The 288,358-nt window shown below is 37.3% G+C and overlaps 6 protein-coding genes across 14 annotated transcripts; 3 read left to right on the top strand and 3 right to left on the bottom strand.

The window, feature by feature from the left end:
- The first annotated feature begins 29,716 nt into the window (after positions 1 to 29,716).
- Positions 29,717 to 72,518, top strand: ercc6l2 (excision repair cross-complementation group 6-like 2). Of its 2 annotated transcripts, XM_041233431.1 has the most exons (23): positions 29,717 to 29,767; positions 29,997 to 30,073; positions 35,951 to 36,378; positions 37,379 to 37,495; positions 37,780 to 37,973; positions 38,798 to 38,959; positions 39,217 to 39,424; positions 41,720 to 41,860; positions 42,348 to 42,464; positions 43,404 to 43,523; positions 47,151 to 47,222; positions 49,001 to 49,146; positions 49,517 to 49,612; positions 50,429 to 50,528; positions 51,377 to 51,529; positions 53,957 to 54,037; positions 54,613 to 55,810; positions 57,007 to 57,161; positions 63,894 to 64,066; positions 64,922 to 65,785; positions 66,938 to 67,013; positions 67,156 to 67,429; positions 67,589 to 72,518. In XM_041233431.1, the coding sequence occupies exons 2-21, from the start codon at positions 30,034 to 30,036 to the stop codon at positions 66,972 to 66,974; spliced, it is 4,602 nt and encodes a 1,533-aa protein (XP_041089365.1). In that variant the 5' UTR covers positions 29,717 to 29,767; positions 29,997 to 30,033; the 3' UTR covers positions 66,975 to 67,013; positions 67,156 to 67,429; positions 67,589 to 72,518. The 2 variants fall into 2 exon arrangements, with proteins under 2 accessions (XP_041089365.1, XP_041089357.1); XM_041233423.1 differs by lacking the exons at positions 67,156 to 67,429; positions 67,589 to 72,518 and having other exon boundaries at positions 64,922 to 67,109.
- A 38,389-nt stretch (positions 72,519 to 110,907) lies between these two features.
- On the bottom strand, positions 110,908 to 117,874 carry LOC121303015 (zinc finger protein 367-like). Its single transcript, XM_041233414.1, has 5 exons — positions 117,280 to 117,874; positions 115,934 to 116,084; positions 115,382 to 115,501; positions 115,004 to 115,142; positions 110,908 to 114,180 (listed from the first exon to the last, which is right to left on the bottom strand). The coding sequence occupies exons 1-5, from the start codon at positions 117,556 to 117,558 to the stop codon at positions 113,940 to 113,942; spliced, it is 930 nt and encodes a 309-aa protein (XP_041089348.1). The 5' UTR covers positions 117,559 to 117,874; the 3' UTR covers positions 110,908 to 113,939.
- A 2,001-nt stretch (positions 117,875 to 119,875) lies between these two features.
- LOC121303001 (intracellular hyaluronan-binding protein 4-like) lies at positions 119,876 to 131,013 on the top strand. Of its 2 annotated transcripts, XM_041233396.1 has the most exons (8): positions 119,877 to 120,324; positions 121,690 to 121,840; positions 122,450 to 122,605; positions 123,950 to 124,021; positions 126,475 to 126,555; positions 128,747 to 128,918; positions 130,138 to 130,338; positions 130,636 to 131,013. In XM_041233396.1, exons 1-8 carry the CDS (start codon positions 120,054 to 120,056, stop codon positions 130,690 to 130,692), a joined length of 1,161 nt encoding a protein of 386 aa, XP_041089330.1. In that variant the 5' UTR covers positions 119,877 to 120,053; the 3' UTR covers positions 130,693 to 131,013. The 2 variants fall into 2 exon arrangements, with proteins under 2 accessions (XP_041089338.1, XP_041089330.1); XM_041233404.1 differs by lacking the exon at positions 122,450 to 122,605 and having other exon boundaries at positions 119,876 to 120,324.
- Positions 131,014 to 135,777: 4,764 nt separating this feature from the next.
- On the bottom strand, positions 135,778 to 152,465 carry cdc14b (cell division cycle 14B). 5 transcript variants are annotated; one of them, XM_041233357.1, is made up of 17 exons: positions 152,213 to 152,464; positions 148,375 to 148,465; positions 147,425 to 147,500; positions 146,835 to 146,927; positions 142,941 to 143,017; positions 141,952 to 142,018; positions 141,766 to 141,828; positions 141,259 to 141,346; positions 140,423 to 140,653; positions 140,115 to 140,253; positions 139,673 to 139,838; positions 139,415 to 139,512; positions 138,569 to 138,616; positions 138,194 to 138,313; positions 137,540 to 137,729; positions 137,047 to 137,112; positions 135,778 to 136,749 (listed from the first exon to the last, which is right to left on the bottom strand). In XM_041233357.1, exons 1-16 carry the CDS (start codon positions 152,322 to 152,324, stop codon positions 137,086 to 137,088), a joined length of 1,686 nt encoding a protein of 561 aa, XP_041089291.1. In that variant the 5' UTR covers positions 152,325 to 152,464; the 3' UTR covers positions 135,778 to 136,749; positions 137,047 to 137,085. The 5 variants fall into 5 exon arrangements, with proteins under 5 accessions (XP_041089291.1, XP_041089318.1, XP_041089300.1 ...); XM_041233384.1 differs by lacking the exon at positions 137,540 to 137,729; XM_041233366.1 differs by lacking the exons at positions 135,778 to 136,749; positions 137,047 to 137,112 and having other exon boundaries at positions 137,119 to 137,729; positions 138,194 to 138,295; positions 152,213 to 152,465.
- A 1,119-nt stretch (positions 152,466 to 153,584) lies between these two features.
- On the bottom strand, positions 153,585 to 161,676 carry prxl2c (peroxiredoxin like 2C). Of its 3 annotated transcripts, none has more exons than XM_041233327.1 (6): positions 161,253 to 161,676; positions 157,552 to 157,620; positions 156,993 to 157,046; positions 156,628 to 156,733; positions 156,331 to 156,372; positions 153,585 to 155,777 (listed from the first exon to the last, which is right to left on the bottom strand). In XM_041233327.1, the coding sequence occupies exons 1-6, from the start codon at positions 161,430 to 161,432 to the stop codon at positions 155,653 to 155,655; spliced, it is 576 nt and encodes a 191-aa protein (XP_041089261.1). In that variant the 5' UTR covers positions 161,433 to 161,676; the 3' UTR covers positions 153,585 to 155,652. The 3 variants fall into 3 exon arrangements, with proteins under 3 accessions (XP_041089261.1, XP_041089260.1, XP_041089270.1); XM_041233326.1 differs by having other exon boundaries at positions 156,331 to 156,465; positions 161,253 to 161,666; XM_041233336.1 differs by lacking the exons at positions 156,993 to 157,046; positions 157,552 to 157,620 and having other exon boundaries at positions 156,331 to 156,465; positions 161,253 to 161,660.
- Positions 161,677 to 162,582: 906 nt separating this feature from the next.
- On the top strand, positions 162,583 to 273,641 carry fbxl17 (F-box and leucine-rich repeat protein 17). Its single transcript, XM_041270876.1, has 7 exons — positions 162,583 to 162,723; positions 164,056 to 164,744; positions 171,730 to 171,852; positions 172,568 to 172,825; positions 173,495 to 173,626; positions 255,957 to 256,064; positions 273,519 to 273,641. Exons 2-7 carry the CDS (start codon positions 164,076 to 164,078, stop codon positions 273,639 to 273,641), a joined length of 1,413 nt encoding a protein of 470 aa, XP_041126810.1. The 5' UTR covers positions 162,583 to 162,723; positions 164,056 to 164,075.
- The last annotated feature ends 14,717 nt before the right edge of the window (positions 273,642 to 288,358 follow it).

Raw genomic sequence — 288,358 nt, 5'->3', positions numbered from 1 at the left:
TTGTGACACATAGTGAAGAACTTATCTGAAGCAGCAGAGAGGAGCAGCACTGGCTCTTGTTGAGATGAAAAGATTCTTGGTGGGGACCTCAAGTATAGTAGAAAGAAAGCAACGTTGATGTAAAGGAAGGTAGGTAAGGGGCTTAGGTGAGTGGGGAACGGAAAGGGGGAATGCTGAGATGCCAGAATCACTGTCGAGCCCTTTTAAGGTGCCGTGGGCTAGTCCACGAAACACCAAGGATGGAAGGTGCCCACTTGAAGACCCCAGAGAATTACTCTACTCAGCTCAGTCCAGACGGTTGTCATGCTGATGTGCTAGGGAGGCCGCACTGTGGTTGATCCCTGGAGCCAGCACTGCAGCCACTGTGTGTGCTGATGCACCAGCAAGGCAAAATAGGCTGATCACTGGAGCCAGCATTACACTACAGCCATCAACACCAGGCAGAAGGATATCTACATCATCAGATGGAAGGAAACACAGATGGATCAAACTAGTTTACAGTAAAAGAAGCTAAGTCTTAGTTGGTGCTTATCTTGGCGAGAGCTGAGTCCAATATGAGCATGAAGTTTTAACATCTACTCTCATGTAATGGAAATCCAAATCAAATTAATTGATTTGAAGTAAAAAAAATCATAGCAGGCATATTTTTACAGTGTAATGATTCTGATAGTCGCAATTCGGAGTAACCAAAAAACTAAACAAATATTAACTTAGTGTTTAAAAAAATCAACTTAATGTAATTAATAGTAGCCGTAGAATGTTGGCACAACATTAGCACAGCACATTCAATCCCTTTTTGTGCTATGAGGGACTCTTAATAGAAACATATAAATCAATAAATAATTACATTTAACCATCCTTGGAGATATAAAAAAGCAGAGATGACCAGTAGAACACTCCCGTTGCATCTGTTTTAAACCTGGTTCGGCACGATTCGCTACGGAAAATTGGAACGTTTCTGTAAAATCACTCTAAAATCTTACAAAGTCTTTGTAAACACCCTTTTTAATGCAATACATGTTTAATTATTGGTACCTTCTAATGATATTAGCATAGACCCTTCTTGTTTGTTGTAAACCTACTGTATGTCAAAATAAAAAAGGACAGGGTCAAGTGATTTTTTTTCAGGGCTAATAGCACGATGATCATACTGTGTTAACCTTGTAAAGTTGCTGACTGTTGTAATTGCAGAAAAATACTGTTTGAATATGTTCAGTTACCTATAATACAAGTATAAATAATGAGTTACCCTAGCTTTTAAGAGTTCTGGGTTCTGATATGCAATTATTTAAATATTTTAATCAACTGTAGAGCAGGAATCCAGATAAGATGGTAATTAGGAGGGGTTTCGTTATGGGGGGAGGATGGAGAGTTTGTGTGTATGATTTGGGGGTATGTGTACAGTTCTTTTTTATGTTTAATGTCAAGTTAGTAATGTGAAATTTGTGTTCAGTGGTATGCTATCAGTCTTCATAATCTTCCAAATCACCCTTATAACCAATAAAATACCAAAGAGTGAATTTATGGTATTTGTCTATTTTATTTAAAAGAAATGTCATATTCAGGTTCAAATTCAGCGGTTCTTTACAGAAGAATGAACCACTTACACACAATGCATATATTCAAATCTAAATGCATTAATACTGTGTAAAGCAATAAAATAGAACCCAGAAGTAATTGGAGTTACATGTTTTAAGCTGCAGCTGTACTATGGCTAATGGAGAGACCCTCTTAAGCATTAAGTGATTGACTCCACGGTGACCTCCCCAGAGCAGTCACTGTAGGCATTCCTGCTATGTGTCACTCAGCTACACAATACATCATCCAGCAATTAGGAAATCAGCCATGGGAAAAAAGGCACCATGCCCATTTTCACATTTTGTGTAAGAGATCTAATTTAAACCAATTGTGAACTTCCTAGTTTAGTCATTTTCTAAAATACTTACATTAAGAAACAGAATATATGCTTTATTTGTGTAGAATATTGTTGTAACTGAGTTACAAATAAGAAATTCTTATAGGCTCAAGTTTATTTTTTTTTTAGATTTGGAGGGTGTTGTCGTCTTATGAACCACAGAAGCTTTGACTGAGAGATGGGCAACTTTAGGGAACTGTTTATGAATATCTAGAAAACATCTAGTGAAGTGAGGATATTATCTTTATTACTGATTGTTTCGTTGCACAGCTGACTTTTTGTTTATGATAAACTGAGCCAACCTTGACCTATGGAATACATTCTGTAGAGAGCAGAAAATATCCTGCTGATTTTCAAGGTAAAATAGACCTAGGCTTTACACAGTGTAGTACTATTACAAAGTTTGATAATTCATGGTTATAAAATGGTTTGGACATAGAAACATAAAGAGTGAGCCCTGTCTCTAAGAAGTATGTGCATAAAATGAATCTAGGGATGTCATTATTATAATTTACAACACTCACTGATTAGATTCCATGCCACTTCTCGACAATAGTATGATTTTCTTTTATTACAATTGACGAGTGGTCTTTATGTAAGTTTGTAAAAATGAAGGTAACATTGTGTGGCCTAAAAAAAAAAAAGTATGGTCACTGGCTCTACAGTATATGGTCACATGGGGTCGTGTTTTATTTCTTTAGGAACTTGTAATATATTGAGATGTTACAGCAAATTGAGTGAAATGGAGGCTGTACAATATACATGTGGAAGGGAATGTATGAATAAAAAGGTATTGTTGTAGCATATTAGAGAGGATAGCACCTACAGTGCAAGGCAGGGTTGGAAATAAGGCTCACCATCCAAAAATCATCACAGAATTTCTACTGGGAAATAAGAAATTGCAGAAAATGTAATAGCTGCTGAATTACTTTATTCTTGACATTCATAAAATAGATTCTGCATTATTAACTTCTATTAGGATCCCTTTGTGTGTGTTGCCCAGGTGTATGGAATTGTGTGTGTGTGTGTGTGTATGTGTGTACGTGTGTATGTGTGGGTCAATTAAAAGAGTGAGTACAGTATACTTCAGACACATCTACAGGAGGCATGGGGATATTGTTAACAACAGATGGGCATCACAGGTGCCACCTAGTACCCCTCACAGGTCAGAGTGAGAGGCAAACACAGGTGCAACACCCCACCCCCACCCCCACACATCTGTCAGATAGCAGGATCTAAATAAAAAGTCTGCTGTGATCCATGGCTTATGTCAGTTAACCATGTGTTTGCCTCAATAGGACACACTCCCAACACAATTCAGGTTAGATCTGATATACTGCACACTCATTTTGTACTGCATGTAAACAGCTGTCCTTCTCACTCATCTGAAAATAATCACAGTTTCAGTATATTTTATATTATTTCATCTGAAATGAAAGAAAGTCTTGCCAGACCTGCTGTTTTCTTTTCTTTGTTTTGAAATTCATGTTTCATTACCAAAAAGCCACTGGCAAGATTGAAACTTTGCAAGGGTTATCTACCAACAAACAAACCAACATATGATTGTTCACATTGAAGTTTAGCAAGCGAACTAGACTCTTTAGCTGCACTGGGTACGGTACGTTTTCCAAGCAGATCTTGTTGTTCACACTTCACACCAAACTGTACCGAGTGCGAACCAAACCCTCTAAACGGACCTAGTGTGAACACAACCTAAGTATGTGATGCGAAACCTAAGCATTCTCTGTTGCCACTGCTAGAGCAGCACACATTTTAGAGGGAATGTATCAAGACATGTACCCACCTGTTTTTGCTTGCTTTTCATGCTCTTTAAGCCTAATATCTGCTATTAGCTGCTATGTTGCTGCTACTATTTCACGTATTATGTTACTATCATGTGTTATGCACTTTTGACTGTGTTTAATGTACTATTTCATGTGTTATGCACTTTCCACTGTATTTAATGTATTATGCTTTTTTTTTTTTTTTAAACTATATATCATGTATTATGCATTTCTCTGTATTTAAAGTATGATGGATTTTCTTGTTGTTACTGCATCTTGTAAAGCGCTTTGTGATGGTGGTCCACTATGAAAGGCGCTATATAAAATAAAGATTGATTGATTGATTGATTGATACTTAGTAATTAAAATAGTACATTTAGTATATTTATCTATTTGTGTGTTTTGTTTTTTTTCGATTCTCATACCACTCGGAACAACTACAGGTTTTATTATTATATTGTTTAAACATTACATATTTCACAATTCCAACACGGTATGATCTCGTTCTTTTTTCTTGTTGCTTTAAATACTATTTTAGCGTGTTTGGGTATTAGTTCAGTGTGTGTCATGTTACCTGTAACACTAAAGCATATTTTTGTATATAAAAAATTAAATCGTGAACATCCATAATGTATTCATAAGTCTAGAGAGGAGGTATCACTCTTTTTTTGTGAGCAAACTCGTTTTGGGTCTCCTTAGAGGACAAAATTTAAAGTGGCAGGTATCACTTTTTTTTGAAAAAAACTCTGGAGGGGGAGGGGGAGGGGAGGAGGGGGGGAGGGGGGGGATCCTTGCAACTGCAACTGCCCTTGCTAAACTTGCATCCCTTTTGAATATCGACTTTATTACAGTACCAGTCAAACCGCCCACAAGCAAGTACAGTTAAATACTGAAACAATCTGGAAAAGCTGATTCTACAAAAAAAGTCTTTGATGCAGTACCATCTCAAGGCCATTAAAGAACTACAGTGCATAAGTGTTTGCTATTTGAGATAAGAAATAGTACGGTAACAATTTTTACAGATTGCAGGAGGCAAATACTTTTCGCTCATTCCCATTCCATCTCTAATGTTTCTTTTTTTCTTTTTCTGGGTAGTATTTTACAATATATCATTAGATCACACTGCTTTACAGAATACTGCGTTATAATCTCAAGCAATATCTACGAAAATTCCTGTTATAGAATATGTACTACTACTAATTTTGATCCATTCATTTTCAAAGCAGGCATTTCAAACACAGACCTAAAAAGCACAGAACTGTGGATATGTAAGAAACAGCAACTAAAAATGCACTGGAAGTAACAGATGTTCCTGGTTGAAGACTTCAGGGTTGTTGTTGTTTTCTGGTAAGTCTTCTGTTAGCACAAAACACTTTATTTGTTAAACAAATGAAAACAAAAAATCAACACGTTCACAAGCAATTCTTTCACTAATAGGGACGGTGAGGAAAGGTTGACAACAAAGAATCCTGATGGTCTTTTTGTCTATGACATGAGCAGAGGAAACCTGGAGGTCAAAGCATATATAGTTTTAATAATTTGACCAGCCAACACCATGCATCTAAAAGGCTCTCTTGCTTTGAAGAGACAAGTTTATATGGGGCCAGAAAAAGCTGTTGTATGTTTCTTCCCTATAAATCAAGCAACACTTCAAATCAAACAACTGAACTTCATGAAGGGGTGCTGGTAATGGCAAAGTTAGGGTATAATAAATAAGGACATACATGGGATAAAGGCAAGATCATCAAAGAAAAACTGAGCATGGCCTTAACAAGAGAAAACACAAAACAAGTAACCATTAATTGAAAATTCATAAACCAAAAAATAAATAAACGGACTCTCAAGCTTTGTTCCCTTTGGAAATTATAATCAAGCAAGTCAGGCAAAAGAAAAGAAAAAGATCTTTCCATCTCTTGTTTATTGTAAAGCTAACATATTTGCAAAAGCAGCATCTTATCTCTTTGCTTAAGACAAACATTTAAATGTTTGCTTACTAGACACAAATGATTTTCTTTCTTTCTTTCTTTCTTTCTTTCTTTCTTTCTTTCTTTCTTATGCAAGTTAAGGCAAACACTTCATTTATTGTGCTTTATATTTCTGGGAAGCACATAGATCATTTCCAAGCCAAACAAGGCCTGTAGGTATTTAGACCACACACATGGCTACATTTAGTTTACACCATTCCTAAATATAACGCTACGGGACATAGACCCTAGTGCCTTTGTTTAGCAGTTTTGTTACAAGCTAATAGACCTTTGGGGGCCCTGTCGCTAAATATCATTTTTTGAGGCCACCTACTGTGAAATTGTGTCATCGTTTGGAGTCTATATCACCTTGGACAATTCTGTTGATATCCATATCAAAGTCCGTGAATACCGGTATATAAAAATTCAAGCTTTTTTCAGACATGTCCCTGCTAGCTACATCCTCTAAACTTATGGCTCTCTACTGGAACTAGTGGAAAGAAACTCTTTCAAAAGCAGCTTTTATGATTGCATACCGTTTGTAATTCTTTATTGGTATGAAACAGCAGCTTGATTTGGGTATGGGATTATTTACTGCTATCTGAAATTATGAATTCTTCATCAAACAGCTTACCTGTAGAGATTGAGATGAACTAGTGAATCTTTAAACTCTGTAGCACTTGTAGTCATTTTTTCTTTTTTAAATGTCCATGCTTTTTAATTTTTTTTTTTTATTGGCTTGACATACGCAATAACCTCATATGAGAACGAAGGGCCGTAGAGTGATAGGATCCACAAATCACTTGGCCTCACTCAGTTGAGGAATAAATACAACACACCCAGAACATTGTAGCCTCTATTTTCTGTAAAACATTTAGTTAATGTACAAGTGTAGAGTTACATGATTAAGTACAAAGAAGAAAAATAACAGACTGTTTAATATTCACACGTTAGTTATTCTCGCAATTAATCCTGGTTCTTTTAGAACTGACCTTTGGTTACACTGTCTTGGAACCATTCCAAATTCAATGTACTGTAGAACCAAACACATTTTCTGTTATCACACAAGGAACCTAATGTTTCTATTACTGAGTTTCATTTGACATGTTTTTTCTTTGTACATAATGCATCCTGCAAAGTGCACTTTTTTGTGTTTGTTTTGTAGTTGTGTCAAAAACAAATTCAGTGAGGCTTCTGACAGTAAACAAAAAGCTTTTGACAAGCTGGCATATTTTGAATAGTGTCAAAGCCAAAAGTGTATATTTAGGTATTACTTTACATAGGACAGACAATGCAGGCTAATTTCATACAATAAGTGGTCCTTACAGGCAGCTTCGTGTGTGGGATTGGACTCTGTAATAGGCAGACCACACACAGAGACACAGGGCAGTTCTGCATTCTCAGCACCTGTTAAAAGAATACGTTAACATTCACTACACATGGAGGAGTATACAGAGGCATGAAGGGACATTGAAAACAAACCCCAGAATAATAGTGCACTGCATCCTGTAATTTGTACCAACCCCATGTATTGAAAGTACAGGTTTCAGGTTGCAGGATGTCAAAAATGATTATTTTCAACTAAATGGTGGTACCAGGTGAAACCGGTATTTGTTAAGATAATTATATCTTTCACTGCTATTTCTTGCTAAACAAGCCAGGGTTCTGCCAGGTAAAATGACGGGGCGTTTTATTAGAATTTTAAAAAAATTCATCATAGACCAAAGGTATGAAAGAAGAAAAAGGGTTATTTTTTTTCCTTTTTTCTCCTCTGAAGACTGATCTTCTTGTACTCTTGATGTGCCCTGCAGTTATTGTTTAAACCCAGTGAAATAGAGGATGGTTAGTGCAGCACTCACAGTAATGCGTTCCTCTGTTGTACTGTACCTTAACTATTGCAAAAACAGGAATGAATCCAAAGCCAACAGGGTTTTCAACAGGATTGTATACACATTGGAAACGCTGTGCTTTAAGATCCAAAAATCAATGGACTGTACAGATGAAAACTTGGTCCTGAGCTCATATGAACACATGCTTTCCAGCTCAAGATAAACAACATAAAGCATGTCACATAAAGCATTGGTTCCTTTAAAATAAATATAGAATGTTGACTTCAAGGCTATGGCATGCTGGTGTGGAAGGCTATTGAATATCATTCAAACATGTTTTTTTTTAAAAGGAGGGCTTTTATATTGCACATTAATATACAATCTAGTACTATTAAAGTTATGCAATTGCATCATATATGTCAACTTTCAAATTAATCTAATATTAAACTTGGGTATTTATATTTGATCAAGTACCTAATTTATATTAAACTATAACAAAACAAGTTACTGTTACATGGCATGGAGATACTAACTTTAAAATACTGATTCCGTGTCAGTAACGTAGATTCTGGTTCATATGTTTTCAGGTAACACTTAACTATAAGTGTGGTAACTCCAGTGCAATAATTAACTAAAATAGGATTTCCTTTTGAATTTACAGTTAGGTTCACATGGAGTGATCATGATTTGACCCTTAACTTAAAATATTTCCATTATTTTAAAGCGTAGAATAGCCCATGAGTGGATGTTTACTTTAAATGCATTTCGTGCAAATTCAAGAGAAAATGGGTTAGTTAATAAGCAATTGCATTTGAGTTACCAACAATTATTATAAAAATTCCATCCTTAAAATACTGTAGTCTGGGCCACATTTGATAACAGCAAAAAAAAAAAGAACAACAACAATTATTGAATGTCAAAAAGCCCACGTTGGTGTGTGTGCTAATTGACATAAACAACCACAACTATAAATATAAATCTGCTAACTGATCCCAGATGTGTATGAAATGTTTAATACTATGGCAATCATCTCCTATTATGCAAAAGTCAACATTTCACATTATTTCCCTTCTTAATAATTGTTTTTCCCCCTCTCGTGAGGCCAGAGGTAAGATTTAATAGTAACTAATTATTAGCAAGAGAAATCTTAAGGAATAATTTAAATGTGATGTGGAAGTGGTTGGGGATCATTTTGCTTTCTAAACTTTAGCAGCTGTATTTCTGCATCCAGCCCAATGTACATAGACTGAATTGTGTTTAATTTAATGTCATTGTCATTGTACATTTATTAAACTGTTAGTATCTTTAGTATATTTCTGACTGTAAACATATGAAATAGATCAGGAAAGTTGTATTTTGCCTAATTCTTCTCTTCTCCCCTTCCGTGTGTTTATTAGGTCAAGCTCACCAGCAATCTGCTATATTACAGGCAACAAGCACCTCCCCACCAACAATGTAGAGAAATTCCCTGTTCACAAGGTCTGCAGGAGTTTGTTGGATAGATTCATTGTACACTTCTCCATCCGCTCATCCCCTTCAAGGTAGTCTGGGGCTCTGGGTTCATCAAAACTTAACAGTTCCCTATAAGTTAAAATGAGGCAAAATATTCTCTTTTTACTGTTTTTGTAGGTATAAATAATCAGACCTGTTTCTAAATGTTGCTGTTTCCTTCTTAATTAATTTTGCTGTTTGGCATCCAAATCTGTTTGGTTAATTGGTTTTAATATCTCTAAACCTCTTAGCAAATCTGTCTGCATTCGTTTTACGTTTTATTTGTCCACATTTCAGATGATCTCTCACTCATAGTATGGGTTTGTCAAATAGTCTTTGATACTATTTGACTGTGTCTATTAAGATTACTATCACATGTTGGCTAGATATTATAACAGTAGTAGCTCGCTTATCAAACAATATAATCTTCAGGCCATCTTGTTCAACCAGCTTGAAGGCCCATACCTAGTCCCTTTCATGGAATTCAATGGTGATTTTCAGACAGCCATTCACTGCATCTCAAAGACCTGCAGTCAGCACATGATGTTTATTTGTACTGCAATTTCAAACTCCTCGTTAATAGTCATTGCATTTTGCTGTCCATGTGACTTTTTCGCCAAAGTCCCCTTTTACCACTATTTCAAAGAACAGACTCTTGATTGGCAAATGTTCAAAATGGCTTCAATGCAGGATGGTCCATCTTTGCTGAAAAAAGAAGAATGTCAGTTGTCATTCTTACTTGCTAAAGCTGTCAGTCTGAGTACTGCTTTTTTTGTTTATTTTGTGAGGTCCTTTGTGTAGTTCAATTTATAAATATAATCTTTCGAACAATACTTTTGTAGACATGGTTGCGGGAAGGAAGGAGAATGCAATCTGCTAAATGGTGCATGGACAAACTTTGATGAGATGCTCATCACTCTACATACTGTATTGCACCAACTGTTCAAATATTTTTGTCCTACTGTTAAATAACAAAATAATTTAATAATTTAAAAAATAGAAATTAATCAATTGAAATAAATACATGGTTTTCTATTGAAACTAGTACATTATATTGAGATCTAATCTGATGGAGAAATATGATAATAATCTTTGCAGACAGGTTAGTCAGCATTGGAAATTGCTATAAAAATTGGTTAAAAATATGTTTTTTTTTGTATGATAGCTTTTCCTTCTGTTAATATGACCCTATCCTGAGCATGCAGCAAATATTAATTACCGAAGCATTCCAGGGTGCATATTCATGAAGGTGTTACTGGAAGATTAACATTTGCATGATCCAGGTACATTGAATGGACTATATAAGTAAGTATAATGCATTCCATTGTTATGATATCCTCGCAACAGGAATATTCAGCTGTTTGCATCATTATATATTTAATTTAATTAACATATTTATTTATTTTTCCTGAATAAGATACAGCTTAATAAGATTGTGACAGACCCAGAGACAGAAAGCTGCACTTTTAAAGCGCAGTTGCGCATTTTATTAAAGACCCAAAAATAAAATCAGAGCAAACCAACAGGGCACGAGGGCCAAAATAAAAGTTTCAAACAGAAGAATAGATCACCCTCCTCTCCCCAGCAAAGGCTTTCTGGCTCATTTTATACATGTGGCCACTCCCCAATTAGCACCAATTACCTAACTAGGAAATGGCCACACCTGTTATTGCTGGCAGGGATAAATTTAACCCCATCCCTTCCAACCTCACATTCCCACACACACACTACTTACAGCAGGGGGGCTTCTCCACAAAGATATTACTATTTTTACATCTATAATTTTGTTCAAATAAATGATTTCTTTTTACCTGCATTGTTATCTCTTGTGATCTCCTGCTGTCGCACTTCCTTGCAGCATTACCACTCACTCTCAGTATAGGTACCCCCTCTCCTTTTAGGGATTTAAATTTTAAATATTCAATAAAATTTCATATAGTTTTAAGACAGTATAATGTAACCGTGTGTATTTGTGTATATATATATATATATACATATATACTATATATATATATATATATAGTATTATATATATATATATATATATATATAGATATATATATGATGGAATTATAATATTAGAATGGAGTGGAATGCCTTTTTGACAGTGCCTAGGATAAACCATACATCCATGGATTTAAATGGACCTCTTCTTGGAAAGAGACAAAAAACTAAAAAAAAATCCAGCAGGACTTTCCCTAGTTGTTTTTTTTTTGCTTTCAATAAAATGTGGGAAAGAACAGTAGCACATTCCGCTCCAGGTTTGCATTCTGTTTTGCTGCATCAACAAGTTCAAATGCAGCCAAAAGAGGATCATCAAGCCTGTAATAAATAGAGAGGAAACTTGCAGTTTCACTTTATGGTTGTGTGGCAAAGTGGCTAGTGGAGGGGAACAGGTATAACGGTGATGCGATGCAGGAGTGACAGGCAGACAACAGTTTCCAGTGAAAAGGTGCTTTTATTTATAATCCAGGTCTGGTGACCGTTAAATAATAAATCCCCGGCTATACACAACAATGTGTAAAGCACGGGGATAGCAATAACACAGACACAGTCCCGAACAAAACGAACACACGGTCACCAGTCCTGGGTGAGTGCAGACGTGCTTGTGATGGGTGAAGACACTGTATTTCGTGACGGTTCCGTGCAGTGGTGATCCGGATTGTGCTGACCCTGGTCGACAGCTCCGGATAGGTGAGTTAACTGTCTGGTGGTGCAAAACGCAGACAATTACAAACAAACACAACAAAACACAACACGTAATTCTCTGCAACAACGAGAGCTCCTCTCTCGATCCTTCTCTCTCCAAGCGTTTAACCCAAACGAAGGAAAAGACCAGCGTTACCCTGGCCCCTATATGTAATCCCGCATGATATCGAGATAAACGGTTGCAGCTGCCTTATTACTTGCAGCTGCCTCTCGTTTATCTCTCAAATCAATACGGTCTTACAACAGAGTCGCGCTTCCCTCCAGGCTGACCCACTTCCCTGACCCGGAAACGAACTGTCAGGCCAGCCCTTCCAGATGCTTCTCCTCCCGTTCTTTAGCGCCCTCACAGGTTGGGAGGAAGATTCATCACCAGAACTCATATTTCCGTCACATATCCCACCGCTCAGAGTGGAGCCGAAGGAACACTCGGCTAAATCTACCTTCCCCATTACTCCCCCCTCCCGGGAAAAATAATCCGCATTTTGGTGGTCTTTCCCCGCACGGTGTACCATGTGGTACATGAAGGGCTGCAATGCCAGATACCACCGAGTTATCCGGGCATTGCTGTCCTTCATTGTGCTTAACCACTTGAGTGGGGCGTGGTCTGTGACCAGATCGAATGAGTGTCCCAGCAGGTAGTATCGTAAAGAGTGAGTAGCCCATTTAATGGCCAAACACTCTTTTTCGACTACGGAGTAGTTGCGTTCCCGAGGTAACATTTTTTTACTGAGGTATAATATCGGGTGCTCTACTCCAGCTACTTTTTGGGACAAGACTGCACCCAAACCTACATTCGATGCGTCGGTGTGGAGGATGAATCTCTTGGTGAAATCTGGAGTAATAAGAGTGGGGGCCTGGCAAAGTGTACGCTTAATAGTATCAAACGCTCCCTGACACTCAGCTGACCATTTAATTAAATTTGGAGCACTCTTTTTGGTGAGGTCGACTAACGGGTTAACCACTGTGGCGTACTCGGGGATGAAGCGGCGGTAATAACCGGCTAAGCCCAGTAGTGACCTCACCTGAGTCTTGGTTTTGGGGATCGCTGCATCAACCAAAGCCTGGATTTTGGTGACTACAGGTCTCACCCTTCCATTCCCCATTAAAAATCCCAAATATTGAGTCTCTGTTTTGGCAAACGCACATTTCCTCAAGTTAGCTGTCAGCCGGGCTGCCCTTAGAGACTGAAGAACGGCTGCAACCCTAGCCAAATGCTCTCGCCAGGTGGAGCTGTAAATCACCACGTCATCAATATACGCTGCTGCATATTCATGATGTGGGCGTAAAACCTGGTCCATCAGTCTCTGAAAGGCAGCGGGCGCACCATGTAGCCCAAACGGCATGGTTTTAAAGTGGAACAGCCCTTCTGGTGTTGAAAATGCGGTTTTCTCTCTGGAGCTGCGGGTTAAAGGGATTTGCCAGTATCCCTTCGTCAGGTCCAGAGTGGAAATAAACCTCGCTTTTCCCAGTCTGTCTAAAAGTTCGTCGACCCGAGGCATGGGATATGCATCGAACTTAGCAATAGCGTTCACCTTTCTGAAATCCACACAGAAGCGGTTGGTGCCGTCTTTCTTAGCCACTATGACGATCGGACTGCACCACTCGCTCCTGGAAGGCTCAATCACCCCAAGCTCGAGCATATCCCATACCTCTTTGCGAACGCCACTTCGTCGACTTTCCGGGATCCGGTACGGTCTCTCTCGCACTGTGACACCTGGTGGAGAGATAATGTCATATTCAACTAAGTTTGTCCTGCCGGGCACGTCAGAAAAAACATCGCTGAACTCCTCAATAAGCTTACGCAGCTCTCTTTGCTGATCCGGAACCAATTGTTCCCCCATAGAAATCGCTCTTGTGCTCGGGGTCTCTGAACAGGGACCTAAATCATCCTCCATATTGCCTGGGGCTATAAATAAGACCTCCCTTGCCTGCCAGGGCTTTAATAAATTGACATGATAAATTTCACGTTCATTTCGGCGATCGGGCTGTCTAATTTCATAATTTACTTTCCCTATAGCCCGAATCACCTCATACGGCCCCTGCCATTTAGCACACAGTTTCGATTCAGATGAGGGAAGTAGCAGCATTACCTTGTCCCCTGGTCGAAAGGTTCGAATCCGTGCATTTTTGTTGTAATGCTGCTGTTGTCGGTGCTGAGCCGATCTGAGGTTGTCTTGGGCCAAACGACCGACCAAATCCAGCCGATCTCGTAGTAGGAGCACATACTTCACTACATTTTTAGACGAGCCTTTGTGCTCCTCCCACCCCTCCCTCAGCAGGTCGAGAATGCCGCGAGGCTGCCGGCCGTACAGGAGCTCAAAGGGGGAGAACCCCGTTGAACTCTGCGGCACTTCTCTCACCGCAAAAAGGAGGTAGGGAAGAAGCGATGCCCAATGTTTCTGCTCCTGTGTTACAAATCGCCTCAGCATCGACTTTAAGGTCTGATTAAAACGTTCAACCAAACCGTCCGATTGTGGATGATAAACGGACGTCCTGATGGGACGTATTTTTAATATTTTGTACACCTGCTGTAACGTATTGGACAAAAAATTGGTTCCGTGATCCGTCAAAATCTCCTTGGGGATCCCTACTCTAGCCATAATCTGCGCTAACTCGGTGGCTATTGCAGCTGCACTAGTGGACCTCAATGGAACTGCCTCTGGGTATCGCGTTGCATAATCCACCACTACTAATATATGCGTATACCCAGAGTCAGAAGGTAGCAACGGGCCCATTATGTCCATTGCAATGCGCTCGAACGGAGTGGAAATAATCGGCAGTGGGACCAAAGGAGCGGGGCGCACTCGACCTGGCGCTACTCGCTGGCAGTCTGGGCATGTGGCTACATATTTCGACACATCAGTATGAAGACCGAGCCAATAGAATCGAGCCAATATTCGCTCCCTCGTCTTCTCGGCTCCGAGGTGCCCCGCAAAAGGGATATCATGCGCCAGCCTCATGACCTCGGTCCGACAAGACGGGGGAACCAATAATTGTGTTACAGGCTGTCCTGTGCCCGCGGCTAGGTTTACCCTATATAGTAATTGCCCCTTTATACTGAAATGTGGATATACTAGCGGCCCAGCGCCATCAACATCCTTACCTTCAATGGACCGGACCTGCCCCCAAGCGTGCACCAGTGACGGGTCGTTCTTTTGGCCCCACACTAGGTCCGCGCTTGAGTACCACGGGTCCGGTATATTGAGAGGGGCTGGAATAACCTCTGCCCTAGTCGGCCCAGTAACCTCGCTCTCTCGGTCGCACTGCGTTCCCACTCCCTTCGACTGGCGTTTGTTACCATTACAGCACTCTCCCACCAGACCCCAGCCTTGTCTCAAAGACGCTCCCTCCCATTTCGCGGTCCGTCTCTCCTTATTTGTTTTTCTAGGACGGAACAGAGGGGAAAACATTTCAGGATGAAAAGGAAACACATCACCAATCCGTTCCTTTTTCCCTTTTTCTGCCACGTTTACGTGTGTGGCTGAGACTGCCATTATTTGCACCAATTCTTTGAATTTTGGCCAGTCTCGGCCCAGAATAACTGGGTGCGGCAACCTTTCCGCCACCCCGACTACAAGGTGACGTTTTATCGGTCCTACCGATAAATATACTTTTAGGGTGGGGTATGCCGCCGTGTCTCCATGGATACAGGAGATGGCCACCTGACCTTGTGGCCGCCACGACATACCGCCCAAGAGAGCTGTCCTGATCAAGGTCTGCTCACACCCTGTGTCCACTAACGCGTGGGTTTTCACATTCCCTAAAACCACGTCAATCAGACAGGGCCCCTCCCAACCGTTTTCCCCCTGCTTACCCGTTCCAGGTGTCCAGTTGCATGCAGCCACGTCACACTCCATAGCAGCGGGGCATGACCTGGCCCTATGTCCTGGCTGGTTACACCTAAAACAGAGTGGAGGGACAGAGGGGGCATAGGTTAAATATCTGTCCCGCTGCTGGTAGGGCAACGGGGCAGGGGCAACACCTCTACCCCAGCTGGGGGCCATCCTCGGTCTCCATGGGGGGGAGGCAAGGGGGCCCAACGGGGTCGGCGGTCTGGGAGGTCTGGGTGCCGGGACCGAGGGTGATGGTGGTGGTGTTGGAGGAGAGGGAGGGAGAGGTTGGTTCCTGAGCAGGGCAGGGGCTGACAGGATCCCGACCCGGGCTGACGTCAAAGAGTCCTCAAAATCTTCGGCCAATTTGACCGCCTCCTCCAGGGTGTCAGGGTTGTGGCGCCGTACCCACGCCTGAGTTTCGGCGCCGACCACATGGCAGAATTGTTCCACCACAATGGCTTCCCCCATTTGTTGAGCGGTCTTCTTCTCTGGGGTCAGCCAATGGACCATGTGGTCGCACAACCGCTGTGCCACCACCCTGGGGCGTGTCTCCGGGGCTCTCCGGTACTCGCGGAACCGCGTCCGGTGGGTCTCCGCGGTGATGTTGAGACGACGGAGGATAGCCTGCTTGACTAGGTCATAGTCAGTGGCGTACTGGTCGCTCAGGGCTTGGTAAGCTGCCTGCGCTTCCCCGATCAGGCAAGGTCCTAGCTGGCTTGCCCAGAACTCCCGAGGCCATCCCGCCGCGGTTGCCAGCCGCTCGAACGCCACCAAAAATGCCTCCGGATCATCCTCCGCCGTCATTTTCATGGCCCGTGCCTTCGGGGCCGACATCAATGATGTTCCGGTAGGGGTCGCTCCTGCAGCAACGATCAGCCCTACCCGTTCAATGAGCGCCGTATAGCGCTCCTCCCTCCGTCTCTCCTCTGCATCCCGTCTGGTCTCCAGTGCCTGCAGCAACTCCGCCAGCGCGTTGCGGTCCATAGTCCCGTGTTCTGACACCACGTGTGGCAAAGTGGCTAGTGGAGGGGAACAGGTATAACGGTGATGCGATGCAGGAGTGACAGGCAGACAACAGTTTCCAGTGAAAAGGTGCTTTTATTTATAATCCAGGTCTGGTGACCGTTAAATAATAAATCCCCGGCTATACACAACAATGTGTAAAGCACGGGGATAGCAATAACACAGACACAGTCCCGAACAAAACGAACACACGGTCACCAGTCCTGGGTGAGTGCAGACGTGCTTGTGGTGGGTGAAGACACTGTATTTCGTGACGGTTCCGTGCAGTGGTGATCCGGATTGTGCTGACCCTGGTCGACAGCTCCGGATAGGTGAGTTAACTGTCTGGTGGTGCAAAACGCAGACAATTACAAACAAACACAACAAAACACAACACGTAATTCTCTGCAACAACGAGAGCTCCTCTCTCGATCCTTCTCTCTCCAAGCGTTTAACCCAAACGAAGGAAAAGACCAGCGTTACCCTGGCCCCTATATGTAATCCCGCATGATATCGAGATAAACGGTTGCAGCTGCCTTATTACTTGCAGCTGCCTCTCGTTTATCTCTCAAATCAATACGGTCTTACAACAGAGTCGCGCTTCCCTCCAGGCTGACCCACTTCCCTGACCCGGAAACGAACTGTCAGGCCAGCCCTTCCAGATGCTTCTCCTCCCGTTCTTTAGCGCCCTCACAGGTTGGGAGGAAGATTCATCACCAGAACTCATCTTTCCGTCACAGTTGACATGCTTATTTCGCCTGGGCTGCAAAACAAAAGGTCTCTATATAATGAGTTACAGTTCAGTTGTAAATACTTTTTCAATGTTTCCATGCCACTGCAATACAAAGGGGTGCATTTTAATTCAGGTCAGCTCTCTGCAACATCATCATTCACTAGATCAAATAATTTGTGTCATCAGTTGTCTCCCTTTCCATGGGAAGAAGGCTTTTCTGATGGCTTTGATGTGGCTGATGATGCAAATTGTCTGCCTTTGCTCTTTTCATTCTTAATTGAAGATCTGAGGACTTTGTTCTTGTTGTTGTTTAGGTATTGTAAACATTTGTACTGAGATGTCCCATGCGTTTTCCAAGTACACTAGTGACGATACTGCAGTTCAGACTCAGTAAGGTTTGAGAAATTCTAAGCTTCCATTTAGTTGAAAGAACAGCTCACCATTATCCATGTTTTACAACAGTGGCATTGCCAGGATCTCTGTACTTTGGGGTCATAGACATGTTTTTATCAGTAGTCCGCAATATGGAGGGTTATACATGTGTTTGTTGTACACAAGGTAAATTCATGTTTTCAGTGTTTATTTTTTAAAATTTGTGTAGGTAAATCTGCCTTTTCTAATATTGCCTAAAAGAACTCTTTCAGAATTCTTCAAGCATGCTGAGAACTTCTCAACACAAAAAAATGGCAATTAACAGCAAATGAACAGCAAGAGGGCAAGTTAACATACACAAAATAGCAGTCTCTGGTGTTCCTTCTGTGTTTATTGGTTGAAACATAAAATGAAATTATAATACATTATAAATACTTTGTCATGTATACCAAGTTTTGGATTCGATAAATAACTCACCAGCTATCACTACAAAAAAAGAGTAGGGCTCCTGTGTTAGATTTATAGCTTTTAGGTTTGAGTAGCCTCATGAATTCCAGACCATTCAAGATTTTGAATCATTTTCACAGGGTGAAGTTCATGAGAGACAAATCCAACCCTGTCAACACTTCAACTTTTGCTGGCACCTAAGGATACAAAGATTACTAGACCTGAGTGATTGATTTGGTTTGTGAAGGGAGAAAAAGAGCAAATATGATCTTTTCTTCTTTGAAAGCAGCTAGTATGTACGGAACAGTTGTAAACTGTTGTAAACTTTAAAAGAGTACAGTAAAGCTAAACAGTAACATTCCCCTATTAAAAGTGTTGTGTTTATTTCAGTAGCACATACATATTTTAATATATCAGACCACATGCATTGCTGCTAGGGCAGTACAAATTATTCATACAGTACTTGAGGTGTTTTTGTATTATTAATTAAACCTTAAGTGAAACGGTTAAACATCTCAGTTTATTTATATTATTATTATTATTATTATTATTATTATTATTATTATTATTATTATTACAGTCAGCACTCACATATCCAACCCTATACAATTTTGACTTCAGTGATGGTTAAACTTGTGTGATGAACACCTGGTTATTTCATTTTGGCCCGTTCCAACCCTTGTCCGGTTTTCAGGGAACACAAAATAGATACGATATCAAAAATACATGGCTGAAAGGACTGTGTTTTAAAATAAGTAGACTTTATTTTCAACCAAATAAGTATTTTAATTCAGAACGATTTGATTCTGAAAATATCACTTATAGAGACGACACGTAGACTGTAATGCAGTACATACTTTTAAATCCGGTACGTATTGTAGCAGTATGTAAAATTCACCATTAACTTCCCAACAGCAAAATGAAATCAAAATGTTGCCCATGCACAGAACTGCATAAAACATAAAAGGTAACGCAATTTAGAAAAAGAGTAAAAAACAACACTGGTTTCCAGATTTAAAACAGAATCCAAAGTCAGTATTCAAAATTGCAGAATATAGTTCTCGATAAGGCCTTAATGTCAGTTCACTTGCAAATGAAATAGCACAAAAACAACTACAGATCACAGATTTACATTACAGTATCTAGAACTGTTTAATAATTAACTGTTACATTACCAAGGCTTTTTTTTGGCTGTATTTACGTCAGGTGAAACTGGAGGAAGTGCTGTATAATTGGACAATAAAAACAAACTGATTTGGCATGCAAGAGCAAAAACCAAAACTGCGGGCTGTGACGGATATTCAACAAAGTTGAAAATTGCGTGTGATGGGTAAGTGCATTAATTTGTTTTATATATATATATATATATATATATATATATATATATATATATATATATATATATATATTGTAAGATAGCAGGGAGGGGGTTAAAATTCCTCCCTGCTAAACAATGTGAAAATGCACTGTGGGTGAACGGGCTAATGGGTGTTAATTGTTTTATTGTTTAGTTAATCCCCTGCACCTGGTGGTAATTGCAAATTAGGGCCAGGTGCAGTGTATTTAAAAGAGGCAGCCAGTTTGCTCAGGGCTGCTGAGTGAAGAGCCTGACTGCGTGTGTGTCCAGTTGTATTGAAGAGAGTGTTGAGAGAAGCCTTTTGGTGTTTGTCAGGTAAACGGCTTAGCCGTCCTGAGTATTAGTTAGGTTCCAAAAGAGAGCTAGTTGTTTTATTTCTGTTTGATTAATTTCATTTGTGTTTATTAAAAGTGCGCAATCGCGCTTAAAAAAATCCATTTTGAGTCCTGGGTCTGTTTTTAAAGGGGCAACGAACCCTGTGAGTGCGGAGGATCTTTCACAATATATATACAGCTCTGGAAAAAATTAAGAGACCACTGCAAAATTATCAGTTTCTCTGGTTTTACTATTTATAGGTATATGTTTGGGTAAAATGAACATTTTTGTTTTATTCTATAAACTACTGACAACATTTCTCCCAAATTTCAAATAAAAATATTGTCATTTAGAGCATTTATTTGCAGAAAATGACAACTGGTCAAAATAACAAAAAAGATGCACTGTGGTCAGACCTCAAATAATGCAAAGAAAATAAGTCCAGATTCATTTTTAAACAACACAATACTAATGTTTTAACTTAGGAAGAGTTCAGAAATCAATATTTGGTGGAATAACCCTGATTTTCAAGCACAGCTTTCATGCGTCTTGGCATGCTCTCCACCAGTCTTTCACATTGATGTTGGGTGAGTTGTTTTCTTCCAGGACAACCTTATACTTGGCTTGATTCATGCCAAAGCTGCCCGATACCAGCCTTGCTGAAGCACCCTCAGATCATCATCAATCCTCCACCACATTTCACTGTGGGTGCAAGACAATGTGGCTTGTAGGCCTCTCCAGGTCTCCGTCTAACCATTAGACGACCAGGTGTTGGGCAAAGCTGAAAACTGGACTCATCTGGGGGTGCTTCAGCAAGGCTGGAATCGGGCAGGTTTGTCTTTGTGAAGGGCGCATGAATCAAGCCAAGTACAAGGTTGTCCTGGAAGAAAACTTGCTTCCTTCTGCTCTGACAATGTTCCCCAACTCTGAGGATTGGTTTTTCCAGCAGGACAATGCTCCATGGCACACAGCCAGGTCAATCAAGGTGTGGATGGAGGACCACCAAATCAAGACCCTGTCATGGCCAGCCCAATCTCCAGACCTGAACCCCATTGAAAACCTCTGGAATGTGATCAAGAGGAAGATGGATGGTCACAAGCCATCAAACAAAGCCGAGCTGCTTGAATTGTTGTCAGTAGTTTATAGAATAAAACAAAAATGTTCATTTTATCCAAACACATACCTATAAATAGTAAAACCAGAGAAACTGACAATTTTGCAGTGGTCTCTTAATTTTTTCCAGAGCTGTGTATATATATATATATATAAAGTATATAGTGTATATATATACACACACAGCTCTGGAAAAAATATATATATAGACACACACACACACTGAGTGTACAAAACATTAGGAACATCTTCCTAATATTGAGTTGCACCCCCTTTTGCCCTCAGAACAGCCTCAATTCGTCGGGGCATGGACTCTACAAGGTGTCGAAAGCGTTCCACAGGGATGCTGGCCCATGTTGACTCCAGTGCTTCCTCAAGTTGGCCGGTAGTGGATCTCTACTCCGAATAACTTGTTCCACCTCATCCCACAGATGCTCAATTGGATTGAGAGCTGGTGACTGGGTAGGCCACTGCAGTAAGCTGAATTCACTGTCATGTTCGTGGAACGATTCCTGGACAATCCTAGCTTGTGGCATGGGGCATTATCCTGCTGAAAAAATCCATTAGCAGATGGATACACTGCTGCCATGAAGGGATGCATCTGATTGGCAGTGATGTTCAGATATCCTGTGGCATTCAAATGTTGCTCCACTTTTATCAAGGGGCCCAATTTGTGCCATGAAAACTCCCCACACCATCACACCACCACCACCACCACCAGCCTGCAATGTTAACAGGTGGCATGATGGATGCATGTACTCATGTGGTTTTCTCCATATCCTAGTCCTCCCATCAGCATGAAACAGCAGGAACCGGGATTCATCAGACCAGGCAATGTCTTTCCAATCCTTCAGTGTCCAGTGTTTTCGTTCCTTAGCCCACTGCAACCACAGTTTCTTGTGTTTTGCTGAAAGAAGTGGAACTGTGTTAGGTTGTCGGCTGCCATACCCCATTCGTGTCAAGGTATGATGAGTTCTGCATTCTTTTATGGGTCTTTCGGCACCAATGTTGTACTGGACTGTCAGTTGACTAACTGTAGCCCGTCTGTTGCTCTGCACAATTCGTGTCAGCCTTCTTTGGCCTTTTTCATCAATGAGCCATTTACGACCACTGGCCTGCCATTGGGTGGATGTCCTTTGGGTGCTGGACCATCCTTGGTACACATGGGAAACTGTTGAATGTGAAAAACCCAGCAGTGTTGCAGTTCTTGACACACTCAAACTGGCGTGCCTGGCCCCTACTACCATACCCCTTTCAAAGGCACTTAAATCTTTTGTCTTGCTCATAATGGCAATTGATTTTATTCTTAATGCAAGGCAAAACGTGATTGATGTGTATCTGGGTAATGGATATCCGAGTGCTAACTGTATACCGTACAATACTGTCTGAAATCAGGATTTGATGGTCATATTTCTTTAAAAAGTTATGGAAATTAATAATGTTCACTTTCTTTCCAAACATTTGTCAAATGAGTTTTCTAGTTTCTTTTAAGAATTACAATATACATCCCCTTTTATAAAGGATTGGTTTTCAGTTTTGTATATTAAGTGTGGTATGGCAAATTAATGGCAGCCAATCAAAACTTATAATATAAGTTTATGCTCAGTTTATAAAAAAAGAATATATTTTTAATAGTGTTTTGAAATCTCTAGTTCATTATAAATGTTTATTTTACTTGAATCTGAAGTAAAAACAAAAGCTTGTGCTATCCCTTTAATTTAGGTCCTTCGCCCATTGTTGTAACCAGTCCTCTTTAAAAAATGTAATTGATTCTTGCTAGTTTTCTAAATTTATGCAGCTTGTTTTTTGGGGATATGCTTTTTGTCAATGTATGCAACTTTAGATTACTTCTTTCAATAATCAATAGTAAGGTATTTCTTGTTTTTTTTCCCCCCCTATTTGTCAAAACGTTCTATCCATATTCATGACAATTTGTTACTTTTATTTGAGCTGTTCTTAACACCTAACATTGGTATTTCTGATTTACAACCCACATCTTTTTTCAGGGTCATTCTTATAAATTCCTAGCTGTCTGATCTGGGGTCCAGCAGACGAATGCTGACTTAATCCATCTCAATTATCTGAACCATGTTTAAAAAAAATTGTCAGTGAACATCAGGTGTAAAATGACAAGCAAGAGCATCTGGTCACTGGTACAGGTCACACCTGTGGTTTGTCTAGAACCAAATTCAAACATCCCTCAAAAAGCAGACTATCAGAGTATGAATGACAAAAGCAATACAAATCTATTATATATCTATATATATATCTATCCATCTATTGAATGGAGCAGCAGGTCAATACATGTGGCTATAGACCTGGTGTCAGTTTCACACTAATACCTGCTTTAAAAGACAATATTTCAAGACAGAATAGTATAGTTTTGCAGAAATCAGCACAGCTAGTATAAATGTTCTCTTTTCTTTCAATTTCTTTTCGTCTTTAGAATGAAATGGGATTTAGCAGGTTGCTTCCTTAAATAGATGCAATATTAAAAATTGGCACATGACCTTTTCTTATAAATGATAACTTTCATTGTTACAGTAATCTACTGCGGTTGAAGGAGGTGGCGCATGTGGAAATTTTGTGACAAAATTGGTATGCCCTGTTTAACCTGCGCCACAGCACAGAAGTTGTGTCTAATTCAATTGTTACGTGAGTTTCTTCCGTGGCTGTAGGTATACTGCACGGCTACAATCAGACCACTGTTTATTCAGCCATCGGGACGCTTCAGGATATGAGTACTGAGATCCTCCCAGTAGTACTCAAGGAAATGAAAGAAGTAATTTACAAACCGCTAACCAAGATCATGCAGCAGTCTCTTGACACAGGGGTGGTACCGACAGACTGGAAAATTGCAAACGTAATACCGATCCACAAAAAGGGAAGCAAAACTGAACCAGGTAACTACAGACCAGTAAGCCTGACTTCTATTATATGCAAACTTATGGAAACTATAATAAGATCCAAAATGGAAAATTACCTATATGGTAACAGGGTCCTGGGAGACAGTCAACATGGTTTTAGGAAAGGGAGATCGTGTCTAACTAACTTGCTTGATTTTTTTGAGGATGCAACATCGATAATGGATAATTGCAAAGCATATGACATGGTTTATTTAGATTTCCAGAAAGCTTTTGACAAAGTCCCACACAAAAGATTAATTCACAAACTGAACGCAGTTGGGATTCAAGGAAACACATGTACATGGATTAGGGAGTGGTTAACATGTAGAAAACAGAAAGTACTGATTAGAGGAAAAACCTCAGAATGGAGTGTGGTAACCAGTGGTGTACCACAGGGATCAGTATTAGGTCCTCTGCTATTCCTAATCTACATTAATGATTTAGATTCTGGTATAGTAAGCAAACTTGTTAAATTTGCAGACGACACAAAAGTAGGAGGAGTGGCAAACACTGTTGCAGCAGCAAAGGTCATTCAAAATGATCTAGACAAGATTCAGAACTGGGCAGACACATGGCAAATGACATTTAATAGAGAAAAGTGTAAGGTACTGCACGCAGGAAATAAAAACGTACATTATAAATATCATATGGGAGATACTGAAATTGGAGAAGGAATCTATGAAAAAGACCTAGGAGTTTTTGTTGACTCAGAAATGTCTTCATCTAGACAATCTGGGGAAGCTATAAAAAAGGCTAACAAGATGCTCGGATACATTGTGAAAAGTGTTGAATTAAATCAAGGGAAGTAATGTTAAAACTGTACAATGCATTAGTAAGACCTCATCTTGAATATTGTGTGCAGTTCTGGTCACCTCGCTATAAAAAAGATATTGCTGCTCTAGAAAGAGTGCAAAGAAGAGCGACCAGAATTATCCCAGGTTTAAAAGGCATGCCATATGCAGACAGGCTAAAAGAATTGAATCTGTTCAGTCTTGAACAAAGAAGACTACGTGGCGACCTAATTCAAGCATTCAAAATTCTAAAAGGTATTGACAGTGTCGACCCATGGGACTTTTTCAGCCTGAAAAAAGAAACAAGGACCAGGGGTCACAAATGGAGATTAGACAAAGGGGCATTCAGAACAGAAAATAGGAGGCACTTTTTTACACAGAGAATTGTGAGGGTCTGGAATCAACTCCCCAGTAATGTTGTTGAAGCTGACACCCTGGGATCCTTCAAGAAGCTGCTTGATGAGATTCTGGGATCAATAAGCTACTAACAACCAAACGAGCAAGATGGGCCGAATGGTCTCCTCTCGTTTGTAAACTTTCTTATGTTCTTATGATAATGCATAAACTCATGACACTCTTATAAGCCCTTTAAGTAAACTTCTGCAGTAACCGTTACTGCTGAAAATTACTTTTAGAATAGCAGACATGCATACATTTTGTTTTAATGTTCTTACCACACCAAACAAAACCTCGATATGGTACAGAGCTACATAAAAGGATAGCCTTCTGTTCTTTTTTTCTGAAACAGTGGGCTGAAACGAGCAGCTGCAACAGATGTATTCATAAAGGAGAAGCCATACACTCAACTCAAACTTTGTCTAAGTCGGATTGAAAGATGAAAGTTTTTGGTGAAAGACAATTTACCTACTACTTATCGAATCAACATCTATAACAGTTTGTTTTATTGAATTGTGTCCAAGGCAGCAAAAGCAAAACAAAGCTAATCTCTGCACCACTGACAAAAGCCTATTCCAAAATAGTGGTTTGCATTTTTTTTTTATTTTTTTTTTTTATAGTAAATAAGGCTTATCTTTTTTAAATAATGTTGTTATTGTTCATGGTTGTCAGAAACTCCTTGGCTATTAATTTCAACACAAATCAGGGGATTAAGGTAATATAAGCCCTGCTGAAAGCCCTACGGTATTAAGGTTCAATGCTGAGACATAATGAGTAGGGCACATGTTACCAACATCTGATCAGACTGTTTTAAAGAGGATAGGGCTTTATTTTTGCATTCTTGATGTGCAGTTGTTCCTTAATGCACTCATGGATTTTACCTGGTCTTAAGCCTTCAAGGAATGTTATTAAAACTGTGTTCCATCCAAAACATAAAACTGCCACAGGGAAAAAGCAATCCCTCTACTGGTACCTGCACTTTTGAATTGAACAGTTGACAGTTTAATTGGTCTGTTTATCTACAACGCAAAACTTGAAGAACACAGTGCTGTATCACTGAAACCTTGGTCTGGTTTACTTCATTTTATAACTGAGTCATTTTTAAAGTTATGGGTGAATCTGAAGTCCACCCTGCTTTGCATATTGATAAATCGGCTGTTAAAAAGTTTTTTTTTTTTTAAATTTTTTAAATCACTTCACATATTAGGAATAACTGGGCCGTATTAACTTTTAAGGACTGTAAATGAAAGTATTTTGTATCTAAAAGCTGCAGCTCTCTGTTGCAAGTCTGTTTTAGTCATAATAGCAGATCTAACAGACTGGTTTTAGCAACAGGTGCAAGGTGAATTAATGCTCATATTTAAACAATATACAACTACAGTGCATTACTTCCTTCCAGCTACAACTAACTTGTCTTTCTCTAGTTTTATAGCAATAAAAAGGGCCTCTTATTCTCAGTCCTGTGACCCCAGCCTCACTTGGCTTTGCCTTGGCACTTGTTGCTGGTATGTCCTTTCCTTTTGTGTCATTGTATTGAACTGTCCTTGCTGCAGATCTTCACTACAAACTTCCTTGAATATGGTATACAGCAGTTTTTGTTTTTATTTTATTATTATTATTTATTATTATTATTATTATTATTATTATTATTATTATTCTGTCATCAATCAGGTTGTCTTAATAAAACCCCCAGTTGTCCACTGGAAGCTTGCAGCTGGGACCACAGTGCTCCTACATTTGTTTGGTATAGGCTACTGCACAGCAAGAGACCTTCATTCAGTACAGCTGGGTGAGACATCTGCACAGAGTATTTAATTTGAAATGGAAAAGGGGGCTACACTAGTGTTGCTATGAAAAACCATCACTGTTATTAATTAAGTCCTTCTCAATGACTCAACTGGCAGACATTACAAAATAGTAGGGTTTGGCATTTTTAATGACAACATAAAAAGTGAGAATTTCAAGGCCATATACTGTACACAGATACATTTTTGTTTTACTGCAATTTCCTCATGTTGAAGAAACTGAACAGCTTATCTACAATGAAATATGAGTAAACTAAATAAATTACTGGTATTTCTTTCTTTCAAAGTGTTTGAGTATGATTAATAAGGAAAACAGAGGATGCACATACAAAGTCATTTACAGTGTGTCACTTAAATACAAACACCCATGCATCCATAGTCAGCAATGCGTCACACAACTGGAGTGTATAAACACATACCATATTTTACTAAACAAGTCAGTAAGTGCGCCATGATTTTCAATTTCACATCAGTAGGGACAGCAAGGGACTTGACGCGTACATCATTGGGAACAAATTTACAACTTCAGTATAAAACAAAGAAGAATATAAACGTGTTCTATTTTTTGAAAACTGTTAAATAACAGAACCACACAGACAGTATGAATATGACTTAAACAAAGCTTTTTTTTTTTTTTTTGACAGTGTCTGTAAAAACAATACCACTCCTATTAATTTCTATTGTACTCCCAGAGCTATAACAGAGAGCTGTACAGTATCATAAAGCTGGAAGTACTGTAGTGTTACAAAAGGAGCATGACTGTTTGTTTCAAGCAGGTTTAAAGAGACAAAGTGTTTCCAATGCAAACCACAAGGTCTGATTAGGGCAAACAAAAGCTAAATGTCAAACCCTGTTAGTAAGCTGACACAAACCTGGCTATATTTTGGTATTAAATTTAACATTGCTGAAGTTTAAAGCACACCCATGGCCTCAATAAATATTTCAGAATCACATCTAATCGCTCCAAGTACATTTGGTAAACCTGCTTCAACCATTAACCTGTTCTACTTCAGTACTCGAGTAGAGGTAGGAAATACACCAGTAAGAAATGCCACATGTGCTACTTCTTACATCCACTAAGGGGCAAGATACTGAGCATGAATCTGATAGCTCTACCGGAGGGGCCACCAGAGTGCTAAACACGAAGAATACTAGAGTTAAGATGATGAAAATGTATTGTGAACTCTGATCTTTCACAACATACCATGTTGCTCTTGCATATGTCTCACCAAAAAGGCTATCGTGCTGTTAAACTGTCCCGTCTTAGTATCTGCATTGACCTTTTGTGTTAATCAATTCATCTTCTGTATGTGTGTGGGAAGATCAGACACGCAATACATTTTCAAAGGGACGAGGGAGATTAATTCTTTCTATTTCTGACCTCAGTATTTATCTAAAAGACAAACTGTTTGGAGTTGAAATGTTGCTGATCACTCTGCCATGGCCTAAATGGTGCCTGGTTAGAATGGCAAAAGATGCGTAAAACACGCTGATTCTCTCTAAATGAATTCAAGATATACAACCAAATAATGAGTGTTTATTTAAAAAAAAATTAAAAATCCTTGAACAATGATATCATCAATTGCAGACACTAAAGACCCGCCTGGGGCTTGCAAGCAACTATTCAATTTCATTGACAAGTATGTATTATCTTTTAAAATCGTTGTGTCTGTGGCAGCACATACAGCTCTAATGATTTGTGTCTCACCCTAGCTGTATTATCAACCTGCATGATTAGGCAAGTAATAACAGTGGCTTTAACTTCATTTGATTACCTCTTACTACCAACAGTATCACAGCCCTTTCTTGTGCTGAAATTGTTTGTTTGTTATTTTCACATTAATGCAGACATATTTTAAAATACAACACTAAGGATTACAAGTTGTTAATACTCGCTGGTACAACACGTCATGTGATGTTGGTCATACTCGCTTAAGTGGTTTAACTGCAAAACCACCACTTTCCTTTGTAACATCGCTACATCATTTGAAATGCATGACCCCGGTTAAAGTTAGAATGGATAAAATACAGTTTGATTTTCAAAAAATGTATAAACTTATATTTTCCAAATTTAGACTACTGTCACTGCTATTCAGAATGAATGCATATAGATAGAAATGTAGGTCACGAAAACATTATCAGTGACCACATTAAAAAAAAGTTACATTTAAGACGAAACTTTACATTTATGATTTACAATACATTTTATTTTATATATATATATATATATATATATATATATATATATATATATATATAATAATCATAAATGTGTGTGTGTGTGTGTGTGTGTGTGTGTGTGTGTATATATATATATATATATATATATATATATATATATATATATATATAAGAATACTGTGCAATGGGGTATACAGACGGTTTTAGCGGTTCATCATAAATCAAATCAAATCAATAGATGTATAGAGCGCCTTTCATTGCAAGCCATCTCAAGGCGCTTAAGAAGACACACATTTAAGTACAATAAAACATTAAGTATAATAAAAACTGTAAAATAAAATAATAAAACAGAAAATAAAACAACAAAAGATCACGTTAATCTAATTTTTAAATTTACCAAAGTAGGTGCATCTCTCGATTATAGAACGGTGATCTTCTCTAATTAACATAAAACATTAAAGATACACACACACAAAAAAATCTAAATATGCACAAGAAAACGCAGTAAAACTCACTGTTTACAAGGGAAAACAATCACAGGTGAGTGATATTTCACATCAGCACTTTCCGTCTTTTTTTTTTTTTTTTTTTTTTTTGGTTTTGTTTGTGCAATATTTATTACACTATTGAGAACATTCTTGTAATTTAATTTCAAAATTATATATGTGTATATTTTATATTGACAACAAATGGTTTGAACGTATAACCAATATGTCTTGAAACATATTTTGTCGAAAGTAACGATAACAGCGACGTGTTTACTTGCTGCAGTGGGATGACTTGCCATCAGTAGAAAGCAGGACTTTTCCTACTCTGCAATGAAGGTAAATAAATAATTGTACTCAATGTAATGTGTTAAATGTTTGGAATTTTATTTACAAAAGTGATGACATACAGTACAATGTTCTGCAAGAAACAGGTTTCAGTGATGTTCAAGAGTAGGACACACCACGTAAATGTATATTTGTGATGTTTAATTTCTATAAATAACACGATTTCCAGTCTGTTACATGACTGTTTTTATTGAACACACTATAATTACCTGTCGTTTAGTGTGTGTCCACCTCTGAAAATATATCAGTGGACCCAGATGGAGTCAGAATCTCAATCCGATTCTGATAGCGGAACAGGTAAATGTCGTTGCTCATCTTTGGTGACGTGTTTCTAATTTAGTTAACACTAAACTCCCTTATGAATTTTTAAAAAGCTACTGTTTTATCACTGTATTTGAGGGCTGCTCTTTGCATTCTCACAGCTGTTGTGCAGTTGCTGTAGTATACATAGCTTTGTCGTGGGAAACAAATCTTAATAACTCCTCCATTGTTCCGGGACCAGTGTTGGACTTGTATTTTTAGAATCCCAAAACAAACATCATAGTATTGGGATTACAAAAGAGCTGTGGAAAGTTTAACAAGAGGTACCTTTTTTTTTTTGTTTGTTTTGTTTTTACATTTCTACCACATTTAAACATAATCTTTGGAAACTGATATTTCATGGGAAAATTCAAAGTTTCTAGCCTAGAGAATTGTTGTAATGTTTTAAAGAAAGTAACAATAGGTTGCGAATGCAACCCCGGTTACCAGAAAGAGAAAATAACCATAAAGGTATGGGATATTGCCATCAGGATTGGCTGAGCTTTAGAGCAAAGCTGCCGATAGTCTTCTGCGCGAGCTGACGTGTAAGCCTGCCCCCCTGGGAGCTTACAATACGCAGCGTGCGGAGACTCTTCATCTTTTGCTCTTCAGGCTGTGAAGGCTTCCGGAGCGACCTTGCGGCTTGATGGTTATTTTCTCTTTCAGGGAACCGGGGTTGCATCCGCAACCTATCGTTCCCTTTCAATTCGAAAATAACCATCAAGGTATGGGAACAGTGTACCCAAGCCGTCGCGAGGGAAGATTCTCGGCAGTAGGACAGACTTACGTCATAACGCAACTGCGTAGGCAATACATCTAGGCATATGCGGAGCTGCGCCTCAGCGTCTATGCTCGCAATGACACCTGTCCTAAGGTGGGGTATTAAACACTACATTGGCATCCTGAGGTGCCATAGAGTGTAGTATAGATGCTGCAAATAATGGAGCAGAGGAATCCAGCACGTTTAATCTGTAAAACCTCATAAAGGTATGCGGTGTAGCCCAGGACATTGCCATACCCCTAGTGGAATGCGCCTTCAACTGCCCTGGCGGTGGAAGGCCTGCAGACTCATAGGCTAACTTAATAGCATCCACTATCCAGTGAGAAAGGCGTTGTTTTGACAACGGCTGACCCAAGGTCTTAGAACCATGGCATATGAACAGTTGTTCTGTTTGCCTCACGGTCGTTGTACGGTCGATATAACACCTCAATTGCACAGGGCAGAGCATGTGTAACCGTTGTTCCTCTGGAGAGGAAAAGGGAGGAGGATGGAACGCCATCAACTCGACCGGCTGGTTCATGTGGAACGGAGCTGTAACCTTTGGCAAAAAGGCTGGATTTGGGCGCATGGAGACCTTAGAACCGTCTCCTGCTGACGCGTTTTGCTGACACTACCGACAGCAAAAACACGGTTTTCATAGACATGAGCTTCATATCCACTGTGTGGAGAGGCTCGAACGGTGCCTTGGTAAGGGCTTCTAGCACCATGTCAAGGCTCCATGATGGTAAGTTGGTCATCCTTGGAGGTCGCAAGCGTCTTGCGCCTTTAAGGAACTGAGATGCCAGAAAATGGCAGCCTGGTGATAATCCGTCAATGCGTACATGGCAAGCTGATATGGCGGCTAAATACACTTTAAGTACAGGGGGAGATTTCCCTTCATCTAACAATTTCTGTAGAAACTGTAATATTATTGCCATAGGACAAGATATTGGGTCATGGCCCCCCGCCAGACACCAATCTTGGAACAACTGCCACTTGTACGTGTACTGCAACCTGGTAGGGGGCGCTCTAGCGCTCTGAATGGTCGAGATCACCGCTGTCGAAAGCCCTAAGGCTGACAGGCTCTCCCGTTCAGGGGCCAAGCCCATAGCTGCATGAGCTTGGGGTTTGGGTGCCAAAGCCGCCCTTCGGCCTGGGACAATAGGTCTGCTCGCAGGGGAAGCTCCCGCGGTTGACCGTGCCGTAACTGCACCATGCTCGGGAACCATATTCTCCGAGGCCACCGAGGAGCGATCAGAATCACTGTAGCTTGCTCTACCCTGACCTTCTCTAAGCGGGCGGGGAGCATCGGAATCGGTGGAAACGCATATAAGAGGACTGGCGGCCATTCGTGAGCCAGTGTGTCGACTCCTAGGGGGCTGTCAGGGTGCCTCACCGAGAACCACAGAGGGCAGTGCGTGGTCTCTCCCGAAGTGGAAAGATCTACTTGTGCACTGCCGAACCATTCCCAGATGCGTTCTATCACCTGAGGGTGGAGACTCCATTCTCCTGCAAGAGGGCCTCCTCTGGATAGGAGGTCCGCTGCGTAATTGGCTCTGCCTGGTAGGTGAACCGCGTGCAGAGAGGTCAAACGCGGCTGTGCCCATAGCAGCAGCCGTGCTACCATTCGGTGAAGGTGGGGGGACCTTAGGCCGCCCTGGCGGTTGATATACGCCACAGCCGTGGTGTTGTCCGACTGCACCAACACGTGCTTGTCACAAATTTCGGTCTGTTGGCTTGCACGAGGCGGCTCTTCTCTGAGTTGACCTTCAGACCCAGCCGCTGCAGATGGTCCATAACCATCACTGTGTGCTGTGCCAGCTGCTCCTTCGACTGTGCGCAGACGAGCCAGTCGTTTAGATAGTTCAGCAGTCGATCACCTTGAGCCTGCAAAGAAGCTAGAATAGCATTCATACACTTCGAAATGGTTCGAGGAGCTAGTGACAGACCGAATGGGAGGACACAAAACTCGTACACCACGCTCTGGAATGCAAAACGCAGATACTTCCTGTGACTCGGACAGATGGGAACGTAAAAGTACGCATCTGTCAGGTACACGGTGGTAAACCAGTCGCCATGTCGGACTGACTGGATGATGTGCCTGTGCGTAAGCATCCTGAACGATAACCACTGTAGGTATCTGTTCAGTACTCGCAGGTCTAAAATAGGGCGGAACCCGCCGTCCTTTTTGGGCACTAGGAAGTATTTGGAATAGAACCCTCTGTTCGATCAGAGCAGGGTCTACTTGTTGAATGGCAAGCTTCCTGAGCAGTGCCTGTATCTCCACATTCAGAGCTGAGGACTGGACCGAATCCTTCACTGCAGTTACGACCACCCCCCTGAAGGGGGGAGGCTTTAACCGGAACTGAAGGGTGTACCCGGTGGAAATGGTCTTGTGCACCCAGATGTCGTTGGTGCAGTGTTGCCAGAACTGGAGCTGCGGAACGGTATAGGGGTGGGCTAATAGCTGCCTGTGTGTCTCAGGGCTGCTTTGGCTGCGCTCGCTCACGAGGGGCCTGGCCAGCACCATGAGGACATGACCTGCCACCTCTTCTAGGGTGCCATTCTACGTGCCGCGGTCCAGAAAAAGGGGGCTGACCGTGCGCTGCTGCAGTTGACGGAGGTGTCTTAGCACCCCGCGGCCGCGGTAGGTGCCGTGGTGGTGTTTTTTGCCACTGATGCTCCTGTTGGCCGCTTAGGCTGGAAGGGCTTATGCGGCCACATCTTCGCCATCTGCTGAGATGCCTCCCGGGCTTTAGCAGAGCGCTGCAGCATCTCCTCCACCGCTGGGCCAAACGTGTGCCCCGGTGTGATGAGGGCGTCTAGCAACGGGGTCTTGTTAGGCTCTTGTACTCTCGCCTGCGAGAGCCAGAGCTGCCTTCTGGCGACCACTAGGGACGCAATGCTCCTGCCCTGGGCCCGAGCATTTAGCTGAGCTATCTTAACAAGGAACTGAGCGATCAACACCAATTCCACCCTTAGAGATGCCAAAAGGTGCTCAGGGAGGTCTTTCACCAGCGACGCCTGGTAGACTAACAGGAGGCTGGCCACATTGGAAAGTCTGACTGCCTCTGTAGCCGCTGCATAGCCCTTTTTTAAATGAACCTCCGTGATCCTTCACCGTCTATTAAGACATGCAGGGTCGTTAGTTAGGCCCGAGGACGTCGGTGTCTTGACCAGGGCCGCGAAGGTGACATCGACTGGTTGAAAAGACGTCAGTCCCGCCTCGCTCGCTCCCTGCATGGCAAACGTGGAAGCTTTCCGCGAAGTTGCAGGTGAAGAGGCTGGGGTCCCCCAGGTGGATTGCACCTCCTTAATAAAGTCCGGGAAGGCTGGGAGCATCCTGGGAGCTTCCTGGTCACAAGACTGTGACCGGCGAGGGCGTTCCCTGCGAGGGGAGGGGCCTCTGTGTCGGATAGGCGGGCTACAGGAATGTTCCCGAGCACGTCTATGCTCAGGGGATCTCTGGCCAGCTGTAAGCTGGGAGGGGCTCCTCGATAGCTGTAATTTTACAGGCGGTGTAGACGACGGAGGAGCAGACACCGTGCAGGACGACCCAGAGGAAGGGGAGTGGCTCCCCACTGCTTTCCTCGCCCTCTGGCAAAGAGTGCGCTGTTGAAAATTAGCATACAGCAAACAAAACGATCTGCCTGCCAAGGCAGACGCGGCGTGCTCTGGTCCCAGGCATGCCACACAGTCCTCATGTGGGTCGCTCGCCGGCAATTTAGCCTGGCAGGTGACGCAGTGATGAAACCCCGACATCCTAATGACGGGATGGGTTGTGGTGTCTTGATCAATGCGCCAAACGGCGAGGTGCGTGTACCAAGCGGCGAGACGTTGATGCACCGAGCGTCGAACGCCGAAGCATCGAGCGTCGAGGTGTGTCTACCGAGCGTCGAGGTGTTAATGCACCGAGCGTCGATCGCTGAAGCATCGAGCGTCGAGGTGCGTGTACTGCGTGCGCAGAGTGTTGAGGCACCGAGCGTCGAGGTGTTAATGCACCGAGCATCGAGCGCGGAAGCGTCGAGGTGTGTGCACCAAGCCCCAAGTGCCGAGGCGCTGCTCCGAAGAGCCGAGGCGCAGACACTAGAAATGCCGAAGCGTGTGTACTAAGCGTAAAGACGCTATGCACTAGACGCCGAAGTGTCAGCTGACCCGCAGAGTGGAGACGCTAAGTGCTAGTACAGTGTCTTGGTCTTAAAAGACAATGGAGCTGTGCTATACTTACCTGTTAGTAAGGGGCAATGAAAGTTGTCGTTGGTGGTAGTCTTCCTTATGTATTTGTATGGGGAAAAAAGTTATTGTTGTTTTTTTTTATTTTTTTTTTTTAAGAAACTGCAGCCGCACAGAGTGCAGATAGTAGTAGCGTAGCTACCAAAGACAGCGACCACGCGGTGAGATGGACACAATCCGCGGGTGGTAGTTTAAGAGTGGCTGCACTTAGCAGGCTAAACTCCAGGTCTGGCGAGAAGCGAGTCCGAGGCTGCAAATTGCGTGGCCTTACAGGCGCACAACATGTCCTCTAAACTCTATTCAAAACCTGTTAGGGAGAATAGACATGCAAAAACCCAACAAAATATATATAACAAAAATATATATATATATCAATAATATGAAAGAATAAAGAAGACGGAGGGCCAACGCAGAAAGAACGCGATGCCGAGCAAAGCGTGAAAAGAAAGAGAAAATATATATAATTAATATATATTTATATAACGCTCAAGGAGCAAACACTGAAATAAACTCAGAGAAGGGGCGGTAGCCAGCTTCTCAAGCTCAAGGCTGTCGAGTACAATCAGTGAAAGTAAATCTCACAGAGAGAACTTACGTGCTCAGAGTCCTACAAAGGCTGAAGGCAAAAGAGGAAGAGAGTCTCCGCGTGCTGCGTATTGTAAGCTTCCAGGGGAGCGGGCTTACACGTCAGCTCGCGCAGAGGCCTATCGGCAGCTTTGCTATAAAGCTCAGCCAATCCTACTTCCTGACGGCAATATCCCATACCTTGATGGTTATTTTCGAATTGAAAGGGAACTGACCGATTCTACAGTAAATACAGTCGTAGTACCTGTTACTGTACTCTTTCCAGTTGTTTCATGCTAACTTATTTTTCTTTCTAGAGGAGAGGTGGTGCGAAGGGGATAGATGCCTTGCGCTATACTCGGGCGATGGGAAGCTCTATGAAGCGAGAATAAAAACGCTAGTCTTAGAAGAACACGGTAAAGCTGTGGCTGTTGTGAAGTTTGTTGGGTTTGATGAAGAGGCTGTGTCGGTTAAAAAGCTTCAGAAGATCAAGTGCCCTCAGTCACACAAGAGAAGCTTCATGTTTGACGATGAAGATCTGGAGAAACCATTTTTCCATGACAGGAAACCGCCGGGCCCTGCAGTGCCATGTATGTTATCTGAACATGGTGAATGTATTCCATACACAATCAATAGATACTTACGAGACTATCAGCGGGAAGGAGTGAAGTTTATTTACAGTCACTATGTTAAAGGCAGAGGCTGCATTCTTGGAGATGATATGGGACTTGGAAAAACAGTACAGGTAAGGCATGCGTAACCCATAAGAGTATAATGGTGTATTACAGCCCCTGTACAATGCATATATGCTGGTCGTGATTCGATTAAGGGATGATGGCATTGCTGTGGCATGTGTGTAGGTAATAATGGAACTGTCAATAAAGCATTATTTGAACAAGTGATTTCTTGTGGAACACACCACAGCAACGACATGTTTACCATTATACTACAGCTTTTTTTTTAAGTTATTACCTGTTTGTCTGAAATAATCATTGTAGTTCATTCAAAGACTTAACTTTTTGGGAGTAGAACTCGAGGGCCCCAGTGAAGCCTTTAATCAGTGTAATTATTTCAGCCAGGCTTTATTTCCAGTTCCATTACTGAATAATAAAAGAACGGTTGCCATCCATTGAAAACAATGGGAGAGCAGTGTCAGTGCTGTGTCATTAAGCAATCTGGAAGCACAAGGTGTGCGTCGTTGAGGCCTACCACAACGCTGCATGTGTCTTTGTTTGTTTTGTGATGTGGACTTATGTCCAAGAACAGTTGGGCTGAGAACACCAGAAATGGGTTCGCATCCTGTTGAAAGCGATTCCCAGGTGTGGAACCCAGTCTCCCATGTAAGAATATATGCACTGAGCTACGCCCACTACATAGAGTCCATTCACAATGACAATATGTATTAATTTCAGGTTCACCGCTATGCATTTTTACTCTGTAAAATAAGTATTTATTCTAGTGAGGGTAAAACAGTATGTTTAGTATTTATTTTGAAACCCCACATTTTTTAAAGATGTTTTTTTTTCTGTAAAATAGTTATGTCAGACAGCACAATAAATATGATCGTATGCAACAAACTCATTAGAGAAAATCGCACATTAATTTGATAATCACAAATGTAGTATGTAGCCTGCATGGTTACAGATAAACCTTTTTTTTTCATAGGTTCTGCACCTTAAAACAAATTTACCTTTAAAGCCAATGTTTTTTTCAGTATAACAGACTTTCCTGCATTGTGGTTTCAGGTTATTTCCTTTCTGGCAGCTGTACTGCATAAAAAAGGGACTCGAGAGGACATTGAAAACAACATGCCAGAATTCTTATGCAAGAAAAAAGAATCTAGACCAATTGAAGCCAAAAAGGTAAGACTTATGATTTAGAACCATGGAAGCCTTTGTGTATTTTTTTTTGTTTGTTTAAGATATCAGAACGTTTTAATGTGTACATAATATGCTTTGAAACTGTTTTATGTACATATTTATACATGTATCTTACATTTCTTAATCTATCAGACATTTTTTTTGTTTGTTTTGTTGAAAGCTGTTTTAGCCCATACATCTCATCTGTAAAACACATTATACAGTCTGATGACATCTGAGAATCTTTTCTCTGATTTCCTGCTTTTTTTTCGGTGTATCTGTTCCAGATATTTCTAATTGTTGCGCCCCTGTCTGTCCTATATAACTGGAAAGATGAGTTGGACACCTGGGGTTATTTCAGAGGTACCATATTGCATGGCACTAAGAAAGAAGCTGAATTTGCCCGCTTGAAAAGAGGAAAGTGTGAGTTTGCCCTGACGACCTACGAGACTCTACGCCTTTGCCTCAGTGATTTTAACAGGTTGTACATTTATTAAATATTAACTAACTACAACATTGGAACCATTCTGTTAACTCTGTAAATTTCAGAGTTCTTTACATGTTATTTGCCTTTATAAACACATGCATGTGAATTATTATGACAACACTAGAAGTTATTTTTAATCTAGCAGCTTTCAAGTGTATCCTGTTGAATACTAAAGAGTATTTATGCATTCAAGTTTGTCTTTGGTTTGGTTAATCAAAGTAACAAGAAGAAAGGGACATATTTACATTAAATAGTGGCACCTGCTTTATATCCAGAGGACATATAAGCACTGGGATGTTTTTAGTTCACTGGTAAAGAGTTGTTCTTTAATGTTATAAAATACAAAACTACACAATAAAAACTTGCTGTAGTACGTTTATGTTCTTGCATTTTGTTATTTTGACTGAAATGTGCTGTAATGTTGTTGTGGTGGGCTGCTACTGTATGTAGGACTAGGTAGACTTTTTCACAATTGTAAGTTATACAGACCGACAGGCTTCTAAGAGTATCAACTCACTATGGGCTACAAAAATGAAATCTTCAGAGGTAACGATAATTGACATTAAAAACATGGAAAACAGCCATTAGTAATACAAATGTCTGACATGTTGAGATATTTATTTTGTTAGGTGAAGCTTTATTTTTGTTTTATTTTTGTAACTATAATAATAAATTCCTATTACAGTATTGTCCTTGGTTTTTATGAAATATTATGGCTAGGATGAAATGATGTAAGTTTCTTGTAACCCTAGTGTTGCTTCAAGTTAAATTAGCTTGTAAATCCAATGTTACTGACTGAATTCCTTTTATTTCTGCAGCATCAAGTGGTCTGCTGTCATTGTTGATGAAGCTCATAAGATAAAAAACCCAAATTCTCAGATAACACAGGCTATGAAAGCTCTAAAGTGCAACGTTCGAGTTGGATTGACTGGAACCATTCTTCAGAATAATACGGAAGAACTGTGGTGCGTAATGGACTGGTAAGTGTCTGACACATGTTCTGCCTTGAGGAAAGCAAACACATGCTTATTGACAAAGGTTACTGTATAAATTGCATACTTTAGCATAAAGCATCTTAGTACACCTTTCAAGTCCACTTTAAAACTTAGTTTGAACTTTAAGAAATTGCCTGTTTCTGTTTGACATAGATACTGTATGTTCATAAAATACACATTATATACCATAATTTTTTTGTAATTGTTTCCTGTCTGAAATAAAGCAATTTTATGTTTTCAAGGGCTATACCAGGATGCTTGGGCAGCCTAAATCTCTTTAAAGAAAAGTTTTCTGTTCCGATTGAGCATGGGCAGAAGCACGGTGTGACTAAAAGAAACCTGGCAATGGGAAGAAAGGCTATCAGGAGGCTGGCAAGAAAACTGTCTTGTTGGTTCCTGAGGAGAACCAAGTCTCTTATTAGTTGCCAGTTGCCAAAGAAAGATGACAGGGTAAGTACTTAAAGACATTTATTTAAAGCAGTGTTCCTTGGAGATTGTGAATGTTGATCCAAAATTGAAGTAATTAAAATAGCAAGGAATTTCAGGGTTATGGCTCCCACAAAATCACCTTTTGCTAGAAAAGGAACCCTCAATGGTTTGCACTGGTATCCAGCAAATGAGTTGCCTCTTTACTGTATTTGTGTTCATTGGCTTCTGCTTAATTAAGCATCCCTATAAGCGGCACTTGTATGAGTTTGTCAAACTAGCACCGCAGCACCTACTGCTGCTAATATCTTAAGCCATTGAAGCTGACAACTTCATTGTTTCAGTGTTGTGAAAACTATGCAACATCTAACCGCTCCCCCCTTCTCTTTTACCCTTGACCTAAGATGGCCGCAATATTGAGGTCAAGTTCCATTACCAAAGCTGTCCAGTAAAAATGAACCCTTTTCACTGCAGCATTGCTTTATGGCCTGGCCATGTCAATGAACAGACTACATGCTGTGACAGTGGGTTTTTATAATTGTACTAGGGATGGGCATTTCTGTATATTTTAATAGTCGTATCCACGTAATTTACTAAACGATTACACTATTATACTCCACAGCAACGTACCACTAACTAAAAATAATGCTTACGTAATACCAAAATTGAAGTAATACCTAAAGAAATAATCTCTACTATTTGACATTGCTTCAGTAAGTAGATATCACTATGTAACACAATTTTTGTTCCTGGGTAGTAAGTGTTATTTCCTAATTGCTTGTGCCTCAAAAGTATAGAAAATTATTCCCCACAAACTTTGCTTTTGTGACCAGGACAGTGATATTTCAATATATCACTATTTCCAATGGGAAAACGGGCAAATGTGTGACTTTTCATTCACATAGTCAGAAAAAAACAACATATGAATCCAAATTAACATGTATTTATACTAAAGTAATACAAAAATGACTACAAAAGATTTAGAAGTGACAATATAAAATATAAATAAATGTTCACATTAAGTAACACATCTTATTAAATACGGTACATACCTCCCGGTCCTGGCATAAGGTCTGCTACATGAAGCCTTATAAATAATGTACTGTACTAGTACAGAGTGGAAGTTCAATATTTGAATGTGTTTCACTACAAGTTAAAACTGCTAAACATTATTTTTATTTATGTATCCATTTTAAACCTCCAGCAGTGCTGGTAATCAATGTATCTTTAGTGATCATGTCATTGGGTTTGTTATTGGCTCCTTGGAGGAGTGCATTTGGTGGATCAAGCTGTAATGGTTCACTGTGATTTAGCGGTGCTTCTGCAAGAAATACTCTCAGTCTCACAGTTAACAGAGCCAGAGGCCTGCAACTGGGCCTCTCTCTACAGGTTGGTGGATACATGCTTGTATTATAGGGGCTTATTATTGTCTCTGTGCTGTTTATATAGCTCAATCTGTTATTGCAAATTGTGAATCTTTCTCTTGGTAAAATGTCTCCAAACAAAACTTTTTTTTTTAATTAAATGTTTTCAAATGACTTTGACATTTTTGAAAAGTTTATTGGTTGTAGTCTCGTTCATTGCAGTGTTGGTGTCACCCTGCACTTTTAAGAACGCCTGACTTTTTGTATCTGTCAGGCGCTTCAGTAATTTACAGCCATGGACAGAGATCATGATTTATTTATAGTAATACACTATACGTCTTCAGCAGCAGTCTCAGCATGGTTAATGGTCTGTTCAAACCATTTATATTTGTTGCAATACAAGATAGAGTACACGATTAGTCATTTTCTAATCGAATACTCGAATAAAAGTTTACACATGCCCATCTCTAGCTGGTACACAGTTGAATTCTAAGATTCTCTCAATAAAGTTCCATTACAGATGGTGTCCAATGACTGTTTCAGTCAGTGTCTCATTGTTTTTAACCTCTGGATACATCAATGATGCAATCCCTTTTCCATTTTACTTCATGTTTACAAACCATTTGATCAAACATACCCCTTATGCTACAGATGCTTTATTTTTGTTAACAAAAAAAATCACCTATTTCAAAAGTGTAGCATAATGGCACATTCGGGTGATGTTGATCTGAATACTGGATTTCAAGTACTGCAGAGGTATTATAATATGAATCCATTTAATTTCAGCTGATTGTATTACAGGGTTGGTTGTATTGTACAGAAGCAGGAGCTTGTTTTTTGTTTTGTTTTCCAAGTGAGTTAATTCTTTTTTTTTTTTTTTAAACTACTTGTCATCCAAAAACACGTAATGTACCCGAAAGTGCATGCCACTCAATATTGCTTCTTTGTTCCTCAGGTAGTGTACTGCTCATTGACAGAGTTCCAGCAAGCCGTCTACAGGGCTGTTTTGGAGTCGGAGGATGTCAACCTGTTGCTACACAGCTGTGAGCCATGCAGTTGTAATAGTGGACTTCAGAGGAAAAGCTGTTGCTATAAGGTTCGGCACATTTCTTCTTTCTTTTTTTATGTATAGTAACACCGGTGTGCAACTATATAGCTTTATCCCATAAGCCAATGTACATTTCTCAAAACACAGTACAATAGGACAAGAGCACAGGAAGAGTTTGCCACCTATTTGTTATGTATTTTATAAAGACATGTTCTTTAGCAAAGGGCTCTGTTTGCTAATACAACTATACATACACTTCACGATACAGTCTGCAGATCAGACTGCATAGTTTAAAGTTGAAATCCATTATTGGAACTTAAGCACCTCTGTCTCCTCTCCTGATATATTCAAGGTAAAGCAGGCATGGAAATAAGAGTTCAATTGAATAGCAGTTTGATCTGTTCCTGGTTTTACTGTGAGTTTAATAAGACACACCTGAGCTTGTTACCTATACACTGGGGCAAATCAAGCCTTAACTCCAGCCCTGTAAAGGCTTCATTTTGTCTTGAATATGTTTCTCTTTTATTTTTCATAGAAAAACAAAGATGGAGTTCCTATGCGAGCTTTGTATTTCAGCTATCTAATGATTCTGAGAAAGGTGGCTAACCATGCAGCCCTGCTGCAGTCAAAGGGAAACACAAGCAAGGCGCAGGTAATGATACTGACCATTACAAGATGTGTGTGTGGTTGAACAGGTGTAACGATTTACCTTACCTCATGGTGACATGTTCAAAGCTTTCATTTCTGCCAAGGGGTTAAAGCAATTATTTTTCTTCAAAAAAAAAAAAAAAGATAATGCTGTTAACAGAACAATTGTGTGTCCTTAAATTGACCCTCTGAGTTGCTCACTACTATTTATGTACTTTTTTAAAATGTTATTTTTACTAACTTCTTACCATATTTTGATGTTTGCATAGGTCCATTTTACAGCTGTTGAGTTGTATTTATATTTTTGAATAGCCTAAGCAGCTCTTGGCTGTTTTGAAATTGTCAGCTCAGACACCTGAAGTTAACATCTGTCTAGTTTCCTGTTCTGGTATAGGACGTTGAAAACTGTTTCCATGGCTACCAGTAGAAGTGTTTATAATATTTGTGCAATTATACAGAACTGGAATTCATCCAGTGACACTACCTGTACTTAACTTCCAGCAACTTGGGTTCTGAGCTGACAACCACAAAGCACCTTTCTCAGGTTAACAAAAATATCATTAAAACTCAGTATTTGAGGAACGGCTCTCAGACCTACTCGTAAAAACATAAGTTAAAGCTACTTATTTAACTCAATGGGAAATTAGAAATAATACATTTGGAACTGTTTTAAAATATTTTACTATAAATAACAATGTCGAATTTTACTGCCTGTTTCTGTAAATACAGTCGTCCTGGCAAGTGGGTAAAGTTGGATAATCTCAGATGACCACTTCTATTTCTTAAATTGCATGTTTATCTTGAACCTGATCGGATGTCCAGGCAGTTTATATAAATATATATGAATATGTGATCAACTACAGAAATTAAAAAGGGACAAATATTTGCATTGTTCTTTTAGAACTTTATAGAAACCAGGCTTTTTTTTTGGTTTGTTTTTTAGGAGGTTTATGTGAACCAGGTCTGCATGCAAGTGTTCAACAAATTTCCAGACTTTGTACAACAGAGCAAACATGCTGCATTTGAAACAATTTCTGACCCCAAGTATAGTGGCAAAATGAAGGTACAGTAAATATAAATAATACAGCTAATATCAGCTAGTACGTTTGATACAAATGACTGAATATAGACAACATTGTTTGATATTACAGTATACTGTGAGCTTTTTGTAGTTGTATAAATATTCTTTGGCCATTACTTTAATATGCTGGTACTGAATCAGAATTTGTTTTCAAACATGCTTTTTTGCAGAGGTGGCCAAACCATGGCTTGTGAGCCTCAAGCAGCTCCTGGGCAGTTCAAGGGTGTTTAAAATACTAGTACTGTTTGTGTCTTTGTCTTGCGGCTCTCGGCTATATGAAAATGCTGGTATGTGGCTCGTAGGGTCAGGAAGTTTGGCCACCCCTGCTCTATTGTTACAGTAAGGCCATATACAGTTTTTGTTTTTGAACCATGACACAAATTAATAATGCATATAGATGATATGCTATGAAAAACCATGACGTGTCTTGTTTATGCCACAAATGCTCACATCAATAAGATCATATTGTATACTGTAGATATGTTTAATTTAGTTCTAAAAGCATATGGGTGCACTAGTTATTTTGTGAAGGACTGTATTAAAATTAAATGCTAATTTTTATTGTAAAGCAGCTTATTAAGTCACTGCACTGAAGATGGTCTCTTGTGTGTCAGGATAAGGCTGTGGAATCTAATGGTAATTTATAACAGCTGGTACCAGTGTTTTTAATTACTAGTAATTTACAGGCTTACTAGGCACTAATTTAATAAATACAATTAAAACAAATAAATCAGTTACTTTTTCTAGTTATTTATTCTACTTTATTTTAATGCTGTATATTATAGTTTTTCATGACGTACAGTCGCCCCCACTTAGAACGGGTGTGTTTGTGTTAATGTTATTCACCTGCATTAAGCGACAGATGGTATAAACTCCCACACAACAACCTGACATTCAAAGTGTCCCCCAGTCATACAGTAATCAAAACAAATAAACGTGCATGCGCTTAAAAATCTTTATTAATACACTCATTACACTAATAAAAAAAAATTATTAAAACCTATGAATGTAATAAAGACTACAGTAATCCTTCGCGTATCCAACTAAATGAATCCCATTTTAAGTACCATTATACACAGCTGTAACAATTACTGTACTATATTATTATTGTTTTGAGATTCTTCTTTTATTAGGGAGCTCCTCTAAATCCCTTGTTTAGAAAGATACAGGGTGTTAATGCTTGTGACAGACAAGCCGTCTGCTGTGTGGAGGCGTGGATTCGCAGCTGAGTGGCAGGCAGGAGATCGAGACGGAGGTTGAAGTTGATATGCCCTGCTGGCAAACAGGATTTATTCACATATTGTAGTGCTGAGCTGCGGGGTTCCCCGGATATAATGAGACAGACAACAGTTGCGGTTCAAAGCAGTAGGAAACCGTTGTCTTTTAGTGAACAATGGCTCTCATTCTTCTCCTATCACTCACAAACTCAACCCAAACGCCTCTCTCTCTCTCTCTCTCTCTCTCTCTCTCTCTCTCTCTCTCTCTCTCTCAGTTCTCTCACCGCCAGATCCAGCTTCTCTCTTTCAAACTGTCATCTTCACACACACACACACACCCCAGTCCCTCCCCCTTCCTCTCATTTGTCCAACACTCCCTATCTCTAGTCGTGTCAGACCTGCTCCCACCCACCTCAGTGACTCACTCACACAGTCTTTCAGCTCTAGTCACACAAGAACAATCAATCAATCAACCTATAGTTTATATAGCGCCTTTCATAGAGGACCACCATCACAAAGCGCTTTACAAGATGCAGTAACAAGAAGCAAATCCATACTACTTTAAATACAGGGAAATGCATAATACGTGACATAACAACAAGAATAGCACAATTTACAAACACACATTATTTACAGAGTACTCTCATCCCCTTTCCCAAACCATAATCAGGTCCATTTCCAGCAAACAGCTGACTGATCGATCTGTCAAGCTTTTTTTACTACAATAAAGTGCTGCCTTTTGTATTGAAATCTATGTGAATGGCACATAACAAGATCCAAACAGCTGAGTTTGCCCGAAATATACATGTTTACTCGGTATAAACAATGCCTTTGTTATTGAGATCAATGGGAATGACAAACGGCAAACACTATTTGTCCAATCTAAATGGCTGTCCGAAATAACCCTGTATGGTGTAAGTGGTGGCGACTGTACTAGTATCTTATTTACGGTCATTGTGTTTGCTGGGTAATGATTGCTAATGTATGGGTTAATGCAGCAGTTTTCTTCAACAGACTGTATCTAAAAAGGGATCTCAATAAATATTTTTTGGGTGAATTGGACAATTCTTTCTTTTGTTATTTCAGACATTAAATTCAGATACAATGCAGTAAGGCCCATTATTTTAATCGCCATGCGTGTTGTACAGACAGAAAGAGTATTGCTGTTCTTCAATGAAGGCAGTAAAATGCAGTTGTATGTTCCTCTAAAAAAAAACATAACACTTGAAGCTGGGGGGTTGAGTCAACGGTATCTACTGAGCAGAATTCAGAAACTATTTTTTTTCTGAATCACAGCCAACTTAATCATTTGCTGGTTGTATTTTTGTGCTCTATTATGCAGGAATATTTTAACTTTTTTTTTATTATTAATATTAAAAAACAACTTCAATCATGGATTTTTTTTTTATGATAAACAATCATTTTACATGTGTTATATGTAAAAGCTTAACAAGAGAGTAAAAGTGTGCAGTTGCTGGGCATTTTGCTGCAATGGATTGGTTAAGCACTGGGGGCTGAAGCCACCACTGCCAGATGGAAATAACAGGCTCACTATTACAAAACCCACCCAAGATTATTTGCTGCCCCAGCCGAAGAATATCTTGAGGGTGAGATTATTGGCAGGGATACATCTGCAAAACTTCTGGGGTGTATTATAAACAGAGCAATGCAGAGAAACAATCCTCTGATTATTTGGGTAAGCTCTATTCCACAAATGCATTGAACCGTTGTATTATTTATTTATTTATATTATTAGTCATTCATTCAATTACATGCCAGCTATATGCAGGATTAATTTGTGTCTCCTAATACTACAGTAAAACAACCAATAAATTGTGTGTTCTGTTGGTTTCTTTGTAACATTATTTATGGATCACCCTGTGTCATTTTTTTACTCTCACTATTTTCAGTTTTGAACCTGAGACTTACATATTTTAGTACATGTTGCCAACACAAGATCTCGCAGTGCTTTACAAACAATGGTCAAATGAATCTAAAAATAGCAAGAATCTACTCAGAAAAAAAAACAAAAAACACTGAATTGCACCTTTCTGCAACTAAGTTGCTTCTTGCTAGTTTTTACCATCACAGTTGTTTTATTCATTATATTTGCTTTTGCCTTTCCACATGCTTCAAAACAAAGCTCCTTGAGCCAGATTTATCATTAAAATGCAATCTACACCTTTTTAATGTTACAGAAATAAAATGGAAAAAAAATTAAAACAACACAGAAGATTAATTAAAGGACCCAAAAAGTTCTTTGTTATTTATTTTGTAACATTGACAGTTTTATTTTCTCTTTCACAAAAATGGTGCCGATTTACATTTCGGTGTAACCCTTGATAAATCAGTCCCCATGTGTATTTCATGAGAGTGTCTGCTTCTTGCTCAGGTTTTGCATCGACTGCTGGAGCAGTGCAGGGGGAACAAAGACAAAGTTCTTCTCTTCTCGCTCTCTACAAAGGTGAGTGCTCAATGATTGATGCTGCCTTAAACCCCCAGTTCAGTTATCCTTCATTGAGAAAATACAGCTTTGCTGCCAAATCATTCCTGCTTCACTGAGAGTGCAGCATCAATTGCATCCGCAGATGTTGACCACATTCGCTCTTTGCATGTGTGTGTTGTGCTGTGCATAGCAACTGAACTGAAACATACACAGGAGATAGCACGGCTGAGTTTTCGTAGTTTTATATCTTTCATTGTTATTTTCTTTCAGTTCATGTTTTTATAATAAGTAATTTGTAAGCTAAATAACTTTATGGGTATATAGGTGGCACATTTGGCAGCACACCCTGCTTGAAGACAATGCACCCTGTGCGGGAGATGTGAGGTCCCACCTGGAGAATGGCATTATGGTCCAGGGTGTGCGAAATATATTTCCTCTACAACACTTAATTTCATCCCTCTCAGCATGGAAACCTTGGCAAATGTACATACCTGCTGAAAGGGCTTTTGTGAGGAAATATATCTGTCTGTCTGTATCTGTCTATCCATCCATCCATCCATCCACACAGTGCCTATAGAAAGTCTACACCCCCTTGAATTTTTTTATATTTTGATGTGTCTGTAGCTCTTGCAAAGTTGCCATTGGCCTCTTGGTAGCCTCTCTGATCAGTCTCGCTCGGTCATCCTGTTTGGAAGGATGGCCTGATCTAGGCAGGGTCTTGGTGGTGCCATACACCTTCCACTTAATAATTGTCTTGACCGTGCTCCAAGGGATATTCAAGGCCTTTGATATTTTTTTATACCCATCCCCTGGTCTGTGCCTTTCAACAACTTTGTCCCGGAGTTCTTTTGAAAGCGCCTTGGTGCTCATGGTTGAGTCTTTGCTTTAAAATGCATCAGCAGAGGGAACCTACAGGAACTGCTGAATTTATTCTGAACTCATGTGAATCACTACAACTTAACACAGGTGGAGGCCACTTAACTTGGTGTGTGATTTTGAAGGCGATTGGTTACACCTGAGCTAATTTAGGATTGCTATTACAAGGGGGCGGATACTTATCCATCCAAGCTATTTCAGTTTTTATTTTTAATTAATTTTCTACAAATTTCCAAAATATTTGGTTTTCACTTGGAAGTTGTGGGGTAGGATGTGTAGATAAATGAAAAAAAATGCATTTTAATTCCAGGCTATAAGGCAACAAAAGGTGAACATTTTGAAAGGAGGCGTAGACTTTCTATAGGCACTGTGTATGTGTCTATATATATAAGCGACAGATGGTATATATCTGAACATATATATATATATGAACATATGTCATGGTATAATTGAGCAACGTCTTCACAGTCTGTACAATTGAATAAGCTTTAAAAAAATATAGAAATATGTTCAAGCAATGATTGACCCACTTTGAGTATGTGCATTGGCAGAGTTTGGAAGCACATAAAAACAGTGACTCTCTTTAATGACGCACAGTACAACAATTAAATGTGCTGTCTCATTCTTGATTAAACTGATAAATATCATGCTTGAGTTTCCATGTTTATTGTAATATTGTAATATTGTTTTTTTGTTTTTTGTTTTTTTTTAATGAATACAAACCCAGAGAAGTTTGTACTAATAATAATAATTCTAAGGTGACAATACAGAAATTAAGTAAGATCCTGCTATAGCAGGCTATGGTAGATCTAAATTATGATTGTTCTTTTGACAGGGGTGATTGCTGATAAAATACATCTGTAGTATTATATCGTCCCCATCCCACAGTTTTTATTTACTTGGCATATTCGTTTCGACAGCTCCTGGATGTGCTAGAGAAATACTGCATTGCGGAAGGCATTGAATACCGGAGACTAGATGGCAATACAAAATCAAAAGAAAGGGTCAAGATTGTGAAGGAGTTCAACAGCACACAGGATATTAACATCTGTTTAGTGTCTACGATGTAAGTTATGGGGCCCACTTTGTGTTCAGTTTGCCCCAGTGCAATGCTAATGTTCTAAAACTAGCAATTAAAAAGAAAAAAAAAATGTAGTGAACATTTCAAATTCTTTCTTACATTTACGTTGTTTTTCTCCTTGTCAAAAACAAATTGAGACAAACATACCACTGGTCCAGTAGGGACAAAAATAGTGCCCATGGCGATCAACTTAAATATTCATTGTAAGAGGCTTTATGGATTGAAGTACTATTGAAAACATTACTGTATGTTGCTTTAAGATTTAAAAGGACATCAAATTAATTTTTATATACAGTAATGTTTGTCATCAATTTCTAAAGAAACTGCATTTAATTTAGCCTTTTCTTTTAACCAGGGCTGGTGGGTTAGGGTTGAATTTTGTGGGAGCCAATATTGTTGTGCTGTTTGACCCTACATGGAATCCAGCCAACGATCTTCAAGCAATTGACAGGTATGGTGGTTATAAACATGGCTGGTATTGTATTGTATTAGCCTAAAACACCCAGCTAAAACTGGACTGAGCCCTTAGCTTGACTCCTTTATTTACCACTCCTTATTTCCCTCTGTGTCTTTGCCTGTCAGTGTTTATGAAAGTAAAAGTAAATCGAATTTTGCAAGGCAGAATGATCAACACTGACTGTGTTTTCAGGAGTATTGATTCTTAGTTAATGTCCTAAGTGTAGAAACAAAGTTGTTCCCATACCCAGGGCCTAGAAAAAGAAGCTACTACATTAGAAACAGCAGGCTCAGTGTTGAACGTTTATCTTGTACAGTAAATCCTCAGAAGCTCTGTCCAGGCTCTGGGTCCACAGGCTTTATGTTTACATTGAAAAAAGAAACTGAAAAGTTATCTAAAAGTCTGCACTGTTTTACAAAGAAGGAAAATGATGCACTCTAATTGTCCAATATTTACCCGCCCAGTTGAGATAAATCGTTCTGTTAAAAATAAATAAATAAATAAATAAAAACTTTTATGAGTCGAGTTGGAGTGCTGATGATCAATATGGTCACGGTCATTTATCTTCATTAGTAATGCATTTCAGGAAAATATAACCTAGTATGTCCTACATTGTCCAAATTTGCACGTAAGATTTCTAATGTTCCTATGTATTTTACAGTGTACTCTAAGGAAGTAACTTTATGGGTACTCCAAAATGCCAGTATTGTCAAAATCAATAATCTTTGGAGGTATGGAAATAACATGAAGAAATTTACATTGTTAATACATGTGGTCTTCCTGTGGACTGTTGTTTTACAATTGCTTTAGGGCTTATCGAATTGGTCAGTGCAGAGATGTGAAAGTCTTCAGATTAATATCACTGGGCACTGTAGAAGAAATTATCTATCTACGACAAGTGTACAAGCAGGTATGTTTTAATTGTATTTTATCAGTACGATAAAATGGATTTACAAGGTTACTTTCTGTGTATTGCGTTCTACTGTAATGCTCTTACAAGTCACCGCCTCTTGCTCTTTAGTATATAGGCACAGTAACTGGATCTGGTATTTGAATTGCTGCACCATGGTCTTCCTGGTTTCCAACGCAGTAAGCAAACAGCGAACCAGAGAGCTTGCCTATCTAACGGTGTGATGCAACTATTCAACTAACATGTCAACTACTTTTCAAACTAAAAATACAGCTTGCTTCATCGACAACTCCATGGCTTGCTGTTTCACTTCATTTACTCAGCACAGAGCATGAAAGTAACGACGCAGAAACAAAAAACTGTTTGAAACCTAAATATGTACACATATGGATGGGCAGGCAATACGTTTTTATTTAATTTTATTATGTACTATTAGACTACAGCACCAGATGCGATTTTAATTTAAAAATAAGCCCAAGCAGGCAGTACAATGTACTGTACTTTACATGAATTTGTTCCATTCACAGAAATGTATATTTATATACCAATTTTTATTTTTGTTTTCTTTCATATGTGGGCTTTTGCAGAAGTGTTCAATAAATGGAACCAGGAAACACATTCTAAGTATTGTAATGTGCACTGTGTTTAACTGTACATAAAAAGATTATGCTTTTAGTATAACACACCCCTGGTATAGCATGTATTTTCCCTGTCCTTTTAAGTGTGTTCTACCAAGGGATTACTATATTTTTAAACTAAGTAAAAGCTGGAAGGTTGTTCTGATACTGACTGAAAAATGTAAGAAATTGCTACAACACACTCAATTGTGTCTTTTTATTTTCTTTAAGCAACTTCAGTGTGCAGTTGTTGGAAGTGAAAACGCCAAACGCTACTTTGAGGCAGTGCAAGGTTCAGAAATGCATTCAGGGGAACTTTTTGGCATTCAGAACCTTTTTCGTATGCAGACTGAAGGGTCCTGTCTAACAAGAGAAATCCTTGAGGTACAACAGATACCAATGCTATTTTATTAAGTACAGTGTAATATTACACTTAGCGCTTACCATAACAATAACATTTTTGTCTGCATAGTATCAAACTCTACACCAGAGTGGTGAAATCTGGTTTGAGAGTTTGGAATGGAGTATTGTAAAACAGGATTTTTTTGCGGCGACTTAATTTCACTAATGGCCTTCGAGGTCAATTTTTGCTGCAATAAATGTTTGCACTTTTTTCTTTTAATATACAGCACATGTATGAATAACGTATTTAACGGCACATTAATTTTGCAGATTTTTTAATAAATGCAAAATTACCAAACATTTGTTGTTCGTGAAATTTTCTTGTTTTACAATAGCCCTTATTTGTGGTAAATAACTAAAGAACTAAATCTACTAACGCTAATTAACTTTGCTGTCACTTGTGTTGGACATAATCTTGATTTCTTTACACTCCTGGTCATTAATCAGCTGTGGATTTGCCACTACAGTTTATAGAACTTTATAGAAAGTCAGATCAACCTGGAGAACATCTAGACATGCTCAGGGAGAGGTTTGAATACAAAGACATAGTTCAGTTTTCCAATTTGACCCATTGTTCTGAAGTTAAGACAGATTTACACAGACATGACTTGAATGCCTCCAACACTGCTGCTAAGAGATAGCAGCTTTAGCTCTTTGAAAGGTATTAAAAAGCTAGAGAAACTGACTGAAAACGATCAGTATAGAAGAGTTTAAATGGCAAGCGAATTCTGGCCTGGCAGCAACAGGATCTTCCCCAGCATGTCTGAACACTTTTTTTCACCTTTTGCTTTTGTCGGCTCACTCTGCTCGGGTAGGTGTCAATACACCTGCCGTTCATCGCACCCAGTGCAATGCTGGTGTCGTCCTTAAAACACTGTCTAAACACATTTCTTGCCCTGTTTTACCTCACCTTGCCCCATCCTTTCTCAAGTCATGTATGTGTCAATCCACCTTAATGCTGTGGAATCTGTTAGTTACATTCCACAGTTTCAGATTAAAGGCTGATTCACACTGGGCATAAGAACGCTACCAACGCATCAGCTTGCTTTCAAATTGCAGACGCTGTGGATGAGTTGGTAGATTTCAACTTCTAAGAGTCAAGTTGGTGACACACCTTTCTCTTTCCTTTGGAATTTTGCAATTAAAATACAATTTACTGTTTATTATTTGAAATAAATTATGATGTAGCGGAAAATGTCTAAATAACTAATAATTAAGCATGTATGGTACCATAAATAATAATCAGAAAGAAAACTAAGAACTCAGGAATTTAAACTGTGTTTGATGTGTGCCTTTCAGCAGCCTGCGTACTTTACTGAAAGCGAGATGGTGGAATTGAGCGGCTGAGCGGCTCGGCTCAACAAAGTCTGAGCGAATGTCAGTGATTTTACCATGAAACTGAATGGTGGCATTTGCTGTCAGTCACACAATGTATTTATTTATTTTTTGGATCAGCTGTTTATAAAAACAGATGCAGTGGTTATACAGTGTATAAGTTAAATATGGCTGTGTGCACGGCTCCCCGGACCTCCAGAAGAGTGTTGTCTTTTTTAAACCAATCAGAATGAATTAACGCAGGGAGAAGATTGCTCCGTTTGTAGCGTCCGTCTGAATCGTATGCCCAGTGTGAACCAGCCTTAATGAACTAAGGGTACTTAAATTAAAAACCAAAGCAATACAGAACATTAAAAAAACATACATTGCAGGTTTTTATACAGTGTAGTAGTCTGTCTGTTTCATTCAGGCTGCTGCATATTCACTGCAATGTTAGAACGGTGTATTTTAAGTCTGTTATATTTATTTATTTTTAATCAAAAACAATACCAGTTCTTTATAAAATATATTCAATTAACAGTTAAGCAAAAACAGATTTATGTGAGTGCTCTTGACTTACAAAAACAAATATCTGGTCTCTGCTATTCATCACAAGTGACTCATTTTCATTCAGTTTCTAGTTTTTAAAGTAGACCGTTTGTAAGTACAGGCTTGAATTGGCACTCCTCGAGTGATCTGTTTTTCTTCTTACTGGTTACATGTGCGCACCAGAATTGTCCATAGCCTTCAGATTAGGTTACACAGGTTTATAAATGCACCATAATCATTGCATAACAATCTAAAATTGATTCATTAAATGATTATAATAAATCATGAAGATTTTGAAAAATATTGTGATATTATCCACATTGGAGATAACCTGACTTTCCTTGTTGGTTGTAGCTGATTTTAATTGGAGCAAAACAGAAAATGAAGTTCTTGAGTAATTTATGTTTTTGTCAAATTATTTACAGTTGTGACATTTTATAAGAACTTTTTTTTGTGTATATTTGTAGATTTGTTCGGTGCCTCTGTTTAAATTTAGAGTCAAGCTGAATTTGTTATTTCTGTTGACGTGATTTGTGTACCTTTTAGAGAGATGGTCGGGTGGAATCAGGCATAATGACAGCCGTCACTCGAATGAGAGAGGAAACTCCAGTACGAGGAATGGAAACAGTGAGTATTCTGTCTTCAGGCAGGCATGACTGACAGCATCTGGAAACTATGGAGGGAGAACAGCCCAGTGCCTCTTCAGCATTCCCCACTGTTACTTTCCCATGCAGTGTATTGTCTTATGAGTATCTGCATTCCCATGAGAAATGTGTACACTTGGCCTATCTTTTTTTTTAAGGGTTGTAAACCTTTACATGTGGCGTTTTAAAAGCTTGCGAGGATTAAGATTTTTGAGTTAAAGATTGAAACAGCCAACTAGGGGTACATTCCCCTAGCGATGTGGGCATTGTGGAGGCGTGTGTATATGAGCCACTTATCCATTTGTTTTGGCCATCCAACTTGGTTTGGACATTCTTGAGCACAGTGTCAGAATCTGTGGATATATCTATCCTTATATATGTCTTATATATAGTTTTAATGTAAACAGTGGATGTCGATCATGGTGGTTTTTGTATACTAAAGGATATGAACATGTTGCTAAATGTTTTAATTTTAGGTTTTATAACTTTTAGTGAGCATGTCTGTTGCATGATTCCTATACATTTTCTAAAAAATATTTGCTTTTATACCTTTAATAGACAACAGGGCCTAATGGTGAGCCATCTAAAGAAAATCCAGAAATCACAGAAAAGATGAGCAAAGCATCCAAGGTACCAAAAGGGATCTTGGATTTCAGCAGTGACAGTGAGGAGGATCATGGAAACAAGTCAAAATCCAGGGACCGTGATTCCAGTACCACTTCTCCTGGCCCGGTCACTCTGCTTCACTGTGGATTTTCTAAACTGCTTGATGGCAATAAGGACCTGGGGGAGTGCAGTAATATCAGTGGCAGTTCTAACATGGGAATTTCTGAAAGCCAGAGCTCTTCAGATGAAGATATGGAGGCCGCTCCAACAATTGAATTGCGAAGATCCAGTAATTTTCTGCCATCAGTGACTCAAACCTCGAGACAAGAGCAGCCTCAAAAACAAAAGCTTTGCAAGAATTGTGCCCTTTCTAGCGAGTCTGAGGGAGACACAGAATTAGGAAACAAACCAAAGAATTGTGGCACTTCCAAGAAGACTCTTGTTGCCAGGGAGACCCATTGTAGTTCAGAAGAGAGTGATGATGTCATCCTTCCTTCTCAAGTGTTAGATGCAAAAAGGAAAATTCCTGCCAAGGGAGAAAGTCGGAGTGAAATCCTCTTGGAAGAAACTGAGGACTCAGAACATGGAAATGTCACAGGCCAGTCCTCTAAATGGCACCATTTGTTAGCTGGCAAACAAACAGATCGTCAAACCAATTCAACCAGCTTCCAGAGTAAAACAGGATCAGTAGTTTACAAGTCTAAAATGTTTTGTAAGCTTGGAGAGTATGGAGATGAGTCTGATGATATTGAGATCCCAAAAAATACAAAGTTGTACACCTCCAAAACAAAAAGGTTAAAGAAGTCAGTAGGTTCAACAAGTATGACTCTTTCCAAAAAGCATCAGAAGCATGTTCATTTCAGATTACAAGAGAACAAAACTGATGATTTAAGAGCAGAGTCTCAGAGAATTGATAACTTCTCCTCTTCAGAAGATGATGTTCCTACCAAGAAAGTCTGCTTTAGTAAAAACTGCAGGAAAAGAAACAGGGTACCAGACAGGACGTCCAGCAAAAGTCGGTTTGCCAGTACTGAAAATCACTCAAGTAAAGCAGTCAAGAAGTCAAGTGTTTTTGAACACAAATCATCCCTGAATGGCAAACCTAAGATTAACCAAAATGAGAAGTTTGGATCTATGGACACCTATTTAGGTACATTTAAAATAATATTATCTGATGAGAATACATCAGGTGTCTGAATGAAATAAGGCTAAACAAAGACTTGTAAACTTTTATTTCACTCCAAAAAACTGTGGTACATTATTCTATAGTGCCCTGCACTAATTAGGTTATATATGTTTCTGTGTTCACATAGAGGTGGAAACTTTTTTTTTGTCAAGGCAGAGGAATCAGCAGGATATACAAATGTCAGAATATTCATGGGTAATGATCTGTATTTAAAAAGCTAACTTTGTATTTTTAACTTTAAGTATAGTGCTGTCTAGTTAAGCGATAATTGCATTGCTGTGCATATGTTACAAGGTAATAATGGAACTCCAGTCAATAAAGACAGACCGAAGGTTACAGGAGAACTTACCACAGTAATGGCATTATCTACCTTTGTTTCTATAAAGTGGTCAGTGTAGTCCACTGAAAGAGTTTCTCTGAGATCTGGGCTCGAGCTCACCAGTAATCTGTGATGGGACAGGTGTCAGTAATTAGTGTCATCTGTCAGATGTGCCTTGTCTTTCCAGACAGAACGGCCACAAGGAGAAGCAACAAAATATACTATAGAAGATTACAAAAATAATAATAATTTAATAATATATTATGAATTAAGGGTTTTTAAATGTATTATTAGAGTTAAATTGAGAAGTAAAACAGTAAATCACAGCAACATTTTTAACCTAAGAATCACATGTTGAAAAGGAAATAAAATAATGTTTGTAGTTTGAAAAGGCAGATTTATTTGTATTTTGCTGTTTAGTTAAAGCCTATTCAAACCGGATGTGATGCGATTTGTCCTGCAATAAAATGATAGTTACACTGCATCGCTATCTTTCACACCAGTGACGACAGGCGCTTACATGCAATGTGATAGGCGACTCTCCTCGAATTGGTCATTGGTGAGTTCCCTAGCTGTCGTGTGACTAAATCAAAACCAATTCCGTTGCTGGTTCCTGTGTTTTTTTTTTTTTGTCGTGGCGCAGTGTATTGTACAACACATTCGCCTGTCGCATCGCATCCGGTGTGAATAGGCCTTTAGAATTACACTAAATTGGATTTGTTATTTTTACTAATTGTATTGTATGCAATCTTGGAAATTCCTTTAGTCACATTTGTTTATATTGAACTTAATATACAGTACAGTACCTTTTTTTCCTATATTTTTTTTTTATTTTTTGCAGATGGGGTTCAGGAAGTTGCATATGCTCATTCAAATCAATGTATTATCGGCTCAAGCAAGGCTGAAAATCGAATGAGTCGCTCAGCCATGCGGGATGTGTTTGAACTGAAAAGGTTTTCCCAGGCGCCTGCCAATCTAGTGGTGTCCAGTGGCGAGGTAACCCTTTTTCTCTGATCACCACCAAGCAATTCATAATACACAGCTTCCATTTTAACTTATGTTAAGTTTTTTATATTATCTGAACGTTGGGATATATGGAGGAACCTGTTAGCATAAGAAAAGTTTGAGAATGAGAAAAGGCCATCAAGGCTCGTCCCTTGTCAGCACACCATTTCCCCCTACTGGGGAACTAATTTAAAAGCACATAATGTAGTCTTTATGTTCCAAGTGTTTTAAATCCCACTTCATCGGGTAGGCTGTTCCATGCATTTATAACTCTGTAAAACAAAAGTGCTTCCTACCTGTTCTAAACTTACTTTTACTCAGCTTCCACTTATGCCCTCTTGTTCTACTCTCTGTGCTAAATCTCAAGTACTGGGTTAACTTTGTACCGTTTATGATTAAAGACTTCAATCAAGTCCCCTCTTTCCCTTATTTTTTATTAAGCTGAAGAGATTTCATTCTTTTAGCCTGTCTTCATATCTCATGTTATTAAGTCCTGGGATCAGCCTAGTTGCCCTTCTCTGTACTCTCTCAAGTGCAGTGATGTCTTTTTTTGTAATGATGACCAGAACTGCACACAGTATTCTAGGTGGGGGTCTAACCAGGGCATTGTATAATCTTAGCGTAGCTTCTCTGGATTTGTATTCCACGCTTTTTGCAATGTAGCCTAACATTATATTTGCCTTTTTAATTGCCTCACCACATTGGCGAGATACTTTTAATGATGACTCCATATGGCAAAGTGGTTTGGTGTACGCAGGTGTAGTGGTGATGTGATTACGAAACAGAAGACAGACAACAAAGTTCATGATCCAAACAGGTTTTATTTGTATAATACCGGTTTGGCAACCACAAACAATAATCCCAGGCTATACACAGCAATGTGTATCGCACTGCCTCTAAACAACGGGTTACAGTCCCAAAATAATAATAATACGCAGTTCAGAAAGAATAAACACAGTATAACACCCACAATCACAAGTCCAGAGTGAATGCTAAAGTACAATTTATTTGGGCACAGTTGTGAAGTGTTGCCCGCGATTAGTGCTGGCTTTTAGTGACAGCTCCAGATCATGTTAGCCATCTCATAAGAACAAACAAGTAGATTTTAGACACGCCATTAACAAACAAAACACTCATGGTACTCCTTTCTCGGTTCAGCTTAACTGTAAGAAAAGGAACAGATCAGCTTTTTTATTATGTTTTTTTTGGTGGCCATGTAAGACAGGCTGCCCTTGTGGTTTTTCAACACAACCTTAAAACCTTTGTGGGAACCCAGTTTAAGATGCAGGATAACAGCAGTCAAATTGGAATGCGGGCAGAAACATTTAAATATACACTCCTATATTTTAGTATTAATTAGGTTGTTTTCATTTGGAAGGAGAATTTCTCTCCCTAGAAGAAACCAATGGAAACCCAAATTACCTGAAAGGTACTGCTCAAACAGCACGAGAAAAAGATGAGACTTATTTGTATTTTTCCATGGAAAGTCGCTTTTGACTGTTGGCATAGTCCAATAAAAAAATACACCCTTGTAGCCAAAACTGTTTTAACCTTCAATATTTACCTAGGGGACTATTAATGGAAATTAGCCATTTGGCCAAGTTGAGTACATAATGCGCCTTATGTTGTCATTCACAAATTTAAAAGTAAAACATATTTCAGAAACCATTAAAGATTCATACTTCCTTTTGCTTACTAACCACAACTCATTTTTTCACAAACAATTTGATCAGTTTCTGTTTCCCTTGCACTACGAAAGCTTTCTTTTTCTTGGTGTAATCCAAATAAAAATAAATAAACAAAAAATTAGGCCATGGTGAGTGACTTTTGTATAACTTCTGCCATTGAAAATCAATTACTGGGCAGTATTTAACTTGTGATTTATAAAACTACTGCTTGGTTATTTTACTGGCCAGTAATGGTGTGACAGGCTGGCGAGTGGATAGAGGCTCAGAGACAGGCTGCAGTTCAAAAAAATAATACTTTTATTACAAATAAACACAAAATAAAAGGGCACAAGGGCCAAAACAAAGGTATTTAAGCACAAATAGAAAGACACAGAACAAGACTTACAAAAATAAAGGTTTCCAGGCTGGGCGAGCCCTTCACTGGATCAGAAAATACAAAAAAACCAGCAAGTACAAACTCCAGCTTGCTTCCTCAGCTCCCTCCTCTTTCTAATGGGAAGCTGAAGCCTCCTTTTATGTCAGGTAGCTGGGTGCTGATTGATCGTTAATTACTCTAATAAACCCAGGCAGGTGGGGGAATTTAACCCCATAACTGCCAATTTATAAAGGGCAGAGCTCTGCTCTGCCACAAATGGTTTTAGATGTGATTTACTGTCACAGATTGTTACCAAGAGATTGTGCCTAACCAACTGTCAGAGGTATGCAAATAAATTGCACACACACACGGTTTATTTTAAATGTATAAATCACAGCACTGAAATAACATTACATTGGCCTGTGTAAAAATATACATTTGCACATATGGCCAAAAGTTTTGCATCGCCCTATAGAATTAACATATTTTGCTTCGTAAAGTCAAATGAAACCTTCTGAAATAATGTTACGTTCACATATTGAATTACATACTGCATTGTCATTTTCCACATATTTCACGAAAACCTGATAAAAATGTAAAGATTTGACATTTCAAAATCTAACATGAAATCCTGTACTATTATGGCTTCCGGTAGGCTTCTGCAATATCATTTTCTAAATTATGTTCATCTAGTTTCTTTTTTAAAGTATGTCTCGGTCCTATAATTCTAGATGATGTAAAGTTTCTGGCTGTAGCTGTACAGCACAGTAGTAAAATCAAGTGAATAACTTAGCACACTTTCTTTCTACTTTGGCCAATAGGCTACCGGTAACACAAAACAAATCATGCTGCTGCATTACACATACTGTACAATGCAAAAAAAAAAAAAATAATAATTGAAACTAGATTTTAGCAAATGTTCTTTTACCATAGCCTACTTAGTACACAGAACAGATCATGGTGGCGCATTAATACGTTATAGTACTTTACAGTACCTTACATATAATGCACACACTGCAGAAAGTAATAATTTTTAACCCTTCGCAGTCCATTTATTCAGCGCTTGTCAGGTGCGTCAGGTCCAATTTATTTTCACACGTGCTGTTTATTTTACGTGCGCTGTTTAATTTTTTTTTTTTTTTTTCCAGAGTAAAACAGGTTTAAAAGGCACTGAATCACAAAAGCACACTCAGTACTGCATCTCCAGCCAAGCCCCACACCTTGTTCGCTGTATTTTCACATACCTCTTTATAGTCGTACATACTGATAAATCCTCTCCTGAACACTGGTTTTATCATCAAACTCCTCAATAATGCAATCCAAGTCATTATTTTATTACTATAACATCTCAGAAAGCTCTACAAATGTCTGTGATATTCTTTGAGCACTCGATGCAGAAGCAGCTACCTTTGTTTAGGTCCGTGTTATCTCTGTAATGCATGAGGCTATCAGATCCGCCCATTTCTTCGGCTCCTATCGGTCTCACTCGGCCATTGAAAGGTTTTCTCTGCTTTTTCCGAAGAAAAAAACAACTAGAGACCTTTGTTTTACCTCTTTTTGATGATGTTGGACAGGAAAGGAAAAATTGTAATGTCGGACCTGGTCCGACATAGGACTGCAAAGTGTTAAATGTACATGGTAAACTCTGCAGTGTACAGGTGGCTACAAGTAACACATAGCCTACCTACTACTTTTGTTTTCAAAAAGCAATTAAATTGTCTTCAAATCCAGAATGTTGTTGTCCACATCTTGCATTTTGAACCAGTGGAGTCCAGCAGTATTACTGAAAGCTGCTTGCTCTATTCCAACCAATCGATCACAGTTTGTTTAAACTGTAGAGTATGTTTATATGCCTTCTTTCAATCATGTTCTTCATTTTCACAATTTAGTAGGCTATCTGTTGTTGGGTTTATTTTCATGAAGTCAGTATGTAGAACAGTTTTTTTGTTTTTTTGTTTTTTTCAATGGGTTAATGTAATTACAAGCGTCACACTAAATTGGTTATGATGGTGACATGTCAGGCATGTCAGAATATTCGGCATAACGGCGTCTGTATAGCAGCGGACTTCTGAAAGGTGCTGGACATGAGTGAGAGGTTATGAAAACCTACGTTCACTCCCCAGTAACATACTTGTCAGATCAGCTGTTCAGAAATACAAGGTTCTGTGGCTGAAAAAAATATGTCAGGAGATAGCGGATCGGGTTAATGTGGTTGGGACTGTAAGAAGGGAGATCATATACTGCCAGAAGCGCTGGCAAGATGAACGTCACATGGTAAACAAAACCGTGAGGGCATCTCACTCTGCTGGTTCATGTTCCAAAATATCTCCCTCCTCTTGTGCCATGGGAGCTTCTTTGTCTTTGTCCTTCTTCACAAAAACTGTACTCATTATTTACTCGTCTAGAAAAAAAGAAGTTCTAAAGTTGAATTGTTAGATTTGTTTATTAAAATGTTGAGGTTAGGTGAATAAGGCCATTAAAAGTAACCGGTTGTTGATTCTGACTGCATCTTCATATCGGTCTGGGAAGACTGTTTACTGTAACTGCTCTTACTTCAAGACCTTGACCTTTTAATTTGAGGATGGTTTTAGTTTTAACACAATCAAATAAACATACTTCAAAACCACCAATTACTTTGTGCAACAAATAACCGCCTGTAATAGGCGGCTTTGTTTATTCATCACTGCATGAGTCTCTCTAGCTGAGATAAAGGTGGTTTATGGTTTGTGTGAAGTTTTAAATTATACTTGATTTCCCTATGGCATGTTGGGTTAGATTATCCCAAACATAAGGTGATGATTTTGTTGTGATATTTATTTACTGTTGAAAACAAAAGTAAATATTTCATTATATTAAAAACATATGTTTTGCTTGTCCACTGGTGGTGTTCTTTGTGTCGCTTGTCTTTATAACTGTGTCTGGAAAGAGGATTTGTACCCCAGTGTGGCAGGCTGCCCTTCCCCAGTAGGTAGTTTTTGTGTTATGTTGTATGTGTTGTGTTATTGGTGGTGTATATATATTGGTGAATGGTGTATACATGGGTTATGTAGCAGAAGTGATTGTTGTATTTAGGCACAGGGATTGCACAATCACATGCAGACAAAATGTGTATTAGTATTTGGCCATGGGGAGTGCATAAAGTAGTTAATGTGCAAACTGTCCTGAGATTGATTAGCAATAGAGTCTCAGCACAGCTGCATAAAGAGTGAGTGTTTCATGCACACAGGGTGGGTGTTCGCAGTGGAGAACGGGAGAGAGAAGGAGGTACAACTTTAAAAACTAAAACAATTGTTACTTGTGTTGGATTTCAGCCAGCACGATAGATGTTTGTTTGTTTGTTCACTGTTCTGAGTTTAGTGTCTGTTTTGTGCCGGTTTGTTTGTTCAGTCTTTTGTTTTGTTCAGACTGTTTGTTTATTTAATAAATCTGCGCATCAAAGTTTCACTTCTCATTCTACATCTGTATACTTCCTGGCCTGACGCCACCCTCAAAGCCAGTCTTTGACACCCTGTAATTCATGCACCCCTGTGAGTTATGAAAGGCTTTGCCTTGTGTTCGCTCATAAATGAGTAATCCCACTGCAAGTCATTGTGAGCTTAAACATTTTAAATTTATTTCTCACTTAGAATAGAATGTATATTACTTTTTAAGAGAAACATTACTTCCAGGAGAAATACCATGAATTTCTGCAAATAACAAAAAATAAGACATAGTCTGGAGCTGTTGAATGAGGAAGAAGGAATCCATCTCTGGCGCTAATGGACATTTTCAACATCACCTTTACAACAACAAAAAAGAAAAACAAACAGAGATTGGCCTTCATTGTGGGTACATCCTATAGCTCCTGATGCATTGTTTGAGAGGAAACAGGTGTGTCTTGTCCAGTGTGGAATGTTTCTGAGATTTGGGCCCCTGTATTGCATGTCACAATACATTTCTGATGTCAGAGATGTCAAGATCGGCTTGATGTATTTTTCTGCAAATGTTGCCATACTAGTAACACCAAATGCAGCTGCACCGTTGAGGAACAAGCCAGATGCATTTGCACATGGTATCAAGCCCATTGTGAATAGGGCTGATTCAGATTGAGAGGGACCAAAAGACAGACGGTGTAAAAAAAACTCTGATCAATAGCATATGTTTTTACACTTGCACTTTCCAGTTTGGCTCCTCCCATTTTTCAGTAGGACCACTTCTGGTTCACCTGAATCCAATTATATATTTAAAGCATGTAGTCCATAACTAAGAAATTATTGTGACCTGTATATACATATTGATAATATATTCTGGGATAAAAAGAAATAAATATTTAAGTGAGTGACCCATTTTGATTGCTGCAAAATAATTGCCTTATTTATTCACTAGTTAGTTAAATTATAGATTACAAATATCTTTGCATGAAACCACATAAACATATTGTACATTAATCTGGGCATAATTGATTTTTAGGCATTCATTTTTTAAATGTGTTTTTATTAAGAACAAACACCTTCATGACAGTATTGTCTTTTATTTTCAGTGTGCGGTATTGGAAATGGATGATTCCTGATGAGGGTATCAGAAATAAATTACTAAAGTTAAAGCCATCCCAAACATAAATATGTTTGTTTCCTTTGAGATATATATATATATATATATATATATATATTATATAATTTTTTTTTTTTTTTTTTTTGTTAGACTTTGTCAGAACAAACTGATGTGGACCTTACCTCAACAAAACCTACACAGGTGGACAGTGGAAACCCAAAGCCTCTTCATCTAGCACATCCTGTCACACAAACGGAGAGTAGAGTCCACAGGGCAGGGAGGACTACCTTCATCATTGGAGAGACTCCCAAAGCAATTTGCAGGTAAGTCAAGAGGTCGGATAGCGGTATTTTCCTTTTCTTCTGAGCGCAGGATTCATTTCCTCGACTGTCAAGATACATGAAACTTCAACCCAAAGGTGAGACCGGAAACTACTTGAGGTGAAATCTGTGACAAAGAAAATTGTAAACCACAGTAATATAACCTGGGGAAGTAAGGCCAGACATGTGTTCTTCCACAAAAGAGATTACCCCAAGAATTCATTGACAAGGAAACACTTTGCAGATGTTTTTTTATCAGAGAAATTGTGTTTCAGCTTCTTGTAACGTAACACTGTTGCTCATCCAGAATAATTTGTTTTGATTTGAAGCATCATTTATTTATGTTTTCCCTTATTTTTGTGATTAAAAAATGAAATGAAAATAGTACATTAGAGACAAAGGCACACTGTTTAGGTTTTGGGTGTAGTGCTGCACTGCTGCGCGAAGTGCCAAACTTCACCACAGTTCCCCAGTAGTGTGCCTCAACCCTATCCTGGAGGGGACCACCCCTGAGTAACAGCATTTCATTTTCCATGCTTATTCACATCCAAGACTGCCAGAAAGGGCAAAGTTATGCACAATTGCACTGTGGTTTTCTGACCCAAGACCATGGACAACTAGGGACTGAGTTATAACCACTGGATTTGACTTGAGTCTCGATTAGGGATTTCAGCCACAGAACCAGCTTCTAAAAGCGATTTATTTTATTGTATTTTATCTTATTTTACATTTTCTGTCAAATCTTTTAATTAATCACAAAAACAGATCAAAGGCATTTGTATATAGAAAATACATACATTTATGTGAAGTTTTAAAAGAAGGTGTTTTTTTCTAAGATGTTGTGGTTTTTTTTTGCAGAAAACAGCTGACGGAGATAGCTGCTTATTTCAAGATGGCTTCAGTGGAGGAGCTGGCAGATCTTGTTTTTAGAAGCACCACGGAATCTCGACAAACCATGTTGAGAGATTTTTACTGTAGCCAGCATGCTGAACTGAAAGATATTTTGACCGTTGAATATTCCAAACCATTACCAGAGTTTGGGAAACAAAAGACTGGCAAGAACCCCAATTGTGCCACATTAGGTTCTTCTGATGTTAAAAATATTTCCGAAACAGATTTAAAAAGCTTGAGAAAAGGTGCAAGAAAATTGACATATTGGGAATCTGAGGATCCAGACACCTCAGAAGATTCAGGTAGTTCTTTAAATCAATGCAAATCAGTCAGCAAAGGTGAAGAGCCAGTTTGTGTCTCCCAAAGTCTTCCTTTTGACAACCCCCCCATCGAGTCAGGAAACTCTGCCAGTGATAGTGTAAAACAGAAACAAAAGCAGCGGCACAGTCTCTCAGTTACAGAACCATGCAGGGAAAGGTCCAAGTTTGGAGCAAACAATGATGCAGAAAATGGGAACTCTGAGAAGGATGCCATCACAGAGCTGCTTGGTGACACCTCTATCCTTGATGGTATCTTTAACACAAAGAACAGAAATTCTGAGCCACGCAAGTCATCTGTATTGTGTCACGTAAAAAAAGCGAAAAGCAGGCCTAAAGATGTCTGGGACATCCTAAATGAAGGAAATGAGGCGAGCGTTAACAGGCTTACTGATTTATCTGTGGTGGAGAGGATGTGTATCGGTGTCAATCGTGTTGCTGCTAAAACGAGAAGAGAAGACCAGGCTCAGGGTTCTCACCTTTGGAAGAAGAATGAAAAGTTCTTGTGGAAAAAGTATGAAGACCAAGAGACCTTAACACCTGGCACATCATCAGTGGACTCTCAGATATAGAAGATGTTTTTAATTTAATTTATTATTCTCTTATTTTTTAATTAGTTTATTTTTTAGGAGAGAATCATTCACCAAAAGTCTTGTACTTCTTCTGCTTTAACACTTAATGACTGAGAATTAAATGTATTCTTCTGAAAACCCTATATGTTTAATTCATCTATATGTTTAATTCATCTATATATTTAATTCATTGTAAAAAGCTGTTTGGATCTTAATTATTCCGAACCATATTGTCATACTTTATTAGCTTATCAAATGATTAACAAACAGGCACCATGACAGATTAATTCATGTTGAGAATGTTTTACATAGGTATTGTTATTCAAAAATGTAAAATGTATACTTCTATTACTGTGACAAAAAATTAAGCTGACAATTTTTTTTTTTGTTTCAGCTGTGCTAGGTAATGCAACAGATTTTTTTCAGACAATTAATATATTTTTGCTTTCAAAACATTGATGTTACTATACAATAACCAGTCGTTTTTATAAGTTGTATTGATATAACTGTCAATGCTATACACGTGCAGTGTAGTTTCTAGTGTAATGTTTTTTCCTTAAAGCTCAGCAAAATATATTTCCAACAAACATGCAGCCATTTCATACTTCGCCAAGTATTAATGAATGCAAACTATTGTACATTTCTTGATTTAATTGGAGATCTTTTAAAATGAATGAGTTATTGATGGATTTAAAAAGGTCTAAGTAGTGTATACTGTAAAAGATGATTTAATAGAAAAATGAATACTGACTTTGCCGACCTAAGTCGAAATTATAGGAATTATTTTCTACAAAACCATCAAAAGAGGTTCAATAGAAGTACATTTGGCAATACTAGGGAATAAAGTATATATTTAACCCTGGTTGCCTTTTAATTTGTTCTGTAAGGAAAGTAGCTTATAGGATGTAATGGGGATCAAATGATATTTACATTTGTACCTCAAATACTTGCCCTAATTAATAGAAAATGAGATGTAATTACATTTGTTTTAAGAGTTAATGCGTGTGACCAAAAGTACAAACAGAAGAGTCTGATGGATTTGTTTAAGATGAAAGCACAGCAGGAGGTAAAGTATTAATTTCATGTTGTTTCAGTGCATTCCAGATCCTGGTTCAATTTAAGGTGAAATAGAAGTTCATGGAGACAATGCATCACATGCTGGTTTGCCTTGTAAGTTTGTAAAATGAATTGTATGTATTGCTGCACAACCGTAAATATGTTGTGTTACTCTGAAAATTCTCCTGTGTTTGCTTGGGTACAGACTCAATAAAGTCTATCTTGTTTTTACGCTTTTTGTTTGTTTTGCTCTTAGTGAGCAGCCATGGCAGTGATGCATTCAAAGAGAAGCTTCCTGACCATAGTGCTTTCCCTGACCATGTTTTGGGACGAATGCATTGATCCTGAGAAATTCCGAATCTTGAGACGACTGGCTTTGGCAACATTTACTGGATCGATGTACTCCTGTGAGGCACGCTTTTCCAAAATGAACATGATCAAAGGATAACTAATGAGCATCTGCAGCAGTCTCTTCACATTGCTACCACAGCTGACACCCCCGACTTCAAAAGGGTGGCACTGGAAAAGAGGTGTAATTTGTCACATTATTTTTTAAATTATTTTTATTTAAAGGTTTTTGTTTTTTTTATTATGACTTATGTTATATTTGTTGTTTTCGTGGCTTGCAAATAGTTAAGAGAAAAACTAAGCCAAAACTTTTTTTCTACATTGGGCTGATCTCCTGGCAGGTATGGTTAACTGTGTGCTGATGCGTGCTCATGGACCTCGGAGGGAGCGGTATATGAGGTAAGTGGACTTCCGTTGAATAATGTTGGGAACCCCTGGTTTAAATGATATGTATAAATCACAAGATCATTCCAAGCATCATAATTTTAACACTGTTTTATACATTTTGCTTTTACTAAATGAAAATATCATTCATAATGACACAGCTGTCTCTGCTAATGCAAATATAAGAACCTGAGGATATCCAGCTGTCCCTGAAGTATCAGATGTTCATTACCAATAGCATCATCTATTTTGATTTCCTACTGAGGGAATTCAGGCATGTAGGCAGTGGAATCAATGGTGGAAATGTGTTAAATAAAACTAATAAGAAAAGCAATGCACTGTATAAATGAAGTATCAGACAACCAAGCTGCTGTTTAGTGGCTGGTTAAATTCTGCCTGGATCTCATCTGCTACATGATGTAAGTCTTTTGAGAGGGTGTCAAATTGTATTTGGTTAACAAAAGGTTGTGGCTCAATTATGTTTTCTGTAGGAATAGTTGAGCAGACAAGGCCATTGCCAAAGCATGACCTCCAAACCATATATAATAACAAATACAAGTACTCTGCAAGGCGGGGACAGTTTACTAGGTGGATCTCATTAAAGACACCATACATTAAAGACACCTCAGCATTTGGTGAATACCATATTTATTTCAATGTTAGTGCCTCTTGAATTCAAGTTCCAGCCCTAAATTCAAGATCAAAGTAAAGGATGCTGAATTGAAGTTACATGATACAAACACAAATCATTACTTAAAGCAACTTTTCATTTCATGAAACCTGAATGAAATGTTAAATCAACATGAGGATAAGCATAGCAGCTAAAAACAAAACAAAATATTGCAATACATCCAAGTCTTGCCATGAAAAGTTAAGTAACGTGTTTTATTGTAAACCCTCCAGCCTGTTCAGTAACACTTTTTAATTTGGGCATAATTTACGTGCAGCATGTACAGAGACGGCCTTGTGTACCATGTTGTGTTTGGAGCACTGTGTGAGCCATAATTTTAAATGGAGTTGTATCTTGGATATAAAACAGAAACTGCTGTAACATTTAAAGTAAAATAATTTTAGTTTACCCTATAGTTTGTTAGCTAAACCGCAAGAGCTAACACTCTAGAACCTAAGTACTGTATATGTAAAACAAAAATAACTAGTCAAAACAGATTTATCATCAAAGACTTGGATAAAAATGTCAAAGGAATTTATATTATGTTGCAAAAGATATTGCTGTAATAAGTCCAACTCAACTAGCAGCAAAGCTAAACAAAAAAAAGTAAAAAATAAAAAAAAAAAAAAAAAAAAAAATTCCACACACATGTTCAGTTGCAGACAGCATTGTGGAGTGCATTACAAAGTTGTAGAAAGAATTCAAGCGAAAGTTAACGATCTGATGAAATGAGCTCATTTAACAGCATTTTATTTCCAATGTATTATAGGTCTGTGTAAAGAATCTCTACAACGTGATGGTGAAATATGAAAATGTACTCATGAGAATACACAAACCGATGTTACAGCAACATTTATCACTACTTAACCATCTGTAGACTTCCCCTAATGGGGGAACGTACTATAGTACATATAATTTTTCAACTTGTACATCAGTTACAAAACAAAAGTATTCTTCTACATTTCATAAATCACTGAATTAAAAACATCTAGATCTCCAAGTGTGGTTAAATGTAATTGTGTTAATGTTTCAATTAAGATTCCCCGTAGGAAAAAGGTCATGCTTAATGTCCTGTGCTAAATAAAGTTGCCAACAAGCTACTGCTAATTCGATTAAGTTTTAATTTTAATTTTTTTTTTTAATTGATATGTGGTTACTCAGCATTGTGACCATCAGAATCACTACACTGAAATAGGAACTTCATAAAAGATTCCTCTCTTCACACTAATTACTTTTCAAAGAAAGACTGTGACTGTTATTAAAAGCGGTGTATTTCATGCTATGGCAGTTCCAAAGTGGCACTGGCCTGCCCCTTCCAGGTTTTCCATGGTTGGGACACGCATTCTTAAAATCTAGAAAACTAAAGTACAATGGATAATGGCATCAGAAATCTAGAAAAATCATGTTCCGTTATAGGTGCCAAAAGTCATTTTAAATATAGCCATAGAAGGAACAGGACTGTGAGTCTTCCTTTAAAAAGTACAAATATACTGTACACCATCTCTGGTTCAACAGCCCTTGACAAAGTGCCACATGAAAGGCTAATCCTCAAACTGCTGGGAATCTCTGGGAATACAAGGAAGTACATGCAAGTGGATGAGAGGGGAACCTGTAACTGGGGTCATGTGCTCAGTGAGGTGCTGCAGGGCTCTGTTCTTGGACCCCTGTTGTTTTTATATCAGTGACTTAGATCAGGGGATAATCAGCAAACTTGTCAAATTTCCAGAAGACACAAAGCCTGGAGGAGTGGCTGGCACACTTACAGCCTAAGGAAATACAAACAGATTTAGACAACATACAAAACTGGGTAGAAACATTACAATTGAAATTCAGTATCAACAAATGTAAAATGTTACATGCTGGTCACAAAATTGTAAGAACCAAATACCAAATGGAGGTATAGAACTAGAACAGGCTAACCACGAGAAATACCTTGGTGTTGTAATAGACTCATCATTGTCAGCAAGGCTAAACAGTTGAACTATCCCTTTTACTCTTTACATATCATCATACCATGTACTCTCCCAAAAAAGCCTTTTGAACCCCCTTAATGTGTGTTATTAATTAATACATGTACACAATCTTTTCAACGGCAGTTATCAGAAGCCATCTCAGAAGAACAGCTACCTGTTGTTTTTGTTGGGATTTGGTAAGTTTAGCAGTGGCTGTTTGGTAATAGAAAATAAAATACCACAGAACGGGTTGACTGTCTTGTACTGCAAGTCATAGCAGTTTAAAATATGTGCATTCCGTGCTCAGTTATTCCTGAGGTAAAAATACACAACAGCACATTAAGTTGTCAAGAAGGATTTGCAATTACTAGTCCTGCGTGCTTTAAAAAAAAAAAGAATAATAATAATGTTATGAACATATGTTGTTATTGCCTTTTAATTATCGAGAATAATAAAAAAAAGGTTTAAAGGACAATAACTGCATGGAAGTAGAGAAAAACTTATCTGGAAAACCCACAATGCGACGTACCCAAGACTTCAGAATTCCACAGCTAAATGTGTGTCTGTGCTGGCTACTGCTACAGAACCTCAACATATAAACATCATGCTATGCATGTAGGGCACCATCAAATCTTCTGCTTTTTTGTCTCATAGAACCAATGTTAAACCAAGGTTAACTAGCCAGGTCCCTACAATGACCTGGATACCTGCTCACCTGCCCCATGTTGTCTAATGCTTCATATAAAGATTCATTTTGTTTATCCTAAATATACACTTAAATGGAAAATAACATATTGGCTTTCAAAAGATTAGAACACGTGGCACCTTCATTTCAAAAGTATATTTTTGCATCCTCTGAATAGAAGTAATTTTGTCTGGGACTAGAAGCAGGATTATCAAATCATCTCTATAAAAAATGTTTTGTAAATAATGGATTTGATCTTGTTAGAAGTAAACAAAATGTAATCTATTTTTTTCTTCAGTATGTGGTTGATGCTGAGCTCTCTAAGCCTACAACTGACTGTTCTGAGGACATTAAAAGGATTTGATCCTGTCGGTTATCATTGGCTTGTAAAGATCACAGCTTTTTCTTGTGAACACAGTCTGTGTGTGGTCTAGGATTATTGCTTCAAGTCTTATCAGATGTTCCATCTCTCTTCAGTGTCTCAACCAGATCTGTGCGTCACTAAAAGAAAAGAAAAAATGTTATGCATCGAATGACGAAAAAAGAAATAATACAGAAGGGCAAACCTATTCTGTATCTTAAAATAATATTTCATAAAAAAAAAAAAAAAAAAAAAAAAAAAAAAACAATGGTTCAAACCACTCACCTGCAGCTGGTAATATTTTTTGGTGGGCAACGATATTGTGCATGTATTTCTATATCAATAATCAAAGTCTTCCAAAATACAGAAACCTATAATCACACAATTGCAATATCAAACATAAATACACACACATTAACATAACAGACGTTAGCATATAGTTAGTAGTGCTGCTTTGCTTCATAATATCCATGAAGAAAAACATGGTCTTGTTACATGTTTATTTTTATGATTGCATCATCATCTACCTCAAAACCGAAATATTTGTGACCTTCACCACCCACAGACTTCGCGGTTGTTAATTTTTTGGCCATTCTGGGAATAATTGATTCTTCAGCTGCTCTGTGTGTCCCTGTTGACTCACAACACCTCTAAAAGTATTAGGTACGGTGTCACGTCGAATTTTGCATTAGTTTGAGGTGTGTGTTGATGTTTTTATATTGTTTTGATGTCTTGTGTAATAGTACTGAAAGTTCATATTTAAACCATGCCGATGAATAATAGCGTAAGTAATCACATGGACAAAATCAAATGAAACACTGTAGTTTTAGCAGTATGAGCTATAAAAAGTGTCCTTTTTTGATATCCCACGATATCACTATATGGGAATTATCGATATCAAAAGATATTGATATATCAAACTATCGATACTGATGCCCATCACTAGTAATTTTAGAACATTTTGGAGCCTTGTTCATTTGGAGATGATAATTGAAGTTCCGTTAACACCTAAATTAGGTTAGTTTGTGCAGGTATGAAAGGTCAAAAATGTTAGTTTCACATCAGATTGCGTAGTAAAGAAGAGGACTAGGATTCACCTGAAAGGGCGGTCTCGGCTCGATTGAGGGGGAACTGTAATGTGTTTCCCCTTCAAAGTCGGCCCGTGTTAAAGCAATTGCATTAGAATTCATAATGCAACAGAAACAGAACCAACTGGTGATGATGTAATGCATTACCCACAGCCCACCGCGCAATAAAATTATGCACGTGTGTGTGCTGTGGTGAAAAAACACAAAATGGCTCCCAGGGTACAGACATGGAGCCCCCAAGACAAGAGACTCATTTGTTACCTTTGAAAACATCTCCTTGCACATAATGCAACATGAAAACATTGGTGTTGCTCAGCAATATTTATTGTCCGGCTTCGTGCTGACATTCTACCAGCAGATGTAGACTAAACAAAATGTACGTGCATAGTACTGATATCGCAAGCCGTGCACAGGCAGAACCCTCCATGCTTGATAATGAACATCCGTCTGGGCATTAACAGGAAGATTTCATTTTGGTCACGTGCACAAATCCATACAATCACATTCACTTAAAAAATTGCAGTGTGAAAGCAAATGCATTCTGATACGATTACGGCCGAGAAGGTGAACTTGAACTCGCTTGGAGGAAAAATGCAGTTCGTTTGAGATCTACTGGTGTGAAAAACAATCAAAGCAAAATGGCAACATTTTAATTTGTTTGTAAGTGAATTCTAAATCAGATCTTCACTTGGGTGCTGAAACTAGGGGTGCGGGGGGTGCAGCAGCACCCCCTGGCTTTGCATGACTTCTTCCATTATATACAGATGTTTACAGTTTTGTTCAATGGCTTTCAGCACCCCAACTTCAAAAAATATTCATAAATGAAATAGATATGAAAGGGCCCTCACACTCTACTTGTACTGTACTGGCCTCTAGTGGAAACTTCCATTTGATCTCAAAAATGCATATTGGAACAGCTGTGAGTGTTGTTTTGAAATCTTGAGCCCTGCTCATAAAGCAGGCAATGCTGTGACCACGTTTTACTTTTTGTTTTGTTTCACATTTCCATAGTGACTGAATTAAAGTCCTTTAAAATGTGTGTTGAAAAGCAACATTTGCAAATGGTTTATTATTATTATTATTATTATTATTATTATTATTATTATTATTATTATTATTATTAACAGGGTAACCAGGATGTATAACAAATGTCTTTAAAATAAGTTTAATTCAGCAGAAATTCAAGTTATTTAAAATGTGAATACAAATAATTAATATTTCTGTCAAGCAAAAGAGCAGGTAAGTGATAGAAGACTCTGTAAAGGTAGTCACTGATTTCATTAGTATCAAATAGTCTTTTATTTAATTAAAAAAAAAAAACAGACATAAGAAAAGACATAAAAACGGTGAGTTTAATGCTGTTCCTCTTCATCAGCTATACAATGAGCTATGCCATATAGCATTCAGTATTTTTATCCATTAAAAAGTAAATGAGAGCATTGCTGTGGCTGGACTTTCTGATATAACTCAGCTGCTTTATGAATGTGTTCGTCTGTGTAAACTGAGAACTCAAAGGGACCTTACTGTTGAGGTATACTTTTGTTATTTTTACAAGAGAAGGTGCTGATAGCTGTGAATAAACTATTAACTGAATGTCTGCTTTAATAGGATACATGATTCCTGAATTGGCTTACATATTGCATAAAGCCCTCCCAGGAGATTCTGGGTGGTACAATAAATTAATGTCTTGTTAACAAAATGGCCCCTCATTTCTGACACCTGTTTAATCCCAGCACAGAAAAGAAAATCCTTACATTCTGAATATACCAAGGTCATCAGAAAAATCAATGCAGGTGCCTGTGTGTTTAGACAAGCAAAGGGAGGCGCAGTTCAGGTATTACAATTTGTTTCTTAAATGCCTTTTAAAAAAAGAATATTAAAAACCTGGCAACTGCACTCCCTTCTGATCTTTATCTAATTTTGCTTTAGATTGACAAAGTGTTCTTCCCTTTCCCCCAGTTTAGATTAAAAGATGTGTTTCCTGTTTGTCACAATCACAAGCTTAAAAGTTAGGTTCTCAGAACTGTTTTTTGTTTTTGTGGGCCAAAAAGGTTAAAAAAAAAAAAAAAAATAGACAAGACTTACTTAACTTATTCCTTCACCTTTCAAATTCATTAAAAGGTTTTACAGACACAGGAAACTCAATGTTTCATGAAATGTTTACCTCTATGCTTGTTAATTAATCCTAATAATGATGTTACTTAACCATAATCATTATGTCTATTAACAGTTTTATAAAAATGGATAACTGACCAAACTAAAAGCACAATACATAAATATGGAATAAGCTGACCAATGGTGCAGATGAGCTTTTAAACCCTTCATGGCAAAGCACGTTTTTGTGCACCTTCATTTCAAGCAGCGCTAACACAGATGCACCATATTCACACGCATTTGATTTATTTTCTAGGTGGCAATCTTCCACTTGTCCCCACTTACAACTTGTGCAGTTACCGGAGAAACATACCTTTTTTAAAATTTGAAATGGTTTACTTTACTTCAAAACATGACTCCTTTTATAGAGACAAGTGCCTCCCAGGTGTAGATCTTGAAATCGCATTTCCCTTAGCCCAGGTGTTCTGACTCACACAGGCCCCTTGAAATCCCAGGAAAACATTTCACCACCCCACCCCACCCCCCCCCCCCCCCCCCCCACCCCCCCCCCCCCCCCCCCCCCCCCCCCCCCCCCCAGACACACATTTCTTTCTCGCTTTCATTCAAGATCACATCCAATACTAAAACACGTACCTCAGGCTATGGACAATAAAAAATCTAGTAGTTCCAAAATCCAGTTCCCTCCTGCAAGGTGCATTCAAACAATCCCACGTTTCCTCCCAGCCTTCTCCAGACAGTACTTACTGTTGTGAGTCCTGACACAAAAATGCATGTATTTTATGTTGTCACATTATGCAGCTCTATGCAGCAAGAATGATGAATGTCATTTTGAAGTCCGGTGATTATGCTTGGGACAACTTCTGCAGCACAATCCCAATTTAGAAGGAATTTCTCTAATACAGTTCCTCTTTTTTCCCTTAATAATGATCTTTATCTTTCTTAAAACTTCTTGTTTAACAATGTGATGTGTATTAAAAGTTTAATAGTAAGTATGTTCACAGTAAATTTATAACTTTTTTTTTTTTCTGTATCAGACTTTCTCTGGCTTTGAGCTTGTACTGTGTGCAGGGACTGAACAAACTACCTTGTCCCATTGGAATCCTGTGACAAGCTTACAGCTCACAGATAGGTAAAGGGTTATTTAGAGAACTGTTTGAGCAAATACCATAAAACAGTGAATGTGAAAAAAAAACCTTCAAGATATTTACTCTTTAAAAACAAAGGACAGCTCTGTACAGTTACAAAGATGGCCATGTGGTCTGAATTGGACCGTTTCTTTTATTCTTTAATTGCTTTGGAATTCAAGGCAATTTTCTTTATCTAAACAAGTGCAAAAAGATTTGGCTCCAGCAAAAAAAAATAACTCAGCCTGAGGGACAAGTTACTGCTTTTTGTAAGAAAAAATCTAGTAATCTATTTACATGATGCTTTACATTCAATGTACTGCTGGTAAAACAACAAACAATAGCTGTTGTTTAAGAACCTTGGCAATACTCTCATTAGCATTCAGGTCATATGGGCATGTGTGGCTCTAAGGTAATGTGACAATAGAACATTTAAGATCCAGGAAACAAAGAGCTGTACAAAACCAATTTACTGCACTGCTTCTCCATTAAGGAGTAATGGTAAAAGAAGAAGAACAGCTACAATAAGACAAGCCATTGTTAGGATGGTATCACAAACACCTACAAGTCTTTCTCAGTGTCTTCAATAAGAAAGACTAGTTGAAAACAGGTGGCACAGAATTTGATGTTTCTTTCTTTTTTATAACAAACTAAACTTGACTGTTTTATATTTATGGAAGAACTAATACACAATTGTGTATATATATATATATATATATATATATATATATATATATATATATATATATATATGCACATTTTACTAAACAAATAAAAGGGGTCAACTATATTACTGTGTGTTAGACTGATAACAGGAATTAATCTAGTTGTAGTTTTACTGTACTGAAATTACTTTCTAACTCCCTGTATATTTCATTATAAATTTCAAAATTACAAATGACATTTAAGAGTCTAAGGTATCACCAGCACCTGTCTAAATGTCTTGTTTGACAAAAGTTCAAGCTAGACATATTTGTTGCTGGGGTGTGCTTATTTGAAGAAGTAAATAGCGGACATATTTAGATCAATATTCAAAATGCCTTCAAATTATTCTGTGAAGGCAATTACAGCATGAAAGCCCCCATACAGGAAACCAGACATTAACGTCTGCTAATTAGTCTGACTTCATTCGCATGCTTCCTTATCCTTGTGCAGAATTCCTGGCCGTTACTTGGGGAACACACAGAGTACAGTGTTTTCAACTTTGATATAGTATCTGTGGCAATAAATGTTATTAACTGACAACATATAAGGTATTTAAAGAGAGAGAGAACAGGTTACAGTAGTTCTGCACACCGTTTTTTTTAAAGTACAGTAAAGGTAGAATAAATGTGTGTACAAAATGTAACACTTCTGCTACCTAAGTATTTGGTTTCTAATTCTTGTTGCAGTTGGAACTTAGCGTAGTTCATAACAATATTTCTCAACTAAATACCATTATAAGATGCTTCTAGTTAGTTCACTTGTGCACTATGAGTTTAAAAGAGGAAAAGGGCAACCAAAAATGTAGCAATAACCATTCACGGGACAGGAGCAAAGGCTGTGTGGAGGAAGAACCTCTGGAATTGAGAATAGGAGAGAAGTGCTTTAAGACATAGGAAGGAGTACAGGGTTTCCCCTTGCCTCGTGGAGAGATGCTTGCGGAGGCGAGACCAGACCGATTAGCCTCCAAGGCTGGGAAGTGGCTGTTACTTCCCCAAAGGGGAGTCTAGAGGATAGAGAACGGAAAAATGGAAATTAGGATTGATTTGGCCAAGGGTCCCCTCTGGCTCACAGAGAACTTTCCTGGCAGAGGACCAGGCCAGCATGCCTGAAATTGTTTTTGGTGGCAACACCGATGGGGTTGATTCAGAATTGAGGGAAGGGATTCATGGGCCCTCCATAAATCCCTTAGCAAAACAGTGAGTTGTCTCCATCATGGCAAAGAGATTGACCGCCCCCAAATACGCTCCACCATTTGAGGGTAGAGCCGACATTCTGACGTGTGAGGACCCTCTCGAGAGCCCAGAGGGATAGCAGCAGTAGAGGAATGTCAAAAATGACTTTTACAACTGGAAAATCCTCAGCTAAAAGGCTTAGAAATAAAAACAAACTAACTCAAAAGTTGCAAGTAAGTTCCCTGTTGTCATATTTTTCTTTTTACCGTAATGACTGACTAGAGAAACAACAAAATAATTAATTTTGCTTGCTTTTTTTTTTTCCTTACATTGTTTAACAGTGTCATTTGACATTGGTATTTTTGCTAGTACTTTGGCCTTTTGCTCTCCAAACATTTCCTTTACAATTTCAATGGTACAATATCAACTCAGCAATCGTATGAGATTTTTTTTTGCTTTAGCTATTTTCTGCACCACTATGTACGATGACACAACAATCTGTGGTAGTTTCATTACAGCTTTAGTACCAAGCAGTTCCTTTATCCTTTCACTTAAAAAAAATAATGTTGCTTGTTTTTATATATTTCATGCTTGGTAATTAAATGTATTTGTAATTTGGAGGGTTTCAAACATTCATTGAACAGAACAATCCAACGATTTTTTCTGCTTTGTAATCTGTCGTGCTCCCGCTGAAATAGCTGTTACACCTTACCTAACCTGAGAACGTTTTCATTTCTGCGCATGCTGAAGCTAATAGGTTCATAAGCATGTAGGGGAAATGACACATTCTCTGGTTTGTTTTTGGAGGACCCCGTGAAACCGCAGACCCCCGGTTGAGAACCCCTGCCTTAAAACACTCAAAGACCACTTCCTCCCTACAGCTCAGAACCATTTTCCCAATAGTGATTTCTACTTCCAAGGTGACAGAGCCAAACAAGTGAAGAAATGGTTAGAAGACAAAGTATCACACCACTTCACTTTTGGCCTGGAAATTTGCCAAATCACAATCCTATTGAGAATGATTGGGGTCTGATAAGACAGGAAAAGTCAACCATGCAACCGAAATTAACTGGAATCAAGTGTAAAGGCTGCATGGAGGAATCTAAAGGATAACTCGACCCTTCAGCGCCTCATTGAGTCCATGTCTGAGAGGATTTAGGAAGTCTTAAAACACAATGGACTGCACTGCAAATACCAAGTACTGCTATTATGGCTTCCAGTAGACTTTTGCGATATCATTTTGTAGTTTCTTTGATTACATGATGTTAAATAAAATATCTAAATTATGTTGATATCATTTTTTTTTTATTATTATGTTTCAGTCCTAAAATTCTTAGCTTTATCAAAGTGTAAACGCAACAAAACCTTTAAGAAAATACATAGATCTTTGTACTTGTTGCTTTAAAGGGATGCAGTAGTAACCAATTTCTGTGAGTAAAATATTTAGCATTTTGTTGGCATATGTTTAGATATATTTTAATTTGTATTTATTTTTCAGTATTGGGACATTCCAAGAACTTACTGTCAGCTATATTTAGCCTTTAGCCATTGCTTGAGTAAACTGTAGAATTCTTTTCATTATTTTTTTGTGTTTGTTTTCCACACAAAACTTACTGGAAGAAAACAAACATTAAAAAAACAGTACTTTTTTTATGCTTGCCAACACAAACATGACATAGTGTACCATATAATGGAACACATTAAGAAAATAATCAATTGACTGCCTGTTATTATTCTGTAATGTAAAAGCAATGCAGCCTGTATCCACAACAATAAAGGGACTAATATTCTTCTACATGCGAACAATACCTGTTTACATACAGTTGTTGTTGCTCCAGACGCAGGTGTCTGTGTGGTATTTGCCCCATCTTTTGTTTCAAAAACAAAAATATACCTGCTTTATACCTCCCCTCCCATTTTGCAGTGCCCAGCTTTTCAAGAATTGTTTGATTTGATGCTGCGTAAGAGAGAAGCTGCGTAAGTCTTCCAGCTGCTATAGATTTAACCTACTTAGCCTTGCCAAGATCACAAAATCTGTGCCTTAAACGATTCTCTTACAGTATGTTACAGTTTGCGTCCTGTTGCTTTTATAACTTATGGATATTAAGAGGAAGGTATGCCTCAGTTTCTCGTTCTAATTTGGTCTGACTTTTTTAAAATTCAAATTTCAAGACATGGAAAGTTTTGCATGTCAAGCAAAAATGAAATATTTAAAGTAATAAGAAAGAACCACAACTGAAATAAGAAGCGGGGTATTTCAGTTTCCACGACGCATTGCCAACTAGCCACGTATTATCAGCCTTTGTTTAGTCAACCGTGTTTTGTAAGCAAGCAGATTAGGCTTTGAATACAGACATTTTGTCTGGATTTCTGCTCCTACATTTGTTGTTAATTTCCAGTTTGTTGGTGCTTTCCGGTGATTTCTCTTGGCATGTTTACATGTTTCAGATTTCTTCAGGAATGTGTGTATTGTTTGATTATCTGCATAGGACCTGTTGTGGATTATCCTGCAGTTCAACATGCAACAATATATTTGGAGCACTCTGACTCACGGGCAATAGAAGGTCACAGTCATTCTTAATTATGTTACCATTGCTTTAAATCAAAAGCTTTCATCCAGTGTCCTTGTTTTTGTTAATTTCAGTTTGCTGTATGTGGAGCAATGCTGTCAATGTTAACGAATGTTTAAGTTATAATCCTGTGGTTTGAGATTTAGACATAACATGAACCAAATATGGCTGTTCATATATACATTTAAAACTTCATTTACAAGCTATTCAGTCGTACATAAAATAAACTTTTAAGTTCTTTAACAGACACTTCTTTTTTAAATGTCTTGTGTTATTACATGTTAATATGTGTTTTGTGTATGTATGTCAGGTTGTAGTAACACATATTCTGTGTACACAATAAGAATGAATTAGGGTTGATTTAGAACCTCTGCATTCTAAATGTTAGATACTCTGCCGCCAATACAGAAAAACTATTTCTAAAGCAGTAAAAAAAAAAATCTCAGCAAAGCAAAATATTTTTATGAATATTTTTTATACCTAAAAACTACAGTTAATTTCAGAGTTACTTTGTTGCCTATATAAACTAATGCTATCTGAATACATTTCAGATTTGCCATGGCATACCTCACAGAATTGGTGAATTATTGAATTATAAGGAAGTACTGTATAGCCACACAAAGTGATTTTAAATTGTAAGCAGTAAATTAAGATAAATAAACACTTTGTGTGGTTCCAGTGGTTAAATTTAATAAAGCCACATGTGCCAAAGGCAGGGTACGTGTGTAAACCCAACATTTCGAATTCACTGAAGAGATGAAACAATACTGTATAAAAAGTAGTTATGTTCATAAACACTGGGGATTAGTAGTTATTCAGTCAACTTAAACTAGATTTTAATTGAAATAGAATATTCATATCTTCCTAAGTGATTATATTTTTTTATGACCATTTCAATTATGCTTTTTTTTCTCAGCACACCAATGCCAAAGATCAGTGCATTTTTCCCCTATGTGGTTACCACTGCCACAATGCTGTCTGTTTTTGCAAGTTAAACACACAGGCTTCATTCTAATTAGGGTGTTAGTTTGTTCTTGGAAGTTATTAATGTAATTCTTTTGTGTTTAAATATAAAGGACATGTAGTAGTATCTCCTTCCAGGATTTTTTTTTTTTTTTTTTGCAACAGCGTGGCAATAGCTGAGCCCCGCTGGTTATGTATAATAGCTGCTTTGATGGAGGGGAACCTCTTGTGTCAGAAAGGCTCTTTCTAGTCAACCTGAATTAAAGAGATCCAGAAAACTCTTTAGTTATCTCCACGGAAACAGCTTTGGAGCTGAAATTTGTTCAGATAGAGATCACTAGTTCTGCCAGAAAGCAACTGTAGCGCAGGAATAGTGGAGAGAGGGGGAGGAGTGAAGGGAAACAGGACTGGTCGCTATAATGAAAAACAGGGAACTGACAGTTTCTTTGTAGGAGTTTACAGGAAGATGTCAGTGTTGTTCAGTATAGACAACTGCATGTTTGCTGGCTGTAAGACAGGATAGATGGTGACTGAGCTCATTCCTTGATCAGTTGTTTAAACATTTAAAAATGCACATAAGGGACATTTTGGACTTAGAGTGTTCTCCTTTCCTGTTTTGCTATTAAAATGCAGTGAACCAAGCATTGTAATAAGGTTACATGTAGCATTCTGCTTTGAAGATATACACATCATTAAAGCAGGTAATGGTTTATGGAAACTTTTTTTTGGTATGTTCATACTGATAATTCCTATTAATCGTAAGATGTCAAATAAGGTTTATTTCATTTAAATTTGAACTCTGTATATATTTTTATGCTGGATTATGTCTTTCCTCTTAAGTCATATCAGAACCAGACTTTTACTGTCAACAGAAAGGTAATTTTAGTTTAGAGTTCGGTCTGGATCACTTAGGCTTCTTGAAATGTATGTTGCCATTTAAAGCGAGTTTCAAAATTGTAATATCACTTTAACTTTAGAGGCCATCTGTTATAGAATAACAACAGCTCTGCTTGGAACCTGGCTGAGAAGATCAGTGAGGGTAATAACAGAGTTCTGTTATAACAATCAATAATGCATCTACACATGGGTTTAGGATATGAAGGACACAATCAGCAATATTAGACATAGTCATTTGTTAATTAAAAATAAGTCTCTATCAATACAGTATAAATACTGTATTACTTCAATTGGGCGACACAGCGTTTATTAATTGATCAAAATGACTGCGGCGCTTAAAAGAGGTCGGCCTTTATACTAGGACGACCTTTATTAATAATACTACGATTTTCAAACGCTGCAATATTTTATCACATGATTTATGACATTTTAGAAGTATCGTGGTTGCTTATTTTCTGTAATACAGTAGCCTACCTCTATGTAGCAGCGTGTGTGGCTAACATACTTTGACTGCAGTACATTTATCGGTGAAAGTTACCGAGAGCCTATTCGGTGGGAGTTGGAAAGTCAGGGGAGTACTGTACAGCGAAATCTTCTCACAGATAGTAAGCATATTGTTTTTATTTGTACAGGATTAAGTATGGGAATTACAACTGAACTAAAAAGAAAACAACAAAACCACCTATAAGAACTTCAGAAGGACTGCTGTTTTGTACGTAGTTTATCTTGCATTTTCTTTCAAAACTGTACTACCATAAAATAAAATGTGCTTACTGTGTGTGTGTGTGTGTGTGTGTGTGTGTGTGTGTGTGTGTGTGTATGTATGTATGTATGTATATATATATATATATATATATATATATATATATATATATATATATATATATATATATATATATATATATATATATAATATAATTTTTTTTTTTTTTTTAAGTATAACCGCTTATTTTTGTTGCCGAGTAAAATGGGAAAAAATAAATAAATAAAATTGAGCTGTAATTTTTCCCCTGATCTGATGCTGTCAGCAGAGATGCCTGATTGGAAAAGTGAGTGCAGATGGCAGCCTGGGATCCACTGTGAACATTTGCTCAATGATTAGCTGGAGGTTAAGGCTTAGTGGGTGGGCAGCACGGCCTGCCAGTGCTTTATTAAAAAAGCAAAGCTATTCATCGATGGCCTCTGACAGTAACCAGTTTGTTTATTTAAATAACAAACATCCAGCCTTGAAACAAGTGCAGCAGCAGAGGGCACATCCTAAATAGGATGAGACACTTCTTTACAGCCGCCCACCCACATAGATAGCTAATAAGGTGACATCATGAAAGTAAAATGTCATCTTCACACATCAGTTACAGGCCAAATGAATTTCCGAAAAGCTACACCCCTGCATGCACCAATGTTCTCTTTGCAACTATTTGGCCTTGGTTTAGATGACACACACACACACACACACACACACACACACACACACACACACACACACACACACACACACACACACACACACACACACACACACACACACACACACACACACACACACACACACACAGTGCCAATAGTAAGTCTACATCCCCTTTCAAAATGTTCACTGTTTGTTGCCTTCTAGCCTGGAATTAAAATGCATTAAAATATATATTTTTTTAATTTATCTACACATCCTACCCTACAACTTCCAAATGAAACAAATATTCTAGAAATCTGTAGAAAATTTATTAAAAACAAAAACTGAAATAGCTTGGTTGGATAAGTGTCCACCCCCCTTGTAATAGCAATCCTAAATTAGCTCAGGTGTAACCAATCGCCTTCAAAATCCCACACCAAGTTAAGAGGCCTCAGCCTGTGTTAAACTGTAGTGATTCACATGATTTCAGGATAAATTCAGCAGTTCCTGTAGGTTCCCTCTGCTGGGTAGTACATTTTAAAGCAAAGACTCAACCATGAGCACCAAGGCGCTTTCAAAAGAACTCTGGGACAAAGTTGTTGAAAGGCACAGACAGAACAGGGGATGGGTATAAAAAAAATATCAAAGGCCTTGAATATCCCTTGAAGTACGGTCAAGATGATTATTAAGAAGTGGAAGGTGTATGGAACCACAAGACCCTGCCTAGATCAGGCCGTCCCTCCAAACTGGATGACTGAGCAAGAAGGAGACTGATCAGAGAGGCTACCAAGAGGACAAAGGCAACTTTGCAAGAGCTACAGACTTTTATGGTCAAGACTAGTCAAAGTGTGCATGTGACAACAATATCCCAAACACTCTACAAATCTGGCCTGTATGGTAGGGTGGCAAGAAGGAAGCCTTTACTCAAGGAAGCACACCTTGAATCCCATTTGAAGTATGCAAAAAAACACTCAGGAGATTCTGCAGCTATGTGGAAAAAAGTTTTGTGGTCTGACGAAACTAAAATGGAACCTTTTGGCCTAAATGCAAAGTGTTATGCTTGGTGCAAACCCAACAGAGTGCATCACCCAAAGAACACCATCCCTACCATGAAGCATGGTGGTGGCAGCATCATGTTATGGGGATGTTTCTCATCGGCAGGGACTGGGACACTTGTCAGGATATAAGGGAAAATGAATGGAGCAAAGTATAGAGAAGTCCTTCAGGAAAACCTGCTGCCCTCTGCAAAAAGCTGAAACTGGCCATAGTCAGGTTTCCTTCACCCCCCACCTTGATTTGAAAACTATGGCCTGGAATAGATCAATTTTACTGCGGCACTGAAATGATTATAAAGTATAATGATTTAATTCAGGCCCACATGTCCCTTATAACAGATATAGCCCAGGACAAACAAACAACCTCAACAGCATATCTTTCTCAATAAAAAGGAGCCAGTCTGGGGATTGTGATTTTTTTAATCATTCAAACGTGACTTAATTTCGCTTCCAAAGATGGGTCAGCAGTTACTGGTTGGAAATATAAACATTTGCTCATATTTAATGTGTTTCTTTTCATCAATATTTTGTTTATTTTGTGTGCAATAAATTAACATGTTGATACATTTTTTTCTGAAATGTTTATACTCATAGTACATATAAAATTGTGTTGGAATACAGTGTGCCAAAAATCCATATTTAGGCAAATGCTACCAAACACAAATCATTTCAGTTCTTAGTATTTATTATTTTACTACATCAGAGAACATATTTCTTGTGCATGTTGTGTAGTTTTGCTGATTTTATTTATGTAGTTATGGGGTGACAGTCTGTTGTAATTGAAATAGAGATATAATGTTATTCATTTGCTTACACACAGCATGCTACTCGTGTTTTAAAGGCAATCACAAACAAAGTAAACATTGAACTAATACAACAGTAGTAATTGCAATACATTAATAATATTGTATTGTATTGTACGAAGTTCTAGTAACATGCATGGGTTGCACATTCAATTGGAAACACCTTCAACATGTGAAGGAACTGCTAATTTCTAACCCAAGATAAACGTTAGAAGACACGAGCATGACTCAATGAACACTGAGAGAACACTTTTACAAACAGAGTAGCAAGTGATTATGGCATGTCTTTGTCTTAACAGTTCAGTTACCAAGATACCAATTTCCTGTTAGTTTTATTTCAATGTGAGTCTGATAGTACAGTAATCCTAAATTCTGGTCATAAACAACTATACTGGCTATAATATAATACAATGCAGAGACTACCCCTATTACTTGCTGTAACAGGGGCAGTCTCTGCAAAGCTATACAGTGGATTCAGTGCTGTTAATTGGAAACATGCATGTAGGCCTATAATAAATGAAAGTGTGTGTACTTCTTTGACAAACAAAACAAATATGTTTGCCTGCTGTGAAAAAATTAGCAGTAAACTGATTATGAAAGCCAGTCCTGTGACCTGGAATCCCACCACGCAAAATGAACAAACAACTGAAGGCTAACGTCTCCCCTGCTAAGTCAACCATTCCACAACGCAGTATAATGGTGACCTCTTGTGGCCAAACTGCATCACTTCATTACAAAGCTGTATTCCTGTGCTGTCCTTACAAGACGGCCAATTGAGACAAATTGGGCGGTGGTTTTAATTTTTGTTGAGACCGCAAATTAATATCACATGTGAGCACAGGTCTTCCGAGACAGCATTTATAAGGCTTAGTGAGTTTGATCGCAGCAACAGCTTCTTATTTTAATGTATACTTACTTAAAATAAAAACTGTACATCAATAAAGATGATCACATATTTGTTTCAAGTTTAAAAGTATGCAGGTTGAGCAGACGCTTTTGAAATCTTGAATTAAGAGATTACATAGTGGAGGACTTGTATCTTGTCTGCTGTGTTGGATCTTGGATTTCTTTTGTTCTGTGTGAGAGTCAACCTCATCTCAAACCACCACATCACAATCAATTGAATAGACCCCATTAAATGTTTTGAGTTTACATATAAACCTTTGCTAAAGACAACCTGCTGGAGGTTACCACCGGAAATGATGTGGTACCTGTATTTACATCGCATAAATTAATTTTGAACCGTTTTAACAGTTTCAGTTAAATGGACATTAAAATGGCTCCCAAAAAGACCATTGCATTTGTCAAAACACTTACTCTACAAACCACCCCTGTTCACAAGCTTTGAGTTAGCATCATTTAGGCTTGGTAAATAACTTATTTGTTCACCAACAAACAGCAGAGGGTGTCAAAGGTATTCCATCTGACTGGTGTAAAATGCTGAAAACAGTTATCTATAAAGTCCATGTCCTTCCCTGCAACATATTCCCTGACTTGTTTAATTAACTTTGTTGTCACCAGGGGAAAGATACTAAGAACTGTCTATGTAACTATACAGGTTCTCTCGCACAATAATACTTACACTATACTCAATGTATCGCAGCTGTGAGCTGTCTACAAATCTGCATTATTCGCAGATTCGTATGTTACCTGTAGATTTCCAGAATGAATACGCTATTTACCACTTCAGAGTAGCAGTTTCCTAACCAACTAAAACAGGCCTAAGTTGGCCCTTACCCTCCTGGCTTGTGTTCCCACCTGTTTTAAATGGTTTGATATAGTATTTTACCTGCTAATCCTGGACTGGAGTGCTCCTCCAGGACTATGATTGGATACCCCTGCACTAAAAGGTCTTGATTTGTGTCTCACTGATGAACCTGCTGGCTCAGCCATGTGGGTTGCATACCAAAACTCAATCCGCTTTTAGTGTTGAGTCAACAAAAATGGTCAATGACTCTGGGTACTCAGGAATGCTTTGTTAAATGAAGATGGAGTCAAATATTTAAAATATAAAATTAGTTCACTGTACAGCTATGGCCAAAAGTTTTGCATCATCCTACTGAATTAACTCAATTTACTTCATAAAGTCAAATGAAACTTGCTGAAGAATGTTACATAAACATATTAAATTACGAACAAAAAAACTGACAAATTGTGACATTTCAAAATCTAACTTCAAATACTGCACAACTATTATGGCTTCCAGTAGACTTTTGCAATATGATTTTGTAGGTTCTTTGATTACATGATGTTAAATAAAAGACTTAAATTATGTTTATATCATTTTTTTTGGTTTGTGTTGTTTAATTATGTCTCAATCCTACAATTCTAGGGTTTGCCCTCTCGCTGCAGAAATTCTTCAAATTAAGAAAGGGAGTTCTGACATGGGTAATCACAAATTAAAGTTATCAAGTATCTACATATGTAATTTTTTGTGATATATCCTGCTCTACCAAGTTCAGACTGTGCGTTAAACAGTGAACAGCATGAGGCATAATTGAAAGCATCCTGTTTGTAATGTCAGGGGAAATGCATTGTTAGGTAGTGCGACTCAGTCAGGATTTCAGCTCTGGGATCATTTCTGCGCTTTAAAGTTAAAAGCTAACTCATATTTGTGCTGGTTCAGCAGGCCCGTCGATAACGGAGAACAAACTCTGCAAAGATCCACTAGTCTAACTAGTAATACTAATGTTGCCTTAACATAAAGAATGAATGAGGGGTCACCGAGTGGTCCACCTGGTGAAAGCCAGTCTTACAGCACAGGTTCGCGTAATACAATTCACAATGACCATGATTTTGGATAGGTCTTGAAAACTTCTTGTGTTGGTATTTAATTTATACAATTACCGTTGCAGTGGACATTTTACGAAAATAAAAAAAAAAATGTTGTAAGGGTGTTTAAAAATCTAAAATTAATAAGCCAATGAGTTAATTCACCCTAGATGACATGATATCAGGCAGATTGTAGCCGAGCAAACTGAGCAGTACCTGTCTAACAGGTAGTGCGAGGAACTCTCGAGTGAGAATAATGAACAGGTACATTCAATGACATTTATCCAGGTGCACCTGACTGGAAAGAAGGATGAAACAAGGCCACCAAGTTAAGGGATGGATCGGAGTTGCCCAATACAGTTCCTAATTCCGGAGAAGTGCTGAAAGTTATTTCAAGCCATCCAGGGAGATAGGAAACAGCACAGAAAGGTCCAATACTTCTTAAAGGTATTGTTGTAACTTATAGAACTGTGATACTAGCTCTTTAATGTTAGTTTATAGTTTATGTATTTTCTAAAGGTTTTTGGTAGTAAACGAAACACAGGCGATTACATGTTTAACAGTGGCAGTCTTCCAACACTTCTGCTACTTGATATTTTAATAGTAGTGTTTAAAGAATAGGCAAAATCTTAAGGCTGTGGCATTTTATTACCAAGGCCAACTACTTTGTTTTGTTAAATTGATTAAACATTGATGTATTTTTAAACCTTTGTTTTAATTCCATATAAACCAGCAGGACTTATTTTTCCTGAATGCATCTGGTACAAAGAAAATGTAGAACAACAAAGGAGATCATAGGAGTTTGTGTGAAAAGGAAGGAAAATATCTTGTGATGTAAGCATTGCATTGGCAAGCATTGTATGGGAATTCATGGGAAGAACACACTGTGGTGTCTGAAATGATAGGCCCAGAAAGAACCTGCCAAAATATAGAGACTGCCAACAGCTTAATGAATGGATTCAAATGTACTTTTAGTAATGGAAAGGTCAAGCTTAGAATATAATAAAGCTAGAGTTCTGGTTCCTCGTGAAACTAGAGCTGTAAGTCTTAATTGTTTAAGATTTAAGTGGAACAATTCAAAATGCCCTGGATTAAATAGGCACAGGTATTTTACAAGGAGATAACTCGTATGTGTTGAATAGAGGAAAAGTATACAAATACAAAAAGTAATGGAGCCTTATTTACAAGTAAATGAGATGATTAGGAAGATGACTTAACGTTAGAATTGTGTTGTTAGTTTATGGAGTTCCGTCTTCACAATCTCAGAATTGTGTGCGCAGTGCTTGTAGTAGACAGTAACTGTAGTGTAACTACCTGTAGTGTGGTTTACATCCAATGGCAGTATTTTAAATGGTAAAGGACTAGCAGTCAAGTGGCTGTTTTTCCACACAACCCAAAAGTTGAAGGTTCTCTTTCCATCCAGCTGGGCACCAGCTTTACCTCTCATCTCTTTGTTACACGCTTTTTATAGTGAGTTTCCTCTTGTATATTCTGAACACTGACACCCGGTATTCAGATTTCGTTCTGGCTTGTAAAAGTGATATTTGTGAACTGTGGGGCCCAGGAATGCAATATAATGCTAGCAGGATTGCAGATTATGTAGAGGGGTGTCTTCATGTGCTTGTGGCTTGTGGCACCATTACATTCTAATGTATTCTTTATCAAGTATTCCCCTATATCAGCCATTACTGGTGGGTCTTTTCTATGTGCTTTGTAGTTTGGGTTATTATACTGATAAAGACAGCTGACCACTCTGGAACATATGCCTTATAATCTAGTCATCTTCCAAAACAACTTAGCCTGTTGACATTACAAAAAAAACAACTATGAAACACTTTTTGGTACAAGTTAGATTTATTAACACAGCAAATTGTTCACAGTGTCATGTTGGTAGCTGCAGTGCTGCATAACAGTTACACACGATACAAGTCGCAGAATGTTATAAATGTAATCTTGTGATGATAGGTAAACGTGTCAGTTTGCCTGGCTATATATATATATATATATATATATATATATATATATATATATATATATATATATATATATATATATATATATATATATATATTATACAGTGATATACACTGAGTGTACAAAACATTACGAACACCTTCCTAATATTGAGTTGCACCTCCTTTTGCCCTCAGAACAGCCTCAATTCGTCGGAGCATGGACTCTACAAGGTGTCGAAAGCGTTCCACAAGGATGCTAGCCAATGTTGACTCCAGTGCTTCCCACAGTTATGTCAAGTTGGCTGCTAGTGGATCTCTACTCCGAATAGCTTATTCCATCTCATCCCACAGATGCTCAATTGGATTGAGATCTGGTGACTGGGTAGGCCACTGCAGTAAGCTGAATTCACTGTCATGTTCGTGGAACCATTCCTGGACAATCCTATCCTTGTGGCATGGGGCATTATCCTGCTGAAAAAATCCATTAGCAGATGGATAAACTGCTGCCATGAAGGGATGCACCTGATTGGCAGTGATGTTCAGATATCCTGTGGCATTCAAACGTTGCTCCACTTTTATCAAGGGGCCCAATGTGTGCCATGAAAACACACCCCACACCATCACACCACCACCACCAGCCTGCAATGTTGACAGCTGGCATAATGGATGTATCTACTCATGTGGTTTTCTCCATACCCTAGTCCTCCCATCAACGTGAAACAGCAGGAACCGGGATTCATCAGACCAGGCAATGTTTTTCCAATCCTCCAGTGTCCAGTGTTTTCGTTCATTAGCCCATGGCAACCGCAGTTTCTTGTGTTTTCCTGAAAGATGTGGAACTCTGTTAGGTCATCAGCTGCCATACCCCATTTGTGTCAAGGTATGACAAGTTGTGCATTCTTTTATGGGTCTTTCGGCACCAATGTTGTACTGGACTGTCAGTTGACTAACTGTAGCCCGTCTGTTGCTCTGCACAATTCGTGTCAGCCTCCTCTGGCCTCTTTCATCAATTAGCCGTTTTCGACCACTGGCCTGCCCTTGGCTAGATGTCCTTTGGGTGGTGGACCATTCTTGATACACACAGGAAACTGTTGAGCGTGAAAAACCCAGCAGCGTTGCAGTTCTTGACACACTCAAACTGGCGCGCCTGGCACCTACTACCATACCCTGTTCAAAGGCACTTAAATCTTTTGTCTTGCCCATTTACCCTCTGAATGGCTGTGACGGGGAACTACCCCGTCTATATGAATGTGTTTGGAACTGGCAGGGAGGGGGTTAAATTCCTGGAGCTCTAATTGAATGATCAGTAATTATTGATTAATTGAGCTCCAGCCACAGGGGATAAAAGCCAAGGGAGAGGGCCTGGCTGGGAGGTATGTTTTTTTCTGTTTGGGAGTTTGTTTTGTGTTGAAGAGTTTTTGGGTTGAGAAGAAAGGAGTGTCTTGTTTTAAAAGACTTGGAACCTGACCATTTATTTTGTAAGTTTACTTTGATTATTTGGGTTTTAACCTCTTTCTGTTGACCCTTGTGCCTGTTTATTCGATTATTTTGTTTAATAAAGAACTTTATTTTTGCCTTTACACTGTCTCTGAGCCTCAGCCCTCTGTCATCCTGTCACAATGGCACATATACACAATCCATGTCTCAATTGTGTCAAGGCTTAAAAATCCTTCTTTAAGCTGTCTCCCTTCATCTACACTGATTGAAGTGGATTTAACAGGTTACATCAATAAGGGATCATAGCTTTCATTTGGATTCACCTTGTCAGTCTATTTCATGGAAAGATCAGGTGTTCCTAATGTTTTGTACACTCAGTGTATATTACCTGCTTTAAACAAAATAAAAAGGAAGAGTAAATTATGTAACATTGGGATTCCAAGGGCAGGGGGTGAAGCTTTGTTTTCTTGACTACGGTGAAAAAAGGACAGCGTACTACTAGCCTAATGCCTCTTGAATCGAATGGAAATAATGTACTTCGAGTTGCGCCTACGCACAGATGCACTTTACTTCCTTGTCTTTCACTTCTGCTTATTTGGACAAACGTGCTGCTCTTGTTTTGTTGGTTTATAGTTTATGTAAACCGCTTTCTATTAGTGCAGTGTATTGGAACTGGCTAGTTATGCTATATAGTTTTCTTTTATGTGCATAGAAAAAATGGGCCTTTGACACTAGTTTTTCTTTTTTTTTTTTTTAGACCACTAAACCAATTCAGTAAGTAGTTTCTCCAGTATTACAGTTCTGCAACATTACCAGTTTGTCTTTAATTTTAGAGAGGAATTGGTACAAACTCAGAACTGGACCAAATATATGATTTATACATTAAATGTATACAATAACTGTTGCAGTAGGCATTTGACTTGGTTAATGGTTTGTAAAAATACAAAAATAAAACATCTAAAACCAAAAGGCCATAGAGTTCAAATGATACTGCTGCACATGACTTCAGGTAGACTGTAGCCCAGTAGTCTTGCAACCCGAGCAGCTACTGTCTTTAAAATTTAGCTATGGGGAACTCTCAAGTGAGAATAATGAAGAGGTGAATCCATTGACTTATCAGGGTGCATCTGACTGGAAAGAATGAAGCCGTGGACTGAATGCTCAACTTTACCTGAATAATGGCTCCTTTACATCCGTATTCAGATTGAAGACCTCTTGAAAATCTGTCAACAAAAACCTGTAGGATTACAGTAAAAACACAGATCTTAGACAGAAACAATAGTTTTGTAGATACAGTAACTAAAACATGATTGTATTTCCCAATAAACCTCCCTCTTTGCACCTCATTACAACCATAGTTAACCAAAACAGAATCAAGAAGGTTTCATCTACTCAATGAGCTATCTACCTGGACCAATATATATATATATATATATATATATATATATATATATATATATATATATATATATATATATATATATAATACAATAGGCTCAGAGGGATTTATTGCCCTAAGTTGATAAGCTTGAAGGAGACTAACACGCACAAGGGACACAAGGTAAAAGATTGAGTGCATTTCATTCATCGAGCCATCACTAATGTTCAGGAACAGCAAAAGCCTCCATCTTCTAAGAGAACACTTGCACTTACACATCCATTCAGAGGCTTGAGCAACCCGAATTTCACCTCATGCTATGCAACTACAACATTGCAGTGCCTTCTTCACTCTGATGGATTCATTAAAACACAGTCAACAAGAGGCTATCAGGAGCCTTCTTTACAAATATGATCACTTGCCATCCACTGCCTCTCTAACTACTGTGGATATTTCTCATGGAGAACCCTTCAACAGAGGTGAGCAGCAAGATGTTACAGAGTTTCTCACCAAATTGTCTGAAATTTGTCCTGAAGTATCTTGCATGGTTTCAGTCACAATAAGTCATGACATTCTATATACTAGATGTAACTACTGCTCATCAAACCAACAGGTGTTGAATTTTTACCCTCTACATGTACCTACTGCTACAGATTCCATGTGTTTGGAAGAACTCATTATAGAAATGACAAATGGGCAACCATTCTTGGTAGCAAATGTAGGCAGTGCAAAATTTCTCCAATCATGAAACATGAATTTATTGTAGATCAAACCAAACAGGACCATTATAAAGCGACACAATGTCAAGTTTACTGCTGTGCACAAGAGCAAAATTACTGTGGACAACAGGAATGACCAGTTATCTTCCATTATCATACACCTAGGACAGGGTTACTTCAGGACACTATGTGTCTCTTCTTGCTGTGGGTGCTACTGGAAAATGGGTGCATGCAAATGATGCACTCAGTGAAGTCAAACCATAGCCACCAAATGCAAAGGACATGGATATGACCTTTTATCAAGAGATCGAATGCTTTACAAATGCCTTACATTGGCCTAACTTCATAACACCTCTATAACAAGGAGAATAATGTTTTTTTTCAGCATTAAAATGTGTTAGTATACCACCCTTTAGCACTGACATGCATATGTAACTTTTTAAGTTATGTAACATATGTAACTTTTTAAGTTATGCATATGTAACATTGTTGTTTTGTACCTACATACACATCAATATATCAATACCTACCAAAACAGACATATTGTTTTCACCACTCATGGATGTACATTTGCAACTAAAACAATACAGTGTTTTCAATACTGTCCAAAAGTCCCTTCTACCATTATTTTACTTTCAAATCTTTTCTCGTTTCTCTTATATTACTCTACTTATTACTCTCTTGTCTTGTCTGTCTGTCTATTTACCATACACATTCTCAAATAGCTTTCCTCGCTTTATTCATTATTTGATCACGTAAAAAAAGTGATATCCATAACAAAAACATTGTCAATGTAAAAAGCAACAATGTTGGGTCCCAGCACCTTTCCAATTGTGCCTATTAGCTTAATGTTTGACAAGGCTGCCCCAATTGCTTCTCCTAACTTGGGTTTTTGTGTTTGATATCACCACTTTAAACAGCTGTTGCGTTTTTCTAACTTGTTTTTTTACATTGACAATGTTTTTGTTATAGATACAGTACTGTGCAAAAGTTTTAGGCAGGTGTGAAAAAATGCTGTAAAGTAAGAATGCTTTCAAAAATATACGTGTTAATAGTTTATATTTATCAATTAATTAGTAGGCAGCAGCAGGGTTGGTAGGTGATGTAATCACACACAAAATAGACTTGGCAATGGAACAGGTGTTGTAACCAATTCAGTTACTCCCTCAGAAATCTGTATCCCTGGCGCATTGCGCATGCATAAAAAGAGTTCGTCCCCAGGCACTTCTGATTTTTGTTTTGCTCCTGTCTGAGGTAAAATACACGCACAGCAGTTGTCGGATGCATTTTGCAATTGTTTACTAACTTTTCCGACAGGACGGCATAATTTATTTGTCATGTGTATAACCAGTTAGTTTGTTTTCATTAAAAACGTCTTTGACTTGCGCAGCTAAAACAATATGTAAATAATGTAATACTTATTGTATTAACTAAGCGACCTACCTGTTTATAAACAATTGTGCCGATTTCAAAGTAGCTTATTATTATATATATATATATATATATATATATATATATATATATATATATATATATATATATATATATATATATATATATTGGATTTCAAAACTTAAGTTGAAAGTAAATGATCACGAAAGTTTTCAGGAATGTTTTTGCTCTGTGGCTTGTGCTGTTAGATCTGGAACAAACACAAGTCGTGTAAATGATATAACAATGAATTATGTATTACATATATTACATATTAACATATTTCTTTTATATACAGTACACACAGAAGATTGGTATTGACAGTGAGAAACACAGGAGATACCAAATTAGGCAGCTGACAATCTTAGTCTATGGCTGTATTACTTGGTATCCCCTATGTTTCCCACTGTAAATACACCCAATAAACAAATCAAACCATTTGTGTGTGATAATGGGGCACAGGTAGACCTACTGTGCAAGTTTGATATTTCTAGGAGCCCCACTGCCTGAAATGCACAGGGGATACCAAATAATACAGCCATAGACTAGGATATCGTCAACTGTCTAACTTATACGATAACAATTTTCTAAGCTCGTGACCTTATTATGTAGAGCTGTTTGTTCGCTAGAATCCAGTTTAACGGAAATCTGTTTTTGTACGATATTTGATGGAAACGTCTATTACATTAGAATGCTGAAACTTTAAGAAACATCTCTTGTATGTTTTGAAACTGTAAATGATATAACTATGGTTGTTCTTGTTTGTCTGCAAAACTAACATGTATATCACATTTCATATTTGTAATGTATGTAACTTACCTGCCCACTCTCCCAGTGATGAAAAGAAAGACCGAGACAGGGGATGCCAGGTCTTTGGAAAAAGGATCTTCACAAGCTTAATTAATTTTAGAACATACGCCAGTGCAACTATGGCTCCTAGAGAAATTAGAATCAGATCTAGGAAACCAATTGCGGTGTATTGCACACATGCACTTCTGATGCCGAAACATTGCCAGCAAGTAGTAAGAGGAGGACGAGGCTGTGGGGGCTATAGGAACTAATCCTTTAAAGCGCCAATCACACTGTGGCCACACCTCCCTATCGGTGGTGTACTCCTACATCTGAAAGTACCGGAACGTCAATAAAATACAGATTTTCTTAAATTATTTCAAAAGTAACGTTTTACTTGTTCATTGAGCTTTCTGTAACATTGTAATGCATGCGTCTCGCCTGCGACATTTATAAACTACTCCCCAATGATCCAGCCAAATTTGGTTTGTTTGAAAGCATCTAGCGGTTAAATATTGTCTTTGGTGGTTTGCTTATTTTTTTACTTTTTTTGTTCTGTTTCTTTCGATTAGGTTATCACTAGGACAGAACTTCAATCACCACGATGCCTTGCATAGTATATCACGCCCTCCATCCGTCTTTTTCTGGAGCTCTGCGTCCAGTAAAATTAACTGGGTTGAAGTTAATCCTGATTCGAGACTGAAGTTGGTTACTTATTCCCACAGTTACGTATCGAGTATTGGATCACATTAGGGGGAAATCACATCGATAGTCTGGCTGTGGCACCTCAAGTAGTGTAAGGTATACTTTTAAAGCTTTAACATTTATCTTCAAACTAAAGCGATTTCAGGAAAGCTATTCCACTTTATTATAGACTGTGTTACGCTGCTCCTCTTGCTTTTAAAAAGGAAAAAGTGTAGAAGAAACACACCCATGAGATGCTTCACAATCACATTCTCTCTTGGTCTTTGTGTTTTCTTATTTTACTGTAGCTGCAAGTGGCTGATTTGGCAGCAGCCAATACTTTGTAAACAGGTTAATGTAGTTGATTTTTCACAACAGCAAGCATTCACAGTTGACGTTGTACTTAATGCTGAGTGCCCCTGGAATTACAAAGAAACGAAGTGTAGCTTGCTCGGGGAATAACAGCCAGTACTGGGGTGTAGCAAGAGTCTAACAATTCCTGTGTTATCGTTGTATTACACCAGGACTCAGGTGTGTTTGTGTGTTTCTTTGCATGGTGCAGGGCAGGCGGCTGCGGATTCAGTCTCTGGGTTGCAGTGGGAGGAGCGCGATCTGACCTTTTCAACTGCTGACCGCTCCATTGAAATATTCAATTGGAAATACATTGATAATACCGGTGTTTGATTGGAATTGAGACAGAGCAGCGGCAATCGTCAAAGACGGCATTGTATCTAATATAAACACTTGACACAGAGCACATGTTTTATTTCGGGCCAGGGCACTTCGACAACTGCAATTTGGTTGTGCTTAATAAGTAGTTAAATTGGTTTGGGCGCATTACCATGGAATTACGACAGGGGGCACACCATACTTACAAATTGCATATTTTTGTATTTGTTTAGAGAAGGACAAAAATAGTTTCAGGTTTTAAAAGAAAGTGGATAATGGGTTTTTAGGAGGGTGGGCAGGTAGATGTTGGAACTGGACACTACTCTCTCGGTTTGGTAAGTTAATACTGAGGTATGATAAGTAAATTATATTGCTGTTTTTATGACAAACTTGGTGTTTTAGAGATCCTATCAGAGGATTCCCTAGCACCCACATTGGACTGCAAGCACTGCTTAAATTTATCAAGTTGCAGTTTTTCAGTAAACTGTCTTTGATAAAGAATAACTGTGGTCAACAGTGTCTCAGGAGAGATTGTCAGCATTGACTGTACTGTCAATTGAGAACAGACTTGCAAGATAAGTAAACTTTTTTTAATATAATCGAAAAATGTGCATTCCCTTTGGGACTGGTTCAGTACTGGGTCAATTTAGCACCGATCGGTCCTGGTTTGGTAGCGGGTCGGGATCAGATGTGGGTCAATGACCTCTGTATGGGTCCACCAGGTTACAGCTACTGCTTGGTTTGGCACCAGGTACTGGAACAGTAACCTCGGTCCTGGTTCAGTTGGCGTATCACAGTTACAGCTGGTGGTGACGTACAGGGGTGCCCATCGGTAAAAGTCACTGGCAAAACCACTCAGTCAGTACCAACACAAGACTGAGGGAAGCCTGCTTGTTACAATGAACAAACAGCCTTCGCAATGGTGATGCTCAAATAGCTGATCACCAAAATGGCATTGAGATACTAAGGTTGTAATTGCAAGCAACAGGCCGAAGTGAGCTCGGAAGCTGAGATTAGCAGCTGCTCTTACTGCACTTGTGCTGAGCCCCACATTAGACACGTCTGCTCGTGGTGTCTGTAAAAAAAAACTGAAATAAAACAACGAGAAAAGATTAAAAAAAACAAAGTACTTTAACAATTATGTAAATAGTATAACACGTCTCCAATGGGGCTAATTAGCAAAAACAAGAAATAAAATAAGCTCCTACTGGAGCTGTGCAGACCGGGGGGGGAGAGCACAAAGTCAGCTGACTTATGTTGCTGGGTCCCTGGGAGACGAGAAGCTGGCTTCATGCAAAGCACAAGGCCGCTGCAGGATGTAACTACCAACAAGCTGTAGTGCACGCAGATACATGTAAATAAAACTAAAACTATTTCAGCGATTCGCTTAATATCACATTCGAAATGTTTAAAAACACACAAAATTGAAATATATATAGATTTAAGCAACAATGTACTTATCTGAACAAGGCTCTTTGATCAGGTCAGTCTTGAAAGGAAAAATGGCCCTGAGATCTGTGACTGCAGTACTTCTGATCGGTGGGCGGGGTCATGACTGTCACAGGCTCAAAGAGCAGCTTTGGTATAAAGTATTCAGGATTGGGGTCTTTAGGAGGTAAACACCCATTCAGTAATGGTTACATTTCCTACTTGAAAGGGAACTTTCGTATTCATTAGCAACAAAAACAAGTGCTACAAAAAAATAAAATAAAAAAAGCAAACAGAAACTGTAAATGTGCTTTTTTTTTTAAGTTGTACATTTTCTAATATCAGTAGAACCTTCATAAGAGGGCTTTCTCGTTGGGTAAGGCCCTTCTCGTTATATTAAATGCAATCTCCTGCAGCTCGGGACACTTGATAACATGAGATGGGCCTTCCCAGACGATAAACCCCTCTTCAGGTTCTATTGCTAAATTTACACTTTTCTCATTTTAAACTGTTAATTACACATCTGATGCCATCAGACCTCCTAACAGTAATTTAAACAAAGTGTCAGAGGGTAAAAGGAGTTTAGGTATATTGCATGGTTCTGACATATTACTATGGTATATGTGTAACAAATGTGAATAATGTATCTCAATTAGTTTTATTTATGCCATGTATGCTCTTGAATACTAAAGGTAATTGTTTGCACATGTTTTTTTATTTAACATTAGTACTTTTGTGTTGCAGTAACACATTGATGCAGCCATATCAAAAGACTGAAAGCTCAGGTACTTACAGTGGATCTCAAAAGTATTCACACCCCTTTCCACATTTTATTGTGTTACAACATGGAATCAAAATTGATTTATTTAGGAGTTTTTGCCACTGATCAACACAAAGTCCATAATGTCAAAGTGAAAAATAAAATCTACAAATTGTTCTAAGTGAATTACAAATACAAAACCTAAAATAATTGATTGCATAAGTAGTCACCCGCTTGAGTCAATATTTGGTAGAGACACCTTTGGCAGCAATTACAGCCATGAGTCTATTTGGATAAGTCTCTACCAGCTTTGCACATCTGGACACTGCAATTTTTGCCCATTCTTTGCAAAATTGCTCAAGCTCCGTCAAGTTGGATGGGGCCCTTTTGAACAGCAATTTTCAACTCTTTCCACATATTCTCAATTGGATTGAGATCCTGACTTTGACTGGGCCACTCCAGGACATTCACCTTTTTGTTTTTAAGCCACTCCAGTGTGGCTTTGGCTGTATGTTTGGGGTCATTGTCCTGCTGGAAGATTAATCTTCTCCCAAGTCCCAGGTCTCTTGCAGACTTCAGCAGGATTTCTCTGTACTTTGCTGCATCCATTTTGCCTTCTATCTGCACAAGCTTTCCAGGCCCTGACCCAGAGAAGCCTCCCCATAGCATGATGCTGCCACGACCATGCTTCACGGTAAGGATGGTGTTCTCAGGATGATGCGCCAAACATAGCACTTAGAGTTGAGGCCAAAAAGCTATTTGGTCTCATCAGACCATAGAATCTTATTCCACTTGGTCTCAGAGTCTCCCACGTGCCTTCTGGCAAACTCTAGCCGAGATTTGATGTGAGTTTTTTTCAACAATGACTTTCGTTTTGTCACTCTCCCATAAAGGCCAGTTTTGTGAAGCACCCGGGCTATTGTTGATATACGCAGTGTCTCCCAGCTCAGCCGTGGAAGACTTTAACTCCTTTAGAGTTGCCATAGGCCTCTTGATGGCCTCCCTAACTAGTGCCCTTCTCACCTGGATACTCAGTTTTTTAGGACGGCCTGTTCTAGACAGATTCACGGTTGTGCCATATTCTCTCCATTTTTTAATAATGGACTTTACTGTGCTCCGGGGGATATCCAATGCCTTGGAAATGTTCTTATATCCTACCCCTGATTGGTGCTTTTGAAGAACTTTATTCCGGATTTGCTTTGAATGTTCCTTCGTCTTCATGATGTAGTTTTTGTTAGGAAATGTACTAACCAACTGTGGGACCTCCCAGAGACAGGTGTTTTTATCCTGAAATCATGTGAAACACCTTAATTGCACACAGATGGACTCCATTCAACTAATTGTGACTTCTAAAGACAATTGGTTGCACCAGAGCTTGTTTAGGTGTGTCATAGCAAAGGGGGAGAATACTTATGCAATCAATTATTTTCTGTTTTATATTTGTAATTAATTTAGAACAATTTGTAGATTTTATTTTTCACTTTGACATTATGGACTTTTTTGTGTTGATCAGTGGCAAAAACTCCTAATTAAATCCATTTTGATTCCATGTTGTAACACAAAATGTGGAAAAGTCCAAAGGGGTGAATACTTTTGAGTAACTACTGTACCTGCAGGGTAGGTCTGCCAATGTGCTTCTAGTATTATCCTGCTTAAATGTAGGGTGTCTCTCATTGTATAACTGATGTGATTTCGCACAGTTTGAGGAGCCAGAACCACATAGCTTCGCTTCGTGGTCCTCTCGCTCAAACTGCACGAGATGGTATGTCCTATACAATAAGAGACACCCTGCACAGGATGTATTAACTTATAATAAACCATTTAAAATATCAGAGCCAGCTGTCTGTATCTGTGCAGAGGTATTGATGTCATCCAAACGGTATTTCCTGAGTTTACCAATAGAAACTGATTAAAGTAAGAGAAAGAGGTGCTGCAGACTGGAGTTTGTTGGAATTTGTATTGCTTACTTTAGCTTTTTATTTAATAAAGCGAAAAACTGAATTCAGGATTTCTCTTGAATATTGTTTTCTTTTAACAAAGGATATGGGAGCGCTACCAAAGGCAAGTCCCGTGTAAATCTCACAAGGTCTTCAGAAACTTTACAAGGGAAATCACATTGTGGCTTTGCAAGAGTAACTATAAACTAATGTGTTTGCAATGGCAAAGAGAATATAAGAAATGCTTCCTTGCTTTTACTTGTTAAAACTATCCGCATGTGCTGCCGGCTGTGCTGCAAGTGTTTTTCATATCTCGCAATGAGGAGACCTCTTCTGGCTTGTTTCATCTAGTTCCGGGCCCCACGCTCGGATTCGGCTGGTGGCCGGTCCCGGATTGGGGTACTGATTGTGCTGTGCTCATATTTAAAGATGATCTTATTAGGGTCTATAAGAGTGTGAAGATGCCTGTATCTTTGGATTAATGCCCTTTTAAGAAGTTGTTTTTTTGTTTGGTTTTTTTTGTGAATTATAGTGTCAATTTCACAACAAGTAAAGTTGTTTTTCCCTAACCTTATCAATTGGATACTAACCAATGGCAATTAACTTTCACATTGAGTGACTCAAAGTGAATTTTCCTTTCACCTGGTACAATTAAAACAGTCCTGCAGCATAGGTAAGCAGACCTATTCAGGTTAATTTAACCAAGGTCAAATAACTAGTCCCCTGCTCCCCTGTACTCTAACATGGAGCAGTCATTGAATAATTACTCAGTTCTGTTTTTGGGAAGAAACCCTGTATTCCTCAAGAAAGGCTAACATCTCATTTGAAATGCCTGGAATTGTAAATGCCTAACTGGTGGATTCTGCCTCTGCCCTAAAGACACATGACTCATTTGAATCGCTGCAATTCCAATATTCAGTGAAGTTGGATATAAACTAGGTTATGCTGTGATAGTATCGCTGAGATCCTCCTGCTAGAACAAACTGTGTTCCAGATACAGTATGCAGGGAATGATATCCTTGACCTTTTGAACCAGAGATCATTCACCCCATCAATATAGTGCTCTGTGCATTGATTAGCTTTGAGTCTTGCTGCAATGAAACTCCCTCACAGTGCTTCCCTGCTACTTCCAGACAAAAAGATGTAAATATGTATTCAGTGGTGTAACTTTGTTTTAAAAAGTGTGGGGGGTGGGGTGGGGTTATGTAGCTGGGGCAAAACAAAATATAATCACAAATGTTGCGTACCATGAAAGCTAATTCTGTAAACTAAAAACAGACAAATTAGTTCCAAAGGATAGCTAACTTCTCAGACTTAATCCTACTGTATTACATTTCAAGTTTACATTTTGCTTAGGTTTTTGGAAGCTATTATTATTATTATTATTAAAGGGTAAATCAGTACAGCCCCAGTTGAGTGGTACATAACTGCAGTTGTAGTTTTATAGGATTTACTGAACAAACCTTTTCACGAATTGCTATTGAAATAGTTTGTTCTACCCACCAGAAAAACCCCTTGTCCAGGTCACAAACAGTTTCAAAAGCATTGATAAATAGGGTTGTGTTTTTTTTGTGTTTCTTTTTTTTTTTTTTAAAGAAAACATTAACTAGCCATCATTTAAACTTCAGTTGTTAAAATTAGCCTCACACTTTTGTCCTTAAATCTGTCTCGGATCAGGCATAAATAAAGACATCAGTCTTTCAAGAGTCCTGATGAATTCCTGGCTTCTCTTCTTAAAACAGGCTACCAAACAGTCTACAGATATCCTTGGTCATTCATACACCTACTACAGTAATTACAGTACAGTAATGTGGAGGCTAGAGAACATTATTTGAGGTTTCATACTTTTTTTCCTTGTCCACTGATGTGTGTAATACCAGTTTTATTTTTGTTTATTTTCTGGCTTTTTAATTATAATTTATTTTAAAGATGGGGTTATGAATTCCATAATCATATGCCACTGTTGTATTTTATAGAATTGGTTGTACTATGTAATATGAACTTTTACAGAAATAATAATTTACACTAAGGTTGAATTTAAAACCACAATAACATTTACTACCCAAATTACCCCTTCTCTCAAGAAATCAGTGACTATATGGATGGAGCTGAAATGGTCCTAGGAACCTCCACCGAAGGACTCACTAGGGCAGTAAATCTGCACATAAGATCTGAGTTGTATATTGATTTAGCATTTCATGGAACGTATTGTGTAGTTAAAGTATGTAAAAGATTTTTAAAAAGCGCCTGTGCAAATATTGTTTGGATTTCCATAAATTTAGAAAATATATGAAAAACAAGAAGTTATTGTCTATCCTGACCTTGCAGATTTTCAACATGCCTAAACCACATTCCAAAGCAAATACTGTACTTCTAGTTCTAACCTTTGTTGATATCTCTTATCTACTTTATACACATTACTGATTCATTGTATTTACTCTATGTACTACTGTAGCCTGCATTCCCAAAAATGACATTGTAATAATGTGGCCTCCTTTTCCCCAATCAGTCTCACAATATCATGCAGCTGTAGTTCAGTCCATTGGATTAGTGGAGGTGTTCACTGTCTTATCAGTCTTGAGTTCATTACTGCCTAGACAACCTCTGAGATTACTGTAAATACACCTACAGCCACAGACACAAAAGTATTATACCGTGTAACTGGGGGAAGTGTTAGTTGCGTGGGTTAATAATAACGAGTCAGACACAGAGCTTTGGGTGTTGACATGCCACACAGGCACGCAGATTTATTAAACACACGTGTTGCCACCAGGATACCAGCAATGGGAGCCCTAGTCTCAGATTTAATAAAGAAAAGAAACAAAACAATGCTAAAAATAAAGGTTTAGGCGCAAGAACCAGCGACAGGGTCCGCCCTGTCACATACTGGTAAATGACTATCTGAAAATTATTACTTTTTGCATTTGCACTTGCTCAATTTGGAGTGTGCTACTGCACTAAGTTAATTTACATTTGAATAAAACTGTACTGTCTGAATGGTGTTATTTTCCTAGAGGTCAATGAGTACCATAACCTGCCTTGGCTGACTTCTGACAGCTGGCAGCAGGGTCTCACTTCATAAGTTGCATGGCTTCTTTCAGGTTAAATGGCAAACGCTTAGCCACGCTTTTTCTGATTAATTAAATTCTAAATAAACCATTAAAACACTTTAAATATCTACTCCCTCACTTGACTGTCATATTGTTATACGATACATATATTATATAATCAATGAAAAAAAAGTTCTATGTTGCCCAGTATTATACCCACCTATATAATTGAGGTCTAACATTTGCCTTTATTTTTGCATTGAATAGTATCTCTGTGCTTAGCAATCTGCTTTTGGTAATATTGTATTAATTATGTTATGTTAACCTATAGGTGGGTTTCACAAAGACAGCTGGATTGGGTGACGTCAGACCAGAAACAGAAACCAGGAAATAAACGATAGAGAGGTGGAGTTGGGTGGAGCTGAGCGATTGGTACCGCTCAGCATTTAATAATTTAAACAAGCAGAAAATAAAAGGTTGCAAAGACAAACAAACACAGGACACGGCACTCGTAGCCAAAACAAAAAGACAAACAAAACAGACTACACAGACAAAACACGGTGAGCTTCTATTATTATCTATTACAATTACCTCTGTCTCCAATCCCGTTCTCCACTCGCCGAACACACAACTCCGAGTGAGTGAAAACATGCAGCTTTTATGCAGCTGTACCGAACTCAATTGTAATCAATCATTTGGAGTCTCAGTACAACTGCACGTGAATTAATAAAAGTGCAATTCCTGTGCTTATTTTACTTGCACGTGAAGTGTTGTGCAATCCTTGTGCCTAAATACAAAATATACATTTTAAACATTTTAAACACACCCATATTTATATCCAGTGTATTTTATACATAAACACCAACATTAACACACTACATACAACAGAAAACACTTATAAACATAAAGGGGCAGGACACTCCACCACAGTGGGGTTCAGGGGACAGGAGGTAGGGCTCCACCTCCTTTCTCATTTGGCACCAATTCAATTGCCAATCATATATAAACCCTGAGCACTCCCCAGTCTGTGTCTGTGCCTGAGCTTTTCCTCCTCCTCCACTATGCTGCGTCGCCTCTACAGCAATCTCCTCTGGGGGCAAGTGAAGCTTCACTTCCCAAGCTTGGGTCGGCTGGGTCACCCAGTCTTCCGAGAAGGAAGGTTCTCTACCCTAGTCAGAGTTGACCCCCTGCCAAAAAACCTTTCCTCTCTAACACCTTCACTTTTTGTATGCTTCTCTCACTCAGTTTACGTTCATTCGTTCGTTTGTTTGTTTGTTTACAGGTTCCCAGGATTCTGATGTTCACTAATACCACTTAGCCATAGCTCCTGTCCAGTGAATTATCCCTGTGTCATGGATTGCTCGTGTGGTGACGTCAGACCAGGAACTGATTGAAAGAGTTGTGCAGTGAATGCACTGCTTGTGCCAGTTTATTAAATTACCAACTAAAACATTTAAACATAACACAAAACGCTGATCAAAACAAACGGCATGTTGGCCAAAATAAATAGAGACAAACAGACAGTGGACGAACCCCAAACAAGTATCGTGCTGGTCCTTCCACCACAAGTAGCAATTGCTATTTTAATTTCTCTGAGTTTTTATTTCTTATGCAACATCCAACACAAAATCAACACCCTGCCACACCCTATTAACCCCCAAATCTTAAAAATAAATACATAAATTAATGATTACTGTGCTGCTTAACTGTCAATTACCTGTGCAGAGCACCCGGTATCCAAACCAGAAATGTCCTTCTGTTAAAAAAAAAAAAAAAGTTTTTTATTCAAGAAGGGAACAATGACATCTAGGGGGCGGGGATATTTGGAATACAAAATTTGCTTTAATGTTAATCATTGCATGAAATAAAATAATTAGTTTTGAAAACAACAATTGTGGGTTGTGCTTCCTTGTGAAACAGAAGAGCTTGCAGATAACATTGATAATATCCAGAAGCTTCAGGTTGTAGCTGAAGCACTGCTTGAATATACTTGCACCAACACTGTTGATAAATATACCAACCCCCCCCCCCCCCCCCCCCCCAAAAAAAAAAAAAAAAAAAAATTAAGACCTGTTAAATGCCCTCAAGTACTCAATGACTGGGTGTCCATGGAAAAGGTCACGTAAGTCTCCCCTTTTTCTCATGCTATTTTGGTAATACCTTTTGGGTAGTCTGGGTTTCCATGTAGTTTTCTTTTAGAGAAATTCTCCTTCCAAATGGAAATAACCTAATTAATATAAATATATGGCAGGGTATAGTTAAATGTTTCTGTCTGTTCTTCAATTTGGCCTTGTGTGACTACTGATGTTGTACAGCTTTCTTAAACTGGGTTTCCATGACGTTTTGAGGTTGTATTGAAACATCACAAGTGTAGCCTGTGTTTTTTGGTATTTGTTTATAACCTTGCTTGTTAATCAACATAACTGTAAAGCACTTTTTATGAATCAGATGGCAATAAATTGAAACACTGAATAAATGGTGTCACACACATTGAAAAAACTCTAAACCCCTCGAACTGTATGCTAATTTTTTTTTTTACTATTTTAGCCAGGACTACATCCCAAACAAGATTTTCACTGCTGGAGTCTCATAAGGTACGGCTTTCGGCATGTTCCCCCCCCCCCCAGTAATGTCGGATACATACTTCCTATAGCTTGAAAACCCAGCCAATGTTATGTCAAAAAGTCATAAATCCTTGATTTGTTGATACATCAAAAAGCTGTTGACGTCATAAAGGGATCACAGTAAAACCAAGTAGAGAACTAAAATCCTGCAGTTTTGTCAGTAAAAGGTCAGTAAAATCTTGTGTACACTTAGATAAATGTTTTTGTTGATCAAAAAAGCCCAACTTGATGTAAACATCAGTTTGGAACACATTTGAGGGAACAGCCATATTCAAAGAAAACAATACGCTTTAAGGAAATTGAGCAACAGGCCAAACCTCACGAAAGCAACAACCTCAAAGAAAGCAGCAACTTGAAAACAGACTTGAAACAAACGATAATCTTGATGAAAGCAGCAAACTTCATGGAAACGTAAGTCTTGAAGAAAACAACAATTTGGAAAATAGTGCTCAAAAGAAAAAATGGAACCAAAAATGAAGTAAAACACAAAAATGTCCTTAAATTTCCTTAATTAAAATAAACAAACTTGAACAAGACCCCAGATTTGAAGAACATTTAAATAAAAACACAATGAAGTGTGTATGTTGTTCTCGATTACCAGTAAATGGTAAACTTGATACCAAACTTGAAGAAAGCTCGAAACCTGATGAAAACAGTCATTTTGAAGAAATGTGCACTTTTTCATTTTTTTTAGTTGCTGCCAAGTATTTTTATTGTTTTCTCCCCAATCTAGTAATGTCGAATTATTTTTAGGCTCAGCCCAATGCAGCCACCCGAGCTGATTCGGAAGGGGCGAAGAAGAACACACGCTGTCCTCAAAAGAGTGTGCTGTCAGCCACCTGCTTCTTTACACACTGCAGACTCACCATGCAGCCACCCAGAGCTACAGCGTTGGAGGACAACACAGCCCTGGGCAGCTTACTGGCAAGCCCGCAGGTACCTGGCCATACCAGACCACCAGATGCTTGGCCAGTTGAGTGCCACCCAATGAGCTCCTGTCCTAGGTTGGCAAAGGACTTGAACCATTGATGTTGAGACTATAGAGCACATCCTGCACTCCACGCGGAGCGCCTATACTGGATGCGCCACTCGAGAGCCCCCAGAAATATGCACCTTTGATGAAAGCATTCAACTTGAAGAAAATAGCAGCCTTAAAGCAAGTAAGTTTTAATGAAACTGCCATTCTTGAAGAAAGCAGTAAACTTGAAGTGAACACCTCAGTTCAAGAACAAAGAAACGTAAAAACAAAACAGTAAATATGATGTGTGACAAACTTGAAAAAGGCCCAACTGGCATTAAAGCAATACATCTGACAATGCAAGCGAAGAAGAGGTAAAGAATGGAGGGTAGGCAAAAGCAGAGTCCTAACTTTGATGATTATTAATTGTAAACTGTTAAAAAAAAAAAAATTAATGTTAGGATTAAAAACGTGATGCTTTCATTATTCTTTTAACTGAATCCCAGCCAATAGCATAACATTTAAATGAGTTTTAATAGTATGACTTCTTGTCCCTTTTTCTGTTCCTGGCTGGATTAAAGGTAACGTTACTACAGTGACTTGCTTTCCCTGCACAATTCCTAGGTATTAAAACTAATCAATAAAAAGTGTGTTGCCTAAAAGGTTGGGCTTCTATTGTGTGCTACATTATGACATGTATCTGCTTGGTTTATAGCTGATCAGGACTTTTTCAGTCTAATGACATAATGTGATCATGAATTTTAGCACGACAATTACAAAGTTATTGTATTGTAAAAACGACTTGTCGTTAACGAGTAGATTTCAAAACATCAGTTACATCTTTAACAGGTATTATTCTCATAGAAACATGAAGCAGAGGTGCAGAACAAGCTTCCTTTAGTAAACTCATTCTGTGTCAATATCTCTGTTCAGGGATTTCAGTTCAAAAGCAGCAGCTTCACTTCTCATGTTTACAATTGGCAGCTTTTCCTCCTTTTGTTTTGCACAATGTATGGGTTTACCTACGTTGGCATGTTCTATCTTCTACCAAGACCCCTATAAGTTAATTTCCTGTTAAAAGGTTTTGATTTTATTCAAATGACGTATCTTCAAAACGTTTGGAACCTGGTAAAAAAGTGTTTTTTAAAATTTAATTGAGTAGTTTTTACTTGATATTATAATATTGATATTGATACATGTAAATGTCACTACATATCACAACATATATATATATATATATATATATATATATATATATATATATATATATATATTACAGCGGCTCTCAAAAGTATTACCCCCTTGGCTTTTTCTACATTTTATTGTGTTATTGAGTTTTTGCCACTGATCAACACAAAAAAAGTCCATAATGTCAAAGTGAAAAATAAAATCTACAAATTGTTCTAAATTAATTACAAATATAAAACAGAAAATAATTCATTGCATAAGTATTCACCCCCTTTGCTATGACACACCTAGATAAGCTCTGGTGCAACCAATTGTCTTTAGAAGTCACAATTAGTTGAATGGAGTCCACCTGTGTACATTTCTTAACAAAAACTACATCATGAAGACAAAGGAATATTCAAAGCAAATCCGGAATAAGGTTTTTCAAAAGCACCAATCAGGGGTAGGATATAAGAACATTTCCAAGGCATTGAATATCCCCCAGAGCACAGTAAAGTCAGTATTAAGAAATGGAGAGAATATGGCACAACTGTAAATCTGTCTAGAACAGGCCGACCTCAAAAACTGAGTATCCGGATGAGAATGGTACCAGTCAGGGAAGCCGCCAAGAGGCCTATGGTAACTCTAAAGGAGTTAGTCTTCCACGGCTGAGCTGGGAGACACTGCATACGGCAACAATAGCCCGGGTGCTTCACAAAACTGGCCTTTATGGGAGAGTGACAAAAAGAAAGCCATTGTTGAAAAAAACAAATCTCAGCTAGAGTTTGCCAGAAGGCATGTGGGAGACTCTGAGACCAAGTAGAAGATCCTATGGTCTGATGAAACCAAAATAGAGCTTTTTGGCCTCAACACTAAGTGCTATGTTTAACGCAAGCCTAACACTGCACATCATCCTGAGAACACAATCTGTATCGTGAAGCATGGTGGTGGCAGCATCATGCTATGGGGATGCTTCTCCGCGTCAGGGCCTGCAAAGCTTGTGAAGAGGACAAAATGGATGCAGCAAAGTACAGATAAATCCTGGGTGAAAACCTGCTGAAGTCTGCAAAAGACCTGGGACTTGGGAGAAGATTCGTCTTCCAGCAGGACAATGACCCCAAACATACAGCCAAAGCCACACTGGAGTGGCTTAAAAACAAAAAAGGTCAATGTCCTGGACTGGCCCAATCAAAGCCCAGACCCCAATCCAATTCAGAATATGTGGAAAGAGTTGAAAATTGCTGTTCACCAAAGGTCCCCATCCAACTTGACGGAGCGTGAGCAATTTTGCAAAGAAGAATGGGCAAAAATTGCAGTGTCCAGATGTGCAAAGCTGGTAGACTTATCCAAATAGACTCATGGCTGGAATTGCTGCCAAAGGTGCCTCTACCAAATATTGACTCAAGGGGGTGACTACTTATGCAATCAATTATTTTCTCTTTTTATATTTGTAATTCATTTAGAACAATTTGTAGAGTTTATTTTTCACTTTGACATTATGGACTTTTTTTGTTGAACAGTGGCAAAAACTCTTAATTAAATCAATTTTGATTCCATGCTGTAACACAATCAAATGTGGAAAAGTCCAAGGGGCTGAATACTTTTGAGAGCTACTGATATATATTTAGTACAACAACCTATACTTTTGGAAAATATACTACAGTACGTGGTTAATATGTTACAGGCAAATAAAGGGTGATATGCCGTATTTTATTTCTGACTTTCAAGGCAGTTCCATGGCATCACCGTTTCCAAATGTAAACTAAGACTACCAATGCCACAGTAATTAAACATTCTGACCCAACACCACTAACAATATTTTTTTATACCATCAAACATATTTTACATAAAAAGGCAATTGCTGAAAAACAAAATCAATCAATAACAAATTGCTGCAAGAAAGGAAAAAAATAAAACTTATTTAAAATGCTTTATTTATTCATTCAAAGCACTAAATAGAAGTTACAGCCAGTTTAGCATTTTCTTCCAAACACAATGCAATTTCAGTCTGAGGCATCAATGTCAAATACCAAAAACCAAAGTATTGGTAGTTATTTTTTTAACAGATGGAAAACAAAGATGTACAAAATGACTTCAGAGAACAATTGAGACAGACTTGCTTCTTAACATTAACAGCCAGACAAGTGTGCCTAAATGAATTCCAAATGAAAGACAGCTTAGCAAAAGGTTGCTTGTGTGTAGCACTCTGTACTAAAATAGAATACATTCATACCAAACAAATTAAAGCAATACAAAGTGGTTTCTCTTTTACACTTCGCAAACAGGTCTTTGTGCAACCATCTTGAATTTAAAAAACCCACAAAAAAGCAGTCATTCATGACAATAGCTCACATAATTAGGAAGAACTGTAAAAAAAGTCAAGACTCTAGACCCAGAATAAGTCAAAAGAATCAATTTCTTCCTAATTAAATACAACTCAGGGTTCAGTTAAAGAAAACCCAAAGCCTAAGTAAGCCTTGAACTTAGTAGTGCCTTTGGTGTACTCCAAAACATCCCATTTCTAACCTGGGTCAGGTAATTAAGAAAACTACTAGAAGTAGCTATCTAAAAATTGTTATTTAACATGTAAAAAAATGTCACTTCTAGGGTCAAACATCTGCCAATTGTCTGTTTAAATTACACTTTTTATGTACATCTGTATTTTCTTTCTAAATGTTACCCTTAATACGGCACTGCAAATTTGCAGTGGTGTTTTAGATGTCTTTTCATACAGAATTTCCAGTTAACCTTTTGAAAAATACTGTTAAGCCATAAATATTTGCAAGCCTTTTGTTACGCGTTTTTCACATATGAAAACAAAAAACGCAAACATTTTTTGCCCGAATATCAAATTTCACTAACACTTACATCGTACACTGCAACAGCTTGCCAACATATCTGGAGCAAAATAGGTTTAATGGGTGTGAGTCGCCAAATATTTTCGTTGCAAATATTTATGGCATTACAGAACCAGTAGATGATAACACTTTTTGCTTGAAAGTTTTCCTTTGTGACATTAAACAAAGTACCATAATGCCAAGTGTCTAAAAAACAAAACCATGCCATATAATAGTGCTGAACTTCAAATGCAGTTCAAAGCAAAACATTTTAATTGATAATAGATGGCCACAAATCTGAATATTTCAACAAAAGCAGTAGCTTATGGTATACATATAAAAGCCTTGTTTAAATAGGCCTTCTCTACTTATACTACAAAGCAAAATATTTAGTGTTGCAAACAAAAAGTTCCTAACATTTCAGACAACTAAACACCATCACCAAACAATACCCTTTATTATCAACAGTATAAACAAGTGCCTCATTTCTCATTACAGGGTTCATGCCCAATGTTTCTATCCTAGCACATTGACTTTGCAAGCCTAATCCCCCCCGACTACAGAAATGCTGATGAGAGCATTCCCACCTCTGGTGGAACAATTCAAATAAAAAGGACCTTCTTGCAAAGTGCTGGTGAAGGCAAGTGCTTCAGAATAGAGATTAAAGTAAGCAAGCTTCAAGCTCTGAGCCACTGGTAAAGGCCTAGTTTAAATGCGTTCTCATTACACAACTGTGTAACCAAGTTAATTGGGAGGAATTTTCCTTTTGATTATGAAGATAGTATACTTTTTTTTTTCAATAACATTGGACATTCATTTTTTAGGAAGCATTACAACTTAAATCAGAAGTTCTTTAAAACCATAAAATCGCTTTAAATGTTCTGTTTAAACCGGCTTTAAAAATGGTTATAAAATGATTGGCCAGCAGTATACAGGGCTTACCTGTCAAACCTGTTGGACTGTTGCACACACAACAAAAAACAACAAAACAAACAAACAAAAAAAACATTAAGGGATTGTAAATTGGAATAAGGTGCTCAGTGGAGAAACTTTAAAAGACAAGTGCAAGGATAATTAATTAAATTATAAAGGATGTGGTTCATTAGGTCATCCTAAATGCATTTCTTAATTTACTAATATATTTGGAATATACATTAAAATATGTAAATAAGGTCATTTAACATAAATGAATCGGTAAAGTATTTTAAACGTCAATTAGCAACATGCAAGGGTTCCAATAATTGGTTGTAATTGAGGCCTGATTTTCAAATAGAAACGATTTAACGCTGAAACTCAAAAGGAAACATTTCTAAAGTTTGTTTCTTGCCTTGACCAGAGGAGGATTAAGGGCAAAAACAAGGCATGAATCTGAATCTTGGACAATATTCAAATTTCAGTAAAACATGTTTTTTTGGGTTTTTTTTTTTTTTTTAATATGAAAGCCAAAACATAAATGACATTACCCTTAACCTTCACTCTCCTTATTTGCACTTTATTTAAACTCTGTGATCACACAGCAACAAATGAATAATAAATAAGGTTAAAAATGTGCTGTCTGGATCAGCAGGAAGTGCTTTCACATGTTTAGGCTTTGTGGCTTAGAGGTTAAAAGCTAGAGAGCCAATTCACTTTTCTTTTTTTATTTCTACCTCAGGTCACATCCAGATGGAAGTCTGGGTAAAGTCTGGGTAGAGGGCAGGATCGATCTCAAAAGTGAAATAAACAAGGATTCACAACGGGATTATTCTAGGTTATTGCCTTTTAATGTAAAAGACATTTCCTTAATTTGTGCTTGATTCGTTAATTGCTGTAAGTGATTTGCATTAGGCTTGCAAAAGCCATGGCTAGGCCTTCATACTGTATTTTCCAGTATGCTCCCTGCATTGCGCAGTCCATCATAGTTAAACCCATATATTTACAATAAACTTGTACTTTACATCATACTCTTTACCAAAAGTGCAAAACAAAAAACCAAAACATTGTCTCCACCTTAGTTAAGTGCAGGAGACCACAACATTCTTCATATTAATATACTACATAATAGCAGCCTAATGTAAGCAAAATAAGGTGCTTTAGCTTCTGCCACCCCCCCACCCCCCCACCGAGCTATTGGCTTAGGGATCGTAGTGGGGAACAAGTGAAGATTGCTGCCCTGGGCAGTGTCGTCTAGGGGCGGAGTTGGGAGGAAGACAGGTTAGCGAGCTCGATGAGAGCCAGCGCCCCATGCAGTCGCTCCCGCTGCTCTTGCAGGCGGCGACATGCTGCTCCACTCTTCTCCTCCACCTCCATTTCCTCCTCATCCTCGTCTGACTGCAGGTATGCCAGTGGATCCTGCTGCTCTTGATCAGCCTTCTGTAGCCCCTTTCCCTTGGGGTTGGGAGTGCGCTGTTCTCTGGTCTGCCAGTACCTACCAAAGAGTGAACACAAAGTCAGACCACCATTTACAGTTGAATCACTTGCTTTTGGCTAAAAAACAAAACAAAAAAAAAACTACCCTGAATCTTAGAAGATGAAAATAAGTCCCACTTGGAAAGCAATATATAAACAATGTCTAAATGCAACTTTGCAACCCAATTACCTTAATCTACAAAGCGCATATACAAGGTCCGACATCAAAAAGATGTAAAGCACAGGTCTCTAGTCGTTTTTTCTCCAGAAAAAGCAGAGAAATCTTTCAATGGCCGAGTGAGCTGAATGAAGCCAAAAAAAAAAAAAAAAAGAAGTCCATATCTCCTAGCGCCCATGCACTACAGACAAACAAGGAGATAGCTGCTTCCGCATCCAGGGCTCAAAGAATATCACAGACACTTGCAGAGCTTTGAGATATTAGAGTAATAAAATGACAACTTGGATTGCATTATTGACGATGTTTGGTGATAAAACAAGTGATAAGGAGATTTCAGTATGCACGACTATAAAGAGGTATGTGAAAAATGCAGGTGAACAAAGGGTAGGGCTTGGCTGGAAGTACAGTACTGAGTGTTCTTTTGTAATTCAATGCCTTTTAAACCTGTTTTACTCTGAAAAAAAAAAATTAAACAGCACGTGTAAAATAAACAGCGCAAGTGAAAATAAATTGGACCCGACGCGCCTGACAAGCACTCAATAAATGGACTGCAAAGGGTTAAGCATGGTCTGTGGCCCTGTTCCTAGCAGAACATCCAAAAGCCAATGTGTCTACACACACACATTCATGTTTAATTCATGTTTAAAATTAAATAAATACTCACTTTGCAAGCCACTCAGCAACTGCCTTGTTGTCAGCAGCCTGGGATTTACCCTGCCCTCCAGCAGGTTCCTCTCTCTTCAGCCTGGCATAGGGATGCTTTGGGCAGTGGCGGTTTGCATGTGTAAATCTGTTTCCACAACCTAAGAGGAGCAGAGCAAGGAATAACAGAGATGAAAAATTATTAATTAGAAAACAAATAATTGATAATGATTTAATTAAAAAACAAACAGTTTAAGCAACCCACACTAAATCATGAGAGCATTTGTATACAAATCAAAGCATGCATGCAAAAACACAACTCTTACTGTAAAACATTCACTGGGGAAAAGCTGTAAATATATAGTTTGCCATTTAAATTATATTTTTACTGTCACCGTACCGTTTTCTGAGCAAACAAAAGGCTTCTCCCCAGTGTGCAGCCGCTGGTGAGTTTTAAGCTGTCCACTCTGAACGAAGGCCTTGCCACAGTCCGGGTAGTCACACAGGTAAGGTCTTTCACCTGGAACACAAATACAAGAGAACATAAATGCAAATACCTTTAATAACTCCTTTAAATACAAATAATGAAAAAAAAAAGAAACTTGTGTGCAAGCAGGGAACAAATCTTCTCTGCCATGAAGCCCTGTCTAGCTCTATAAAAACAAATTTAAATAGTGGATAAATAAACTGGAAGTCAGAAGCCAGTAACACAAACGGTTAAAAGACACAAATGCATCTTTTCTAAACAGAAAAAAATAATTGTGGAAGAAAGTTTCTGTGGGGCAGGTGGATTTTTCCTGACCTTTGTTGGACTGCGCTGTATTCTACTAACCTATTGCAAATGGTTAGGTTTCTCAGTGTATTAAAACAATAACAGAAATCTATCGACTCCAGAGGAGGACAATGTTTTAATTTCTGAAAACATCACCCTAATCGTCCGCCAGCAACGTACCCGTGTGTGTTCTCTTGTGTGCCTGCAGGGATTTCTCCCTGGGAAACACCCTGTTGCAGATGTTACAGCGGATGTGGCTGGAAGAGCTCTCTCCTTCATTTATCAACTCTCGGACAGTCTCAGCCCTTGGGCGCCCGCGTCGAATCCCATCCTGAAACAATTCATTCACTTTAGTCTGCATATTTCAATATTAAACATGTAGGCTTATCCTTTATGGCTGGGTGTCATAACAGCTGGCGTTTTTATAACCTCACGACTAATTTTGCAATGGATTTATTTTTTCATGCCAGTATTTCACTCTTACACATGTCTTCTGCTAAACTGTAAACTGTGTCTCCTTGGAAATAATACCAAGTACCCACTCAAATGTTAAGAGAAACCCCTAGCACATAAAAAGGATTACACTACACCATAGTACCCTCAGGTTATTATATATATATATATATATATATATATATATATATATATATATATATATATATATATATCACACTACACACCCTAACTTGCCTTCATAAGGCAAAATCACTTTTTTCGTATTTTGCTCTCTGAATATATGCATATTACTGAGTGAACGGGAAGTGTCTGTAAACCAACATGTGCTATTTAAAAAGATCACTACAGGTAGCTCTGGCTTTAAAGTAACTGGCGTTCAAGTACATATCACTAGTATGATTATATTATGGTGTAACAGTTCATGTACCTTACATGCCCCTCCCCTTCTGAAACAGCATCTGCAGTCATTTTTTTCTGGCGCGCGCCGGTGACGTCACCTTGCCTACCAGCTGCTGCTGAAAGTGGTTTCACTTTAAACTCCATTCATACAGATAGCGCGGGTAAAATGCGAGTTTTTTTTTTTTTTTTTTTTTAAACCCCGAAAAAAAATAAAAATAGTAATAAGACAAAAGTCATCTGGTTTAGCAAAATCGATGCTGGGATAATTATCATTTCAACTAAAGAGTTTTAACAGTACTTTTTTGTTGAGTAATTATTCATGTTAAATAGAAAATACGCATTTAATTTTAGGAGGGAAAATAAACGGCTTACAAATAAATTAAGAGATTAGAAGAATTACCCGCATCTTTAACTCAAATGCAGTTTAACACACATCTCTAAATGGGAGAATTTCCTATTTCCGTGTGATTTAATACGGTACTTGAACAGTCGCGTGTTGTACTGTAATAAACTATATTGTGAATATTACAGTGCAAAAGCAGCGATAACATTATAGCCTTTTTTTTATTATTATTGCACTTTTGTCTTACAAATATGCACCAAGTTTAACCACAAGAATTACAGGACATAAGAAAACGTAACGAGTACAGCCAAAACACAAATAGACTGACCTTTAAGTAGTCTGGGTTGGCAGCGGGGTCCCCCTCGCCTCCCGTCTTGCTTCCTGTAGGAGATGCAGCTCCGTTAACGGGTCCTGGGCTCAGAGTAACATTATGGGCGTTTTCTCCCCATCTCCACGGATAGACCATGAAGTCGCTGAATCCTGGGCTCGTCGGCATGAGGCTCTCAATCTTCTTCGGTTTAATCGGAGTAGTTTTAATAACAGACACCAACACTCTTTTTGGAGAATCGTTGCAAAAAATCATCTGGGACTGTTTGTTTTCAGCCATTGTTTTAGGAAAATTAAAAAAAAAAAAAAACCTAAAAAGGTATAATTCTCAAAGTATATCCTGTATATACTTTAATATAATATATGCAGCACACTTACTACTGTATAATTTAAATATCCTTCCTGCCCCCCTTTCTGTATGAATGCAGAATAACCTTTTAAAATAGTTTAAAGCAAAATACGGTTGATTAAATATGAACCACTATACATTACGTTTCCAAAATGAACATGCGCTACAAAATAATACACGTTTACTTTCTGCTTCCTCACTCCCAGAGCAGTCCTTTCAGACTGTAAATACAAAGCGGCTAAGCCTCTAAAACTTTTCCCGCGTTACAATTCGCGCCTGGGCGTTAGTGAATTTTGTTTTTCTCCAATGCCAACACCCTCTATATGTGACGTTTCAGGGTTTCGTCACCAATAAAAGTCTACACGACTGCCAGATCAGAATGTAAGGCGGGGTTTGTTGTTTGACGATTGGTTTACTCGTTTTATCCAATGTTTTTTAAAGGTTTAGTCGCGCTGCTTGTGGTTGACAGCAATTCGCACCAATTACCGGTTTATGTGGGCAAAATGGGCGAGTTTTGGGGTCAAAGTAACCAGTGGTTGATTGTGAGGACTTCTGAAGCTCTGCTAGGATGTACCATTTATTGATGAAAGGGATCTCCCGCTCACACTGTAACGTCTGTTTGTTTTGTGGTCCTTTTAAAGGGACAGGAGGAGGTACGCATACATTTATGTAATACTAAACCGACTTCAGGAAGTATGCATTGATTGTGAATGATAAACGATTAAGATATATATTTTTAGATCACATACATTTTAATGACAGTTTCAAAATTAATAATGAAACGACATTGTACGTATATCAAAAAGTACGAGAAACAAACTTTAAGATGGCCTTAACGCGTGATTAACATCATATCGATAGCAACATACTACTAAAACCATTTGTTACACAGGAAAATATACATCACAAACCGTCTCATTCAGGGAATTCAGATTGTTTTTATCTGGAACGCCAATTTTGTATACATCAATGTTTTCTTTAGTTGTCTGTGTCTTATTTATTACACAGATTAGTACTCTGCAAATAAATACTTCCTAGGCCCTATGAATGCATTTTTAAAAATGCACTAAATTGAAAAATGAAAAACAAAAATAAAACTCGAAACTGTACTTTATTCTTTCAGAATACTGAAAACATTTTCAATCTTCTTCAGTCCTGAGTACAACAAAGGGAGGACCAGTAGTAACGTTTGTGAAGCTTGCAATAGATAAGATCATGCATTTTATAGAATTGGTTGGCACGCCTTTAAATTCACTAAAATTACTCGTATACACAAAACATTCCAAAATTCTATTGCACATACTTTTGAGGTAGGTCACTTAATCTGATTACACCTTGACAACTGGTGAGTTTGCGCAACAACACATACAGTGATTAGGTACTAAGAAGCAGTAATTTTAGCTACAACGGTAAAAATGTCAATCATTGTTTTATCTTGTGTGATTGCATGATGCAAGAGTTAATTTCTGTTTGCAAATTATTCACTGTAGTATAATTTCAGCATTACTGAGTGTTTGATAGTTATGGATAACATTATTAACTTAAATGTGTAGATTATTATAATTGGATTGGGCAAAATACACAGGTACCATGTTCTACTGTACGAATTCTGTTTGTTTTCCTCTATATCTGTGTGTTCCACAGTCCATGTTTCGTGTTTTGTCTTCATGTGGAACCTGTAGAAAAGGCAACTGAGGATTAGATGAACCTCTGTTACTTGACAAACTGTCATTCTGTTAAATCAAATGCCACCTAACGCACAAAACGCAAATGCAGAAAGATTAATCTATCACAATGGTTATGTTAGTCCGTCTCCTGTAAATGTTGCTATAAAGACCGAGCAATTAAGATAAAGTAACAACATTAATTGCATTTAATTAATTTGTGGCTATCCCAAGTGTGTATATATTATTATTAAGATGTTATGTTTCAATGGAGACGGATGGCATTGCCACAGTATTCAAAAACTACCTTTAAACACTGCTTTCTAATTTTTAAAAAAATGCACGCAACGATATCTGAATAGTGTAATAAACTGACATCAATGAAATATGTTTTAGTGTAAAATTTATCTTGATGGGAAACTGCTAAAATCTCACTTGGTGCGTATTATTTGCTCTGAAACCATTTGACACAAGGACCTAACAAAACAGCGTAGTAGTTTGTATTGTCACCAGAAAGATGCTGTTCTCCTTTAAGAGCTCATGAATACTAACGAGGCGTGTCGTCGGCTGGGATATAAACCAACCCGCCATATTGGAATTTCACCTGTTAACCTGCAGTCGCATCAGCAACAAGGGAGGGAGTCAGTAGCGAACCCGAGAATGAATACAGTGGCCCCCCTCGGCTCCTAAACAAGAGCGAAAATTAAGAGTTATACACAGCAGCACCGCGGTGGAATCAGCTTTTTAAATAAGTCATACAAAATGAAGGGAGCGATCAGTAGCCCAGTCTCCGGCGCAATGCAGGAGACTTTTGGATGCGCCGTGATGAACCGCTTCGATCAGCTTTTGGATGATGAGGCCGACCCCTTTGATATCCTCCGCGAGGTAGAAGAGGAGCAAAAAAAGAAAAAGGACGAGCCCAAGAAAAGCGGGACCGCTTCAAAATCGGGCAGGAGAGAATCCCAAAAAGATAGGAAGGTCGTTACGGTTCCTGGAGGCGAGGGAAATGACGAGGTTGCGAGAAACACCGCGGGTGAGGGGAATAAAAATGCATACTCGTACTGACTTCAATTGAGTAGATGGAATAATAAACTGAAGTCCTGTTCAGTATATGCTTTTTACGCTAACGTCGTTACATACTTTAAGATTCATATCTTGACCCGGTTTTAGAAAAAAAAATAAACAAACTATGGTAAAAATTGAGAATATCGACATTTATACTTTTTTGAAGATCTGTTGAATTGAGTAATGTTTTCCTAGTCTTAAACAAATACATATTGACAGGCAAGGCTAGTGTGCATGGGGCAGAAATGTTTCGATAGTTCATGTGGGTTTTTAGTTTAACTAGGAGCATACAGTTAGGGTACAGAAAGCAGCACGAGTCATGACGAATAGCTCCAATTTGTGATGTCTGAATATTTTATCGATGTTACGATTAGTCTTCTTACCGTGGTGTTTCGCTGAAGTAACCAGAGCCTCGTGGTGGATTGAATGAGGCCGCTGTGACTTGACATGAACTATGACTTTATGTATTTGTGGAATTCATGAAGCCCTAATGTGCATATGCATCACATCTGACAGCTTGACTTAAATTGTGTTTAATTTTAAACGGCGGAGCAGTGTTTTTGCTGCTTGTAGCCTTGTCGGGCATTATTATGCCGCCCATACTGCCTATCCTGAGTGAAAAAGAAAGCAAGGCCTGTTTAAACAAGCCACTGTATACTTAATAAATTGTCGCAACATTCTCGTGTAACCCAGCCGTAAAACAAATTACTACAAGCTTTCTTCTTTACATGTATCAAACCATTAAAATTTTCAAATAAAATCTCAAATGTGTTCAACAGTTAAGAAAAGAGAATTTAAGCAGTAGACCATGTCAGAGTTGAGGAGGGAGGGGGTGCTTTGTTCAACTGTGTAAAGACACAGAACCCCCTTACATTTGTGTAGGAAACTCCTATAAGGCAGCAGTGTTTTAATCCCTAAAATACAATATTTGATGCGTAGTTTTGGCAACACCCAGAACAGCACTGTTCTGGGTGTTGCCAGTTTATTGATAATCATCCTGAAATTGCGTTCTTGTATTTGGGTACAAAACACTTACGGGATGTGTGACCTAACAGCTTTTAAAATGCTCTGGCTATTTCCTCTTGTGTTCTCCTTGTCAACTAGACTACAATGGGAAAGAGCTTGTGTAGGTCTACGTGTGGGCATGTAAACAAACTGGGGGAGGGGGCAAGATTGACATATGAAAGTGTCTTTACCATTTGAATCTAGATTTAATGCAGGAACATTAAAAGCGTGTCATGCAAAAAATGCTTAAATGTTCAGGTGGACCCAAGTGCATTGCTCCCACAGAGTAGATCAGTGCAGTGACTGATCAGCATGTAACTTTCTGTAGGTCAGAAGCGCCCCCCTAGAAGTGGCATGCAGATGGGTCAGAATGAAAACCGAGGTACTGAAGCAAAGGTGGAGAGGACAGAGCGTCGTGTTGTGTTCCGGGAGCGTCGGCCCAATGAAGTAGAGGCTCCAGAGGAGTATTCTGTGGAAAAGTGTGTTCATTCTTCACGCTGCCTAAAAGTATGACTGTTTGTCATGGACTAGGAAGTAAGGAACAATCTGTTCTAATGTAGATTCATTCAGTATCAAAACATCCTCTTCAGGTAGGGTTAGTTTTTAGTGAAATCGATCCCCAATTTCCCTATAGTCTGATGGCAAACGGTACCCATTTGTAACATTGGATAACAGCTGCAGCACTTTAACATTGAAAAGCTATGCACAACTAACTTCCCATATGTTTCTCAAGCACACTGTCATATGGGTGTCTCTGCCACCATCTACTAACTCCACCGATTCTGTTCCAAACCCGGTCTGCTGAATTGCTGCTTCCTTGTTTGCTACCTCCCACCTCCTAAAGCTCTTCCCGATTTGTCTATTTTTTTTTGTCCCTGCCTCTCCAATCCTGTTTTATTGCTGAGCTATTATAGGCTGTTTGTTTCTTGGAAGCATCTGAATACTGTGTCATTTTATGTAGTTCTGCTGACGTGGGTGGGCTCTACCTGGAAGTTACTTTAGTTTTTCTTCCAAAAATGTTTAATTCAGGACAGAGTTTGTTCACGTCATAATGTTATCTCCTTAAGATGTTAATTTCTCATTTTCAGACCATCTGACAGGTTTGATAGACCAATGCGAGGCAGATGGGGTGGCAGAGGAGCAATGCGTGGCAGAGGTGGGAGCGGTGGATTTCAGAGGAACTTTGATGGGTTTGACCAGAGAGGCAAACGAGAATTTGAACGACACAGTGGCAGTGACCGAATGTAAGTGGACCCAGCAGTGGTCTGCAGCACTACTTCTCAAATCAACTGCCCTGAAGTCCTCTAGTCTGTAGGATCCTTAATATTAAGACCCCTGAAGGATATTCAGTCCTGGATTTAGTCTATTTTAACTTCTGTCTCAAGTTTAAGTCTCTCACTGCCCACAGCGACTAAAGTTGGCCACCTGCTGAACATTCTATACTGCGCGTTGATTTAAAATTTTTTTCCTGTCCAATCAAATGCTTGTTGCTAGGTGAAATGTTGCACATTTATAAATATACACGTCAAGGTAATGAAGTCTCATTTGTATTTTGTTTGGAGAGCAGAAAGACAAGAGTTGTAGTAGGCTATTGAAAAATGGAGAGACAGATATAAGAGCGGAGATTTGTCAGTTTAACTGGGATAGCGACAGTGATGAGGAAATTGAGGGATTTACTGTGGAAGATGTAGAAAGGTCGGAAGATGGAAATGAAAAGATCAGACTCGGAGGAGTTAGTGACAGCGAGGGAGAAGACAGCCAGGCTGACACTGACAGGAGAATAAGCTCGCCAAGGGGGGTGGCACGAAATAAGAGTGCGCTGGGTGGGTCAATCCTACTGTAAACGGCAGGGAAAGAATAATTGAGTTCAGTCTGTCACAATCTGGGCCAACGAGAGTTTGGAGTAGTGCTGATCTATATGATTATTTTGTTGGTATGTTCACTCCTGATTTGATTGAGTTGATGGTGACAGAAACAAACCGGTATGCTCAGGCGTTGCGTACTAGCAGTACACTAGCCCCCCATTCCCACTTTCACGACTGGAAACCTACCAATCGACAGGAAATTGAAATATTTTTAGGACTCCCAAGTTGCAATGGGTTTAGTCATAAAGCCACATATTTCTGATTGATTAGATTGGTTACAGTGTAGTCATGCAGCTGCTGAACACTGCAAAACTGCTAGGAAAGGGCAATGTAGTGTACACCGACAACTTTTTACACTTCTCCTGCTCTGTGAGACACTGCATAAGGAAAGCACTGATGTTTGTGGCACTGTCAAAGTAAATCGAAAAGGCATGCTACAGGAATTCAAAAATAATAAAATGAAGCAGGGAGATCCCCTGTTGTTTTTATAGAAAGGGCTGCTTTTAGCTACAACTATCTATACTGACTTGTTCAGTTGCCCATTGATGCACATGGAGTTCAAGATGCTCTATAGTGTGCACATAACCGAACTGACAAAAGCTGACTGCAAAGCAAAATCTTAGTTAAACTCATTGACCCATCTTGTATGGCTGTGAATCATTACCTGTTTGTTTTTGAATGAATCACAATGTAATCTGTTTTTTTTTTTTTTTTTTTAAATAGGGGAATGAGGCCTGATGAAAAGCGTGGTGGAAGTGGACCTCATAACTGGGGATCGGTTAAGGACGACATGAGGTACAAATGCTTAATCCCATATTGGGCACATTGAAGGTATGATGGCAGCAAACCCAAGCTGAAAGATCAATTCTGATGGAGATACGTATAGATATGTATACAAAAGGGCAACCCATTTATACAACACTTTCTATAATAGTCAGCACTCAGTTATCTGTTAACCAGATACGTCAGTCATGTTTTACCAGCCTTGTATTAAGAATAAAATCAGTCCGCCAGTTTTCTCATACAAAGCCAATCTCTTCAATGTTAGTTTATTTGAATGTCCGTCACAGCTCGCATTTCACCTGACGAATGCAGCCAAAACAAAGTGAACGAGACAAGCTTATCAGTTAATCAGTTATAACAGTTAATTGTTAAACAGTTCTAGATAGTATTTTTTTATTATCTGCTCTCTTAGTTTTTGTGCATCTTCATGTTAACTGTGACATTAGGGCCTTATCGAGTACTGTTATTCTACAATTTTGGATACTGTTAATTCAGGAAACTCTCTCCTCTCTCTCTCTATCTCTCCTCTCTCTCTCTAATCTCTCTATGTATAATCTCTATCGAGAGAGATATCTCTATATATATATATATATATATATATATATATGTATCTATCTTGGTTTTGCTAAATTGCCTTTTACATTTTACACAGTTCTGTGCATGGATAACATTTTAGATTTCATTTTGCTGTTGGGTCGTTAATGGAAAATTTTATACACTGCTACAATACATACCAGATTTAAAAGTATGTGCTGTATTGCAGTTCACGTGTCGTCTAGTTTTGGCAAGGGATATTTTCAGAATTGTATTGTTCTGAATTAAAATACTTATGTTGAAAATGTAATACTGTACCAACAAAACCAATACAGTACATCTAAATGGAAGCCTACTTATTTTGGAAGTCCTTTCAGCTGTGTATTTGATAATGTATTTTTTTTTGTGTGTTCCCTGAACGGACAAGAGTTGGAACGGGCCAAAATGAAATCAGATACGCATCGCATGCGTTTAACCGTTACTGAAGTCTAAATTTTATAGGGTTGGATATGCAAGTGCTGACTGTATTGCAGAATCAAATCTGATCAAACTGAAATTCTTAATCCTTCAAATACAGGAATTAAAACAAAACAACAAAAAACCTCCTGGAATAGAAATATGGCTGCACAGTCATGTGTGATAAAATTACTTCAGATGGGAATTACAGATCCCACATGCAAGGTGCAGTACTGTGATTTTTGTGGACTACTTTCAAAATTTCCACTACAGGAGAGAGAGCTGTGTATTGTATTTGGTATGGGGAGGGGGGGGGGGAGGTCGTCCTGATTCGTTGATTCACACGGTGAGCCGTGATTTTTCTTGACCTAAGATTATTGATACCCTTCAGTAAAATTTGATCTGTTCACAAGCATGAGCATGCACAGGTTCGTGTCTACACTAATTGGAGAATAGGATTTATTGGCATGCACCGATTCGTGTCTACACTCATTTGGAGAATAGAATTTATTAGCATGCATTCTAGCAGCCTCCACTGCAATTGCTGTGCCAGGGTGTTTTTGTCAAGTCCGCAGGCAGCTGAGTGAAATGGATGCTGAGTGGAAGCGGGCTATTTAATATTGATTTAATATTAATCCAGTGGATTTTCTACCAGAACATGTAGATCACTTAGTGCTCCTCAAAGACCCAATATAAAAATTATTTGTTTTAATCTGCATTTGGAGAAGTGTTTGTTTATTGGTCAGATTCAGAATTTTCGAAAAACTTGTTTCCAAGAACTGTGCACATTTTTATTATTTTTTTACAGGGCTCCAGACTCCAAATGCAGAATAAAATTGTAAACAGTTTTTGGGGTTAGGCACATTGTCACCTGTAACAAGTGCTGCCTCCCCGTTAAAACAGGTGCCTATTTATGAATGCACCAAGACGTCTGTTAAGGGGGGCATATCTGGGTAACGGATAATCCTAAAAGCTGTCTTGTATGCTGTCAGACTTCACTAACATTGAGCAGTGGGAGCTGCTATTTCACATGTTACTGTACACAATCAGATGCAGTCGCCAATTCCAGACAACACTTGCAAAATATCTAAGTTTTTATTGCAGCCATCAGCTGCATAGATTAACCATTCAGTATAAACAAGCGAGTACAGACATGAAGTTACTGTTTTTAGTATCACTAATGTCTAGGCAAGCTGTTGTATTTTAAGCAGTTGAGTGTGATTGCAACCAACTTGCTCCTGAAGTGGCAAATGGATTTGCTGTTTTTTCTCGGGGGGGGGGGGAGAGGAGTTGGGAATTAAACGCCGCATGTGAAAATAAATCCTCTGTATACTGGTATAGTAGCATGCCTTGTGTTAAAACCTGCTCAAAATAGCATCTGACCTAGTTAAGGGCATAGTGGGTGCTGCAAGATCAGCCGGTTAAAGTGTGTTGTACATTAAAACTGTATAGTCATGGTTCTTGTTGTCTTTAAGTGACATTGAGCATGTTGCCCCAACTGAAGAGGCAGCTGAGAATGAGGAGGCCCAGGAAGCTCCAGGGGATGCTGAGAATCGGTGAGTTTATGGAATGTCGATAAATTGCTCTTGCCGAAGAGACTGCCGTGTATTTTAGGTAGACAGAACTGGACATTCCTGTCCTTGTCAATATGGATATACAGTGGCTCGCAAAAGTATTCACCCCCCCTTGGACTTTTCCACATTTTATTGTGTTACAACATGGAATCAAAATGGATTTAATTAGGAGTTTTTGCCATTTAGCAACACAAAGTCCATAATGTCAAAGTGAAAAATAAAATCTACAAATTGTTCTAAATTAATTACAAATATAAAACAGAAAATAATTGATTGCATAAGTATTCTCCCCCTTTGCTATGACTTAAATAAGCTCTGGTGCAACCAGTTGTCTTTAGAAGTCACATAATTGGTTGAATAGAGTCCACCTGTGTGCAATTAAGGTGTTTCACATGATTTCAGGTTAAATACACCTGTCTCTGGGACGTCCCACAGTTGGTTAGTACATTTCCTAACAAAAACTACATCATGAAAACGAAGAAACATTCAAAGCAAATCCAGAATAAGGTTCTTCAAAAGAACCAATCAGGGGTAGGATATAAGAACTTTTCCAAGGCATTGAATATCCCCCGGAGCACAGTAAAGTCCATTATTAAGAAATGGAGAGAATATGGCACAACTGTGAATCTGTCTAGAACAGGCCATCTTCAAAAACTGAGTATCCGGGCTACAAGGGCTCTAGTCAGGGAGGCCACCAAGAGGCCTATGGCAACTCTAAAGGAGTTAGTCTTCCACGGCTGAGCTGGGAGACACTGTGCGTACGGCAACAATAGCCTGGGTGCTTCACAAAACTGGCCTTTATGGAAGTGTGTCAAAAAAAAAAAGCCATTGGCTAGAGTTTGCCAGAAGGTATGTGGGAGACTCTAGACCAAGTGGGAGAAGATTCTATGGTCTGATGAGACCAAAATAGAGCTTTTTGGCCTCAACGCAAAGCGCTATGTTTGGCGCATCGTTCTGAGAACACCATCCTTACCGTGAAGCATAGTGGTGGCAGCATCATGCTATGGGGATGCTTCTCTGCGTCGGGGCCTGGAAAGCTTGTGAAGATAGAGGGCAAAATGGATGCAGCAAAGTACAGAGAAATTCTGGAGGAAAACCTGCTGAAGTCTACAAGAGACCTGCGACTTGGGAGAAGATTAATCTTCCAGCAGGACAATTACCCTAAACATACAGCCAAAGCCACACTGAGGTGGCTTAAAAACAAAAAGGTCAATGTCCTGGAGTGGCCCAGTCAAAGCCCAGACCTCAATCCAATTGAGAATATGTGGAAAGAGTTGAAAATTGCTGTTCACCAAAGGTCCCCATCCAACTTGACGGAGCTTGAGCAATTTTGCAAAGAAGAATGGGCAAAAATTGCAGAGTCCAGATGTGCAAAGCTGGTAGAGACTTATCCAAATAGACTTATCCAAATATTGACTCAAGGGGGTCAATACTTACTCAATAAATTATTTTCTGTTTTTATATTTGTAATTCATTTAGAACAATTTGTAGAGTTTATTTTACACTTTGACATTATGGACTTTTTTTGTATTGACCGGTGGCAAAAACTCCTTATTAAATCCATTCTGATTCCATGTTGTAACACAATAAAATGTGGAAAAGTCCAAGGGGGGTGAATACTTTTGAGAGCCACTGTAGTGGAGACAGTCACGTTTGTTTAGCGCATCTGCTGAAAACTTGTTGTGATAACTTGCTTAGGACATTGTTTAGCCAAAGTTATTTCTCAGTATTTAAAGAAGTGCTTTTAATTGAAGCATTTATATATTCAAGCCTACCCTATGAGGAGAGCTTTTATTTGTAAATCTGCCTATGCTTCCAAATACAAAGATGCAAACTGATGGTTTAAGATATTACAAATGTTATGAAAACCTTTTGGGCAAACTGACTACACCCTTGACTTTGAACTGTCGCTTAATATGGCTGTCGTGACTTTTTGGCTTCTGGATGATGGATTAAATTATTTGACACTGGCGTCAAACTTGGTATACAATTGTATCCTTAAGTCTGAGCGTTGGCGTTGTACAAGAAATGAACCCTTTTGACAGTTTACAAAGCTGCCACTACTATAGTGTAAATTCCTTGTGTTTTTAACATTTTAGATAGTGACTTATTTGCAGTGTAATGTAAACCCCTCATGAGAAATGTGTGTGTTTATTTAACTTTATTGTTGCAGGGGAATTGAAGGTGAAGGAGAGCAACCAGAGGAAGGACCCATGGAGATGACTCTGGATGAGTGGAAAGCTCTACAGCAACAGAACCGACCAAAGAAGGATTTCAACATCCGTAAGCCAGAAAGTAGCGTACCAACAAAGGCTGTTGTGATTCACAAGTCCAAGTATGTTGACGTAAGTGGTGTGCCTATGTATAAACAATTATTTGCGTGTATACGCAACGGTTAGTCAATGTGACGGTTCATACTGGTGAATTAATGCATCAAATTAGAACCCAGTTTGAAGTCTTCTGTTGCCGGTTTGCATTAACCTTGTGTGTGCGCTTTTACTGTTAGTATGGTAGATTAGTGCGTTGCTAGGCTACACACTTTAGGCCTCTGCATTTGGCGTTGGACAAGCAAAATAAGAAGTAGGCCTATTCACTTTAAAAAAAAAAAAAAAAAAACTTTGTTTTCAAAGCATGTTTAGATTATATAGCAATTTCTATAAAAAAGCTGAATTTAGCACGATAGTTAAATTAGTCGAATTGCAAGATTCATTCAAATGTTTACCTTTGCTTTTAGACCTACAATGTTAACTGTAATGAACAGCCATAGTTAGAGAAATTGCTTGTTTAAAATATATAGTATTCATTACAATGTTAAAGGGCCATCTGATGTGGACGCAAGCATTTTCAGTTAAACTCAAGTCCTTTTTGTAACTTTTTTTTTTTATCTGAAGTGTCCTTATTTGAATAGAAGTACTGCGTTAAGTATTATGCACACTGGTGTTTTTAGTTATTCGATCTTCTGTTAAACTTTGAGTTATTAAAATAAAATGTCTACACACACACACACACACACACACAAGATTTGCAGAAGATTTTTAACCCTTTTGCGCTCCTGTGTCGGACCAGGACCGACATTACAATTTTCCCTTCCGATTCGATATCGGACCTTGTCCGACATCATCAAAAAGACGTCAAGCACAGGTCTCTAGATGTTTTTTTGATGGGGGCGGGGCTGGAGATGCAATACTGAGTGTCCTGTTGATATGCAGAGCCTTTTAAACCTGTTACGGTGGTGGTTGGGGGCGGGCCCTGACAGGCGCTGAATAAAAAGGATTAAATGCCTGCACGATCGAATTATGAAGTTAAGGTGCCGATAGCACCACTAATATACTTTGTGTGGTTGTATTAAAACATTGGATCACTGTAACAGAGTGTTTTACATATGTTACCATCATTACTAGCAAAGGTGGTAGAGCCTTCACAATTTTTGCGGTCACTGGCTGATCTAAGATTTAAAATCCTCTGACTCTGCATGGGGGAATATGCAACCAGGCTAACACTTGTGACCTGCTTCCAACCATAATTGAATTCACAGGGATTTATTATTTTTTTTTATTCCATTAGGATCTGAAGGGTGAAACTGACGAGGATGAGGATGACCATCATGTTTTCCGAAGGCCAGCCAATGACATCACCTCAAAGCTGGATATTAACTTTGGCAGTCTGGCCCGTCCTGGCCGTGGAGGTAGAGGGGGCCGTGGCAGCCGTGGTCGTGGTGGACCTCCTCCCACCACCAGACCTGATGTGCCGCCAAGATCGGTAGTGGTAAATATACTTCCTGGCCTCATTCTTGCCCTGGCTCTCCTGATGCCTGCTCACCTTTTTGTTTTTCATCCACTGGGTCCAATTCCCCTTGCAGTTGGATGTTTTGGATGCTGATTCCATCATGTGTTTTGTCTAACTACTAAAGCTGGCATTTTTCACAACTTATGTGATCCTGACCAAGTGGTGGCAGGAGTATACATACTGCACAGTAGTGCACAATGTCACATGTAAAATGTGGCTAAAATGGTCTCAAGGGAAATAAAGAAAAAAATAACATTACATTGTTTGTATTTGCAGGACCAAGGATTTGCTCCAAACCCTGATGATCCTGAAGACTTCCCTGCTTTGGTTTAGAAAGACCTGGTGGGGGTGGGGGTGGGGGTAGGGGATTTCGAAGAGGCTGTTGTGGCTCTGCAGTAGAAAGATTGCTTTAATGAGGTGGTGCAGTGACCTCTGACCAGGTCTCCCAGGCCATTGAGAATTTGTTTGCCTCTTGGTGTAAATTGGTTGCACGTCATACAACGGTTATTGTTAAACTATCACAAAGGACGCTATTTTTTTTTTTTCCCACCCCAAAGTATTCCTTTCCGCTTATTGTATAGTTTGAAAGCTGTAATACACGGAGGAAAGCTGAATATAGTAGATATGTATAAATAAAAGCACTGTTTGAAAATGTTTTTTGGAGACTTTGTTTTTTATTTTTTTCTGAATGCCATAGGCTAACATTTTAAATGAGTCCTCTAAAATATGACAGTTACACCCTGCTACATCAACAATACTAACCTTAAATCTCTGTTTACTTTTGAAGTAATTTTGTCTTCTGATCAGGTGACCTTTTTTTTTTTTTTTTTTTAAAAGCAACTTTTTTAAACCATGTGTCCAAATTTAACCTTATTGATGGGGTGTGAAGTTAAACCGCAAATATACCAGTACCTCACTTGAGCCTCATTCTGAAGTGCAGTCTTTCAGTATGGCAGGATGGGGAAATTTTAGTTCAGTAAAACAAATGTAAAACTTACAATTACTGGGTCTGTACCATGATATTTCATTTCTATACAATGGAATCTGGTACAATTCCCCAAAGAATCTGCAAATCTCCCTTCAAAACAGGAATATGGCAGGGCACCTATCAACCCTTTATGTACTCCTGGGGGATGGCCAAAAATCTTTTCTTGTCGGGCATGGGTGTTTTCCATCTGTTACTTGGATCAAGTTGGAACAATTTAATCAAGGCTTTATAAGGGAAAGGTCAGGCTGCCACGATTTACATTGGCAAAAAATAATTGTCTGTTCCTTGACAATTGCAGCAAAAGAGCTCCATGTTTTAACAGCCCAAAACACACACACTGGTTCACGATAGTGTTAAGTAGACCTGTTACACATTTAGTTCAGTTTGGGTTAAAAAGGGGCTAAACCATTCCATGATTTGACAGACTATTCATAAAGTTGCCAGGGACATTGGTATTTTAGTGATTCACATCTGTGCTGCTGAATGTTTGACAGCCAGCTGAATTTTGTGAAATGCAGCTCCAGCAAGCTGGCTGCATGGATCTTGAACCCAGTTATACAGATTATAAATGACTGGTTCACACTACTACAGTTTTTTTTTTTTTTTTTAACACCATGCACAGTTATGCATGATTTGCAACACAGCAGCATGGTAACAGCTCCATGCAGTTTTTGAAAGAAAAGCAATGTGTGATACTCTGAGATTAAGGTTTATGATATGCTATAATTATGTGTTTTGCTAAAAAGATACTTGTAGGCTAAACTTACATAATGTGTTTGGTCATACAAGGAGGTAAAGTATGTGACCGCTTTTAAATTGTCATTTGGTTACAATAACAACACATTCAACACTTTTTTTGTGTATTTTACTGTATGGTTTAGTTTTAAAAACAATGTTTTGTTTTACAGCATAGATGGGGTTAACATTCCCCATCAATGCTGAATGTGGTCAAGGGATGAACTAGGTAATTGTTAGCCAGTTAATCCCTCTGCCAAAATAAAAACCCACAGCTGTGGCCAAGCAAGGTTAGAGTGTTCAAGAGTGGAGAACAGGAGTGAAAGAGAGGGGGAAAAATAATAAATATAAAGAAACAATTACTATGTGCAATTGCAGAATTTGACCCCAGGAGGCCCTACCAGGGCAGTGCTGCCAGTGCTGGTCTATTTGAAACAACTTCAAAATGTAGAATAACAGTAATACAAAATAAATGCCCTGTTTATTAGGTATATGAAAGACTCTGTTACGTCTGGTTATTTTGAGTAAATGGTCAAACAACTGATTTTAAACTTTGATCGAAGGAAGCTTGTTTATTGCAACTCATGTTAAAACAGTCTGTCCCAAATCTGCCTCTTCCCCCACCTTGAACCTAGCAATAATAAGCATGATAACTCCACACTATCCAGTAACTGGCAAACCATAGGTATTGATTGCACTCATGATTTGTCTAATGTCTATGCATAGTGTAACAGCATCCATACAAATAAGGCATGCTTTTCTGCTTATAAAACCTAACAAAATCTAAACATGTCATCATGTATAATATATTATTATGCATTCATGTGACATATTGAGGGCTTCTAAGCATCAAAATACAATGAGTAAGAAAGTTTCTGTTTTGTGAATTGTGCAGATTCATTGTATGTCCACAAAAAGCCAGATTTCATTCTGTGACAAATTGGCTACAAGTCTAGTCAAAATAGATTTCCAATACTTCTGTTCTAGCTAAATTAATTCCACGATGTAGTGTTGTGAGTGTTACAATGAAGACACTGACATGTATTGGTAAAATAAGTAACTTATATTTTAAGACTCCTGCTCTCGCTCCACATGTCCAACCATCAACTCTACTTGAATAATATTTTTACCTAGTCACGTAATGTAGTGCTTGACAAGCACCAGCTGGAATCTAGTCTTTACTAGAATGGAGTCACTACATTACATCCCTCCCTTCTTTCTAGTTGTTTAAACTTAGGTTTGACTGATTACACCGACTCTTTTCTACACTTTAACTTAAATGATTTACATTTACATTTAGGACACTGAACAAGTTACATTCAGTCATTATTTTGATATCCATACTGTTGCAGATGTCAAAGTCTTCTAGTCTGTCTTCCATGGTATTGTCGCTTTTGTTCAGGTGGTCGAGTAGGTGTAGACAGGTTGTTGTCTTGATGTTGTCTAAGGAGAACTATCACCTGCTTTGATCAAAGAATGCTTGGCATGAAAACAAAAATCACCATAGGTTTCCGTGTTGTTTTTTGCATGCTTGTCAGATTGGCGAATTGATTCTTTAGACGCAGGTGTTGTCATTTCTGGTAGGTGAGTGCGACTTGGTTGTTGTGCTGTGTGGTGTAGCATGATAATTTCTCAAACTTGTGTAGTTCTTGTTTCGCAGGTTGGCCTGCAGCTAGGGTGGCTGTCATGTTTTTCTGCAGTTTCCATTTCCTTTAGGCCAATAGGGGGTGATTTTTTCCGAATTTGGAAACCTAGGCCCGGAACAAATCAGAACTTTGACAACACACTAAGTGCACGTAACGAAACTGTATTTAATAGTTTTCTTTTTTTGTAATTATGTTCTTCTACTCATAAAATGACAACACTAAATAACATTTCCATAATCTGCTTTGCACCTCTTTTTTTACAGTTTCGCATTGTTGATAATTGAATATGTGATCTGGCCAAAGCACAGGGTCATTAGATAACATGCTGATAGCTGCTGTGATAGCCACAGCATGATATGTGATAGGGCCCTCTTCAGTTTTCATATCGCCTGCAGGCGTTTCAGCTTGTGGTCCAGTAACATCCTCATAGCTGCAGCTGACGACCTACTGCTACTAGCATCTTACTTATCACCTGCCGCTTGCTGTGATACAAAGAATGACGTTAGTTTAGGGTAAGTTATCATATGCTTTGCTAGTGTATTCGCCTTTCAGAATCGCTGGGATAATTCCGCTTCATTTTTCTTTCACCCTCCTACACTTTGGTAATTAAAGCACAACCACCAGTCCACACTAGAAATGGGTTAATCTATTTGTTACAAATGGGGGGGTGTTTCTTAAATTATACAATTAAATGCAATATGAAATCAAATAGACCTATTGTATTACAAAAATAATCAAAACAATTTAACTGTTCCACATAAATCAGGTGTAAAAAAGGTATACCATATTTTAAATTGTAATATTATTTGTAAAGGTGTTTCAAGGTTAACAAATCCAATCTCCAGCAATAACCCGTTTTTTCGTAATAGTCTTGTCACGTCACACGGCTGTCAGTATTGGTAATGTAATTTCTTCCCCAATAGTCCTGTATGGTGTGCACTAGTATGCAGCACTGTATTGTTATATAAAATGTAAAATAATTAAATCAAGTAAGCTAATCATGGCCGTCTCGGTGCCCCATGCAATTGCATGGGATGCATGTCCCTGAAGCATGGGACAGACGGGCGAAACATGTATCGCTGGCATTCCTTTCATATAGTGTTGGGGGGCATTACAGGTATGGCCAAATGTTTTGCATCATGCCCTGTAGAACTGAAAATGTCACATTTTCCAAAAATTGAAAAATGTGACATTTTGAAACACTCTACTACTATTGTAGTTTCCGGTATACTTTTGAGATACCAGTTTGTAGTTTCTTAGGTTGCATGATGTTAAATGAAATCTAAATTATGTTCATATATATATATATATATATATATATATATATATATATATATATATATATATATATATATATATATAATATTTTTTTTTTTTTTTTTAATGTCTGCATCCCAATATACTACTAGGTAAAGCTAAACTTTGTCATGTGTAAATTCGAGTACACAGCCTACAGTGTGGTACTGACAACTACTGTATCATGTTGTGCATACCGCTCCTGTGTGTCCAGGTGCAGACTAGCGGTATTGCACCGTGAGAATTACCAGCGTTGCCACGCATGTCTGTCCCATGCTTAACACCGCCACTGGATAGATAGATAAATATAGATATATAAATAAATAAAGGGTTGACTCTGTAAGGATAATTCACTCAAATGGAGATTTACTAAGTGATGATGAAATTGCTGTTCCTGAAACTGTTCAGAAGAAATGTGAAATAAATTATAAGCGGGGTGTTTGGAAATTAATTTGTAATTATGAAAATTAAACAATATGGAAATGCTAAACTATAATCACAGGCCCTTTAACTGTTATGTTTGAAATGTGTAATACTATAAATTAACTATGTTACATAACAAAATGGTGTTAACTTTTCCATTAATTGTTCCAACTATGGTTTTGTCGAAGAATCAACAGTTTTCTGTAGATTTCTTAAATCGACAATATATCTGCCCCACCCTCCTCTTCCAAGCCACTTTGGTAGAAGATATGTAGAATGAATCAATAAAAATAAAATCACAAATGTTTTAAAAATATATAAAATCAGCACTTTACAAAACAATCACATTTATTATTGGGAACTTACAAATGTACTCTTTGAACCTGATTCGACACTAGGTGCTCTTCTGACATAAAACAGCATCAAAAAGACATTAAGAAAAGTAGACAGTATCTGGCCAAGAGAATTTCCTATAGTATGTGGTACTCTTAAGGAGCAGCAAGGTTTAAGCACATTGCAGCTGATTTGAAATCTCTGCAGTTTGAGTAATAACACCAGTTTACCTTCAAGTTTTAAACCCCCCCCTCCCCCCCAAAAAAAAAAAGACAAGAGCATGGTGGCAGGAATGTTATTGGCATTTGCACTTACCAATATGGATACAGCATATATATCATTTAATATAAAACAGGAGTTACATGATTTATAAAACAAATGAAAACTATTGTATATATTTCAGCCTTTACATAATTCCACTTTATATACATAATGCCTTAAATTTGGTACTTGTGTAAACACATCAAATGCTTCTCACAAATGTACAAACTTCTGCTGCATCTCAGACAAAAAAAAACAATTAAACAAATTATGAAATGACAGTGTCACTGAATTCTTACAAATAGAAAATCTTACATAGAAAATGAATACTTTCATTACTATATAAAATACAGTCATGCTAATTACAATATACTTAAAGACAAAAAAAAAAAAAAGGTACATGACCCCAATATTTACAAGTCACATGAAGATTGCCATCACAATTGGTCCCCGTGTCATGCTGACTACTCCAAATGCAGTCCAAGCCATTATTAAAAAGTAACAAGTTTTTTTTGTTAATTGTTTACAATTAATTTGTGATTGAAATATCCACAATAAGTGTCTTTAGGATTAGTCTGTATTCTCCAGAAGCTTCAAAAAAAGGTCAGCTCAGTATTTCTTGTCTAGGAAGAATTGACTCAACTCCTTTATACAGACTTTCTTTCATTTTAGCGAAGCAGTGGTACTCTGGATTTCGGAATGGCGTGACTAAAAATTAAAAAAAAATTGTTAAGCGCAATGCTATTTTGACGCATTTATTTTGAATACAACATTACATTAACCCCATATAATATTTATATTTCTTCATGCACTTTCACACTATTCACATTACTAGATGTCATTAAAAGTATTCAGGTTTTACCATCAAGATTTTGCCAAGACCTGATCCAGCATGTATCTCTAGGGTTAATTGGACAATGTTATGGAAAGACAATCCTTATGAGAGAGAGCGCGTAGACACACACACACAAGTAGTGAAATAAAGAGCAAGCAACTAAAAAGTACCATAATCTCATTAATCGCTTGTGGTAAATGCGACGAGCTTTACTTCTCCCCTTCTGAGGAATCAGACTGTTGGGGCGAAAAAAAAAAAAAAACACCAATTATGTGTTTAACATGTAGAAATTCAATTTGGCAGCAGTAATCATAATGGTGGTCCACTATGAAAGGCGCTATATAAAATAAAGATTGATTGATTGATTGATTGATTATGGAATGGCAGCACAACAGTTTCAAGGGTCTGACTAAAGTTTGGAAAAATAGAACAGGCTACATGTTCTACAAGCATGACTGTTTTTTTCAGTGTAAGCAAAATGTAATAAAGTTATATTGAAGCTCAAACCCATAACTAAATCTTAGTTTTGTAAGGAGTTAAAATTGGAAGAGAATAGTGGTGGTCGAGAAATGCCAAATAAAAGTGAAACTGAAAATATTCTACATCTTTGTCACATTTTAGTATTTATTCATATATTTTGAAAAAAGCAAAAGTGGCACTTACTGTCTGAGAGTGACCTGTGGTTGCTCTCTGCTGGGTGTAGTTGTTTACTGCATTTAGGTTGTTCATCTGGTTGGTTGAATTGCTTACAAGTTTAGAGCCTAATTTTGCCTCATTCTGGGTTTGGTCCTGGTCACTAGTCAATGCATGCAAGTTGCCTAAGGATCTTGCTAGCCTAGAGTTTAACAACTGGCTGTTACAGAAGGAAGACATGGTTAATGTAAAGACCATTCATTTCTCTATAACTCCATTGCTTTTGCTAGAACACTGTATTTTTTCAATACTAATATACAATTGTTTATTTTCTTAATTCTTGAAACTGTAGGTTTAGTGCCATTGCCAAATAGGCGTGCATACAGAAAAACCTATATTAAACTGGATGATCTGCACTTGTATTAAATAGGAAAATCTGTTTGGGGTGTACTGGCTGTTTACAAAGTGCAGTTGACTGAACACATGTATTCCAGGTCCAGTTACCAGATTGTCTTTCACAACAGACATGTAATGCAAGCTAGATCAGCAAAGCACAGCTTTATGAACCAGCGCCATCTTGTGAACAGACACCAAGTGTTTACAGCAGTACAAAAGGAAACTTGATTCAGGCACTAAAAAGGGAACAGACACTGATCTAGCCTAGTAAAAAAGCCACTCCCTTACCTCCCTAAGCTGGTGTGTCCTGTAGCAGATTTTCTTGTTCTTTTCCCAGTGTCTGTGCCACTTGAAAGGCTTGCAGATTTGGAAAGTTTGTTGCTCTGCACACTGGATTGCAAAATGATTCTACATTTAAAATAGAGAATTTTGTATTCTGTAAATAGAAAAAAAACCAAACACACAACACTCCTTCCCGATTGGTTTCTATTGGTTTTAACTCCCTTTAACCCCCGACGTCTTCCTGGGAGTAGCTGGAACATGACACAGTGACAAGGCGGCTTGTATGTCTGTAGCAGAAACTACCTTTAGTAAACAAACTAGAAAAGGCCTGGTGTAAGAGTGCACTGGAGCACTCCGAACATTCTGGGAGGGAATACATACCTAAATGACTGTGACGAGGACCTGGTGTGAATAGTGTTCTCTTCTGAGCTGTAAAAATAAACAACAAAAAAGTGAATGCAAAACATTAGGGGAAACTGCACACAGCCACCACCACCTTCAGAAATAGACTGATACATGTATTTGTTTTTGGGGGAAGGGGCATCTGAAGTAAATCAAAATGCATGGAGCAGGCCTCCTATTTAACATAAAACCATATCTCCAGCCAAGACCAAAACCAAGCACATCCATAATTTGAGTGCAGATAAGGTTTTGCCTCGCATTGGCACTAGCAATATTAGTGGGTCCCTTTTGTCTGTTGAAGATCTTTTGGTTCTTTGCTCGTATTTTATACTACAATTTGGATTATACATTCACATTACTTTTACTGAAATATTCATTACAGACATGCACCACTTTGCATCTCAGATGGCTTTCACCGGTTGTTGTCAGAGGGATCGCTCTCTCTCTCTCTCTCTCTATATATATATATATATATATATATACACACACACACACATTAAACTTTGTAAATCCCAGTTCCAATTATAATGATGAACAGTGATTTAAAAAAAGAAGTACAGAAATACTGAATGGCACACTTACAGTGCTACAAGTTAGGCTTCCTTATGTGGTTACTATATTCCTAACACATCTAGACAGACAAGCAGGATGGGAAAAGGGTATGGAAAAAAAAAAAAACATGAAGTGTTTTACTGCAAACTGTTGTTTCTTGTGGTACCCACTTGCTAAAGCCACCCTCCCACACACTGAAGTCTGAACAAGAGGCAGTGTTGACCCTAATTAAAAGTAGCGGGGAATAATGGTATCACTGCTGAATCTACTTACGTTAATGATCCCGTTGATGCTCGAACTTGCCTCTTGCTTTTCAGAGCACGTAATTTGTCCCCTTGAGTTATAGTATTCCGTTCATCTTCATCATTATACTTTAAAAAGACAAAACAGGAGTCAGTAAATAGCATTTGCAATATTATTCTACCGTTTCCATTCACTCGTAAATGTGCAAATATAAAAAAAGTCTAAAAATAACATTGCAACTATATTAATGTGTATTAAAACACACACAGAAACAAGCAAGTGCTTTACCAGTTCTATTTCCAGTTTTGCACTCATGCCGTTTGTGTTATCATTAATTGAAATGTCATCGACCCCCGATAAGATTCTTGTGACTGCAACCTTGCTCGTTCCATTTTGTCTCTCTCTCACTTTTGCACGGTAGATGTCTCCTTCTGCCCACAGGCTAGCTTGTTTTCTGTTGCATGGACAGAAAGATACAGTACTTTTATATCCTACTATTTTTAAATTAAGTTTTTATTTAAAAAGTGTTGTTCTGTGGGAGTTTTTCCAACTTACAGAAAAAATACTTTTTAGCTTAGAATATAAGTTAAACTGTAAAAAGGTAAACATTGGATGCACCACAACATATTTACTGAAAAATAACAGGAAATTCCATGTTTAAACTTCCAAAACACCACTAACTGAAACATTTCATATTTACTAACATGTATTTTTATTTATTTTTACTTACTCTTGCACGTAATTTTGCTGGGGTCCAATGACTGAACCTGGTCTACAGATCCTTATCCATGCAATGGTTTCAGATGCAGTTAACCTATAATGCTTCATCATGTAGCATCCTATTAGAGTACCCGTTCGGCCAAGACCAGCTAGAAAACAAGGTGGTCATGTAGTTTGTGTTGATGAAAGGAAAATAATGCGAAAAAGAAAATAAAGTTGAATCATATTGAACTGCCTCCATGTTCTGTTACTCTAGTACAGGTGTCTCCAACACTCATACCTCTATGTTCAGCAGAAAATGCATTTAAAGAACCATACCTTTGCAATGAACAGCAATGGCACCCTCAGCATTTTCACAGATATTTATGAACTTCTTGACTATGGCGTCACTCGGTGTACTTCCGTCAACAAAGAAAAGATCATAGTGCTCAAAACCTAGATCAGTAAATCGCTTGGCATCGTACATTTTCTTGTTTAGACGAACTATTGTGGTGATGTTGTGCTTTCGGAAGTAAGGGAAGTAGGCTTCAGGTGCATGAAGAGGATAGCCTGAAGTAGGAGAGGTCAATTTCACAATGGGGGTTAGACAAATGCATGAGGTCATTCAGGTTTCTAGGAGTTAAACGTTTCTGAAATGTAGCATCTTACAAATGTTCTAAATAAATAAAATAAATGAATGTCTGGTACCCAGCAGGCTTACAGTCACCACTCATTTTAAAATGGTAGAATTCTATTTGTTGCTGTCCCCTTACTTTGTATGTGCAAATAAATAAATTAAATCAATTAAATCAATAAATAGACATCCCTCCTATCCACCAGTTTTTGTTGCCCCCCATTGATGCTTTTATTATTATAAAATTTGAAAATCAATAAAACCTTAAAAATAATTATTTCATAAAATGTACATCTTTCTTAAAGATGATTCCCATGCAAGGATAACCTGTAATCTTCAAAGAGAAATTGCTACTGACAAAGGGTTAACTAATGGGGCACATTCTAATTTAAGGAATTACAAATGCCATGCATGAAGTATGTCAATTTGGATAGAATTATAATTATTTAATTATACACAAATATAAGGGCTCATGCACACTTGGTTTGTTTTGTTTTAAACAAGGGGGGAAAAAAAAGGAGAAAGTTTCTGCTTCACATACCATTTTCAATTTTGCTTTTTGGATGTGGTCCACTGAAGGCTAAAAACTTCCCAGGAATTATCCAATTAAAGTCTCCATTTTCTGCTCTCTGTACACAATATTTGAAGAGAAATTAAAACTGCTACGCCTGCCTATGTGAAATGCACTTAATAAAAATGTTATTACGTTACCTACGGTTACCAATCTTTTGAAGTAAAGAAGAACAGCAGAGTAGCAACAAGGTGTTACACACATACATACAGATGTAACAGAGCCTAGTTTGTTAACTTTCAACACGCACAGCTTTCATTAGCGCAATTACAACAGAAACCATGAAAAACCAATACTCTCAAACACTTAGACAAATTAATGTTTTTAGAATATTTCATCATAATTGAATGATGCATTCTCTAGATATACCGGTATCTACAAGTCTAGTTGTAACGTATGGATGCCTCCATTATATTCCTGTTGAAACCCCACCTGTGACAATGCAACAGGATTAAAACACTAAACTGAACACCTTACCTCATAATGTTCGTACTCCTCAACATCAAAGTCAGAGAAGTCAAGCCATTTATATTGCAGAGCCTGCAACAAAGACACAAAGGTGCTGTTCACATCCCTTGTTCTTAATAGATATTCCTTCTCCATTCTTACTATTCCACCCCCCAGGCTGTAGTGGACTACACTGTCTATTTTTCATTGACCTACCTTATGGACTCCATGTAAACAGTCAAGGATGTTTAGATTGTATGTGCAAGTGCCAAAAGAAGCATCCCTGAAATGATATGAATGACACGTGAATAAGCAGCATTCAAAACAGCTGTGATTACATTAGTATAGATGTATTGTTCAACCACTTTTCTTGCAAGATGAAAGTTTGCTTTTCCTTAACTAAACAGATTTCTAAAAGAGGGATTTTCCTAATCCTGTGGCACTGGCCATTGCACACAACATTGTCTGTCTCTTCTACAACACTTGTAGCTTAACTAAACAATTTTAAAAGGAACCAAGCTAGCAACACATACAAAAGGCTTTTTGGGCAATCAGTTTAGATTTGTTTTCAGTGGTACCATGTCAAACATGTAAACAAGCACCACTGACTAGGATCAAATCAAAATTTGAGTTTAATAGCTCTATTGTATTGTTTAAAAAAACAAGAAAAAAAAAACACACACACAACATGGAAAAATGCATCTGCAATAACCAAATAAGCTGAACACGTGTGGCTAATTATTCAAGACCCAACAATCTGTTCTGATTTATTGGTTATGAGCCAATGGTTAGTTTTACAGTACCATTTGTTATTTAAAAAACACTGTAAGTCAAGAGTAATACAAAAGAATGCTAGCTTTAAAAAATAAATAAATAAAAAATAAAACTGTAGGCAGGCATGCCCTGCATGGAGGGTTACAGTCCATCCATTAAACCAAAAAGTCAACTTCTTTAACAAATAAAGTAATACATCATCCACACTTCACGCTACCCATGGTAGAATTAACTGGAAATTGTAACTGTTGACAGGCTACACACCCATATAGTTGCAATGCTGTCCTATATGAATTACCTTTCCAGTGAAAGGCTACACACCCACATAGTTGCAATGCAATTCAGTGAAGGAGTAAGAACTGCTTCTAACGAAGATACCAACAAACCATCAACAAATAGCACAACATATGAACAGTACATAATAAGATTACCTAAAAGGCAAGTAGGAGGTGTTTCCAGATAACAAAAGCCGATATGCCTCTTCTGGGGTTTTCTTCAAGTGCATTACCTATGAAAACAAAACAGGTTTTTTTTTTTTTTTTTTTTTTTTTTTTTTTTTTTTCATTTTAAAAAACAATAAGTCAACCGAGATCTACATTCATTTTGCATATGATAAAAGCAGGATGCCAGCACTTTTGGAACAAACGTGATCTTTTTGGTTTGATTCACGTATATTTTGGTTGCAAATATATAAGGATTTGCAGTGTATTTGAATAAAGATATATTCCTGCAATATATTTTATTTGCAATAAAAATATATTGCAGGAATATGTACAACACAGGAGGCAGCAAAAGTAAACCGTATCAAAACAAGGTATTTCACTACCTCTGTGCTCGGTTATAAAAATGACTAGATATGACCGATGTGCATAATCTCTCTTGGACGCTGTCCAAATATGAAAACCACAAGATCCAAACACAGCGCTACAACTGACAACATTGTTCACCAGGTTCCATAAAATATCACTTAAGTCTTTAAACAAACGTGGAAATGAAAGCTGATTTCTAAACTTGTACTAAATAGACATGTTGACACTACCGATAATGCGAGCAGTGAATTAACGAGGTCTAAAAATCTAAGTTGCAATTTATTTGCACATGATTAGAGTCATTACTGCGGTTATTTTGTATAAAACCAGCATTTACCAACCACCTACGTAGAGGCACAGCTCCATAAATGTAAGGCTGCATAAAGAGAAAGAAGTCTAGTAATCTCCCAGATGCAGACTGGTTTTCAAGGAAAGTCGGTAAATTTGAAATGAAATGCAATGTTGTGCTGAGAGAAGTCACTTCTTTGTAAGACATGAACAGATGTAAATAACTTGTGCAATAAGGAGGATAAACTAAGTGTATCAACCGAGCGCCTTTCTATTTCATTGAACCTCCTTTTCCAAAGGCTTCAGCACATTTACCACTTTGAGTAATTGTTTGTCCTTGGCTGATTTTTATTTCCATACATCACTCCAAATGCTTTGTTCAAAGCATGTATTTTTTTGAAGAATCTGCAATTATGTTTTGTATTTTTCACCCGTCCCCAATTTGGTTATGCCCAATCATAGTGTTATACTGAATAGCAGAGAACCTGGACAGATCGTACCATTTTTTATGTTCTATTATGGTTTATTGTATAGGCTGGTAAACATGGACACGGTCGATTTGCACAGGACTCCCGATTTTAAAATTTTACAAAATTTGAGGACCTCTGAGAATTATCTGGGATAAAAAGATATACAGAACTAAATTTCACTCATGTCAGTAAAAACAAAGTACGAGACCACCTGTTTATGTGGCGATTTCTAGTCCCATGCAAATCAGGATTTTAGTCTTAACTTTTGTGTCAGTTTCCAGGTAAATTATAAAAATAAAAGGATACCAAGAGTGAACATTTACTTGATCAGCAATATTTCAACAATTCAGCTTAAATTTCCCCCACCAAACAGGGAAACTTGCACAATTGGATGAACAGTTCTGAAGATAATTAACAAATGGTTAAAGTCAACCATTTAGATTTAAAATTTCATTACAATCTTTAACTTTCTGGAAACAGCATAAACACATTAAAGCATATAGTTACAGATAAATGCAATTTGTTTTTGATTTTCCTACACTGTATGTGTCATCGCACCGAGAAAAAAATGATTGACCGGGGCAGACAGCATCAGTCAACATAACCTTGTATTTAGGTTTGCAACATAATGATCTTGAAATAATGAAACCAGACACCCTACAAAAGCATGTAGCAACAAACAGACTACAATGATTTCACCTCATGGCTTTTTAAACTGTATTGAGTTTCAGTGAACAGTAAGCTTGTCAGGTGCAACCTTTCATATCTAAAGGAATACTCCACCTTAACATTTCCATCAGCTTCAACCCAGGACTTAAAAGCAAACATAAAAATCTGATATTAACAGAACACAATTTACACACACTAAATAACAGTGCTGACCATGCTTTCATTACACCAGTTTAGAAGCTAGTTAATTTGTAATCTGTGTTATATATATATATATATATATATATATATATATATATATATATATATATATATATATATATATATATATATAGTCAAAAGTTTGAGTACACTTGCTGGAAACTAGGTTTTTTTCATAATTGACAATGTTTTACTTCGTATATGTTTCTGTAAATACTTGAAAATGAAAACACATTACAATATACAAAACAAAACATAAGGGAGTATCAAAGCAATGTTCAAGAAAATTGTCTCAATCTTGGATTCCTCAAAATAGCCACCCTTTGCCTTAATAACAGCCTCACAAACACAAGGCATTCGGTTAAGAAGTTTCAGCAGGAAATCACCCGACATGTCTTCCCAGCTCTTCTGCAGCAATTCCCAGAGATGTAGGGCACTTGCGGGTAGCTCTGCTTTGACTTTGACTCTTCTGTCCAGTTCGTCCCATACAAGTTCTATGGAATTGAGGTCTGTAGACTGGGCAGGCCAGGTCATTAGATTGAGTTGTCCTTCACTTTCCTTCTTCGCCAGATAGTTCTTGCTCAACTCTGAGGTGTGTTTCGGGTCATTATCTTGCTGAAGAATGAAGGACTGCCCAACTAGCCGTAATCCTGATGAAATGGCAGGCCCCTGAAGTATGCTATGATAGCCATGCTGGCTGAGCTTGCCATGGACTTGGTAAAGATCAACAACTCTGTCACCAGCAAAGCAAACCCAGACCAATACACTGCCTCCTCCATACTTGACAATGGGAACCACACATTCAGAACTCATGCGCTCACCCTCTCTGCGTCTTAAAAATACTTGACGGTTGGACCCAAATATTTCAAATTTTGACTCAGTCCATAAGACCAACTTCCACTCCTCAATGGTTTCTTTGCAGCAATTGTTCCAGTTAGACCAGCTTCACGCAATCTCCTTTGAACAGTTGATGTTGAAACATCTGTACAACTAGCAGCATTTAGTCGAGCTTGTATTTCAGGGGCAGTTAATCGCCGGTTTCTCAGTCTTGTGACTCAAATGAACTTGTTCTCTGATTCTGAGGTCACCCTTGGCCTGCCTGACCTTGTTCGGTCCTCATGAGTGCCAGTTTCTTCAAATCGTTTGATGGTCTTGGCCACAGCAGTTACAGACACTTGCAAAGTTCTTGCGATTTGTCTTAGATTGACCTTCATTTCTTAAAGTAAGTCTTTTTTCTTTGCTTAACAGTGTATTTTGTTATTTTCTGCTCCCTTATATTCAGGAATGACAAACATGTGCCTATGCTACCTATATTTATAGTAATCATGGACCCTCTCCTGTTAACAATAATTGGTGACAAAAGGTTAATTAGGTAACATGCTAGTTAACTCAGAGAACATCTAACAAAGACACTTAGAACACTGGCCTAAGTATAAAAAACAGAGTTATACACATTTCAGACTTAACTGACTTGGGCTTCAGACTGAAATCCCTTTGCTTTGGGTGACCATTTCATAGAAATTAACAAGATTTACATTTCCATTCAAAAATTTAATTTTTGAATGCAATTCACTTATGATTATCAGCTTGTATAAGTACACGTATCATATAATGAAATATTAAGTGTTTATAGACAAGTTTATACAGTTAAGAGCATAGATAATCATGAAAAGCCTGGTTTCAAGCAGGTGCAACTTTTGACTGGTACTGTGTGTGATTTTATATATATATATATATATATATATATATATATATATATATATATATATATATATATATATATATATAATATATATATATAATATCAAGTTAACAATGTAACAGCCAAAGGTTTGACAAAAAAAATATGTTATGATTTACAACAGATAACAGTAAAAATGATACTTACTGCATATGAGCCTATAAGATAAGCAGCATTAGCCTGTTTTTTCTGGTCACCACAAGTGTAGTGCACAATTTTCTTTTTTCCAAGTGTGAAGGACTACAAAATGAAATAGAAATTACTGTAAACACATAGTAATGCCATCATTTAAGATAATCAATATAAATTAGACCTAGGAATTCATATAAATACAACATAATTAAGCATGCATGAGCAAACACAAAGCAAAAGGCAAGCATGCACCAAAGTGAACTTCCTTTTACTGCTTATTCATACAAAACAAAATGAAAAACAAAGCAGACCCATCTTCAGTGAGGAAACACACACCATTAGTACCTTTGAATCAGGAGAGACCAGCAGTAACATTCTCTCCAAATACTCCCACACTTGAAGATAGGATTACCTGATATCATGTCTACAACAATATCGTGTCATCTAGCACAGCATTTGTAATTCACTTCAGCCACTTACTGCAATGATATTGTATTGCAGTACATAATTATAATAAATATTTAATGCTTGGTAATATATAGGGATTTACTGAAATCCCGAAATATGTAGAACCACACGGGCTTCACAATACCAACTCAAATTACCTTTAACTTTTTATTCAGCTTACAGCAATAGCGATAAAACATGGCCAGGTTAAGAGGTCCAAAATCTGCATAGAAGCTACAAAAGAAATAAAAGTCAATATAAAACTGTACCTAGAACATAGCACATTACCTTATTTCCACAAAACATGCATTCAGTAGAAGTCCTTCTAAAGTAAATAAAAATGTCAAAACTAAATATTGGTGCCACACTTTAACAATAAAGTAATCAAATGTTGACTAAATTTGCTGTCCATTCAATTTCCAGTATATATTGAAACATGGTTTAAAAAGAACAACAACTTGAAAATGTCATCAGTGGAGAATGTGTGGTTTATTTATTTTTTGCCTGTTTGTCCTATTTATACAAACAATTTACAAAAAAGAAATTATATACAGCAAAACAGACTGACAGAAACAAGTCCTCTTAAATTGACAGAGCACTAGTGGTCAAGTTAAAATGGTGAGCTGGAACAGTAAACTATGCTGAATAGGAAGACCTAACCCTAACTTCATGTCAGTGACATTCATCCCCAGCCAGGGGAAATCAGTATCCTGAAAAAGTAGATCCCCCATGACTGTCCACTGTATGCATGCTTCCATTCCACTTGCATTTAAGCGTCTACTTCCTGGTTGTGCTCGACACAATAACCTTTGATAAAGAAGGCACTTAGCAAGTTTCAACAAGATCTGCCAAGCAGTTCTCTACATATGAAAACTCTACGGTACACATACCCACCTCCACTCATTATAGTTTTATGCCCACAGGCTCTTAAATATATCGACAAATCCGCATCCAGAGCTCGGAATAATAACCCAACACAAACATATTTTATACCCACGTATTTGGTTCACTACAATTTGTTTGAAGAAGAACTTAAATACACCAAGACACGCAATATACGCTGGTCTAGGTTTGGAACGAAGAGCAAAGGTTTTCGCTCTTCACTTACTTTTCATATTCAAGCTCTTCATCTATGCAGAAGTAGTGCCTTTCTGAAGTACTTCTGGGTTTCTGGTGAAGGATGGCAAAATACAGACGATCTGAAAAATAATAAATTACAATATTTTAATCTACTCGGTGCATTTTCTAGCCAAAAACAAACAAAAAAAGTCAACAGGATGTGGCGTATTTTGCGCAGTTTAGATTCGAATAAAAACACATTCTAATTGGATGTAAAAAAAAATAAGTATTTAAAAATCTGTAAAGTTTCAGTTTTTGTCAAATAATCAAGGGCAGATTTTGGAAATCGGTTAAACACCCGCAATCGCGTCTTGACTAAAACAAATGAAAAGTCCAAATTAAAAAAAAGAAAGCTAAGCCCACTGTAATCCTTATATTATATAATAATACCTATAGGTTTTAAACTCGGTTTGCTACTTTGTTTTACAAACACAGTACAGATAAGGGCGTAGGCAACAAAGTACATTTAAGTATTACGAAATCAACAATGACTTTCGCAAAATACATGATTACGTACTGAATAAACAATTAAGGCAGGTAGAAATAAATCAAACAAAATAGAAAGTTCAGACCCACCTTTGATAAATTCGACTGCATTAACTAACTCATCCACTTCCGCCATTCTGTTTATTTTCTCCCGTTCTAAACACTGTAATTTACCTTGTCTACTTTTTATACTGGTTATTATAAAAAGAGACCACTACCCCCGAGTTTAAAAATTGAAAAATAAAAAACAAAAAGAAACAAAAAATACATTCAAGAAGTAAAAACAAACGAGTTAATTCTAAACAACGCGTTAAAATTTTACATATTCTTAAAACAGTACTAGAATTGTTCGTAGATATAGATATATATTTTAAGATCTACCAAAGCCCCTTCCTAATGTAATTCAAACTGAAAACAATGCCGATTGTAAATATAAAAGGTATCCCCCCCCTGTCGTATTTCTTTTTATCGATTTTGAAGATCTCTCAATGCAGTCTTTCAGTTCGTCTATAACAAAATAAACAAAAAAAAAAAGCTTAATCTTGATAATAACAACACAGTTGCAAAAAAGTTGAAAGCAAAGCAACAGTTTCCTCTCGCTGCAAAATAAGAGTCGCGGCGCTGATGGCACTGTGTGCTCAAGACTCAGTTTCCAAGTGTTTTCACCGCCCACTCTGGCACAGGCTTTCTCTCTTCATTGGCTCACGGGTAGAGAAACTGCTTTAGACTGCAGGGCATTGTACGAGCTGCCCGCCAATCATTGGACAGCCCCTTTAAAAATTTCAAGTTCTGCAGAAAAGATACAGATGAATCTAATTGGAACGCTGTCTAAGCCGTTGCTAGGAGAAAAGCTCCGCCGAGCCAATTGTGATGTACCTTTTTGCTTTACGATACACTCATTGCAGTATTGGTCTTTATACAATTTCACTAAACGTCAGCACTTTTGATTTTGATAAAACAGAGCAATTTCAGCAAAATCGAGAACCAAGGCAAGAAATAAATAAATAAATAAAACACAACCAGTTCAGTTTATCGGCAGAAACATAAGATGCCTAAAGAGTTTCCAAAAACTTAGGAATCGTTTATTAACAACTGTACTGAAATGTACGGACCCGCCAATATTTTCAATACGATATATTAAAAGTAGGCTGCTTAATTATTACAATAGAATTGCACTGTTGCTGCCAGCAGCTAACGTTCTTAACATGTTGTAAAACAAAGAATCACTGGGGGTAAAATTGTAAAGTGAATGACATCTGTAATCAAACACTTTGCAAACAAGAAATAAAACAGTGATTTGTATAATTGATGTGTGCAGCCATGAAAACAAAACACCAATTAAAACTATTTTTTGCCAGACACTTAGCTTTCAGTATTACATAACCCTGCAAATATGAAGTCAGTACCTCGAACAGTCTGAGATTTGAGGTTATCATAGTGCCGATTTATAAAAATCTTGCACAGTATACCTATAATTTATCTTGACGTTCGTATACCCATCATAACAATGCAATGTCTTAACGCATTAGGGTCACCTGAAAACCAAAACGCGATAGGACCACAGTATTGTAGCTATATTACATCACAAAGGAAAGTGGACACACTTAGATTTTGCACAAGGAGTTTCCAAAACTCTGAAAAAATGACGTTCTAATCTCAAATAATTTAATACGTTCAAAACATTTACAGCAACCGTCCACTTTAAACCAGGAAAAGGCCAATTATATGCACCCAAGGAAGACAAGCCAAGAGTTGGGCACTCTTATTTATACTGCAAAAGCATCAGCGAGTAGCACTGCAGGTTACTTACTGTAAATCACTGCAACAGGGACATCTTTACTCACAAAATATTTGGGTTTCATTCATATTATAATAGGACACTTGACTGGGCAATTGGCTGTAATGTAATATCCATATCAACTGTGTGCTTGGGTGGGGTTGAAGCTATACAATACAAATAAGGTTTCCCATTAGCAAGGCAATTTCTCAGAGCAAAGGTAGACAACCACAAGGAAGTTCCAACTATGTCATTAATCATAAACTGAACCAACTTTTGGCTAAGCCCAATACACTTTTCCAATGAATGATACCTATGAAACCTGGAAAGGAATAGTCCTCCAAGTCCCCTGTTTTCTACTCATGTCTCAGAGTGTTTACTCCGTGATGTAAACTAAATAGACTAAATGAAATAAACACGTTAATGAATCAACAAATTAAAAGGCTTCTCATTAGGGATGTTAAATTATAAATGTTGATATAGCGCTAATCAAAACAGCAAACCTGATCAATATTGGTCAAACAAAAAAATAAATCCTTTTCAAGGTAATTTCTGGTATGAAATGCAACAAAATGGTACCTTGTGTGGAACAAGATTAGGTAATGTAAACAAACTGGTAAGTAAATTTCTGACTCTGCAAAGCACAAAGGCGGCTAAATGATAAGAATGTAAAAATGTGAACAGTCGCCCAGCAGTGATAAAATACTAGCGGAAAAACGAACATGCACGTGGCATTGAATCTTTAAGTATCCTTTCCTTTTTTAAAAAAAATTTGAATGAATACAAAAGCAGGCATAACAAGTTGATAGTTTCAACGTTAATTTACAGATTGGAAAAACAAGGTAAAAATAACTAGATACTGACGCATGACAAGCTATCGTCTTCATTTATAATTCATACTGATCAATTGATAAAGTTAGTAAACATTAAAAACCCATCACACACACACACACAGCCACAATTCACCCCAACACTAAGCAAGACAAGTATTCAACCATGCAAAACACTGCATTTTGAAAACAAATGCGGTTTAAATAGTTTTTACATTTTAAATAACAGAGACTACCAGATGCAGGTGCAAATTTGTTGACTTGAGAAGCACTAAAATTCAGGCTAAAGATAAAAAAAAAATAAACCACACTTCTTTAAAACGACCGATAATCAATACCTAACAGTGTTCATTTTGTTAAAAGCTTGACTAACAAAGTCAAACCTGCTCATAAGCGTCCTATTTTGCTTAATGTCAGAGCACAACAATCGTTTTAGTCTTACTGCCAACATAGTTACACGCTTGCATTTAGCAGTTATAAAACATCAGCAGACAAATACAGAGATACTGTATCACTTATGCATTCAGCGGTGCAGATATTAAAAATAGACTCACAAACTGTTCTGTCGCCATTTTAGGTCAAAAAATTTCACAGTATTGAAAGCGTATGCTAATCACATAGCTTTCAAATATATGTATATATATATATATATATTGGGTAAACAGTTGGCATATTTAATGTTTTTTTCGTTTCCACACCGACACGGCAGGTGCGTGCGTTTTCTATTTCCTTACCTGTGATGCAAATGTAAACATCAGCCGTCAGCTTGTCCAGTTCTCCGCGTTTCACGACAGGTCTTTTTTTCTTCGGCTCCCAACGCTTCCTTCTCTCGTTTTTACGCTTCATCTCTGTTTTGTTTCTGGGTTGGCAACATGTTCAAACACGCCTTGTCGATGTGTTGTTTTATCTGGCGTTGGTTTCCATTCACCGCACAGCCTCCTGCAAATCGCAGTCCGGCCGTTAACTCGGTTTCTGCACATTTTATTCTGACGTTTCGTTGCAGTACGCAGGACTGAAGAATAGCCTCTCCTACTGCCTGTACTTATTGGTTTCACACGTACAGTTTTAATCAAGATTCATTCCTCCTCTCAGAAATAACTTTACATTGTTCATTTAATTTGCTGTGTACTACCACTTTGCTAAGTATAGTACATACATTTTAATAAAAAAATAAATAAAAATAATGATGTTCTTTTTTGGTTAACACATCAGACAGGGATACATACGTCTGATTTGAAATATGGACATTCTCTCTCAATTTGGTGTCTGGTTTGGAGAATGCATATTCACAAAGCATGCATATAATCTTTTATGTAAAAATAAAACCCAATAAGATGTGCATTTTTTTTCTCAGAAACTTAGTACTGTACATATTACTCTGAGTTAATTCTAATTTCTAAAAGTCATAAATAAATACCTAATATCATAAATTACCTGTCATAAAAAGCTTAGACCAGAATCTTTCTGATAAGGTTCCTATATCTCCCAATTCACAAAACATTCTGACAATGAAATAAAGTGATGTTTGGTAAAATGGCAAATCCTGGACAACCCATCAGCCATTTACAGTGCCTATAGAAAGTCTACACCCTCTTGAACTTTTTTTTCACATTGTTGTGTCAGTGCTTCAGAGTTTCATGCATTTAAATAAGGATTTTTTTCCACTTAACTACACAACATACTCCACACTGTTAAGGGGAAAAACGTTTTTATTGAGAAAAAAAATGATATATTAAAAAATATAAAACTGATAGATCATAATTGGATAAGTCTCCACCCCTGAGTTAATACTTGGTGGAAGCACCTTTGGCAGCAATTACAGCTGTGAGTCTGTTGGGATAAGTCTCTACCAACTTTGCGCACCTCGATTTGGCAATATTTGACAATTCTTCTTTAAAAAACTGTCCAAGCTCTGTCAAGTTTCTTGGGGAGCATTGATGGAAAGCAATCTTCAAGTCGTGCCACAAATTTCCGACTGGATTTAGGTCGGGGCTCTGACTGGGTCACTCAAGGACATTTACCTTTTTGTTCCTTAGCCACTCCAGATTAGCTTTGGCTGTGTGCTTTGGGTTGTTGTCATGCTGAAAGGTGAAATTCCGTCCCAGTTTCAGCTTTCTTGCAGAGGGCAAGTACAGAGAAGTTCCTCAAGAACTTCTCTGTACTTTGCTCTATTCATTTTATACATGTTGTAATCTACTGTAAAACCCACATTATAGTTCTAAGAGTATCTAAATGGGTAACTAATTAGGGGAGAGCAATGTTTCATTGTACAGTATTTACAAGTAGAAATAATTAAATAAAGATCAAGAGTCCAATTCCAAGTTGCAATATTTGCTGGTATACCAGCAAAGATTTTTTTTTTTTTTATAAATACAGCTTTAAATATTAAAAACAAAAACATTTGCAGTTGAAAATCATTTTCATATGATCACATTAAACAACATTAAAACAGACAGTACTATTTCAATGAACTACAGTGAGAGTGCTGACTTTGATTCAGTACAGTTTTAGACTAAATGCACAATTTCACAAGTGATATAGTAGAAACATAATTTGTTTCTTATTAGGGATAAAGCAGTGGCGCTCTGTTACAGCAGAAAGAAGAGTTCTGCTATGTGCTTCTACCTAAAGAGTAATTTTAGCTTTGTTTGTAAACAACTATTATGAAGAACAACAGCATGCTCAGTAACCAAGGTTACAATTAACCAAGACTCTGTACTCTACAAGTTTGCAACTGGGCAGATTGCAAGGCAGCAATATATTCTGTAGTTGAATGCAGGCGAAGGTAAATGTCACAATGTCTAAATCATCTCACTTATCAAACCTTTAGGCAGAGTATGCATTCCTAATTAAAACCATCCTCAGACAAACTGCATCCTCTTTGGCAGTGAAATACACATTATTTTTTTTCTATTTAATAATACAGGATACCACTTTTTAGCATATATTGGCTTAAGTAATACTCTTTCAGTTGTAAAAAATGATATTCTTAGACTTGTTTATTAGTTAAGCAATAACACACATGCGGATACCCGGTGAGTTGACAAAAGGCCTATTAAGATGGACCATAAAGGAAATCTAACAACCATAAAAGGTGCCTTAAACTACCTGATAAGTGGGTTGTACCAGTACCAGTATTGTATTTTTTATTGTAAGTAAGTCATCTTGGAAATTAGAGGTTTAATTGCTGTTATAGAGCAGTGAACTTGCAAGTATGAATAAACTCTCATTGTGTGATATGTTGATTTTGGATCTGATGCTTTTTTTTTTTTTTTTTTTTTGGATCAAATGAAGAAGGGCATAAGGAATGAGATAGACAAAGTTGTGTTAAGAATGTACTGTAATCTAATTCATCAGACCAGACATTCAATTATAAAATATTAAAAGAACAACTTATGGGTAGATTTTACTAAATAGATATAAGCATTTATAACTTTTAGTCAGTGTTCTCATTAGTTTGAACAAAGATGACATCTAGAGTATTCATAGTGCCTCCATGTATTTTTTTTTACACACACTGCTAATTTACTAACGGGTTTGCCTAAATTATTTATACCTTCTTCTGATATTTCCCCAAACAACTCCCACTGGCTTTAAAAAAAAAAAGAAAAAGAAAAAAAAGGGGATTATGGGAAATACTAGGATAAAGTATAATACCAGCTCAGAGTGTCCAGGAAAGTCTGATTTGACTGTCTCTTTAAGAGAAACATTGTAATTAGGTTGTGGCAGAAATCAAAGATAAACAATAACACAAGTGTTTTGCTTTTTTTGTACATCCTCACAAACAGTAGTGCATGTTTTACTACACTTTAAAGTGTTGTATATTTCACTTCCCTTATAACATTTACCACAGTGATATTGACCTGTAACTGCACTTTTCCTATGCTTTTCCATATTCCCCCTCCCCCCCCCTTTTACTACAGTCTCCCGTGGTTTTAAATATGCCTTAACGCCTCGCTGGGCTTTACAATGCATAAATATACTTTACCATGCTTTTACTATGCTTCGTTGCACTTTACTATGGTAAACGTCTCAAAGAGTTCAAGAACAAACAAATTATAATGTACTTGGAGCAAAACATCATGACCCTTGTCAAAGCAGGTTCTGGGATTGAAAAACATAACAAATTTACAAACTGTTTTACACTTTTTTTGACTACATTTCTGTCCAGGTTTTAGACATGAATGATGGGCTGATCTGCAAAATCCACCGTTTGCACTCCTGCCTGCTCCAAAAGCCAGTTTATTGGCATGTGATCAAGCCTGTTCATGTCGAAATGAGCAAAGTGAACTTCAGCACCTGTGTGGGGAATGTAAGTAACTCATTTTATCAACACAAAAGTAAACATAAATAATATATATCATAGAAACAGTTCAACAAAAAAATGTGACGAAACAAACAATGCAATACACAGTGTCGTATAGATGGAAGATTCGACCATTGTGAATTACAGTAAATACTTCCAAGTACATGGTGCTAACAAAATAATTCTAGTAAATCTTATCTAACATATGTTGCCATAATTTCATAGGTCTCAGATTTTGAATTAGATTGTTATGGTAATTTATTTGAAACTGTTAGTGATGAAAATGTAGTGAACGCTCCTTGCTCCTTGTAACACTTGAAATTATGACACCATTGATGTTAACCTGAAAGCAGCAATTGAAAGCAGCCTACAGCGTTCTAGTTCAGTACGATATCTGAGAATCTCAGAGTCTCACTGTGCACTTAGCAGCCGGGACTTGTTGCAAGTTCTTTTGTGCAGTATTATGACAAGCTAGATTTGCATTGCTCACTTAACTATGACACCTTATACTAATAATCAATACAGAAAGAAGGTGTATAGGCTTACCAGGTCCTATAATCAAAGCTCCTCCTTGCTGATTTGGGTCCCCTTGAAAATCAAATACAGTGCTGGTCATTGCTCGCCATATGCTTTTCAAACTTCCAGTAAACATATTTGATTTCACATGAAGACTATGACCTGCTAAAAACACACACAACATCCAAACTTTAAATGAAGACTGGAAACAACATGACAAGCATCTCCTTATACCCCCAGATTGTGATGCTCGAACAAGAACGTTTCACAATTGGATTAGTTGCTCACAAGATATTTGCCCATACAGTACGTACAAACAACATTTACCTGCTTTTATAAATGTATCCCCTCTATTCATTCCAAGCTTTTTATATACTTCTTTTTCAGGGTCAACGTACATTTCATGTGGATACCCGGTCAGTTGGCAAAAGGCCTAGTAAGATGGACCATAAAGGAAATATAAAAACTACAAAAGGTGTACCGCTAACTTAAAAGGCAATCAAAAGGCAATATGAATGTTACATCATGTGTGTTATATCATACGCTGTGTTCATTTTAAAATATGATTTCTACAAACAACTTCACTTCTGATGTAAACTGACATACACAGTACTTTACACCTTTTTAAGCTTTTGGAACATGATAGAGTGTGTATATATTTATGATTTAGCAGCAAGATATAAGGTACTTACATCAATATGATGGTGCGAAGATTGCCCAATAACAATCAATCTAGCATCAGCATGCTGTCATCAGAAAACATATTAAATATTAATGTTGCTTATTAGGGTTTAATCTGACAGTGTAGCCTTACCTATCAAAAATAACAACAGATACAGAGATCTGCTTTCTCATAAAGTAAAGAGAAAGATCAACTATACAGAAAACGTCAATGGATTTACATTTGAGTGTAAAATTGAACATGATCTAAAACCATGTGTGGGAGTTATTAGCATGACATTCTGAACCAATCATCAGTTTCAATCTTATTTGTTCAGACTGTGACCCAAAGAACATAGACAGATGCTGATACATTTTGCATTTCCAATGCTCTTTTGCATTTTCAATGCTCTTAAAAGATTTTATTCTGAATTAAACAGATGGGTTATTTATAATGACTGCAGTTATTCAGCATTGTCTTTTTATAAAAACTGGTAAGTTAAATTTCAAACTGTATAATAAGTAATATACATTTAATATTGTTTATGTGTCACAAAAAAGCGATAAAGAATATTTGAGTGCTGTACTTACTGATAGGAAACTCTTGGGTATTTTAGCCAGATCTTCCACGTATTCTTTACAAGTGTAGCACAAGAAATGCTTTAATTACAAAAACAATATAACAATGATTAGCAGCCAATAAGCACTACATGATTATGCACAATGAAGAAAACATTATCTTGAGACACCTAAAGTGAAACCCCAGCCACTGTGTTTCTTTGTCTTTAAAATAATTTCTATGATTTAATTGTTTAAAGATAAAGTAACATATTTTCAGTTATTTGATTGTGTATACTACCACACAAATACATTTCATCTGTGTGATGTAGTATACTTCAAGGATAATCTAAATGTACCTTTAAATAATAACTGTATACTGTGTTATAGTGAATATGTCCCTTTGGAGGTACAGTATAACACGATGTTTACTTATTTAATATCACACATTTGCAAAGGACAATGCACTTTCCAATGAGACCCAATGGCAAATGCAATATACAACAGTAATTGACTTGTGGATAAAACAAGGCTGCCTGAAAAATACAAAAAGGAAGAAAAGGCATTTTATTTCAAAACGTGCTAACGTTGTAGGTGGTGCAGTGCCAAGCTTCTATAAATACAGATATGTATGCGTAGCAAGACACCAGCCAACCCATCACGTTTCTTTGTTTTCTTGTGTGGATATAATATTTCAGAAAGAAGACATCCACAAAAGATTTAAAATGACAATTCTTTATTGCACTTGAGAAAAGACCATGACCATAATGTAGCGTAATATAATTTGGCCCATGGCCTTGTCCATTAGAGCTCGAGAGCCACCCTATGTAAGCTGGCTGAACTATGATGTAATGTAAATTGACTGAATGACACGTTAACTAATGCCAGCTGGTAGGGCAAGTGGCACTCTGGGCCACCTTCTCCCTAGGCAAGGCACTACAAGTTTGAAGACCAAACAAAACAAAACCGACAAGGAGGCGTAGACGCAGGGTGCAATTTGTTATGAAAATTACTTGCACTTTTACGCATAACCTCATTGAAAACCATAGAGTAAAAGATTAGCACATACACTGTATATTTTAACAGCTTCGTCTATTAAGATTTCACATAGCTACTATATTTCCCATAACAAACATTAACTTATTTAGAGACTACTGGTGTGTGACCACACATGGCACATCATTATATATATATATATATATATATATATATATATATATATATATATATATATATATATATATATATATATATATATATATACATACACACAGCTCTGGAAAAAATTAAGAGACCACTGCAATATTATCAGTTTCTCTGGTTTTACTATTTATAGGTATGTGTTTGGGTAAAATGAACATTTTTGTTTTATTCTATAAACTACTGACAACATTTCTCCCAAATTCCAAATAGAAATATTGTCATTTAGAGCATTTATTTGCAGAAAATGACAACTGGTCAAAATAACAAAAAAGATGCAGTGCTGTCAGACCTTGAATAATGCAAAGAAAATAAGTTCAGATTCATTTTTAAACAACACAATACTAATGTTTTAACTTAGGAAGAGTTCAGAAATCAATATTTGGTGGAATAACCCTGATTTTCAAGCACAGCTTTCATGCGTCTTGGCATGCTCTCCACCAGTCTTTCACATTGATGTTGGGTGACTTTATGCCACTCATGGCGCAAAAATTCAAGCAGCTCAGCTTTGTTTGATGGCTCGTGACCATCCATCTTCCTCTTGATCACATTCCAGAGGTTTTCAACGGGGTTCAGGTCTGGAGATTGGGCTGGCCATGACAGGGTCTTGATCTGATGGTCCTCCATCTACACCTTGATTGACCTGGCTGTGTAGCATGGAGCATTGTCCTGCTGGAAAAACCAATCCTTAGAGTTGGGGAACATTGTCAGAGCAGAAGGAAGCAAGTTTTCTTCCAGGACAACCTTGTACTTGGCTTGATTCATGCGCCCTTCACAAAGTCACAAACACATACCTATAAATAGTAAAACCAGAGAAACTGATAATTTTGCAGTGGTCTCTTAATTTTTTCCAGAGCTCACACACACACACACACACACATATATTATATATATATATATATATATATATATATATATATATATATATATATATATATATATATATATATATATATATATATATATATATATATATATATATATATATATATATATATATATATATATATATATATATATATATATATATATATATATATATATGTGTGTGTGTGTGTGTGTGTGTGTGAGCTCTGGAAAAAATTAAGAGACCACTGCAAAATTATCAGTTTCTCTGGTTTTACTATTTATAGTATTTCGTTTTAAATTTTAATTAAAATAAGTAAGAAGTTAAATATTTTAAACGCACCAATATCACCAAGTTGTGGCTGAATCGGCCCCACAAAACAGTTTGATATGGTGGGCACTCGTTTTCTCCTTTATTTTCTTTCCTGTTGGTTTGTCCTCTGCAGAGTTGTGTTCCTCTTTAATCCACAACTCTGCATATTTCTCAGCTTGGAAAGTGTCACTGTTGGGGCCGTTAATTGAAACAAACAGCATGCTGTTCAGTGTGCTTACATGCATTCTGCTTCTCTGGTCGGTCAGAATAAGGTTCATCGCACTGAAGCCACGTTCACATTCAGCAGTGGACGCAGGAATCACACCTGTTCTCATTATGCTCACAGTGACCTGCAGTTCTTTCCAATTCAGATTTTTCCACACTTGTCTATGGCCTGCTTTTGTCTGGTTCGCTCTATGTATGTCTTCGCATTTCATATGAGACTCGCATTTACCATTGTAAATTGTCATTTAGTTTTATGGCTGATGTTTTAGTTGACTGCAGTTATGTCACTGATAAAGGCCTGGCCAATTCTAAATCGTTCTTTTGTATGGGGTCCCAGATCACGAATTGCTAAACAAACCGAGCAAGTGACTGAACGCTGGCTTTAGCCTTTAGCCAAACGCGATTAGCCTTCCATTTTCCGAACGAGCCTGCCCTACACAGCCGCCGAGATTAATTGCCTGCTCTCCTGTGTGTCTGTACACACGGGGTGCAGACCTGCATCGTCCCCTTTCATAGTTTCATTTCTGCCACTGCCCTCAACACACTTCGCCTTTTTGCCACATTTCTATGCAGATGAAGTTGCAGTGGGTATATCGGCGGGTAAAACTGACAGACTTTGGCTCTGGGGCTGTTTTAAAAAAGAAGTAATCGACTTTTGGTCTCCTCTCTTCATTTTATTTTTTCTTTGTTAACGCCGTTAATTGTCTTTGCACTCCGGCTGCACAAAAGTAGAGGTTTGAAAAATATAGCAATTTGAATGGCGCAGTTAATTTCCTTTGGTTATTTTTATCAAGGGGGATAAATTTACCCCCCTTCCCCTCCCCCGGAATGACAATTGTAAATGCAGTTGCAGGTATAAAAAAAGACAGCCATGGGAATCGTAATCATAATCATAATACCCTTCCCCTTCCCCTTCCCCTTCAAATCATACCCTGCTAGACGACAGGGTTTTTTAAAGGAACATTTGATTACGTATGTGATTAGTGGGTGGATTCTCCTTTCACAAACACAACATAGTTTCCAAAGTAACACGAAGTAAAAGATAAAAGTTCTGTTGCAGGACACATTTACAAATACACTTAAAATGTGTTGTATTGCAGCATTTACTCGCCATACACAGGAGTCTACACCAAGAAATAAAGGTGCTTACCCTAACCAAAACAATGATGGCTTTCTTTTCCTCATACAAAGATCTAAAGGAAAGTCGATTTCCCTGTCGATCAAAAACATTGCAGTCTTGTACGTCTGACACGTCGATATCAACTGACTTGCATCGGTTTTCATGCAGATTTCTTCCGATCTGCTGTGTTACAGGAGGGGTTGTCTCCATTGTGTTTCCTTGGTAGAAACTTCCCTGAAATACCGTCCAAGCAAACTATTTTGGGAGAGCGGCTTGAGCTCAGCTGTCACTTTGGCAAACTCGCAGCTAGCCACTCCCGAAAGTGCCCAAACTCTTCAGTCTCACAATGTACTGGAAGCAGGAGCAGACTGTGAACACCAGTCTAGACTAAATATTTGAAAAATAAGACATTTTCATAAATTTGGCATGGCATACAATCTACGTGCTGATCGCCGCAGCGCCACTAAAAAAAAACAGAGATGTCTTTAAAATAGTTGTCTATGCAGTGGATAAGAAATATGTTAGTGTTAAAATATTCTACAATCAGTTACATTGTAAACAACACAATATTATTTTTTTTTGTTAAAACTGTTATTATTATAACACATTTTATTGGCAAATATTTACTGTTCGTGTTATTTTTTCGTAAAATATATGTAAAATGCACAGCCGACCTGTCGTGCTGCCTGCTAGGAAGCTGGGGACACTGCACTGCAGGAGGCGCCTCTCGTTGGAATTCTGTGAAGAATATGCAAATAAAGTAAATAGCGCAAAGGACGCTGCATAGGACTTTAGGGTTTTGAAACAAAAAAAAAAGGTTAACTACTACTGTTGAGTTGCTGTTTATAATTGTTATTCTTTATAGCATTTACTATCGTGTCATTGCACTATGTAAGACAGATATTGTTAGCTCGGTTGTTAAGAGTATGTACATTAGCAACACTTAATATTAGTATTATAGTATGTTCTTATGTTCTATATGGAATTAGAATGTGCAGCAATTCAATTAAGAAAGTTAATTTAGCAAATCTGGGGATAATAAGTATGTAGGGAGATAGGTGCTGCAGTTGAAATGTGCAAACCCAATACTATTTTATGTCAGCTGGAGTTCTTTATGAATCCCCAAAACTCAACTCTGTTCTAGTCCCTTCCCTTCATACTGCAGCTTGTTCCTAGTATTTGTAGGCTGTAAACCCCTATACACGGATAGACACATTTTATTGGTGGAACTACTGTTGACTGGCAGGAAATATCTGCAATTAGGAACCAGAAGAGGAGGGCTCTAGTGGTGAGGGACGTGAACTTCTTACAATCGGCATTAGCATGGGGCAGGATTTCCCTTTCTGTGTATTTTCCGGAACATTTTCGTGCAGATAGCAGTAACGTATTGTATATATTCACAAATGTTGTGGATGCTACACTTTTTATAACTGTTCAGCGCTCTTTTTTATACACGGATTATGAAAGCAGGAGTTGGAGGTGATCAGGACTGTGTGAACTGGTGAGAGGACATTGCTGTGAGTAAGACAGAGCAGTTTAAATCACTTTCAAAGTTGATTTCTCTCCGGTTGTACAATTCTGCCTTTTAAAACCAAACGGTACGATATGTGGTAGGAGCCTACCTGTGGATCTGCACATTACATGCCATGTCGTAGAAATCCGCCTGCCTTTAGGGTCTTATTGACTGCATGTTATTTGTAGTATTATTAGAAAGAAGGCCCATAATGATTTTTATTTCCAATAAACTAATTGTTCAATTAAGCTCAATTGTATATACTGTATTAATGTTGTATTAATAATCTTGATTGATGTAGAGGTAATGGCCGCAGGCTACTCCTAGTTTGGGTATAGATAGGTCCGTTAAGTTAGGCAGCCAGGTGAGATGGGTTATTCACAACTTTTGTTACATGTTGTTAATACGTATTTATAGTTGAATACACGTAGCAGATAAAGCTGTTAATTAAAATTTCTATATTTAGATCTGGCGTTTCAAAATCATAATCCTGTGTGTTTTTCGTGGAACATTACTTTTTTTTTTTTTCACACATGCTAGGTTCCGAACCGTTTGAAAAAATTCACCCCATGTCTGTGTATAGTATATATATATATATATATATATATATATATATATATATATATATATATATATATATATCCAAATTACAAGGATGCTTTAAACATTAAAATTAATAGAAGGACAAGATTCTGCAATGTTTTGGAGCGTGCCACCATACCTACAACATCAGTTTTCAGTGCTATGTGATGTCTTTTACAAGTCTAAAATGGTTCAATAAATCAAAGTATGGTTTACAAAGTTGGACCATATATATGTAGATATATATATATACACAAACAATATATCTATATGAGAGAGAGAGGGGGAGGGAGAAAAAAACACTAATGTTTTACAATGTTTGGTTAATTATATTTTCAAACTGTATGAGGTCAAGAAATAAGGCATTCTGTTTCTAATGGACTGAGAGCTGGGTGACATGGCAACTTTATATACAGTGTACATTAGAAGTACAGTGTTAACCTCATGAGTGGTAGCCAATGAATATCTAGCAGTAATTGGTCTACTGAGATGCACAAATACATTACCTTGCATGGGAGCAGGTAGTCCCTGAACATAATGTGACAATAATTGCAAAATTTGTTTATTCCATGAACTGCATTCTAAATAAGGTTTAAAACAACCTGTTGTGATTAGTAAATTTTGTGGTGCATTTTCATGTATTGATCTGCATACATTTGAAAACCACAGCAATATCATATGGAGTTCCTAAAGATCAATTTAATACCAGCATATTCTGTTTACTTAAATATTTCACAGAGACACCCTGAGTCATCTATATGGGCCATCTTCTTTCGAAAAATGGTAAGCGTGTGAAGAAGAGGAAAAGGAAACTGCGAAGAAACTGCTTCCTGCACGGGCCGTGCATGTTGTGCTTCATCGTCCACAGCAACGCCAACAGCAGTGACGAGAACCAGCTCGAGAGTGCTTCCAAGCTTGCTGAGCGGTACGCCACTCTCAGTACTCCGGAGGACTGCGCCAAGTTTCTCCTGTCTCCAAAGGAACTCTGGGAAGAACAGGGCAAGAGCCTGCTTTCCAGTGTCCCTACCAAGTTCATTGGGCCTCAGCTGTTCAGAACTGTCTCCACTGAGTACGCTGAGATGGTATGCAAGAGGAAGTGTGGAGGGGTACAGAAGTGCACGCCCTGCAAGCAGCCGCGCTGTACTTTTCAGGAGGTGACTGAAAATGGGGTGGTCAGTGACCCAGCAGCCCAGTGCCACATCCATCTGTGCAGCTTGCCCTCATCTTCCTCCTCCTCCTCCTCCTCCTCCTCCACAGAGTGCTCCAAGGTGGGGCTGCAGGTGGACTTGGGGGAGGGCAGCACCACCACCAACCAAGGCTCCTCCGAGAGCAGTGAACTTGCAACTCACAAGAGCCTGCCGGAATTAAAAGTGTTTGAGACTGATGTGTCCAATGTTAACCTCCTACCTTCTTCAATCCTGCTAAAGGTGAGGGCTTTTGTTTACTTGTTTTCTATGTCGGACAGTACTCCATCACCATGAACTTTTGTAGGAGTACAAAAAACCTAGATGCTGAAAGGTATTTTACCAAAACCATATTTCGGATGTTTGCAGCACTTGAGGAGGAGCAATTGTGGGTCAGAAATTGCTTTTTAATTTCGTCACTTATCCTGAAGCATCAGTACTGGATCTTTATGTAAATGGGGTGAACCAGTTCATGTCAGAACGACTCAATTGTGCATACCCTCATTGAAAATAATTGAAAGTTAATGCTATGATGGGTGAAATTTGCCATCTGTAACTTTTAATAATGTCTATGGCTATTATCCAATTAAAGATTAACTTTTGGATTGATTGGTATCCTTTTATATGTGATAAAGCTTTGTTTTCTAATTGACAATCGATGCAACACCTTATGAAGACACACTGTGTCGAAACACGTTGTGTTCGTTTCATGTTTTGTTTTAAAAAATAAAAGGTTTTTGAAACAAAATGTAAGAGGAATCAGTCTGAAAGATGAGATTTCTGAGTGTGCGACCAACCTCGTCTCTACAAGCATCATCGAGCAAAGTATGCATGGTTTATACGTCATTTAACTGAGGAGACGTTCATATATAAAGTGCCTTAAGGTTGGCACCTCTTTTTGGAAAAAGCTTTGCAGTGCATGAATGTCTCCGGCTAAGAGAACACCCCTCAGGAAGCAAGCAGTGTGTTCTTAGCGCCAAAGTGTTCTCTAAGACGAAGTTAGCCACCAGACACAATATGAATCAATAAATAAATAAATAAATATTTATTACTTGTCATGATGCACCTGCATCAACATATGAAATTAACTGAATTGGTAAAAGCAGAATAATGGCGTAACAGACAAACTAACATTAATAAAACGAAAGCAAAACAACACGGTCAAAAAGCTTAAATCGCTACGTACTATGAAATTAGCTGGTGGGTGTGTTTTGGGCTATCGCAATGGCAGAAGCAAAAAGTAATGGTCGTTACTTAGGGTTAACTTGACATTAATAAACTAACTGTCAAACTAAATTAACACAGCACCCCTACACGTTATAAAATGCAGCAGCAATATACAAGACATGCACATTGTTTAACAGAATGGTGAAGAAACTCATCAACGGGAAACACCAAATTGCTGTGCAACTGATTCAGGTTTTTTTTTTTTTTCAACAGCTTGAACAATTTCCAACTTTGTGTAGCAAGAGAAACAGCAGCGCATTTTGCTGTTTTGTTTCCGCCATTTTGTAGCGATGAGGTGCACTCGTGGAAATCAGAATACAAAACAACTGAATGATATGACGGCAGTTCTGGAAAGATTTAATAAACCAGTCGGTGTCCTTCAAGCCGCTCTCGCAATAAGTTGCTTTTTTACAAAACAATACTGTATCCATAGTGAACGAATCGCTAGCAGTGCCAAGAAAGTGTTATTTTAAGTGAAGTTCCTGTTCTTTTAGCCAGAGCATTTACAATGGAGAAAAATCCGCAACATCACAAGGGTGATCCCTTAGAAGTGTTCTCTAGGAGGTGTTCTTATCCAGAGACATATATATTTTTAAAAAATTAATTTAACACTTGCAGGGAAGGTGTCTTTTTCCTTTTAATTTAAATATGTTGTTGCTTTTTTAATGAACCGGTAGAAGTAACTATCTCTGCACAGATGAAGCAGGAGAGTAAAGCGGGTGTTTTCTTTGCGTGAGGGAGCTTGTTGAGAATGTTCTGGAGATTGGTTTAGGTGACAGTGTGATGATGTGCAATATAGACCACTTTTTCAGGCAAGATTGACTTTTATAGATGGCCATGTGACCAATGAAACACTTGGATGAAAATCCAAGGTTTCGTAAATATATACTGTAATACTGTGATAAAAAAAAAATTAAAAATCAATTAAAGATCAGAACTTCAGTCTCTGTTAGTGTTTCTCCACCTGAAACTGCATTCAGTCAAACCATCTGCATTGTTGCAGGACCAGGCTTGTCTAGATCCGAACAGAGGAGGTGCTGAAGGTTAGACGATCATTTCAGTGATATACAGAAGCGGTGCTGATAGTAATTGTGGATGTGTTTACCCACCCCACCCCCATGATTTATGACCCTACATCAGAGCAATTGGGATTACAGTATGTTGAAAAATGTCAGGGTTGGGGTCAATTCCGAATGTGTTGGTAAACTCAAATTTAATTTAAGAATTGGAATTTGAGTTTGAATTGAAAAAATCTTCAAGATACAGAATTGGAATTTGAATTGGAATGAAAGGAAATAGAATTTAATTCCATGAAATTGCATGAAATTCCACTCATTATTTTATACATCACTGTAAACAGTACTGATTGCAACAGCATTTATATATACTTTCAAATACTGTATCTTAAGCATGGCGTTTTTGTAATGAGATGTTTGAACTACAGTAGTTCTTAATTATTTGTTTTTCTTTATTCATCTGTTATTTAATCCTTTAGTTTTTCACTCCCGTGTTGTTACATGCCACTCATTTTTTAAAACGCACTCAATATTTCTATAAATATTTTTATACCTTAGTAATATTAAAAACAAACAAAACAGTAACAGCTTAGTTTTTTTTTAGTATGATTTTACTTTGTTTTAAACCAGCATTTGTTATTCAAAATTGTTACATTTGATCATAATAAGTTCCTTAAATTTTTTATCACTTAAGTTACACCTCTCTGGCCTGAATATCTTGCCTGCCACACTAAAAATATGCTTTACAGGGACAGATGCAGCAGGTCTGGCAAAGGTATTTGCAGGCAAGTTGGGCTAAGTAAGGATGGCTGGCTGGCTGGCTGCTTATGTATGCAAAAAGGTTTGTGCACTTCTTTGATGGGGCTGAGGAATCCTTTGCCATGGCAGTCATTTTAGGAGAGACAGCTGACCTTGTCAGTCAACATTTCCTTGATGCTGTTTCTTTCTTCACCCATGCACCAGTCCAATTTGAAATGTGTGGAAACACTCCATGTTCTCAAACTTGGCAAGGCGTTTCTCTATTGAGGATTGCATGGTCACCACCAGCTTACTGTTGTAGGTTGCCCTTAAGTCTGCCACAGCATGATGGAGACCCCGAGCACATGCTATGATATAACTGGCTGTGACTACCTTATCTGCCTGACATTTATCAGTGGCTTTCTCAAATGGCTCCAGTGCTTCACAGAGTTCTCCTATGAGCTTCAGTTCATATGGCGTTAACTGAATGGGGCATGAAGATCTGGCAAAACCTCTCCAGGGACTCCCAAGATGGACCTCGTCATCTTCAACTAGCTATTCCACCTGGTAGCATTTGCAAGCTGCAGTTTGAAGTGTCCTTCTAAGACCTCAGTGGCTTTTGTAGATTTGTTGCGAAATGTAACAAGTTTGTGAAACTTTGTCATCAATATCTTTACAGGGTCTGCTTGTTCCATGGCATCGAGGACAAAAAGTTGTACAGTGTGAATAAAGCATGGACTGCGTTCAGGTGGAAAATAATCTAGCTACTCGCTTACACTGACCATTTCAAGGTCAGTTGCCTCATCATTATCCTCATCGGTTTCACCATTGGACCTCTACTGGTGGGAATAAAGTGAATGCCTTCACCATGTTGGCAGCATTATCAGTCACTATCACTGATACCTTGTTTGCTATGTTGTAGTATGCCATGGTCTCCTCATACATTCTAAAGATGCTGTATGTTTACCTTTAAAATGCTGACAAGACAACATGACGCTTTGAAGAGCAAAATCCAAAAGGAAGTGGCCTGTGATCCCAAAAAATGACCTCATGTCCTTGCTTGACCACAGATCTATAGTAAGACAGATATCTTCAGCTTGTTGCATTTGAACCCTCAAATGATCTTTGACACTGGCAGTTCGCTGAGGAATAAGCGTCTGGCTCATGTGTTTCCTACTGGGCTTGCTGAACCTTGGTTCAGCCAAGCTGAGGATGTTGCGAAAATCATTGTTTTCAACAGCAGACAGAGGGAGAAGACCATTAGCTTAGTAACTAACAATGCTGTCAGTCACAACCACTGGACGACTGTCTGTAGCTGGCAATTTCATGGGTTGAGGGTGGCCATCCACCGCAGTCTGGACAAGTTGTATAGATCTGTTCATACCTGTATCTTCAGGCGCCTTCAGGACCTCGGGTGTTTTTTCTGAAGAAGAAAAATGTATCATGTACCAATCATTCTTCATTAAATTTTTTCTTGATGGCTAAATCGTTAATAAAACTTTGGTAAATCACATCCATACAAAAACCTAAACCAGAACAACGTGCAAATGGGCATTGCTTAATTATTTAGTCACCAATAACCATGCATGAAAGAGGCCTTTAATCTCAAGGAGAATAAGAAAGAGTGAGCGCAGTACGGGTTAGCTAATCTATACATGTTTGTATTTAGCATTAACTGTATGGCCAATGTGGTGAACAGTTAACCGATGAATGAAGGTACTTAATTGCTTTTGTAAAAGATTCATATTTTGAGTGTTAAAGAAGTTTTATAATTTGATTATTTCTAAGACATTTCAGGGGTAAAAAATCCATCATGACACCATGTACTTACTTGGATGCCTTTTGAAGTTGGCTGTTGCTTTGGGTGAATCACAGACAGGTGTACTGCAGTGGTTACATGTAGCATGATGGTTTCCTGCTGTACCACTTGTAGTTGGCTCACCAAAGTGAATAAGGACTGTAGTCTTTCCAGACCTTGCATCTGTATTTGAACATTTATGCATGATGTTATTTTTCAAGGGACATCCAAATCTCACAGTAGTTATGCCAGTCCAGAGTTCACATGTAAAAATCAGGTAGTCTTCTAAAACAGGGTTAGTGCAGCCAACAGGGTTCTCCAAGCAGTTCAAGGTCATACACAAAAAGCAATCCAATCCAATCAAAAGCACAAACCAAAACCTCTCACCACAACACCAACCTCCTTCTACTCCCCTTTCACTGAGGTACTGTTGGCTTCTCTTTATACAAGGCAAGTCATTACTCTTCATTCAGGTGTGCTTGATTAGGATTAAGTAATGAATGAATAAAGAAAAACAAATATTAAGGAAAACAAAGGACTACTGTAGCTCTTAAACATCTCATTACAAAAATGCAAAAAACTAAGTTTTAAAAGCCTTGAGCCATGCTTAAGATACAGTATTTGAAATTATATATTAATACTGTTGCAATCAGTATTGTTTATAGTGATATACTATATAATTTTATATTATAAAATAAATGTGGCATTTGACTTTTTAAAATGAGTGGAATTTCTGGGAATTAAATTCTATTTTTTATTCCAATTCAAATTCCAATTCTGTATCCTGAAGATTTTTTCAATTAAAATTCCAATTCTTGAATTGAATTGGAATTTACCAACAAATTCCAATCCCATTCGGAATTGACCCCAACCCTGAAAAGTATATGACTGAGACACGGATAACACAGAGTACAACAGAGGCTAAGCATTGCCTTTTTGTAAACTCTTCAGGGTTTTTTGTCAGCCTGTGGTGGGGTGCCCCACCCCTGTGCGTATTTTTGTGTTTTATGTTGTCTGTGGTGTGCTGTTGTTGGTGTATATATTGGTGCATGGGATATAATGTGGGGCTATGTAGCACGAGTGTTGTTAAAATGTATATTTGTATTTTGGCACGGGGATTGCACAATCACTGCACGTGCAGATTGAAGTGGGTATTGGGATGGAAGCATGGGGAGCACAATCAGTTCATGTGCAGATGTACCGAGATTCCAATTGAATGATTGCGAGTCTCGGTAGAGCTGCATAAAAGATGCAGTGTTTTACTCACTCAGGGATTGGGTGTACAGTGAGGAGGTATGGAAGAGAGGAGAAAGAATTAAAATCTAAAGAAAGCAATTGCTACTGGTGCTAAACCACCTCAGCATGGTACTTGTTTGTTTTGAATGGTTTTGTTTGTCTATTTACTTCAATGGCAAACATGCCGTTAAATCATTTATTTATTAAAAAGGGCAAGCAGTGCGTTTCCTACCACAGTCTGTTGTTGTGTTGATCTCCATTCATTCCCTGACTTCACCACCAGCCGTCCTGGTCATACTGCCTCAAAATCCTACATAAGGATTGCATAAAAAAAAAAAAAAAATCTCTGTTACTTGCATGCATGAAGAGATTTGACATCTGAAAGCAGTATCACTTTTTTAAAATAAGATCTTCACATTTCTCCTGTTCTCATGCAATACTTTCAAAAACAGGAAATCACAAACTACTCAATATGCCCACACCCATTCTACCTGTTGTAGCTCACCAAACTACAAAACGTTAAGAAAATTGAAGTCTAATATGAATTTAACAGCCATGCTAATGGAGTCTTTTGATTAAGGTGATTGACTGTTTTCAGCTGGCAATGCTTGCATGACATTTAAATGCTTTAAAACCCGATACTGCATCTGAATGTATAAACTTCTTTATACAAGTGTTGAGAGATCTATGTTATCATCAAATTACTTTTTAATACTGAATATTTTTGTTTACCGATTCAGATTTTTGGTAAAAATCTTGCATCCATTCAAATCCAAAGACTGGTTGAATTGCATTATTCAAAATGACAGTGTGCACTAAGCAGACACGGGGCTTGATCTAACAGAAAATAGGATTAACTGCAGTACTCTATGAATGTTCATGGTGTGCCCTCAAAAGCACTGCAGACCCAAATAGATACACTCTGTTTAGACGTGCACATTGAAGACACATGGCTGATTAATTAAGGTTCCTCTATCATTTACTGATACCCCCCCCCCCCCCCCCCCCCCCCCCCCCCCCCCCCAAAAAAAAAAAAACATCTGTTCTATTACTGGCTGGCAAGAACAAGTTCCCTCTAGTTAATGTGTCTTTAATTACTGGTTTTCCTGTATAGCATACTACATAATATTTCTCAAAAATGTATGAAGAAAAAACCCATTAGGTTCTGCTGTTAATCATATGTGCTTTACATATCTTTTCACTTTTCTCTTAGATATTTGCTCATCTATCCGTGAAGGAACGTTGCCTTTCTGCATCGTTAGTTTGCAAGTACTGGTGTGATCTGTGTTTAGATTTTCAGTTCTGGAAGCAGATCGACCTCAGTGGTCGACAGCAGGTATGTTTGTTTATTTACAAGAGATCTGGTGTGTGCAGAGGTGGGGCAGGGGCTGAATATCATAGAGGACCTGTTTTTTTTGTTTATAAGATTTTCTAGATTAACTTTATATTGTGCAGCTTATGATAGGGATCAGTCTTTATAACCAAAGTTGTATGCTACTTTATTGCAATAAAATGTAGAGTCAAGCAGTTTATATTACTGCAAGATCCGGGTACTGTATGCCCTGGTGTTGTGTTCCTTCTTTTTAGTGTGGAGTAAAAAAAAAGGTTTGTCAGCAAAACTTGCAATTATGCCCACTTTGATCTTTCAGCAACTTAAAACTTTACAAAGTACATCATTATTGGGGCCAATGGTGGGGTGGCACTAGAGATCCCCTCTGCTAAAACTTTTTGTATTTTTGGCTTTGGGGTTGATTTTGATCTACTTATACCACTCCGGGGTAAACCACAGCTGTAGTCGTTATAGAATCTCCCGGATTGCATTCATCACTTATTTTAGGTTTAATCTCAGGTGTGGTGTATGCAATCAAGGGTGATTTCCCCAGTGCTGTACAAATCTATCAGTGGCTTATCCCAGCTGTAGGTTGATCAGATTACTCCTTTTGATTGTGTAATACAACTACTGACTATGCTTTTAGAAAAGTTTAGGTGCGTCCTTACAGAGCATCTGTTTTGTTGTTGTTGTTGTTGTTGTTTTTTTTTTTTTTTTGTAGGTCACAGATGATCTTCTTGTAAAGATTGCCGCCAGGAGGCAGAATGTGACCGAAATTAACATCTCTGATTGCCGCAACGTTTTAGATGACGGGGTGCGCTCCCTGGCATCCCAGTGCCCGGGTCTTCTTAAATACACAGCTTACCGATGCAAACAACTTAGTGACCTCTCTCTCCTTGTCATTTCCACTCACTGTCCTCTTCTGCAAAAGGTGCACGTGGGGAACCAGGATAAACTCACCGACGAAGCCCTCAAGCAGGTCACTAGTTTGAAATTCACTTAGTTACTGTACTGTAGGCAGATTTGTAAAGAAATACCTTTCCAGTAGATTCTTTGTAGTTCAATGTGCCCGTGCTTTCATGATTATGACAAAATATTCCTGAACTGATCGCACTTATCACACCTTAAATAAATCACACTTGTTTGTTGGTTGGCACTAATAGCAGATGCTATTTTTTGGCTTCACCGTGTGGTTTATAATAGATGTTACATTGCTTGAATATACATTGTGCATGCATTTAAAATGCATCAATATGCTGTTTTAATTTTAAATGGAGCAATCATTCATATGATGTTTACATTGTTGCATTAAATTAAAACTAACAGACAGTGAGCCTGCCTTTATTACTGTGGTAATTGTTCTTAGATGCTTCCTGATTTGTAAAATGTGTGTTATTGTTTTCAGATAATGGTGTTGCTAATTTTTCTTTAGCAGCTGCAGCTATCTAACGCTTTTTGGGAAGTCTTTGCAATCTGTTCTAATCAAAGAGTAATTTTATTTAGTTTAAGTGCATTGTTTGATGTCTAAAGATAATTCTTTAGTGACGCACAAAAAGATGAACAGTACTTTATAAAAAAAAAAAAAAAAAAAAAAAAAGTAATTTCTGCAATGTGTTTGTTTCCTTAAACATCTTTTTTTTTTATGTAGTTGGGAGAACACTGTTCTGAGCTGAAAGATGTCCACTTTGGTCAGTGCTACAAGATAACTGATGAAGGCATGGTGGTGCTAGCAAAGGGCTGTCCAAAGCTGCAAAGAATCTACATGCAAGAAAACAAACTGGTATGATATTTGTGACTTAAAGGATTGTGTGCACATTACATTTATTACACAGTAATAGTAACACAAGGACTGTTTATTGGTGCATATTTTCAACCAAAGATGATTTTCTAATTATATATGCATGCATCATTGACAACATTTTCTGACTCCTCTCTTCATAGTATATTACACATTCAATATTGATAATTTAGGAATAGAAGTACAGTAGCTATCTATGAATGTAATTGTAAGAATTAGCAGCATCAAGAATATGGTCATTAAGTAGTTCTGTGTTAATCAATTGCTGTGCAAGTCCAGTACAGCTGAGTTTCTTGAGTTTTTATTCTCCCATTGTACAGTAGATGGAGCCAAACACACAGGGAGTGACCGTGTTTGATTCTTTGTCAGCAACTGATGGCAGTGGTGCAAAATACATTTTCTTTCCATATTTTTCTTTTGGTACTACTCTGTCCTTTTTTGTCGATATGCCTTTTAATATGACTACCACTGACTGCCAGGGTCATTTTGCAATGCACTTCTTTCTTGTGCAAGAAATGACACAAGGTGAGGAGAACAGTGATATTTTATAGGTATTGGTGATTTGAAGAAAACAATTAAATACAAAGTAATGCTCAGGAGAACCAAACTATTTTTTTTTTTTTTTTTTTTTTTTTAAATTGTGTTCTTTGGAAATGGTCAGTCTGTGCTTTTATAATGCATTTTGAGTTTAACCTTCCATAGCTTAAAACAAATCAAGGTCAAAGTAAAATGACAAAAAACAAACACAAACCTGTTCTTTTCTTAGGAAACCTGTGTATATGTAAATGGTTACTTATCTGAATACTATGTTCTGTTTACTTGAGTGGGTAGGGGGGTATTTTAGGGTTAAGAGAACAAAAATATTTTCCATGTTTTTTTTTTTTTAAAAGGGGATTTTAATTAATATAATGGATCCCAAATTGCCATGTTTAGTATTAAAATCTATGAAGATGACAAACCTAAGAAAGTAATGGACTAGGACTGTTTAGATTAGGTGAATACACAACCTGGCATTGATTTACACCACTGTATATGAGGTTCCGATATCCTGTAATTACTAAGTGTCAGTACATGGGTATAGCACCTCCTCAAAGATATCCTGAACCAACCCGTTGTATAATTTGTACATCATTACATCGTTGATAACCAGGGGAATTGCTGGAGGTTATCAAACCACTATTAAAAAGTAGATTTTTTAGTGGAAACAGTCCAACATTCCATAGATGACATGATATGGTAAAAATAAAGTGTGTACTGATTTTATAATCTTTTAAAGCAGTCTTTAACATACTGTCACAAAGACTGCTGTAGTGGGTATATATATATTTGTATGTGCTTAATATGCAGAAGTTACATAGTTGTAGTGTCACAATCAGGTGCCTCAGCCAGTCGCGGCTGGCATCATCCAAATCGGTGAAGTTGCCGGGGCACCTGAAGCGAGGGCAGGAGTAAAGAATGTGGTCGGCCGTCTGCTCCTAGCCGTTGCCACATTCGCTAATTGGGTCATCAGTGAGACCCCACTTGTGTAGGGTGGCCCGGAAACGGCCATGTCCAGTTCTTAGTCAGTTCAGCTTGACCCAGGCTTGTCTGGGTAGGTTGTTTCCAGCGGGTTTGTTAGATACTTTGTCAATAAACTGTTTCAGTCTGTGGTTGTTATTATTCCACGTGTCTTGCCACTGTTTGTTAGCCCAATTGGTGCCATTGTCATTGTTTGCTTCTTTCATAAGGCGCCTCATTGTGTTAGAAGGTAGGTGTCGGTTTTTTAGGCGGAGGATTGTGATGTTCCGGTTGCAGCTGTAGTGGGTGACGTCAGACAAGAAACGGACCAACACAGAACACACAGAGACATGGAGTTTGGTGAAGCTGAGCGCTTAGTTGCGCTCAGCATTTAATAAACAAAATATAAGATTTAAACAAACGAACAGCACACCAAAACAGGACACGGCACTTGCGGCCAAAATAAAAAGGTAAACAAAACTGACAACACTAAACACACAAGTAGAGTGCTGGCCCTCCAACAGTAGTAGCAATCATAAATATTATAGTCCCTCACTCGTTCTCAACCTCCCGAACACACAACCCAGAGTGAGTGGAAACATGCTGCTTTTGTGCAGCCGTACCGAGACTCGATTGCTAATCAATCGTTCAGTTGGAACCTCGGTACAACTGCACGTGAATTAATCTAGTGCAATTTCCCGTGCTCACATATTACGTTTTACCTGCACGTGAAGTGCTGTGCAATCCTCGTACCCAAATACAAATATACATTTTAAACACTTGTGTTCATAACCCATATTATATCCCGTGTACCAGCTACAATATACAGTACATACAACATATAACGCAAAAATATGCACAGGGGCGGGGAACACTGCCACACATACTGACAGTATTTAGTGTTTGTTGCTAGGTGTTTACAGTGCATAAAATAGTTTGTCATCCATAACTTCAAAATGCTCAGAATTCACAGGTAAAGCTAAAATAAACGATATCAAGGGTTTGGCCAGAGCCTGCTGCTGTGTACTGGTATATAAAATTATATATAAATATTAAATACTTAGTTATATGTATTCAAGTGCTGCTTTTTTTTTTTTTTTTTTTAAAGGGAGGATAATTACTTTTTCTGTCTGTCTTACAAACAGGAATGCACCTATAATTTAGTGTCTTGAGTGGCTTCAGCAGTGAATATATACTGTGCTGTATATGGAGTCCTGCTGTGTATAGTCAAGGAAGAAAGCAATAATAGGCAAACATCTTTCTTTTTATTCCAAGTTACCCTTTTAAATAAAAAGGTGCTGTGGGGGTTTGTAAGCGTAGCGTGGTTTATTACAGACCTGTAAAAACGCAAAGAGAGTTGACAAGCCAGGTACAGCAGACGTGAGTTCATTGCTGCTGGGAGTTGCAATTCTGTTTTCTGCTGAAAAGATAATTTAATGTCTGTGTTTATTCAGCACAGTTCAATAGGCAACTGTGCTGATTTCTTGCCAGTTAAGCTTTAGAAAGTAATCTGTCGCCACTAACATTTAACATTACACAAAAGGGGTCATCCTGCAAGAAGTGAAAGTTTTTTTTGGACTGCTTTTCTATTATATCTTTAAAGGTCACTCTTTTTCTCTCGAATTATTTATTTTTATGGTGATTTTTAGAGCTGTATTTTGTCTGTTTATCGATTTTAGAAGGCTCCAGAACTTGGAGATTTCTTGTGTATATGACTGAAGGGTGTGTAAGGAGGACGGCCACTGGTGTTCAGTGTCATGTATAGCCACCATATTGAGATTCCAGAACGATGCAGTTCAGTGAGTCTAGCAATGTAGTATCCAGGGAAAGGAGCCAGGCTGTTGAAGAGATCACACTACTTCTGTGAATGCGACTCTAGGAATTGCAACTGCTCCCAGATTCAAAGGCCTGGAAGCCTATTTTTGTTTTGTATTGCAATAACTTGAGTTATTTATTTTAGTTTACTTTGAAGTCTTACAGTTTGCTAAAAATCACAAAATCACAAACCACATTGTTTTATTTTGTGGAGTAAAAAGAGAGATTTCTGTTATCTCTTGAATCCACTGTTACATACTGAATATAATACTTCATAGCTACCAGCTATAAAAGTTACCAGAGTAAGATCAGTTTTCTAAGAGCATTTTAGGTCGGTTTACAGTTGCATTTTATAGAAGAATGTACTATTTCATATATTTTTCAAAGAAAAGATTTCCTTAGTAGGCTTTGGTAATTGTTTCAATGCATGTGATATAATTGTAGGGTTACAGCTTTAGTTAGAGAGTAGATTAATCGCTCAATAAGCAATTATCCTTTTTAATTAGAAATTTAGAGGAAGATTAAAACATTGATTTCCCTTACCAAAAAGCAGAGTAATTTCTGAATTACTTACAGTAAGTCTGTTCTTAAAATGTCTGCTTTCCTTGAGCCTATAATTTAAAACTGTGATATAGGCCAATAGATTTCAATGTCATTAGTCATAAATCCATATAATATTATCCTGAAGAATATGGTATAGTTAGAACTCCATTAAAAAAAAAAAAAAAAATCATTAACTCTTTTAGGAAATTCCACAGTAACAAATATGTCTGATTTACCATATGGGTTTCTTGGGGGGGGTGGGGGGGTGTTTCAATGGGTATGCTTTTATTTTTTCACTGTCCGAGACAAAGATTGTTTGTCCTGCTTGTTTGGTTGGTTGCGGGTGATTGTAAATCTTCACAGAGACAGATTTGTTAAGTACCTTAAAAACACGAATTATGAGTGTTGTCGAGTGACATTTTTCAGTGTGATTTTGAAAAGGGGCAAAATAAGAACAAGGTCGCAAAGTGATTTGTTAAACCTGATTTGGGTCACCTAAGTATATGGCTTTCAAAGGGTTTAGATTAAATGAATTCACTTGTTGATGCTTAAAATATATAAATCAAGTGATGTGCGACGTAGTTCTTATTTTGTCCATCAACACAGCAGCTCTGAACGAATACTTAAATTAGGAGTGAATGTCCAAACATGAAAATCCTGTGTTCGTCCCAGCACACACACACATATATATAGATATATAGATAGATAGATGGATAGAAATAACACTCTCATTGCATAACAGATTGAGCCATTCCTGGTTTTACTATGGGTTTAACAAGATAGATTGTTACTTGTACATTGGGGCAACTCAAGTTTCAAACCTGGAATTGGTGGAAAATGTGTATGCCTAAAAGTATTGCCCTATATTTACAATGCAGAATGCAAATTAATCCAGTAATGCAGTTCATCTATGGTATTGCCAGTGTACTGATCTAACATTTGTTATTTTTTCATGTTTGCTGCCTTTTGTCACAAAACATTAGCAAAAAAACAAACAAAAGTTTGCTTCCAAACTCCGAATGCATATCACCAGTATTTCAAATACAAACTTTTTTCAGTCCAAACCTTTTTAACTTCAGTGCTTCAGTTACACATGCTACACAGTGACTTCAGTGTGAAATGCCCTCTTTGTTTGAAGTGCATCACAGATGTAAGTTTACACAAGATCCAGTTTTGTTGTATAGTGCTTCCTAAATTGCTGACTGTGCTAGAGCAATATAGTAGAACTGTGGGAATGTTTTCATTTGTGAATCTGGGGAATTTCATAAAAAAAAAAAAAAATCTGATTAGCACATTTTAATTAGGCTGAATGTTTAATGTAAATGAAATTGTTGGAGACCTAAAATGGATTAACTGTGTTCTCAATTTGAGTAGCTAATTGCAATGCTGTTCCAGGTACCTATTTCTGTACATGCGGACAGTTCAATAAAGATTTATTATTATTATTATTATTATTATTATTATTTAAATAAGCATAAATTCAGTGGGATAGGAGGCTGTTTTGTTTGTACCAAGATAGTTTCCAAACAGGATGCTTGTTTATTGGGGCAGTGAAAAAGATTTGATCACAAATCAGAGGCTGACACTTTGCAAAGGGGTCATAATATTACATTTAATACATTCAAAGGAGGGATAACCAAGGCATTAAAATCAATGTTCTTAACTGTTCTTCACATCAGCAACATGACTGCCCTCCCACGTTATTTTTCATGTACAATACTTATTCAGCTTTTAAATTGGTCTGGGGGAATAGGGGAAGCCATAGTTAGCACCATATACAAAATATTTTGAAATTATGAGAGATAAAAAAAAAACAAAAAAAACCAACTATATTCTGAATGTATTATAAAGGGGTGTGTCTGTATGGAATGTGAATTGAGTTATACCGGTCAGCTCAATAAAGATTTATTATTATTATTATTATTATTATTATTATTTAAATAAGCATAAATTCAGTGGGATAGGAGGCTGTTTTGTTTGTACCAAGATAGTTTCCAAACAGGATGCTTGTTTATTGGGGCAGTGAAAAAGATTTGATCACAAATCAGAGGCTGACACTTTGCAAAGGGGTCATAATATTACATTTAATACATTCAAAGGAGGGATAACCAAGGCATTAAAATCAATGTTCTTAACTGTTCTTCACATCAGCAACATGACTGCCCTCCCACGTTATTTTTCATGTACAATACTTATTCAGCTTTTAAATTGGTCTGGGGGAATAGGGGAAGCCATAGTTAGCACCATATACAAAATATTTTGAAATTATGAGAGATAAAAAAAAAACAAAAAAAAACAACTATATTCTGAATGTATTATAAAGGGGTGTGTCTGTATGGAATGTGAATTGAGTTATACCGGTCAGCAGTATGTTTTAAATAAAGATGGTAAGTTTAAATCTATAATTTAAAAAAGTCAATAACTGCGGTAGTTTGGGTTCCCTATTCGAACCCATCTTGGTCTTGCTCTAATCTATAGAAAAATTGCCTCTACCGTGTGCCAGGCGCTTTCAGTTGCCATGAGCAACAGATTACTGGTCAAGAGCTTGCTCAATGAGAAATGATCTTTTAATGTTTTAAAATCTTTGTTAGCTCAGTAAAATGCTGTGCTCTAGCATCAGGATTATGCTTTTTATTGTGATGACAGATATATAGCAGATGGGAAAGGGGATTTTTTATTTATTTTTTAAACATTGTTTTATAACAAGAAATAAAAAAAAATCTTAAATGTCAGTTTGAGTTTAGAGACAAAACACAGTGGGACTTTTTATCTACAGCAAAGGTTAAACACAGAAAACCTCTGCCAAACAAATACTTTTCTTTTTTTAAAGTAGATCTGAAGCAACAATAAATTGTTAGTAGACTTATTCCAGCTGTGCTTTCAACACAAGGTCATCGGGGGTCTTTGTTTGAAGCGCAATGAATCCCTTCCAGTTTGAAATATTTAACAGGCTCCCTACAAGGTACTACCCAGTAGAGTTCAGCTAAACAAGCACAACACAAGATTCTGCTTGTGCTGGGAATTATTACGTGATATGTGTGTGTAGAGCATAGGTTGGGGTTTAATGTCCATAATGACAGGAAGGGGTTTGACTCCTGAACTTTCTATACAGAGTAGATGAAAGGCACGTGTGAGACAGGAGAGGGCACTGTTGCACTGTCTAAATGAGCTGTTTAATCATCTGGTCTTTTGAAATAAAATATGAACTGTTTGTTTTGTGTAGAAGCTTAATATTCAGACTAGTATTTGCAGTGAAACGGGTCTGACACTTTTTAGTGCTCCAACTCACTGGTTTCTACTTGTGAACACTTCTCTTGGACTAATTCAAATAGCTGACAAAGTTTTAAGAACAGAATTTCAAATACCAGAATGTGGTACTCATTTCAAGGAACAGGTATCATGGAAAAACCTTTGAAAATCAAACCTATACATATTTGCTTTAACACAGCAGTGTTTCCATTTTTGTAATGAGCAAACCAAACAGATTTAGTTGGCTTCTTGTTTAAATGAAATGATGTATTCATTTGATGTATCTAGCAGTTACTGTGGGCACGTGAGCTGCGTCATAGAGATGCTTTTGTTATGTCACCAAAATTAATATTGCCTTATCCGGCTACAGCTTTCCACAAGGTTCAAAATGTATTAAATCTCCATTTTAATTGCAGGACTACAGTAGTTAATTAAAGACTTGCTGTTAATCGAGGATAAAAAAAAAAAAAAAAGTAAAAAGGGGTACAATTCAAGTTTTATTTTAAAATTTTTTTTTATCACTTTATCAATAAAATATAGTTTGATATTTATAAAGCAGGCTTCTTTATCAACACTGTTCTTTATAGCACTGTTTCATGAATATCAAACTTTATTTTATTCATAAAAACAGATTTTGAAAAATAATATTGTTTGTGTAGCTGAGAAGAATGGGACCAAAGTGTCTCAAACCAGCAAGTAGGATGTGTTGCCATAGAAACATACTGACTCATGTTGGAGGGCATTGGTTTAATAGAATGTAAAAATGGGGATGTAGTATTAAGACTTTGGGTAGTTCATATAAAACGCACAATGTTAGAATATGTAGGAATACTAAAAGTAGAATTAAATGGCTTGACAAATGTTTTGACATGATGCCTTCCTAAATTCTTGGAGTATTACGACTAGAGCAGTGGTCCTCAAAGTCGTGCCTGAGGGCATATTCGTATCTGCGAAGCCAGGCCATCGTGCCCACGGCAGCTGTTCTTAAATTATGGGTCGTGAACAGATTTCTGATGGGTCGTAGTGTGGGAAAATAAAAAAAAAAAAAAAAAAAAGCTTTAGTCACGTTTTCCAACAAAAGCACCGCAGCAGTCTGTTGACAGCGCTGCTCGCTTATGCTGTGCTTGTATGTACTTGTCATTTTTTTTTTCCTCTGAAGGGCTTCTGCGATTATCCAACTGAATATCTGCATTGTCTCTGCGGTAGCCCCATCATAAGTTAGCTGGGTGGGACATAAACTGTGTCTGTTTCAGTTACAGGTGCTGACAGTAAGTTTAACCAATAGGAGAGTTGAATATCTGCCAAGTTTTACGCAGCTGTCCAATCATAAGCAAGCAGTGGCCTTCTGCATTAAAATTGAAGGCGAGTAGGCCAAAGGAAAAGTGAAAGATCTGACAGCTGTCCAATCATTCGTGAGCAGAGGCGGGGTGTTAAAATGCTAGGTAAGCATAGAATTTTGCCGACTGTTATTGAGAAAAATAATACATTTTAGTATGTAGAATTTTATTTATCTCTATTTTTTTAATTTCACCAGACAAGGGAAACACTGTAGTAGATTAAGTTATGAATAATTGTACTGGAGATGATTGATCTTTTAAACAGAGTAGTGTTGACAAATTTTAATCATGGCTATCTGTGTAATCATGCGATTTAAAGATATTTGCATTGCTTTTTTAATGTAAATTATTTAAAGAATAAGTGCAGCATGCACAATTACTGCCTGAGACTTGGCTTTATTCAGAGAGAGCCAAGAATAACCCGCTAAAACTCTTAATATGAGAGAGAGAGCGGGAGGGAGGGAGGGAGTATATGTCGCGGGAAGGAAGTATTTAAGATAAGAACCCATGCAATAGTCGGCGTGCCTGGAAACTGCCCAGTAAGATCATTTTATGCCCGTGCCAAAATTACTTTGAAGACCACTGGGCTAGAGACAGCAGATAACTTTTAGTAAACGGTTAAAAGAAAATTGTTTTTGTGAAACATAATTCGGTTTACTGTTTAAAGTGTTCCACTTGCTTCTACTTCTGATCCAACTGTCTGCTAAAAAATTGAAATTGTTATGCATATCATCGTATCCATGTTTGTTATATGATGTAGTGTCAAGCATACTCAAGGCATCTGATAACATAATGTGACAAGTTAAGACTTCACTTGATGGTTGATGTTACAAACAAGCTGTTAATGTTGCACTTTACCCCATTGTAGTTACATTTGCAATGACAAACTGTCCAATATGTTGACAAGTGTTTGACACTTTTTATAAACTCATTACAGCATGCACACAGGAAGAGGATGCTTTTTAAAAATAAATAATAATTCATGGGAAAATGCAGCTGGTTGATCATCTCACAAGGGACCAACAAGAAAAAACAGGCAGGCTACTTACGACCTTACTTTACCAACTGTTTGCTTTTTTTTTTTTTTGTTTTCTGTGCATTAAAATCCTGTGGTATTACAGTTCAGTTATGTCAAATATAATAAAAATAAGTTACTCTTAAAATGTTTTGTTTAACTCTCATAAGGTAACCTGGGGTCCATTTGGACCCCACGGTGCTTTAGTATTGGTATTGTGTGGATCGAGTGACTTGATTTTTGTTTCCTTTTAGGTAGCTGTCAGGCACCCATCCTGTTACACTATGCAAAGGATAATTCTAGTCCAGCTAGCCTGGTTGAATTTCCCAAATTGTTGTAGGTTTGGGGTTCTTGAGTGAATAGCTCAGGCACGATAATAGCTAGCTTCAAGGCTTGTTTGAAAGTACCAATTTGTAGCTTTCCAATGATGTATTGTATGTCCTGAACCCACGTTCCTAAGCGAAACTAAAAAGCTAAAGTCATGTGACATGAGTCAGCTCCTAAGTTTTGTTTGTTGCCTATTACTCCGTCGCGTCAACAGATAGCGCTCCGGTTTCAGCGTCATTTAAAAGTGCAGGCTTTGCGCTTTCCATTAATGTCAGGCTTGCCTGTATGCGTACGTTCTACCATCCCTCATTCAGTACTCCAGTGCTGTGACACACAGCAAATCAATAGGTGTGTTCAGGTACCTGTAACTCAAACGGAAAGAGCTAGGATCACAGTCAATATAGGCTTTCTACTGATATTTCACGTGCCCGGATGACATGTTCCTACAGCGTCCAGAATACAGTGGTGCCTTCACTTGGCGACAGCTGTGCACATTGGTCATCTTACCATTTTGCATAGCAATAAACAACACATTATGCCAAACACCAGCTAGAAGTAAAGGAAAAGCAACATGTGTTCACATACAAACCTCCATTCATTTACTCCAGTTGTTATTTATGTGTTATTTTATTGCTGGGGTCCAGTTGGACCCCAGGTTACCAGGAAAGTCAGTTTTCCGACATGTCGTTGATCCCTTGGCTGTAACTAAACAATTAGCAAAAAGCATTTTGAAATCTTGAGGCGATACAACAGAAACTTGGAAGCCCGATTTGTGCTTGAATAAGAAAATGGTTGCATGTGTATCCAGTTTGACCTTGCATAATATATGCTAAAGAAACAAGCTGGTGTATAATGAACCTCCATATTTTATTATTCCTTTGCAACTTCTCGGCTTCTACCAAAACAAGACAGGTTTATACATAACGTGAAAGTTAAAAACGCAATGACAGCATTGCGAGTTCTGTCCTCAAACCCCATGATGCGAGCAACAAGCAAACTAAGAACTGTAGCTGGTATTTTTAATAATAGGTGGAGCAGTTAGACAATTGGTGATACTTTAACTATATGCAAGGCAAAATATGTAAATAACACCACCCCCCAAACCCCCTTAAATAAAATTGCAGGCAACGCTCTTAGACATATAGGATATTGATCTATTTTTTTATACCAAGACGCAGATATGAGTTTATATTTTAATAAAGTATTGGTTCTGATATTTTATATTTATTATGTATGTATATATGCATTTGCTAAATTGAGTCAAATCAAAATGTAAGCCCATTCATGTTGTGTATATATTTTTCAAGGTTTTTGTAAGCATCCAGGGATTTTACAAACAACCAGGGGAAAAGTATGCAGGATAGTACTTGAAATGCTGTACTGACTTCGGCATGTGAACGACACAAACATCTTGGTATTTATTGTTACTGAGAAAAGCATCACCACATGGAACATGGTTGTACATAAAAATAATATATTTATAATAACATATTCAATAGGCTACTACAGTATATTATACAAGGTGCTCTAGTGGTTGAACTTTCACACTCCATAACTCACAAACCAAGAAGGTTTTGTATGGCAAGACAAGTTATCATTTAGAGGTGTCTTGAAATGCATTTTGAGATGTCTTAAATTGAATTGCAGATATCTCGAAACTAACTCAATTTCAAGATATCTCAACCTCATTTTGAGATATCTCAAACTGACTTCCTGTGAAAATGCTTTGTGTTTTGAATGGACTTCTGGCCCATTTCAAGGTATCTCAAACTAGACAGGAAGTCAATTCATGATATCGCAAATTCAATTCCAGATATCTCAAACTAGACAGGAAGTCAATTTGAGAGATCTCGACATTAATTTGTGATATCTCATTTATAGCTCCATTTCGAGATATCTGCAATTGGAGCTTTAAAAGAGATATGTTAAATGCATTTCATGATATCTCAAATTAATTCAATTTGAGATATCTGAAATGGAATTTGAGAGATCTCGAATTGACTTCCTGTCTAGTTTGAGATATTTTGTAATGGGCCAGAAGTCCATTAAAAATAGAGCATGTACACAGGAAGTCAATTTGAGATATCTCAAATTCCATTTCAGATATCTCAAATTGAATTTGAGATATCTTGAAGTCCAGCTAGTTTTGAGATGTCTGCAATTCAATTTAAGATATCTTGAAATCCATCCTTTGGCTTGCCATAGGTTTTGGAGGTCATTTTCTGTATGACATTCTCATGATAGACCCGTTGATGTGATTTGGATAGAATTTAGCAGAATTAAGTAGTTAAAAAAAATAACAGTAAAATACATCCAAATTGAAATTGTTACATGGATAGAATCAGAGTTCCGTAAAGTACAGTAGGCTGTCTAGGATGACATGTTTAGAATTACTATAATTCACATTATACTTTTCATTGAACTATTTAACTCATCCACATGTCTCTCTGTAAAACACTGTTTGGTTAGCACAATAACTGCCTTGATTTTGTACCAAACGTTTATTTAATGATTCAGTCCCATCTTCCGATATACATTTTGGATTGCACTTGGCTATAATCTTTCACTTACTGTGCGTTTATTAAACTGTGTGCCTGCACTTGTTTTCATATAAGGCAATGGCTGCAGATTCCAGAATACGTGATTCTAGTTGCCATCTTTTATCTTAGAGATACAGTAATAAACCATGTACAGAAAATGATTATACTGTAGTTTGGTAAATACGGCAATTAGACCCTAACAACAACATCCACAAAATAAGTGTTTTTACAAAGGTGATTTTTAGGCTGTTTTGACCTATTTGTGATTCACAGATTTACTCCAAACAATAAGAACCAAGTTCTTACCTAACTGTTTAATAAAATTATACCTAGATTGGATAATCTGTTCTATTCCTATCTTGAGGATTGTTGGAAACAGAGAATTGGCAAGGTATTCTGTGACCTTGACATGTGAAGTCAACGGCTTCCCACAATCCTTGTATATGCATTTGTCTACCTGTGTGACAGAATAACTCCATAATTCTTTGTGGGCTGCAGAGAACTAATGCTGTAAGAAGAGTGAGTCCCTGTAATTACCGTATATTCCCAGCATTTTACAATCACAGGCCAATTGTGCAGTAATGCTAAAACCTGCTGTCATCAAAAAAGTAGTCGTACATGACCAATAATTTCCATGAGTCAGAGGTTTAAGTGAATCAGTCAGCAACCAACATTGTGTCTCAAAACCCACATCTCTGATAAGTATCTTATTCCAAATATAAAACAGTGCATTGCTCCCTGACCTGAAGCCACTTTCCCACTGGCATGCTCTACTCGGGTTGGAACCTACCTGGGTCCAGGTGGCATTTGTGTCAGCTACACAATTCCACACTGCTTTTGATAAAGCAGGGCTGACCTGGGTGACAGATGCAAGTAAACAAAACGCGTATCTCGTCCCGAAAGCAGCTTATTATTGACGCTTCCATCCAAGCTTCTCTGGATTGAACCGTCGGCCCAAATGTTGATTAGAGCAAATGTTTCTTCATCCCTGCTGCAACCTGGCTCATGCTGTGTCTCAATCAACAAAAATATGGCTAAACAGAATAAACAGAAATGTTCCTTGCGGAAGTGAAACCTGCTTGTATTTTGTCAGCTTATGAATGGCCGTCATGTATTTTGTCTTGCTTAACCCGGGTCGCAGGAGTGCCAGTGTTAAAGGGGCTTTAGAGGGCTGAATACTACATCTTTGATCCCATAAAAATACCGTATTACTTCAATTTGGCGCCCTGGCGTTTTTTTTAAATTGATCAAAATGACTGCGGCGCTTGAGTGCGGCCGTTTTGCGAGGGCGGCCTTTATTAATAATACTAAGATTTTCAAAAGCTGCAATATTTTATTACATGATTTATGACATTTTAGAAGTATTGCGGTTGCTTATTTTCTGTAATACAGTAGCCTACCTGTATGTAGCAGTGTGTGTGGTTAACCTACTTTGACTACAGTACATTTATCGGTGACAATTACCAATTCCTATTAGGTGGGAGTTGGAAGGTCAGGGGAGTACTGTACCAGCGAATCAGGTGTGTGTTGTTAAGGGGTGGGACAATGCTGGTGTGGCAGTTAAGTACAGGGGTGTTACGTAGATGTTTTTCAGCACCAATGTCGGCTTGATTTCTGTCAATATATCCTACTCGGTTATTTTTTTCTCACTGTAACTTGCTTGTTTGTAATTTCTCTGAATGAGAAACCGAAACTAAATCTTCTCATAGGTAGTAAGCACATTTGTTTTTATTTGTACAGGATTGAGTACGGGAATTACATGAACTAAAAACAAAACCATCTATAAGAACTTCAGAGGGACTGCTATTCTGTACGTAGTTTGTCTTGGATTTTCTTTCAGAACTGTACTACCATAGAATAAAAAGTGCTTGCTGTGTGTGTGTGTATTAGTTTGTAATGTATGTGCCAGATTGAGGTGCATGTCTCTTCGGGGGCATTACATGTACATAGCCAGTGTTATGCGTTTGTGTGTTTACTGTGTGTTTTTTTTAGTAGGTGGGAGGAAAAAAAAACAAAAACCTTAATGTTTCTTTATTGGTAGTGCCGTTGATTCGAGGGCGGCCTCTATTATAAAGCTGATATATGACTGCGGCGTCAATACGAGGGTTGGCAGTAGTGATGGTCAAGTAAGGGAGTGGATGATGTTCTCTTCCTGTTTCATCCCAGAGAAGCTGGCAGTAATATTTTTCAGGTAACCATCATGTACCTAACCTGAGAAGAAACGAACACAAGCATTCTGTACAGCAGACTATTATTTACTTACACAACCATATGCACCACCTGCTCGATGTATTGCAGGTATTGGGGTCCAATGTAAATCCACTATATATCTAGGGCTGCGATATAGCAAGAGAGTTATAGAAAAACAAATAGGCTTGCAAATAAGTATTGTACACTCCCTCGTTTTATCGGGGGCGTCAAGGTCCAGTATAAATCATCTACGCAACCTGCTTTTTCTCAATTTTCGCATAAAAATCAGCACACCTTTTTAATTTGTACAGCGGAGGGTATTTGCTTCTCATCAACTTCAGTCTCCAATTAATTTCATGAGTCTTCCTCTTTCTCAGATGCACAAACTCACTGCACTGAAAGAACCAATTCCCAACAACAACACAGGAGGCTTGTTGCTAGGGAGCTGACGTCACTGCCTTGTGACGCTAGTGCATTGCTGCCACACGTGAACACCTCGTTGGCTAAAATAAAAACTGCTTCAGCAAGTATATTTAATTTGCTTTGTGTTACTATGCAATACGTGTGTGTATGATAACAGTACGATATTAATGCTTTGTTTTTAATTGTATTGTATACTGTTGTTGTTTGTGATGTGCAGTACGAAATAAAACTAACAGTAATTCTAAGTGCCTATGTGTATTGCAGCTAAGGCATACGCAATTAGACAGTAAAAATGGAAGCCAACTCCAGGAACGCGATATATCCGAATCTGCAGTATAGCGAGGGGTGGATGTGGTTAAATAAAGGATTTGAACAAGTGCACTGTACTGCATGCGCATTATGTTTTAATAGTGATCTAATTGCCATAGCCTTCTGCTGTTTGGTCCTCACTCAATAAGAGCTTCATTTATTAAATTCTTTAAGACTATGGATTGTTGACTTCATCTGAAGAAGTAGGCTAATGGAATTTTTAATTAAATTTCCTTTGGCTTAAACTAATATAAAAGTATCCTAATGAAGTTTAAATCGGATTCACATTTGCACGAATAAATAAAGCAATCTTGAAAGGTATCCAACACATTTTTTTCAAAGAGGTTGTCTGAGGAGCACAATTGAGCAACCAATTTAAAAAAAAAAAAAAAAAAAAAAATTAATGACAAGGCTCTTTATGATCAAAATGTTGGCATTTGCCATTCTAGAGTTTGCTTTGTGCTTTTTGTTGAATTGAATAAAGCACCACCCGGATCGTAGCAAGGTGTTTCCTGTTGGCAAGTTTTGTTCACCACTTGTAATTAAAATGTAAAGTTCCACTGCACAATGATGAGGGGAGTGGTGAAAACAATGCTGAAGATAATAAAGGGCCCATTCATTTTACTAGGAGTTCACCTGCTTTCTGTCGGGTTGGATGACTAACGGCTTTTTACACTTTGACTCCTCATAAACGGAACTCCTTCAGTTTTATCAGCTGAAGGTTTTTGACAATGTGGTGGTGTGCCTACATGTGAAAGTAATTGATAGAGTTTGGAAAATGCAATCCACATTTCTGTTTAAACATATGTAATCTAAACTGCTGACGTGGTGTTTTTTAAATGCAGAATTACTCTAATTGGGCCATTCTATCTTCAGTGTTGCGATTTATTAGTCTATAATCATTGAAGTGCTGCCATAAGCACAGTGTTGTGTTGTATAGAAACCAAATATTATCTATTTTAAATGTGAACAATAAACTGCTGATTCCATGCATTCTAAAAGCATTAGTTGAATCTGAGAAATGGGTTTCATTAGTCTTTCCTATTTCCAGTTGAGCTTCAGTGCTTCGGTTGCCCAACAGGAATAGTAAAAAGTGAGTCGCTAAACAGAAATAAAGAGTTGTTGACCTTTGTCTTTTGATTAAAAGGAAGGGTAGCTCAGCGGCAAATACAGAAATGAATGGACTGATTTTTGATGTCTGTGTGTAAAGTGGTGTAAAAGACATTTTTTTTTTTTTTTTTTAAATTAAAAAAAAAAAAAAAGATTGTTATGCAGGAAGAGCTTACCACTTTTGATTGATGAGTGGGCAGACATTGCAACACTTTCCGAAAGAAAAAAATCAATTTGTCATACGGCTTTTAAAAGCTCTGAAATAAATCAATGCTACTCGTAAGTGCAAAGGAAAGGCAACAGTAAAGCCTCTTTTAGTTTCCTTAATGCTGCCTTGATCTTGGCTCCACACCTACTTAGTTAAATGCTTTATAATGCACCTTTAGAGGTGATATCCATCAATCCGGTTGCCTAAATGTTATATTGCATAATTGTTATTACTTGTGGGGTTTGTCTGGTGAAGTAAGGAAAGCTGTGTATCTGTACAGCTGACATTTCTGGGGGCAAAGTATGGTCTTTAAGGAACTGAACAGTGGGAGGCCTGTCACAGAAGCTAGACATCTGACTTCAGCAATGCTTACAATGTATGGCTTTTGGCATTAAGCATACCTTTTTCATGTTGAAAATACTCATATGTGCTTTTTTCCCCCTTAACAGAATGCTAAAGCTTTGATGGTCTGGATTTTGAAGGCCACAGTTTTAAACATAAGTTTATTAAATTAAGTTTTAGTATAGAGTTCGCTCAGAATAAACCTATTTCTAGTTACTTGTATTTTAGGCAAATAAAGGCAGTGAGATTTCGTCCTTTTGACATTTCGATGGCATTCAGAAAATAAGACACAACAGTCCATAACTTGTAATGAAACTCAGAACTTTATCTGGGTATTATTTTGGTGCACATATTTACATTACAGTGATTTCTTTACACGTGGTGAGATGGGTCACACAGTCAAGCGTTCACCGTGACTGCCCCGCGGCCTGCCTTCTGATCCTCTATTGCTGCCTTGGATACTGGAGCCCTTCAGATTGGCTCCCGCGGCAGCTCTTCAGTCCTCCTGACAAGGTCTCGCTCGCTCCCTTAACAAACTTTGTCCGACCGGACCCAACCACTCAACTACACAGTTCCCTACATGCCAGTCCCCTCCCCATTAATCCGCCAGCCCCTCGCTAATCGACCGGCTCTGGCTGTAACCACGGTATTGTCAGGAACCTGGTACACCTGTGGAGCGGACCTCCCCAAGATGGCCGTCTCAACCGGACATTCTACCTACTGTATACTCCATCTTGTTGAGTTCCTGTTGTTTGGTCCATCTAGTGCCTCTGTCTGTCAGATGGCCAGCTTTTCCACCCTCCATCTTCCTTTACCCTGTTACACAGTCCCAAACAAAAAGGTGCCATAAATAATAAACAATACAATAACTCAAGTCCAATGGGGCAGGAACAGGTTGAGGTGATGGAAGTGCAGGTACTCCCAGTGGTGACTTAGCTGTGGTAGTGTAGATGCTCCGGGTGTTCTGTTGGCTCAGTTGCTTCAACTCCTGGATTCGTAGTGATCTGCTAATACAAAAACACAGGCAGCTCTCCGGCCTATTTACTTTTCAGCGTAAGGGGCCGTACTAATGTGGCTGCGTCCCCTTTGTACTGCTAAACTCCTCCCTGTGACCAGTGCGGCGTCCCGCTCTCTCCAATCCTGCACACAACACAGCTAATCACAATAGAGCCATTCAGCAGTCTTACAGCTACGTCTTTTCCCAAGATGGACGACTTCCGGCTCTGTCCAACATTGAGTCGGCCTATCCCTGTGAAGGCGTATCACCAACCTTACTTAGCGCCTTTCCTGGTCGGGAGTATATACATACACATTTACTTGCAAACAGTGTATTCCTGGTGTATTCCTATTTGTGACCAAATTCAGACGAGTCGATGCTTTTGAACCTGCTCTTTCAACTGTATCTGATTTAAAACCCCAAACTGATTCTAGCTTGCAACTTATGGTGAATCTGATTTAGATTTGTGAGTTTACATAGGCCAAATGATTGATTATTAACTGTAACAGAAATTGTTCTCTCTGTGTAAAGTGTAGTATGAAGATAGGCATCTTTTAATTTACATTCATTACTTTGAATGGGAAGTGGACCTAGTACCTGCAGTTTAAGGAGCTGGTGCATATTGACAACAAACATTTACACAGAACTTAAATTTCTCTTTTTACATAAAAAAAAGCACCACAAATAATTCAGGACAGTGTAAATCATGCTCTTTTAATGTGTGGGGGCAAATGTCCATACATAAGTGTATGTCACACATTTTGACACTCAGCAATGCAGGTGTTGATACTGATAAGTTTAGTTTTGTCTTTTACACTCGGAGGGGGGTGTTACTGACATAACTTTTTAGTTACTTTTTGTTCCCTCCACAGGCTTCAGAGAAAAAGGTGACCTTGTTCTACTGTGACTTATCGTACCCTAAATTACATTATTCTAAAATGGTATTCCGAACAGGCAAAAAGTTGCTATCCACTGTTTGTTGTACATATCGATACGCTGCAGATGAATGTCAAGGGATTTATGGGGAAAAAAATGCACAGCATATTTACAACCAAATTGTAGTCGCTTGCAGTTTAGTCTTGTAAACGCTTCTAATTATATTTAACACCAGATTTACAACATGTGTTCTTTTAACCTCTGCTCAAGATTTACATCATTCCTCTTTAGAGCTGTTGGAAACTTCCTGACGTATTGTAATTCAAACCTTAAAGCCGCAGGTTCATTATTAGTAAGTTGTAAACGTTCTGATGAGTGATGATGATGGAGTGGGATGCAGATGGTGATTGACGTCCATGCTAGACAGTATTATTGAATGGAAAGGCAATAAATATTATAAATTGACAGGTAAAGGTTGAGGTAGATCTGCAGCCAACAAGACTCGCTAGATATTAATTACAATTCTGTTTGGGTGAATAATAGTAAAGTCTTCAGGAAAGTAAGGTCCCTCTTTTAACATGTATATAAGGAGGATGCTTTTAATGTAAAGATCACTTGACATATTAAGGTCTCTAGCGCCAGTGTTTCTCACTTAGTCTAGTACTGTAAAGGAATTTGTAGTTATGATTATAGTTATGATTATGCTTGAAGTGTCTTAAATTCTTTAGAAGCCCCTTTTTCAAGGTGACATTTTGGATTCAGTTGTTTCAGCACTCCTAGTACTGCCAACCAATGAATAAGTACATCAGCAAGTTAAAAACGGGTGTTTTAGTGCACTGCATGTACCTTCACCACGGGTCTTTCACCTCAGTGTTCATGCTTGATTTTTTTTATTGCTCCCAAGTCAGAGCCTGTCTGACTGTCTCAGCAGTATTGCAACCAGTCTTGTTAACTATGTTACACTTGGCAATTCAGTAGCAATTTGCGTGCTGGCAGTTATTGCCAAGTGTAAACTGGCTCTTAGTCTTACTGCTGGTATTGTTGGGATTCAGTGCAGTACTCAAAACTGATAGTATTTGGTTAATTAAGCAGCCTAATGATTTTATATTGTGTATTTATTTATTTGCTGAAAACTCATTCATTGCTAGTTGTACTGTGCAACAAAAAGTACTGCTTGTTATTAAGATGGTTAATTTTAAACTTGCATTAATTTCTTAAGAGAAACATCTCCGCTTTATTTATTTATTTATTTTTGCCTCCTTTAGTTCTAGAAACGATATATATTTTTAAAATATATTTTAACTAGCACAGCATAAGAAATGTCAAGACCTTTTAAATTTAAAGGTGACGATTGTGGGTTAAAAAAAACAAAAACAAAACAAAAAAAAAACAACTGGGACAGGGTACAATTTGAATACTTTTGGGTGCTTTCTGTTCTTCAAGAATGAACACTGAAGTGTTTGAAGAGGCTTTCAGGAGAGACAGGTGGAGTTCATGGTCTCTTGCATGTTCATATTTTGTTTTCTATTTTGCATGCTACAGCAAGCTGCAGTTCTTAAAAAAACTGAACTACAGTTGCATGATGTGTCAGTTTTTTACACTTTGTAAGTATAAAATGTACAGATTTCTATGTCCCTTCTATTGTATGTGTAGGCGCACGTCCTATGAGGACAGGTCATCGTACGAGGAAGGCAGTAAACCCTTTTAAAATGTGTTTTCACCTATGCTTAAAAAAACAAAACACATTTTCATATATTGGCTGTCAATCTTTTGCCTTCCACCACATGTATTTACACTTTGAAATCCACAATGCTATGGACTCACCATGCATACTGTATACAAGTACTGCTGTAGGACCAAGTGTGAAGCTCGGGTAAATTCTTAACTGCAACACAGGAAGATAAAGAGGGTTTTTAAATTATGTAGCGCATTGAGGTGGATTCCACAGAAGTCGCTACAAATATCAATGTTCTATTATGGTGGAGTGAAAGAGAGAGGATTATTTTTAAAGCACTGGCTAGTATACTTGTAAAGTGTTAGAGAACCCCTGCAGTGTTGACAAGAAACAGGTTACGTTACCTTTGCTGTATTACATGTTATCCATATCTCAGTATCTGTTTCTTTTTAACATCTTCCCAATAGTTTTGATATTTGTTTTTATTCAAACAGTTAAATAAACTAGGAATTTTTTTTTTTTTTTTTTTTTTCAGTTTTTACTTGGGAATGTTCGCCAGTGAGAGATTTTTTTTTCTTTTAAACATCGCTGTGTATCCAGTTCATGCTCCCTCCTGCAACAATGCTGGTGCTCTGATTGGAATGAGTGGTGTGTTGTGGGAACAGAAAACTAGCATTGTTGCAGGAGGGCGCGTGATCTGGATACACTGCGATGTTTAGGAGACATTTTTTTATTCTCTTGCCAAACACCCCTGAGTACATGCTGATCAATGACCCATGATGTGCGATTTAAAAATGTCAAGTGGGCAGTATGTTTAAAAATATATAATGCTGCGATCCGGACAACGAGACACAGCAAATGTAATGTAATGCGTTTCTTGTAAACTTTGTATGGTGTTCTGTAACACTTTAAGGCACACAGCAGTTGTTCATTAATAGAGACTGGTGTTACATGGAGACTGAAGATGTGTTTGAGCCTTGGAGTTCATATTTTTCTCCTTATAATTCAGTAAACCTCAACAACGTTAGTTTTATTGTGGTTCAACACCTTTGTTCCAATACGTGTTCATATAACTGATCCTCTCAACATTGCAGGGAGCACATTATCAGTGGAATGGAGCACTGTCAGATGTTTTCACTTATTGGGCTTATACACACTGAAACAAAGCATGCATTTACAGTATTGTAGCCTGTAACGATTGGGACTGACTTCAAAAGCAAGTTATTGCACTGCTGGACTATTCGCAACAAGCATTCTGAAAACGGCACACTTTTCAATTGCTCATTTTCCTACAGTTTTGTTTTCAGCACCAACATTTTAGTGAGGTAATGCAATGGACTCCTGTGGCAGATTCTGATAGTATTTTCAGATTACACAGCCCCAAGGTGCTTGGGAAGACGAATGACTTGATATGCCTGGAAAATGCTGTGTGCTTGTGAATGTTCAGCATACTGTAGTCCATTCACCCCAATAGACCTTGTTATTATGTCGGCAAGTTAAAGGTATTAGTCCAGGGAATCAGAAATCATCTCCAGGGGCCATACAGTAATTCCTTTAAGCATCAGTTAATACATTTAGCGGAGGCAAGGTTTGAAGGATATACTAATTGAACAGTTTTCTTGTTAAATAGAATAAAAAAATTTCTACAGTATTGGCAAGTCTCCATAATAAGCCTAGTCTCAGCCTTAGTCTAGTGGTATCAGAATTAGTTTGCTTTACTGACAAAATATTGGGGAATTAATTTATTAAAAAGCTTTGCAGCTTTATTTTACAAAGCATGGCAAATAGAGTAGAAAGCTGTTGTAGATTTATTATTCTCTTACAGTGGAAAAAAAAAGATGAATATACCTTTGTGGCAGCTGGTATAAAGTGATGGGGGAGGGGGGAGGTTCAATTCTTCCCTGCCAGTAAACTCGTGGGAATGTAGCTGGGCCATAATTGAATGATTAATGGTTAATAAGGCTCCAGCCACAGGTACAGACGTGCTCAAATTTGTTGGTACCCTTACAGCTCATTGAAATAATGCTTCATTCCTCCAGAAAATTGATGAATTTAAAAGCTATTTTATCATGTATACTACTTGCATGTCTTTGGTATGTCATAGAATAAAGCAAAGAAGCTGTGCAAAGAGGCGAATTATTGCTTATTCTACAAAGATATTCTAAAATGGCCTGGACACATTTGTTGGTACCCCTTAGAAAAGATAAGAAGTAATTGGATTATAGTGATATTTCAAACTAATTAGTTTCTTTAATTAGTATCACACATGTCTCCAATCTTGTAATCAGTCATTCAGCCTATTTAAATGGAGAAAAGTAGTCACTGTGCTGTTTGGTATCATTGTGTGCACCACACTGAACATGGACCAGAGAAAGCAAAGGAGAGAGTTGTCTGATGAGATCAGAAAGAAAATAACAGACAAGCATGATAAAGGTAAAGGCTACAAGACCATCTCCAAGCAGCTTGATGTTCCTGTGACAACAGTCTCAAATATTAAGAAGTTTAAGGTTCATGGAACTGTAGGCAACCTCCCTGGGCGCGGCCGCAAGAGGAAAATCGACCCGAGATTGAACAGAAGGATAGTGCGAATGGTAGAAAAAGTACCAGGGATAACTGCCAGAGAGATACAAGCTGAACTCCAAGGTGAAGGTACGTCAGTTTCTGATCGCACCATCCGTCGCTTTTTGAGCGAAAGTGAGCTCCATGGAAGAAGACCCAGGAGGACTCCACTTTTGAAAGAAAAACATAAAAAAGGCAGACTGGAATTTGCTAAAATGCATATTGACAAGCCACAATCCTTCTGGGAAAATGTCCTTTGGACAGATGAGTCAAAACTGGAGCTTTTTGGCAAGTCACATCAGCTCTATGTTCACAGACGAAAAAATGAAGCTTTCAAAGAAAAGAACACCATACCTACAGTGAAACATGGAGGAGGCTCGGTTATGTTTTGGGGCTGCTTTGCTGCGCCTGGCACAGGGTGCCTTGAATCTGTGCAGGGCACAATGAAATCTCAAGACTATCAAGGCATTCTGGAGCGAAACGTACTACCCACTGTCAGAAAGCTCTGTGTCAGTCGCAGGTCATAGGTCCTCCAACAGGATAATGACCCAAAGCACACAGCTAAAAGCACCCAAGAATGGATAAGAACAAAACATTGGACTATTCTGAAGTGGCCTTCTATGATTCCTCATCTGAATCCTGTCGAACATCTATGGAAAGAGCTGAAACGTACAGTCTGGAGAAGGCACCCATCAAACCTGAGACAGCTGGAGCAGTTTGTTCAGGAAGAGTGGGCCAAACTACCTGTTAACAGGTGCAGAAGTCACATTGAGAGCTACAGAAAACATTTGATTGCAGTGATTGCCTCTAAAGGTTGTGCAACAAAATATTAGGTTAGCGGTCCCATCATTTTTGTCCATGCCATTTTCATTTGTTTTATTATTTACAATATTATATTGAATAAAAAATCAAAAGCAAAGTCTGATTTCTATTAAATATGGAATAAACAATGGTGGATGCCAATTACTTTTGTCAGTTTCAAGTTATTTCAGAGAAAATTGTGCATTCTTTGTTTTTTGTGGAGGGGTAACAACAAATTTGAGCACATCTGTATATGAAAGGGGTAAACACTGGTTTTGTTGGAGGTTAATTTTGATGTTTGTGAAGGTGCATGTTGCTGTGCTGTGCTGGGTTGTGTGTTCATGAGTTTTTTTTGTGTATACCTTTTGTTTTAGCCCTTGTGCCTTTTTGTTTGTTAATGTGTTGTGTTATGTGTATTAATAAATATACGCAATAGTGCATAACCTGCAGCTTCTTGCTTTGGAGTCTCTCTTTCTGCTGTTAACAGCTTTGCCAGTGACGCTACCCTGTCACACTTGGTGTCAGAAGTGGGAGAGAACCCCTACAGACTCTGAGAGAAACTGCAGTATTTTTATTTTTGAAAAAAAACAAAAAAAAAAAAATAACAAAAATATAAATTTGTTATGGAAAATGACCAGAAACGGCGACTTAGACAGTAGGAGCTCTAATCTGCAGTTTCAGCGGGGGTTAAATTCCAGAAAGCACGTGGGAATGTGGCTGGGCCATAATTGAATGATTGATGGTTAATGATTGTCCAGCCACAGGTGCATAAAAGGGGTACTCACTGGAGTTGTTGGAGGTTAATGTCGGTGAAAGTGCGTGTTGCTGTGCTGTGTTGGGCTGTATGTTACGCTACCCTGTCGCAACCTTACTTTTCTTCATTGCAATGGCACGTCAGTGTATCCAACAAATATATACCGGTATTTCCTGGGTTCCTGTCAAAATGGCTTGAAAGAACGTATCCCTTACTTGTATTGACGTCCATGTAACCTGTTATCCAATTTATTTAATTATCTTTTTAATCCATTTCCAGGTTCCTTTCAAAATGGGTTGAAAGTGCGTATTTAGGTTAATGTCGGTGAAAGTGCGTGTTGCTGTGCTGTGTTGGGCTGTATGTTAACCCTGTCGCAACCTTACTTTTCTTCATTGCAATTGTATCCAACAAATATAATTTCCTGGGTTCCTGTCAAAATCTTGAAAGAACGTATTTACTTGTATTGACGTCCATGTAACCTGTTATCCAATTTATTTAATTATCTTTTTAATTGTTTTTTTATTTTAGAATGTTTTTTCTTGGGAATAGACTGTTTTTTAATCAAGGATATAAAAATGCTGCCTAACTCTCTTGATGCATGCCATGTTTGGACTATAAAGCACCCCTTTCCTATCCATGTAAGGAAACAGACTTCTGAATCTGAATTATAACCTGTATTTACAATTATATTTTTAAATGGAGAATAGGATCACCCTTTTCTATTTATCCTTCCTATAGTGGAACAACTGTTTTTAATCTCTTTTATATGCACTGTTTATCGAAATATCTTTTTAAACAGCTTTGGATTACACTGTTCTATCTTCCTTCATATATTGTAGCTGCATTTACATAATTTAAGAGATTATCTGTTTATCTCCATAAGCAATCTTTGAATAGACTTAAGGTCAAGCTATTGGAATAACTGTTGGGAAATCAAGGATATAGAAAATCCTGATAGTGGTGACAAACAAAAAGAAAGTGTTTAATTCATTTATTACAATTTAACTCTCTTGTTGGAAATAATTTGACCCCTTTCCTAAAATATATGGAAACAGACTTCTAATCAGTGTTATATGCCCTGTGTTTACAGAATATATTTTTAGAATTGTAAGGATTACACTTTTCTATCTTCCTTCTATATTGTAGGATAGCTTTTCATTAAATCTCTTTTATAAACAAAATATCTCATCTATCTTTTTAAGGTAGCTATTGGAATAACTGTTGGGAAATCAAGGGGTGTTTGAAAATGCTTGAATTCACAAATCAATATAAAGGATGTGCCTAGATTTTGGTATTTAAAAATGAAAGCAATCTTTGCAATGGAAAGCCTAAAATAAATGAAAAAGAATTCAACAGATATTTGTGAATTATGTAGGTTTGAAAATGTTGAGTACAAATTGACATCAGTTTTGATCATGAAAGCCTAAAATAAATGTTATTTGCTTTCAGATGATATTTAGAACTTCATGTTATTGTAAATGACTTTATTGAATTAGACTTTTGACAATAGTCCTTTTAGGATGTTGTACATAGCTTTTCCATAAATTGCTTGTTCGAAATAAAATGCAGCAGTGCTTCAATCTATTGTAGATATTTTACATTCCTTGAGAGCTGGGGTGTTACATAATTTTGCTAGAATTGTTTAAATCCATATACAGGATGTGCCGAGACCATGGTATTATTTTCAGAAAATGTTAGCAATGGAATAACTGATTTGCAGTCCAGTGATAGCCACTGTGAGCTGATGATGTGAACGGCAGGTAGGTTTTTGAAAATGTTGAACCACAGGGCAATCAGTTAATCTAGAAACATGAAAAAAAAATGAAATAGTCTTACAAATGTTATATGCAGTTAATAGTAAAAAATGGTCTTGAGTGTGCATTGTGTTATTGTCCCCATTGACTTTCAGATGGCTAGACTATGGCTAGACTAGTGTCGTTGAAATTTTCTTGACATCTCAGATCATAGGTCAGGATTTGTACATTTTTGTAATTTGCTTATGGGATCAGCTTTGTCATGCAAATGAGATGGAGAACTCCAGGGCATTCATGGCTGTCCTATTTATTAACAAGGTCTTTTGAGCTAACCGTGCTTTTATTTTGTGTAAATGTTGACAGTGCTGGTCCGTGAATTCTGCAGTATTTTAAATCTGATTCTATTTAACTTGATCTGCGTGGACATCTTACTTGATTACAACTTCCCAATACCAACAAGATCAAAAGGAGACCCCATGTGACTAGAACCTGTGTTTAGTGACTGCTTTGTGTAAACACACACTGTTCCAACCTCTCTCTAGTCTAGATAGTTCGTCCTGTGTCTTTAAAAAAATTGTCACAGACGGATTTGTTTGTTTCTCCTCAGTAATCCACTGGTCGAATACCAAACCATTGGTATCTTACGGAAACACAATTCTCGGCCTGAATCAAACTCTATTCCTATCCAAAAGGTCAACGCAGTACGTCGTCCCGTGAAGTTACTCATACTGGATATTAGTACCGACAGCATAGTCCTGGACCATCGTGTCTTCTTTGTTTAATAAGTCAGTCATCAATACGGGGACCCTCACTCTATGTGCACGTATATTTTCATTGTCAAAATGTTTTTTGACCAGTAGTGACACCTGTCGTGGGCATCTTCTCGCCACTTTAAAATTACAATCTTAGACAACATAGGCTAACTTTGATACTGTCCGACGCGTTCCCCGTCGAACGGGCGAAAATTAAACCGCACACTGTCGACGACCGCACTTACAACGTCATAACTTAGACTAAATAATTGAACTAGAAGTGAATATTACAGCCTGGGTACACTGATCTTGGCCAGAGCGACGCTCAGGTGTGTACCTGACGGGAAACACGCGTTGATTTTGTGACTGGTTAGTATGCAAACAACACTTTCTTAGCATTAGACATGAAATACGTCGTTTCTTCTCTTGAACGTACCTATTTTTATATCACACTCGTAAAAGACATTGCGACTGGTTAAAACAACACGTGCCGAATATATCTATCATCTTGGTCAAGTCAAAGTTTGTACTGCCAAACCGGCACAACATAAACGTCAAGCGTTGCGATTTGAATGTGTGCTCCACTACTACTGAGTGCTTAACACGTTGACAATCCGTTTAGTGGCACGCAGTGAATCTGACATTTTTTCAGTCTGAAAGTACGTCCGTTATTATTCGTACAAGGGGCGCAAGCAGTGACAGTAATGCCATTCTTAAGAGCCGCATATTCCAAATCATAAGTTTGTTTGAAAGACTACTGTACTAGTGATACAAGTTTACAATCACGTATTCCACATTATAAACAAAGTAGAAGTCTGTGCAGAAAAAAAATTATTAAAAGTAACGCTGGACCAAAAAAAAAAATAAATAAAAATAAAAAAAAAAATAATAATATGGCAGTAATTTTAGGCTTCATGTTCATTTTCTAGCTTCTGGATATGTTCTCCAGCTACAGACCAGTCCAGCTTTGCCTGGGCTTGCCCGCTTCTGTTTGGCAGTGCATCTCCTGTTATTACAGCCTGCAGTAGCAGAGCAACGCTCAACCTCCGCTTCCATGTCACTCTGCTGCCAAGTACTAAAAACGAACGTGTCTGCCTCTCTTTAGCGCACATAAGAACTTGCATGGATAAAACTGTGTTGAGCATTTTAAGAGAACTGTGCCTTATATAGATATGTCTGACTGTCAATGCTAAATTTTCAGACAACATGCATTTGAGAGTATGAGATTCTTAACTTTACACAAGAGGTGCTGTGGCTGAGCACCGGCAAGCCCAGGCAAATATTAAGCACTGGTCAAATAAAAAAATAAATAAATAAATAAATAAAAAAAGATCCTATAAGTATGTTTAACTCAAGTAAATAACTATATATAAATGTATACAAAGAGAAAAACCAGTACTGTTGTTTAATGTGTTTGTTTTTTAAGCATTGAAAGCTCTTCCCCTTTAACCAGTTCAGATGCACTGCGGTTTACACTGTGATTGACTTCAGAACAACCTTTGACACCACGCTTGCTGGCACCCAAACAATATTTTGACATCATGAGATAGTGGTTGAGCAACATGTAGTTTGACTGCATCGAATTGCTTCCTTCAGGCAATAACGGAAGGGTCGTGTCTCATTATTAGAGGGAGCAAGTAGATAGGGCAGGGAGCTCTTTTCATTAGGGATTGTAAAACTCTCTGCTGAATATCAGGTGTATCAATGTGGCAAAGCTTTGGAGATCCATGCAGCTCTGTACGAAGATTTGATGAGCTGTAGTGCTCCTAGCATGCTGAGTACAGAATTAGGCCACCCAGGACCAAATACACTTGCTAATCTCCCACACAAAAGGTCTGTAAAGGTGTGAATCAGAATACATGAGTGGTGCCACCAATGTGAAAGTCAGTTTCCAAAGGCCATGCAGGGAAAATGGCATTATTTCATTGATTGAGGCTCCGGACATAAATAAAGTACTTGATGTCATTTGCTACTGCATTTGCTGTAATATACACTTGATGATTGTACAGAAAAAGTATGTATCATGTGATGGTTGGTTTTCCTGGCATTCATGTTTGTAGGCGTAGTCAATAGAATTAATTCAGTACTTTAAACATTGATGTCTCACACACATCCAAATTCTAACCATCATCTGTCTCTGCCAGCCCTTTACAACTCTCAACAGGGATGGTATCCAGAGACAGTAGGATGGCACATTCTTGTACACATACTATCAGACTCCTGTTTCTTACTTATCATGCTAAAACAGATTCAGAATTAGTCATTCCTGTCCACACAGCAGCCTCTCTACTATTTTAACAGGCGCTATGGTTCCTCAATTCTTATGCATGTGAATCATATGTGAATTATTCATATAGTCATATAAGTGTATCATATTTCCTGACCGTATCAACTGCCTGCTATTCCAGGTTGGTCTCTCGAGCAGAGGCAGCAAATTTTGCCAAATTGTGTTTGCAGTTTATTTGTGACCTGAGCTACATTCCAACCCAGACCTCCAGAGGGATGATAGGCTAGTGAGCTAGCAGGCTGCACCACCTATCAACCTGGAATAATTAATTGTAGTGGTTTGTATTTTGCTGAATATTTGAGCCGTAAACCAGTTTATGGAAGTGGGATATATTCCAGTCCACCTCACGTTTCTAACTTTTTTTTTTTTTTGGTTATTGGCTTGCTTTTGGATGTGACCATATGCGAAGAAGAATTTTCTAACCATGCAAGTGTTGGTCCAGGATAAAGATTTGATTTCTAAAGATGTTTTGGGTGGATTCAAGTTTTTTTTAGTTAAATAGTAAAAATGTTTGGTATCTGTCTTTATTTCTCTGGAATGAATTTGAATTTAAGGACATGAAGTACATCACTAACAGTCATTAGAGTAATGAGCTCTTTAATTGAACGTATTGGCTTATTTGTTTACATCTTATAAAAACTGGTGTAAACTTTTCTCTCAATATTTATTGAGTCTTGTCCCATGTCTTGAACAAAAAAAGCCAGTAATGATGTATTGTAGCCGAGCTCCTGGCCTGCTGCCTGCAGTTTTAACATAATGCCACCATTCATCTTAAGTACTATAAATTGAAGGAATGAACAGATTTTAATGTTGTGTCTTGTGTTTGACAATTCAGCACTTTACAGTATTGTCATACGAAATAACTTTGCACCGGGCATTTGAAGAGCTGTTAAACTTGTAGAAGTGTACCGTTAAGTAAATCTGCCATCTTTAAGAATTTTGCAGTGACAATATACAGAGGGATATCAATCTATTGACCTAAAAAAACCCTGGCTTTTCATTGCCGCCTGCCAGAAGGCCTTTGGTGACCTCATACATAAAATGTTTTGTAAGCTTTTTGAAAAGTATTTTTAAGGCTGCATTGTCATATTTCAGAAAATTTGCAGGTCTTTGTTGTGTTCAATAAAAGGATTCGAACATGCAGATTATTTATGTCACGGCAGCCGCCACACTGTTCATAAGATTTAAAGAGAGGGGAGTGGGAAGGGGTGTGTGTGTGTGTGTGTTGAAGATGTAAATTTGAGAAGTACCAAGCTTTCCATTTGGTGCATAATCCCTTTGGCTGTCGTGGAGTCTTGGCCTGATACCCCGGAACAAAAGCAACTGAATTGGAAATTGTGGGAGCTGTGAGCCGTTCCATTCGACGCACATGTCACGGCCCATAGTTGTGTCAGGTCTCTGTTTGATGCCCTTTATTCTATCTGACAGATGCAGGGAAAGTTCTGCAAGGGGGTGGGGGGAAGTGGTCGCTAGAATGAGGGCAATGTCAGATCAAAAGTGTCCAGTGATCAAACAAGGCAGAGGGTTGTGGAAGGAGCCTTTCTTTCTGCACCCGACACCTGCCTAATCACTGAGTGGAGAAAAGCGAGCGTGTCAGATTGAGCTGATCCACTTTGATGTGTAGTCAGTGCGGAGTGGAGCACTGGCATGATCTGGGACCAGGTAGTGTTTAAATTCAGCTGAGCTCAACAGAAAGTTACAGGTTGCTTTGTTCTCCTATGACATGCAAACACCCACAAGTGCTAAACTAATACTGAAATTCTCGCTCTCTATGTATATGTGTGTGTATATGTCTATCTATCTTAATGAGTGTATTTTGTTTTGTAAACCCCCCCCCCCCTTATAACCCAATAGAAAAAACCTTCAGGTTTACAAATATATTAATATTATTAATATTCAGGTATTACAAAATGTCACTGGTTTGTAATACCTGAATATTAACCGTTAACGTGGACAAAAAATCCAGTGTGGTTCAATAGCAATGCATTCTTCTGTAATCTTGCACAGGATGTAATGCGATCTTTAGAAATATGAATATAAAAGAAAAAGAAAAAAGGCTTCTTGGGAAGTGACCCTTTCTTACTTGCAGGCCAAAGTTTTTGCCAAGAGGTTACAAGAGTGACACGCTATTTGTGATCAGACAGGTTAGCAACTTTCTTTTACAGACCCCAAATTAGCTATTGTAAAGCCATATTTCTGGGCTTATAACTGGTACATTTCTTGACAGCCTGCTTCCCCAAAGGAGTGCCTGTGTGAACCCCCTCTTGTTCCTTCAGGATTTACTTGAAATTGATATTATTCGATTTCTATATTCCATGTACCGCACAGTAAGTAATATTTTTTTTTGTTATTTCTTATGCATAGCATGAAACCTTTAACTAGGGCCCCTGCATGCAAATTGCAACAAAAACATTTTTTTAATTGGTGGTGCTTGAAATAAGCCAATGACACATTCAAATACTCTTAAAGATGTTCTGTATCCAAGCCGTTTTAGCATAGTCACTTTTTAAAAACAAATGGATAAAATGTGTATTTATTTCAAGCAGTGCTTATGCACACAGAGATGAGAAATCAAAGATGGAATTTCAAGAACCAATGTTTTCCAGGTGAAAAAAAGTAAATAAAATAAAATTGAGGTATTAGTTGCATCACTGTAGCGCTTTCCACCTAAAAAAAAAAAAAAAAAAAAAAAAAATGTATGTATATATATATATATATATATATATATATATATATATATATAAGATATATATATATATAATAGGTATATATACTTACTGTATTTCCATACATTTATATGACAGCAGGACAAAAATGATGGATTTGTATAACTGCTGTCCTGTTTAAGTACCCAGTTAAACCAGAAATTGCAACCTGAGGCACTATTGAAATGATTCAGTTACAGTTCAGTAAAGCTTCTAAAAGAGAGATGGGCACAAATTAGACTACTTATATTCAGTGGTTTGGTATTTACAGTGTTAACAAGGGTAGTGTTGTAAACTGTGTGTCAGTGCACAGAACCTGAAGATTTTCGTGAGCTTTTCACTCTTAGTTGTAAATGCAATTATTAAACAGCCTAGCATATCAACCTTCCTAAAATTTCAAAAATCACTTGTAAAAATATTTGAACTGGTTTATCTTTCTAAACCTGAGTATTAAAAATAGTCTGACATAAAAATCATTCTTTTACTGTTTTCATACTATCTCCTAGAAATGGAAAAAAATATATACGACTAGGTATAACTGTTTTGCGCTTTGCAGAATTTAATATAGTGCTTTTATTGAGCATCCTATGTAAGTGGAAACATTTGTGTGATGTGTCTCTTATTGTTTAAAACATATCTTGTGCAGTTTTGCTGAGAGCTTCTGGCTGCTCTGACTGGGAAATAATCTCTCTTATAATAAAAGTCACTGCATGTCGCATAATAACTTCTAAATTACAAGGATTATACTCAAACTGCAAATAAACATATACAAGTGCTGGTGTTCTTTTAATGTTCAATGCACACGATAACATCTTTACATAGGACAAGACATACTGGAATTTTTGTTTACAGAATTAATCAAATATATTGGATGCAGGATTCTTATAACTTTATCTTGGTGGTAAGGAGCATGTATATATTTAGAACTATTCAACTTGGCAGTTTGTTTTGATGTGCTGTGCAGTTAAGACTTAAACCTTTACTGGTGGGGTTGGGGAGGGATGGAAGTGTTTCTTGGTCTTGCAAGATGTAACTAAAGCAGAAGGAAATTAGCTTTTGGCAAAAAGTACATTCTGCATGTAATGTTTTGTCTATTATATTCTATAATAAGAGAGGCATCTTATTTTTTTTTAAATGCACATGGTTTAGTAGTCAGTGGAAAAAGGGCCTCTTGTATTTTAAAATAAGTGGGTTGGATGTCATCTAAGCATTTCAAGCATACAGTGCAACATTCACACTGGCTCGGTTTGGTTCTAGTGAGATGAAAAATGAAACCTTTCCAAACTGGACTTGAAAGATCTCTGTATAACCATGATTTTTTGTGCATCTGTTTTAGGATTTTTTAAATTTTTTTTTGTTTGGAGGTGGTAAACCCTAAACTAGTCAAATTCACACATTAGTAGCATTGGAGATAAACACACGGGTAGTGTTATATTCATTCCTGATACCAAAGCTGCTGTTTTTCTAAGGAGTAATTTTTTTAAATTACAGATACACAGGTCCATAAACATTTTCAATGCGGTTGGCAGTAAGTCCACTTCCAGTTTTATTGCAGTTTGTGTAAGGAAGGCCTCCCTTTTTTTTTTTTTTTTTTTTAAACGTTTAACTGTATAACTTTTAAATTACTGATGCAAATGGTGTGCTGTCAGAAAAATAGTTTCTTTTTATGTGGTGCACTTTTTGGTAAGTAGGGCCTAAACGGTTTACATTCAGCAAATGTGAAGAGTGCAACTACCCATAGGAAGTAAACATTTAAATCAAGTCTGCTTTATAAAACTAACCTCCCTCCAGGGCTTTTATTGGGAAGGAATCTTTCAATCATAACTGGTTTGTTGCTTTTTTTTTCCTTTCCTTCCGTTTTGCCTCAAGCCAGAAATAAAATTGTCCTTTTAAACCTAGCGCTCTGAAATTCTAAAGAGCAAACTTGGGAATTGCTTGTTATCATTTTTCAAAATTGCCATTTGCTCGGAAATGTGACATTCTAGCCTGTATTACATTTTATTTATTTATTTATTTTAGAAAATTTTAAATGTAATCAAACTTTGTGCTTAAAACATGTTCTGTAAGTATAAAAAGAAAACAACTACATCCTGTCAGTATATAACATTGCAATATGATGTCAATAATTGTAATATATTGTATGCAAGTTGGTGACAAAGTAACTCCTGCATTAGAGGCAGTGACCTTATCCATGTAATTTAATGTAGGTGGGCTGCATTTTCAGTGTGTCTGTAGAGGTGGACCTTTGTTCACTTCAGGTCCTTCAGGGATGTGAACTGCTGACCTGTTATAATTCACTTTGTGTTTTCCAAGCTGATTAACTTCCATCAGTGGTTTAAGGAACATGTGATATTTTTCAAACCCTGTAATCATTAGTGCAGTAGCATAATGGATCCCACACTAATGAAAATACTATAAAGCTAGAAAGAAAGACCCACTTTTAGACTACAAAATAAGTGAATGAAAATCTTATTATTCTGTAAATGCAAAACCCTTCTCACAGAAAACAGTGCATTTTTAAATGTGTACTTTCATATTTGTGTATTGCACATTTCTGCATAAAAGATTCATGAATCAAAAATGGACGGACATTATTAATAACAAAGTATAGGAAAAAAGTATTGATAAAGTCTTTTTGGTTATATTTGATATTTATAACAAGACAGAGGCTTACAAAGCATCGACAGTTCTTGTTTCTATATTGTTTTTTATTGATGTATGTCTTTTTTTCTTTATTTTAAACCTGCAATGGGGCTTGAACTTATTACCACATGTCATTGTATCTTTACTATGAGAGTAAGCTTGCAGGGCGCCCTACTGTGTTTACTTCATATTTCTTCACCATTGCCCCACTTATCTGGTTATGTACTTTTCATTAAGTTGATATAAAATCATGTCTTAGAATTATTGTTGAGGATTATTTGCCTCAAAACCTCCATGTGTATTTTATAGTATTTAATTATTTATTGTCTATTCTGGCTAACCTGATAAAGGGATAAACATGCCTATCCATGTATCTGTATTCGTGTTGCACAAGTTTATACTCTGTGAACTTTTGTTATTTGTTTCATCCATCTCTGCAAGTATATTACTTTTTAAAAAAAAATTTAAAGATTGAACTAGGGATAAATCTAAACTCTCCTAGCCCTTGCCTTGTATACAGTTGTTGACAGTGAGGATTGGAATTGTTAATCCTCAAAGTGCTAAAAGCTCTCATGTAATCTGTGTACCTGTATCTGTTTATTCAATTTCCTACATGGAGAGTGCCATAGTTGAAAAGTAATACTGTTAAGTAGATTTTTCTGTCCTGTGGAATGCAGTTTGAATGTCCAGTACTTCACTAAAATAATTTGACTTCAAAATGGAAATGTTTTTCAAAGAGGCTTTGTCACAAAGATGGCTTGAGTGGGGTGATGACACGGACCAGGGAGTAGTGCAAAAACAAAACAAACAGAAGATACGAGGCTAAACTGCCGCTGCAGGACTTCTATTAAACAAGCAAAAATAAATATTTAAACAAGTATATTCATATCTTAATATAGAAATTGTTTCTCTCTTGCCGCACTGCCTTTCTGCCTCTTACACTCTTCCCTGAGCGCAGAAAGCTGCAGGTTTTTATACAGGTGACCATCTCCCGATTAGCAACAATTAATCAATGAATTAACTCAGGAGATGGTCACCTTCTGCACGATGTTTTTAAATAAATAAACAAAACAAAACTTACAGCTTTTTGTCGTCATCTGTACATATTAAGTAAATCATAACAGTAATACTAATTATAACTACAAATAATAATACATAAATATACACAAGGGCAGAGCACACTGTCACATGCTTATATAACAGTACTGCTTTTGGTTGTTGGCTTGGGCTGTATTCATAAAGCATGTTTCTCTATGTGTGGGTTTTTTGTTATTGCTGGTGTTAAAACAGGTGGTTCTTTTTCATGCTGCATGTTCTAAGTTCTGTTCTAAGTTGTAGATGTGGCTCACCAAAAAACTATAGAATTTGTTAAACAATGGTAGGGCTTGCTTAAGTCTTAATCTTCATCTCTTTCAGGCACATTTATGCCGAGCTAAAACACAGTACTTAGTAATTCTGTTTTAGTTTTACTACAAATTGAAATAATCACTTCAGATGTGCTAAATTATACAAATTACATGAAATTTGTTTTGCAACTCAATTGCGTGTTAAAAAGAAAAATTTTAAACGTACTTAAAATTATGTAAAATCGACAACAATTTGTTTAAATCTCCTAAAAAATTACTAAAAATAGCTGCTTGGTACATTTAACATATTCATAACTCTCTATCAGTTAACAATTTCATATAAAAATGTCACAGGTTCTTATAGCTAAAATCTAAAGTCGTAAGATGTCTTGTAATAACAATGATCAGTATTAGAGTACCTTGTGAAATGATCTATTTTCCTTATATTACTTTTGCATCTGCTGTATCTTAACCTCTTACCAACGTTCTCTAGCATTCACCAAAGTTTACTATGTGGTCCATACATTTGGAGGTGGCTGTTTTGCTGTGTGTTCTGGTCTGATGTGACTGATAATGTATTAGCTGACACATAGTAGGCTAATGATTGTTAGTTTGTCTGCATACCTTTTAAAACCAAGCTTTTGTACAACGAAAAAGTGTTGGCAGTTTCATATGCCTGTGGGCATTTTCAGGCGCTCATCACATGCTTTGCTGCACGTAGACAGTTCATATTAATAACTCGTCATTTTAATTTGGTAACATAAATTAAAGGTTATGACCTACCTGATTGATTCTGACAGCCCTCAGTCCAGCTTGTTGATGAAGGGTGCTGGTGCTACTAGCACAGCCGGCATACGCAAACACTGCATACCCCAAGATCTGAAAAGCTGAAGGTGGAAGTTTTTTAGTTATCTGTCATGTCTGTGAATTTACTTCGTGTAGACTTAATAAAAAACATTAAATTATGCCAAACAGCCAAATGCAAGAGTATTGAAAGAAAATGTTGACATTTGTTTAGTTTGTCCGATTACTTGGTTGCTCCATTCTATATTGATTCAATTGAAGTGTAAGGGCCTATCCCGTATTCTGTCTATTTCATGTGAGCTGCAGTTCTACTCAGGCATGATACAGCCAACCACGGCGACAATGGGGGTACCAGGAAAATAATACATAAAAGATCAATGTCTATTAATACATTATTTTATTCTTGCTACATTGTGTCTAGCTACATAATACATTGGTATAAGTGTTGCAGTAACACTGTATTGAGCTTATTTGTCACCAATAAAAACAAAAACACGTGTAATATTGGTACAGTCATAGACAAAAGTATTGGCACTGTACATGTAATACAAGATCATTTAAGAGAACGGGTTAAATACAAGCATTTACTCAACATTAGCCACTCATTGACATGACAAAGACCAAAATCCCAATTTCTGGTAGTTTAACAAACAATCTTTATAAAAAAAACAAAAGCACTTAAGCAATTTTGAAATATTTGTTCATGACAAAAGTGTTGGCACCTTTACATTTAAAAGTTTGTACACATTTTATAAATGCCTTTTTCATTGATTAAAAACCATTACACATTAATTAAGCAGCATTATAAAGTCAATAGCCAGAAAAAATAGGTAAATATTTCCAACATCTGGTGAAGAAGAATGTTTTGGCAACACAGTAAAAGGTGGTCAGGACAAAGAAAAATGGTATACAAATTGACTGTCGGAGCAGTAATCAGTACCACAGAACAAATTAAACTGAAATGCTTAAAAGAAGTGGATGCCCAAAGAAAATTATAGGTACAGCAGGTAGGAGAATAGTCTGAGCAGCTGAAGAGAAAGCTATGCTTAACAGCCAAGGAACCTTGCTGCAACCGCTTTTAAAGAAACCGTCTAAAATTTACCAAGAAATATGAACAGGAATCTGAAGCATTCTTCAACAAAATTGACTAAATGAGACTAAAATATACATTTTCCCCAAAAATGGACCATAGTATGTTTGGAGAAAAAAGGGAAAGCCTTCAGTGAAGAAAACCTTGTACCTACAGTTAAACATGGAGGTGGTTCAATCATGATTTTGCACGTATTGGCAGATAATTTATCTTCCAACATGACGACAACCTAAAGCATACCGCTAAGTCAGCTGTGGAATTCTTGAAGAAAATGAAGAGTTCTGCAATGGCCTTTGCGATCACTAGATCTCGATCTAATAGGAGTGATTTGGACTGATCTGAAAAAAGCTGTAGCCAGGCATTGTGTATCCAATCTGCCTGGAAATATGCAAGACAGAATGATCCCAGATTTCACCAACAATATGTAACATAATGGTTAATACTTATCATAAATGGCTGAAAGCAGTAATAAAAGCAAAAGGAGGATACATGAAATACTAAAGCAGGGGTGGAAATACTTTTGTCATGAACAAATTCTTTAAATGAAATAAATGTGCATGTTTTTTGTTAATGATTATTTGCTAAATTACTAGCACTTGTGTATTTTGCTTTTTGTTTTATTTAAAAGTGGTTAAAGTTTACCAAATGCTTGTCCTTAATCTGTTAACTTGAATTATGATGTAATAAGCATAGGGTGCGACTGTAGGTCCCGTCCCCATGGCAGCGCACATGCAGTTTTTTGTTTTTTCCGTTTTAAACTTTTGTTTTGGTTTTACTGCAAACCGATTTGAACATATACATTATTTCAGCAGTTTATGAATAAAAACAACATGAATATTTAATAAAAACTTTTTATTCTACATTTCTTATTACTCCTATAATATTTGCAACAGATGAAAAATGGACTAACAAATAATTAAATAGAACACATAAAATAAAAGCAAACTATATTATTATAACACAGTATATGTCTCTATTTGTTTTTTGGGATGGTAGTGCAAAATGACCTACTATATTGTATTATTTAGCATTTCTAAAACTTTGAATACAGGACTCTTTGTTGTGCCCTACTGTACATCACAGTAGACTTTGGCCATAATAAAATAACACTGGTAAAATTCCTTTCCTTCTTTAAAGACAACTTACAACTTTTGTGTGCTTTGAAAAACTACCCCCCCCCCCCAGTCTTATTTGTGTTTTCTTTTAAAGGAAAGTATAATTAATTTAAAAGATTACTACTGTGTTTCCATTTAACCTCACCATAACACACATGCATCCTCATTGTGTTTCCACCCGTGCAGAAATGATTACCATGTAACAGAGCAGTTATGATTTCTTCACCTTCACACTGTGCCAGACTCAGTTCTACAGTTTTTATGTTTGTTTATAGCTAATAGGTGGTGTAACCACTGATAATGTATTGGAGGAAATTGAATGGAAACAAGGACTGGTCTTGTATGTACATGATCAAGCTGCTCTTTTGACTATTATTCTCTGGCCCCAGTGGGGCAGCATTATGTCTCCACACAGCCCATCAATCAATATTTAGGTTGAACCCTTTTCAGATATAATTTATCATGAGGCCTGCTAGTCTGCTCTTCTCCTGAGTAGACATGTGTGCTACAGGATGTATTGTAAGAAATATGACATTTAATTAGTAGTCATCTTTGACATTTTGCATTTAAGGCCAGCTATTTGTATTTTCCCATTTACGTCAATGCAGGACCCGTTGTGAATCAACCGGTGACTGTGTGATATTTTGTGTTCTGCAAATCTGATTCCATGCCAGAACTGGTTTGAAGAAAGTGTGCAATATTTGAACATTAAGGCATAACAGGGCAGGGCTGTGCTGGATGTTATCATGCATCGGGTGTAATGTGAGACCTACTGTAATGTGCATATTTTTACAGATCTGTATTTAAATATGATTTGAATTCTCGACATTTTGGGTGTGTGTTTAGATTAAACCCATCTTGTAAATTTATGCAAGAATAGAAAAAAATAATTATTGCAGAGTGCGACTGGGCACACCCCGCTCGTATGTAATTATATTATTTGTTATTTTATTATTATATAAAACGCATTGTTTCATTTTGTAAAAACACGCTGTTTTGTTATTGTTTACAGCCTGGATGGGGTTAAAATGCCCCATCCAGATAATCGTAAGAATGCGTGTTCAACAGCAAGTGATTTTTGACAAACTGGCTGTTGACCACGCATATGATAAAACCTGTGCCGAATGTGGTTGTGGGGTAAATTAGGTAAAACCCCTCGGCCACAATATAAAAGACCTGCAGCTTTGACTGAGCAGGGTTAGTGTGTTCAGGAGTGGAAAACGAGAGTAGAGAGAGAAGGTAAAAGAATACATCTAAAGAAACAATTGCTGCATGTGCTGGCTCAACCGCTTTATTCTTTTGGCCAATGTGCCTTTTTGTTTTATAAAGTGTTTCTGTTTTGTTAAATCTTTTTACTTTTTAATTAAAACGTGCAAGCAGTGCATTCATACCCCAGAGCTCTCTGTGTCTGTCTTCCTGGCCTGATGTCACCACCCAAGCTATCCATTTTAAGAGATTAAGGCAAATATCACATTCTGACATTCTGTGTATTTTAAGTTTAGTTCAGTTGTTCTGATTGGGCATATAGCTTTTAAACTGTTGTAACTGTTATTTTTTAAAAGCTGTAAAATAAAATTTGTGAAATGAAATAATTCTAGTGTGTTTTTGCAGAGCTGCATAGACTTGCCATACACATAGGACACAGTATTCATAAAAGGGGTAATTATAGTACCATTGTAGAACACTGTTCTGCATACTATCTTGATAACCTTACTTTTTTTTTTACTTGTTGCATATATTTACTCGAGATGGATGTGTTTTCAAAGAGGCGCTGACAAAGAAAGCAGACCAAAGAACTATGCACATTATGACATTTACTGTTTAACTACAGTGAAGAGTTCTGTACAATTAAAAAAAACAAACAGAAAAAAAATTGTTTTACAATGCAGTTGATAAATATGTCCCCTGACAAATCCTTTAAAACTGCTTTTGTGCATACATAATTACATATCAAACAAAATGTTGCATTCAAAGTTTGGAAATGTCACTTACAATTGGAGATACTTTTTTTTTAATTCTTTTTGAAATCAGATATTTGACATTCAATGTTATTGGTTCATCTTGGCCTTCACATCCCGGCTTCAGTGATTATTTAGTTTTGCTTTCCTGTTGCTTCGTTAGTTTTAGTTTGGTAACAGTCTTGTTGTGTAAATTATTATTAACTTTTTGTATCTGTTTCTTAATATACTACTTTTTATTTCTACATTAAAACATTAACCCTGGTTATGTGGCCTTCAGGTCTTGTGTGAAAAGGCAATATATTTCATTTTTTTTGTTGCCTGTGCTTTGGATTTTAAAATTGTTTTTACCTCTTTCTTCTACACTTCTTTTCTGTTGTAAGCTGTCAACTTCATGCATGTCTGGTTTTCATTGGTTTCAGTCATTCTTCTTCTCCACTTTATTGCCTTGTCAGTTATCAGTCCTCAGCTGGGCCGTCTGTTTACATTGTCACTGATATGGCACTACCCATCGCAATGACTGACAGCCGTTTTTTATTTTAATGTTTAAACAGTTTATTGTTTGAAATTAAATGGTTTTGCCAGTTGTATTCCTGTTTTCTGTGCATTTAAATGTTATTTCTTTTTGTTTAAAGTTCAGTTAAATTTCCCTCCTTCCAGTGCCACAGCAAAACAATTGTATAGGAAGGGCACATATTTGTTTTAAACAAAATATGTGGTTCCTTGGCTGTGTCTTTTTAAGTTGCTCAAAAAGTGGGTCAGTGACTTTAGGAGAACACATGAAATTGTTAGTGAAAAAGTACCATATTTTTTTTAACTGATACAGTACGCCGCATTTGTTTACAAATATGTTTCTCTTTTTGAAGCCCTGAAGAAGAAACTTGGATGTGAAGCACTGTGTCAGGGATGATTCTTTTAAAAAAAAAAATAAAAAAACTAACAAACAAAAAAAAAACAATCTTACAAGACCATGACCCAGATATTTGAAACGATGTGCAATCCCCTCGCAAAATTTGTGCCTCGCAAAAATTAGTGCTTTTGCACTAAAAATTTATATTTTCCAACACGGCACAAAACAGTTGGAAAATAGCAGTTTTATGCTCAATTCGAAAATTAGTTTGACAATCAGAATTGGAATACTCCACGACAATGTAATATAATGGAAACATTCTGCACACTGAAAGCCTTCAGCAGTGTCTTTGATATTGAAGTCTATGTGAATGCAAGGTAAGGAGGTGCAAACTGTTGCTTGATTAGATCTAGGGTTGATATACTGCTGTATGTGTCTATTAAAGTGAAGCTTTCCTGGATTATACAGGTAGTTGTTTAGTATCTGCCGGCTTAGTCTATGTTACATACCTTACTGTACTCTTGATTCTGTTTTGTTATTCTTTCAGCACCAAGAAAGCATGCTTGGGAAAGTGATTAGTTTTCTTTTGGTCTGAAAGAATGATTGCAGCTTCCCTGTTTATTTTTTAAACATGTATTAACACTAGTGATGCTGCTATCACAATTGTTCTTTTGAATATAATCATTATATAGATGTGAATGGAACCTTGTATGATCGCTGGGTGTTTTCCATGTTTACCTCGGAAAGCGTCTGCATTTCACTTCAGTGATTGGATGAGTGACTGCTGGAGTGATGTGCGTGGAGTTATGGCTGGTTTTTTAAAAGCATTATTTTGTGCCTCGCAAAACTTGTTTTGTGCTTGGCGCATAGTTTTGAACATGGCAGGATCTCACAAATTATCGGCCACTCCCGACAAATTGCGCTATGCAGACATTATATTTGTGCACAGCGCAAAACAGATTGTGGGACTGTTGCAAAGATGGCTGCAGTGGGTGACGTCAGACCAGAAACAGGAACCAACACAGAAGAGACACAGAGAAGTGGAGTTTTGGTGAAGCTGAGTGCTTACTTGTGCTCAGCATTTAATCATTAAACAGACAGAAAATAAAAGGTTTGAAGACAAACAAAACACAGGACGCAGCACTTGAGGCCAAAATAAATAGACAAACAAAAAGGACTACACAGCAAACACGGAGAGCTGGTATTATTTTAACTATTATTCTAACTGTTACCTCCATCTCCAATCCTGTTCTCCACTCACTGAACACACAACTCAGAGGGAGTGAAAACATGCTGCTTTTATGCAGCTGTACTGAGACTCGATTGCTAATCAGTCATTCAGTTGGAGTCTCGGTGCAACTGCACGTGAATTAATAAAAGTGCAATTCCCCGTGCTCACATATTAATTATTACATTTTACCTGCACGTGAAGTGCTGTGCAATCCTTGTGCCTAAATACAAATATACATTTTAAACACTTGTGCGCATAACCCATATTATATCCCGTGTACCAGTGACTATGCACCAGCATTAACACACCACAAGCAACATACAACACAGAAATACACAGGGGCAGGGCAGCATTGCCACAGGGATTAATAAAGAAGTTTAGAATATGGTACATTTTGCACATTCGCGCATAACGGCCATTTGCGACTCGCATAACCCTGTGCGCGGTGCGCAAACCTTTCGAATATCTGGGCTCATATCTTTGGCCAAGGTTAGCAATGAAAGGGATACATTTATACTCTTGAATTAAAGTCAAATTATTTTCTAAATGGCTAAACACTCATAGCTTATGACCTGAGAGTAAGTGGTGTCCGGAGCACAGTACTGTATAACATTGGCATGCCATGTACTGGGGACTTCAACTGGGGTAGTGATCCGCTGAGATTGTTATGATGGATCAGTCCCTGTTCCTGTCAGCAAGTCCTTGTAGGTCAGTGGTGCTCCTGTCATTACTGAAAGGAAAGCTTGGGGTAAATGGATGGTCATATTCCTTTTTAAACCTAACTCAATGTTGTTATCTACATTTAAAATAAATTCAATGGAGGGGAAAAAAAGAATCGTTTTCTAGTTTAACAAATTGTACATACACATGGTATCTATAAAATAATTGGGCTAATAAAAATAAACCATTGCCTAGTTTCGAAAAAAAGTGCCTTTGATATTCAATCTGGGCAGTTCAATCAGTATTTAAATCTTACAATGTGAGCCATACGAAGTGGCTGGGGGACTGATAATGAAAGATAACCTATCTTCTGAAATTAAGTTCTGCTCATCTCATGTACATGTTTTATGCAGGAGCCTGCAGCAGTGCTCCCAGCACTCCGGTTTCAGTATTTAATGGAGCAGTTCTAAAGGTTCTGTAGTGATACTGTATGCATTGATTGGACGTTGTGTTTTTATTTCTTTTACATAGCTTGACAATTGTTCCAGTTTTATATTTTCTGATCTTATCCCATGTTACTCCCTGGGGTCCCTTTTAAAAATCAAAAAGTGGCTCAAGCTGGTAGGGTCAGAGACTGGATGAGCTGCGAGCTTCTCTGCAGCCAGTACGTGTCAGTGGTGTTATTTACAGGGGTCTAACACCTTTCAAATGATACAGTACTTTCTCAGCATATTTTTTTTTCATAACCCATTTATTTACACATCATTTTATTTGCATGATTATTCTAGTAATGCATATTTGCAACGTTCAAGGCTGTCTAATTTCTTCGTCGCTTTAAAACAAAAGAAACTGTAGCAGCGACGCAGCACAGAAATAACAGATGGGCTATAAGTTGTGAAGTTATGTCTTGAATTTGCTTTTAATTAAGTACAGTACTCCTGTAAAAATACACAGCTTATCCGGTGTGGCTCAGCTTTAACTGTCTGTGGAGATGGATTAGTAATTGAGTACAGCAAAGTCTTTATTACACGCTGTTCCATGTCAGCTGTACAGAAAGGATAGTCTTGTACCCCGTACCCATCAGACACAAACGCACACAAATAACTGTAATGAAAGTAATTTTATCATTTGAAGAAATGCTTTAAACTTCTGAAGATTATGCTTCCAATAAAATAATCAGCATTTTGTGGTGCTTGTGGAGAGAAAAAAGAAACTGTCTCTCCATCCATATTGGCTAAAAGTCTTTGGGTTTGTTTACCTTTTCTGACCTTTTTGGTTTTTGAAGGATGCAATAATAAAGTGTGAAGCTTAAATTGTATGAAATTGCTAAGCATTAGCAGCTCTTCTGCCGATGCACTTATTCTTGCACAAGTTTATTTAATATGTCTTTCACTGGAAGTATGATGATTAATCCAGCTGTCTCAACCAATTCTGGCATGCCCTTGTCATAATGCCTGCTGTCAGTAGCAATGCTGTCACTTCAAGCCTGTCGCATAGCTCACAGATGCTGCAAAATAATTTTTCACTCTGCAGGAAAAACTTTTAACTTTGTGTAAACTCCTCCAACATGCATAATAATGCAGTAAAACCGCTTTGTTTAGAAATCCTCTTTCAAAGAGACTCTCTGGTGTCTTAGGAACAGATTTCTATGGTAATAAATGTTAAAAATAGCCTCAGTAATACCATAAGTGATGATGGATACGCTGTTGGGCAGTCCCTTCGGGTTTTGGCTTTACCTTTACTCAGTTGAAAAGCTGCGATGATTGCAAAATAAAATAAAAATCCCACCCAGCACCATCTCTCTAATTTTATACCCTAAAATCATAGCACTGTTATGTGTCATACACATTTTGCTGGATTATACTTGAAAATGGTAAGCATTTTTGCATTCAAATCCAATAACAGAATTACTGGGCGAATCACACCGTTACAAAACATACCACATTGTTCTGGAGCTTGAAGCAGAGCTTGACCTTTTCCATATTTTGTACTTGTTATACAAATTAAATAGTCCATGATCGTTCATAAAAGGTGGCCGTTAACATCCTACTCGACACCTTTTGGGGTCTCATTTGTAGAATAACTGCAGGTTTATGGAATAGGCCTATGCTCTGTTTACACTTTGAATGTATTGCATTGTATACTGAGTTAAGATTCTTCTTTAGTTTCTTTACATTCACGACTCTAGTTCAAATATAACAAAATAAACTGAAAATGATGGTAACTGTTAATCTAATAAAATGCCAAAAACGAATCTTTACCACACTTGTTGGTTGTTTTGTTTTACTAGTTTTAAAAGAGGCACCATTATATTAAAAATTATCCTATGGTCAGTGTTACAAATGTCTACGTTTATGTTTGTGCTTTAAAAACAAGTAGGTTTGAAAAAGTATTAAGTAGGCAGATGACTGATAAGCGTTTTTAAAAAAGGGACAGTGCTCCTTTAAGGCAGAGACGCACAGATTACTGAGATATAAAATGCTAGGCACAGTTCATCCGTATCCTTTTCTTGTATGCTAAAATTCTGCATCCCCATAGATTTTGTAGATCTTGTAAATGGATTATTCTTGGGCCACGCATGAATCGGCTGCTTGTGGGCCTTGAGCACCTAGATTTCTGAAAGCTCAAATCGTTTGTCACTCCACCACTTGAGGGAGAAAGATAGCTAGCTTTTTATGCAGCAGCTGTTGCATACCACCATACAACTGTTCTTGGGTCATCTTAAACTGCTTAAGAATGCATGCAGTGTGAAACATTTAATTGATATAACAAACTGATTTTCCCCACCTTTACTCTTCCCTTAAACCTGTCTAGTTAAATTAGCCTTGTGAAAGATCTTATTGGTAAAAATAACAACGCTTTTTTAGTTCATTATTTCATTTAGCATAAAATCGGTATTTCCCATGATAAATGATCAGTCCCACTTTGACCCTCTAATCGTATTTACTAATAGATTTTAAACTCATTAACCATTTTAATGTATGATAATGATGCAGCCATTTTCCCATCTAAGAATTAATAATTGACTATACTGTACATAATTTATGGAAACCACTAATGCATGCAATTAGCATGCAGAAAACAGTGCATTTCCATACAACTCAAGACTAAGGTAGTGGTTCCTGTACTGTGGAACTTATTGATAACTCTCTGTTCAGGAGTAAAAGTATGTTTAATTATGCCCCTAGCTTTGCACGTTGGCTACACATTTGAGTATTTTAAAATGTAGTAATATTATTTTTCATTTATAGTATTTTATAAATGTATAAATATATATATATGTATCTTATATATATATATATATATATATATATATATATATATATATATATATATATAGGTACTGTATTTCTGTTAGAACAGTACTGTATTGATTAACCCGCCTGCAAGCTCTCCTTTAACTACTTTATCAGAGATTGTGTTTGTAAACTGTATAATAAGCTACTAAGTGGTTGTTTCAGAAAGCGTGGGTGTGATTCTTAGGCTAGGCACATGCCAGCCACTATTCTTACCTCCAGGTGACCCACCAGCAAATATTAACTGCAAATGAAGTTGCCAGCAACCGTCAAACTTGAACTCAAGAAAATATTGTAGTTCTAAGTAGCTTCTGAATGTCAACAGCGTTGTTGTACATAAAAAAAAAAAAAAAAAAAAATGATGATTCCAGGTTATAACTGCAAATAGCTTTTGTTGAACCAGCATCATTTATCTTTGTTTGTGGTTAATGCATTTATTAGCCTTAAACAGTGAGAATGGAGGGCTGCAGGAACTTGCTGGAGGCAGGGAAATTGAACAAATAATGATAAACACTAATCTCAGGTCTTCATTTGTGTCCTTGAGTAACTAAACATCAGCAGTCACAGCGCATTAAGGGAGTTAAGATTTTTCAGCAGTGGAAGAGATGTTTTATTGGACCCAAATGAAGAGGCATTGGAAATTCTAGGTCGATTTATATCATTTGAAATCAAATCTTCCACACAATACTGTAAAGGAAATACACTTGCCGCTGGGCTAATTCCACACAAACAATCCCAAAGGAAGCTTATTAAGTATGTTGTGAATATGACTCGCTGCATCAGGGCTATTCTGATGACCTACCCTGTGTATTTACTATCTGTGTATATTTTATTCAAGTGCAGTTATTCAGCATTTTTAAATAATTGTAAGTTGAAGGATAGGCTGACTGCTATTAATGCGATTTCCTGAGACGTTTCAAGATTTCAGTTACCAAAAAAGCTCTCTTTATTCTTTATCGCTTCATTCAATGTGAACAATCCCTTTTGTGAATATATCATTTCTTTCATTACTATCAAATAGGGATGTCACGGTGTCAAATTGACGGTATGGTAACCGTCAAAAAATATACCATGGTTATCGATGTACTGCGGTATCATGTCATTTTTTTTGTAATCCGTTTTTAAATGGCTATTTACACTCAAGTCAAGTCATTTTTTGACAAGAAAAATAACTAATTGTAAAATTAAAAAAAAAAAAAAATAGAGCACACTGGTACTACTACTGGTCACTCCAGCTCACACAGGCTCAGCAAAATAATGCTGCTTTTTTATTTCAAATTACTGTGGAGAAACACCAAAATATTAACATTTTCTGGGCTCAGCCTGGAACGATAGGGGGTAAGGATGTGACCACTGCAACTGAATACCCTCTTCGTCTTTATCAGTTCAGATGGCATCCTGTTAGTTAAGACAGGGGTTTTCAACCGGGGGTATGCGTACCCCTGGGGGTTCTTCTAAGAGTCATGAGGTACGCAGGACGGCTTAGCAAAGCACAAATAAAAATGAAAGAGAAAACAATCTATCACGTCCACATTTTCCACCTGTACACATGCGTGATGTCGATTGCGTGGATTTCCACTCTGATATATAGGTGAACCGGGTGTCTGGCAATTGTGCCTGAAGAGCGGTCTGTGCTGCTCATGGTCTTTGCTGTTTTTAACATCAGTGAAGCACAGTGTTTCTGCATTTTTTTTAGAAGTATAAATTCTCTGGTAAACATAAATAGTCATCATACTTTGACTGTTTTTATTTATTAACACGGCTGGATAACAGCAATAGCGGCAGTTTGAATATGTTTTTGGTGTTTTGATACATTTTTTGCTTGCAATAGAAAAAATGAAGGAAAACACAAAAGTCAGAAAGTGCAAAGTGACAAAGTTATACAGAGTCCCTTCTGATCATTTTTAGTTAGTAATTAATTATAGTTTTATCTTGAGGTTAATGTATAATGACTTTTCCCAATAGAAAGCAAAATATTCCTAAATATTACCTGTTTAATTCTTTGTTTTTAGACTGAAGCCTACTGTTTGGTTTTCTGTCTCAGCAATTTGTCCGTCCCAGACTGTTGTGTAAAATTATATATTAAATCAACGGAAGAAAATTAGTAACGTGTAACCAGATTATTCTGCTTTTTATTGCAACTGTGGGACCATTCATTGAGCGAAAATTGTAAAGGGGTACTTGAGCTGAAACCTCCCAACAGAAGGGGTACAGTTTCAAAAAAAGGTTTAAAACCCACAAAGTGTTATCTAGCAATAGCCAGTGGACTGTGTTTTAAGACATGCGGTGCCTGCCCACTGATCTCTCAACAGAGTGCAAAACTTAATGATGAGAAGACGGCGGCTGCAAATTGTTTTTTTTTTGACTGCATGTTAACAGCAACAAACACAAAGGAAAGAAGAAAAGTTAAGGTGGGTATGACACTGTTGCAAAGTTAAGCAGCATCTAGAGGAATGGGAATAAAATTGTATTAATTTTTGAATACATAAAACCAAATTCCCTACAACACTATCAACTCGAGGAGGCGGCAACATCTTTACAATACCTTTTAAAATAAATAAATAATACAAATGCCTTAAGCATCTTAGACTTGGTTATATAGTAGTAAATATGTAAGAAATAACCCATGACAGGTAAGACAGTTCTTACCGCATGTCCTGGGTGTGTTGTGAGGCACGAGGTCCTGGAATGGATTATTTTGCTTATAAAAAGGCGACACTTTTTTTGAAAATAATTACACAAAATAGATTTTTTAAGGAAAAAATAAATATATATATATATTATCCTTCCACTGAGAAAATAGTCCCTGAAGACTGATTGTAACATATATCGTGTACTTTTATATTTGCCATAAACATTACATTGAACATTGCCATTTATAGTAACATTTTTCAAGATGAAATGGCATTTGTGAATTGAAAGCAGACTGATTTCCCACATCCGAGAGAGGATTCATGGAACAGCCAAACACTGCACTGCATTGGCACTCGAGGGAGGGGCTTCTGAGTTGTTGGTTTTTTTTTTTTTTTTTTTTTTTGTAAGAAATGATCCTATTCAGGCTTTGTTCAGCCAATCACAGCACTTAATTTATCCAAGCCATTTTATAAAGACTTTTTGATTCTCTGCATTGGTTGTGCTTGCTGCGTTTCTCTTGACCAATACGATAGATAATAGCTACTGTTACTACTTTGGTTTGGTAAATTAATAGGAAGGAGGTGATGAAAAGTTACAGTGCCTTGTTCTTGCGTGTTTGTGTGTATTTGTTTTTCATTTACTGACAGTCACGTTTGCTAGCGATCATTGTTTAGTAGGGCGGTTTATATTAAATATGACGTCACTTATTTAATAGCCTACTCGGATAATCTCATGGATGGATGGCAGTTTTCACAATTTGAGATGTTAATGTTCATTAGTTAGCTCTAATGAACACAGTGGCTCACCGATCGACAAACAGTGAATAAAAAAATCACCTTAAACTGTATGAACTCCGTAATCATTGTGTGGAAAAATATATATATGTTAATGGAACTTTATTGTTTTTAAGGTTCTGTACTGCAGTTTACAATATATGGCAAACTAAAATATATAACAGCCTATTTAAGCCAGCAGTAAAGAAAAGCTAGCTTTTCTACACTTTTTAGTTTTTTTTGGTACAGACATCAAAGCAAGCACCAGGGCCATATCAAAGTCTTAACCCTTATACATTAATAATGTGCAGTAAATAAATCAGTGCTTCAGGTCCTCTAAAAGATTGGTTTTGCTCTCTCGGGAGTGTGTGCCCTAATCAGCAGGACTAGCTAGTTAATAATGTATTCATCACGGGCAGTTCGCTTGTTGGAAGCTTGAATCCAGTTTACCTATTTCGCTGCTTCTTTCAGCCCCCCCCCCCCCCCCTATTTTTTTTACCAGATTTAATACGCATTTCTAAATACACCGTCCTCTTTATATGCGAGTCTTCTAATGAGGCAGGATTGACCCTTATTTATGCAATCAAAAGAAAAAGTGTAAACAGCTAATCATGTTTATTAAAAGCTGACCAAGCCATTCTCTTGGCTCCCCGTTGGGCATTTATCAGAAATTAGGAAAACTGCAATTCTGGCATGCAGTAGGGAACACATTAACATAAAGGGTACATACATTTAACACAAACTTTATGGTTTGGCTTAAAGTATTTTCCCAACATATTCTCGTACCCGCTGTCATATTATATCCAACTTTCGCTTGTGCTAGATAAATATAGTATTATCTTGATTTTGTCTTCAGTACTTCCCTACTACAGATTTAATGAAAGCTAAGAATATATCAGGGCTGTGGTTTAGAAGACCAAAAATCACAAGTATGTGGGCATATGATGGCAAAATATCTTCAAAATACGTTTTGCCAGAGGTATAAATACATATTTTGGAATCCAGTAAATGCATATACTAGTACTAGATTTGGAAATTAAGTATTTCAGATGCATTTTTGTAACTCCTATTTTTATTTACCATAATTCTCAATGAAATAATCCTTTTTTTGCAGCAGCAGCATTATTATACGAATTATGATGGCATAGTATACTTACATGCATGTTGTGTTTGATTTGAACTTGGTGTTATGTCTGCTTTTATAAAGGTATTATGAATTTTACACAAATGAGATGGCGTTACCGAAACAAATAGTCTGTCGCTAAAATTGTTCTTACGGTGGGCAGTCACACATACACAACAGTTTTTCAGTGGTGATCATAAAGGAAAGGTCCAGCATTTCCACCCTTCAGTGTATTGTTCCCATATCATATGTCTTTGACATTTCTGTCTGGGGAGTTTACAACATGCATCATAATTTCAGATTTACCTTCATTGTTTTCACACGATTTTAATACTACAAGTATTTTTTTCTTTGTAAATGAATGCATGATCAAACCTGCTCATAAGTAGGTAGAAATGTAGTATTGCAGTGGTGTGAGAGATATTTGTTCAAAAGATGTAAGTTTGAGTTTCATCACAACAGAATAAGACTATGCTCACATGTGCCTTGGAAAGATAACATTGTGACATAGCCACATTTTATTTTTAAAGCTTATTCCCGCCATAAAAAACAAAACAAAAATTCCAAGAATGTCTTACGTTACAAACTTGTTTCCACCTGTAAATTGTACCTGCTTTTGGGAAATAGTAAAGGGTGCTGAAAGTACTAATGAACATGAACATTAATTATGCCAGCAAACAGCATCAAATGTGTTCAGCACTAATTAATTATACAGCTAGTAAATTAACACTGAATTTTGTGTTTAATAAAGAAGGCTTTAACATTGATACATTTTAATAAATATACAGACCCCAGACTTTCGAATATTGACCTGCAGACAATTCCCGTCTTGTTCCTGTTGCTGTCAGTACTGTTTTTAAAGAATGCTTTGAATGCTTAAGTAAGGATTTGTATTTATGAATTCTCAGCTGTTTCTGTTGTTTGGCGCATATGGTTGTGTTTCACAACACCCCCTAACATAACAGAGCTTTTACAAGCTCTGCAAAAGAGCATTAAAAAGGTTCAAAGATTGGTGAAAAGGGTCAGTGTCTCTTCTCAGATGAAACATTCTCCCTGTGTTCCTCTGGAAGAACAGCCAGTAAAATTTATCCTGTACTGGAGAAACATGCCAGTTCATCAGGGTTGTCCACAACCATCAGATTTTAGCGACAGCTGTAGGGAAACCAGTGTTATACCTCAATGTAAGTGTAGAATCAGATTAGAGAACTGTAAAAACACAAACACACAAAAATCCATCCAACGTCATTTATAGACTGATATTCTTTAATGAGATAAATCAATAATTGCATGCTTTTCCTATTATTATTATTATTTTTTTTTTTACATTAAATAACAAAAAATACTTGCAATAGCATGAGTTAAACTGTCTAACCAACTGTAGGTTGGCGACTGACCAAGTTTGTATAGTATGGATTGAAATTGAGTGTCTGCTGAACTCTTTCCTGTAGAATACTCAGATTACAAGAGCAATGTAAATGCAGTTAATGTTCTCGTCAAGACTCACAGGTCTTAAGTCTAAGTTCAAGAAAGTTCTAATATATGGGTCCCTCCCACCCCCTTCATACCTCTATTTAAAAAAAAAAAAACATGGCTGGGTTTGAAAGCAGGAAAAGTCTGCTTGGTTGGAAAGATCTATAGGACGATTATTTTGTAGAAATATAAGATCAATCCTGATCCTTTAAAAATTTAAACTGAGGATTATTTGATTGATTGATTTTAAAAGGTTGGTATTTGTAACAGGGGGTCTTAGTACCTGCTACTTTTGTTGTGGGTGTCTGCTGAATGATGAGAGAGAGACAGAGGGATGCAGTTGACAGCGCCACTCAAGCATCCAGGTTTTATTTCAAATAAAGTTGCAGTGACAGGTGGCTGCCACTAGGGTACCAGCAATGATAGCCCTAGTGCAGGACATACACAGACAGCATGTAATCAAAATAATAACTCCAAAACAAAATACAGTGAGAAAACAGTTAAACACAAGTTTGCTAAACATTGGCTTAGCGCTGCTCCCACTAAAAGGGAGGTCCCGCTCCAGAACCTACTCTGTGTCACATTAAAATAAACTGCTATGGGATCAAAATCCCCTAAATTAATCCCTACACAACTCACTCACCCTGGATCTCCACACAGTAGTGAGGCTGCACGCTTGCTGAAACTAGAACAAAATAACTGGCTTTCCAGCTCCTTTTTTATACCATGTGGCTGGGCTTACAGTGGCTTATGAAAGTATTGACCCCCCTTGGCATTTTTCCTATTTTGTTGCCTTACAACCTGGAATTAAAATGGATTTTTTGGGGGTTTGTATCATTTGATTTACACAACATGCCTACCACTACTACTAAGATGCAAAATATTTTTTATTGTGAAACAAACAAGAAATAAGATACCCCCCCCCCCCCCCCCCCCCCCCAAAGTCAATACTTTGTAGAGCCACCTTTTGCAGCAATTACAGCTGCAAGTCTCTTGGGGTATGTATCTATAAGCTTGGCACATCTGGCCACTGGGATTTTTGCCCATTCTTCAAGGCAAAACTGCTCCAGCTCCTTCAAGTTGGATGGGTTTTGCTGGTGTACAGCAATCTTTAAGTCATACCACAGATTCTCAATTGGATTGAGGTCTGGGCTTTGACTAAGCCATTCCAAGACATTTAAATGTTTCCCCTTAAACCACTCGAGTGTTGCTTTAGCAGTATGCTTAGGGTCATTGTCCTGCTGGAAGGTGAACCTCCGTCCCACTCTCAAATCTCTGGAAGACTGAAACAGGTTTCCGTCAAGAATTTCCCTGTATTTTGCGCCATCCATCATTCCTTCAATTCTGACCAGTTTCCCAGTCCCTGCCGATGAAAAACATCCCCACAGCATGATGCTGCCACCACCATGCTTCACTGTGGGGATGGTGTTCTCGGGGTGATGAGAGGTGTTGGGTTTGCATCAGACATAGCGTTTTCCTTGATGGCCAAAAAGCTCAATTTTAGTCTCATCTGACCAGAGTACCTTCTTCCATATGTTTGGGGAGTCTCCCACATGCCTTTTGGCGAACACCAAACGTGTTTGCTTATTTTTTTCTTTAAGCAATGGCTTTTTTCTGGCCACTCTTCCGTAAAGCCCAGCTCTGTGGAGTGTACGGATTAAAGTGGTCCTATGGACAGATACTCCAATCTCCGCTGTGGAGCTTTCCAGCTCCTTCAGGGTTATCTTTAGTCTCTTTGTTGCCTCTCTGATTAATGCCCTCCTTGCCTGGTCCGTGAGTTTTGGTGGGCGGCCCTCTCTTGCCAGGTTTGTTGTGGTGCCATATTCTTTCCATTTTTTAATAATGGCTTTAATGGTGCTCCGTGGGATGTTCAAAGTTTCGGATATTTTTTTATAACCCAACCCTGATCTGTACTTCTCCACAACTTTGTCCCTGACTTGTTTGGTCATCTTGGTGCCGCTTGCTTGGTGGTGCCCCTTGTTTAGTGGTGTTGCAGACAATGAGGCCTTTCAGAACAGGTGTATATATACTGAGATCATGTGACAGATCATGTGACACTTAGATTACACACAGGTGGACTTTATTGAACTAATTATGTGACTTCTGAAGGTAATTGGTTGCACCAGATCTTATTTAGAGGCTTAATAGCAAAGGGGGTGAATACATATGCATGCACCACTTTTCCGTTATTTATTTTTTAGAATTCTTTGAAACAAGTTATTTTTTTTCATTTCACTTCACCAATTTGGACTATTTTGTGTATGTCCATTACATGAAATCCAAATAAAAATCCATTTTAATTCCAGGTTGTAAGGCAACAAAATAGGAAAAATGCCAAGGGGGGTCAATACTTTCGCAAGCCACTGTATTTGATCATCAATTAGTCAATTAAGCCCCAGCCACATTTTGCACATGGATTTGGCAGAGTTGGAGTTAACCCCATCCCTACTTAAATTCAAAACATTTCAACTTTATTTACAACTGCAAAAACCTGCCATATCTAGTACACACATGCGTTCAATGTTTGATTTAAACTATGCATATAAACAATACATTATTTACACTTGCAGGGCTTTTGCACTGCCACCGTATTTCATAAGAAAATATATCCAGATTTGATGGCAACAAATACAAATGCACAATATGTACTGTATGGGCATTGTTACAGACAATAAAAGATACATGTAGTCTTGATTTTATAAAACCTAAAAACACAGCACCACTTGATCACCTTTTGTTTTAAGGTACTTCAACTTTAAATATAATATAATTAGCCTGCGCATTCGTAGATATGACCCGGCAGTTTAAAAACATAAATCTTATCTTAATTGTTTACTTAGTTTAACATAGTATCAATCTACCTTGTACTGTGGACCCTATTCACAAAAATGTATTTAAACAGTAACCCACGACAGGGTCTGTCGTAAGACATATCTCCACTACGGTCAGTGAGGCAGTCATGTAGAATGTCACTCCTATCAATCAACCTCAACATAACTGCTCACTGCATTATAATAAACACTAATGTCTGCCGTTGCTGTAATGTATTTCACTTTTGAAATTGTATTCTTAAAAATATGAACCTGTTTGTTTGTTTTTTTTCATATGCAGGCCCTTCATTGTTAAGATCTAACACAAAGGGTCCCCCCCCATCGATCTCAGATCCCGACATCCAGAAGAATTTAGTACTTCAGCTGGGGGCTTTACTGGAAGTATCGCTGTGGCCAAAGACATCCAGATTTTGAGAAAATATTTATTTTTTTACAATTTATAGTTAATTTATGTCAGTGTTTGACTATAAAGATATCAACAAATGCTAAATCTCTATATATGTGGCCTGAAATACTTAACTGCCAATATGGCAACAATAGATATATATATTTTTTTAAAGCTGTTGACCCGGAAGTGCTTTTATCTTCAGAAGTGATTTGTACCTAGCTATGCAGAAGACGATTCTTTCTGAATGGTCATGTTCAGCCAATCACATCATTTAAATCAGGGGTGCACAACTCTGGCCCTCGAAATCCATTCCAGTCCTGGTCTTCTTAACAGGTTCAAGTAACTATTTTAGAACCTGCTTGGAATGAAAACATGGACTGGAATTGATCTGGAGGGCCAGAGTTGTGCATCGCTGATTTAAATTATCTAAGCCATTTTATAAGATTATTTTCTCGTTGTGCCAGAGCGGGTTAGAAGTTCTCTTTTTTTCAGAAATGTTTATATATTCTTCAAAAACAGTTTTTTTGTGTTTTAACATTTTGTAAATAGGGCCCAGTAATTACATTAAGTCATTTTTAAACCCATGTATGCAATTCTACTGGCCTTCTAGGACAATTAAATTGTGGACAGCTTCTGCCTTGGGTCTTGCAAAAAGTTTTTGGATACCGGTTTATGTGATGAGAATAAAAAAAATCCCTTATGCACAGAAACATAAACCTAAACAAAATGAGGCACTGTTACAGTGAGCATTTGTAAAAAGATTGGAAGCAGGTGTCGCCCTACTTTTTATATGTAGGTGTGTTCAACCTTTTTATTTATTTATTTATTTATATTTATACAGAGCTAAACTCTAAATTGGTGCCCCCCAGCTACAGGGCAGGTCAGGCATTTTAAATAAGGATGTGATGAGCCTTTGTGTTTCAATCAATGCAAGCCACACAGAGTCTGCTGTCCATGGTGATGAGATGAGAACTTGCCCTCCGGTTCTCTTACCAGTCATGACTTGCTGCTGGTTAGAAGTGGCCGCTGGGGAGCCTGAGGCTGTTCCACCGAAAAAAATCCTGCTCCAGCGTGTTAAACTTAAGCTTAACAGTTCATATTTGACAGGACACAGTGTCTAGAAGAGCAGCACCCTGCAGAGGTTGTTTGGCTACAGTGATTTTTTTTTTTTACTATTTTGGACACAGTTCATGAAAATAAATCAAAGTTTTTGTTTGTAATCTTGATTGCTTTGATCAAGGTGCTTTTTCTAGAAGGTTAGAGCATCTATTTGTTTAAGTTGCTGTATATTTTCAATTTGAATTAGAAATTTGCTGAACCCCAGATATCTGGAATCTTAGACTTTAATCCTCACATGTAATTGCTGACAATTACTTCTTTGACCTTATTGTTACTTTAGAATGTCCTGTAGTTTTATTTTTTATTATTATTTTATTTTTTCATCCAAGAAATGACAGAGTGAGTGTTTGAGCCATCTCTGACTTCATTTAGTTATGAATAATTCTACACAGAACAAGGTCGTGTGCCATGGCAAGACGCAAGATTTTTTATTTATTTTTTCCTTTTAAAACAATCCGGTGTAGAGATATGGCTCATAATCTTCAAACTTATGCATTTGTGCACTTTATGCATATGTAAAGACATTCTTCTTGTCACAGATTTGCGCCACAGAACAATTTAGTGAACACAATGTTATTTATCATAAAATCAAACAAACAAATCAAAAGAAAAACTCATAGCTTCAAATTAGGTCACATGTTCAAGTTGTGTCAATGCAGGACCTTTTTTGTGTCATTTTTAAAAGCCAGCAAAAGTGCACATTTTTCATTTTAATGCTGGATAGGCAGACTGCATGTATGGTCCGGTTTATTTTTGCTTATTAATAAACCGATTTTTATGCAACTTGCCCAATCGGAAAGAAAATGTCTCAGTGCTAAATGCACCACCTGCAAGCCATGACTGCTGGTACAGAAAACAAAGAACTTGTTTTCAGACGTGATGTGTTTTGAGGCGTGTGTTTGATGTCTGTCAAGGGTGTTAACGTTGCTTCTGATTGGTCAGTTTCATTCCAGTTGTGTGACAAAAAAAAAAAAAAATAGAACAAGTTCTATTTTAGCGATGCAAAATTTTCTCAAAGCGACGTCGCTCGCATCACTCGCTGCTGGTCTGGATACTCCAGTTTGACTGCAGTGACTTCTAAATGATTTAAGGTGGATGCACACCTGAAAACACTGGTTGTAGGGACTGATTCTGTTTTTGGGTGCAGATGTACCAACTGCCATGTAGGAAAACATGATTTTGGGATTTGTTAAACAGTGCCAATATCCCATTTAATTGTCAAAAGGCAACAAGGATTTGTGCTTGATTTCCTTAAAACAAAACTCATTTATGCTCCTTTTTAAGTGCTGTGAATTTTTGCGTTCACGAATACCCAAGTGTTTGATATTATTTTAACCCTGAGCTGTGCTATTGTGAGGTAAGCATATAAGTTGTGCTGAATAGTTTGTGTCTCATAAAAGTCAGAATCGGGATAACCCGAGAGAATAATATAGTACAAAGAAATCATTGTTGCTATGGATGTCGCAAAATACCAAAGCGACAACCCCCATAACCCCTGACCTTTCTGCTGCACACTAGTGGTTGTGTCATTGATTTGTAGAAACGTTGCCTCCTAAATCTGTTATACTTTACAATGGAGTCAGTTTGTGTGCGGTAGGCTTTGGGTTTCATTATTTTCTCCATAAAGCTAAGCTATTTATAACGGCTTGCTTCTGTTTTAGGATGAATCAAGCCGCCTATAGTCTTAGGTATACATCAAAGTGTTACTTTATAACCATGACGAAGAAGATCAATAACATTCAGATATGACAGGAATACATTGAACACTTTCTGACCGTGCTTAAAAGAGAGTTGTACAGATTGAAAAGCCATTCATCTTTTTTGAAGGGCTTAAAACTGCCTTGTCCACAAGCTTGATACAATTAGTTCCAAAGTGAGCTTCTTCCATTAACAATGTTCTGGACATTGAGAACCTTTGATTTTTCAATGGTTTTTAGTCTTTGCAAATACCTCCCCCCACAGGGATAACTGTACTTAGCCAACAGAATTTTCATAATAATATTTTGGGACAGAACAAATCCACTAGATTAAATATATAACAGTCGTGATTTCAAACAACGTTACAGACTGACACATAGTTTAATGCTAGAATGATGTGACATTTTGAGACCAGATCTTGACCACTAAACAAGGAGAAGCCACGCTGTACAAACCAAATTATGAAGGGTTTGTAACTTTGGCATTTTATACATTCGTAGAATTTCTATAAAATGGGATAGGTATAAAAAATATCATTTAGGCCTTGAATATCCCTTGGAGCACGGTCAAGATGATTATTAAGAAGTGGAAGGTGTATGGCACCACCAAGACCCTGCCTAGATCAGGCCATCCCTCCAAACTGGATGACCGAGCAAGAAGGAGACTGATCAGAGGGGCTACCAAGAGGCCAATGGCAACTTTGCAAGAGCTACAGACTTTTATGGCCAAGATTGGTCAAAGTGTGCATGTGATAACAATATCCCAAGCACTCCACAAATCTGGCCTGTATTTTACTCAAGAAAGCCCACCTTGAATCCCAATCCAAAGAGCACCATCCCTACTGTGAAGCATGATGGTGGCATGGGGATGTTTCTCATCGGCAGGGACTGGGGTACTTGACAGGATAGAAAGGAAAATGAGTGGAGCAAAGTTCAGAGAAGTCCTTGAGGAAAACCTGCTGCCTTCTGCAAGAAAGCTGAAACTGGGACGGAAGTTCACTTTTTCAGCATGACAACGACCCAAAGCACACAGCCAAAGCTACACTGGAGTGGCTAAGGAACAAAAAGGTAAATATCCTTGAGTGACGCAGTCAGAGCCCCGCCCTAAATCCAATTGAAAATTTGTGGCAAGACTTGAAGATTGCTGTCCATCAACGCTCCCCAAGGAACTTGACAGAGCTTGAACTGTTTTTTAAATAGTCAAATATTGCCAAATCTAGGTGTGCGAAGTTGGTAGAGACCTATCCCAACAGACTCACAGCTGTAATTGCTGCCAAAGGTGCATCCACCAAGTATTAACTTAGGGGGGTGGAGACTTATCTTTCAGTTTTGAATTTTTAATATATATATTTTTTCCCAATAACATTTTATTTCTCCTTAAGTGTGGTGTATGGTGTGTAGTTAAGTGGGAAAAAAAATCCTCATTTAAATGCAAACTCTATGAAATAAAACTCTAAGGCACTGACAACAAAATGTGAAAAAAAGTTCAAGAGGGTGTAAACTTTCTATAGGCACTGTATTACACTGTTTTATTAATTTTTTCACTCCCAAACAATGCAGGCAGTTACCTTGTCCAAAAGTAAAACCCACACTCTTGTAAAACAGAATTTGATTACAGTGTTGCATCCTCATACATTATTGATCTGTAAGGACCACAATCTGTTGGGCTATTTGTAACCTGCAGACCTGTTAAGAAAAAATTAAGAATGTCTACTGATTGAAGACATTGTTTAAATGACAGGCAATTTGGTCTACCAGCAAACCAGGATAGACATACAACTCTAAATCAATAATCACAGCAAGCATCCATACAGATATTACTGGACTAGAACAAATGTTATGCAGCCCATCAAGGTCATTTGACGTTGATGTAGGGAGATATTGTTTTCATGTTCAAGCACAATACAGGCATTCCGAGATCCTTGCTGTGACACATTCCCTGAGTTTTCCAAATAACAGATGAGATGCAGTGCGCTTGAAAAAGTCAAAGGCACGAACAACCTTCAAATAGTCTTGCTTTTCTGGTGTAATACAAAGATTTGATTTGCAGCTCTATAGCAGGTTTTTATTAAGGTTAAACAGGAAAAACAATGAAGTCATTTAAACTGGCAGTTTTTTGTTTAAAGTGCTACTACAAAGCCTGTGTATTAAAGTATGTTATATGATTCTCATTTGTAATGAATTAATCATCACATTGTGAAGATGTTTGTTTATTTTATAAATATACAGCTTACATAATCATTTCTTTCTTTTTAAGTTGCTTTAAAAAACTGCTTATTAGTGTCATTTGTTTAGAAAACAAGGGAGCTATCTGTTTGCTTTCCCTGGTGCTGGGCGTGTCCCTTCACTCTGTTCACATTTGGTTTTGGGGCACAGTTTGACAAGCACCAGTATTCTGAATTTACATTCTGTTTTAATAAAGATCAAATGTATAACTGTCTTATTGTGGAGGACAGAAGGTCTGTAGTGAGATGAGTTGTACTCCTTCCTTAGAGAAACATATCTCTGTGCTCAAAATACAATTTACAAATATATAGATTTTTTTTTTTTTTTTTTTAATGAATTATTCAGGGAAATTTTAATTTCTTATGGTATAGCTTTGGCGAAACCGGTGTTTCGCATGCCTTAAATCCTAGGATTGAAAAACCTAACTGATGATCTTATTAATAATAAATAATAATAATAATAATAATAATAATATTATTATTATTATTATTAGCTATAGGAACAATTTAGATATTTTATTTAACGTGCAATTAAACAAACTACAAAATGAAAGTCTACCGGAAATGTCAAGTTTTTGTCAGTTTTTCGCTAACTATATGGATCTACAAAGCGCTATGTAATTCAATATGTTAACGTAACATTAGTCAGTAAGTTTAATTCGTCATTATGAAGCAAACATTTTTAATTCTGTAATTTTAGTAAAAAGCTATTGGGATTAGTTTACTTTGCAACTGATGGAAAACCATTTGCTTTCCCTTTCCAAGGTGTCAAATGTCAAAGATCACTATAAAAGGTAGCTGGTGCCATAAAACCCTGATAATCAAACCATTATTTAGGTCATTACCATTTTCCCTAAATAATGACATCGTGCAGACCTATTTTAAGGTGAGCTAAGTATTCCAATTACAAAATTCAAACCAACAGGTTTTCAAGAATGCAGAACATTGATCTCATCCATATACTTTGTCTATATATTGATCAGGGCGTTCACCATTTGTACAGAATGAAGAATGGATGCATCTATAACATTCAATCAAATTTCTGTTCTGTGTTTTGATGTCCGTAAACTGTTTTCTAACAGTACTGTAGGCAGACAATTTGCTTTGAAGTGTGTATCCTAAAATCACATGTATATCTTAAGAAACAAGAATATTTGCACTAACTAGCAGATCAAAGTTGAGAAAACATGAAGTACAGTTCATTGGATTGCCCTTAAATACACCCCGGGGAATTACGCAATGATGTGCCCACATAAATTTACGCTTAAAACCTATCACCACTCATAGGCGCGTAATATTAAATAATATTACTGTTAATAGAGAAGGATAGAGAGAAATGCTGGATCACACTGTGGATAAAGGGAACATTGATCGATTTGCCAGAAAATGCCATGACAAAGGTCCCACGTTGCAAATATATCAGCAAAAGAGAGTAAAATATGTGCTTTGCTTTGTACACACTGAAGGTAACACCAGATGTGATCCAGAGTGCTCTACCACCAGGGGAAATGGACATCAACTTGTTTTGATCATCGACTGCTGAACGTCTTCCTAATTTGAAAATATTAGCTTTGAGATGCATAAATGCAGGAACAAATACAGATGATGCTGAGCACAGCAACGCACTGTATAATCTTGTCCTGTCTGATCGGAGGCGTTGTCCTTTGGAAAAGAGCTGGTGTTCCTTTATTTCAAACTTGGAATTTAGAAAAGCTTTGTTAAAAATTCCATTGTTTTCTACTTATTTTTTAAATGTATTTATTTATTTATTTATTTTTTTAACTTATGGTAGTATTTTGATATCCAGTATGAGAGAAGAACCCAATACAACCAGGATTCGACATTAACCTCGTTATCCCCAAGCAAAAGTGCACCACACTTGGAGAACGCTGGTGTAGCTTCATGGCTCCGACTCTCCCAGCTTTGGTGCGAGATGCTCCCACCGTCACTCACTTTAAATCGACTCTCAAGACCCACCTGTTCTCTCTTGCTTTCCATGCTCTTTAAGCCTGATATCTGCTATTAGCTGCTGTGTTGTTGCTACTATTTAATGTATTATGCTATTACCATGTATTATGCATTTTTCACTATTTTTTTATGTTTTTTACTGTATGTCATATATTATGCATTTCTCTTTATTTAAAGTGTTATGGATTTTCTTCTTGTTACTGCATCTTGCAAAGTGCTTTGTGATGGTGGTCCATTATGAAATGTGCTATATAAGATAGATTGATTGATTAGCATTGAAACTGGAAATCATCTTGCTGATTTTATGAGCAAGTATAAATAGCAGTTGCTGGGATGTACGGGATATTGACAGATCAGTGGGATAACGGTTTGGAGGTGTTCTTCCACGATTCGATTTTTAAAGACATGTGCAGCACAGACATGGAGTGGAAAAGAAGAGTCCTGCCGTTAATTGGCAGACTTGTCAATACTAAATTGCTGTGAACAGTGACGAAGTGTCGGCAGCATTTATTATGATTTTCTCTGAGGGCCGTGCTCCATCTCGTAGTGATGAACAGTGGAACGGCTGTGCAGTCCTTTACCTTCATTAATAACTGCTCTTTAATTAGAAAGTGATTTATAGCTACTGCTGGGTTTTCATTAGGACTTTTCTTGTAGGCAGTTTTGCAAAACAAAACATAAATTGGGATGTTCAAACTGTCATGTAAATGCCACTTCTCCACTATAAAATAATTAGTGGGAAGCAGCGTTTGTGTGACAGCTCTTTAAGTCTGCTGGGAATTTGCCCATCCGCAGATACATTTTTTCTACTGTAATCTTGTTTTTTTCCTTTGAGACGTTTTGTTTTGGTGATTTTGATTTTCTTGTAGATAACTTGATTGTTATACTCCTAAGTGGAGAAGTGTTATTATTATTATTACTCTGAAGATTGAGCTATCTAACAGTTTGGTGTGGTAATCGTCAAGTAGCAGGTGTTTTTGTCTGACTGTCTCCTTGTCTTTTTGATAATGCCTGTGTTAAGGTGATTTGCCTTGTGTTCATGTGCTGCTCTTCTGTTTGTTTCCTGCCATAGACCTAGGTAGCCAAGGCTAGCCAAAGTGTCTTTATGGATGTGAGAGACCGTGTCATCTAGTGCACAGCTGGGTATTGTCAACAGTATATACAAAGATAACTCCTTGATACCTGTTCAGTAGATGGCACTGGCTCTTTGTTCAAGGCAAAGTACAATTTCAGACAATACAAATTATTTTTTTGTTTTAACTTAAAGGGCTACTTTGTCTACATTTCTTGAACACTTTCTATTATTATTATTATTATTATTATTATTATTATTATAGTGGTAACCAGATTCAGATTTGTGGGAGAAAGTGTTGGAAGCAACGCAGAAAGTAATTGATACTGTGTGCAGAAAGTTATAATTTTTTCAGATTCTAAATGATTTAGAAGTCATGCTGTGTCGCCTTGCACTGTACCCACCGCTATCTCTCTGCAGGGTTGTAGTCAATAATTGCATTTAATAAACTGTCAGAATGAGTGAGAAAAACCATTTGAAAGTAATGTAGATTAGGTGGTGTTCTTTTAAACTGTATGTCCTTTATTTACAAATAGTCCTTATTTTTAGTTCAGTATTGCTTTGTTTGTATGCTAGAAAAGAACCAAATGGCACCCTCTAATCTGCACATTACTCAAAATGCCATGTTTCAAGCTGTGAGGAATTATTGACTGTATGTAAATGAGATTTTGTGTTCAAATGATGTGTTCAAATGATTAGTTTTATATTGTTTCTTTCCCTGAATTCAGATTTGACCTACCAGTGCTACATTTTCACAACGACATGGCTGCATTATGAACCTTATGAGTGTGGATAAAGGGCTACGATATTCCAACCTTAGAGACTTGGAAAGTATATTAAAGGAAGGCTGCTTTACCCAGGAATTGAGTCGAATGCATATTAGATTTTATTGATTCCTCCTTAAGCACCATGAATTTTAAATTTGTTTTTATTCCAATAAAATCACTTCTTGCAAAGGGATTTGATGTATTGCAGATCGTTTAGGCTTCAGACCAAGTGAAACACCTACAGCATTCATCTCTGTGCTGGTTCTGGTATTGTATTGTATTTTCTTTTAATTTATTGCTCTGATCATTAGGGCTGTGTACGACAGTGCTAATGAGCTGAGAGTAAAGAGTTCACTGTTCATTCCAGTGTGGGCAGCATACAGGGTGGATTTAATCGAACTGCACTGCCTTATTGTCAGCGTATGATAGATGAAACCGTTCGGTTGTTGCTGTGGTGATGAAAATTTGAAACCACTAAAGCTAAAGTCTCCACGCAGGTTCATTTTACTGTGACCCCCCCCCCCCCCCCAAACACTGAATATATATTTTCACAATTATTGTGATATAGTTCACTTCATCATTGCATTTTAAAGATACCATAACTTTTTACACTGCAATTGTGTGATCTTTAAAACTGTCATCATATAATTTGTGTTCAAAGCAGTGACATTAGGTAAGTTTATCATTTGAGAAATACCAAAAGAAGCTTTGTTAATTCAATGATAAACGTAGATGCCTGCAAGGACATTAAGAAAGACTTGGTTGAAACACTTGGCATTGAATTTTCAACAGTACTTTTACTATTTCTAAATGTATCACTCTTGAGTGATGTATGCTTATGGACAAGTTTACCATTGAAGTTGAAGGTAGTTGAATTCTAAGTGTTTTCAAATCGAACATTACAAAGCTTGCTACATTGTCGAGCTTTGCTTTTCAAAGTTAGTCAATATCCTGCTGGGTATCTCTAACAATATTATTAGATAATGTAATATGAGTTAGTTACTTAAAGTAGATTTTTTGTAATTGTTAATCACTCCCTGCAGTATTGTTTAATAGAGTCCAAATTAGAAGTAAGCGGTAGCATGCTGGCCTGGAGGATGTGCAAAGCTAACAAAGGGTAATGAGACGGACAGCAATCCCTGGCCAATTGGAGGTCTGAATGACAGTAAGAAGTCAAATTGCCCATGCAAGAGTATCACATACCTAATTAGGTTTTAAAATGTGCAACCTTGAAGACTCTATGACTCTCCAAGCTTGTGCCCACTTTAGTTACCAAATCCCACAATTACTTTACAGCAGAGTTGAGGTACAATTTAGCACATGTGAAAATAATGATCCGTACCTTTTTAAAACACTTCCATTGATGGCTGGTAGTACTTCATGTTGCATTCAAAGTGCACATCTAATTAAATCTCCTTCATTTTAGATTACGTGTCTTTTTATGAAAAAATGGTTTGCTCCCAAGTATGGTCATGTAATTATGGTGAAGTAGTGCATTTATGCAGTTAACCCTCAAGAGTAATATACCAGTATTCTGTGTTACCTGCGTTTCTGTCACAATGTTTACACCTACATCATAAAAGGGTTAAAAAAACACAATTACCGTACTATGCCAATGGGACGTGCCAGGTAAACAAATAATTGTATATGGATGCCTTACATTTTTTAAATGTCGAATTTTAGTTATGGGTTGTGATTTAGCCTAACTTGTTTAGACTTTTTCTTAAAAAAATAAAAAAATAAATAAATAAAAAGGTTGCATACTGTAAACTTAAAAAATACAAAAAAAATTAAAATAAATGATCATAAACTTGCTGTGCAAACTCTTTTTATTAAACTCCTGCAAGTCTCTTGTTAAGGTCTGCAGATGAAGTAATGAGAGAGAATTGCCTTGTGTCTAATTTGAGCAGTCAAAAGTGCCCCTCTGCTTTCATCCACCTGCGCTTGCCTTTTCATAGTTTCAAAGTAGGCCCTCTGGAGCACTGTTAGGAGTGAGATGAGCTTACCAGTTTACAATAGAACCCATAAAGTTGTGCTAATCTCGAAGTGTAGAAACAAGTAAACAGTTTACGTGGCACTGAAGCCTCTGTGGAGCAGTGCTGATGAATGATGCTCTGTACTCCATACTTCAAGCAACTCTTTACAGCTTGACGTGTTAGCAGTGTAATAGTACTCACTGGAAAACGTTTATCAGGTTGTGCTAAGGCAAGCAGTTTTTAAAACCTGGCTTAAACAATCATAGTGACACTGAGTGGTAGTTTGGCATAAAAGCAAACAGTAAAAAAACACTAAAAGCTAAAAAAAAATATAATAAAAAACAAAAGTTATAAGTGTTGCAAGCAGAGTCGTACTCCGGTATGCCTAGCTTATCCCGGTGAGAAAATGTATGAATAAAACACTTACATCTGTATAAATAATAATGTAACACAATTCTGTTGTAGGATCCTGTTGTAATGCAGGTACATTTGATGTATATCCTTCCTTCATACATTGTTTTAAATATGTATTTGGCAGTAAGAACTATCCACAATAGCAGGCGTCTGTACAGTAAAGGCAGATTTATTCCACTTACATTTTACCCAGTCCTGTTTTATGCAGTAACTATATGGCTAGGGGCCATTACTGTGTTTCCTCTAAAATTTGTTTCTATTAGTTTTCCTTAGAATTAAAGCTTGCCAGCTGTTTTTTTAGACCCATATTAGCACTAATCTTGGACTACCTTACCTAAGTAACACTAAGTTGTCCAAGGTTAGTGCTAATCAGGGTCTGTGGAACCATGCATTGGGGTTTGTAGTTAGGGGACAAGAAGATAGGCAAAAAAATAATAAAAAAAATGATGCCATAGTTTTTGCTTCAAATGTGCAGTGAAATAATACGTTCACTAAATTATTATTAGATAATGTATGTAGGTACTTTTGAAATGTGCAGACCAATTAAAAAATGTTTTATAGAGGATGAACCCAGATTTTGGTGTCCTGCTTTTTCATCTTTAACTGCTGTATGAACAAAATCCAAAAATGTGTCCTTAATTTAACATGGTTGAACTAGCTATGAATGACTGAGCATGATTGTTTCATATTCAAGTGTTGTTATACCATGGGTGACCATGAACCAATCATGCTCAACAATGATGTCATGATTTACAAAATATATGGGAATATACCAGCTGTTATGCTCTCTTACTTTTATATTACATTGACAACCCAACAAAACAGGACGACCTGTATCCCATACATTCTGTAACACTACAGTTTGTTATCTAACCTTAGAGCCAGCCATCTGGGGAATAACATGCTAGCCTCTGCATACCGTTGTCAGTGTAATGTGATCTTTGGCAGGGTTTCCATGCCATTTAGAAACTTCAAATTATCTTTCCATTGAAAAGAGAATGTGATGTAGCACACACATACCAGTCACATTCCTCACACTATAGGAAGTGTGCGGCCAAACTGTTGTACAGCTTGAAAGAGTGGGTAAATCGCGTTCTCTTGCTAAAAAAACACAGCAAATTGCCCCAAAACTATGTGTTTTTTTTTGCATGGAAACATGTCTGAAAGCTGTAAATTATGCTTACGAGACTTCAGCAGTTAGTCCCGTTTGTGACCTCGCTCAACTTTCTACTGTGACTAAAAACTGTAGCAAGCAATTCTTAACATCTGAGATCTGCTGGAAGTAACCCAAGCAAGCTCTTTGACCAAATAGGAAAAAATAAGCACACAGTACGAGGGGTTTAGATACCTCTTCATGCAGTGTTTTTTTAATTTTTTTTTAATGTGACATAATTTATTAAACGTTTCAAATTATTGCTATTTTACTCGTAAAAGCACTTTTGTCAACAAGTCTTTTGTTCACTCACTTTGCATTTTGTTAATTGATAAATATAAACTATTAACATGTCTATTTTTGAAAGCATTCTTACTATACAGCATTTTTTCACACCTGCCTAAAACTTTTGCACAGTACTGTGTGTGTGTGTATGTGTGTGTGTGTATATATATATATATATATATATATATATATATATATATATATATATATATACATACATACATACAAGCTACTAGTTAGAGCCTCACGCTGTCCCTGTGGAATTTGGATTCAGGTGTTGTTGTTATTATTAAGTGGGACAATATTATATAGTGGGACATGTGATCGAATATGGTAGCTTATTGCAGATCTACACACAGTATTTTGTAAATGTACGGTACTAAACATTTTGACTGGATAATTTTTATATCATTAAAATAAAGTAGTGCTATTTCAGCTCCGTTCATAGACTAAGGATTCGTTTCTGTTGAAACACACACACACATATATATATATATATATATATATATATATATATATATATATATATATATATATATATATATATATATATATAAAATGTGTGTGTATAATAGGTCTACAAGAAATATATGTGCGGTCAAAGAATGTTTAGCAAATAATACAAGGATAGTACACAGCACTTTCTTATGGAATGTTGTTTTTATTTAATTTTTTATTTGTGTAATGCTATTTCTGGGTTTTTCTTTTGTTTTGTTTCCCTTGTTTTTTTTTTATTAAGCATTTTGGTGTCCAAATGAGGCAGACTTGTGGTGCTTCAACACAAACTAAAAACTTTGTGGAAACCCAGTTGAAGAAATCTCTACAATATTTGGCCAATTTGGAACTCGGACAGAAACATTTAAATATAGCCTCTTGCGTTTTATTATTAAGTAGTTAAGTAGTAGTTTTATTATTAAGTATTATTTACATTTGGAAGGATAATTCCTATCCCTAAAAGAAAACTACATAGAAACCCAAATTACTCAAAAGGTACTACCAAAATAGTGTGCGAAAAAAGGTGACACTTTTCTGTTTTGTTTTTACATGGAAACTCTGTCTTTTGAGTACCATATATTCAGTTATGTTACAGCACACATTTAAACTGACGTTTTATGGTTTTACTTGCTGTGGGCACGCCAGGTACTCTCTTTTAGCCATAGAAAAATCCATTAGTGTTGGCGATTTAGAAAAGAAAAATTGCTATAGATTCTCATAGCTGCAGTTTCCCCTAGATTGGTTAATAAAGTTTTAAAGTGGCTGGAAATATCTAGTTTCTGTCTCTCTTTTTCTCTGTCTCTCTCTCAGTTAATTACCAATCTGTCACTCCCTGGTGAAAATCATGTGTAAATGATCATAAAATGACTAAATTGTTCGGGAACCCCTTAACCTTTTAATAAGTAATAAGAAAATACCTTCATGCTAATTGTTTTAAGTGTTATTTCTTGCTGAAAAATACCTAACAGCCTTCAGTTTCCTCAAGCACCAGTTGGGTTTACCAGAGTCGACACTCTGGGGGGGGACGGGGGGGACACTTTGGTAAAATCAACAATACTATACCAGATGCTGCAAGTAGTTATCCTATGCTGTATTCACATGAAACCAATGTCATATTCAAATAAAAACTGTTTTTGAAGGTAAATAACTTGCATGTACAATACAGCAAGTTTTAAAGTGCTTGGGTGCAGTGATTTAGGATACAAGCAGAAACTAAATGGACTGAAAAGGACATTGAGGTTACTGTGGCGTCTGCGCTAATGGTGTCACAACAATGTTAAAAGGCTGTGAAAAATGCAAGCAGAATGTTGGATTACATAGCAAAAAGTGTGGAATTCAAGTTTAGGCAAAATATACTAAGATTACACAGTACATATGAGTAAATACTTTCATGGGTTCAAAAAAAAAAAAAAAAAAAGATCTTATCGGGAATTCTTGTTCCAAACAGATAACTTTGATAACTTGGTACTCTCATACTGTGCATACAGCATCCACTGAACTGATACTTGCATGTATATTGTGCATAACAAAAAATCCAAAAACAAAAAATCATTACATGTATTTTTTATTTAGGTTGGAGAACAACAAGACAACAATAAATACATATATCGCCTAATACACTACACTAAAGCAATCGAGTTCAGAAAAGCAGGAAGTACCGTATTCCTTCGAATTTAAGACGTAGACCAAAATTCCCACCCTCAATTTAACATAGAATATAGATGCATTTACAAAGATACAACTTCAGTTATGCATATGGAGGCAGTTTGCGGCAATCTGCTGTCACACGGAGCTTTGCAGTTATGTGCTGCTTCTCCTGTCCAGTCATGATGACCAGCTTGTGAACTGTGGTATTGCTTGGCATGTCGAAAAATATGGGGGTGTGATTAGCATTTCTGATCTATCCAAGCTGGTACTGTTTGTTAGAACGGAGCGTAATTGTAAAAGCTTCTCTTTGAGTTCCCCAGGAAGCTAATGGCGTTTCATTGAAAACGACTGCCTGTATGTCATGGATGATTCGAGATTGGGCAGCAACGTTTTGGTTCGTCTTTTCACAGACAGTGAGTCACGTTCCTGTTTGTGTAGTCAGGTAGTTATGTCTTTTGTTGGCTATTTTTAATCCACGCATCACTATATTCAAATTTAAGACGTAGGCTATTTTACAAGAAAAAGTTGGTTTAAAAAGTGGATCTTAAATTCAGTGGAATACAGTATATATCTTACCAATACTTTTAGGCGATAAAGTACCAACAACTGAAAGATCAGATTCATTCAAAAAAGATTGAGATGTTGTTCTAAGTCAGTGGTCTCCAACCCTGGTCCTGTAGAGCACCTATCAAGCAGGTTTTATAGATGTCCTTACATCATCAGTGGCTAAAGATCTGGAACACCTGTTAATCTTGACTAGTCAAGCCAATAATCGGTTCAATTAAGTAACACAGATTGGTTGAAACTAAAACCAGCAGCCACAGCAGCTCGCCAGGACCAGGGTTGGAGACCCCTGTTCTAAATGAATGACTTGCAAAAGATTAGCTTCGATGGGCCTGTTGGCCTCTTCTGGTCTCCAACATTTTTTGTCTTCTTACGGTACATCAGATCTAGCAGGCTTTGATCTGTTATCCTGGGCTTGTAAAAAAAAAAAAAGTGTTGTCATGTGATAAATCTAACAATGCCTTTAATTTTAGGATTCAGGGGCTGAACTATGTATTGGACTGAAATAATGCTTACTGTGAACCCCTTTATCATCCTGATAGTTAACTTGATTGAGGAATCCAAATATTGATCCGTGCACAACAGAAATATTGATATGCCTCTCCAGCTTTTCTCCAGATTCTGCGCTTTTTGGCAGACATTAGGATTTGATGGCGGTGACAGGAATAAAATTAAAGGGCCTTGAATTGAGGGATGAAACTCTTGTTCATGGTTTGTCATAGAGATACTTTTATTACTGCCATTAGTTTGACCTGAGACGCATAATCCTTGTGTACATATAGTGACAGGCAGTGACTTGCAGGGCAGGGAGTCCAGGCTACCTTCCAACTTCCAAGGATATGATGCTTTTCATTATTTGCAAAGACAGAAGCATACGGGTAGGCTTTGAAAAGCAGATAATTGTATGTATTGATTCACTCATGCTGTGGACAATAAGTTGTCATCATGTAGCCTAGTCTAGTTGTGGACGGGTGCTTACCCTGTAGTGCCCGAGTCTCTATTTAGAGATGTAAGTGGGGTAACTGGCCCCCGTTTTATTTTAATGCTTTAAAGATGTCTGTCAAACAGGGGGACATACAGAAAGAACTAGATCGAAAGAGATTATCAGCATTTAGAGCAGGACACAAAGCATTTGCATTCGCAGCTTGTATCCAGTGTTGCATTGCATGTTATAATTACCCTCCATTAAATCAGAACAGACTTGGGTCCTCTTCTTGGTGCTGCTGATTAGAGGATTGTTAATCAGGATTAATTTCATGAACACCTTTGGGGCTCATGAAAATGTATTTCAAATAGGATTGGGAAAAAAATATATATATGATGATATAGAAGATGCCAGACTTGATCCAAGGTGACTAGCCTACAGTTCTTTGGTCAGTCTAAGGGTATGATGAATGTAATTTGTTTCTTAATATCCAAGCAAAGGACCTGAATTCTCAGTAATCCTAACAAAGTCCTGTTCACATTAATTTTCCCTGCAGGGAAGTGAGAATGAATTATTGCTGCTTTGCAAGAATTCCAGTAATCCATACCTTTTGCGCAAAGCTGTCTGTTTGGTGTACAGTTAGTAAGATGAATGATTTGCTGTTCGCTTTGTAAGTCTTTTGTTTTTATCTTATCCACACAACCATTTGTAAATGTAAAACTGTAGAAAGAAAATGTACTAATACTGCTGCTTGTTGGGAAACGTTAAAAATAGTGGTTCTTGTGAACAGCTTGTGCAAGTTATGCAGTTCTCTTACCTCTATCGGTAAGAGAACTGCAGTGGTGAGGCGACATTCAAATTGGACATTTCCAGTGGGATAGAAAAATTTTGTAAAATTTAATATAAACATGATGGTGGGTGGGTGGGGGGTACAGGATTTAACCCGATTTAAATTTTTGCAGTACATTTTTACATATCCAGGGAACCACCAAATGTGATGAAACTCAGTAGGACATTCGTTCACTCAAATTAGTAAATGTATCAAAACCTGAGACTAAAAAGAGAAGCCTGTCCATGCATTTGTATTGCACATCAGTCATGCTCCATTTTTTCCCCTCTAGAGAACCACTAATCCAATGGTGATGAAAGTGGATAAGCACATTCATTTTCACACAGAATTTGGGCCTGTCCATCTCCCTGTGCTGGTGTTTCATTTGTACATGTCAGCTATTTTTCCATTTGTATTTACAGTGGTGGCAGTGAATCAAAATAGACATATCCTGTAACTTGTTGTTTTTAGGTGTTACAGTCTAGGTACCATATTCGGATTGAAACTAGCACAGTCCTTTACAACTTTCCTTCTTTAGGTATTTTATTGAAATGACCAGCCAGGAGTTGGAACAACCAGGCCCATGCTAAACCTGCTCTGAAAGGAGCACACCAATTACAGCATGCATAAATCACACCCTAGTCTGTCTGTTTAATAGAATCTCCACCCAACTCAATCACAGCTTGTCGTCAGCTCAGCTGATCAGAAATGATCCCTAAGTTGTGAAATGTGTTGTATAATTAACAAGTTTCATGGTATTCCAATGAAGAACTCGAGTGAACCGTGGCCAGCCTAGTTTCTCATTGATCTCCACTCTCAAATTAAATCACAATCTGTAAAACATCTGAAATAATAAAATAGACATATACCTTGAATGTAATTCAGTGGCAGCAATATCAGAGTAAGTAATAAACTTAGTCTCTCTAGAGTTGTCAATTATAAAGCAACTGTTTTAGAATACCACAAGCCGACAGTTTCCAGATAAAGTAAGTTCTAAATGTACATGAATGTCAGTATGAAATAGGTGCGCACTTTGCTTTTTTTATCATCATTTAGTGGCGTTTACCCTCTTTAAACAGTCAACCACTGCTGCATCTTTTATATTGATTTTTGGTTTCAGGGATTCTGCTCAAGACTACTCAATCTTTTACCTTTAGTCTACTGAACTAACTGAATAGATGCATTCCAACCACTAAAAGTAATTTGCTCTTATTTTGTAATTGGTATATTAACACAGCTCAGTTATTCTGTTATAGAATCCTGGCCGATAAATTAGTGAAACGATTTAGCCAGTGCTACTTTGTCATAGATCTTTAATAAGCAGAAAAAATATCTCTATGACAGATTCCTGGGTGAACACTAATACGACAAGTATGTGATCAGTTGAGATTGCTGTGCCCTTGTTGACTAGGGCTGCTTTTCAGTATAACTGGAAGACGTTAATCCTTTAATTCTGTTGAAGTTAATTAAGTTTGTCATTTACTTTTTAAAAAGTGAAGCTTTTGGCAAGAGCAATGGGTACACAGATTTAAATACATGTGCTGCCAGTCTTTCTGCTTTTGATGTATTTTTTTTAACAGGCATTAGTCACAATGCTTAGTCTGGGTTTCTGGTTTTGATAATTTATTTAAATTGTCAAGGGCTGGCCCTTGTGTATTATTCATTGCAACAAAAAAACATGGTGTCTTTTTCTGCTGAAGTTTATTTTTGTATTTCTTCAATCGCTAGAACGAGACATTGCTCCTATTAAATGTTTTTTTTTATTCTGAATAGCAGGAAAAAGGATGCATTTATAATTTATCAAGTACAATTCTCAGAATTAACATTAGGATGCTCAATTGCATATATTTTTGCATTTTTTCCCCCCTTTATTATTTTCTTTTATCTTAATGTTTAGAACATTTGAGTAGACAGAAATATGATGTTGAAATGGTTGATCTACAGTAACCTGAATTTTTTTTTGGGGGGGAGGAAACCATGGCTAATCCTTGTACATATGTAATAATACACAAAAAAAGCATTAACAAACTAAAGTAAAACAAAACAAAATAAAGTATATTTAACAAAAAATAACCTGGCAGTTTCTTGAAAGAATGAGTCTTGACAATGCATTGAGAATCTGAAGTTTTAATATCCTGAGGCGTTTTAAAAAGCAGAAGCTAATGCATATACAGGCACCTCTAAAATTATTGGCACCCTTGATAAAGATGAGCAAAAAAAGGCTGTATAAAATAAACAACATAGGTAAACATATTTTATGCTCAAAAATATGGGAAAACTATATTCTTTTATACTAATACAATTGCTCAGAGAAAGCGTTTATTTTTAACAAGTAATATTTTTTTTTGCTCAAAAAGATAGGTGTCAATTATTGGCACCCCTAAAAATTCTTAGAAATAAAATCAAACAAAATTAAATTTGCATTAACATTCTACTTCTTTAAGTACATCTCATTCTTAAGGAACTGTATTATGGCCTTCCATGGCTTCCTGTTTCACTGGGGTATAAAAATGAGGTAACACACATGTAAAATCCATTTGTCATCCGTCACCATGGGGAAAGGCAAAGAACTCACAAATGAAGAGAGACAAATGGTTGTTGACCTTCATAAATCAGACAATGGGTACAAAAAAAATAGGTAAAACTCTAAATATACCACTTACCACTATTAGGGCAATAATTAAGAATTTCAAAACCAGTAGAACAGTGGTAAATCTGCCTGGTAGGGGACTCAAGTGCATCTTGGCCCCACGCACAGTGAGGAAGATAGTTCGGGAGGCAAAGAAGAATCCAAGGGCCACAGTTGGAGAATTACAGAACTTGGTTGCGTCTTGGAGTCACCAAGTCTCCAAATCTACAATTAGGTGCCACCTCCATGCCAATAGCCTATTTGGAAGGGTTGCCAGAAAAAAGCCTTTATTGAGACCGACCAACAAGTGTAAGCGCCTGGAGTTTGCTAAACGGCATTGGCACTTGGATTGGAACCAGGAACCATCTCGGTCTCCGGACTTAAGTCCCATTGAAAACCTGTGGTTTGAATTGAAGAGGGCAGTCAGTAAGTGCAGACTGAAGGATATCAAGGATCTGGAAAGATTCTGTATGGAGGAATGGTCTAAGATCCCTTCTAATATATTCTCCAATCTTGTAAAAAAAATATTGAAAAAGGCTCAGTGCCGTTATCCTTGCAAGGGGAGGGTGCTGAAAGTACTGAAAACAAGGGTGCCAATAATTGAGACACTTTAATTTAATTTAGTACAATATATTCCAGATGTTGGAAAATTACAATATAGCTCATTGCCTGTGTTTATTTTATACAGCCTTTTTTGCTCACCTTTATCAAGGGTACCAATAATTTTGGAGGTGCCTCTATCTCTCTCTCTCTCTCTCTCACAAATATATATATATATATATATATATATATATATATATATATATATATATATATATATATATATATATATACACACACACACACACACACACACACACACACACACACAGTGCCTTGCAAAAGTATTCAGACCCCTGACCAATTCTCTCATATTACTGAATTACAAATGATACATTGAAATTTCGTTCTGTTTGATATTTTATTTTAAAGCACTGAAACTCAAAATCAATTATTGTAAGGTGACATTGGTTTTATGTTGGGAAATATTTTTAAGAAAAATAAAAAACTGAAATATCTTGCTTGCATAAGTATTCAACCCCCACACATTAATATTTGGTAGAGCCACCTTTCGCTGCAATAACAGCTTTAAGTCTTTTGGGGTAAGTATGTACCAGCTTTGCACACAGTGTCGGAGTGATTTTGGCCCATTCTTCTTGGCAGATTTGCTCCAGGTTGTTCAGGTTGGTTGGACGACGCTTGTGGACCGCAATTTTCAAATAGTGCCACAGATTCTCAATGTGATTGAGATCAGGACTTTGACTGGGCCACTGTAGGACAGTCACCTTTTTGTTCTTGAGCCACTCCAATGTTGCTTTGGCCTTGTGCTTGGGATCATTGTCCTGCTGAAAGGTGAATTTCCTCCCAAGCTTCAGTTTTTTAGTGGACTGAAGCAGATTCTCTTGCAGTATTTTGCTCCATCCATTCTTCCTTCAATTGTAACAAGATGCCCAGTCTCTGCTGATGAGAAGCCTCCTCACAGCATGATGCTGCCACCACCATACTTCACTGTAGGGATGGTGTGTCTTGAGGTATGGGCAGTGTTAGGTTTGCGCCACACAGCACTTTGAGTTTTGGCCAGAAAGCTCTATCTTGGTCTCATCTGACCAAAAAACCTTTTCCCACATCGCAGCTGGGTCACTCTCATGCTTTCTGGCAAACTCCAGACATGCTTTCAGATTGTACTTTTTCAGTAACGGCTTCTTTCTTGCCACCCTCCCATACAGGCCAGTATTATGCAGAGCTCTTGATATGGTTGACTTGTGCACCATTACTCCACTCCCAGCCACTGAACTCTGTAGCTCCTTCAAAGTGATTGTTGGCCTCTCTGTGGCTTCTCTCACAAGTCTCCTTCTTGTTTGAGCACTGAGTTTTGAGGGATGGTCTTTTCTTGGCAGTGCCTGGGTGGTGTGATGCAGCTTCCACTTCCTGATTATTGATTCAACTGTGCTCACTGGGATATCCAAACACATTGATATTATTTTGTACCCTTTCCCTAATCTATGCATTTGTATTACTTTATCTCTAACTTCTGTAGAATGCTCTTTGGTCTTCATTTTCCTTCAGATTCACAGCCTTACCAATGATCTTTCAACAGTGGGGTTTTTATCCAGAAAATGTGACAGCAACTTTAATGGTTCACAGGTGGAGGCCAATGGTAAGGTAATTGTGTCCTCATTAAGACAATTTCTTTTATCGGTGCAAACTGGGAGCTTCCACAGCACAGGGGTTGAATACTTATGCAAGCAAGATATTTCAGTTTTTTATTTTTCTTAAAAATATTTCCCAACATAAAACAAATGTCACCTTGCAATAATTGATTTTGAGTTTCAGTGTTTTAAAAAAAAAATATAGAACCAAACGAAATTTCAATGTACCATTTGTAATTCAGTAATATGAGAGAATTGGTCAGGGGTCTGAATACTTTTGCAAGGCACTGTATATAGAGACACACACACACACAAACAAGAGTGAAATATCAGGTAGTGACCTTGAAAACTACTAGGAATGGTAATACTGGATGCATTCTAATGTAAACAATTGCAGTACAGAGATAGATTTTTGATTTATATGCTGTGACATACAATAGGTAGAAATGTGCCTCATGCAGTTCATTGATACAGACTGGAATGTGCGTGCAAAGAAAGAAAATTCAGTCAAATGTAGGCCATTTAACTATATCTGGATGACAAAACAGGTGCACTTTAAAATCAATGCCTGTTCATTATGAATAATAATGTTAAACAATGATGTTGTATGTTGTTTTCTGTCATACAGAACTCTGGTAAGGTTGTTTGAGGTATATCCACACATGCAGTCTGGTTTTGGCATTTCCCATAGGGGCCTCTGTTATTAACCATATAATATTACATGGCACAGTTAATTTAAGTGTGAGTGTCAATAGCATCAAGTGATGCAACGATGAATGAATGACTGAGGCCACAAACCTACAGTATCATGGATGCCCATCATATGATACAACATATGGGCTTCAACAGCTGCTCTGTGGGGATTCTCTTATTGCATCGTTCTGTTACCCACGGCTTGTTCTATGCCACTGCCAAACTTAGGCCCTTTATTAACAAAGGTGTTACCTTTTCAGCTGTTTTCCATAATATGATATCATTAAATTAGATCCTCCATTTGAAGTGCAAAAATGTCTGTTTTCCTTTTAAAAAATATTGATGTTTTTCCATTTATAACTAAAATACATTTGAGATGGAAACATTCTTAGACAAAGAGTGCACACAAGGCTTAATTGTAGAAACTGTAGTGTAATAATATTTTATTTATGATTTGTATTTTTCTTATTGCTGTTCCTGCTTTGTCATTACGAACCATGCTTATGAATAGTGTACATATTCAACCATAGGCAATGTTTCCAAAAAAGACTAATCTCCAGAAGTTAGATGGTTTTAGAAATTACCATAAGGGCTGTGGAACTGTCATTTTTGACCCCCCTGTAGCAACTGTGAGCTAGTAAACGGATATTTGTTTCAGAAGGGACAGTAATTACAACTGCACACCCTTAGTGGCCAGAAATTCAGCCTTGATGTAATCAGGGAAGGTGGTATGGTAATGATTCAGCAGAAACAGCAATAGAGAATTATAGGGAACATAATAGGATATTAAACAGGTAATACAAGACATTATGAAAACAAAAAAAAAAATATATATATATATATATATATATATATATATATATATATATATATATATATATATATATATATATATATAGTAGATGCCGCTTACATAGCAATCTGTCGGTTCCCAACAAAAAGTTGTTATTAAAATGAAAAGCCACAGTTTCAAGTCTAGAGATGGAAAAACAATTTATACTACATTTCTAGAAAAAGCACACTGAAATACACGTCTTGGCTCATTACAGTGTTAAAAAATAAACACGAAAAACACAAAATACCAGAACAAACAACTGTTTACTAACACTACATGGATGTGTGAAACAAAAAAGTACACACAGTGCTGTATTGTACACATAGTACTACAACAACATACTATCAGTATCCTTAAATACAGTAAACAAACTTAGTATACAGGACTTGCATTTAATACAGAAGCATCGTTGTAAAAGATGTAGTTTTCCAATGTTGTTGTTGTTTTTTTTAACGATTCGTCACCTCCCGCTGTAAATCACTCTCAATTTTGCATGCAGCTTTGAAGCGAATTTCAAAATGCGGGATACAGTTTTTGAGATGCCAAACCTTTCTGCTATGGTACCCGTACTTGTTTAGCACCAGGTTCACGTAGTGCCCAAAGAATCAGAACTTTATCGGCTATAGAAAGGTCTACACGTTCTGAAGCCATGATCACACAACAATCAGACTCAATACATGTACAGCTGCGTTATGAAAACTGATACATAAATAGAAGCGCTCTCTCTCTCTCTCTGTCTCTCTCTCTCTCTCTCTCTATATATATATATATATATATATATATATATATATATATATATATATATATATATATATATATATATATCACACACACACACACACACACAGTGGTTTGCAGAAGTATTCACCCCCCTGCAAAGTTTTCACAGTTTTTCAAACAAATTTTTTTTTTATTCAAAGCTGTAGTGGTAAACTGAACACTGTTATATGAGGAGGTTATATGTCAGTAAAACTTGCAAAGAAAATGTACAAAATGAAATTTACTGGTTGCATAAGTATTCAGCCCCTCAAAAAAGTATTTGGTAGAAGCACCTTTTCCAGCAATTATTTTTTGGATGGGTCTGTACTAGCTTTGCACAGTAGGGTGGTGACATTTTTGCCCATTCTTCATGGGATAATTGCTCCAGTCCTAATAAGTTTGTTGGGGATCGTCGATGGACTGCATTCTTCAAGTCTCACCATTAATTTTCAATTGGTTTCAAGTCAGGACTTTGACTGGACCACTCAAGAACATTAATTTTCTTTTTGTTCAACCACTACAGTATGGCTTTGGCTTTGTGCTTTGGGCCATTGTCCTGCTGAAATGTGAATTTTCTCCCCAGTTTCAGCATCTTGGCTGACTGAAACAGGTTTTCCTCAAGGATTCACCTGTACTCCCCTCTATCCTGACAAGCTTCCCAGTCCCTGCTGAAGAAAAGCATCCCCATAACAAAATTCTGCCACCACCTTGCTTGACAGTTGTGATGGTGTTGACTGGGTGATGTGCAGTGTTGGGCTTGCACCGCTTGGAATTTATACCGAAAAGTTACATTTTTGTCTTCTCTGACCACAAAACCTTTTTCTGTGTCTGCAGTATCATCTGAATGCTTTTTCACAAACTCCATACGTGCTTTAAGGCTTAAGGCTTTTTGAGTAATAGCTTCTTCCTTGCCACTCGTCCATACAGGCCAGCTTTGTGTAGGGAGTGGTTTAGTTGATGTGTGAACACTGACTCCCATCTCAGACGCATAACTTTGCAGATCTCTCAAGGTCATTCATTCATTGTTGGCTTGAGAGTGACATCCCGAACCAGTTTCCTGCTTGCCCGGCTGCTCAGTTTGGGAGGGTGACCTGATCTGGGTAGTGACTGGGTAGTATGATGCATCTCCCACTTCTTAATGATGGACTTCACTGTGCTGAGAGGGATAATCAGCACCTTTTGAAATTTCCTTGTACCCTTTTCCTGCTCTGTGCCTCTCTACCACTTTATCCCCGAAATCTTTTGAAATCTTCTTTGTCTTCTTGTTTTCTTTGTTTGATCACTATTTGAGCTGCAGCTTGAAAGTCTTTATATAACTGAGGGAAATTATCTATAAGTTAAACCACTTTGTGTACACAGAGGCTGAAACCATTTCACTAATTTTGTGACCTTTCAAACAAATCATTTGCACCTGAGCTGATTTAGGGCTGCAGTAGCAAAGGGGTTGAATACTTATGCAAATGAGATTAATAATTTTTTCTATGTAAGTCTTACTTATTTATATTCTATATGCATTTTTAAACTCTATCGATGTGCAGTAGTTTGTGTAGATTCTTTATGTAAAGTCTAATTTGAAATCGTTGTACGCTCAGGTGCCAACAAAACTTTGCAAATTTTACTTGGAAGTAGATAGCTGTGTAAATATAGCCTTACGGTTTATTTTAATTATTACTTACAAATTACAGAGCAGTTAATGGAACACTTGAAGTAAAGTATGATATAGTTTAGACTTGGTTGTTTCTACTGTATATACAGGTTCCACATTTAACTGTTATCTCCACTCTGTCCTCTCAGGTGACGGATAAATCAGTAAAAGCATTTGCTGAACACTGTCCGGATCTGCAATTTGTCGGTTTTATGGGCTGCTCTGTTACATCCCAAGGGGTCATCCACCTCACTAAAGTAAGTACCAGACTATAACTGGCTGTTTTTGCACCTGTAATAACTGTCAGTCTTCAGTTATATACACTAATTGGACAGCAGGAAATCCAGATTTCAGCCAACATTAGAAAGACAAATGATCAAGTTTTTTTCCATGACCGTTTTGTGTAACTTGAAATTGCTGTACGTCCAATTATTGCAATGTAATGTACTACATCTTAGATGTTGTTCCAGCTGTATCAGTTTTCAAGATTCTATATCTGTTGTAAATTGAACATGCATTAATCAATGCCATGCTTATTTATTGTTTGTCTTTCTATAGACCATCATTTCAAACAAACAATAACAAAACACATATAACATGAAAAGGATAGCGTCTCAGCTTTGATAGTTACAGTGAGTTGTGCTAAAATGCAGCTGTAGTAAATTTCAGTAGAAAGTAATGGGGCTGAAACAACACAAGTTTAAAGCTTTAAACTTTGTAATGTATATGTTGTGTGGTTTATTTCCATGCTAACGAAATGCATGCACAGAAGCCTCGGAATTACCGAATTAGAGTGCAAGGTTAATTTTTATAAGGGCTTAGGGTGAACGATTATGAGGTTAAATCACCTTGAAGTCAATATCAAACTTGTAATACAATGCAGGTGTTCACTAATAACTGTTGTCATTTATCCAGCCCTTTCCTTTTTGGGGAGTAAATATGACTGGCAAGAAGGATATAAGGGAGCCTGGATTTTCAGAACCGCTCTGCCAAATGTAATGAAACTTTCTGTGGACGTTTGGCATTATATATTTAGAACCTCTTCTTGGTTTTAGGTGGAACAGTGCATGAGCATACTGAACCACTAATGTATTTTACATATACTTGGGGATATATGAAAAATAAGGATGCTGTGGAGAAAGGGCCATTAAAGTAGACCCTTAATTGAAGTAATAACTTTCTCAATTACTTAATTAGACACTTAATTGAACTGAAAAGTTGAATAATTAGACCTTTTTACTTGTTTTCAGCTCTTAAACAGTTGCAGTTCAAGTTACTTGTAAAATGTTATAGCTAACTTGCATTATGCAACTGTTCAAGAGCTGAAAACAAGCAAAAACGTCTAATTATTCAACTTTTCGGTTCAATTAAGTGTCTAATTAAGTAATTGAGAGCTCGGTTGGAATGAAAACCAGCAGACACAGGGCTCCCCAGGACCGAGTTTGAGAAGCCCTGGTCTGTATACTAGAGTTATAGCATAACTTTTTAAACTGCGATTGTGAATGATGTGACTGGCAATCACTTGGTTTTAAAGAAAGTTGATTGCACAGTATGTAGGAATTGTGGGTAGGGTTACATTTATTTTTAATTCAAGTTCCAAACAAATTCTTAATGTTCTATTTGCCTAACTTGCAAATAATTGGCTAATTTGACTGTCCCTTTTTAGGTACAAACTTAAGAGTGTAAAGTAGTGATATTCAGTGTATTGTGTGGTGACATTAATGACACAACTTCATAACAGTGTAATTATGTGTATTGTCTAAAAGTAACCAATCCGTGTAACCAAAAAAAAAGACCAAAGCAGCTGATAACAGTTTAGATTCTGATCCTGGAGGGCATTCTGCTCAAATAATATATATGAGTCGGACTCTGTTTTCAGAGTCTTCTGCAGTGCACTGCCAGCAGGTGAACTGGAACATTTTATGAAGTGCTTTTCATATTTTAGGAAAAAAAAAAAAAAAAGCTGTTTCTTTCAAAAATGTCAAACCCCGTGGTATATTGCAACACTATACATTTCTCATTGTATTTGAATCAATAGATTTAGAAAAATCAATTAAAATGCTAAAAGGGTCAGTTAGGTCCAGTGTATATTTCCTAATTTTGCAGCCTCAGCAGTCTGATTTATAGGTAGGTGTTACATTTCTGCAAAAGTTTCTGTGTTGGGAAGATTTGTTGTATGACTTTATATTCATGGAGTTGAAACACACTACATGGGGTAAATTTGAATGTTATGTACTGGACATTGCAATAGGGTGGACAAACTCATTTCAGTGTGATGATGGCAGCTGGGGTTTGTCTTGGCATTAACTCTCACCAGGCCGTCTATTCTGCCAAGGTATTGGAAAACTCAGTGATCATCTGCAATACACACAGTTTCAAAGTCATCCATTAACCTTATGACTGGCATACAAACAGAATGTTTATATTCCTGCTGTGCCATAGCAAACATGACACTTACATTGAACTATTAACCTTTCTTAATGCCTTTTACAAACACACAACACCAAATTGTTAGCATAAATCACGAGAAATTACTCTGGTGCAGGGATAACATATAGATTATGATAAGAAATCGGTAACCACTAGGTCACTAAGTTCATGATGAGGGACAACTCCCAACACCCACCTGGTATTATTAATCAGCCAATTGATTTCCTCCTCTTGCATTTGTTGTTTTGCACCCCTTATTGATTTTAGGTATAAAATATTATTCTTTTATTTATTTATTTTTATTACGCTAGAGCCTGCCCCTAAAACACATATGTCACTCTGTTAAGAATGTCAGGAGGGTGTGGCACTGAGACAGACCCTGTACTGTAAAAAAATTCATAGGCGTCATTGTTTATAATGTACAGAAACCTAACATATTACAACACGTTTTAAAGGGCATTTATTTGTCTATTACAAAATTATAATTAGAAAATTATTGAGTGTGAATAGCCGATCAGCTTCCCTCAATTCACAGCTACTGGACAGCAAACCAGGAAAGGTACGATTGGTCAACAATTATGTCATAAGCTGAATACAAACAACGCCTTGCATCAAAACCAGCCAGTCAATCTGCCAACCCTGTTTCAGTTCTTTCCGCACCAGCCAATCCACTCCTTTCCAGCTTGAATGATGCCCCGCCTACAACAAGAAGTTTCGAGTCCGACTCTACTACACAGACTATTTAACAATCCTACATTTAATTTATCTGGCGTGATAATAATAAAAATAATAATAATAATAATAATAATAATATTAATAAACGTGTATGTCGTTTTTCTATTCTAATTATGTTAGGGACTATTTTCCTCAGTGGAAAGTTACCCAGCAAAATTCAAGGTAAATCTAGGTTTTAAATTTTTTTTAAAAGAGCAAATAAAGAACTAAATTTTTTCTAATAGTGATAGAGCCCTCTCAATGCGTGCTCTACCATGTGGTAGATAACCTTGACTTTCGTTGGCGCCCTCGCCTAGGGCTCGGGTCACATAACTCCAGTCGCGGTCATCTACTACATGATAGAGCCCGCATCGACTGCCCCTATCGCTTAATTGTACCCATTATGCAATAATTTTTTGTAGTGTTTCTTAGGGGTCAAAAAGTCATAACAACAACTTTTTACATATTAATAATTTGTAAAGAATGTTATTATACAACATTGAATTAATGCACTTGCCACTGAAAAAGCAGGTAATGTGAATATCTATGTAAATAATTAATGTTAATATTTTTTAAAAAGTTATACATGTAATCCAATTTAAACTAAATCTGTATTGCAAAGTCATGTCTTCCACATGTTTTAACTTACTTTTTATGTTACAAATCCATGTATTTAAAATGGTCTAGCATATTTACAGAATCAAATCCACTGTGGATTGTATCGATGCTACTAGCCCTGTGAGTGTCTGCACTATCTGGGCTGCCCGGTGACGTCTGACCAGTCATACCATTGTCACTGCTGTCCATCACTTGTCTGCTTGCAAGGGACAAAGTAAAAACATGCCTTTTAAATGTATCACGCGTATTCTTAGTAGAGTTTCTACACACACTATTTTATTTATATATGTGCATATCGCACATTTGAAATATTGTTCATGCATCACATTACTAATATTGAGACTGGAGTTATGATTTAAGATGTTATAAACTAAGAGTTACGTATCGTTCTGTCTCATTACTACTTCTTTCAAATGTATAGATCTCATGCATCATCCCGTTTCAGGGTTCTCCCCAGGCCTTTTCAGCAAAGGCCAAGTGGTTGTCGCCGCCTGGCTGAAAAATCTGATCCGCCCTTCTTGCAGGTTTGCCTTTAACAAATAAGGATTGATTGCGCTTCTGTCAGACTAGATCACTTGTGCATTGCTGTGTGAAAAAAAATCTTGGAACCACATGACAGCTCTGTTACGTCTTGACACAACATTTAAACAATCAGAGAGCTGAAGGGGCGGGTTTTCTGTGTTAAGCACTCCAAGAGGCTAAAACATGAAAAATGAAATGAAAATGAAACAAAACAAAAACAATTACTTTCAAAGGAAAAATAGTGACAATGAATGCAGGGTTTTCAAAAGAAGCCGACGATCGACACAATCCACCACCTAATACTAGATTTGCACGGGGTCCTTTATTAAAAACATAGTAAGATTATTTTTGGGTATTATCATTCAGTCCATTTGTTGTCCTATTATTGTACTGTAAGATGTAGTGCACAATAGCTATACTTACGGACCAACAAAAACAAAAAGAAAAGTATTTCTATTGCTATATTTCTGCTTCTATTTCTATATCGTAAAAATATGTAGTATGTAAAAGATTCAATTTTCCATCAAAATCAAAGTGGGACCCTACATGGCTTGATGAGGGCAGAATGTTTTTAAAAAGACCACAATGATTTTTTAGATTGCACGCTGTTAGAACAATAGATTTTTTTTATTTTTTATAACTAAACCTAAACTCCCCCCAAAAATTCCATTAAGACTCCTAATTCTTTCTCATCTTGAGCAGCTTTTTTCATAATCAGATCTGCATCTTCTAATTTGAAGCTCCAATATACATTTATGGGGTGACCCAAATGTGATGTCCTGGCACTTTTGCTTTTATATTGCACTATAAAATTACATTGTTCCTTTTTTTCAGCTTTGTTAGTATGGTCACAGTTTGTAAGTTAATTCATAAGTACTGGAGGGCCCTGCACTAAAAAATATATACTTGGAAGCATTGCTTTTAAGTAGAGCTGGCACATGTTATTAAGAACCCCAATGGGACTTTGGAACTGATGGTTTGGCATGAAAACAAGTAAGATTTAATATTAGCAGACCCCTCTCTGTCTGAAGTACTGTTCTCATTTGGAAGTCATTATTGAACATTTGGCATCATCAAACTTTTCAAATAGCATTTGGTCAAGCCAAATATCCTTCACTCCCAGACCTGTCTCCTGAAATTATGTTCCATTTGTATACTGTCCACATCTGTCTATTTCAACCCTTTATATAATTTTTTTGACAAAACATGCTCCATGTTGCATAGTTTTGCATTTTTCAGTATGTTCACATGTACTACAGGGTTGTATTTTTTTTATATATTTCATATCAATTCTGGAGACTACAGGCTTTACCATGTAGCGCCTTTACTGATGAACATTAAATTGCGCAGAGCAGTGCAACAGCTTCTTATCTAATTGCATGGTGCTGTATTGGAGGCCTGAATAAACAAGTCTGCAGTGCAGTGAACAGAAAGGCTACCCTGAGAGTGTCGCTGGGAATGAAAACAGTCTTTCTTTCACAGCCAGCTCAAGGATCTGCCCACCATTCCAGCTGCTCAGAAGAAAAAAAAAACAACCTTTCGAGATTTTTTTTTTTTTTATCTGATTTAAGTGAATTGCTTTGAGATTGTCTGTCTGGCATTTGTTCCATCAGGTTTATGACCTGCATGTTTATATTTACTTGACATGCTCTCATCTGGACGATGTCCAGTGTAAATTTGTTAGGAAGAAGGTATGCCACTTTTCAAGCTGTTTTTGTCACGTAATAATAATGTCCTAGAAACCTTGGGTCATTTTTAGGTTTGTTCTGCAAAGAATAAACAGAAGTCAATTTCTGAAATTCACAACCCCTTTTCAGAAAGGTTATTACGTGTAGCACATACATACCTTTACAGCCATGTAACTGAATTGGTTATATACAGTTTTTATCCAGAAAATGTGACAGCAACTTTAATGGTTCACAGGTGGAGGCCAATGGTGAGGTAATTGTGTCCTCGTTAGGGCAATTTCTTTCATCGGTGCAAACTGGGAGCTTCCACAGCACAGGGGTTGAATACTTATGCAAGCAAAATATTTCAGTTTTTTATTTTTCTTAAAAATATTTCCTAACATAAAACCAATGTCACCTTACAATAATTGATTTTGAGTTTCAGTGTTTTAAAATAAAATATCGAACAGAACGAAATTTCAGTGTACCATTTGTAATTCAGTAAACGGACAGAATTGGTCAGGGGTCTGAATACTTTTGCAAGGCACTGTGTGTATGTGTGTGTGTGTATATATATATATACACACACACACACACAATGTGTGTCACTCAGAGTCAGGATTCGGTCACCGACAAAAAATAACTGTTTCGCGATTTCAGCATTTAAAAATTATCAAAGACTGAAAGTAAAGGTTAATTTGCTCAAATTGTGAAATGGAAAATACTAAACAAGTAAATAACAAAACAGAGAACAACAGACAGCATTTTGTTCTTTGAGTAAAGCGATATAATCAAATTGCAAAATGTACTTTGGAGCAAATGCAGAGTTCCCAAACAGATTTTGAAGATGCAAGGCTTCATTTCTTGCAAGTGCAACACGTTTTGTCAAACAAAGAAGCACTTTTGTGTGTGCAAGGGCATTCAGTGCAATTCTAAATGCCACAGCAGCAAGCCTTGCAAAAACAAATAAAAATATATTGATTTGTATGTTTCTAAATCTAAATTGTGATTATTTTTTTTTTAAATGAGTTATCATTATGGTTTCTTTTATATGTATTTAATTTGAATGAACTACTTTAATTTTACCTGACTTATTATCTAAACAATCAAAAGTGTTTTAAAAGGAGGCTCCGATTAATTTGATTTCCATTACATGAGAGTAGGTGTTAAAACCTCATGCTGATATTGGACTTAGCTCTCGACAAGATAAGCACCAACTAAGACGTATCTTCTTTTACTGTAAACTAATGTGATCCATCTGCGTTTCCTTTCATCTGATGATGTAGATATCCTTCTGTCTGTTGTTGATGGGTAAAGTGCAATCCTCGTCTCCACGGATCAACCACAGTGCGGCCTCCCCAGCGCATCAGCATTACAACTGTCTGGACTGAGCTGAGTAGGGTACTCCTCTGGGGTCTTCAAGTGGGCACCTTCCATCCGTGGTGTTTCATCACCTAGCCCACGACACCTTAAGAGGGCTGGACAGTGATTCCATCATCCCAGCATTACCTCTAAGCCCAGCTTACTTGCCTTCCTTTCCATCGAAGTTGCTTTCTTTCTACTGTGCTTGAGGTCCCCAAACAGTACCACTGAATCCAGTGTCTCTGAGAAACCAGTTGTGGAGTGTGCCACAAATCTTCAACAACCCACCTCCACTGGGTAAACCTGGACTCTCCATCCTTGCTGTTCCGCTTCACAGCTAGCCAAGTGTACCACAGTTTCTTAGTTTCATACGCCTCATCAACAGCATCCTCCCATGGCACTGTTAAGCCTTTGCAGTCCTATGTAGGACTAGGTCCGACATTACAATTTTCTATTTCCTGTCCAACATCATCAAAAAGATGTAAAGCACAGGTCTCTAGTTGTTTTTTCTCTGGAAAAAGCCGAGAAAACCTTTCAATGGCCGAGTGAGACCGATAGGAGCCGAATGAAACCGGAAAAAAAAGGGCGTATCTCACAGCCCCATCCACTACAGAGATAACACTGATATAACAAAGGAGATAGCTGCTTCTGCATCCAGTGCTCAAAGAATATCACAGACATTTGCAGAGCTTTTTGGAGATGTTATAGTAATAAAATAATGACTTGGATTGCAGGATTGGATTGAGGAGTTTGGTGATAAAACCAAAGGAGAAGATTTATCAGTATGCACATCTATAAAGAGGTATGTGAAAAATACAGCAAACAAGGGGTGGGGCTTGGCTGTAGGTACAGTTCTGAGTGTCCTTTTGCGATTGTCCTTTTGCGATTTTCATTGCCTTTTAACTCTTTGCGGTCCCATGTCGGACCAGGTCCAACATTCCAATTTTCCCTTTCCAGTCTGATGTCGGACCCTGTCCGTTAATGTAGAACCTCTTATCCACTACTTTACCTTTAATAGTAGAGATGCTCCTTGACTTAGTGGGCTTGAATTGCATTCGTGCCCACTCAATGTTATTGATTAGTTTGCCCAATAACCGATTAGTGCAGACTACTATTGTAGTCATGATTGTCAAGTCATCCATGTATGCTGTAATTGGCGGCAGTTGTGTTTCAGAAGCCAAGAGTTCCCCTCCCATTACCCATTATACCCTAATAATTAGTTCTATTGCCATGATAAAAGCCAGTGGAGAAATGGTGCATCCTGTCATTATTCTAATTTCTAGACATTGCCATGTAGTGGTGAATTCTGAAGTTGAAAAACAAAACAAAATTGCAAATCACATAAGTAGGCTTTCACCTAAGTTTGTTATTGTCCTCGGTACATTGAAAAAATCAAATGCCTCCCAAAGAATTCATGTGGTACTCAACTGTATGCATTAGCTAAGTCCAGGAATGTCACATGGAGGTCATTCCTTTTTAGCTATTTGAATTTGCTGCCAGATCACACTGATATGCTCTAAGCATCCTGGGAATCCTGGAATACCGGCTTTCTATACTGAAGTGTCAATAAAGCAGTTCTTCAATAGGTAAGCTGACAATCTCTGAGCAACAATGCTGAAGAAAATCTTGCCTTCCACGTTTAACAGGGAAATAGGGTGAAACTTTCTGATACTCGTAGAATCTTTTTCTATTGGTATGAAAACCCCACCTGCTCGGCGCCATGCTCTTGGTACAACCTGTTTTTCCCATGCAACTTTCATCAATTTCCACATCATTCATAGAACACCAGGGGCACTCTTATACACTCTGTACGGAACTCTGTTAGGTCCAGGAGATGATAACGCCTTTGCTTTTTTACAGCTCGCTCTACTTCTTTCCACTTAGGTGCACAGTTCTCCATTTGGTATTCTGGTGGATTGGTAGGTGGAATGTCTAAAGGAATTGACATAGGCTCCTGCCGTTTTTAATCTGTGTGTGCTTCCTCGAGATCTCTCCAGCTCAGACTTAGTTGCTTTTAGTGTGCCATTTTTCTCCCTGGTGAATAACTTCTTTGCAAGTTTGAATGGGTCTTTATAAGTTTGTTCTCGCACGCTCCTTCTTTATGCAGCGTTTCCGTAGGCGCTCAGCTCTGCGCAATGTTGCAAGTTTACCCTTTGTAACAGATTGAGTCCCTCCTGACTTTTTGCTCTCCATTGCTTCCTCAGCTGCCTCCTTTCTCTAACTAAGCGCTCAATCTCCTGCTGCTGTCCTGACTTTACAGGAATAGTTTGTACTTTCTCCTTTTTTTTTCAACTCCAAACCTCTTGCTTCCATATGCATAGGTGGTATCCCAAAATTTATACAGCTTATTTTCAACTGTTCCACCTAACCTTTCCAATGCAAAACGGAGATCCATATTTAGTGTGTACCACACTGTTTTCTCAGAAGCTGTTGGCCATTTAACTCCAGCCTTATGCCCGTTGAGGTTCTTTTTTCTCTTGCGCTGGTTCATCTGACCGGGTTCAAAAGGATCATTAGCCCAGTGGAGCTCTCAGTATGGTTTCTTTTGAAATTGTCAATTGAAATAAAAACCTTTTAAGAAGGATTTCTTGATGTCAAACTGCAGTCTCTGTCTTTTATTCCACAGGCGTGGCACTGTCTGATGCTGATCGGTTCTGCAAAACCTGGTTTCTAAAAAGTGGAAGTTCACCTCTTCCTATGATTTTATGAGAATACTAAATGTTTAATAAGCTTTCTTTCTTTTGCTTAGTGAATAGACAAACGTGGATTGGCATTTGATTTTGCAGTTTAAATACTATATACAGTAGTCTTATAATATGAATAAAACAATCAATTTAATTGTTAGTTTTTTCCTCTAAAACCTGTATTTTCTAAATAATAAGGCAAACATTATTTGAAACTCAGTTGAAGTTTAATGTTTGAGGTCACTATCCTCATAAATTGCTTACCACTTCCTGCATAAATAATAAACACATAAATAATGAATCAGTAAGTTTACATGACAAAGCATTTTCCTAAAACTGAATCAGAAAACTGATTTTCTTAAAACTGTTCTGTGTTTACATGATTAACGATAGAAAATCTAATTAGAATCCAACTGTATACGGGGATTGAAATTTTTGGAAAACATAGGATATTTTCGTATGCAAAGTATTGCAGTAGCCTAAGTACGATTTGAAGACCGGACATTTCTGCGACAGATAGGAGACCAATCCATTATAGTGCTTTATCGAAGTGTCATGTCTAAATTCAAAGATTACTGTCCTATACCTATTAGTGAATTCAATGAGTAGTGCAACCGTGTGGATAAAGGTGAGCAGATGATCATGTTTGAGTGCCTGACTTCATTATTTATTTAAACTCTAGTTTGTTAGGAAGTACTCAAAGCCATCCATTGTAACAATTACACTGGAGTTTGGTGTGGCACAGCTGTCTTCCTCAAATACATGTACTACACTAATACTAATCAGGGCTGTGCAATTTTGGAAAAGAACTTATTGTCCACGGGACAAAATGCTAGAAAAATGTACTAGTCCTTTTTAAAAATCTACTTGCCGCCTCCCCGTCACACAAAACACACACACACACACACACAAAAGTAGAATATAACTTGTAGGATTTTGGTTTTATTTAAAAGTCAGCACAATCAATCAATTACTGATTAACAGGAGTGGATCTAGCCTTGTAGCTCGACGGGTTCACTACATTCTTCAAGATACATGAAAGGTTACCTGTGACCCCACCTCACCTTTAAAGAAAATGTTCCTTTCAGTGCAGTTTTGGATCACATTTGCTAGTACATTTTAAGTAACATACTAAGAGCACAAGTACAATAAGCAATACTTGGGAGTTCTTCAAATATAAAAATAGCTTCTGCCTGTTTTTTTTTTCTCCACTCTTTCTCCTATAAGCTGAATCCAACTCTTGATATACAGGTTGTAGTGTGTTAGGTATACAATGTATTTAAAATTAAATAAGTCTCTAGTCGCCCCACGCAGGGATGTCAAAATGTAAGAAATTATATATATATGTGTGTGTGTGTCGAATACATCAATTTTTCAACAAAGTCAATCTTCTTCAGGTGATGAGAACAGTGCAGTTTCTTCCATCTCTCTCTGCACTGAAGAAAATGAAGACGGTGCTTTGCTTGTTGTAGGCATTGTATTGCATTGGCTCTCAGCAAACAATAGTTCTTTTCAAAGGAAGGTAGGTGTTGATTTTCAGTAGTCTTGCAACATTATCTTTGGCTTGTCAGAGGGTTTCCAGCTAGAATGGGTTCCGTTGGTCTGATGTAAGTCTCAGTTCAAAGAATGTGTTGCAATTGAAAGGTTATGTAGTTTGTAAGAATGTTCTCGTTGCAGTTCTTTGGTATGGCTACGGGACCTTCCAGATGCACAGCTGCTGGCTCGTTGCATCAGTTCGTTTTGTGGTTGATTTCAAGCAGCGAAATAAAACAAAAGTCCGTTTTCAGATCTTCGTTGTGTCCTGTTTCCTGGTTCAGTCTCTAACAGTGCAGAAAGTATGGTCCTCTTCAGAGCTGAATTCAGCCTCCTCTTAGCCTTGTCATGTTTTAGCCATTTTCCTGTCTGATTTTAGAACCACTTTCAGAGCACATTTCAGAAACGATTTCAGACACTATTTTAGAACCACTTTCAGAGCACATTTCAGACCCATATATGTCTGCTTGTCCCAGCCTTTTGTATTAAACCCTGACCTGTTTTTATTGGATCATTGAATTCATGGGTGGTATTTAAAGTCATGCAACGTGCCTAAACACTGATCAGTTCGTCCCTGGTCACTCCTTCATCTTGCCACAGCTCATGATTGACAGTTCACTCAAAGTTCTTACATCTTGTCAAGCGTGATTGACGTCGAGAGGTAGCTCATGTTGGGGGTGGGGGTGGGTGACAGTGCAAGAACCACCCCCCACCCCCCACCACCCCCCTGGGGGGACGTTCTTGATCGGGGAAGAGAACGGTCGTGATTATGCAAAGCAATTTTTATTACAAAGCTGCATTTGTCTAACTGACCAAGAGATGGGGGACGAAAGAAATCATGAACTTGCAACTTTCTCAAACAAGTTTAAACATAAGTGCATTTTAATGTCCAGCAACAACCTGACTTGACTGCACTGTCCACTACAAGGTGTTTTACTTTGTTGCATCACAGATATGAAATCATTGCCAACTATTACTGCTGCTTTGTGGACAAAGTGCTGATGAGAACTTGTATGCGTTCCGAATAATCTCTTACTGTAATATATTGCCTTACATATCTGAAAAAAGTGACAGTGAAGTACATCATCCCCTGAAGGAAATGTATGTAAACCATAAAGGGTTTTCTCTGTCATTCTTGAAAACATTGGAAGCTGCAGAGCTTTGTTCACGTTTGTCTTTGGTTAAAACAAAACCCAGAAATTGTTTTTTGTTTGCTTTCTTTGTCACTATTAATAAGAGCAGCTTTGATGCAATGACAGTGCTGTAACTGCTATTGTGTCCCAAATAGCTTTTATGATGCTACTGCTTTTTATGACAAGGCAGTGGGTATAAAATGTGAAGGAGATAATACAAAGTAGATTTGCTTTTCTTTTGTGATTTTTTTTCTTTTTTTTTTCTCCTTTGCTTTAGATTCATAAACCGCTTTAAAATTGAGTAACCTACAGGACTAGAATAAGAACACGGTCTGCAAACACCACTACCTGTAAGATTTTTTTAAACAACGTTACAGACTGGAATTACATGATACAGTACTCTGTTCACCAAGATTCATATTTTGTTATCTTGTTACCTTTATTAAATCGTTAACGTTATTTCCCAACCCAGGAAAAAAATAACTAATAATAATTGAATACGATAGTTATTATCACTGACTCAGATTTAGCACGCAGCATGTTGACATCGCTCTTTTCATGTCTTTTAATGGGATTAATAAAATGTACCGGTGTGCAGTAACAGACTCCGGTCCAAACCGTCAGCTGAGTGTAGATCTACTATTTACACCCTCGCTATGTATGGCCTTCATTGTACGATTAAATACTGATTTAAAAAAAAAAAAAAAAAAAAAACAACTCAAACTGTTGCTGATGTTGGCTCGTACAACTCTATGCAACTGGCGCGGCAAAGCAACATTGATTTTTTTTTTTTTTTTTTTTAAATAAGGAACTAAAATTTCAATTAACATTTGCAATTGAAACAAAACTGAAATTGCACTTTTTTTTGGAGGGTGGGTGGGTGGTGCTGGTGGTACTGTTTTCTTCAGTGAATAGGATATAGCCAGAATACTGGCTACTTTTATTCACAATCTCATTGCTATTACTATTATTAGTGCTAGTAGTGACAAATACTGTAATAATAAATACATTAAAGAGTAAAACAATACAAATATTATTAATAATTTAGCTAATGCCTTTATCCAAGGTGACTTCCTTAATTTACTCCAGCAGCTTATATTGTTCGTTTTGGATTGTTCTTTTACTATAGCGAACAAAAGGCTTTAGACCCAAACAGGGTTGTTATAGCGAGAGTGCACTGTATTTGCTATTTGACTTATATGCTTATTATACGACACTTGCAAGTTTTAATATAATGTTCAGCATTTAACGGAGGATATAAATAAGTTTGGATCAGAATCCAATATCATCCCTTACAGAAAAAGTAATATACTGCAAAATTGTCGGTTTTAGTATACTTTTGGTACCATTACACTATCCTATTTTGACACAAGTATACTTGCAGTGTACAACTTTGTATATTATTTTTGTAAATAATGCAATGTAGTTCTGAAATATTGGATCTTCGCCAATGCATGCTGTTAGGTTTATTTTCTCCTTATTTCCTTTTTACAGCAGATAAATTGCATTCCACAGAAAAGGAACAACAAGCATGCCAATTAGTAGTTTGTCTTTCTTTAAACATTTATCCTTTGAAATCTGCTGCAGCAAAAAAGGCTCTCTTAAAATACCAGTTTTTAACCATGTACACCAAAAGCCATGTTCCGGGTCAATTTTTCAGGTTATAAATTTTTTTCACTTTAAAATACCCGTTCTTCCAGACTTGTGGAATTTCATGCAGTACGTATTTATAACAGCAGTTTTTTCATAGCATGGCAATACTAACATTTTGATTTTAAATGTTTTTTTACTGACCAAATATTGAGACTGTAAATCTACACTTAATACGTTAAATTTGTTCCAACCCCACAGCTTACTGGTGTGTGTGTGTGTTTTTCTTCTACTGCATTTACAGTCTAAAATATATAAATAAAGACTTGTGTGCTTCCTCCACGGGACCTGGTTCTACCCTGCCCCACTGTTGAGTAGACTCCAGGATACATCAGCCCACCCACCTCGCTGTGTTTCTTTCTTTTTTCTTCCTGTCTGTAGCATCAGCAAGCCTACTGCAGTTCTCGAGCCTGTGCTCCACTCTGGTGTACGGTATGCGCTGCCCCGATTGTCTGCCTGCACGAGGTCCAGGCCAGACTGTCACCCACGCTGTACATTGGTACAGCACCGTGAGCTCCCTATTGCTACTCTCCTATTGGCTGACTGCAGCTACCGAGCCTGTGTTTCCACCCCAGCGTATGCTATGCACTACCCTGGGTTGTGTGACTACATGTGGTTAAGGCTAGGCGCCCTTGCCCAGTACCCTCGGTGCTTGCACCTTTGGTTCTCTGTGCCTCGGTGCCTTGGTGCTTCGACACCCTAAGTGCTTAGACACTTCGGTGCCTCGGCGCCCATGGTGCTTAGACACTCCATGCGTCAGAGACTTGGTGCTTTGGTGCCCTTGGTGCTTAGATGCTCCGTGCCTTGGTGCTTCGATGCCCTGGTACATCAATACTCAAACGTTGGGTGCCTTTGGTGCTTTGGTGCCGACGGGACCTCCGATTCTCACCTGGACCTCTCTCTCACCTTCATCCTGAGGGAAGGAGTTACCATCCCAGGAGGCCGCGATAGAGATTGCGTCCTGTTCCTTCTCACTGATCGTCTGGCTCAGAGATATCCGGGGTGACCACCGCCAGTAAGGATGGGGTCGGTCCTGGGGCAGGTCTTTTGTACGCATTCCCGATAATACTGTTTCTCCGTGCCTTCCTAGAGAAGGTGCGTTGAGAGAAAGTGACAGTTCTCCTGGTGGCCCCCAGATGGCACAGGAGACTCTGGTTTTCGACCCTTTGCCAGCCACTACAAAACCAGCCCTGGGAGATCCCGCTTCGCCTAGATATCCTCAATCAGATGAGAGGCACTCTCTGGCAATCAGAACTGGGCAGACTCCAACTATTGGTCTGGCCCCTGAACTGGATGTCTTTCCGCCTTAGGGCTCTCGGACACAGTTACATTTCATTTCTTTCATTTTAACAGTCTGAAAATGTAGTAGTTTTTTTTTTCTTTTTTTTTATGGATCTTTGAGATCGGATGTTGTCAGGAGGATACTGGATGGTACTGTTATCTATACATCTTCAAACCTTAGAAATAATGCCTTGCTCAGGTTTTGTAGTTGTGCTGGATGAGTTGTTTATGTTTTTAGGTTGGTTTTTGTTAAGATAAAGTTAAGATGAAGCTGTGCACTGCAGTTTCTACATCCCAATAGGTAAATTCACAAGAGGATCCATTTTAAACAGTTTTTACAAGCCTTATGTATTAATGCAGATTTATTTATTTATTTACTTGTTATTATTTGAGGGTAACACTGATTTTATACAAGGATGGAAGATGATTAAGCCTCTGGTACTCCGAACTAGAGGCCATTGATTGGGCTTTAATAAATTGAAGTGACTCGTGTCATGGAAAAAGTGGACTTAATGCAGCAATTTGCAGACTTGTAAATTTCAAACACAGGAGGCAATAACCCATTACAGCAATAAAAGTGATGCAATTACCAGAAAATGTGGAATAACTAATAGTGCAGCCTATTTACATCAGATGATCAAATTCTCAACATTATCCAGCCAACAAAACTGTGTTGAGTAATAAAGTCCTCTTGGATTCAGAGCAGCACCTCACAGCATGAGTTGAACCAATATGTGCTGTACCTGATGTATTCTGCAACAGATGTTTATGTAGCTCTCCGTTAGTACTTACAGCATGACCTCCAGGCTGTTGAAGATCTATATGGCATGATTCCATTAATCATCGGTACAAGATGAACGATTTCAGTTTGATCTTTCTGAACTAATAAAAACCTGATGTGTGAATTTGTTTTAGGCTGCAGCTAGGGGTATAATAACATACAGATTTCACCTACAGTAGGTCATTGTGGCAAATAGATGCTACAAATAGTATTCATGTTTTTTTTTTTTTTTTTTTTTTAGGAGTGCTGTCTTGTGTGTTCTTTATGCTCTATATTAGGCCTGCAATGCCTAAGGTTGCCCTGCGACACGTAATACAGATATTACAAGTTACTGCATGTTGCTACAAGAGAATTAAAGAAAATGATTAACAAGCCGATAAAACCAGTGGCAATTGGGTTAAAACTAACATGTGGAAGATCTGTGGTTTGCCTTACAGTTTCGTCCATATCAGATAGGCTAGCTATTTTTGATTGAAGTCACTATCACGATAATTAACTTAATTTTTTTAAGCCAAAATGAGCTCTTTCCATTCTTCAGTTGAAATTGCTGTTACAAGTGAGGTACGGAATTGTATGTTTATAATTCAATTTGCATCTTTGCGCACAAGTCAACATAAGGATTTACCATAATTTTTATTGATCAGGTCCACTAGAGACAAGTATAAAGAGTTTCAGCATCTACAACAGATATGAGATTAAAGGATTAAAGGGTCCTTGTGTCTTTTTTTCCCCATTTATATTGTTATAAGTGCTCAACATTAACCTATTTCATTTCACAGCAATTTCAAAGAATGTAATGGTACACCTTACATCTTTCAGCACTAAGTAACTGAATTACAGGGCTACCCTTGGATAACTAATTTGTATTATACTGAGAAATAGAAAAACAGACAAAGATATGCATGTTTGTGTATTAGATTTTGATTGAGTTACCTTTCCTAGGCCTGTATACAATTGAGCCCTGTTAAACAGTTACACAGTACACGATTGCTACAGAAAACTGTTCATTCAAATAACTTAATACTAAGAGTTTTGCGGTGTTCTTTTGTCTAATTTAATCTGAAGGATTTCCCCACGAACCAGTGGCATGAGACATATTTCATAGTCTTCGGATTACTGAACATGAATAAGTAGAAACTATGTTGGAAATACCTGATCTGAATAATGCTAGACTTCAAGGCTGATACTGGTCTGGATGCAATAACCCATATGTTTTTACTACTGGTGGATTTTTCATTTGGCACTTGTAGCAATGGTCTATAACTGATTAATGTTAAAGTTCCCTCTAAATGTCACAGTTTTTACTTATTGTCTTTTTCTTTGATCTCTTTCTCAGCTCAAGAACCTGAGCAGCCTGGACTTGCGTCACATCTCTGAGCTGAATAACGAAACGGTGAGCCTGGACGGAATAGTCCTTAGGACTTCGAGTGAATCTGAACACGAACTTCGACGCTCGTAGTTACTGTCCATTTTTTTACATACGAGAAGTAAAAAAAAAAAAAAAAAAAAAAGAGAATAATTGCTCTGACTAATGTAGTCTGTTGACGAAATAGAACTGGTCTGCTGGATGAGGCAGAATATAAGTAAGGCTTTGTAAACTCTGTTGGTGCACCTTTGTGCTCCTGTATAACATTGATATATATATATATATATATATATATATATATATATATATATATATATATATATATATATATATATATATATATATATATATATATTTTTTTTTTTTTTCCTAAGAACTGTTAGGACCTAGCTCACCACCAGGCTGTTCCCATGTAGTGTCCTCTGTAAAGTGATCTATGTTTAATTATCAGGGAGTTGCTAAATAAAAATGCTAATTAGACAAAGAAGAAGAAAAAAAAAGATTTCTGATATAGGGACAGCCCCACCCCCACCTGACCTTTGACTGCTTCGGCAGGTTCAGAAGCGTGATAGATTTCAAGCTGTGGTTGTTCTAACGTGGAAAACTTGGTAACATTGTCAGATACAATTCTCAACTCTGTGGTTTGTTTGTTTAACAGTTTGTGAAAAACATAATAATTAGCAAAACAAACCAAAAAATACATTTACCAAAATCATCCCAAATATTTAGCTCGGTGCAGTGACTGTTCATTGTATTCACCCTGTACAATTGCATTTCGTTGTTTTGTAAGAAGTTACAACGTTGGGTTAATTCTACCGGGTTGTATAGTGTCCATCATATGAACATTGTCCTGTAGCCAAGCAGTAAATCCCCCCTCAAAACAGGATAGCGTGACTATTTTAACTTATTTGGTTTCTGTTAGATTATATGCTCCTTGAAATGTTTTAATTACAAATTGTACATCTTGGTTGGTGGTGATGACATGATGTGCAAAAAAAAAAATGGCTTTCATTTCAAATCGAAATCCTGGTTTATTGTTGTTGGGGGAAGGGGACTAATTTCATTGGGGGACAATCTCTTGTTTTTGTAGTTTTTTTTTTTTTTTTCAGAACATTTTGTCTTGTTTTCTAACTCATTGATTTGTTTGTTTTAGTGTGCGGGTGTCATACCAGTGCTCAAATTGGTATTGCTTTAATTGGATTAGATGACGAGAGGAGTTAACTTTGCAATTATATGACAAAATACAGTATTTACTTGATTGCTGAACTAACTGGTTGCAGCCATGCTTCTTTGGTACTTACAGACTGTTGCAGCAGTTCCTGATGTTTTTCCTTTAGAATCATGTAGGAGTCTTTCTAAATGAAACTGGACACATCTCATCTGGTGCAAAATAGCCCTTTGATCCTCTGTGTTTAGTGTTCAGCAGTAATTCAAATATGGGCCAACAGTGGTTAACAAACTCCAGTATTCAGCTACAGAAGTGTATATGTCGCTTCAACCTGGCCAGCACAAACTGTTTTATGCCGTGTATAGGTGATTACAAGTGAAGTTATTATTTACAGTACACACCCTTAATAGATTACTGAATATTTACACATCGTAAACTGCATTACAGTACCAGTCACCTTGCACTGTTGCATCTGCGACCCCACTGTAGCTGTAATCCATAGACTTCTATATTTAGAACATAATCTAATTGCCACGAGTCAGATACTGTAATTATCTCTCACCAGTGGGATAGTATAATTAAGTCCTCTCCTGAGGAAGACCTATAATCCACTAGGCTCCCCAACCACTAGAACAAAATTATAGTGCAGGAAATGCATTCAATTCATGAACATAGTTTTTAAATGTATATTTGATTAAACAATCAGTTATAGTAAATTGATTATTTAACAAGTCTGATCATTCATGCAGCGTATACACACATGCGTTGTATTGTATTTTAGTGTATTATTTTTACTGTTACAACCCAGTGTTTGCAGTGCCATGATTGCCGAAGACTGAATGAAATCATAAATAATGCTTGGATAATAAAAAAATAGAAGGAACTTTGATGCAATGAAGTTGTATGTTTGCACATAGCATAACTATTGGCTGAAACTCACCCAAGCGACACTGCAAGTTTTGACATCATCATACAAAGAGTGCAGTTTGGTCTCCTTGTGGAATTGTGGTAATACGTTTTCTGGATAGGAGGGTTATAACTAGCAACCAGTAAACCACTGAGCAGAGACCAGGCAATGATGAGCAGTGCCTGCCTGGAACTTGAAATGACTTCAACTAGAGTGGGCGCCAGTGTGAATTTCCTTTGTGTGGTTTGAGTAACTTACTTGGAGAAGGGATCAAATGATACATTTTAAGATGAAGAGTGTAATGTGATATATGTAGAATTTGACAGGTGCATCCTTCGCTATTTTCTTATGTTTGAAGCCAGAGTGAATAATGCACGGTGGTTAAAGTGTTTATAGTACTGTCCTTTTATGGATAAAACACATTATACTATATTTTCCCTTTTGTACTTTTTACAGTGCGCACGTGATCAAGTGATATTCCAGCATGACATAACATCATAAACAGATTGTGCTCTTAAGTACCGACTAGGTCACTGGTACAGGCTCTGGTACCGACTAGGTCACTGGTACAGGCTCTGGTACCGACTAGGTCACTGGTACAGGCTCTGGTACCGACCAGGTCTCACTGGTGTACAGGCTCTGGTACCGACCAGGTCACTGGTACAGGCTCTGGTACTGACCAGGTCACCGGTATAGGCTCTGGTACCATCACACTTCAGTGCTTCACATATAGCATCTTTTACTTTTGGTTAGTTTTTTTTTTTTTTTTTTATTTGGAATCGCCATTTGTGTGTTACCTCATTTTCTCTCCAATTTGAAATACCCAATTCGTAAGCCTGGCCCGCGCTGACTAGGGAGAGATGAAAATGAACACACGCATCTTATGAAAAGTGTGCCATCAGCCGTCCGCTTCTTTTTGCTCTGCAGCCCCTCCATACAGCTACCTCAGAGCTACAGCGTCAGGAGACCATGTAGCTCTGGGCCTCTTGCAGAGAGGCCTGCAGGTGCCTGGCCAGTCTATAGGGGTCCCTGTGCTCAGTGAGCCGAGGACACCCTGGCCGACCAATGCCCTCCCCACTCTGGGTGGCACATGGTTAATTGTGGTGCTTTTGCCAACTGACTAATATTGACTATATATTTCTCAAATTTGCACATTATTATCTTTTTACAGGGTATGATTTACTGTGTATGGCCATGTGGTTGTTTCTTTTCTGGCAACATTCATTTCTCGAAAGTGGTCACTTGTGGGGGGAAAAAAAAGGAATACGGTAATAATAATCAAGACTGAAGAAGTTCATAATATTATTTTCTACCAGTGTGGTGCTTTTTGGCAAAATTATCTGTCATATGTTTGGATTAATATGCATCAAGGGTATTGATAAATTCCGTTTTAGAATCAATTAAAAGTCCAGCTGCTCTATTCCACTTAAAGTACATTTTTTAACTGATATTTAACAATATTTCATCATGACAGTAATGTAACATTTATTAAAAGTGCATGTCTTGGCAGACTTAGCAGTTGACAATTGATTGTTTGTTCAGTAAAATAGTTTCTTGCATGATTTGGTTTATGTTTAATTGTAATTTTAATGGTAAATTTAAATTCTGGGGTATAACTTTCTCACCTTTGTAGAACTCAAATGTTTCTTAAAATTTAACTAGCTCCCCTACAAAGTTTGGAGAAATATTACACATTGGCATACTGTATACAGGAGGCTTTCAGTGATATCACTAACTTTTTGACAAGTATAATTGAAAACATGCAAATAAATATGCATTTACTGTTGCTGCCAGAATCCCCACTATGTCTTATTTTTTTAAAATCGTAAATTAGTGGTTTAATCATATTTAATTGTATATGCCAAAGTATAAATCAGTTAAGAAGGAAAATGACATCACAAGCCTATTGGTTTTCTTTCTTGCTCGCAATTCTTTACATTCTTGCTGAGAACATCTGCTACTGATCTTCAAAGTGATGGCAACAAAACTTTTGTGTATCAGCATGCTTCTTGTGCAAGTCATTATTGCCACCAAAATCCATGCGGTTTACTAAAGATGGGTAAACAAGAAACAAGATCAGACTTTCGGCTAATCAGCAATGACCGATAATGACTTGGGAGAAAGTAAAGTGAACACTTCAGCAGTAAAGCAATGCTAGTCCAGACTCTCTTCATAAATCCACTCTAGGGACCAAGGTTCAGCTGCAAGGACTGTATGGCTAAAACATAACAATTTAGCTCTTATTTTGGGGGAAAAAAAAAATTCTAAAAAAAAATTAGTAAACTAGCGAACATGTCCCAAGGCTCTGCTGCTTTTCATTGTACAGGTGGGAAATAACATGCAGTGATAGGAGTGCACTATTACAAGTTGGTAAACCAGAGATGAAAATAAGACAAACCTGAGCTTTTCTGTCAGTTTACAGCTATACTAAACATCAATGTGTTATGCAGTGGACTTACAGTCCTTACATCACAAACACACCATTAAACGAATATGACATACCTCCAAATTGATTAATTATTACATGAAATAACTTTTTTTCCAAAATGCTGTTCCCTCATAAAGTTGTGAATTGGGTTCTGTTTTTATCCAACTTGTCTATACAAAATATGTAGTTCCAAGTTTTATGGTATCACCCACTGCAACCTAATATCCATAAACTAAAGCCAAGAAAGTTGGGTGGTTTAAAAAAAAAAAAAAAAAGATGAAGTCCAACAACAAGAAAAATGAGCGCATAAACCGGTAAAAAAAAAGATTAGTTCTGACAGAACTCATGTAAAAAACATGAGGTAAACATCCTCTGTGGTTATTAATTTTGAGTAATGGCTGCACCGTCACCCTAAACGGTTTAATAAATTGTGACATTGAAAACATTTACTGGTTAGTAATTTGAGACCGTAGGTGTAAAGGTTAAGTTAGATTTAAAATGTAAACTGGTAGAAATTAAGCAAAATATATTCTGTCAGTTTCACCTAACGTCTTAATTTCTTCAAGGTTTTCATTTTGTGTGAATGGATAGTTTCTGGTCTGCAAATTAATGGACCCATCCAATAAACCCAAAACAGTTAACTTTTGACTGAAAACAATTACTGATCTTATACAATTTTTGGGGGTATTTTACATTTTGGTTTTATAATGGTTTTAAATAAAATATTTCAATGGGATGTAGGATTCATTTTCAGCAAGGTCTTAAAGCATACAATTACAGAAATGCAAACAATTTGAAAAAGTAGGCTAAATATAAATACTAACACTAAGCTACTCTTTATATATAATGATAAATAATGTTTAAAAAATGTACTTACAGTACTAGGATTATATAAAAAGACACTTTTCTTATACCTTTCTTTCCTACTGAGGAGCAATTGTTCTCTCCAGGTAGGACGCTGTCGTCCAGTCATCGTCACTCTGCCAGGGGCTGCCTATTAGGATTTTTCATGGCAGACGTCCATCTGTGGAACCTGGTGTGACTGTCAGAGTGAAGTGAAGGCTTCAGAGCGTGGGCCTGTCAGTCAGAACACTGATGGGCACACAGGCAGAACAGCATATCGGTGGCTGATTCCCTCCACAAAAAAGAAATGGAGCAACACAAATGAGAAAGACAAGGTCACTGAAACTTTACACAGCACAACAAATGCTATTTGTCAGGGGGCGGGGGGGCTGGGGGGGGAGACACACACAACAACCTTATTTTAATGAATTTGTGCCTTCTATTGAATCTTTTATTTCCCTTGGTTTATTACTAGCGCCTTACCCATTGTGGTGATAGTTTGTCTATATTCATAACTGTTTGTTTAACGGTGCATTAATTAGAGGTTGCTATTGAAGAATTTAATTGCGTATTAAAGCCCTTTTCTATTAGACATGCATAAAAGAGAATTTGAATGCAAAGATGTGGAATATTGCAGATTTATTAAATGTATTTGCTTCTCATTTGCATCAAGGGAGGTTAAGCAAATTTCTGTGAACAAAAAAAAAGAATGAAAAGGATTTTTTTGCAAGCTATGGAAGAACTAAAGACTAATCTCTTGGGCCAAGGGAAGAAACATATAAAAAATGCAGGATAGGCAAGGGGCTGCACAGACATGGTGTTTGTAAGATCTAGTTCAAAAGTCTAGTCTCTTGAGTACTGCTCTCAAATCTACTATTTTTGCAGCCTATGTGCTTTGCAGTAAATATTGTTAAATGGCTTCAAGGAACCAATATTTTGTTGTTTTTCAATAAGCTCCTTTCACAGCAGTTTCACAGCAGTGTGTGCAACACTTAAGTTTTTTAACAGTGATGACAAATGAATCAAACTATAAACCTGCCATATTATTTACAAAAAAAAAAAAATCTAGGTATTTAGATGGCACATGAAAACATATAGTGTTCCTAAATGCATCAGAAATTGCATCAAAGCATTCACGTTTTACAAATATGGCCATCGCAATGTAAATACTTCCAGAAAATCAGTGTTAGAATAGTGTTAACGCTACGATGGAGCACAGTCAATTGAATTGTAATTTGAATTTGTTAAGGTTTTAGTTGCAAAAATGTTGCTGACCAGTGTGAATGGGTTTGCAACTTAGTAGTGAAGTGTTATTCAATTGGAAGCCCGCTGGCCCAATCTGGCCTGCGAGAGCCTTCCATTTTGTATATCAAGCGTCAGCTGTCCTTCATTACAAAACCTGAAATTACAGATACACAAGAATGAAAGGTTGCCGTTATCTACAGGGCATTTGTGTCCCCATTTTTTTTTTTTTTTTAAAACAACACACCATAATACAGAAACAAGTGATTACTGCACTTTATGTGGTAATAATCCTGCTCCTTCCTTGTTTACAAATCAATCTGTATGCAAGCTACCCTCAAATCAATAAACTTTAGTTGATATTCACACTCTGTGTTCACATTCATTCCTATTCGTGTCAGTACATTCCATAAACCAATGGGGAATACTATTTTACAGTTTACTATTATTGAACTAAAAATAATGACTCCTCTCCTGCAACTTGTGCCTCTGCTGGCTTACTGGGTTGAACACGGTTAGTTTGGTTACCTAGAAAACCACGACTACGCTTTTTCTTTTAAAAATTTGTTAGGTAAAGAGTGATTCAGCGTCAGTAAGCCCAGAAGGTGAGAGACATACAGACAAAACAACAAACAGCCAGAGAAAATAAGACAAAAAACCAGTGGCGGCTTGTGACTTTTTTGACAGGTGAGGCAAAAATCACTAAATAGTTCTTACCATGCATTCAAATTCTAGACTGCAGTTGCTTTGTAAAATGTACCCCATCAATTAAAAAAAGCAGCGTTAGCAGTGTAAACAACACACAACTTGCAGAATTGCACATTCAAGTTTTTATATTCAATTTGCAAATCAGAAACTTAAAAACGCATATTATTTAGTTCTACAAGTCATTATGTGACACCAGCGTGGAACATTCCCTTTATTGTCATGCCATCTATTTCAATTAGAAAGGGAAATTAGATATCCATTAATTTCTCATGCATTTAACTTTATAATTTTTTTTAATTTCCATAGTTTTAAATAAAGTAAATTTAATAGCACGCTGTTTTAATAGCATTAGTGGGCATTGTATAATTATTTGTTTGCAAGGTGTGAATATTTTTAGGAAAAAATATATTTGCTTTCTATTTTTATTATAGTGTAGTGCTGCTACGTTCTGTTATGTACTCCACCCTGAATGATCCAGTCACTCCACCAAGATAATGCTAGACCACAGTTGGTAGCTGTGCCATTATAATCTACTTCAAGCACTATCTTTTCCAGTGCAGATGTGCCTATCTTGTTAGGTCTAGAGTTTTTCCCCCTAAGTGGTTTTCTTCCTTTTTTCTCAGCTGAGACCTAAAGAACATGTATAGTGAAATATATGACTGTAAGTGGTGTCTGCTCTTGTGGTGTGTCAAACCGGGAGGCTGTTAATTTATTTATTTACTTAGTTTAATTAAACATTGACCCGTAGGTTGTTATTTGAAAACAGTGTTTATTTTTTAAATTTTTTTTTTTATTTCAGCGTTCCCAAGCAGGTGTCAAAGGCTGAATAGACAGACAGGTGGAAGTTTATTACTTTTTTAGAAAAGTAATACCTATTTACCTTTGGCTTCTAAAATCTTATTTCCACTTGTTCAGTGATTACTAGTTTAAACTCCCTTTTGCTTCTCTTGCTTATCTGATCCTTAAAATGTGAAATAGTCTTTGTCAAGTCCCAGTTGCTAGTGTTTGTCTTTTTGTTTTGTGTCAACCGTTCTAAAACATAATACATGGATAAGTGAGGTGACGCCCAAGTGGAGATTGGGCAGATAAAAGATTGTTTTGTTTATCTCTTGAAAATACTGTTATATATAGAAAAGAGGAAATTGTGCTCCCAGAATGCCATATATTTGTAACTTAACACTTAAACTTCATTTAATTATTGGCTGTATTTAATGGAATATATAACCAATTATTTTATTTCAATTTGTTTAACTTTGAATTTCATTTAGAATCATTACGAAAGATTCAAATCAGATATTTGGTTGGCTGTTGGGGAAAGATGTCATCAGTGCTTTTGTATTGGCTCTGTAGGATTCTCCTGAAAGATATTTGCAGCAATAATAATAATAATAATAATAATAATAATAAAAAATAGTTTTAATAAAAAAGTTTTTTCTTAGTTATAGGTTATTATATAAGTGATTTATTTATAGGAGATTATTTAAGGGGAAGACACTAGTTTCCATATAGAATGCTAAAATATAAATGCAAGTTGTAACTGCTGGTAATTGCTACTGTAAGTTGTGTGTCATTGATAAAGAAGGACCCACACTCTCCACTAAAAACAATCCGAAGCACTTAAAAGTACAATTAATATTCCTTTATTATTTCATTTTTGATTTAAAAAAAAAAAAAAAAAAAAAAAAAAAAAAAAAAATTATATCCATCCTGATTCGGAACTTGAACAATTATAACAAGGATATTTGCCAGATTTGATAAAAAAATAATGCCCTTCAGGAGGCACATATACATATCTGACTTAATTAATTCAATGGTCTTTTTGGTTCTTTGATCGTTTATATGCAAACAGTGTAACATTTGTAAACTCTGTTTTTTATTTAGAATCTCTCGACAGTGTGTTTTAACAACCTCTTTTTAACCTGTTCAGATATAAGTGAGTATGTAGAGACAAGAACCAAGGCCTCTGGTTTTGATTTATATGCACAAAGCTGCAACAGCATCTCCCTGTCCGTATCCTGTGCCTTTTTGTATGCCCAGCTAATCCAGTGGGATTTATAACCTTTTGATTTTTAATCTTTCACCAACAACTTCTGCGTGCTCATCAAAGTCCTGCTCAGTATTACAAATACTTGTCACTCTTAGTAACTGACTATGAGGTACACTTTGTTTCAGAGACAACGTATGAAAACTGGTAGTATTGAGAAAATGATTCCTGTCTGTACTTTTCCTATAAACTGAAGTCATTAAAATAACTTCTTCTGCATGAGCGGAAAACTCAACTGGACCTAATATGGCCAGAAAACTACCTGGCTGATATATACAGTACACAAAGGAGGCAATACAGTAATTGGGAAGCATATGCTGCATAGTGCAAAAATGCTCCAAAATCCCTTTGATTTCACTAATACACAATCTTCATATTGTTGTTGTTTACAAGAAAGACAAAAAAATATATATATTTAAAAATAAGGTATATATTGTCTTGTGGCAAAACGCAGGCCTTTGCTTCTCCTTTTTAGCAACATCTGCCAGCTCCTCATTACTTTTCTTTAGGCAATCAGTGAAGATGAGCAAAAGTAATTGTTCCAGGCCCTTAGATATAGCCTATTTTCTTAGTGTTTTAGCTGCATAACTGGACTTCAGAAGGTCAGATTGATATGCTTGCCCAAAGCAGATTTTATTTGATAGTTCATTACATTTGAGTGTTGGTTATACTGAGACTGTAAGCAAATAAGACTTGATTGAACTGGTGGGGGTGGGGAACAAACAAAAAACAAACAAACAAACAAAACAACAAAATATCAGCAGCAATTGCCACTTGTGGGCTTTCTGCCTGCTTTGAGTGGGATGAAAATCAGTATGTAAAATACCCTCTACCATATGTTAAGAATAATTAAACCTTGTACAGTAGCTAATCTTACTGTGAAAACATTTCCATCTGATACAAACTGTTTGATACAAATGCAGTTCAGATAGCTGTTCACTAAATACTATATACTTTCAAATATATGATTTTTCAATTGCAGTATTATTCTTGTACAGTAGTATGCAATAATACCTTTTTTCCATGTTAATTTTAAATATGGTTTCTAGACCTCAGTGTTAAATACGTTTTGTTTAAAACATAGACTAAGGGCCTACTAAAAAATGTTTTGGTAAAATGTAAGTGCAAGTTATAATTGCAAATGGAGGGCACTTTTTCTGGGTCAAATAAACACAATTTGAAGTGCTTATCAAAATGAATATTGCTCTATATTTTCTCTGTTTATTAATAGGTGAAATGGTAGGTTGTATCAGTCCAGATATGATAGACAAAGAGGTGATACCGTTTTATTGGACTAACTAAACAATAATGAATCGCATGCTTTCAAGACCCCAGAGATCTCTTCTTTGGGTGAATGTAGAAAAGACAGGTTTAGGTTTACATTCAAACGTGGCATCAGAACTCATTTTGAGTCACTACAATTCTAATACTGTAAGGAACAATGCTGTGTGTGTGAGGAAAAACAGGAAATGTGGCCACACAATAACCATGACAATTACAAAGACAAAATAAATGAATAAATAAAATGCAAATAAGCAAAAATGTAACAGTATGTACATATATATATATATATATTATATTATATATATATATATATTATATATATATATAATATATATATATTTTTTTTGATACAAAATAATTCAAACGATATAGATACCGTATGTTCTATACACAAGTATATAAGTTGTAATGAAGTTGAAAACCAGTTTCCTTATTGAGCTTTTTCTTTTTTAAGTTGATGAATTTTATAAATTTAGGTTTCCAAGTTCTCGTGTGTGAGCCTGAAAATAAACCTTCTGAAAGCTCCTGGCTGTTCTATGTCCATTGCCACTTTTTCTTTACAAAGAGAGTTATGTTTTTGTTGCAGCAGGTATACAGTGTTAATTTTACTCCAGTTCATATTCTATGTTACTGCATGGAGCTTAAATAGAGTACTTAGAATGATGTGAGTACAGTGCATTTCCTCTTGGATACAGTATAGCAAAGCTTCGTTTCAAACAGTGACATCCATTACATCCCAGAACATGTTGTTTTGAACAAAGAGTAGGCTGTTGGGTGGTTTTTGTGGCAAAAATGCACTTAAGGCATCAGAGTGGTTTAACTGTGAAATCACAAATGAAAGCCTATACATTACTGTATTAAAATACTTTGCCACTGTACCTTGAAGTGAATCCATAAAACAATTTAACATTGTGTTTAATGCTTACAGGGTTCAAGAATAATAAAAAAGTAATATGCCTTAAATCTGGTTTTGGAAGTGCATCTGACACAAGCCCTGTTGTCACAATAATACTACAGTTATACGGTAGTTATTAAAAACAGCCCAATTTGTGATACTTATGTAAAAGTGTAATTGCACATAGGCTAAAAAACATTCAGACATTCCGCTATGAAAAGTCTTAAGGTTTTGACAAATATTGACTTTTTAAAAGTGTATACATGCCTTTATTTATTTTTAAAATGTCATTATTTGATCTTTTTGTTTTACTTTTTATAATGATTTTTCAAGCATTATTTAGTTTGATTTGTCTTTGAGGAAAATAATGGGTTATATTCTTGGGCCAAACCATTTCTGATGAAAAGCTGATGTTTACAGGGTTTTTTTCTGCCGAGAAGGCTCTGCGTCTTGTCCTCCCAAAGCAGAAAAAAACAATCGGACACACAGTCATGCACACACACACAAGCAGCATTTCCTCTGTTTTCACAAAAGGACATATTACTGACCAGATAAACATATTACAAATCATACTATGTATTATTTTAACGATTGAAATATTTTAACTGTAGTGTTGCATTACTACTGTAATATTCACAGCAAGTTTGCCTCCAATTGTCCAGTTCTCTCTTTTTCTTAGCTTTCTTACATTTTTTGTCTCAGTGCTAAGCTACTAAAAGGCAGTGGCAATGTTTCATACGGTACCTATTATTTCCTGTTATTAAAAACAATAAACTTTTTTGGGGGGGAATGTATTCTAAATGAGACACAATTGTCTACATTAATTGCTGCAGGAAGCTCAGTGAGACTTTTTTTTTTTTTTTAATTTCTATCATTATCCACAAATCCTTGTTGGACCATTGATCTACAGACAGGCAAATTAAAAAGACATTAAACATTTATTTCAAGATCGATTCAATAGGCTGTTTGGTGCCCCACTACTACCTCTAAATCGGATTAGTCTTCCAAGTCAATTTAGTTAATGCAGAAAAACAGTGGTGTGCAGAAACTACTGCAGAATGCATGCTTCCACAGTTTAATGGTACACGGCTAGCTTTTTTTTTTTTTTGTGGTTTTTGTATTTTGTTTAAATTGTGCCTTCTGTTCTGAAGTTGTGAAGACTAAATGGTGGCATGTAAAAGGCTGCATATTTAGCAGTTGAAACTGTTAGCTGGGTATAAAAAAGACAAATGCTAAGTGCTAATGGATTCACTGGAAAGGTACCAGCTGTCCAGTCGTGTCTTATGGATAACAGTGCATTAAAAAAAAAAAGTTCTCAGTAAGTTAGCTCCAGCAATTTGCATCCATCTTCACTTATAATTACTGCTTGACAACGTTATACAGTCACTGAATTGTGATCAGTAAATGAGAAAAGAAAGCTAATATTCTGATGTCTAGCACCACAAGGAATGTACCCGGTATTTCAGGGTGTTATCCTTAGTTTACTAATCGGTCTGCTGGTTGACATACTGCAGCATATTCATTGAGATGCGTACACATGTGGAACAAGCCCTACTTTTCCAAATGCATTCAAATGGCTGAAATTAACACATCAAGAAAGCTCTAAGTAACCTTTTAAAGTACATCGATCGATCTGTCAGTCAGGGTGAAAGGACAAAACTCTCTAAAGTGGTCATTTTGCTTGCAGTACACATGACTGCTAAAAATGAAATGTTTACTATGGAAGTTCTTTCACCTCGAATGGAACTACCATAGGTTACATTTCAGAAATGAACATATCTATAGCTACAGTCTTACTCTATTTATTTATGGAATCCTATGTAGGCCCACTTTTGCTCATTTTCAGTATTTTTTTTCTACTTTCACATCCTTTTTTTTTTTTTTAAACGTGAGAATTATCTTGAAACAACTTAAGTCTTCAGTATGTTTTTTAGCACTATGAGATGTGATGAGTATTAAAAGATGACACTGTTTAAAAGATTGGATTCACATAAACAAAAGGATGTAAAGTAGGAAAAATGAACTTAAGAGTCTTCTAGATCAGATCTAGATCCCACAAATCAATACACAGAATATTCTGCTGGATACAGAAGCAGCGTCTGTAGGGGAGGAAAAAGGTACTCTTATGTTTAAGGATGTGGGAACATTTTTAAGTAACTTCCATAGTGAGTGGGAACACAGTGCTTGTCATTATGTGATTTCACAGATTTTTTTTTACAGAAATATCAAAATGCATTTTAATGGGGTAGGGGAGGAAAAAGGTACTTTGCTGCCTTAGCTTCTATTGTACCATTTTGACTGAAGACATAATAATAGTAGGAGACTAATTGATCTTGTGAATATGCAAGCTGGCAACTGCCACTGAAGATGTGGTTTGGACACTTGCTAATGTACACTCTTTTATTGATAGACAATGTACGCAGATAGCTAATGTGTGAATATAAGTAGTGGCACTGTTCAGTGCAATATTAATGCTTTCCTCCATTTTTGACTACAGTGTGCTGTATCATGTATGTTGCTTAAAAATATTTCCAGAAAGATGCTTCCTTGTGTATTGTCATCTTCATAAATCCTGCAAGTTATTATTCAGATAACTATTGAGTGTTTTACACAAAGTGAATATTTTTCTTCATTGAAATTAAAAAAAGGGTGGCAGCAGTGAGCCGGGTTGAAATAAAAAAAAAAAAAAAAAAAAAAAAAAAAGACATTCTTAGTTGAGATATCTAAAAATGAACACTTTAACATTGGACTCCAATATATTTTCATTTAGTTTAACTAACATGTAACATTAAGAAAACCTACTTCTATTCTGATAAATTCAATGTGCAACAAGCATTTGGAATAGGACTGGAAAGTGCTGACATGTCAGAGTGCCTACACACAGTTTCAAGGTTTTGGCCAGACACTTGCTGCTGATCCAGAGAGAGAAAACAGTCTGCCACTATAGTTTGTCTTTTTTTAATCTTTGTATGAAGGATTTGGTGGAAATTTAAAACGAGTTTCAAAGGCTCAAGTAAAAAGTATATGCTTAGACTAAAGTAGATTAACTGTGAAATCAGATAACTGAGTGAAGCCTGTGACTGTGCTACAGTGTGTTTGGGGTTGTACCTGGCTACATTACATCACCAAGCTTGGTGTATTATATTCAGGTTTTGACAGGTAGGAAGTCTCTGAGTCAACAACATCTGTATCTGGTGTTTTGATTATGATGAAATAGAATTAAAGAAAGTGGAGAATTATGTTTTTTGATTCATTGAGCACATCGATATTGATCCTCGTTTACCCCATTTA

The sequence above is a fragment of the Polyodon spathula genome, chromosome 2 (genome assembly GCF_017654505.1).
Source record: "Polyodon spathula isolate WHYD16114869_AA chromosome 2, ASM1765450v1, whole genome shotgun sequence".
NCBI classification, from domain to species: domain Eukaryota; kingdom Metazoa; phylum Chordata; class Actinopteri; order Acipenseriformes; family Polyodontidae; genus Polyodon; species Polyodon spathula.
This window is presented reverse-complemented; position numbering and strand designations above follow the sequence as displayed.

Excerpts from the sequence above, each read along its gene's own strand:
- fbxl17 (XM_041270876.1), top strand. The coding sequence starts at position 164,076 with ATGGGCCATCTTCTTTCGAAAAATGGTAAGCGTGTGAAGAAGAGGAAA. Across the intron at positions 164,745-171,729 it reads CTTCTTCAATCCTGCTAAAG|ATATTTGCTCATCTATCCGT; the intron begins GTGAGGGCTTTT and ends CTTTTCTCTTAG. Across the intron at positions 256,065-273,518 it reads GGGTCATCCACCTCACTAAA|CTCAAGAACCTGAGCAGCCT; the intron begins GTAAGTACCAGA and ends TCTCTTTCTCAG.
- cdc14b (XM_041233348.1), bottom strand. The coding sequence starts at position 152,324 with ATGAAGCGTAAAAACGAGAGAAGGAAGCGTTGGGAGCCGAAGAAAAAA. Across the intron at positions 140,254-140,422 it reads CATTGCTGTTCATTGCAAAG|CTGGTCTTGGCCGAACGGGT; the intron begins GTATGGTTCTTT and ends CTTGTTTTCTAG. Across the intron at positions 139,513-139,672 it reads CAAAACTGGAAATAGAACTG|TATAATGATGAAGATGAACG; the intron begins GTAAAGCACTTG and ends GTCTTTTTAAAG.
- LOC121303001 (XM_041233396.1), top strand. The coding sequence starts at position 120,054 with ATGAAGGGAGCGATCAGTAGCCCAGTCTCCGGCGCAATGCAGGAGACT. Across the intron at positions 122,606-123,949 it reads CACAGTGGCAGTGACCGAAT|GGGAATGAGGCCTGATGAAA; the intron begins GTAAGTGGACCC and ends TTTTTTAAATAG. Across the intron at positions 124,022-126,474 it reads TCGGTTAAGGACGACATGAG|TGACATTGAGCATGTTGCCC; the intron begins GTACAAATGCTT and ends GTTGTCTTTAAG.
- LOC121303015 (XM_041233414.1), bottom strand. The coding sequence starts at position 117,558 with ATGGCTGAAAACAAACAGTCCCAGATGATTTTTTGCAACGATTCTCCA. Across the intron at positions 116,085-117,279 it reads CCAACCCAGACTACTTAAAG|GATGGGATTCGACGCGGGCG; the intron begins GTCAGTCTATTT and ends GAATTGTTTCAG. Across the intron at positions 115,143-115,381 it reads TTTTGTTTGCTCAGAAAACG|GTTGTGGAAACAGATTTACA; the intron begins GTACGGTGACAG and ends TGCTCCTCTTAG.
- ercc6l2 (XM_041233423.1), top strand. The coding sequence starts at position 30,034 with ATGGAGTCAGAATCTCAATCCGATTCTGATAGCGGAACAG. Across the intron at positions 39,425-41,719 it reads TGCCAAAGAAAGATGACAGG|GTAGTGTACTGCTCATTGAC; the intron begins GTAAGTACTTAA and ends TTTGTTCCTCAG. Across the intron at positions 49,147-49,516 it reads ATCTGTTTAGTGTCTACGAT|GGCTGGTGGGTTAGGGTTGA; the intron begins GTAAGTTATGGG and ends TCTTTTAACCAG.
- prxl2c (XM_041233326.1), bottom strand. The coding sequence starts at position 161,432 with ATGGAGACAACCCCTCCTGTAACACAGCAGATCGGAAGAAATCTGCAT. Across the intron at positions 157,621-161,252 it reads CCATCATTGTTTTGGTTAGG|CATTTCTTGTGCTACACTTG; the intron begins GTAAGCACCTTT and ends TTGTAATTAAAG. Across the intron at positions 155,778-156,330 it reads AGCTTTGATTATAGGACCTG|GTGCTGAAGTTCACTTTGCT; the intron begins GTAAGCCTATAC and ends TTCCCCACACAG.